The following is a 288,358-nucleotide window of genomic DNA, read 5'->3' as shown; positions in this document are numbered from 1 at the left end:
CTTGGGGGGCAGAGTGTGCAGCAGCTCTGCCCGGAAACGATCCTCGAAGCCGGCAAAGAGCGAGGACCCCCCGCAGAGAAGCACATGCTTGGCCAAGTCAGTGCGCACCTCCAGAGGCACCTTTTGGAGACTCTGCTTGGCCATGGTGGAGAGGCCCAAGGGGGACAGCCCCGGGACCTCTGGGGGGTTGAACAGCAGCTCCGGACACTGGAACAGCTCCTTGCCCAGGGTGACCGTGCGCCCATCGGGCAGCTTCAGGGTCCGCTTGTACTCCTGCTCCCGCTGGGCCTGCTCCTTCTGGAAGTCAGAGGCCACGTAGCAATAGTGGTGCTTAATGTTCTCCACCGTGTCCAGGTCCTGCTGTCCCAGGGGCAGGCCAGCCCCCAGGAGCATCTCTGACAGGAAGGCCGTCAGGTGGTTGCCCGCCAGGTCCAGGCGCTCCGTGGCGTGGGGCAGGTTGTAGCCCTGGAAGACCGGCACCGTGTAGGTGACCCCGTGTCCCGTGTCCACAACCAGCCCGCTGACACGCCCGTGGGCGTAGACGGATAGCACAGACTGCGATGCCACGTACACGGCTGGAGAGCGCAATGACTCGAAGGCTACCTCCACTAGCTTCTCGCGGTTGGTGGCTGGGCTGAAGGGTGGGTCCGAGAACAGCAGCGGGTGGTCACAGGTGGCCACTCGGAGGTCGTGCTCCAGCAGGTGGCACCAGATGAGCTCGGCGGCGTCCCAGTCCACGAGGATGCCGTTGCGCATGGGTTGCACCAGCGTCAGCTCCGGGCGCACGCGGGCGGCCTCACCGATGAACGTCTGCAGCCCAGACTGCCCCGAGGTGGTGGGTTTCTTGGGATGGCATCCCAGGATGGTGGCCACGGTGTAGGTGGGCCTGCCCTGCCCAGCAAAACCTACCTTACAGGTGCCCGTGCCCATGTCAATAACCACAGCGCCCGTCTTTGGTGGCAGCCTGTCAGCTACCAGGCCGGGGGAGTCTCTCTGCGGGGGCTTGTTCACCGTGTTGGAACTGGGGTTCGGGCTAGGCCTGGGGGCCTCCAGGGAGGACTGGGATTCCGAGGGCTTGGGGTGATTTGCATCCATGGTTGTAGGAGGCCAGGTGAGGGGGCTTTTCCTCTGCGGTTGGGGGTGTGGGGAGGAGAGGTTGAGACCCGGCCAGTGGTGACTGCAGGCAGAGAGGGGGAGGATGTGGGCCCCCGCAGTCTATGACATCACGCTGCCCCCTCAGCCTTCTTAAGACATCACAATGCAGCCAAGAGGATGGGGCCTCCTCCAGCCCTGCCTGCCCCAAGCCTGTCATCTCTTCTGGGTTCCCTCCGAAGAGCCAAATTTGGAGGAGGAGACGAGTGTTTCAGAGCAAGGCCCTCTGACACATTTCTGAAGCCAGTAATGTTACCAAACAAAAGGGCTTGCTGCCGGACGCGCTAGAAGCTAATACGATGGCACCTGGTTTTTGAGAAAAGAAAAGCTTTTGCGAGTCGACCCACTGGGAGATAGGAATTCAGCTCAAATCTGTTTCTCCGCTGGCTTTAAGGCAGTAATTTTATTAGAAAAGGTTTGGGAGGTGGGGGGGATTCTGGGATTAGCAGGTGATTGGTGGAAGGAAAGGGGAGGTCTGGGAAGTCCTGGGGCCTGCACAGGTATCTTCCTAGGCTGCATGTGCAAATTTATAGGGAGTGAAACAGGCAGTGGAAATTCGAGGTGTGATGTCAGCAAGCTCTTTCTGCACCGACTCCAGCTGGCTATGTTGGTTCCAGCTGATTTCAGCCAGTTAAAGCCTCATAAGTGGGGCTGGGCACAGTGGCTCACACCTGTAATCCCAGCACTTTGGGAGGTTGAGATCACCTGAGGTCAGGAGTTCGAGGCCAGCCTGGTCAACATGGTGAAACCCATCTCTACTAAAAATACAAAAATTAGCTGGACATGGTGGCACATGTCTGTGGTCCCAGCTACTGGGAAGACTAAGGCAGGAGAATCACTTGAACTCAGGAGGCATAGGTTGAAGTGAGCTGAGATCGTGCCACAGCACTCCAGCCTGGGCAATGGAGTGATATTCTGTTTCAAAAAAGAAAAAGAAAAAAAAAATTAGCGGGATGTAGTGGCACTCACCTGTAGTCCCAGCTACTAAGGAGGCTGAAGCATGAAAATCTCGAACCCGGGAGGTGGAGGTTGCAGTGAGCCAAGATCATGCCACTGCACTCCAGCCTATGTGACAGAGTGAGACTCTTTCTCAAAACAAAGAAAGAAACAAACAGGCCAGGAGCAGTGGCTCATGCCTGCAATCCCAGCACTTTGGGAGGCTGAGGTGGATGGATCACCTGAGGTCAAGAGTTCAAGACCAGCCTGACCAACAGAGAGAAACCCCGTCTCTACTAAAAATTTAAAATTAGCCAAGTGTGGTGGCACATGCCTGTAATCCCAGCTACTCAGGAGGCTGAGGCGGAGAATTGCTTGATCCCGGGAGGTAGAGGTTGCAGTGAGCCGAAATGGCACCACCACACTCCAGTCTGGGTGACAGAGCAAGAGTCTATCTCAAAAAAAAAAAAAAAAAGAAAAAGAAAAAGAAAATCACCAGGAATAGTGCTATTGAATGTCTTATAGGATATCTAAGTGAAAGAGGTTTAATTTTCTAGTTGTGTATAGATTACTCTGCCAGAGTGGGGTTTATTGAGCATTTTAATCATTAACTTAGTTAATTATCGGTATGTGTGGTCTAATCCATGCTTTTGGAAATATTTGCTCAGCTATTTATGGAGGGCCCAGATACTTTTCTGGACTGTTCACACCAACCAGAGACACTAAGTGATAACGATTTATTATTTTTAATTTTTTTGTGCGTGACTAGGGCTTGCTCTGTTGTCCAGGCTGGAGTGCAGTGGTGCAATCACTGCTCACTGTAGCCTTCTCAACCTCGTGGGCTCAAGCAATCGTCCTACATCAGCCTTTGAAGTAGCTGGGACTAAAGGCATGTGCTACCATGCCCGGATATGTTTTTAATGTTTTCTAGAAATGGGGTCTTGCTGTGTTGCCTAGGCTGATCTCAAACTCCTGGCTCAAGCAGTCCTCCTGCCTTGGCCTCCCGAAGTGCTGGGATTACAGGTGTGAGCCACCACACCTGACCTTTCTTCATTTTTCAATTTTAAAACGTGGCAACTTTTTATAGCAACTTTATGACTTAGAAGTGGGTACTATCTATTTTTTTGATGGAATAGAAGCTCAGAGAGGCCAAGTAATTGTCCAAAGTCACAACTGGGATGAGGCAGAGGCAAGAGTCGAGCCTACATTTTAGACTTACTGCAGTGGCTGACTGTGAATCTGGGAAATTGTGAAATCTACGATCCACCCAAAACAGCCAGGCATGGTGACTCACATCTGTAGAGCCAGCTACTAGGGAGGCTGAGGTGGGAGGATCACTTGAGCCCAGGAGTTGGAGGCTGCAGTGAGCTATGATCACACCACTGCACCCAGCCTGGGTGACAGAGCAAGACCCTCTCTCAAAGAACAAACAAACAAACAAAAAACCCGCTAAAAGGCAGAGGCAAAGATTGGGACTCTATGAGCATCCATTTCCTCTCCTCTTGGGTAAAATGAGGATACCGTGTCTGGCACTGAATAGATGCTAGCTTCTGAGATACTGAAGCGACAATACAGAAAACAGCATGATTATAGACAACGAAGCCATGATGTGCTTAAGGCCAAAGATCTGGGGCCAGCCTTCTGGGGTTTAAGCCCTGGCTCCTCTGCTTAATAGCTGAGGCAAACTATTAACCGTGCCTCAGTTTCCCCATTTGCAACATGGGAGCAATAATCATAGTGCCGACCTCAAAGTGCAGCTACGAGGATGGGCGAATTATTATTTTCGAGTGTTTAGGTCAGTGGTTCACACATAGTAAGTGCCATGTGAGGATTTGTTACGTAAATGACAAGTACTGTGGTCTTTGTGTGTGTGAACGTATGACAACTGGAACATCTGAGCAATTTGAAATGGAATTGGGAATTTAAATGGGCATTTATCTAGAAAGGGCACTTCTTGCACACACATCGAGCGGACTTCAGATCTGTGCAGTGGACTTACTTGAAGGCTGCCTGGGTGAGCTAATTTTTTTTTTTTTTTTTTTGAGATGGAGTTTCGCTCTCATTACCCAGACTGGAGTGCAATGGCGCGATCTCGGCTCACCGCAACCTCCGCCTCCTGGGTTCAGGCAATTCTCCTGCCTCAGCCTCCTGAGTAACTGGGACTACAGGCATGCACCACTGTGCCCAACTAATTTTTTGTATTTTTAGTAGAGATGGGGTTTCACCATGTTGACCAGGATGGTCTCCATCTCTTGACCTCATGATTCACCCACCTCGGCCTCCCAAAGTGCTGGGATTACAGGTGTGAGCCACTGCGCCCGGCCCTGGGTGAGCTAATTTTTCCACCCAGGCTCAGATCTTAGAGAGATAAGATGTATAGTCTCTTGCCTACCAGCAGGGAGTACCCAAGACCCCATCTCTGCAAAAAAGAGTAATACCAAAAAAAAAAAAAAAAAAAATTAGCTGGGCGTGGTGGTGCACATCTGTAGTCCCAGCTACTTAAGAGGCTGAAGCTGGAGGATCAATGACCCAGGAGGTCAAGGCTGCAGTGAGCTATGATTACACCACTGCACTCCAGCCTGGGCAACAGAGTGAGGAACTGTCTTAAAAAAAAAATCTTCCTAGGTCAGCCTGCTTTGCATTTAGTGCTGAGAACCACTGATTTCTTGAGCAGTCTTGCCACAAACTCTGGAGAACAAAAGGGAATGATGTATGAATCATGTCTTTTTATTCTGTTCTTCTGAGGCTGTGGCATTTTGGAGTCTTGCTGAGCCTGGAGAGACAGCTCCTCCTGACTACCCAATGCTTAGAGGTAGTAAATAATTTGTTTGCAACTTCCACTTTCCTGTGCAAACCACCAAATCCAGAGCCCATACTCCCCTCCCACCTCCTCTGTCAGGCTCTTGAATTCCATCCAGCCCACTATCCTCTTGCCTCAATCACCCCAGATAACTAGGGACAGTGCCCACGCCCCAGAGCCTACTGAAATGATTCATTTTAGCCAATTCTAAGCCACTCACTTGCCTGTAATCCCAGAACTTTTGGAGGGCAAAGGCAGGCAGATCACCTAAGGTCAGGAGTTCAAGACCAGCCTGGCTAGCATAGTAAAACCCGTCTCTACAAAAATACAAAAATCAGCCAGGTATGATGGTGAATGCCTGTAATGCCAGCTACTCGGGAGGCTGAGGCCAGAGAATTGCTCGAACCCAGGAGGCAGAGTTTGCAGTGAGCCAAGATCGTGCCACTGCACTCCAGCCTGGTGACACAGCGAGACTCTGTCTCAAAAATAAAAATAAAAAAAATAAAATAAAATAAAATAAAAGGCCAGGCTCATCGGTAAGTCAGTTGCTCTCTGCACTCTCTGATCTCTGCCCATTCCCCTGGCTCTGGTCATGGACACACAAGAAGCTCATGGGCACTGGAACCAGCTGTCTCTATTAATTTTTATTTTTTATTTACAGACAGGGTCTCACTCTGTCACCTGGGCTGGATAGCTCACTGCCGCCTCAAATTCCTGGACTAAAGCAATTCTTTAACCTCAACCTCCGAAATATCTGGGAAGATGGGATTATAGGGGTGTGCCACCATGCCCAGCTAATTTTTTAAAAAATGTTTTTGTAGAGGCCGGGTCTCACTATCATCTGTCTGTCTCTTGACTATTGTTTTTCCTGAGTCTTGGAAGCCCTTCAAGGATGGAGCTGAGTGGAAGAAATGTCCTGAACCAGAGAATCTGCCTCTTGGCTGTGCCACCACCATTGCTACTTCATTATTTAATGCAGGAAAAAAACCTCCTGGACATCAGATTTCTTTTGGAGCATGGGTATCCCTCTGTAGTAATGGATTCCCTCATCTCTTTCCTCTTCTTAGATGCAAACAAAAGGACTTGGATATCTGCCATATCCAATTATCTGCATTAGTGCCACCCATTTCTCCCATGGTTAATTGAGAGATGAGTAAATGTTTTTCCACAGTCCTCCAAGGACAATCCAAGTATCATGGGCTCTAGGCTCCCATTGAAACTAATTTATTTTTCCCCTAGCAGAACAGGAGACTCAGAGGGGTTCTGATGCAAAAGTTGTCCCTGCAGCCTGGATCCCCAGACAATGATGTCTATCTTTGCAGAGACTGAGGTGGCACTGGTTAAACCCAAGATGCTGGAATCCAGGAAGGTTTTCTCAGGAGCTGTCTTGGAATGAAGGGAGTTGACATGCTCATGGGGCATTGAGAGGGATCCGTCACTCTGTCTGCACACAGACCTTGGTGAGTGGGGGTGAGAGTATGGAACCCAGCCTTGTGGAGATCTTGGAGGTCTGGGCGTAATTTAGAGACTAGTATTAGTGGCAAGGTGGGCCCCCAAAATTCTGATGTTGTGTTTCACAAACACATTGGGTTGAGCTTGTACAGGTATTTGGATGAATTTTTGTCCACCTCTTGGACATTTGCTAAGCTGCAGGCTGAATGCATCTTCCCTTGTCTGTGATCACTGCTGTGATCCCAAGCAGGCCGGACCTCTAGATAGCAGGTCACCCATGTTGACATTCATTCCCGACCTTCCATAAAATGTGCTGGAAGCATCAAGGGTTGAGCACCTCACCTTGGCCATGGGGCCAGAACGAGAACAACCCATCTGGCATGGGCTGGAAGCACCTTCAGCTCACTTTCTGGAGGCTGTGACCATCCTACAACCGTAATGACCTGGAGGAATTCTCAGCTCAGAATTCCAGAGAAGAATGAGTTGAGTGTTAAGAAAGAGGCAGTGTCCAGAGTAAAGACAGCTCCGGATTTAAAATCAAACTGAGTTCAAATCCCAGTCTACCCTCTTCTTAGCTGTGTGACTTTAGGTAAGTGTTAGAAACAAGATGCTTGTTTCTTGGTGCCACAAGGAAAAATTAGCATTCAGACAGAAAGTTTTCTCAGCAAGGCAATTTTACTTTCTGCAGAAAGGTTGCTGCCCATCAGCAATCTTGCCATGAGAGCACAATGAACAAACAAAGGCAGGAATATTTATCCTTTATGCACTGGGTCCTTACTGCTGTGTCCTATCTCTGTTGGTTGGAGCTGGACCTTACAGTCTAAGCTAAACCTGATTGGCTAACAACTTAAAACTTTCCTAAATAGGTAAAGGCAATGGAGAACAAAAGGAAAAGGGGAAGTTGCTTGTGAAAGGAATTAGAAAAGTAATAACATTTCCAAATAAGGAAGGGGCATAGGCTGTGAGCTGGGACATGCTTGCACATGTCCAGAACAAATATCTTGGTTAAAGTACGAGGACATAGAATGCACTTATTTCCTTATATCTAACAGCTACATAGGATAGGACTTAACAAAGAGTTATTAACAAAAAAATAAAATAAAATGAATAAAATAAAAATTAAAAACAACAAAACAAAAGCAACAAAACAACAACAAAAACCCAAAACCCCAAAACCAAAACAAAAAGGCTTTGAAGGAAGTTAGTCTTTAAAACAAACTATTATTTCTAACATTTATTATTTATTCTTTAACAAGAAGGGAAACTTTGAAGAGGAACTTTTTACTTTCCAGTAAGTCACTTACCCTCTCTGAGCCCATTTGTCTATAACATTAGTTTCAACAAACCTATTATTTCCCTTGCAAAATGTATTCATTTAACAATTATTTATTGAGCAGGCTCTGCTGTGGATCCTTGAGATGTGAGAATGTGAGAATTAAATAAATAAGTGAATTAAATTATTTTATTAAGTAAATTATATACTATACATTAAATTAAATGAAATAAATAATATACATGAATATAATATGAGAATGTGAGAATGAAATAAATAAGTGACAGTTTGTCCTGCAAAGAAAAAGGGACAGGTAAAACCACAAGCCTAAAACTTGTCAAAGGGGCTCTCCTCCAACCCAAAGGAGGACTGATTTAGGAGCCACTGTGAGATGCTCCAGCCCAGATTAGAGTGAGTCGTGGCTACTTCTTCCAGCTCTGCCTGTCTGACTAGAGCAGGCGGTAAAGGAGGTTGGATGGGTGGAAATTCCTTTTCTGAAAGAGATTTCAGGGGGAAACAGTGTGCCAAAAGCTCAGGACATAATCCCAGCAATTTGGGAGGCCAGGATGGGGGGACTGCTTAAAGCCAGGATTATGGGACCAGTCTGGGAAACATAGCAAGACCGCATCTCTATGAAAAAATTAAAAAATCGGCAGCCACTTTGGGAGGCTAAAAAAATTCCAACACTTTGGGAGGCCAAGGCAGGCAGATTGCCTGAGGTCAGGAGTTCCAAACCAGTCTGGCCAGCATGATGAAACCCTGTCTCTACTAAAAATACAAAAAAAAATTAGCTGGGTATGGTGGTGTGTGTATTGTAATCCCAACTATCAAGAGGCTGAGGCAGGGGAATTGCTTGAACCAGGGAGGTGGAGGTTGCAGTGAACCGAGATTCCACCACTGCACTCCAGCCTGGACAACAGAGTGAGACTTCATCTAAAAATAAAAAATAAATAAAAACTAAAAACTAGCCATGGTGGTGCCCACCTGGAGTCCCAGCTACTTGGGAGGCTGAGGCAAGAAGATTGCTTGAGCCCAGGAGTTGGAGGCTGCAGTGAGCTATGATTGTGCTACGGCACTCCAGCCTTGGTGACAAAATGAGGCTGTGTTCCCCCCACCAAAAAAACCTCAGGACGCAAAGGCATTACAACTAAATTAGAGGAAGTGCTAGAGATCCCCAAATCAAGGGATTTTTTTACTTTTATTTTTTCAGATGCATCAGACACAGTGGGACCAATTGGGTACCCTGAAAAGAAAGGTGAGTTTGGGGGCACACAGGCATATTTCCTGGGTTTCTGTCTGCAATCCTGTTTTATGTCTTACTCCTGGGTGCATTCTGTTATCCACCAGTCCATACAGCCCAGATGCTCTATTACTTCTACCTGGAAACCTTCTCTCCTCTACCTAACCTTTAAAACTCCAATGCCCCCTTATCTGTGAAGCCCTCCCTGATCCCATCCCAGGCAGAGTTTCATCTCCTGAGTACCCAAATCATCATGCATGCGTTTTTATTGCATTGCTCATCAGACTGTGCTGAAGTGAGTTGAACAATGCTCATGCTCCCTCTCAAACTCTAAATTCTATAACTGCAGGGCTAAATTATCTGACTCTTGTACGTCTTTGACTCTGGAAAATGCCACCAATGAGGCACTCCATTTTGGTTAGATTTTACACATACAGAGTGTGTGTGTGTGTGTGTGTGTGTGGCACCAGATAAGTGTCTGTGAAAGCAGAAGACGAATTAGAGGAACCAGTGGTGGGGCGATGACACTGTTCTAGACCCAAATGTCAACCTGCGTGACTTCTTCCCAGGACTGCTCTGCAGTTTCAAGGCAGGTCCTGTTGGTTGGTGTTGGTTCAGAAGGCTTCCCCACCATCCCAAAGGGCCACAATGCCGGAAACCAGGGGAAACGCCAGTCCTAGAACGGTTCTAGGGTGGACCACTGGCCCTGAGGGTTGGTGAAGCAAATCCCAAATATCTATTACAGTGTTTGGAGATGTGTGAGATGTTGATGCAGAAACAAGGACCTCGGAATTAGATCTCATTTTGTTAGAATCTTGACTCAGTTACCTTCTTGCTGGTTGATCCTGGACAAGGCACTGCACATCTCAAATCCCTGTCTTCTCACCTCCAAAATTCATAGAGGTATTAATACCTATGGTCAATTTTTTTTTATTGAGACAGGGTCTGGCTCTGTGCTCTGTTGCCCAGGCTGGAGTGCAGTGGTGTGATCACAGGACTCAAGTGATCCTGGACCTCCTGGACTCAAGTGATCCTCCCACCTTAGCCTCCCAAGTAGCTGGGACTGTAGGCACATGCCATCATGCCTGGCTAATTTTTCTATTTCCTGTAGAGTCAGAGTTTGCCATGTTGCCCAGGCTGGTCTCAAACTCCTGGGCTGGCCCCAGCCTTCCAAAGTGCTAGGATTACCGATGTGAGCCACCGCACCCAGCCTAATAGTGTGGTTAATTGTTACTGTCATCAAGAGCTTGCCAAACACTTCTATAACAGTTTCCCCAGCCACCTCCATTCCCGGCACCCATGCTTCTCTTCCCAAAAACTTATATTTGAGTTTCATTCTTTCATTTTTCCATTTCTGGGGCTCAGGGGTTGAAGAAAGATAAATGCTTCAACCACCTTCAATTATCTGCTGATAACTGAAGGCTCCCCTTCATTCCTGAGAATAGGGTATAGAAAGCGTGTCCTTGGGTATGAGACAGGGTATGAGGTAATAGGCTTGGAGGAGCTGCCCAGCTCTCAGGAAGCTCTCCTTGCTTCCAAGATGCAGCTGGAGGACTGGGTGTTGTGGGAAATAGAAAAGTTCCTCTTCAAAGTTTGCTTTTGCTTAAGAAAAATTTATAAGTGTTAGAAATAAGTTTGTTTTAAACACTTTCTTCAAAAGCCCTATTCTATGTAGCTGTTAGACATGCTTACAGGCACATAGTACATTCTATGTCCTTGTACTTTAACCAAGATATCTGTGCTGGACGTGCTCACAGGCGTGTCCCAGCTCACAGCCTATGCCCCTTCATTATGTGGACTTCCTTTTTTATTTTTTTTTCCTCTCCATTGCTTTTATTTGTTTAGAAAAGTTTCAAGTTATTAGCCAATCAGGTTTTAGTTTAAATTGTGAGGCCTGGCTCCAGCTCCAGCCAACAGAGATCAGACCCAGCAGTAAGGGCAACCCCAAATGTGTAAGAAATAAATATGTCTGCTTTCCTTTTTTCATGGTACTCTCATGGCAAGATTGCTAATGGGAGTACCTTTTCTGCAGAAAGTAAAAAGAATTGCTTTGCCGAGAGATCCTTTGTCCCAGTACTAATTTTCCTTTGCTGCACCAAAAAGAAACATGTTATACATAATAGTGTGAAAACTGTTGCCTGGGCTTCTGCCTGCAAGCACCTTACTCCTGGGTGCATTTTCTTATCCACCAGTTCATAGAGCCCAGATACTCTATTATTTCTGTCTGGAACAACCTTCCCTCCTCTAGCTGTCTGGAAAATTGCTACCTGACCTTCAAAACTCATCTGTGAAGCTTCCCAGATCCCATCCCAGGCAGTTTCATCCCTTGGGTACCAAAATCATCATGAATGCATTTTTATTAAATTGCTCATCAGACTATGCTGAAATGTGTTGAACAATGCTCATGTTTCCTGTTAAACTCTAAATTCTGTAACTGCAGGGCTAAATTACCTAACTCCCATACATTTTCTTTTTTTGAGTCAGAGTCTCGCTTTGTCACCCAGGTGTGCAGTGGCGTGATCTCGGCTCACTGCAATTGCAACTTCTGCCTCCTGGGTTCAAGCTAATTTTTGTATTTTTTGTAGAAACAGGGTTTCACCGGGTTGGCTGGGCTGGTCTTGAACTCCCAACCTCAAATAATCTGCCTGCCTTGGCCTCCCAAAGCATTGGGATTACAGGTGTGAGCCACTGCGCCCAGCCAAACTCCCATACATCTTTGATTGACTCTGGAAAATACTACCAACGAGACACTCAATTCCATTTTTGGTTCGATTTCACCATTAGAAAGTTCTTTGTTAGGTTGAACCACATAGTTGCCTTCCTTAACACCCACCTTCCAGTAGTATGAAGCAGGTGATTCTACGCTTCCCCTTTCATGAAGGTCTTCAGACAGCAAGGTCAGTGTATTAGTCTATTCTTGCATTGCTTTAAATAAATATCCAAGACTGGGTAATTTATAAAGAAAAGAGTTTTCATTGGTGAATGGTTCTACAGGCTGTACAGGAAGGGTAGTAGCTTCTGCTTCTGGGGAGGCCTCAGGGAACTTACAATCATGGTGGAAAGTGAGGGAGAAGCAGATGTCTTACATGGCAGGAATAGAGGCAGGGGGAGGTGCTACACAACTTTTTTTTCTTTGAGATGGAGTTTTGCTCTAGTTGCTCAGGCTGGAGTGCAGTGGCACAATCTTGGCTCACTGCAACCTCCATTTCCTGGGTTCAAGCAATTCTCTTGTCTCAGCCTCCTGAGTAGCTGGGATTACAGGCACCTGTCACTACACCTGGCTAATTTTGTATTTTTAGTAGAGACTGGGCTTTACCATGTTGGCCAGGCTGGTCTCGAACTCCTGACCTCAGGTGATCTGCCTGCCTCAGTTTCCCAAAGTGCTGGGATTACAGGCGTGAGCCACCGTGCCCAGCCGCTACACTTAATGACCAGTCTCACAAGAACTCACTATCACGACCAAGGGGGATGGTGCTAAACCATTCATGAGAAACCACCACCACGATCCAATCACCTCCCAGCAGGCCCCACCTCCACCACTGGGGGTTACAATTCACCCTGAGATTTCGGTGGGACACAGGTCCAAACCATACCAGGCAGCTCTCGCCTGTCTCAAGAGGCTTCCCTGACTATGCCTTGTAGTGTCCCTAGCTATTACCTGCGGGGCATCCTGACCACTTCACCCTGCACTTCTCCCTATCCCAAAGGTCTTGTGCATTTATCTTCTTGTTTGTCATTGGTCTCCTGATGGAGATGGTAGAGTCCAGGGAAGCAGGGATCTTGCCTGGATGATTCACCTCTGAATGTTTTATGCTCAGTCTAGGGAATGACACATTTTGTTGAATGCATGGATGAATGGTAGTCAAGAGCTTGGATGGGATAAGAAAATCAGGATGGTGTATAACTAAAGACAGCCTTGAAGGCCATCTGAGTGAGGAATAACTCAACAGGAATAACTTTTTCATGACAAAGTGCTCTAGGGACCGGGCAAGATGGCTCATGCATGCAATTCCAGCAAGTTGGGAGGCTGAGGCAGACAGATTACAAGGTCAGGAGTTCAAGACCAGCCCGACCAATGTGGTGAAACCCTGTCTCTACTAAAAATACAAAAATTAGCTGGGTGTGGTGGCACATGCCTTTAGTCTCAGCTACTTGGGAGGCTGAGGCAGAAGAATCTCTTGAACCTGGGAGGCGGAGGTTGCAGTGAGCCAAGATTGTGCCACTGCACTCCTGCCTGAGTGACAGAACAAGACTCCATCTCAACCACAACAAAACAAAACCAAACAAACAAAAAATGTAAAGTCAGACTTGTAGCAATGGGGTCTTGTCATGTCATCCAGGCTGGTCTTGAACTCCTGGGCTGAAGTGATCCTCCCACCTTTGCTTGTCAAGGTTCTGGCATTACAGGCATGAGCCACTGTGCCCAGCTGATTTTGTTCTTTTTTGTGGCTGCCTAGTATTCCATGGTGTCTATATACTACATTTAAAAAAATCCAGTCCACCATTGATGGGCACCTCGGTTGATTCCATGTCTTTGTGATTGTGAACAGTGCATGATAAACGTGCCCATTTGGTAGAAAGACTTATTTTCCTTGGCTCATCACGTATTTCTCTTTGCTTCAGATTCTCATCCAGGCATTTAGACCCAAGCCCTTCTCTCTGTTTTTTCACTTAGCTTGTTGCTTCAGCTTCATCATTCCCTGTTTCACCTCCCAGCCTTTTTGGTATCTGACATCTGCTTTGGTTACAGGACCCCTGGGATGAGGGGTATTGAAGCATTTCACCATCTGTGTGACTGTCTTTAACTTGAACCTCAAATTTGTGACTACAGGGACCAGCGAGTAGCTCTTTGCTGGGGTGTGACCAAGTGTCTCATTCAGAGATGCCAGTTGCATCTCTCCCATTGCATGCCTTGGAGAGACACTAATTGATCAAGTTTTCTCCCTCCTGCATACTGATTCTAGCTGCAGCCTCATCACTCTCCTCAAGACGCCGTCCCAAAAGGCCACTACCAATCAATGGCAATTGGCATGTGAGATGGAAATTATTCACCACCCCATGCAGGCTTCTTGCCATAGGTCAGCTATTCTTCCTGCAGCTAAAGTGCATTGTGTGAAACATGGGGGATGTGAATCAGTCGGTGGCTCCAGACTTCATTCTGGTGGGCCTCTTCAGTCACTCAGGATCACGCCAGTTCCTCTTCTCCCTGGTGGCTGCCATGTTTGTCACAGGCCTTCTGGGCAACACTGCTCTTTTCTTCTTGATCCATGTGGACTCCCGGCTCCACACACCCATGTACTGCCTGCTCAGCCAGCTCTCCCTGTTTGACGTTGGCATCCTCATGGTCACCATCCCCAAGATGGCATCAGACTTTATGCGGGGGGAAGATGGCATCTCTTATGGAGGTTGTGCAGCTCAAATATTCTTCCTGACATTGATGGGTGTGGCCGAGGGCGTCCTATTGGCCCTCATGTCTTATGATCGTTATGTCGCTGTGTGCCAGCCCCTGCAGTATGCAGTACTTATGAGACGCCAGGTGTGTCTGCTGATGGTGGGTGCCTCCTGGGTGGCAGGTGTGCTCAACGCCTCCATCCAGACCTCCATCACCATGCACTTCCCCTACTGTGCCTCCCGTACTGTGGAGCACTTCTTCTGTGAGGTGCCAGCCTTACTGAAGCTCTCCTGTGCGGATACCTCTGCCTACGAGTTGGCGCTGTCCACCTCGGGGGTGCTGATTCTAATGCTCCCTCTTTCCCTCATCGCAACCTCCTACGGCCACGTGTTGCAGGCTGTTCTAAGCCTGCGCTCAGAGGAGGCCAGACACAAGGCTGTCACCACCTGCTCCTCACACATCATGGCAGTGGGACTCTTTTACGGTGCAGCCACGTTCACGTACATGGTGCCTGGTGCCTACCACAGTCCACAGCAGGATAACATAGTTTCCCTCTTCTATAGCCTCATCACCCCTACACTCAATCCCCTTATCTACAGTCTGAGGAACCGGGAGGTTAGGATGGCTTTGGTCAAAGTGCTTAGCAGGGCTGGACTCGGGCAAATGTGTTGACTACATAAAAACTGCTGGTGAAGATTCCAGCAGTCCTCGATCCCACACACCTTCCCAAAGTAGGTGGGTAGGATTGAGGACTGTCAATTGTCAATCTGTGCAATTGGCCAAATATCCAGCCATTGCACAAGGTGCAACTTTTTGAGACAATTCTGCCTTTTAAATTGTGGTAGAATACACATAACATAAAATGAGCCACTTTTAAGTGTACAATTCAGCCACTAAGTGCTTACGTCTAAGGCTAAGTATCTGTCCAGTTCCTGCTCATGACTAGCTAGGTTCATGTTTTCCCTCATGGACGTGTGGAAAGCAATGGGGATCATCCCAATCACATTCAGCATATATATTTTTTTTCTCTCTTTTCTTTTTGTAACAGAGTCTCACTTCGCTGTCCAGGCTGGAGTACGATGACATGGTCATAACTCACTGCAGGGTCAAGGGGTCCTCCTGCCCCAGCCTCCTGAGTATCTGGGACTATAGGCATGTGCCACCACACCCAGCTATTTTGTTCATTTTTTGCAGAGATGGGGGTCTCACTATGTTGCCCAGGCTGGTCTCGAGTTCCTGGGGTCAAGGAATCCTCCCATTTCAGCCTCCCAAAGTGCTGGGATTACAGACGGTATATTATTTCTCTAACAATGTACCCTCCCCGCCTTTTTAAAAGCTGGATCTCGTCTGTCACCTAGACTGGACTGCAGTGGTACAATCTCAGCTCACTGTAACCTCCACCTCCCACGTTCAAGCAATCTTCCCGCCTTAACCTCTCAAGTAGCTGGGATTACAAGCGTGTAGCACCATGCCTGACTAATTTTTGTATTTTTAGTAGGGATGGGGTTTCACCATGTTGGTCATGCTGGTCTTAAACTCCTGACTTCAAGTGATCTGCCCGCCTTGGCCTCCCAAAGTTCTGGGATTACAGGTGTGAGCCACTGTACCCGCCCAGAAATATTAATATATTATAAAGCTAATATTTAGACATTATAAAGCTAATAAAACTCTGAAGAAGTGAGAAGAAAAGAAAAAATAAATCACAGGCAACTTAGATATTTTATCGAAAAAGGCATATTTACAGTGTCTATCAGGTGGTAAGTAAAATATACAAATTAATTCAAAATATATAAGGAGCTTCAACAACTCAGTAGAAAAAAAAATCTTTTTTTTTTTTTTTTAGATGGAGTCCTACTCTGTTGCCCAGGCTAGAGTGCAGTGGCTCAATCTCGGCTCATCGAAACCTCCACCTCCCAGGTTCAAGCAATTCTCCAACCTCAGCCTCTTGAGTAGCTGGAATTACAGGTGCCTGCCACCACGTCTGGATAATTTGTGTATTTTTAGTAGAGATGGGGTTTCACCATGTTGGCCAGGCTGGTCTTGAACTCCTGACCTCATATGATTTGCCCACCTGGGCCTCCCAAAATGCTGGGATTACAGGCATAAGCCACCATGAATCTCCACCCTGAATCCCCACAAACTCACTCCACCTCCTCACCTTTTATTCAGGGTCACAGACTCATCATCCACTTCCTGTGAGACCTGATCCCAATCTATCCTAACTCCCAGCTGTTCTTGTTCTCATCCCCATCTGCCTGAGTTTCCCTGGGTTAGGAAAAGGCAGGGAAGGAGGGTCGGTGCCCACAGGGAGCATTTTACTTTTTCAGGAGCACATGGTGGTGAGAATTAGAAACCTCTCCTTGTGTTTGAGGACTTGGAGAAATACAGTGAGATGCCAGATATCTGACACCTCTGTCTATACAGGTAATGTAGGAATGGGGTCTTAGGATGCAAATAAAAGCGACAAAAAAGGAAGGAATTCGTTGGGCATGGTGGCTCATGCCTATAATCCCAGCACTTTGGGAGGCCAAGGGAGGAGGATTGCTTGAGTGTAGGAGTTTGAGAGCAGCCTGGGAAACATAGTGAAACCTAGTCTCTATTGTAAACAGAAAATTTAGTGGGGCATGATGGTGCACACCTGTGGTCCCAGCTACTCAGGAGGCCCTGGCGGGAGGATCACCTGAGACTTGGAGGTGGAGCCTGCAGTCAGCCAAAATCACGCCACTGAACTCGTCTTGACAATCAGAGTGAGATGCTGTCTCAATAAAATCAATAAGTAAATAATAAAAATAAAAAAGGAAGAAAAAAATTTTTTTCTTAGTAGATCACTAACTCCTCACATCATGTCCTACAATCTCCCTTCTTGCAGACCACAGAGCCCTCCCTGTGGAGCTGGGTGGATGGATTGGAAGCGGGGCAGCCCTGAGACACCTGTGTAGTTGGGTTGTAGACGCCTTCCCAGCACCTTGTGATGACTTACAGGTGCCTCACTTCCCTCTTGCCCCAAATTTAAAACACCCAATCTCATTGCAGGATCATGAATCTCTTCCTCCTTCCTGCTCTCCAACACACACCCACACACCCCACAGGCAGGTCACCCTGCAGGCGTCCCCAGCACACAGCACAGCTCACCTGCTCGCTCCTGTGTGGCCGCTCCTGGATTCCGTGCAGTAATCACTGGGGCTTCTTGGGCGCCGGGAACCTTTCATGGTTTAAATGTCCAGGGTTCTCCAAGTCAGCCTATGCCAGTGTTTCTCTGTGTCCTGGAAAGATTTCTTTTTGGCTCCTGGATTCTTTACTTCCTTTGAGAGAGGAGTGTCAGCTCCAAAACTGGTCCCAAAGACTTGGGCTGTGGAGCAACTGAGCTGTGGCCAGCAGCAGGAAGCTCAAGCTCTGACAGCTGAGCTCTTGGAGGAATCCTTCATGCTGTCAGCAGGGGGTGGAGCCAGGGGATTTGTCAGCAGAAACTGACGTGATTGGCAGTTCCTGGTATGACAATGGGAGGGGCCTGCAAGGAGGGTTTGGGCATAACTCAATTAATAGATAATCAGTCTACAGAATCTGCCTAATCCCATCAGCAGCCAACCTGTTTCCTGTCCCCCTCCCATCCTCTAGGTCTTGCCTAATAATGATAGACCTTTTCTGTAATGCCCAATTCATGTATCACTGAAATAGATTTGGTGTGTGCCTTTTATATTTTCATGGAATAAAAATATGTTAATTTTCACAGTGGATATCCTGGGGAATGTTATGTTTATGAAATGACATTTCAAGGGAACCGAAGCAGAAGGAAATTCACAAGCATCTCCTGAGGTCTCTGGCTGAATTCCTACCATGTTTTCTAAATAATCTGGCTTCTTTCTTGCTATCCAATTAGGAAGGTGCTTTAGAAGTTCAACCTTAGAGCGTTGGACTAATACTGCTTAGAATTTCAGGATGACCTGAAGGGAATTTTGACTGGATTTGTGAATGTGTCTATGAAAGTGTGCGTGAGGTGGGGAGCATAGCCAGAGTGAAGTGGCAGTTCCTTCAGTGTGGACTCTTCTTTGTCTTGAGAAAGTTCACTGCTGTTAACTCATTGTGGGTTTTGTGGACATTTTCTTTCTTTCTTTATTTTTCTGAGACAGAGTTTTGCCCTGTCACCCAGACTGGAGTGCAGTGGTGCAATCTCAGTTCACTGCAACCTCAGCCTCCCAGGTTCAAGTGATTCTCTTGCCTCAGCCTCCCAAGTAGCTGAGACTACAGGCACCTGCCACCATGCCTGGCTAATTTTTTTGTATTTTTAGTAGAGACGGTTTCACCATGATGGCCACTCTGGTGTTGAACTGTTGACCTCAAGTGATCCACCTGCCTCGGCCTCCATAAGTGCTGGGATTATAGGTGTGAGGCACTACACTCAGCCCGTGGACATTTTCTGATAGTTACACTAAGACATCCAGTATATGTAACCATGTTTAAAGAATGTCTCTTATTACAGTTCGTATTTTTTTTCTACTTACCTTCTCCATCTTCTCTGCTCCTATTTCTGCTCAATAAATCTCTTCAAAATGCAAACCTAATCAGTGCACCTTTCCCCTCAAAATATTTCATTTCTGTGTCTAACCAATATTTATTGAAAAGGATACGGTCTATGCCATTCACTCTTTTAAAAAATCTTTTTAATTAATTAATTAATTAATTTAAGACTGAGTCTTACTCTGTCACCCAGGCTGGAGTGCAGTGGCATGATCTCGGCTCACTACAACCTTCATCTCCTGGGTTCAAGCGATTCTCCTGCCTCAGCCTCCCAAGTAGCTGTGACTACAGGTGCACCCCACAAAGTCTGGCTCATCTTTGTGTTTTAGTAGAGATAGGGTTTCTCCATGTTGACCAGGCAGTGAGCTGAGATCACACCACTGCATTCCAGTCTCGGTGATAGACTGAGACCCTGTCTCTAAAAAAAAGAAAAGAAAGAAAGAAAGAAAGAAACACATCTGCCACCATGTAGCTAAACCTTGCAAACATTACACAAAATGAAAGAAGGCTGACACAGTAGGTAGCATGTAGTGCAAATTCATTTATATAAAATATCTAGAATAGTTCAATCAATAGAAAGCAGATTGAAGACGGCTGGGTGCCTTGGTTCATGCCTCCCAGCACTTTGGGAGACAGAGGTGGGTGGATCACCTGAGGTCAGGGGTTCGAGACCAGCCTGGCGTACATGGTGAAGCCTTGTCTCTCTTAAAAATAGCAAATACAAAAATTAGCCGGGCATGGTGGCACATGCCTGTACTCCTAGCTACTCAGGAATCTTAAGAGAATCACTTCAACTGGGATTCGGAAGTGGCAGTGAGCCATGATGGCGCCATTGTACTCCAGCCTGGGCAACAAAGCCAGACTCTGTCTCAAAAAAAAAAGAAAAGAAAAGAAAAGAAAAGAAAGAAAGAGAAAAAGCAGATTGATGATCTTGGAGGTGGAGATGGGAATTGGGGTTGATTACCTAATGGGTAAGAAGTCTGATTTTGGGATGGCAGAAATGGAACTAGAGAGAGGTGACAGCTGCATCACTTCATGAATGTACCAAATGCCGCTGACAGGTTCACTGTAAAATAGTTAACTTTTTGTAATGTCAATTCCACCTCGACACAAAAAATTATTCTCGTTTGATATTAGAAAAAGAAAACTTAGAGCAAAATCAATAACACAAAGCAGCAAATTGATGGAAGAATACTTGTTTTTAGAACCAGTTCTGTCCTGAAAACCTAGTGTGTGATAAAGATAGAATTTGAGGGCTGGGCGCAGGGGTTCACAATAATCCCAGCACTTTGGGAGGCTGAGGCAGGCAGATCACCTGAGGTCAGGACTTCGAGACCAGCCTGGCTAACATGGTGAAACCCTGTTTCTACTAAAAATACAAAAAATTAGCCGGCCATGGTGGTGCACACCTGTAAGTCCAGCTACTTGGGAGGCTGAGGCAGGAGAATTGCTTGAACACAGGAGGCAGAGGTTGTAGTGAGCTGAGATCGCGCCATTGTACTCCAGCTTAGGCAACAAGAGCAAAACTCCATCTCAAAAAAGAAAAAAAAAAAAAAAAAGAGAAAGAAAGAATTCCAAAAGAATTCAACAATGATGAGTTAATAAGAGGCTTGTGGACAATAGATGATACAGGTGTAAAAGAATTTTGCTTGAGTAACTTTTGAATTTAGGAAAACTCCTAAATATATTAGAAATACTAATATATTATCAAGCTAATATTTAAACATTATAAAGCTAACAAATCTCCGAGGAAGTGAGACGAAAACAGAAACTAAATCATGTGCAACTTAGATATTTTATCAAAATATGCACATTTACAGTGTCTATCAGGTGATAAGTAAAATATAGAAATTAATTCAAAATACAGAAGGAGCTCAAACAACTCAATAGGAAAAAAATCTTGTTTTTTTTTTTCTGAGACAGAGTCTGTTGCCCAGGCTGGAGTGCAGTGGCACAATTTCAGCTCATCCCAACTTCCACCGCCCAGGTGCAAGCAATTCTCCTGCCTCAGCCTCCCGAGTAGCTGGGACTACAGGTGCCTCCCACCTCACCCAGCTAATTTTCATATTTTTAGTAGAGACAGGGTTTTTGCTGGTTTACCAGGCTGGTCTCAACCTCCTGACTTCAGGTGACCTACCCACCTCGGCCTCCCAAAGTGCTGGGATCACAGGCGTGAGATGCCACGCTTGGCCCAGTAGGACAAAAATCTAATAATCTGATTTTTAAAATGGGCAAAAGGTCTGAATAGAGTTTTGTTTTTTCTTTTTCTTTTTTTTTCTTTTTTTTTGACAGAGTCTCACTCTGTTGCTCAGGCTGGAGTGCAATGCCATGATCTCGGCTCACTGTAACCTCTACCTCCCAAGTTCAATAGATTCTCCTGCCTCAGACTCCCAAATAGCTGGGATTACAGGTGCCGACCACCGCACCCAGCTAATTTTCATACTTTTAGTAGAGATGGGGTTTCACCATGTTGGTCAGGCTGGTCTCAAACTCCTGAACTCAGGTGATCCTCCCACCTTGGCCTCCCAAAGTGCTGGGATTACAGATGTGAGCCACCATGCCCAGCCTCTGAATAGATATTTTTCAGAAGAAGACACACAAATGGCAAACAGGTGTATGAAAAGTTCTCAACATCATTGATCATCAGAGAAATGCAAATCAAAACTATGATGAGATATCATCTTACCCCAGTTAAAATAGCTTACTTCCAAAAGACAGGCAACAGAACATGCCAGTGAGGATGTGGAGAAAAGGAAGCGCTTGTTCATTGTGGTGGGAATGTCAGTCCAACCACTATGGAGACCAGTAAGGGCCACAGAGTGAGACTCTGTTCTAAAAAGAAACTTTAAAAACAGGCCTGGTGCAGTGGCTCACACCTGTAATTCCAGCACCTTGGGAGGCCCTGGAGGGCTGCTCGCCTGAGCTCAGGAGTTCAAGACCAGCCTGGGCAACTTGGTGAAACTCTGTCTCTATTAAAAATACAAAACTTTGGGCATGGTGGAACACATCTGTAATCCCAGCTACCTGGGTGGCTGAGGCATGAGAATCACTTGAGCCTAGGCTGTGGAAGTTGCAGAGAGTCAAGATCATACCACTGCACTCCAGACTGGGTGCCAGAGTGAGACTGTGTCTCAAAAAAAATATTGGTGAATAGAGGAATAATTCAATAACTGCCTCAGACATTTATACAGTTCTCATCTCATTCTGGGCACACAGAAGACTGTGTTGGCCTCATCTCCTTGATTTTTAAAATGAACATTCTAAAATCAAGACTAGATGTATCACTTCTAGGCAAAACCATGAAAAGAAATGCGTAAGGGCTTCGTGTGTTCTTCATCTCTGTGATCGGAATTGTAGAAGGCATGAGTTTTAGACGGTGCATCACCAAGATGGTGGTGATTCCATTATCTTTACCCTTGTAACTTGTGAGCATCCTTACCACCAGTAATCATTATTAGATATTACATGTGAGATGGGAGTTAATACTTACCACATTGATATTTTGGGCTTGGAGTGGTGGCTCATGCCTGTAATCCCAGTGCTTTGGGAGGCTGAGGTGAGAGGATGGCTTGAGCCCGGGAGTTCAAGACCAGCCAGGGCAACATAGTGAGACTCCCATCTCTACAAAAAATTTAAAAATCAGCTAAGCATGGTGGAAAGTGCCTGTTGTCTCAGCTATTTGGGAGGCTGAAGTAGGAGGATTGCTTGAGCCCGGGATGTCAAGGCTGCAGTGAGCTGAGGTTGTGCCACTGAACTTCAGCCTGGGCAACAGAGCAAGACTCTGTCTCAAAAGTCAAATGTTTTTCCCCTTTAGGCTTAAATTCTAACACTTGCACCTCCATTGTGAAGGTGTTAGGAGGTGGTGCCTTTGGGAGATGATGAGGTTATGAAGGTGGAGCCCTCCTATATGGGATTAGTGCCCTTCTGAGAGTGACAGAAGAGAGCTCACCAGCCCCTTCCATGTGAGGATACAGGGAGGATGTGACAGTCTCCAACCTGGAAGAGGGTCCTCACCAGTCCCTCATCATGCTGGCATTCTTACCTTGGACTTCCAGCCTCTAGAACTGTGATAAACAAATGTCTATTCTAAAAAAAAAAGAAGCGTGGAAAGCAATGTTAATATTTTCAATCATTTTTAGTACATTCTTTTCCTTACTGTGTCTTAACGCATAGTTGTGTTGGATGGACTAGTTTGTCATGTTAGAATATGCATGTTAGTGAATTAATAAATGCAGCAGCAAACAATACTGTTCGTAGAACACTGGATCTGCTACTTTTGGTGCTTCCTGGTGGGGGAGGAGAGCCCTGCCCCCAGCCCCCATTTCCAGTAGATATGGCATAAGAGTGATTCTCACTTCCTGCTATAGCCTCTTTATCCATTGGTTGAAATGATTATTTTTTATGTGCTTATAAATGTTTCCACGGAAAAAAAAAAAAAGACTTTTATACTGACTGTTTTGGGGATTTTTATTCATAATTTGTTTGCATTCCTCAAAATAGAAGTAGGCCGGCATAGTGGCTCATGCCTGTAATCCCAGCACTTGGGGAGGACAAGGTGGGCAGATCACTGAGGTCAGGAGTTCAAGACCAGGCTGACCAATGTGATGAAACCCCAACTCTACTAAAGATACAAAAATTAACTGGACATGGTGGTGTGTACCTGTAGTCCCAGCTACTTGGGAGGCTGAGATAGGAGAATTGCTTGAACCTGGGAGGCAGGGGTTGCACTGAACTGAGATGTTGCCAGCTGCACTCCAGCCTGGACAACAGAGCAAGACTCTGTCTTGAAAAAAACAAAAAATGGAAGTAAAGGGAAATATACAGGATGTTGTGAGAGAGTTTCTAATTACGATTCCTACAGAATTGCCCAACAAGCCTCCTCTGGGGGTCTATTCACAAGAGTCTTTAGAAGTACAAACTCACGCATTTGGGAAACCCTGAGGGAAATTTGAAGATGACCTGTGGTGGGAGTATAAATTGATTCGTAAATGTGTTTTGTGATTGTGTGTGTGTGTGTGTGCTGTTGTCTGTGGTGTGGGGGATACACTTTTGCCTTGAGAAATTTTATCTCTGTCCACTTACTGTGGGCTCTACCATCCATGCCTTGTACCCAATAGAAATAAAACAATGTGCTACAGTAACCAAGATTTTATTATTATTATTATTATTATTATTATTATTATTATTATTATTAGACAGGGCTTCACTCTGTCAGCTCTGGCTGGAGTACAATGGCACAATCTCAGATCACTGCAACCTCTGCCTCCTGGACTCAAGTCATCCTCCCACCTCAGCCTCTCCAGTGGGGAGATCCCACGCCTGCCTAATTTTTGCATTTTTTATACAGATGGGATTTCAGCATGCTTCCCAGGCTGGTTTCCAACTCCTGGGCTCAGGTGATCCACCTGCCTTGATCTCCCAAAGTGCTGTGATTACAGGTGTGAGCTACTGTTCCTGGTCAGAAATGGAAATTTTTGAGCAAACACATTAGAGAAAATAAATGCAAATAGATAAAACTCACTTTTAACATTTTTATTTAACCTAAGTAATACAGATATAAACAACAGCAATACAATCTACATCACAATGATGAATAAGATACAGTGCTTCAATGCTACAGTGTTTTTGTAGCCCAGTGCTACCATACTGCATTCTCAGCTACACAATCTAGTATGTGTTTTCCAGGTACAACAAACCTCAACTGGAAACTGAATTTCGATCACACATGCTTGACGTGCGTGTCAATTTCGTGAGAGTTACAATCTCGGGATAAGTTTCACACAGCCTAAGAGTCCAAACGTGCCTTCAAGTGTTCCAACAACTTATTCGCTACTCAAAACGAAATTCACAAACAAAAATCCAACCCCATTTATTGCTGAATTGCATCCCATTGAAAGAATGGGTCACTGTTCCTGTTTCTATTCAGTGTTGAATGACTTTAAAGTCCCTTCCATCTTTCGGTGATGGTGAAGACAGATGCTAGAAACCTCTGCCCTCCGCTTTGGCAACGTGAGTTCTAATTTCTTTAGAACAACTATCTCAAGGTGGGAAAGATGGTTCCAATGCTAAGTGCCTATTGCATTGATTATGAATCAGTAAAAACTGTTTCAGCCCTGACGGTGGTCCCGTTTGGATTCCAGCCGGCACCATCAGAGTGTTCCAGCTTCTCCACATGTTCTGCGGCCCTTGGGATGGGCAGTCATTGTCACGGTGGCTTCTCTAAGAGCTTCTTGGTTGTATTTCAAGGCATACCTGATGCACATTTCCCCAGGGGAGGGATGTTGAACACTTTTTGAAGCGGTTCTTTTACATCCCCTTGGAGGAAATGTCTGTTCAAGTCTTTTGCTGGCTTTTGAACAGAAACATTTGTTCTATTGGAGTTTTGACAATTCTCTTTGAACTCTGAGTATGAGTACTCCTTGCATGTATACGAGATTAGCAAATAGTTTATTCCCCAATCTCAAGGTTGTTTTTTATACAAATCAAGAGCATCTGAGCAGAACAAAGTTTCAGGATAAAAGACAACGCATTTCTGTGCAGCGTTTCTCTCCTCCAAGGTGCAGAGACACCATGAAAAAGCAGGGGTGCTTGATTCTGAATAGAACCTCTCGACGATTCCCGTCGGGGGCCTGAGGGTTCATGGCCCATCAGCCTTAGAAGAGACGTCTTCGGGCCATGCACTTTGGCCTCCATAGAACCCCGTGGTAAATTCTGGGCCCTTGACTGGGTGAGGGCTCCAGGACATGGAGAGCCAACTGGAGTTCTTCAAGCAGAGCCTGTCTCGAGGGACCAGGCTTGGGCATCTGGGATGAGCCCTGGGGGACAGGCGCTCTGTAGTAAGGTTTGAGGTAGAGGATGTGCCCGGAAGAAGGGCTGATTCCATGCACGAGGTTTGATGGGGGTCCCATCATGGGCAGGAAGCCTTGAGGAGCCTCTCCCTCTTCTACTGAAGGCGCGGCACACACATACTCTGCTCTCTGGACTCTCACAGATGCATTTTCAGTGTCAATCTCCCAGACAGTCTCTGCACTCCCGAGCAGGAGCCACTGGGCCTGGGTGAGGTACGAGAGAGCCTTCAAGGACATCAAGGCTTGCTCAGGGACCACCAGGAGGAGCACATTGAGGAGGTTGAATCGCAGGGCTCCCTCTGGGTCCAGCATCAGGACCTCCTCTCCCAGGCGCAGGCGCAGGACCATTCCTGGTTCCAAGACCACGATGACCACCTTCCTCTGGGGAAGCTGTGGGCCCTGGGAAAGAAAAGCCATGCGTCATTCATTGTCCTCTCAGGGAGGCTCAGACAGGGGCAGACCAAGGCAGGGAGCTGCCTGCAACTTCCCCAGCCACCAGTTAAACTCTCCAGGGACACCCAGAATTTGCACTTGTATTGACACCCCTTGGGACAGTCATTTCCTGGAAGTCCCCTAGGGCCTGGAGCTCAGGCAGAGCTGTCTCACCCACACCCACCTACGCAGTGTGACCTTACCTGGAGCGGTTCCAGGGGCAGCTGTGCAGGGTGATGGGGACCTGGCTGCGCTGGAGCTGGTTCTGCACCTGTGGAGAGAGCAGAGTGTGCAGGTGAGAGCCCTGGTCATGCAGGATGCCCTTGGGGGTTAAAGGTGCCACCGAGAGAAAGACCAAATGCAGAAGAAACCAGGTACAGGACACCTGCCCATTGGGCTGGAGGAGGAGGCTCGAGACACCCTGGAGAGCACACCTGCTCCTCTCATGATGGGATGGGACACCGGGACTCAGGATGAAGAAGAGAGGATGCCTCACCTGGCTGAGGACCCAGCTCCTCCACTTTCTGGCGTTTGGGGGCATTTGATTGCATGCTGGAGGAGCTGCAGGACAGAGAGACACAGTTAGATCTCGGGCACAGGGACCTAACGTCCAATTCCCCGAATCCCCACAAACTCACTCCACCTCCCTGCCTTTCATTCAAGGTCACAGACTCATCATCCACTTCCTGTGACACCTGCTCCCAATCTGTCCTGACTCCCAGCTGTTCTTGTTCTCATCCCCATCTACCTCCTGAGCTTCCCTGGGTTAGGAAAAGGCAGGGACGGAGGGTCTGTGCCCACAGGGAGCAGTTTACTCTTTCAGGAGCACATGAAGGTGAGAATTGGAAACCTCTCCTTGGGTGTGAGGACCTGGAGAAAGATGGTGAGATGCCGGAAATGTGACACCTCTGTCTATACAGGTAATGTAGGAATGGGTCTTAGGATGCAAATAAAAGCAAAAAAAAAAAAAAAATGTCTGGGCATGATGACTCACGCCTGTAATCCCAGCACTTTAGGAGGCCTAGGCAGGTGGATCCCCAGGTCAGGATTGAGGCCAACATGGTGAAACCTCGTCTCTACTAAAAATACAAATTAAAAACACCTGTAATCCCAGCTACGTGGGAGGCTGAGGCAGGAGAATTGCTGGAACCCTGGAGGCGGCGATTGCAGTGAGCCAACCTGGTGACACTGCACTTCAACCTGGCAACAGAGTGAGACTCCATCTCAAAAACAAAACAAAAAAAAAAAAACGGGAAGATATTTGTCAGGCATGGTGGCTAATACCAATATTTCCAACAATTTGGGAGGCCAAGGTAGGAGGATTGCTTGAGGCCAAAAGTTTGAGAGCAGCCTGGGCAACATGGTGAAGCCTAGTCTCTACCAAAAATAGAAAACATTAGTGGAACATGGTGGTGCACGCCTCTGGTCCCAGCTACTCAGGAGGCCCTGGCAGGAGGACCACCTGAGACTCGGAGGTGGAGCCTGTAGTCAGCCAAAATCATGCCACTGCACTCCAATCTAGACAATCAGAGTGAGACGCTATCTCAATAAAATCAATAAGTAAATAATAAAAAATTAAAAAGGAAGAGAAAGATTTTTTTCTTAGTAGATCATTAACTCCTCACATCATGTCCTACAATCTCCCTTCTTGCAGACCACAGAGGCCCTTCCCTGTGGAGCTGGGTGGGTGGATTAGAAGCGGGGCAGCCCTGAGACACGTGTGTAGTTGGGTTGTAGACGCCTTCCCAGCACCTTGTGATGACTTACAGGTGCCTCACTTCCCTCTTGCCCCAAATTTAAAACATCCAATATCATTGCATGTTCATGCATCTCCTCCTCCTACCCCACTCTCCAACACACACCCACACACCCCACAGGCGGGTCACCCTGCAGGCGTCCCCAGCACACAGCACAGCTCACCTGCTCCCTCCTGCATGGTCGCTCCTGGATCCTGTGCAGGAATCACTGGGGCTTCTTGGGCGCCGGGAACCTTTCATGGTTTAAATGTCCAGGGTTCTCCAAGTCAGCCAATGCCAGTGTTTCTCCGTGTCCTGCAGAGATTTCTTTTTGGCCCCTGGATTCTTTACTTCCTTGGAGAGCGGAGTGTCAGCTCCAAAGCTGGTTCAACAGACTCGGGTTGTGGAGCGACAGAGCCGGTGGATCAGGCTCTGACAACTGAGCTCTTGGGGGAATCCTTTATACTGTCAACAGGGGGTGGAGCCAGGGGATTTGTCAGCAGAAACTGATGTGATTGGCTCTTCCCGGTATGACAATGGGCGGGGCCTGCAAGGAGGGTTTGGACATAACTCAATCAATAGAGTATCAGTCTACAGGCATAACTCAATTAACAGATTATCGGCCTACAGAATGTGCCTAATCCCATCAACAGCCAACCTGCTTCCTGCCCCCCCACCCCCATCCTCTAGGTCTTGCCTAATAATGATGGACACTTTCTGTAATGCCCAATTCATCCATCACGGAAATGGTTTTGATGTGCGCCTTTTATATTTTCATGCAATGACAATACGTTAATCTTCACAGTGGATATCCTGGGGAATGTTATGTTTATGAAATGAAGTTTCAAGGGAACAGAAGCAGAAGGAAATTCACAAGCATCTCTGAGCATCTCTGGTTGAATTCCTGCCATGTTTTCAGCTTCTTTCTTGCTATCCAAGTAGGAAGGTGCTTTAGAAGTTCGACCTTAGAGCGTCAGACTAATACTGCTTAGAATTTCAGGATGACCTGAAGGGAATTTTGACTGGATTTGTGAACGTGCCTTTGAAAGTGTGTTGGGGGCGGCGGGCACCTGGCCAATGTGGTGAAACCCAGTTTCTACTAAAAATGCAAAAAGTAGCTGCGTGTGGTGGCAGGCACTTGTAATCCCAGCTACTCGGGAAGGTACTCCGGATCACTTGACATCAGGAGTTTGAGACCAGTAGGAGAACTGTTTGAACCTAGGAGATGGAGATTGTATTGAGCCAAGATCACGCCCCTGCTCTCCCATCTGGGTGACAGAGCAAGACACTGTCTCAAATTTTAAAAAACAACAGTACATCAAACCAGAATGTATACAACTTTTGTCAAATTATTAAAGATACAGCAGACAAAAATGGGTAGAAAACTTGAATAGGGCATGCCACAAATGGAATAAAAAGCAAAAGTCTGAAAAAACTATATTTAATTCAATTTAATTTTTCTAGCTTCAGGACGATGCTAATACAAATCACCATGAGATAGTCTTATACACACATTAGTTTGGCCAACATGGAGAAGACAGCAACACTGCATCCTGCCAATAAACCAAATGCCCATCAAGTGGGATGAACACTGTGGCATCTGCAACCACTGGAACTCTGCACAGTCATAAGAATTCATCAATAACAATCGACCCAAAAGTAAAGATGTAGCTCACAAGTCCAATGTTGAGCTGCAAACTACAGTGGGTTTTTGGTTTATTCGACTGATTGATTGATTGATTTTTTTGCTCAGTCTGGGTGACAAAGCAAGACTCTGCCAAAAAAAAAAAAAAAAGAAAAAAGAAAATGCCCACAAAACCCACAGTGAGTTAACAGCAATGAACTTTCTCCAGTCAAAGAAGGGTCCACACCCAAAGAACAGCCACTCCATCCTGGCTACCTCCTCCCCTACTACACACACACTTTCATAGGCACGTTCACAAATCCAGTCAAAATTCCCTTCAGGTCATCCTGAAATTCTAAGCAGTATTAGTCTGACGCTCTAAGGTCGAACTTCTAAAGCACCTTCCTACTTGGATAGCAAGAAAGAAGCTGAAAACATGGCAGGAATTCAACCAGAGATGCTCAGAGATGCTTGTGAATTTCCTTCTGCTTCTGTTCCCTTGAAACTTCATTTCATAAACATAACATTCCCCAGGATATCCACTGTGAAGATTAACGTATTGTCATTGCATGAAAATATAAAAGGCGCACATCAAAACCATTTCCGTGATGGATGAATTGGGCATTACAGAAAGTGTCCATCATTATTAGGCAAGACCTAGAGGATGGGGGTGGGGGGGCAGGAAGCAGGTTGGCTGTTGATGGGATTAGGCACATTCTGTAGGCCGATAATCTATTAATTGAGTTATGCCTGTAGACTGATACTCTATTGATTGAGTTATGTCCAAACCCTCCTTGCAGGCCCCGCCCATTGTCATACCGGGAAGAGCCAATCACATCAGTTTCTGCTGACAAATCCCCTGGCTCCACCCCCTGTTGACAGTATAAAGGATTCCCCCAAGAGCTCAGTTGTCAGAGCCTGATCCACCGGCTCTGTCGCTCCACAACCCGAGTCTGTTGAACCAGCTTTGGAGCTGACACTCCGCTCTCCAAGGAAGTAAAGAATCCAGGGGCCAAAAAGAAATCTCTGCAGGACACGGAGAAACACTGGCATTGGCTGACTTGGAGAACCCTGGACATTTAAACCATGAAAGGTTCCCGGCGCCCAAGAAGCCCCAGTGATTCCTGCACAGGATCCAGGAGCGACCATGCAGGAGGGAGCAGGTGAGCTGTGCTGTGTGCTGGGGACGCCTGCAGGGTGACCCGCCTGTGGGGTGTGTGGGTGTGTGTTGGAGAGTGGGGTAGGAGGAGGAGATGCATGAACATGCAATGATATTGGATGTTTTAAATTTGGGGCAAGAGGGAAGTGAGGCACCTGTAAGTCATCACAAGGTGCTGGGAAGGCGTCTACAACCCAACTACACACGTGTCTCAGGGCTGCCCCGCTTCCAATCCACCCACCCAGCTCCACAGGGAAGGGCCTCTGTGGTCTGCAAGAAGGGAGATTGTAGGACATGATGTGAGGAGTTAATGATCTACTAAGAAAAAAATCTTTCTCTTCCTTTTTAATTTTTTATTATTTACTTATTGATTTTATTGAGATAGCGTCTCACTCTGATTGTCTAGATTGGAGTGCAGTGGCATGATTTTGGCTGACTACAGGCTCCACCTCCGAGTCTCAGGTGGTCCTCCTGCCAGGGCCTCCTGAGTAGCTGGGACCAGAGGCGTGCACCACCATGTTCCACTAATGTTTTCTATTTTTGGTAGAGACTAGGCTTCACCATGTTGCCCAGGCTGCTCTCAAACTTTTGGCCTCAAGCAATCCTCCTACCTTGGCCTCCCAAATTGTTGGAAATATTGGTATTAGCCACCATGCCTGACAAATATCTTCCCGTTTTTTTTTTTTGTTTTGTTTTTGAGATGGAGTCTCACTCTGTTGCCAGGCTGAAGTGCAGTGTCACCAGGTTGGCTCACTGCAATCGCCGCCTCCAGGGTTCCAGCAATTCTCCTGCCTCAGCCTCCCACGTAGCTGGGATTACAGGTGTTTTTAATTTGTATTTTTAGTAGAGACGAGGTTTCACCATGTTGGCCTCAATCCTGACCTGGGGATCCACCTGCCTAGGCCTCCTAAAGTGCTGGGATTACAGGCGTGAGTCATCATGCCCAGACATTTTTTTTTTTTTTTTGCTTTTATTTGCATCCTAAGACCCATTCCTACATTACCTGTATAGACAGAGGTGTCACATTTCCGGCATCTCACCATCTTTCTCCAGGTCCTCACACCCAAGGAGAGGTTTCCAATTCTCACCTTCATGTGCTCCTGAAAGAGTAAACTGCTCCCTGTGGGCACAGACCCTCCGTCCCTGCCTTTTCCTAACCCAGGGAAGCTCAGGAGGTAGATGGGGATGAGAACAAGAACAGCTGGGAGTCAGGACAGATTGGGAGCAGGTGTCACAGGAAGTGGATGATGAGTCTGTGACCTTGAATGAAAGGCAGGGAGGTGGAGTGAGTTTGTGGGGATTCGGGGAATTGGACGTTAGGTCCCTGTGCCCGAGATCTAACTGTGTCTCTCTGTCCTGCAGCTCCTCCAGCATGCAATCAAATGCCCCCAAACGCCAGAAAGTGGAGGAGCTGGGTCCTCAGCCAGATGAGGCATCCTCTCTTCTTCATCCTGAGTCCCGGTGTCCCATCCCATCATGAGAGGAGCAGGTGTGCTCTCCAGGGTGTCTCGAGCCTCCTCCTCCAGCCCAATGGGCAGGTGTCCTGTACCTGGTTTCTTCTGCATTTGGTCTTTCTCTCGGTGGCACCTTTAACCCCCAAGGGCATCCTGCATGACCAGGGCTCTCACCTGCACACTCTGCTCTCTCCACAGGTGCAGAACCAGCTCCAGCGCAGCCAGGTCCCCATCACCCTGCACAGCTGCCCCTGGAACCGCTCCAGGTAAGGTCACACTGCGTAGGTGGGTGTGGGTGAGACAGCTCTGCCTGAGCTCCAGGCCCTAGGGGACTTCCAGGAAATGACTGTCCCAAGGGGTGTCAATACAAGTGCAAATTCTGGGTGTCCCTGGAGAGTTTAACTGGTGGCTGGGGAAGTTGCAGGCAGCTCCCTGCCTTGGTCTGCCCCTGTCTGAGCCTCCCTGAGAGGACAATGAATGACGCATGGCTTTTCTTTCCCAGGGCCCACAGCTTCCCCAGAGGAAGGTGGTCATCGTGGTCTTGGAACCAGGAATGGTCCTGCGCCTGCGCCTGGGAGAGGAGGTCCTGATGCTGGACCCAGAGGGAGCCCTGCGATTCAACCTCCTCAATGTGCTCCTCCTGGTGGTCCCTGAGCAAGCCTTGATGTCCTTGAAGCCTCTCTCGTACCTCACCCAGGCCCGCTGGCTCCTGCTCGGGAGTGCAGAGACTGTCTGGGAGATTGACACTGAAAATGCATCTGTGAGAGTCCAGAGAGCAGAGTATGTGTGTGCCGCGCCTTCAGTAGAAGAGGGCGAGGCTCCTCAAGGCTTCCTGCCCATGATGGGACCCCCATCAAACCTCGTGCATGGAATCAGCCCTTCTTCCCGGCACATCCTCTACCTCAAACCTTACTACAGAGCGCCTGTCCCCCAGGGCTCATCCCAGATGCCCAAGCCTGGTCCCTCGAGACAGGCTCTGCTTGAAGAACTCCAGTTGGCTCTCCATGTCCTGGAGCCCTCACCCAGTCAAGGGCCCAGAATTTACCACGGGGTTCTATGGAGGCCAAAGTGCATGGCCCGAAGACGTCTCTTCTAAGGCTGATGGGCCATGAACCCTCAGGCCCCCGACGGGAATCGGAGAGGTTCTATTCAGAATCAAGCACACCTGCTTTTTCATGGTGTCTCTGCACCTTGGAGGAGAGAGACGCTGCACAGAAATGCGTTGTCTTTTATCCTGAAACTTTGTTCTGCTCAGATGCTCTTGATTTGTATAAAAAACAACCTTGAGATTGGGGAATAAACTATTTGCTAATCTCGTATACATGCAAGGAGTACTCATACTCAGAGTTCAAAGAGAATTGTCAAAACTCCAATAGAACAAATGTTTCTGTTCAAAAGCCAGCAAAAGACTTGAACAGACATTTCCTCCAAGGGGATGTAAAAGAACCGCTTCAAAAAGTGTTCAACATCCCTCCCCTGGGGAAATGTGCATCAGGTATGCCTTGAAATACAACCAAGAAGCTCTTAGAGAAGCCACCGTGACAATGACTGCCCATCCCAAGGGCTGCAGAACATGTGGAGAAGCTGGAACACTCTGATGGTCCCGGCTGGAATCCAAACGGGACCACCGTCAGGGCTGAAACAGTTTTACTGATTCATAATCAATGCAATAGGCACTTAGCATTGGAACCATCTTTCCCACCTTGAGATAGTTGTTCTAAAGAAATCAGAACTCACGTTGCCAAAGCGGAGGGCAGAGGTTTCTAGCATCTGTCTTCACCATCACCGAAAGATGGAAGGGACTTTAAAGTCATTCAACACTGAATAGAAACAGGAACAGTGACCCATTCTTTCAATGGGATGCAATTCAGCAATAAATGGGGTTGGATTTTTGTTTGTGAATTTCGTTTTGAGTAGCGAATAAGTTGTTGGAACACTTGAAGGCATGTTTGGACTCTTAGGCTGTGTGAAACTTATCCCGATATTGTAACTCTTACTAAACTGACATGCACGTCAAGCATGTGTGATCGAAATTCAGTTTCCAATTGAGGTTTGTTGTACCTGGAAAGCACATACTAGATTGTGTAGCTGAGAATGCAGTATGGTAGCACTGGGCTACAAAAACACTGTAGCATTGAAGCACTGTATCTTATTCATCATTGTGATGTAGATTGTATTGCTGTTGTTTATATCTGTATTACTTAGGTTAAATAAAAATGTTAAAAGTGAGTTTTATCTATTGGCATTTATTTTCTCTAATGTGTTTGCTCAAAAATTTCCATTTCTGACCAGGAACAGTAGCTCACACCTGTAATCACAGCACTTTGGGAGATCAAGGCAGGTGGATCACCTGAGCCCAGGAGTTGGAAACCAGCCTGGGAAGCATGCTGAAATCCCATCTCTAGAAAAAATGCAAAAATTAGGCAGGCATGGGATCTCCCCACTGGAGAGGCTGAGGTGGCAGGATGACTTGAGTCCAGGAGGCAGAGGTTGCAGTGATCTGAGATTGTGCCATTGTACTCCAGCCAGAGCTGACAGAGTGAAGCCCTGTCTAATAATAATAATAATAATAAAATCTTGGTTACTGTAGCACATTGTTTTATTTCTATTGGGTACAAGGCATGGACGGTAGAGCCCACAGTAAGTGGACAGAGATAAAATTTCTCAAGGCAAAAGTGTATTTCCCACACCACGGACAACAGCACACACACACACACACAATCACAAAACACATTTATGAATCAATTTATACTCCCACCACAGGTCATCTTCAAATTTCCCTCAGGGTTTCCCAAATGCGTGAGTTTGTACTTCTAAAGACTCTTGTGAATAGACCCCCAGAGGAGGCTTGTTGGGCAATTCTGTAGGAATCGTAATTAGAAACTCTCTCACAACATCCTGTATATTTCCCTTTACTTCCATTTTTTGTTTTTTTCAAGACAGAGTCTTGCTCTGTTGTCCAGGCTGGAGTGCAGCTGGCAACATCTCAGTTCAGTGCAACCCCTGCCTCCCAGGTTCAAGCAATTCTCCTATCTCAGCCTCCCAAGTAGCTGGGACTACAGGTACACACCACCATGTCCAGTTAATTTTTGTATCTTTAGTAGAGTTGGGGTTTCATCACATTGGTCAGCCTGGTCTTGAACTCCTGACCTCAGTGATCTGCCCACCTTGTCCTCCCCAAGTGCTGGGATTACAGGCATGAGCCACTATGCCGGCCTACTTCTATTTTGAGGAATGCAAACAAATTATGAATAAAAATCCCCAAAACAGTCAGTATAAAAGTCTTTTTTTTTTTTTCCGTGGAAACATTTATAAGCACATAAAAAATAATCATTTCAACCAATGGATAAAGAGGCTATAGCAGGAAGTGAGAATCACTCTTATGCCATATCTACTGGAAATGGGGGCTGGGGGCAGGGCTCTCCTCCCCCACCAGGAAGCACCAAAAGTAGCAGATCCAGTGTTCTACGAACAGTATTGTTTGCTGCTGTATTTATTAATTCACTAACATGCATATTCTAACATGACAAACTAGTCCATCCAACACAACTATGCGTTAAGACACAGTAAGGAAAAGAATGTACTAAAAATGATTGAAAATATTAACATTGCTTTCCACGCTTTTTTTTTTTTTAGAATAGACATTTGTTTATCACAGTTCTAGAGGCTGGAAGTCCAAGGTAAGAATGCCAGCATGATGAGGGACTGGTGAGGACCCTCTTCCAGGTTGGAGACTGTCACATCCTCCCTGTATCCTCACATGGAAGGGGCTGGCGAGCTCTCTTCTGTCACTCTCAGAAGGGCACTAATCCCATATAGGAGGGCTCCACCTTCATAACCTCATCATCTCCCAAAGGCACCACCTCCTAACACCTTCACAATGGAGGTGCAAGTGTTAGAATTTAAGCCTAAAGGGGAAAAACATTTGACTTTTGAGACAGAGTCTTGCTCTGTTGCCCAGGCTGAAGTTCAGTGGCACAATCTCAGCTCACTGCAGCCTTGACATCCCGGGCTCAAGCAATCCTCCTACTTCAGCCTCCCAAATAGCTGAGACAACAGGCACTTTCCACCATGCTTAGCTGATTTTTAAATTTTTTGTAGAGATGGGAGTCTCACTATGTTGCCCTGGCTGGTCTTGAACTCCCGGGCTCAAGCCATCCTCTCACCTCAGCCTCCCAAAGCACTGGGATTACAGGCATGAGCCACCACTCCAAGCCCAAAATATCAATGTGGTAAGTATTAACTCCCATCTCACATGTAATATCTAATAATGATTACTGGTGGTAAGGATGCTCACAAGTTACAAGGGTAAAGATAATGGAATCACCACCATCTTGGTGATGCACCGTCTAAAACTCATGCCTTCTACAATTCCGATCACAGAGATGAAGAACACACGAAGCCCTTACGCATTTCTTTTCATGGTTTTGCCTAGAAGTGATACATCTAGTCTTGATTTTAGAATGTTCATTTTAAAAATCAAGGAGATGAGGCCAACACAGTCTTCTGTGTGCCCAGAATGAGATGAGAACTGTATAAATGTCTGAGGCAGTTATTGAATTATTCTTCTATTCACCAATATTTTCTTTGAGACACAATCTCACTCTGGCACCCAGTCTGGAGTGCAGTGGTATGATCTTGACTCTCTGCAACTTCCACAGCCTAGGCTCAAGTGATTCTCATGCCTCAGCCACCCAGGTAGCTGGGATTACAGATGTGTTCCACCATGCCCAAAGTTTTGTATTTTTAATAGAGACGGAGTTTCACCAAGTTGCCCAGGCTGGTCTTGAACTCCTGAGCTCAGGCGAGCAGCCCTCCAGGGCCTCCCAAGGTGCTGGAATTACAGGTGTGAGCCACTGCACCAGGCCTGTTTTTAAAGTTTCTTTTTAGAACAGAGTCTCACTCTGTGGCCCTTACTGGTCTCCATAGTGGTTGGACTGACATTCCCACCACAATGAACAAGCGCTTCCTTTTCTCCACATCCTCACTGGCATGTTCTGTTGCCTGTCTTTTGGAAGTAAGCTATTTTAACTGGGGTAAGATGATATCTCATCATAGTTTTGATTTGCATTTCTCTGATGATCAATGATGTTGAGAACTTTTCATACATCTGTTTGCCATTTGTGTGTCTTCTTCTGAAAAATATCTATTCAGAGGCTGGGCATGGTGGCTCACATCTGTAATCCCAGCACTTTGGGAGGCCAAGGTGGGAGGATCACCTGAGTTCAGGAGTTTGAGACCAGCCTGACCAACATGGTGAAACTCCATCTCTACTAAAAGTATGAAAATTAGCTGGGTGCGGTGGTCGGCACCTGTAATCCCAGCTATTTGGGAGTCTGAGGCAGGAGAATCTATTGAACTTGGGAGGTAGAGGTTACAGTGAGCCGAGATCATGGCATTGCACTCCAGCCTGAGCAACAGAGTGAGACTCTGTCAAAAAAAAGAAAAAGAAAAAACAAAACTCTATTCAGACCTTTTGCCCATTTTAAAAATCAGATTATTAGATTTTTGTCCTACTGGGCCAAGCGTGGCATCTCACGCCTGTGATCCCAGCACTTTGGGAGGCCGAGGTGGGTAGGTCACCTGAAGTCAGGAGGTTGAGACCAGCCTGGTAAACCAGCAAAAACCCTGTCTCTACTAAAAATATGAAAATTAGCTGGGTGAGGTGGGAGGCACCTGTAGTCCCAGCTACTCGGGAGGCTGAGGCAGGAAAATTGCTTGCACCTGGGCGGTGGAAGTTGGGATGAGCTGAAATTGTGCCACTGCACTCCAGCCTGGGCAACAGACTCTGTCTCAGAAAAAAAAAAACAAGATTTTTTTCCTATTGAGTTGTTTGAGCTCCTTCTGTATTTTGAATTAATTTCTATATTTTACTTATTACCTGATAGACACTGTAAATGTGCATATTTTGATAAAATATCTAAGTTGCACATGATTTAGTTTCTGTTTTCGTCTCACTTCCTCAGAGATTTGTTAGCTTTATAATGTTTAAATATTAGCTTGATAATATATTAGTATTTCTAATATATTTAGGAGTTTTCCTAAATTCAAAAGTTAGTCAAGCAAAATTCTTTTACACCTGTATCATCTATTGTCCACAAGCCTCTTATTAACTCATCATTGTTGAATTCTTTTGGAATTCTTTCTTTCTCTTTTTTTTTTTTTTTTTTCTTTTTTGAGATGGAGTTTTGCTCTTGTTGCCTAAGCTGGAGTACAATGGCGCGATCTCAGCTCACTACAACCTCTGCCTCCTGTGTTCAAGCAATTCTCCTGCTTCAGCCTCCCAAGTAGCTGGACTTACAGGTGTGCACCACCATGGCCGTCTAATTTTTTGTATTTTTAGTAGAAACAGGGTTTCACCATGTTAGCCAGGCTGGTCTCGAAGTCCTGACCTCAGGTGATCTGCCTGCCTCAGCCTCCCAAAGTGCTGGGATTATTGTGAACCCCTGCGCCCAGCCCTCAAATTCTATCTTTATCACACACTAGGTTTTCAGGACAGAACTGGTTCTAAAAACAAGTATTCTTCCATCAATTTGCTGCTTTGCGTTATTGATTTTGCTCTAAGTTTTCTTTTTCTAATATCAAACGAGAATAATTTTTTGTGTCGAGGTGGAATTGACATTACAAAAAATTAACTATTTTACAGTGAACCTGTCAGCGGCATTTGGTACATTCATGAAGTGATGCAGCTGTCACCTCTCTCTAGTTCCATTTCTGCCATCCCAAAATCAGACTTCTTACCCATTAGGTAATCAAACCCAATTCCCATCTTCACCTCCAAGATCATCAGTCTGCTTTTTCTCTTTCTTTCTTTTCTTTTCTTTTCTTTTTTTTTTTTTTTTTTGAGACAGAGTCTGGCTTTGTTGCCCAGGCTGGAGTACAATGGCGCCATCATGGCTCACTGCCACTTCCGAATCCCAGTTGAAGTGATTCTCTTAAGATTCCTGAGTAGCTAGGAGTACAGGCATGTGCCACCATGCCCGGCTAATTTTTGTATTTGCTATTTTTAAGAGAGACAAGGCTTCACCATGTACGCCAGGCTGTTCTCGAACCCCTGACCTCAGGTGATCCACCCACCTCTGTCTCCCAAAGTGCTGGGAGGCGTGAACCAAGGCACCCAGCTGTCTTCAATCTGCTTTCTATTGATTTAACTATTCTAGATATTTTATATAAATGAATTTGCACTACATGCTACCTACTGTGTCAGCCTTCTTTCATTTTGTGTAATGTTTGCAAGGTTTAGCTACATGGTGGCAGATGTGTTTCTTTCTTTCTTTCTTTCTTTTCTTTTTTTTAGAGACAGGGTCTCAGTCTATCACCGAGACTGGAATGCAGTGGTGTGATCTCAGCTCACTGCCTGGTCAACATGGAGAAACCCTATCTCTACTAAAACACAAAGATGAGCCAGACTTTGTGGGGTGCACCTGTAGTCACAGCTACTTGGGAGGCTGAGGCAGGAGAATCGCTTGAACCCAGGAGATGAAGGTTGTAGTGAGCCGAGATCATGCCACTGCACTCCAGCCTGGGTGACAGAGTAAGACTCAGTCTTTAATTAATTAATTAATTAATTAAAAAGATTTTTTAAAAGAGTGAATGGCATAGACCGTATCCTTTTCAATAAATATTGGTTAGACACAGAAATGAAATATTTTGAGGGGAAAGGTGCACTGATTAGGTTTGCATTTTGAAGAGATTTATTGAGCAGAAATAGGAGCAGAGAAGATGGAGAAGGTAAGTAGAAAAAAATACGAACTGTAATAAGAGACATTCTTTAAACATGGTTACATATACTGGATGTCTTAGTGTAACTATCAGAAAATGTCCACGGGCTGAGTGTAGTGCCTCACACCTATAATCCCAGCACTTATGGAGGCCGAGGCAGGTGGATCACTTGAGGTCAACAGTTCAACACCAGAGTGGCCATCATGGTGAAACCGTCTCTACTAAAAATACAAAAAAATTAGCCAGGCATGGTGGCAGGTGCCTGTAGTCTCAGCTACTTGGGAGGCTGAGGCAAGAGAATCACTTGAACCTGGGAGGCTGAGGTTGCAGTGAACTGAGATTGCACCACTGCACTCCAGTCTGGGTGACAGGGCAAAACTCTGTCTCAGAAAAATAAAGAAAGAAAGAAAATGTCCACAAAACCCACAATGAGTTAACAGCAGTGAACTTTCTCAAGACAAAGAAGAGTCCACACCGAAGACTCTGTCTAAAAAAAAAAAGAAAAAAGAAAATGCCCACAAAACCCACAGTGAGTTAACAACAATGAACTTTCTCCAGTCAAAGAAGGGTCCACACCCAAAGAACAGCCACTCCATCCTGGCTACCTCCTCCCCTACTACACACACACTTTCATAGGCACGTTCACAAATCCAGTCAAAATTCCCTTCAGGTCATCCTGAAATTCTAAGCAGTATTAGTCTGACGCTCTAAGGTCGAACTTCTAAAGCACCTTCCTACTTGGATAGCAAGAAAGAAGCTGAAAACATGGCAGGAATTCAACCAGAGATGCTCAGAGATGCTTGTGAATTTCCTTCTGCTTCTGTTCCCTTGAAACTTCATTTCATAAACATAACATTCCCCAGGATATCCACTGTGAAGATTAACGTATTGTCATTGCATGAAAATATAAAAGGCGCACATCAAAACCATTTCCGTGATGGATGAATTGGGCATTACAGAAAGTGTCCATCATTATTAGGCAAGACCTAGAGGATGGGGGTGGGGGGGCAGGAAGCAGGTTGGCTGTTGATGGGATTAGGCACATTCTGTAGGCCGATAATCTGTTAATTGAGTTATGCCTGTAGACTGATACTCTATTGATTGAGTTATGTCCAAACCCTCCTTGCAGGCCCCGCCCATTGTCATACCGGGAAGAGCCAATCACATCAGTTTCTGCTGACAAATCCCCTGGCTCCACCCCCTGTTGACAGTATAAAGGATTCCCCCAAGAGCTCAGTTGTCAGAGCCTGATCCACCGGCTCTGTCGCTCCACAACCCGAGTCTGTTGAACCAGCTTTGGAGCTGACACTCCGCTCTCCAAGGAAGTAAAGAATCCAGGGGCCAAAAAGAAATCTCTGCAGGACACGGAGAAACACTGGCATTGGCTGACTTGGAGAACCCTGGACATTTAAACCATGAAAGGTTCCCGGCGCCCAAGAAGCCCCAGTGATTCCTGCACAGGATCCAGGAGCGACCATGCAGGAGGGAGCAGGTGAGCTGTGCTGTGTGCTGGGGACGCCTGCAGGGTGACCCGCCTGTGGGGTGTGTGTGTGTGTGTTGGAGAGTGGGGTAGGAGGAGGAGATGCATGAACATGCAATGATATTGGATGTTTTAAATTTGGGGCAAGAGGGAAGTGAGGCACCTGTAAGTCATCACAAGGTGCTGGGAAGGCGTCTACAACCCAACTACACACGTGTCTCAGGGCTGCCCCGCTTCCAATCCACCCACCCAGCTCCACAGGGAAGGGCCTCTGTGGTCTGCAAGAAGGGAGATTGTAGGACATGATGTGAGGAGTTAATGATCTACTAAGAAAAAAATCTTTCTCTTCCTTTTTAATTTTTTATTATTTACTTATTGATTTTATTGAGATAGCGTCTCACTCTGATTGTCTAGATTGGAGTGCAGTGGCATGATTTTGGCTGACTACAGGCTCCACCTCCGAGTCTCGGGTGGTCCTCCTGCCAGGGCCTCGTGAGTAGCTGGGACCAGAGGCGTGCACCACCATGCTCCACTAATGTTTTCTATTTTTGGTAGAGACTAGGCTTCACCATGTTGCCCAGGCTGCTCTCAAACTTTTGGCCTCAAGCAATCCTCCTACCTTGGCCTCCCAAATTGTTGGAAATATTGGTATTAGCCACCATGCCTGACAAATATCTTCCCGTTTTTTTTTTTTGTTTTGTTTTTGAGATGGAGTCTCACTCTGTTGCCAGGCTGAAGTGCAGTGTCACCAGGTTGGCTCACTGCAATCGCCGCCTCCCGGGTTCCAGCAATTCTCCTGCCTCAGCCTCCCACGTAGCTGGGATTACAGGTGTTTTTAATTTGTATTTTTAGTAGAGACGAGGTTTCACCACATTGGCCTCAATCCTGACCTGGGGATCCACCTGCCTAGGCCTCCTAAAGTGCTGGGATTACAGGCGTGAGTCATCATGCCCAGACATTTTTTTTTTTTTTTTTTTTTTTTTTTTTTGCTTTTATTTGCATCCTAAGACCCATTCCTACATTAACTGTATAGACAGAGGTGTCACATTTCTGGCATCTCGCCATCTTTCTCCAGGTCCTCACACCCAAGGAGAGGTTTCCAATTCTCACCTTCATGTGCTCCTGAAAGAGTAAACTGCTCCCTGTGGGCACAGACCCTCCGTCCCTACCTTTTCCTAACCCAGGGAAGCTCAGGAGGCAGATGGGGATGAGAACAAGAACAGCTGGGAGTCAGGACAGATTGGGAGCAGGTGTCACAGGAAGTGGATGATGAGTCTGTGACCTTGAATGGAAGGCGGGGAGGTGGAGTGAGTTTGTGGGGATTCGGGGAATCGGACGTTAGGTCCCTGTGCCCGAGATCTAACTGTGTCTCTCTGTCCTGCAGCTCCTCCAGCATGCAATCAAATGCCCCCAAACGCCAGAAAGTGGAGGAGCTGGGTCCTCAGCCAGGTGAGGCATCCTCTCTTCTTCATCCTGAGTCCCGGTGTCCCATCCCATCATGAGAGGAGCAGGTGTGCTCTCCAGGGTGTCTCGAGCCTCCTCCTCCAGCCCAATGGGCAGGTGTCCTGTACCTGGTTTCTTCTGCATTTGGTCTTTCTCTCGGTGGCACCTTTAACCCCCAAGGGCATCCTGCATGACCAGGGCTCTCACCTGCACACTCTGCTCTCTCCACAGGTGCAGAACCAGCTCCAGCGCAGCCAGGTCCCCATCACCCTGCACAGCTGCCCCTGGAACCGCTCCAGGTAAGGTCACACTGCGTAGGTGGGTGTGGGTGAGACAGCTCTGCCTGAGCTCCAGGCCCTAGGGGACTTCCAGGAAATGACTGTCCCAAGGGGTGTCAATACAAGTGCAAATTCTGGGTGTCCCTGGAGAGTTTAACTGGTGGCTGGGGAAGTTGCAGGCAGCTCCCTGCCTTGGTCTGCCCCTGTCTGAGCCTCCCTGAGAGGACAATGAATGACGCATGGCTTTTCTTTCCCAGGGCCCACAGCTTCCCCAGAGGAAGGTGGTCATCGTGGTCTTGGAACCAGGAATGGTCCTGCGCCTGCGCCTGGGAGAGGAGGTCCTGATGCTGGACCCAGAGGGAGCCCTGCGATTCAACCTCCTCAATGTGCTCCTCCTGGTGGTCCCTGAGCAAGCCTTGATGTCCTTGAAGGCTCTCTCGTACCTCACCCAGGCCCGCTGGCTCCTGCTCGGGAGTGCAGAGACTGTCTGGGAGATTGACACTGAAAATGCATCTGTGAGAGTCCAGAGAGCAGAGTATGTGTGTGCCGCGCCTTCAGTAGAAGAGGGCGAGGCTCCTCAAGGCTTCCTGCCCATGATGGGACCCCCATCAAACCTCGTGCATGGAATCAGCCCTTCTTCCCGGCACATCCTCTACCTCAAACCTTACTACAGAGCGCCTGTCCCCCAGGGCTCATCCCAGATGCCCAAGCCTGGTCCCTCGAGACAGGCTCTGCTTGAAGAACTCCAGTTGGCTCTCCATGTCCTGGAGCCCTCACCCAGTCAAGGGCCCAGAATTTACCACGGGGTTCTATGGAGGCCAAAGTGCATGGCCCGAAGACGTCTCTTCTAAGGCTGATGGGCCATGAACCCTCAGGCCCCCGACGGGAATCGTCGAGAGGTTCTATTCAGAATCAAGCACACCTGCTTTTTCATGGTGTCTCTGCACCTTGGAGGAGAGAGACGCTGCACAGAAATGCGTTGTCTTTTATCCTGAAACTTTGTTCTGCTCAGATGCTCTTGATTTGTATAAAAAACAACCTTGAGATTGGGGAATAAACTATTTGCTAATCTCGTATACATGCAAGGAGTACTCATACTCAGAGTTCAAAGAGAATTGTCAAAACTCCAATAGAACAAATGTTTCTGTTCAAAAGCCAGCAAAAGACTTGAACAGACATTTCCTCCAAGGGGATGTAAAAGAACCGCTTCAAAAAGTGTTCAACATCCCTCCCCTGGGGAAATGTGCATCAGGTATGCCTTGAAATACAACCAAGAAGCTCTTAGAGAAGCCACCGTGACAATGACTGCCCATCCCAAGGGCTGCAGAACATGTGGAGAAGCTGGAACACTCTGATGGTGCCGGCTGGAATCCAAACGGGACCACTGTCAGGGCTGAAACAGTTTTACTGATTCATAATCAATGCAATAGGCACTTAGCATTGGAACCATCTTTCCCACCTTGAGATAGTTGTTCTAAAGAAATTAGAACTCACGTTGCCAAAGCGGAGGGCAGAGGTTTCTAGCATGTCTTCACCATCACCGAAAGATGGAAGGGACTTTAAAGTCATTCAACACTGAATAGAAACAGGAACAGTGACCCATTCTTTCAATGGGATGCAATTCAGCAATAAATGGGGTTGGATTTTTGTTTGTGAATTTCGTTTTGAGTAGCGAATAAGTTGTTGGAACACTTGAAGGCATGTTTGGACTCTTAGGCTGTGTGAAACTTATCCCGAGATTGTAACTCTCACGAAATTGACACGCACGTCAAGCATGTGTGATCGAAATTCAGTTTCCAGTTGAGGTTTGTTGTACCTGGAAAACACATACTAGATTGTGTAGCTGAGAATGCAGTATGGTAGCACTGGGCTACAAAAACACTGTAGCATTGAAGCATTGTAGCATTGAAGCACTGTATCTTATTCATCATTGTGATGTAGATTGTATTGCTGTTGTTTATATCTGTATTACTTAGGTTAAATAAAAATGTTAAAAATGAGTTTTATCTATTGGCATTTATTTTCTCTAATGTGTTTGCTCAAAAATTTCCATTTCTGACCAGGAACAGTAGCTCACACCTGTAATCACAGCACTTTGGGAGATCAAGGCAGGTGGATCACCTGAGCCCAGGAGTTGGAAACCAGCCTGGGAAGCATGCTGAAATCCCATCTGTATAAAAAATGCAAAAATTAGGCAGGTGTGGGATCTCCCCACTGGAGAGGCTGAGGTGGGAGGATGACTTGAGTCCAGGAGGCAGAGGTTGCAGTGATCTGAGATTGTGCCATTGCACTCCAGCCAGAGGTGACAGAGTGAAGCCCTGTCTAAAAATAATAATAATAATAATAATAATAATAATAAAATAAAACTCTGTTTCTATAGCACATTGTTTTATTTCTACTGGGTACAAGGCATAGATGGTAGAGCCCACAGTAAGTGGACAGAGACAAAATTTCTCAAGACAAAAGTGTATCCCCCACACTACAGACAACAGCACACACACACACACAATCACAAAACACATTTACAAATCAATTTATACCCGCACCGCAGATCATCTTCAAATTTCCCTCAGGGTTTCCCAAATGCGTGAGTTTGTACTTCTAAAGGGTCTTGTGAATAGATCCCCCAGAGGAGTCTTGTTGGGTAATTCTGTAGGAATCGTAATAGAAACTCTCTCACAACATTCTGTATATTTTCCTTTACTTCAAATTTTTTTTTTTTTTTTTTTTTTTGAGATAAAGTCTTATTCTGTCATCCAGGGTGAAGTGCACTGGCACCATCTCAGTTCAGTGCAACCCCTGCCTCCCGGGTTCAAGCAATTCTCCTATCTCAGCCTCCCAAGTAGCTGGGACTACAGGTACACACCACCACGCCCGGTTAATTTTTGTATCTTTAATACAGTTGGGGTTTCACCACATTAGTCAGCCTGGTCTTGACTCCTGACCTCAGTGATCTGCCCACCTTGTCCTCCCAAAGTGCTGGGATTACAGGCATGAGCCACCATGCTGGCCTACTTCTATTTTTTAGGAATGCAAACAAATTATGAATAAAAATCCCCAAAACAGTCAGTATAAAAGTCATTTTTTTTTCACTGTGGAAACATTTATAAGCACATAAAAAATAATAATTTCGTCCAATGGATAAAAGAGCCTATAGCAGAAAGTGAGAATCACTCTTACGTCCCGTCTCCTGGAATGGTGGTGGTGCTGGTGGGGGGAGGGCAGGGCTCTCCTCCCCCACCAGGAAACACCAAGATAAGCAGACCCAGTGGTCAACAAACAGCATTCTTTACTGCTATATTTATTCATTCACTAACATGCAGTTTCTAACATTACAGCTCATCCAACACAACTATTCATTAAGACATAGTTCAGGAAGGAATGCACTAAAAGTGATCAGAAATATTAACATTGCTTTCCACCCCCTTTTTTTTTTTTTTAGAACAGACATTTATCAAAGTTCTGGAGGCTGAAAGTCCAAGATGAGGGTGCCAGCATGATCGGGGCCTGGTGAGGACCCTCTTCCAGGTTGGAGACTGTCACATCCTCCCTGTATCCTCACATGGAAGGGGTTGGCGAGCTCTCTTTTGTCACACTCACTCTCAGAAGGGCACTAATCCCAACTATGAGGGCTCCGCCTTCATAACCTCATCATCTCCCAAAGGCCCCACCTCCTAATAGCTTCACATTGGAGGTCTGAGGGTTAGAATTTAAGCCTAAAGGAAAAAACATTTGCTTTCTGAGACAGAGTCTTGCTCTGTTGCCAGGCTGAAGTTCAGTGACATGATCTTAGCTCACTGCAGCCTTGACATGCCAGGCTCGAGTGATCCTCCCACCGCAGCCTCCCAAATAGCTGAGACTACACGCACTTTCCACTATACTTAGCTGATTTTTAATTTTTTTGTAGAGATGGGGTCTTGCTATGTTGCCCTGGCTGGTCTCAAACTCCTGGGCTCAAGCAATTCTTCCACATCAGCCTCTCAAAGCACTGGAATTACAGGCATGAGGCATCACTCCCAGCCCATGATATTATTTCCTGTCTCGAATTTCCTTTCTAATAATGATTACTGGTGGTAAGGATGCTCACAAGTTACAAGAGTAAGTATAACGGAATCACCACTATCTTGGTGATGCACCATCTAAAACCCATGCCTTCTTCAATTCCAATCACAGAGAAGAGCACAGGAAGCTTTTGCACATTTTCTTTCATGATTTGGCCTACAGTCTTCTGTGTGCCCAGAATGAGATGAGAACTGTATAAATATCTGAGGCAATTATTCAATTTTTCTTTTATTCAATTTTTTTTTTTTTTTTTTGAGACAGAGTCTCACTCTGGCGCCCAGGCTGGAGTGCAGTAGTGTGATCCTGACTCTCTACAATCTTTGCATCCTAGGCTCAAGTGATTCTTGTGCCTCAGTCAGTTGTACCCCATCACACCAGCTAATTTTTGTATTTTTAGTAGAGACAGGGTTTCGCCAAGTTGCCCAGGCTGGTTTTGAACTCCTGAGCTCAGGCGATCTGTCCGCCTGGGTCTCCCAAAGTGCTGGAATTACAGGTGTGAGCTAGTGAGCCCGGCCTGCTTTTTAATTTTAATTTTTAGAGACGAGGTCTCACTCTGTGGCCCTTACTGCTCTCCATAGTGGTTGGATTGACATTCCCTCCAACAGTGAACAAGCGCTCCTTCTCCTCCACATCCTTGCCAGCATGCGTTATTGCCTGCCTTTTGGATGTAAGCTATTTTAACTGGGGTAAGTTAAAATAATCATAGTTTTGATTTGCATTTCTCTGATGCTCAATGATGTTGAGAACTTTTCATACACCTGTTTGCCATTTGTATGTCTTCTGAAAAAATGTCTTTTCAGAAGCTGGGCGTGGTGGCTCATGTCTATAATCCCAGCACTTTGGGAGTCTGAGGTGGGTAGATCACCTGAGGTCAGGAGTTTGAGATCAACCTGGCCAAAATGGAGAAACCCCATCTCTATTAAAACTACACAGATTAGCTGGTTGAGTTGGCAGGCACCTATAATCCCAGCTGCTTGGGAGGCTGAGGCAGGAGAATCGCTTGAACCTGGGAGGTGGACGTTGCAGTGAGTTGAGATCGTTCCGTTGCACTCCAACCTGGGTGACAGAGTGAGACTGTCTCAATAAAAAAAAAAGTCTATTCGGACCTTTGCCCATTTTTAAAATCAGATTATTAGACTTTGTCTTATTGGGCCAAGTGAAGTGTCTTACACCTGTGATCCCAGCACTCTGGGGGACTGAGGCGGGCAGTTTACCTGAGGTCAGGAGTTCAAGACAAGCCTGGCCAACATTTTGAAACTGTCTCTACTAAAAATACACAAATTAGCTGGGCGTGGTGGTCGGCGCCTGTAGTACCAGCTACTTGGGAGGCTAAGGCAGGAGAATTGCCTGAACCTGGGAGGTGGAAGTTGCGGTAAGCATAGATTGTGCCACTGCACTCCAGTCTGGGCAACAGACTCTGTCTCAGAAAAAAAATTAAAGATTTTGTCCTGTTGAGTTGTTTCAGCTCCTTCTGTATTTTGAATTAATTTCTGTATTTTATTGATCACCTGATAGACACTGTAAATGTACATATTTTGATTAAATATCTAAGTTGCACAGGGTTTAGTTTCTGTTTTCTTTTCACTTCCTTAGAGTTTTGTTAGCTTTATAATGTTTACATATTAGCTTGATAATGTTAGTATTTTTAATATATTTAGTTTTCCTAAATTCAAAAGTTAGTTGAGCAAAATTCTTTTACACATGTATAATCTATTGTCCACAAGCCTCTTATTAAATCATGATTGTTGAACTGTTTTGAAATTCTATCTTAATCACACACTAGGTTTTCAGGACAGAACTCGTTCTAAAAGCAAATGTTCTTCCATCAATTTATTGCTTTGTGTTATTGCTTTTACTCTAAGTTTTCTAATATCATACTTGAGAATAATTTTTTGTATTGAGGTAGAATTGACATAACAAAAAATTAGCTTTTTTTTTTTTTTTGAGTGGAGTCTTGCTCTTATCTCCCAGGCTGGAGTGCAGTGGCGCCATCTCGGCTCACTGCAACCTCCGCCTCCCTAGTTCAAGTGATTCTTCTGCCTCAGCCTCCTGAGTAGCTGGGATTACGGGTGTGCGGCCATCACACTGGCTAATTTTTTGTACTTTTATTATAGACGGGGTTTTGCCATGTTGGCCAGACTGGTCTCAAACTCCTGACCTCAGGTGATCCATCCGCCTCAGCCTCCCAAAGTGCTGGGATTACAGGTGTGAGCCACTGCACCCGGCCAAAATTAACTATTTTAAAGTGAACAAATCAGCGGCATTTGGTACATTCATGAAGTGATAAACCTGTCACTTCTCTCTAGTTCAGTCATTTTTGCCATCCCAAAATCAGACTCCTTACTCATTAAGTAATCAACCCCAATTCCCATCTCCACCCACCTCCAAGATCATGCAGCCATCAATCTGCTTGCTTTTTCTTTCTCTTTTCTTTTTCTTTCTTTTCTCTCCTTCTTTTTCTCTCTTTCCCTCCCTCCCATCCTCCCTCCCTTCCTTCTCTTCCTTTCTTCCTTCTTTCTTGACAGTCTTGCTCTGTCACCTAGGCTGGAGTGCAATGGCTCGATGTTGGCTCACTGTAGCCTCTGCCTCTCAGTTCAAGTGATTCTTTTGAGATTCCTGAGTAGCTAGGAGTACAGGCATGCACTACCATGCCCAACTAATTTTTGTATTTTTTATTCTTAGGATAGACAAGGTTTCACCATGTTGCCCAGGCTGGTCTCGAACCCCTGACCTCAGATGATCCACCCATCTCTGTCTCCCAAAGTGCTGGGAGGTGTGAACCAAGACACCTGGCCATCAATAATCTGATTTCTCTTTCTATGTATTTAACTATTCTAGATATTTTGTATAAATGAGTTGATACCACATGCTACCTACTGTGTCAGCCTTCTTTCATTTAGTATGTTTTCAAGGTTCATCTACATGGTAGCAGATATCTTTTTTTTTTTTTTTTTTTGGAGACAGGGTCTCACTCTATCACCCAGGCTGGAATGCAGTGTTTTAATCTCAGCTCACTGCAACCTCTGCCTCCCAGGTTCAAGCAATTCTCCTGCCTCAGCATCTCAAGCAGATGGGTCGACGTCACCACACCAGGCATTTTGTTGTTGTTGTTGTAGAGATTAAGTCTCACTATGTTGACCAGGCTGGTTTCAAACTCCTGGCCTCAGAGTCCTCTTGCCTTGGCCTTATTTAATATGTAGGGATTACAGGTGCAAGCCACCACACCTGGCATTTTTTTTTTTTTTTTTTTTTTTTTTTTTTGTAGAGATGAAGTCTCACTATGTTGACCAGTCTGGTTTCAAACTCCTGGCCTCAAATAATCCTCTTGGCTTGGCTTCCCAAAGTGCTGGGATTACAGGCTCAAGCCACCATACCCAGTCCTTCATTCCTTTTTATTACCCAATAATATTCCATTATGTTGATATATTGCATTCTGTTTATGCATAAGTCCATTAGTGGACACTTGGGGTTTTTCCACCTTTGGCTGTAGAGGTAGGCTTCTGTGAACGTGATGAGCAATGATTTGTTTGAGCACACTTCTTTTGGGTATACACCAAGGAGTGGAATGTCTGGGTCGTCTGGTGATTCCATAACTTTTTTTTGAGACAGAGTCTCACTCTGTTGCCCAGGCTGGAGTGCCATGGCGCAATCTTGGCTCACTGCAACCTCTACCTCCCCGGCTATCTGCTATCACTTGAGGACAGACATTTGCACTGTAAGAGCAGGCTGAAGAGTTGCCTGCTGGAGCTCAGCTTCTTTCTTGTTTAGAATAAAGGGGGCTGTTTGAAGGGCTGTCATCTCATGTTAGGGAAGACTTGAGGGACTCACACTGTCGGCTCTCCTCATTTATGTTGAGGGTGTTGCTTCCTGATGCTTCTATCAACTCTTATTTTGGGATAATTGAATGAGAGGTAGAACCTGTTGGGGTGTCTTTTTTTTTTTTTTTTTTTTTTTTTTTTTTTTTTTTTTTTTTTTAATGAGACGGAGTCACTCTGTTGTCAGGCTGGAGTGCAGTGGCATGATCTCAGCTCACTGCAACCTCCGCCTCCTGTGTTCAAGCCGGTTCTCCTGTCTCAGCCTCCTGAGTAGCTGGGGTTACAGGTGCCTGCCACCATACCCAGCTAATTTTTGTATTTTTGTATTTTTTTTTTTTTTTTGAGACGGAGTTTCGCTCTTGTTACCCAGGCTGGAGTGCAATGGCGTGATCTCGGCTCACTGCAACCTCCACCTCCTGGGTTCAGGCAATTCTCCTGCCTCAGCCTCCTGAGTAGCTGGGATTACAGGCACGTGCCACCACGCCCAGCCAATTTTTTGTATTTTTAGTAGGGACGGGGTTTCACCATGTTGACCAGGATGGTCTCGATCTGTTGACCTAATTTTTATATTTTTAGTAGAGATGGGGTTTCACCATGTTGGCCAGGATTGTCTCGATCTCTTGACCTCGTGACGTGCCCGCCTCAGCCTCCCAAAGTGCTGGGATTACAGATGTGAGCCACAGCACCCATCTGGTTGTCTGTTGAGATTCTGGTGATTCTTCTGGGGAAGACTGTGGTGTCATTGCTGGGGATATTCGTGTCTGCTCTTGGGGAGACAAGTGAGGCAAGCTAGGGTTTGTGTTGAGAGTGTTGTGGAAGCCAGAGCTTTCTTCAGTATGTAGGGGATTGAAAGTTGCCTTTTTGGGTTTCCTTAATGTTAGAGGAATATGGGGGATCACTTGGGGAAGCTCTCGTCTGATGGAATCCTCACTATGTTGCGGGGTGTAACTAAGAGGCCTGAGGTTCAAGCTCCTGTTTTTCAGAAACCTGCAGGATCACTACTTTTGACTCCTATTTTTTAAGTATTTGGGAGACAGGGAAGTGTAACTGGATGGAGGTCCCATTGTCTTAGTTTGGGGAGAAGATTGGGCATTATTTGGTGTGGCTCCACTTATCCCTGCTCAGTGGGTCTGGAAGGGTCTCTTTCAACCTATTTTCTCTAGTGTTGAGGGGATTAATAGAGTCACTTTCTGTGCCTTCCTTATTATTGGTATAGATGGGGAGGGTCACTGGGTTCAGGCTCCTCATTCTTTAGTACTGAGGGGCAGCTGAGGAAGTCACTTATGGGACTGCTGTCATTTCAAGTATTGGAGATAACTGGAAGTGCTTACTGAAATTCCTGTCAGTTCTAGTTTTGGGAGGATGGATGTCTTGCTTTCTCAAACAATGTATTTTGTGTTTGGGGACAACACTTGCTAACTGAGGTCCTGTTGCCTCTAGTTTTGGAGGGGCCTGATGACCCCTTACTAAGACTTCTGTCAGCTCTATTGCTGGATACAGACACTTGTTGGGCCTTCCATAAACACTGGTTTTGTGTGTTTGTGTGTGTTGGGGGAATCTCTTGCAAGGCTTCCTACCACCTTTAGTTTGGGGAGATCAGTTCAATGTGTCTTTAGAAGCATTTTATTTGGAAAGTTTAGATGTACATAAAAGTTGTTAAACTGGATGGGTCGTTGTCTCATGCCTGTAATCCCAGCACTTTGGGAGGCTGAGGCGGGTGGATTACCTAAGGTCAAGAGTTTGAGACCAGCCTGGCCAACATGGTGAAACCCCATCTCTACTAAAAATACAAAATTTAGCCAGGCGTGGTGCTGCGTACCTGTAATCCCAGCTACTCAGGAGGCTGAGGCAGGAGAATTGCTTGAACCCAGGAGATGGAGGTTGCAGTGAGCCCAGATCGTGCTACTGCACTCCAACCTGGGAAACAAAAAAAAAAAAAGAAAAAAAAAAGTTGTAAAACTATGCAGGATTGCTTTGTACAGTCAATATTCACTTATATTTACTTACATCTTATGTTTCCTATTGATCTTAATTCCTGGAATTATGTCTGTAGCTTGAAGAAATCTTAGTGTTTCTTGAAATGCAGTTATGCTGTTAAATTCTCTTAGCTTAAAAAAATCCCTCCCATTGGAAAATGTTGTCTTGAGTTTTGAAGATATTTTCTTAGGTTATAGAACTTTTGATTGACAGTCCCCCCCCCCCCCAACCCATTCAACCCTTTATAGGTCAGATGGCATTCATTGTCTTCTTGCTTCCAGTTTCTTGTGAAAAGTTATCATTAGTCTTATTGATGCTACTTTGAAAGCAATGTGGCCTTTTTCTTTGGTTGTTTGGTAGATTTGCAGTTTGCCTCCCATTTTCTATGGTGTGTCCATGTTTCCTACATTTCCCTTAACATATTATTCACAGTTATTTTAATGTCTTTGTCTGTTAACTCCAATACCCAAATTGTCTCTGGTTCTGCTTCTATTGATTTATATATTCATAAATGAGGACATTTTCCTGCTTCTTTGCATGTCTAGTCATCTTTTACTGTCTGTTGCATGTTGTCAATACTTTGTAGAGGCTCTCAATTATGTTATCTTCCTCTAAAGAACAAGTGTTGTTATGGCAAGCAGTTATAGTGGCTATAGTGTATGTATGTATGCATGTGTATGTGTATACATACACACACACACACACACACACATACACATAAATAGGGTAGTGGTAAAGTGCATGGCCTGTCTGGGTTCAGATCTTGGCTCTACCATTTACTAGTCAGTGAATGCAGACTAGTGACTTAAGCGTAACATACCAGTTTTCTCATTTGTAAACTGGGGATAACATTACATACTTGTTTATAATGCATACTCAGTTAACATTTATATGGCATTTAGAAGGGGGCCTTATTTATGGGAAGTGCTATATAAATGTTTGACCATCAGGAGTTTGAGACCAGCCTGGCCAACATGGTGAAACCCTGTCTCTACTACAAATACAAAAAAATTAGCCAGGTGTGGTGGCTGTAATCCTAGCTACTGGGGAGGCTGAGGCAGAAGAATAGCTTGAACCTGGGAGGCAAAGGTTGCAGTGAGCCGAGATCACACCATTGTACTCCAGCCTGGGTGACAAGAGCAAAACTCTGTCTTTAAATAATAAATAAATGTTTGGCCATGTGTCATTAATGCATTACAATACTTTGCTATGTAAAAATACCATCCTCACATATAAAGAAACAATACAGAAGAAAATACCTAATCCTGTATGCATCTAGTTACATAACATCAAAATATATAAATTAAAAATGACAAAATTACAGTATGTTAATACATAAACATAATGGGAGAGTTTACTACACCTCTATCACTAAATAAGGTTAGGAAAATAAATCTGAATGTATGTACTGTACTTGGAAATACAACTACATTGCATTCATGTGCATATACCCTATATCCAAATACTAGAGAATATACATTGTTTTCAAAGAAACAACATGGATAACACTTGACCACTTTATAGGTTTACCAGTTAGATTCTGCATTCTGCTGGAATTCAGCAGAACACCACCTCAAAAACAAACAACAGATCATGTTGGCTTCAATCAGTTAGGGGTTTCTTTTAGTTACATAAGAAGGGTAGAGTCCAGAGCAGATGCAGCCATTTGGAGGCTCTTGGAGAGCCCAGAGCATTATAATTATTGGCTGCACATTGGTTTCTGTCATGATGGTCAAAAAAGAAGCTCTTTAAACGCTAGACCTTGAGGCCACTTTCCAAGAGACAGAATGGGTGAGATGAATGGAAACTAAGCGAGGAGAACAAGCCAGACAATGTTCCCCACAGTGACTTCTACTTACTTCTCATTGCCAGGGGAGTGAGAAAAAAAAACCTGCCTAGGCTTCAGGAAAAAAACTGTAAGATTGAGAACTTTCGATACTGTTCACAGACAACTTGAACAACATGTTTCTTTCTTAAGGCAAATAAACAGAAGAGAATGGACACTGAGAAAGAAGCCAACAGTATTTGCCATACCAGGATAGAGAGTAAATAATCAGTATTATAAAGCTCATGTACTCTGACAAAAATGCCATTAGAAAAATGTGTATTACAAATACTAATTTCCATTATGATAAACCAAATCACTTAGAAGGTATTTGGAAATAACTTTTTGAATATGCAATGTGTTGATGTCCTTAATAAGCAAATGATAATAAATATATTGCATTATAATTATGAAATATAAGTTAATGTTTATTTTAGGGAACAGCTATACATAAATGTTTATATTAAAAAAAAAATTCCAATTAATTTTCCCTGGGTGGGGGGGAAGACTAAAAAATTAATGAGCTGGAGGTCCAATCTATAGATGAGACACTGATAAACTTCAAAATGTTACTTTCTTTAAGCAAATACACAGAACAGAATTGACACCAAGAGAGAAGCCAACAGTATTTGCTGTACTAGGATAGAGAGAAAATAACTTAAAACAGTTATTACAGTTTTTGTCCCCAGTAAAAACTGTAGTCACTCAGTGGAGAGTTCAGGCTGAGGCATCCTAACACTGATTACATTCCTAGGGGTTTCTCCATATAAGTTCTCTCATATACAAGAAAGAGAAGAATCACTGAAAAATTTTCCAATATTAATATACTCATAGGTTTTGCATCCAGGGAGAAGTTCCATATTTTCCCTAACACAGAGGCATCACTGAAGGCTTTCTCTTATTCTTCATATTTGCAAGTTTCTCTACAGTGTGAACACTCACAAGTTTCCTAACAAATGTGGAAAAACGGAAAGCTCTCCAATGTTGATGTTCAATAGGGCATTCTCTCCAGAATTAATTTTCAAGTCCCTTAAAAACTGAGAGAACATTCAAGGATTTCCCATGGTCACTGAAGAAGACCACACTGTATTTTGCTCAGTAATGTGAACACTTTTGCTGTAGGGTATTCCACATTTGAGTGTTGTTCCATGTGTGATTTCCAATGTGTCTTACGGGATGACTGTCCCTGAAGGCTTCTGCATTCTGATGACACATTTGCAGACTTTCTCCCTTAGTGTGAGCTGTCACATGAATCCCTGGTGATATCATGGAAGGCTTTCCTACAGCTATTCCATTCTTCAGGATTCTCTCAGTACATCATCTTCTGGGCCCATCAGGGTAAGAGTTCGAGCTGAGAGCTTTACCATGCAGACTGTACTCAAAAGGTTTCTCTCTTCAGAGTGAATTAATGGGAGTCACTGAATGCTATTTCATATTGATTAGATTAAAAGGGTGATGTGCTAAGGGCTTTTCTTCATTAATTCCATGGCAAGTTTCCCAGATGTTTCTGAGTGATCTGTTTCCTGGTATTCATACCTTCTGTAGTCTCCCATATCATAGCAAGATTGGTGTGTTGTGAGACTGATACAATAGGAAATAAGTGAGAGCTTAACAGTCCTCCCGAGGATAGGTCATAAAAGCCATTTTGGCCACTGTACTGGTCCTCTCTTGGATCACTAACCCTGGGGAGAACTTATTGCCAAATCACAAAGGAATTCAGTCTTGTAAAGAGGCCAACGTGGAGAGGCCTACATGTTAATGACTGAAGGTCCCCTGACAACAACCAACACCAACTTTCTAGGCATGTGAATGAGTCACCTTGGAAGTGGACTGTTCATCAGTAAAGATGTTAGATGACCACAGCTTTGGCTGACATCTTGACTGCAACTAAGCGCATGAAAGATCCTGCAGTGCAACTACAGATAAGCTGTTCTTGAATTCCTGACCTGTACAAATTGTGAGATAATAAATGTTTGGTGTTTGAAGCCACAAAGTTTTGGGGGATCATTTGTTACACTGTAACAAATAACATACATCCAGTATGTTATTTAAGGATATCGTAAGGATGAAAGATCAATGAGTGCTTTCCCCCAGAAGTTCCTGCAGTAATTCATATCCACCTATTATGTATTCTCTTGTGCACAGAAAGGTAGGAGTTACTAGTGAAGGATTTCCCACAATGATTACATTCATAGGGTTTTTCTCCAGTGTGAGTTCTTAAGTGCTTCTTCACAGCTGAGAGATTATTAAAGGCTTTTCCACAGTCATTGCACTCATAGGGTTTCTCTCCAGTATGTATCCTCTTGTGCACAGTAAGAGAAAAGCTACTGCTGAAAGATTTCCCACACTCATTACATTCATAGGGCTTTTCTCCGGTATGAGTTCTTAAGTGCTGTGTCAGATAGGAGCTCTTCCTGAAGGTTTTTCCACAGTCATGACATTCATAAGGTTTCTCTCCTGTATGAATGCTATTGTGCCCAGTGAGGGAGGACCTTGTGCTGAAAGCTTTTCCACACTGATTACATTCATGGTGGTTCTCCCCTGTGTGAATTCTCTTGTGGCTTTTGAGGTTACAACTAGTGCGGAAGACGTGAAAACACTGGTTACATTCATAGGGTTTTTCTCCAGTGTGAATTCTCACATGCAGTCTAAGGGATGAGGGATCACTAAATGCTTTCCCACAGTGATTGCATTCATATGGCTTCTCCCCATTATGGATTCTCTTATGAATAGTTAGGTAAGATCTACTGCTGAAGGACTTTCCACATTGATTACAGTCATAGGGTTTTTCTCCAGTATGTATTCTCTTGTGCTGAGTTAGGTTAGATTTTGTGCTGAAGACTTTAAAACACTGATTGCATTCATTGAGCTTCACTCCACGATGACTTCTTTCCTGAGAATTAAGAGACGAATGATAACTATAATTTATAATATAGGAAATACTTAATGTTCTCATAGGAATTTTATCTCCCAGGAATTCTATTACATTATTATAATTGGTATTTTGGCACTTTAAGTGGTTGTATATGGTTTCTGCCCAGTTTCAGCTCTAAGAAAGTTAAAAAAGATAGATGCTTTGCCACAAGCCCTTATCAGATTCACAAAACATTTTCTGATAACTTCTGGATGAAGTTTCATTTCCAGCAGTCAATATCTGAGCCACAGATAGGAAATATTTACTTGTGGGAACTCTCAGTAAAGAAGTAAGTTTGGAGCTAACTCATTTCTCTAAAAAGTCACAATTTTCACGGTGTCTCTCCAGGGACATGGCATTCTCAATTATAAATGACACTTTCCTTTAATGCCTCTCCTGGTTATTTTGCACCCTTTCTAAACTTAGGGCATTCTCCTACTGTAGAAAACCAGAAATCACCCATATTAGTCTTACTGTTTTTACACGTTTAGACTGTTCTTTTTTGAAAACATGCTTCTTAGGGGTTAACCATTTGGCTTTAAGTAGAGTCTCCAAATCTGAAACAAATGGAAAAGAAATTTAGGTTGATGGAGGAAAGAAATGGAAATTATAGGTTCCTGAGAATATGAGGAAGACTTTCCAAAGTCTTCTTTGTTGCAAACGTCCTCAAACACCCTGATCCCTTAGAGTCTGCCCTTACACATGAGAAAGGGCAGACTCTAAGGGATCAGAGTGTTTGAGGACGTTTGCAACAAAGAGGATTTGGTTATGAAAAGTTGAAGTATTCATTTTAAACAAAGATTCTAGACAAATTGAGACTGGTCACAGATTGACAAAAAGAGAAGCGATCAGGATTGCAAAGTGGGAAGGAACTTGACTGAAATTTTAAAAAGAGTTGCATGTTTGTTTCTTCCCTGAGCCTGAAGTGAAGTATGAGATGACAAAGAGAGAGTCAGAAAAGAAAGTACACGAGGGCGCTCATACCAAATGTTCTCGTGCATCTTTGTCAGGAAAAGGGCATTTTACGGAGTTCCCTGATTGACATTAACTAATGTAATACTGTCAACCACCAAGCCACTGGCCAGAGCTATTCCTCACAAGGGCTCACATCCACCTGGTGCTCACCTGGACAGGTGCTTGGTAGAATTCCTCTTTCCTCTGTCATTACCTTCTTGTCTTGTTCCAACTGGGATATCAGTCTGGGTTTATTAACATGACAACCTATTTATGGAAAAAATACACATGATACAGGGAACTGTGCTGGGGACAACCAACTCCATGAAACAAAAGCCAACATTTCTGAAGATGAGAAACTGTGACTTTAGGAGCAGTGAAATAAATGATGCCTTAATTCTAATGCACACGGTAACTCTCACAGGGAACAAAAATGCAAACATATTCAACTCAATATTCAAGGTAATAGGGCATAAATAGCCCTAGAAGGCTACATCTAAGTTCAAATGCACACTTGAGTGACCCCAAAACTTTTAACCATGAAGAATATAAAGTCAGGGCAAGAAAGAGATCTTCAGTTCATAAGGCAGGAATGAGAGACAGCCCATGCGGGTGGGACCACATCTGTCTCATTCATCACTGCACTCTCAAGCCCCAGCACAGACCTAAGAACACGGAGGTGCTTAAGAAAGACTTGGGATAAGGGATGACAGTGACAGTGGTGGAGTATGGAATTCCAAAAGTTCATCTGTCACAAAAACAGTGAATAAACTGGCAAAAGCTGTCAGAGTCCACTTTATTGGAACTCTGGAAATTTATCGAAAGTCCATAGCAATCAGGAGAATGCTTTATCAGAAAACCCAGCTGAATCTGGGTAAGAGCACTTTATGATACTTTAAATGGACTCTAGTCCCATCCTCTTTCCCCTGCTTTGTCTAAAACCTTGAAGATGACAGCCTGCATTCCTAGTACTTGGAGGCAGCAGAACAGAACTTACTCTGTGGTTGCTTTTTCTGACCTGTCTGGTGGTTCCCTGAAGGACTGGCTCAAAGGCTTGCCTTGATTTATCTAATACTTCGAGTACGTAGCTGGTTACCCTGACCACATGTGGCTGACATATGTAAAGGCAAATGTATTAGTCAGTACTGCCTGAGGCAAGAGAAAACAGTAGAAGCAAACCGAAGACTAAACAAAAAGCCTGGAAGGAAAAATGGGGAAAAAGATGTTTGGGGAGTAGGACTTTGAAAAGTCTTCCTCAAATTCTCAGGAACCTATAATTCCAAGCACATACCCAGGGTTGGGAGCATATTCAGAAAATACCTCAGAAGGCATGAAACCCTTACCTTTTGCTGACCTTCAGACTCCGCACATGGCAGAAATGAAGGTCAAGGCAGAGTTAACTGCCTACCTAAGTATTAATGGCATGTCCCTATGTACATGTAGAGCTCATGTAAAGAGACTGGAAGTTTTTTTCCTTTTTGTTCCAGGCCTTAAAATCACTATATGACCATTAAGCTATCAGAAGAGACTTCAGTGGCCACATGTGACAAATACAGACATTACAAAGTTAGTTCTGAAATAGAACTATTGTATATTCTAACAGTAGTTTATAATATACAATATTCTTGAACTTTAGAATATACAATAGCTCTATTTCAGAACTAACTTTAGAACTGTTGTATGTGGCTGGGCACAGTGGCTCACACTTGTACTCCCAGCACTTTGGGAGGCCGAGGCAGGTGGTTCATGAGGTCAAGAGATTGAGACTATCCTGGCCAACATAGTGAAACTCTGTCTCTACTAAAAATACAAAAATTAGCCAGGTGTGGTGGTGTGCATCTGTAATCCCAGCTACTCCAGAGGCTGAGGCAGGAGAATTGCTTGAACCTGGGAGGCAGAGGTTGCAGTGAGCCAAGATTGCACCACTGCACTCCAGCCTGGGTGACAGAGCAAGACTCCATTTAAAAAAAAAAAAAAAAAAAGAACTGTTGTATGTTCTACAGATACAATACTAACTACAAGAAGCAAAACAAACTCTGGAGATGGGGAAAAGTCTGATTTCCAAATTGTTATTTTATAGTATTCCAAATGCCTAGTTTCAACAAAATAATTATGAGGGAGGCAAAGAAACAAATGTTGGGCCCATTACAAGAAGAATGAAGCTGGTAGAAACTGTCCCTTCAGAAGTTCAAACACTGGACTTAACTATACAAATAAAACAAATCAACTATTTTAAATCTGCTAAAAGATGTACAAGAAATATGTATAAAGAACTAAAGGAGGCCAGGCATGGTGGCTCATGCCTGTAATCCCAGCACTCTGAGAGGCTGAGGCAGGTGGATCACCTGAGGTCAGGAGTTCAAGACTAGCCTGACCAATATGGAGAAACCCCATCTCTACTAAATACACAAAATTAGCTGGGGGGGGTGGTGCATGCCTGTAATCCCAGCTACTCGGGAGGCTGAGGCAGGAAAATCACTTGAACCTGGGAGGTGGAGGTTATGATGGGCTGGGATCACAGCACTGCACTCCAGCCTGGGTGAAAAGAATGAAACTACGCCAAAAAAAAAAAAAAAGAACTAAAGGAAACCATGAGTACAAATTCTCATCAAATGAGAAACAGCAAAACAGGTATGACTATGGCATATCAAAAAAAATACGAAAATGGAAAATGTAAAGAGATAGAAACTTCAGGAAGGCAAATAAAAACCTGAGTTGAAAAGTACAGTATCTGAAATGAAACATTCAGCACAGATTTGAGCAGGCAGAAGACAAAATTGGTGTCCATGAAGATAGGACAATTGATATTATCCAGTCTGAGGAGCAGAAAAAAGAGAGAGATCTGGTGTGGTGGCTCATGCCTATAATACCAGCACTTTGTGGGGATGAGGCGGGAGAATTGCTTGTGTCTGGGAGTTCAAGACCAGCCTGGGCAGCATAGTGAGACCCCGACTCTACAGAAAAAATTAAAGTTAGCTGGGCATGGCGATGCATGTTTGTAGCCTTGCCTCCCTATTTGGGAGGGTGATGTGGATCACTTGAGCCCAAGAGGTCAAGGCAGTAGTAAGCCATGATCAGTCCGCTGCACTCAAACCTAGGTGACAGAGTAAGTGAGAACCTTTATCAACGAGAGAAAGAGAGAGAGAAAACTTTAAAAAAGATGAACAGAGTCTGAGACCTGTGGGATGTTATCACACATATCAACATATATATGATGCAGAGAAGAGAGAGATGTAGAGAAAGGGGTGAGAAGGTGGAAGAAATAATGGCTAAAAACCTCTCAAAATTTGAAGAAAGGCACAAATGTACAAATCCAAGAAGCTCAACAAACTCAAGTAGAATAAACTTGAAAAAATAGATTCATACTGAAACACACAGACACACACACACACCCACACACACACACTCTCTCTCTCTTTGAGACAGGGTCTTCTTACTGTGTCACCTAGGCTGGAGTACAGTGGCATGATCATGGCTCACTGCAGCCTTGATCTCCTGGGTTCAAGCAATCCGTCCACCTCAGCCTCCCAAGAAGCTGGGACCACAGGTGTGCACCACCACATCTGGCTAATTTTTAAATTTTTTTGTAGAGACAGGGTCTGTCTAAGTTGCCTAGGCTGGTCTCACACTCCTGGCCTCAAGGGGTCCTCTTGCCTCAGCCTCCCAAAGTGTTGGGCTTATAGGTAGGAGTCATTGCAACTGGCATCAAACACATATTAATCAGACTGTTGAAAGACAAAGGCAGCATCCTAAAAACAGCAAGAGGGAGGTGACTTATCATGTACACAGGATCCTTGGTAAGATTAACAGACAATTTCTCATCAGAAACAATGGAGACCACTAAGCACTGGGGTGGTATATTCAAAGTGCTGAGAAAAAATGGCAACCAAGAATTCTGCATCTGGCAAGACTCCCCTTCAAAAATAAAGAAATGAAGACCTTCCCATGAACAAAGACTGAGTGTTTGTCACTATTACATCTACCCTACAAAAAATGATAAAGGGTGACCTCATGACAAAATGAAAAGATAATGGACAGTAACTTGAATCCAGAGAAAGAAGTGAAGAACAGTGGTAAAGGTAAATACAGAGGTAAATATCAAAGTCACTGACACTGTGTTTTTGGTTTGTAACTTCTCTTTTATTACTACATAGTTTAAAGACAAAACCATACACGATTATACATGTACATTAATGGGCACACAATGCATACAGATGTACTTTGTGACAAAATTACTAAATTAAACACCTATAATGAAACAAAGTTTTTATATACTATTGAAACTAAGTTGCTATTAAACTAGATTGTTATAAATTAAAATGCTTATTAGAATTCCCAGGCCAACCACTAAGAAAACAACTAAAAAGAATACAAAGAAATGAGAAGCGAATCAAAATGGTACACTAGAAAATATCTAACACTAAAGGAAACAACAGTGAAACAACTGAGGAACAAAAATGATATGGCACATAGAAAAAAGCAAATAGGTATTTAGCAAACAGTAAATAGGCAGAAGTATCTCCTTCCTTGTCAGTAATTACACATTAAAAGGTGGATTTTGGCAGAACGGATTTAAAAAATAACCCAATTACAGATGGTCCCCAGTTTACAATGGTATGGGTTTTTAACTTTTCGATGGTGCAAAGGTCATATGCTTTCAGTAGAAACTACACTTCAAGTACCCTATAACCATTCTGTTTTTCACTTTCAGCACAATATCCAATATATAATTTATAACCGTTGAGATATTCAACACTTTATTATAAAATACACTGTTAGATGACTTTTTCCAACTGTCGGCAAGTGGTTCTGAGCATGTTTAGGCTAGGCTAAGCTATTATGTTCAGTAGGTTAGGTGAATTAAATGCATTTTTGACTTTTTTTTTTCTTTTTTCATTGTTTTGCATTTTTTCTTATGGCATTTTAAACTTACAATGGCTTTACTGGAACATAACCCCATCAAAGTTGCAGAGAATCTGTACATACTATCTATATGAGACTTGCTTTTCATTCAAAGACACAAATATGGTTGATAATGAATAAATGGAAAAAGATATTTCATACAAGAAAAATTGTTATAAAACACAGAGAAAGACATTATAGATTTATAAAGCATCAATTCATGGAGAAAATATAACAGTTATAAACATATAGGTGCCTAAAAAGAACTCCAAAACAAATCAAGTAAAAACTGGCATAATTGAAGAAAGATATAGAGAGTTTTATAGTAAGAGTTTGAGACTTCAATACTCCACTTTCAATAATGGATAGAACAACATATTAGAAGACTAAAAAGGAAACAGAGGGCTTAAACAATACTATAAACTAACCAGACCTAGCAGATACAGAAAGAACACATCACCCAACAAGAGAACGCATATTCATCTCAAATGCACATGGAACATTCTCCGGGACAGATCATATGTTAGGCTATAAGGAAAGTCTCACTAAATTTAAAAACAATGAATTCATATAAAGTATCTTCCCTAACCACAACAGAATGAGATAAATATGAGTAACAGAAGCTTATGTATCTGAAGCCTTAATATTGTTAAGGTGACAATACTACCCAAAATGATCTACAGAGGTCAAAGAATCATTATCAAAATTCTGATAGCTTTCTTTTCTTTCAGAAACACACAAACTGATCTGAAAATTTGTGACACTACAAGGGATCTTGAACAGACAAGTACTGAAAAAGAAGAACAAAGTAGGAAGATTTACACTTACTATTATTAAAACGTACTACAACGTAACAGTCATCAAGACAGGGTGGTACATACCCAAGGATAGATATACAGACCAATGGAGCCAGGAGTGGTGGCTCACGCCTGTGATCCCAGCACTTTGGGAGGCCAAGGCAGCTGGATCACTTGAGGTCAGGAGTTCAAGATATATAGACCAACGGAATTGAGAGTACGTAAATAAACTCCAGTGTGTATGGCCACACACTTTCCAATAAGGGTGCAAAGCTCATTTGACAGGGAAAGAACCGTATCTTCGACAAAGGTGGTGAGATAACTGGATATACAAATGCAAAAGAATAAAGTTGACCCTTTCTCCACATCATATGCAAAATTCACTCAAGATAGATGAAAGAGCTAACTGTAAGAGTTAAAACTAGAAAATTCTTGGAAGAAAACATAGGGGTAAATCTTCATGACCTTGACTTTGGCAATAGTTTCTTAGGTATCACACCAAAAACACAAGCAAGAAAGAAAAACTACATACAACAGACTTCTTCACAATTAAACCTTTTTTGTTTTTTTGAGATGGAGTCTCGCTCTGTTTCTCAGGCTGTAATACAGTGCATCTCAGTTCATTGCAACCTCCGCCTCCCAAGTTCAAGTGATTCTCCTGCCTCAACCTTGCAAGTATCGGAGATTACAGGCACCTACCACTGTGCCTGGCTAACTTTTGCATTTTTAGTAGAGATGGGGCTTCACTAAGTTGGTCAAGTTGGTCTTGAACTCCTGACCTCAGGTAATATGCTCATCTTGGCCTCCCAAAGTGTTGGGATTACAGCCGAGCCACTGTGCCTGGTTAAAATTATAACTTTTGTGAATCCAAGCCCCCCATCAAGAAAATGACAAGATACCCACAGAATAGAGAAATTATTTATGTGTTGTATTTTGAATAAGGATTTGGTATCCAGAACATAAAATAAACTTTCACAATCCAACAACAAAAAGAAACAACCCAAATAAAATATGGGCAGAAGGCTGGGAGTTGTGGCTCACATCTGTAATCCCAGCACTTTGGGAGGCTGAGGCAGGCAGATCACTTGAGGCCAGGAGTTTGAGACCAGCCTGGCCAACACAGCAAAACCCTGTCTCTATAAAAAAAATATATATATATATAAAAAGTTAGCCAGGCATGGTAGTGCATGCCTGTAATTCCAGCTACTTGGGAGGTTGAGGCATGGGAACTGCTTGAATCTGGGAGGCAGAAGTTGCAGTGAGCCAAGGTCACGCCACTGCACTCCAGCCTAGGCGACAGAAAGAGACTCCGTCAAAACAAGAAACAAATAACAACAACAACAAACAGGCAAAGGACCTGAATAGATATTTTCCCAAAGAAAATTAGCCAACAAGTACATGAAAAGATGCTCCATGTCATTTGTCATTAGAAAAACACAAATCAAAACAACAACAAGACAGCACTTCATACCTACTGGTATGACTATGAGGACTGGGGGAGGAGCCAACACGGCCAAACAGGAACAGCTCCAGAGTGCAGTTCCCAGCAAGAACAGCGCAGAGGGTGAGTGCTCACCGCATTTCCAAACAAGTTTTCACTAGCCACAGACCAGGAGATTCCCAGGCTGAAGTGCAGCGGTTTCAGCCGGTGCCGGGTCGGCGCACAGAAACTCACACAAGTCTGGGCGGCCGTTTCGACTGGCACCTGGAACACCTTGGAGACAGAGCCACCCATTCAACTGAAAGGGAGGGGGCTGAGACAGGGAGCCAGGTGATCTGACTAGGCGGGTACCATCCCCACAAAACAAGCAATCTGAAATGCTCTGGATTGAGAGTTTTGCAGCAAGCACAGCTGGACCCAGGATGGTCCAGTTCAGTGGTGGGAAGGGCGTCCCCCACTACTGATGCAGTCCGTCACTACCAAGACAGTTCACACAGCAGCTGGGCAGAGCCTGTGGCAGCTCAGCAAAACCTCTGCTGGTAGACTGTGACTAGATTATTCTGTGCAGGGCAGGGCATCTCTGAAAAAAGGCAGCAGCACCACAGGAACTTATAAATAAAGCCGACCTTTCTAGGACAGAGCACCTGGGAAAAGAGGCACTTATGAGTTCAGCTGCAGCAGACTTACAAAGGTACCTGCCCAGCAGCTCTGCACAGAACAACAGAGCTCCCAGCACAGCACTTGAGCTCCTATAAGAGACAGACTGTCTCCTCAAGCAACTCTCCAACCCCCGTATACCCAAAGAGACACCTCATAAAGGAGAGCTCAGGCCGACATCTGGCAGGTACCCTTCTGGGACGAGGATAGCAGAGGAAGAACTGGCGGCAACCCTTGCTGTTCTGCAGCCCCCACAGGTGATCCCCAGGTGAGTGGGGTCTGGGGTGGACCTCCAGAGGTCCTGCAACAGAGGGGCCTGACTGTTAGAAGGAAAACTATGAAGAAAGAAATAGCTTCAACATCAACACAAAGGACGTCCACTCAGAGACCCCATCCGAAAGTCACCAACTACTAAGACCACAGGCAGATAAAGCCACTAAGATGGGAGGAAACCAGTGCAAAAAGGAAGAAAACACCAAAAACCAGAACACCTCTCCTCCTCCAAGGGATCACAACTCCTCACCAGCTAGGGATCAAAGATGGATGGAGAATGAATCTGATGAATTGACAGAAACAGGTTTCAGAAGGTGGGTAATAACAAACTTCTCAGAGCTAAAAGAACATGTGCTAACCCAATGCAAAGAAACTAAGAACCTAGAAAAAAGGTTAGATGAGATTCTAACTAGAATAAACAACTTAGAGAAGAATATGAACGATTTGATGGAGCTGAAAAACACAGTACGAGAACTTCACGAAGCATACACAAGTTTCAATAGCTGAATCGACCAAGCAGAAGAAAGAATATCAGAGATTGAAGATCAACTCAACGAAATAAAATGAGAAGGTAAGAATAAAGAAAAAAGAGTGAAAAGAAATTAACAAAGCCTCCAAGAAATATGGGATTATGTGAAAAGACCTAATCTACGTTTGATAGGTGTACCTGAATGTGACGGAGAGAATGTATCCAAGCTGAAAAACACTCTTCAGGCTATTATCCAGGAGAACTTCCTCAAACTAGCAAGGCAGGCCAACATTGAAGTCCAGGAAATACAGAGAACACCACAAAGATATTCCTCAAGAAGAGCAACCCCGAGGCACATAATCGTCAGATTCACTAGGGTTGAAATGAAGGAAAAAAATGCTAAGGGCAGCAAGAAAGAAAGGTCAAGTTATCCACAAAGGGAAGCCCATCAGACTCACAGCGGATCACTCCGCAGAAACCCTACAAGCCAGAATAGAGTGGGGGTCAATATTCAACATCCTTAAAGAAAAGAACTTTCAACCCAGAATTTAATATCTGGCCAAAAACTAAGCTTCATAAGTGAAAGAGAAAGAAAACCCTTTATGGACAAGCAGTTGCTGAGAGATTTCATCACCACCAGGCCTTCTAAGCGCTCCTGAAAGAAGCACTAAACAAGGAAAGGAACAACCAGTACCAGCCACTCCAAAAATGTACCAAATGTTAAAGACCATTGACACAATGAAGAAAATGTGTCAACTAACAGGCAAAATATCCAGCTAGCATCAAAATGGCAGGATCAAATTCACACATAACAATATTAATCTTAAATGTAAATGGACTAAATGCCCCAATCAAAAGACACAGACTGGCCAATTGGATAAAAAGTCAAAACCCACTGATGTGCTGTATTCAGGAAACCCGTCTCATGTGCAAGGACACACATAAGCTAAAAATAAAGCGATGGAGGAAGATTTATCAAGCAAGTGGAGAGCAAAAAAAATCAGGAGTTGCAATCTTAATCTCTGATAAAATGGACTTTAAACCAACAAAGATCAAAAGAGACAAAGAAGGGCATTACATAATGGTAAAAGGATCAATGTATTAAGAAGAACTAACGATCCTAAATATATATGCACCCAATACAGGAGCACCCAGGTACATAAAGCAAGTTTCTAACGACCTACAAAGAGACTTAGACTCCCACACAACAATAGTGGGAGACTTTAACACTCTACTGTCAATATTAGACAGATCAGAGGAGAGAGATCCAAGATGGCTGATGATTAGCAGCTCGGGCACGTACCTCCCAGTGAAAGCGCAAGGAACGAGAGGACGCCACACTTTCAGACGAATATTAGTTGCTCACGGACCACGAGATTCCTAGTGGAGGAGCTCCACGGGTCGCCAGGGCGACTCTTGTGGCCGGCGTGGCGGTTTTGCTGGTGCCTTAGCACGCCAGTTCTTGGTGCAGAGTCCGGAGATTCCCGGGCAGAAAAGCACCATCAATCTTAACACCGCTCTTTTGGCCGGCTCAGTGGATTGCTCAGATTTCGGCGCAGGGAATCAACAAGTTGGACGTCAGAGACCCAGTTAGAAAGTCGGTAATTATAAAGACGACAGACGGACAAATATATAATGAAGGGAAGAAACCAGCGTAAAAAGGTAGAGAATACTCAAAATCAGAATGCCTCTCCCTCTACAGGGGATTGCAATTCCTCATCAGTAACGGAACAAGGCTTAATAGATTACACCGGTATTCCAATAACAGAAGCAGGTTTCCAAACGTGGGTGATAAGAAACTTCTGTGAATTAAAAGAACTTATTCTAACCCAATGCAAAGAAACTAAGAACCTTGAAAAAAGGTTTAACGAAATGTTAATGAGAATGGACAATTTAGAGAAGAATATAAGTAAATTGATGGAGCTGAAAAACACAACACGAGAACTTCGCGAAGCATGCACAAGTTTAAACAGTCGAATTGATCAAGCGGAAGGAAGGATATCAGAAGTCGAGGACCAGCTCAGTGAAATGAAACGAGAAGACAAAAATGCAGAAAAAAGGATGAAAAGGAATGAGCAAAGTCTCCAGGAAATATGGGACTATGTGAAAAGACCTAATTTATGTTTGATAGGTGTACCTGAATGTGATGAAGAGAATGAATCCAAGTTGGAAAATACTCTTCAGGATATCATTCAGGAAAATTTTCCCAACCTGGCAAGGCAGGGTAATATTCAACTCCAGGTAATACAGAGAACACCACAAAGATATTCTTCAAGAAGACCAACCCCAAGGCACATAATTGCCAGATTTATTAGGGTTGAAATGAAGGAGAAAATACTAAGGGCAGCTAGAGAGAAAGTTCAGGTTACCCATAAAGGGAAACCTATCAGACTTACAGCAGATCTCTCAGCAGAAACCCTACAAGCCAGAAAAGAGTGGGGACCAATATTTAACATCCTTAAAGAAAAGAACTTTCAACCCAGAATTTCCTATCCAGCCAAACTAAGCTTTATGTGCGAAGGAAAAATTAAATCTTTTGCGAACAAACAAGTACTTAGAGAGTTCACCACCACCAGGCCTGCTTTACAAGAGCTTCTGAAAGAAGCACTATACATATAAAGGAACAACCAATATCAGCCTTTCCAAAAATATATCAAAAAGCAAAGAACTTTAACACAATAAAAAATTCACATCAACTAATGGGCAAAACAGCCAGCTAGCATCAAATGCTGGTATTAAACTTATATATATTTTAATTGGATAAAAAGCCAAAACCCATCGGTATGCTGCATCCAGGCCCATCTTACATGCAACAATACACAAAGACTCAGAGAGAAGGAGGAAGATTTACCAATTGAACAGAGAGTAAAAATAAACTAATAAACAAAAAGCAGCAGATGCAATTCTCACCTCTGATAAAGTAGACTTTAAAGCAACAAAGATCAAAAGAGGCGAGGAATGACATTACATAATGGCAAAAGGATCAATGCAACAAGAAGAGCTAACGATTCTATAGATCAACGAGATAGAAAATTAACAAGGATATTCAGAACTTGAACTCAGACCTGGAACAAGTAAACTTAATAAATATTTATAGTACTCTCCACTTCAAATACACAAAACATACATTACCACCTCACACCTATTCCAAAGGTGACTATATAATTGGAAGTAAATCACTCCTCAGTAATCGCATAGCATTTCATAGGTTTAAATTAAATATTGGTTGGCTGTTTGTTTGTTATCTTCTTCCCTTACTCCTTCCTGATTACATCATTAAGTATAATTATCAGTATAAAAGAGGTTTTCAATACCCATTACTAAATTGCATTCTAGCCTGGGCAAGAAAGCAATACTCCCATTCTCTCTCCCTCTTTCTTTTCCTTCTCCCTCCTCCCCATTCTCTCTCTCTCTTTCTCTTCCTTTTTTCTTCTTCCTATTCTCTCTCTCTCTTTAAAAAAAAAAAAAAAAAAAAAATTTAATTAACTCCAAATGCTAAAGAATCTTGCCATTTATAATTATATCCATAGAATGCACCATTTGAAAATCAAGCTTGGAGAAATCTGATTGCTTCAGTCATACTTCAGCTCCTTTCTTTTATCTGCTTTATCATCGCCACTCAAAACCAATATTTATAAAGTTCAAGTCAATATTTCCTTGACATTTTTATCTCCTTTCATCTGTTGCAAAAAAAAAAAAAAAAAAAAAAAAAAAAAATATTAGACAGATCAACAAAACAGAAAATTAACAGGGATATCCAGGACTTGAACTCAGATCTGGACCAAGTGGACCTAATAGACATCTACAGAAATCTCCACCCTAAACCCACAAAATAAATATTTTTCTCAGCACTGCATGGCACCTACTCTAAAACTGATCACATAATTGGAAGTAAATCACTTCTCAGCAAATGCAAAAGAACGGAAATCCTAACAGTCTCTCAGACCACAGTGCAATCAAATTAGAACTCAGAATTAAAAAACTAACTCAGAACCGCACCACTTCATGGAAACTGAACAACTGGCTCCTGGAATTCGAATGTCGACTGGATAAACAATGAAATGAAGGCAGAAATAAAGATGTTCTTAGAAACCAACGAGAATGAAGACACAACATACCAGAATCTCTAGGACACATTTAAAGCAGTGTCTAGAAGGAAATTTATAGCAATAAATGCCCACCAGAGAAGCGAAGGAAGATCTAAAATTGACACCCTATTGTCAAAATTGAAAGAGCTAGAGGAGCAAGACCGAAAAAACTCAAAACCTAGCAGAAGACAAGAAATAACTAAGATCAGAGCAGAACTGAAGGAGACAGAGACACAAAAAAATCCTTCAAAAAAATCAATAAATCCAGGAGTTTTTTTTTTTTTTTAAAGATCAACAAAATAGACCATTAGCCAGATTAATAAAAAAGAAAAGGGAGAAGAATCAAATAGATGAAATAAAAAACAATAAAGGGGATATCACCGCTGACGCCACAGAAATACAAACTACAATCAGAGATTACTACAAACAACTCTATACACATAAACTAGTAAACCTGGAAGAAATGAATAAATTCCTGGACACTTGCACCCTCCCAAGCCTAAACCAGGAAGAAGCTGAAACCTTGAACAGACCAATAACAAGGGCTGAAGTTGAGGCAGCAATTAATAGCCTACCAACCAAAAAAAGTCCAGGTCTAGACAGGTTCACAGCTGAATTCTACCAGACATACAAAGAGGAGCTGGTACCATTCCTTCTGAAACTATTCCAAACAATCCAAAAAGAGGGAATCCTTCCCAAATCATTTTATGAGACCAACATCATCCTGATACTAAAACCTAGCAGAGACTCAACAAAAAAAGAAAACTTCAGGCCAATATCCATGATGAACACAGATGCAAAAATCTTCAATAAAATACTGGCAAACAGATTGCAACAGCACATCAAAAAGCTTATCCATCACGATCAAGTAGGCTTCATTCCGGGGATGCAAGGCTGGTTCAACATACTCAAGTCTATAAAAGTAATCCACTACATGAACAGAACCAAAGACAAAAACCACGATTATCTCAATAAATGCAGAGAAGGCCTTTGACAAAATTCAACAGTCCTTTATGCTAAAAACTCTCAATAAACTAGGTATGGAAAGAATATATCTCAAAATAATAAAAATTATTTACGACAAACCTACAGCCAATATCATACTGAATGGGCAAAAACTGGAAGCATTCCCTTTGAAATCTGGCACTAGATAAGGATGCCCTCTGTCACCACTCCTATTCAATATAGTACTGGAAGTTCTAGCCAGAGAAATAAGGCAAGAAAAAAAAATAAAGGGTATTCAATTAGGAAAAGAGGAAGTCAAACTGTCTCTATTTGCAGACAATATGATTGTATATTTAAAAGACCCTATCATCTCAGCCCAAAATCTCCTTAAACTGATAAGCAACTTCAGCAAAGTCTCAGGATACAAAATCAATGTGCAGAAATCACAAGCATTTCTATACACCAATAACAGACAAACAGAGCAAATCATGAGCATAGTCTCATTCACAATTGCTACAAAGAGAATAAAATACCTAGGAATACAACTAACAAAGGATGTAAAGGACCTCTTTAAGGAGAACTACAAACCACTGCTCAAAGGAAATTAAGAGAGGACACAAACAAATGGAGAAACATTCCATGCTCATGGTTAGGAAGAATCACTATCATGAAAATGGCCATACTGCCCAAAGTAATTTACAGATTCAATGCTATCCCCATCAAGCCACCAATGACCTTCTTCACAGAACTGGAAAAAACCACCTTAAACTTCATATGGAACCAAAAGAGAGCCCACAGAGCCAAGACAATCCTAAGCAAAAAGAACAAAGCCAGAGGCATCACACTACCTGATTTCAAACTATACTAGAAAGCTACAGTAATCAAAATAGCATCGTACTGGTACCAAAACAGAGATATAGACCAATGGAACAGAACAGAGGCCTCGGAGACAATACCACTTATCTACAACCATCTGATCTTTGACAAACCTGACAAAAACAAGCAATAGGAAAGGATTCCCTGTTTAATAAATGGTGTTGGGAAAACTGGCTGGCAGTGTGCAGAAAGCAGAAACTGGACCCCTTCCTGATACCTTACACTAAAATTAACTCCAGATGGATTAAAGACTTAAACATAAGACCTAACACCATATACACCCGAGAAGAAAACCTAGGCAAAACCATTCAGGACACAGGCATAGGCAAGGACTTCATGACTAAAACGCCAAAAGCATTGGCAACAAAATCCAAAACAGACAAATGGGACCTAACTAAATTCCACAGCTTCTACACAGCAAAAGAAATAATCATTAGAGTGAACCAGCAACCAACAGTATGGGAAAAAATTTTTGCAATCTACCCATCTGACAAAGGGCTAATATCCAGAATCTACAAAGAAGTAAAACAGATTTACAAGAAAACAAACAAACCCATCCAAAAGTGGGGAAGGATATGAACAGACACTTTTCAAAAAAAGACATATATGAGGCCAAGAAACATGAAAAAATGCTCATCATCACTGATTATTAGAGAAATACAAATCAAAGCCACATTGAGACACCACCTCACACCAGTTAGAATGGCGATCATTAAAAAATCTGGAGACAACAGATGCTGGAGAGGATGTGAAGAAATAGGAACACTTTTACACTGTTGGTGGGAGTGTAAATTAGTTTAACCATTGTGGAAGACAGTGTGGCGCTTCCTCAAGGACCTAGAAATAGAAATTCCATTTGACCCAGCAATCCCATTAATGGGTATATACCCAAAGGATTATAAATCATTCTATTATAAAGACACATGCACACGTATATTCATTGCGGCACTGTTTACAATAGCAAAGACCTGGAACCAACCCAAACGCCCATCAATGATAGACTGGACAAGGAAAATGTGGCACATATACACCATGGAATACTATGCAGCCATAAAAAATGATGAGTTCGTGTCCTTTGTAGGGACATGGATGAATCTGGAAACCATCATTCTCAGCAAACTGACACAAGAAGAGAAAATCAAACACCACGTGTTCTCACTCATAGGCGGATGTTGAACAATGGGAACACATGGACACAGGGAGGGGAGCATCACACACTGGAGTTTGTTGTGGGGGGCAAGGGAGGGACAGCAGGTGGGGAGGAGGGAGGTCAGGGAGGGATAACATGGGGAGAAATGCCAGATGTAGGTGACGGGGGGATGGAGGCAGCAAACCACATTGCCATGTGTGTACCTATGCAACAATCCTGCATGATCTGCACATGTACCCCAGAACCTAAAGTGCAAATAAAAAAAAAAGGGCTGGGAAAGATGTGGAGAAGCTGGAATTCTCATGCATTGGTGTGAATGTGAAGTGGTGCAGCTGCTGTGGAAAAGTCTGGCAGTTCCTCAAAAACCTAAATACAGAAATGTCATGTGACCTAGCCTTCCACTCCGTATATACCCAAGAAAATGGAAAGTGGGCATTTAAACAAAAACTTGTACATTATTCATGATAGTCAAAAAGTGGAAACAATTCAAATGTTTATCAACAGAAAAACGAATTGGCAAAATGTGGTACGTTCATACAATGGAATATTATTCAGTCATAAGGAACGAAATGCTGGAACAACATAGCTAAGCTTTTCAAACACTGTGCTACATGAAAGAAGTCAGACGCAAACAGTAACGAATTTTATAATTCAATTTATATGATATGTTCTGGATAGGTAAATCGCTCAAGACAAAAACCAGATAACTGGTTACCAGCAGCCGCGAATAGGGAAGTAATGAGGATTGACTGCTTAATGGGGATGGGGTTTCTTCCAGGCGTGATGAAAATAGTGTGATATTAGATAGTGTTGATGGTTGCACAATACCATGAATATATTAAAAACCACTGGACTGGACATCTAAGAATGGTTAAAATGGTGAATTTTATGGTGTATGAATTTTACCACAATAAAAAAATAAGGCAAGTCTGGCCACAAGAGTCATTAAATAAATGCAGAAATATGTCAGGCTTACCCAGGGAGGCCAGGTTCCTGCAGTTCTCCAGCATCACATCCTTGTACAGTGTCCTTTGGGCAGGGTCCAGCAACGCCCACTCCTCCTGGGTGAACTCCACGGCCACATCCTCGAAGGTCACCAACCCCTAAAGCATCGCAAACATCACAGTTTAGCTGAGGACCACCCTCACCAACTGCACAGGAAGAGGGCCCAGGAGAACAGAGCCAGGGCTGGGGAAACCTGAGCATGAGATGTGGGGCAGGGTTCTGAGCTCCTCTCCCTGACTTCCAGGCTCAGCCCTCAATGCTTGACTCCTTAGGCCACTCCTCAGGTTTAATGCACAGTACCCCAGAACAACTGTCTTTTCTCTCTCAGACTGGGGGCTCCTGTGATCTTATTCTCTCAGTCTCCAGGGGAGCACGGGCCCGGGACATGACAGAAATCAGAGGAATACTTGGTAAGTGAACGATTTCCGTATGGCTTTTATAAATTGCTTGGGCTTAGAACACTGTCACACCTTTACTTGTCTTTCCCTTAAAACTCTCAGGAGCATGTGATGTACTTAGGGACCCTGGAGAAAGCTCTGAACCTGCAGTAACCGTCCACACACACTGACATTTTCTGGGCAGCCCTCACCCTCCATCAGATGCCTGGAAATCCTGGGATGCCTCAGGAGCCAGTTTGGCTGTGAGGCTCCAGGCTGCTGGAAGGTATGAAGTCCAACCTTCTGGCTAAAGGAATAACGATTTGGGAAAAGGAGCATTCAACTCACCTGTAGCCAGCTTGTCAGGAGCTCATTAACCAGCCCTCCGCCTTCTGTGTGTCCTTTTTGCTGAGAGGCTGGGAACGGGGAAGACGCAGCTGGAGAAGGAGAAATGAGTCCCAGGGATTTAGGCTTGTCTAACACCCACATATCTGCCTGTGATTGACCATATCCCCCTCCTATACCCACACAGCGCCTACCTACACCCCATGCAAACACCTACCCACAGCTCTCCTAAGACACCCAAATAGCCCTGTCTCACCAACAAAAGGTAACAGGGCTCAAGGTCTGACTGCACTTGGGGAAGAGATTATTCCCACTTCACAGATGAGGAAACAGGTTCCAAGGACATCACTGTGTTTTTATCAGGTTCACAGAAAGAAATAAAGGGAGAATTCAAAAGCTCCAGCACATTCACTACACAGGTAAAATCCACAGACACCCAAACACCTAAGTTCCAAATCCCAAGAGCCGCCTGATCAGACATGGAGGCTCTCTGGGCCCCTGGAGCTCCACTCCTGCCTCACCTGCTCTGCCCAGCCCCCTCCCGTCCCAGGCTGAGAGTCAGAGCCTTTCAATCCTGGACTATGAGAAATGCTAAGACCCCACGACTCACCACCAGTGGCGGGTAGGACAAGGGCCGCCATCCTGTGACTCCGACAGCAAAAGGGCAGCCGGGAGGCAGGACGTGCCTCCCTTCTTCCCGAAGCACCCTCAGGACAGTGCTCTGGAAGAAATGGGACATTCCAAGTCCCCACAGCCTCCTCCCTCTCGGGCTGCTGGGGACAGGCCCTCCTCAGCCCATCCTTCCCATCCTTCTTCAAATGCAAGTTCTGGCTTCCACACCGGGCCTTTATTTTGCAGAGCAGGCAATGAATTCAAGGCCAGCTGATGGAAAACGTGCCTTCCTCTGTCCCCAGCTCAACCACTCTGCTCCACCCCCTTTAAGAACCTTGGCTTCGTGCAGTCTCATGGCACATTCTTCCCATCCAAGTGTGGCCAGAAATGCATTCCCAGCTACTCCCTCCTTCCCTGGGAACTCAGACGCCTGCCTCCATCACTCCTCCCACCTCCAGTCCCAGCTTCTGGATGACATCAAAGACCCTCAGGGTCTCAGGAGTTTCTCAGCTCCAGGGCCCTTTGTCCCTTCTCTCCCCATCAGCCACACGTTTCCACAGGTCCCCTCAGGCTTGGTCATCACCAGGCACTGTCCTACCACCCAGAATGACATTCCAAAACTCCCCTCTCTCTGAACCCAACCTCCCTCCTCAACTTCCACCATGTTCACTCATTTTTTCTCTCACCGCATGTCCTCTGACCACATGCAGGCCTCAGTCACCCCTCCTGCCTCGGTCACCCCCTCCTGCCTGTGCTCTGCCTCAGTCACCTCCTCTCCTGCCTGTTCTCTGCCTCAGTTACCCCCTCCTGCCTCAGTCACCCCTTCCTGCCCATGCTCTGCCTCAGTCACCTCCTCTCCTGCCTGTTCTCTGCCTCAGTTACCCACTCCTGCCTCAGTCACCCCTTCCTGCCCATGCTCTGCCTCAGTCACCTCCTCTCCTGCCTGTTCTCTGCCTCAGTTACCCCCTCCTGGCTCAGTCACCTCCTCTCCTGCCTGTGCTCTGCCTCAGTCACCTCCTCTCCTGCCTGTTCTCTGCCTCAGTTACCCCCTCCTGCCTCAGTCACCCCTTCCTGCCTGTGCTCTGCCTCAGTCACCTCCTCTCCTGCCTGTGCTCTGCCTCAGTTACCCCCTCGTGCCTCAGTCACCCCTTCCTGCCCATGCTCTGCCTCAGTCACCTCCTCTCCTGCCTGTGCTCTGCCTCAGTTACCCCCTCCTGCCTCAGTCACCCCTTCCTGCCCATGCTCTGCCTCAGTCACCTCCTCTCCTGCCTGTGCTCTGCCTCAGTTACCCCCTCCTGCCTGTGCTCTGCCCCAGTCACCTCCTCTCCTGCCTGTGCTCTGCCTCAGTTACCCTCCCCTGCCTTAGTCACCCCCTCCTGCCTGTGCTCTGCCCCAGTCACCTCCTCTCCTGCCTGTGCTCTGCCTCAGTTACCCTCCCCTGCCTTAGTCACCCCCTCTTGCCTGTGCTCTGCCCCAGTCACCTCCTCTCCTGCCTGTGCTCTGCCTCAGTTACCCTCCCCTGCCTTAGTCACTCCCTCCTGCCTGTGCTCTGCCCCAGTCACCTCCTCTCCTGCCTGTGCTCTGCCTCAGTTACCCTCCTCTGCCTTAGTCACCCCCTCTTGCCTGTGCTCTGCCCCAGTCACCTCCTCTCCTGCCTGTGCTCTGCCTCAGTCACCCTCCCCTGCCTTAGTCACTCCCTCCTGCCTGTGCTCTGCCCCAGTCACCTCCTCTCCTGCCTGTGCTCTGCCTCAGTTACCCTCCCCTGCCTTAGTCACCCCTTCCTGCCTGTGCTCTGCCCCAGTCACCTCCTCTCCTGCCTGTGCTCTGCCTCAGTTACCCTCTCCTGCCTTGGTCACCCGCTCCTGCTTGTGCTCTGCCTTGGTCACCCCCCTCCTGCCTGTGCTGTGCCTCGGTCACCCCCTTCCTGCCTGAACTCTGCCTCAGTCAGTCCTTCTCCTGCCTCAGTCACCCCACTCCTGCTTGTGCACTGCCTCGGTCACCCCTTTTCTTCCTGGACTCTGCCTTGGCCACCCACCATGCTGCCTTAGCCACCCGCTCTCTTGATTGCATCCTCACCCAGCTGCCCCTCATTTCAGCTGATTTCCCTCCCAGCACCATCAGGCCAGCTCAGCAGAACTCTAGCCAGGTGTGACTTCCATCATCCACCCGCTCCAGGGGACATTCAGGCAGATGACTCTGTGCAAGGGCTGTGATGCTGCCACTCTGGAAGAACACAGTCACCAACATGAAAAGAACCCTCAGCCCTGCTGGATGATCCTACCTCACACCTCCTCCCCTGTCCCCTCTGTGGTAACTGCTTCCTAATGAGTGATCCCAGCCTTCTGGTGCTCACACCCTGTGTAGGCCCAACACACACATGGAATTAGTGCTGACCTGTGTGACCAGCAGAATACGGCATAGGAGACACCGGGGTTGGTGCAGGGGTGACTTCCAGGGCCAGGTCCTAGAAAGCACTGCAGCTTCTGCCTTGGTCTCCTGGATGCTGCTCTAGGGGATGCCAGCTGTCATGCTGGGAAGATGCTCAAGCAGCCCCGTGGAGAGGCCTAGGTGGAGAGGAACGGAGGCCTCCCACCAACAGCCAGTTCTGACTTGCAGGCCATGGAGGGGCCCCCAGTACCAGTGGGGCCTTCGGATGATGCGGACCCAGCTGAAAGCCTTCTGCAAGTTTCCAGCCAGAGCCTTCCAGCCAAGCCACTCCTGAATTCCTGAAACACAAAAACAGAGAGACAATAAACGGTCATTGTTTTAAGTGACTATGTTTTGAGATCATTTGTTAGGCATCAAGAGATGACAAATCATCTCATTTTCAGCAGACAATCAGGATCCCACTTCTCAGGGTAACGATCACAAGGAGGATCTACTTTCCTGTGTTGCTGCCAGCACCACAACCTGCGCCCTGCTCTCCCCGCTCCTCCCATCGCAGACAAGGAGCCGCCTGCCTTCTCCATGGGGCCTGCTGGGCAGTTCTGGCTGGGGTCCACCCTCCTGCTTTTGAGGAGCTGTCCATGCTCGAAGCTCTCTCCTCTGCTGCTACACTCCTCACGCCCCTCAAGCCTGATCTGGCATCCTCCACACTGCCATGAGCCTATGCTTGGAGCACAGCTTTCTTTCTGGTTACTGCCCAGTCTGTGTCCCCCATCCCAGCCAGAGCTCTTCACTCTGTCTCCTTTCCTCAGTCCTCATGTGGTGCAATCTGGCTTCCCCACTGTCATCCCAAGGACAATACCCTTGGTGGAATTGCCAGTGACCTCACTCACAGGGAGACGCAGATTACAGCAACTCTGGTACTATTTCCTAACTGTCAGGTCAACAGAGACACAGTGGCCCACACCCTTCATTCTCACACACTGCTGGGGGCAACCCCTACGGAAGGAAATTTGCTGATGTCAAGCAAGGCTACAAAAAACATCTGCTCTTTCCTAGAATCCCACTTCTAGAAATCTGTCTCAAAGGTATACAAATACGAAAAGACGTGTAAGATAATTCACTGTGGGACTTCGTATAATCGCAAAGGGCTGAAAACCCCACAAATGACCATCAGTAGGGGACTGGTTGAATAAACTGTGATAGCTTTCAGGCTGGTGCAAAAGTGATTGCGGTTTTTGCCACTGAAAGCTTTTTGAGTAACTGCCAAACTTTTCCACAGCAGTTGCACCTTTTCACATTCCCTCTTGGTCTTGGTCACACCTCTTGCCCTCTTCTTTTTTTTTTGAGGAGTCTCACTCTGTCACCCAGGTTGGAGTAGTGGCGCAACCTGCAACCTCTGCCTCCCAGGTTCAAGCAACTCTGCCTCAGCCTCCCTCGTAGCTGGGATTATAAGCACCTACCACCAAGCCTAGCTAATTTGTGTATTTTCAGTAGAGACAGGGTTTCACCATGTTGGCCAGGCTGGTCTCGAACTCCTGACCTCAGGTGATCCACCCGCCTCGGCCTCCCAAAGTGCTGGGATTACAGGCATGAGCCACTATGCCTGGCCCGAAAACAAATTTTTAATTGTTTCATTTTCATTGGTTTAATTGAAATAGCTCCATGTGGCTAGTGGCTACCATGCTGGACAGGGCTTAGACATGTGGAGGCCTGACTTCCTTGAGGATGCAGAGGTGAGGCCCTGTGAGTGGCAAAGTAAAAAAGGGCACATAGCCCTGGACTAAGGGGGCTGCCTGCAGGTTTGCACAGACAGGAGCTGGGGCACAGTGGGCACTGTGAGCCCTCTGACCAAGGCATGGATGAAAGCGAGCAGCAACACATTCTCTCAGTTCTAACTCCCAGGTCTCTTCTTTCTACATCCTTCCTACTCCAAGACCATCATCCAGGCTTAGGGAAGAAACATCTGATTCCTAAGCTACCTCAGAACACCTTCTCTCTTGCCTCTTAAACATCTTCCTTCTGAATCCTGAGGTCCTTGTTAATCCACATGCTTACACTACATGCAAATCGCATCACCCTCCGGCCCACAGCTCTTCAGTTTTTTCCCACTGGCCTCAGAACAGTCTGAGGTGAGGCCTGGTCTGGTTCTGCCTCCCTCTTGGTCTTAGTCACACCTCTTTCCCTGTTCTTCTCTTTTTTTTTAATGAGAAGGAGTCTCGCTCTGTCGCCCAAGCTGGAGTGCAGTGGTGCAATCTCAGCTCACGGCAACCTCTGCCTCCCAGGTTCAAGAAATTCTCCTGCTTCGGCCTCCTGAGTAGCTGGGACTACAGGTGCATACCACCACACTCAGCTAATTTTTATACTTTTAGTAGAGACGGGGTTTCACTAGGTTGCGCAGACTGCTCTCGAACTTCTGACCTCAAGTGATCCGCCTGCCTCAGCCTCCCAAAGTGCTGGGATTACAGGCGTGAGCCACTGTGCCCGGCTTCTTTCCCTGTTCTTGTCTTGGCTTCAGCCATCCCCGTGTTCCCAGCGTAAGGAGCACGGCAGCCTCTCTCCTGCTGCAGGGGACTTTCCTTACGCAGCTTCCTCAACAGGCAGTGCTGATATATCCCTGTCCCCTCACTCCAGTCGAGCCCTGTGACTAGCTACATCTGACCCCAACTTGGAGATGAAACAGCAATTCTCTTTTTTAGGGGCCTGTGAACCCCCAGCATGAAAATAAAGGAAAATCCTGAAGATCCTTAAAGAGAAATTCCAGGCATCCAGCTAGCCCCAGAAGTAAATAAGAAACTTGTTAAACAAGAAGGTAATAGTAACCTAAAACAACAGCCAAAGAAGTTAAGGCTCCAGAGATGTTTGCTTTCCATATGAAACTGAAGATAACAACCTGTGTCCCTGAGTTGCCTTTCATAGGCTGGGACTCCCACTGAGGACCCCCACTGAATGGATCTGCTGGCTCAGAGACCCCAGATAAGGGGGAAGTGAAGGCTGAACGTCTTTTGTGCTAAGTTTCTTCCTGAGGGGCCTGGAGAAAAGTCACTTCCCCAAGCTAGTTAACATTTTCCTACAGACCCTAAATTTTTAAACAAAGCTTCTTTTCCTTAACCAATTACAAATAAGAAAATCTTTGAATCTCCCTATGACCTATAAGCTCCTGCTTCAAGATATCCTTGTCTTTTTAGGTCTAAACCAGCACGTAACCTCCATGCATTGCTTTATGATATTGCCTGTAGCGTCTGCTTTTCTGTAATTTACCATTGCCTTTAAAAATCCTTGCCTAGCCGGGTGTGGTGGCTCATGCCTGTACTCCCAGCACTCTGGGAGGCTGAAGTGGGTGGATCACCTGAGGTCAGGAGTTCGAGGCCAGCCTGGCAAACACGGTGAAACCCTGTCTCTACTAAAAATATAAAAAATGTGCTGGGTGTGGTGGTATGTGCCTGTAATCCCAGCTACTCAGACAGCTGAGGCAAGAGAATCACTTGAACCCAGGAGGCAGGGGATGCAGCGAGCTGAGATCGCGCCATTGCACTCCAGCCTGGGCAACTGAGTGAGGTTCTGTCTCATTTAAAAAAAAAAAAAAAAAAAAAAAATCCTTGCCTAGAAGCCACTGGGGGGGCCAGGATTTGAGCATTTAATGGTCTGGTCCTCCTTATTTACTGTTCTGCATAAAAGAAGACTTTCTATCTATTGCAGCAACCCTCAATGTAAACATCTGGGTTTACTGCACCACCAGATGAGCAGACCCCAGTGCAGTTCTACAACAGCTTAAGCTCTCAAGCTAAATATCCTTCCCCAGAAAGCTTCTCTGTTCCCTCTGGCCAAGTTCCCATATCACTCCTGTCATTCACTGTTTAAAATTCATCTTCCCTGTTAGAAGGTAAATTTTATGGAGGTAAGACAGGGCCTGTTTCGGGTCCTCCAGGGTCGCTGTGCATCTGACCCAGGGCCTGACTCATGGAGGTGACCTAGTTTGCCAAGGATTGTCCTGGTTTGAACACTGGATGTCCTGTGCCCTAGCAAATCCCTTGGTCCTGAATGAATGAAGATGGTTAGTCACCATAAACTGTGCACTCAAATAATATCTATTGCATGATTGCATGATAAGCAAACACTCCCTCAAGAATGTTGTAGAAATGCTAGAATGGAAGAGGTGCAAACACACACAATTATAAAAACCCCACAACTGAATAGAAGATTACTTAACATCATTCTCTGCAATATGAATCACCATACTGCTATTTCAGAGGAGTTTTAAGAAATGAAGTTAACTCCTGTTAAGAAATGGTATGCTTTGGCTCTGCATCCCCCCACCCAAATCTCATCTTGAATTATAATAATCTCCACATGTCAGAGGAGGGGCCTGGTAGGAGGTAACTGAATCATGGGGACAGACTTCCCCTTGCTGTTCTCCTGATAGTGAGTAAGTTCTCATGAGATCTGATGGTTTAAAAGTCTGGCGTTTACCTCTTCTCTCTCTCTCTCCTGCCGCCACGTAAGACGTGCCTTGCTTTCCCTTTGCTTTAGGCCATGACTATAAGTTTCCTGAGGCCTCCCCCGCCATGCATAACTGTGAGTCGACTAAAATTCTTTCCTTTGTAAGTCACCCAGTCTCAGGAAGTTATTTATAGCAGTGTGAAAATGCTCAGGTAGTTCTTTATAGCAGTGTGAAAGCAGACTAATACAGGAGGCAAGGTGCAGAGGACAATCTTTTTGGAAACCACTGCCCTACCCTTCAATCTATAAGTTGTTGCTTAATATTCTTCCAAATGATTTCAAATCTCATTGCTCAAAACACACCTGGTCGCTCGTCAATTCAACGTTAAATTTGTTACTAATCACATTAATAACAAGGAAGCTCAGATCATCCTTTTTTACAAATGCCCTTATATTTTGAAGCTTGGTGGAGGGCTGATATGCCTTTAGAAGTCAAATTGATGGCCGGGTGTGGTGGCTCATGCCTGTATTCTTAGCAACTTTGACCTGAGGTCAGGAGTTGAGACCAGCCTGGCCAACATGGCAAAAACCTATCTCTACTAAAAATACAAACAAAATTAGCTGGGCATGGTGGCACATGTCTGTGGTCCCAGCTACTCAGGAAACGGAGGCAGGAGAATTGCATGAATCTGGGAGGCAGAGGTTGAAGTGAGCCAAGATCACGCCACTGCACTCCAGTCTGGGCAACGGAGCAAGACTTGGTCTCAAGAAAAAAAAAAAGTCAAATCAAACAGGTCTTAAGAATGTTGCTGAGCTGTCCTGCTAGTTATCAGTGGGAAGACTTGTAATACTACATATATACATAAATATTTTCTATATTTATACTCATATAAAATCCAGAAACTTCTAGTATTATAGCATACCAGAAAATCTGTATTTATCTACAGTTACACATATTTATTTGCAAGTAACTATATTTCCTTATGTACACACATATAACCATAAATACTTCTGTTTCTTTACCTTAAACTTTTCTTTTTATTTTTTTCTTTATTTTTGAGATGGAGTTTTGCTCTTGTTGCCCAGGCTAGAGTGCAGTGGTATGATCTCAGCTCACTGCAACCTCCGCCTCCCAGGTTCAAGCAATTCTCTATCTCAGCCTCCCAAGTAGCTGGGATTACAGTTGTCTGCCACCATGCCCAATTTTTTGCATTTTTAGTAGAGATGGGGTTTCACCATCTTGGCCAGGCTGGTGTTGAACTCCCAACCTCATGATTCACCTGTCTTGGCCTCCCAAAGTGCTGGTATTACAGGTGTGAGCCACCACACCCTGCCTACCTTGAACTTTTAAGAAACCTTCACAGAGAGATCCAAGATGGCTGATGATTAGCAGCTCGGGCACGTACCTCCCAGTGAAAGCGCAAAGAACGAGAGGACGCCACACTTTCAGACGAATATTAGTTGCTCACGGACCACGAGATTCCCAGTGGAGGAGCTCCACGGGTCGCCAGGGCGACTCTTGTGGCCGGCGTGGCGGTTTTGCTGGTGCCTTAGCACGCCAGTTCTTGGTGCAGAGTCCGGAGATTCCCGGGCAGAAAAGCACCATCAATCTTAACACCGCTGTTTTGGCCGGCTCAGTGGATTGCTCAGATTTTGGCACAGGGAATCAACAAGTTGGACGTCAGAGACCCAGTTAGAAAGTCGGTAATTATAAAGACAACAGACGGACAAATATATAATGAAGGGAAGAAACCAGCGTAAAAAGGTAGAGAATACTCAAAATCAGAATGCCTCTCCCTCTACAGGGGATTGCAATTCCTCATCAGTAACGGAACAAGGCTTAATAGATTACACGTGTGTTCCAATAACAGAAGCAGGTTTCAAAACGTGGGTGATAAGAAACTTCTGTGAATTAAAAGAACTTGTTCTAACCCAATGCAAAGAAACTAAGAACCTTGAAAAAAGGTTTGACGAAATGTTAACAAGAATGGACAATTTAGAGAAGAATATAAGTGAATTGATGGAGCTGAAAAACACAACACGAGAACTTCGCGAAGCATGCACAAGTTTAAACAGTCGAATTGATCAAGCAGAAGGAAAGAAGTCGAGGACCAGCTCAGTGAAATGAAACGAGAAGACAAGAATGCAGAAAAAAGGATGAAAAGGAATGAGCAAAGTCTCCAGGAAATATGGGACTATGTGAAAAGACCTAATTTACGTTTGATAGGTGTACCTGAATGTGATGAAGAGAATGAATCCAAGTTGGAAAATGCTCTTCAGGATATCATTCAGGAAAATTTTCCCAACCTGGCAAGGCAGGGTAATATTCAACTCCAGGTAATACAGAGAACACCACAAAGATACTCTTCAAGAAGACCAACCCCAAGGCATATAATCGCCAGATTTATTAGGGTTGAAATGAAGGAGAAAATACTAAGGGCAGCCAGAGAGAAAGGTCAGGTTACCCATAAAGGGAAACCTATCAGACTTACAGCAGATCTCTCAGCAGAAACCCTACAAGCCAGAAAAGAGTGGGGACCAATATTTAACATCCTTAAAGAAAAGAACTTTCAACCCAGAATTTCCTATCCAGCCAAACTAAGCTTTATGAGCGAAGGAAAAATTAAATCTTTTGCGAACAAACAAGTACTTAGAGACTTCACCACCACCAGGCCTGCTTTACAAGAGCTTCTGAAAGAAGCACTATACATATAAAGGAACAACCAATATCAGCCTTTCCAAAAATATATCAAAAAGCAAAGAACTTTAACACAATAAAAAATTTACATCAACTAATGGGCAAAACAGCCAGCTAGCATCAAACGCCGGTATTAAACTTATATATATTTTAATTGGATAAAAAGCCAAAACCCATCGGTATGCTGCATCCAGGCCCATCTTACATGCAACAATACACAAAGACTCAGAGAGAAGGAGGAAGATTTACCAATCAAACAGAGAGTAAAAATAAACTAATAAACAAAAAGCAGGAGATGCAATTCTCGCCTCTGATAAAGTAGACTTTAAAGCAACAAAGATCAAAAGAGGCGAGGAATGACATTACATAATGGCAAAAGAATCAATGCAACAAGAAGAGCTAACGATTCTATAGATCAACGAGATAGAAAATTAACAAGGATATTCAGAACTTGAACTCAGACCTGGAACAAGTAAACTTAATAAACATTTATAGAACTCTCCACTTCAAATACACAAAACATACATTACCACCTCACACCTATTCCAAAGGTGACTATATAATTGGAAGTAAATCACTCCTCAGTAATCCCATAGCATTTCATAGGTTTAAATTAAATATTGGTTGGCTGTTTGTTTGTTATCTTCTACCCTTATTCCTTCCTGACTACATCATTAAGTATAATTATCAGTATAAAAGAGGTTTTCAATACCCATTACTAAATTGCATTCTAGCCTGGGCAAGAAAGCAATACTCCCATTCTCTCTCCCTCTTTCTTTTCCTTCCCCCTCCTCCCCATTCTTTCTCTCTCTTTCTCTTCCTTTTTCCTCCTTCCTATTCTCTCTCTCTCTTTCTCAAAAAAAAAAAAAAAAAAAAAGAAACCTTCACTCTTAGTGACTTTCACGTGGTTACAACTCGAGCACAGGAAAAGCCCATTAGCAGTTCTTCCACACAGCAGAGACTGCTGGAACTTTGCTGTAGGTTCCACATTGTACTCACCTGGTCACACAGAAACCCACGTGTCAGTGACGACAGGTGGACCTTGTGGCTGGTTTCAGCAGGAATCTGAGCTTGAATGATGCTTTTCTCACCTGGAAATAAAAAGGCACAAAGACTTCTTTCGAGGCTTTTTACAGGTTGTACAGTTGTTGGATACACCTGTTGGAAACACCATCCTATTCACTTTTTTTGGGTACTCAATGATTAAATGTGTAATAAGGGCCCAGCCTGGATTTACCTGATTCCTATCCGGCCATGTGTTCCTTAAGAGGGGAGAAAGCAGCTTGATGCTGTGTGCATTTGACTTGCTCAACTTACTAGTCTGGAGAGAGATTGTAAGGTGACTCCAGAGGCTTTAAAAATACCTTGTCACTTAGAGGCCCTATTAAGTGACTAAGCTGAATTTTTAACAATTTATATAGTTTATTCAGAATTGGAGAGATTTTTTTTTTTTTTAAAGGCCCTAGAGCAGCGTTTCCCAACTTGGCACGACTGATAATTCTTTGTTGTGGGGGACTGTCCTGTACAACGTAGGATCTTTAAGAGCAAACAGCGTCCCTCTTCCCCGGCCTCCACCCTCTAGGTGACAGTAGCAGCCTCCCCTGCCCAAAATTTGTGACAATCACAACAGTCTCCAGCCACAGCCAAAAGTCCCCTGGGGCGCAGAATGGCCCCGGATGAGGGCGACCGGGACTCTGAGTAGGCGACCGCGGCCAGGGGCCCCGACCCAGGAGAAAACAGCAGCTTCGGGCTGACCTGAGCACACAGCCGAGGCCTCAGGGACGGAAACGCGGCTCCCGGGAGGGACACAGGGCCCGGGGCTGGCGGTGCCCACGGCCCACGTCGCCCCTGGACTCCGACCCGAGTCCCCGCCCGCCGCTCACCAAGTCCGGCCCCTCCCGCGGGGACAAAAGCGCCGACTCGCGGAGACGGATGGACTCGCTCCCCGCTGCCCCACGCGCGGCTCCTCCCACGGCACCGCCCCGCGCTTCCGCTTCCGGTCTGAGGCGAGCCACGCTGCACGTCCACTTCCGGTTTGCGCGGCGAGTCGGCCGTGTTTAGGGGTTCGGCGCTTAGGTTGCATGCGTGGCGGGAGGGATCGGCGGCCGCGCACCCCCAGCCTCGCCCAGAGGTGTTGTAGTTTGTTTAGTGAGCACAACGTTGGCCCCTGGGCTGGGGCAGTAGCGGGGGCAAGGTCGGCCATGGGGGGTGCGGAGCCAGGCTGTTGGGGCACGCGCGCGCCTTGTGGCGGCGGGGCTGACTTAGGCGGAGACCGGTTCCGGGGCGGGGCTGAAGGCGGGGTCTTGGCTATGGCCGTACCAGGTCTGGAGGGTGACTGGGCAGAGACCAGTTCCAGTGGCGGGGACCAGATCTGGGGGCGGGAACCAGTTCTCAGAATGGATGGTACAGGACTTGGAGAGCGGGGCTGAGTGGGCAGAGGTCTGGTCCAGGGGCGAGGACAAGATCTGGGGCGGGGCTGTGGGCGGCACCAGGCGTGTAGTGGGATTGACGGCGGAGACCTCCAGTTCCGGGGCGGGGATGAGAGCGGGTAACCTAGAGGATGGGCCTGGCTGTGGGCGGAGACCAGTTCCGAGCATCACTGAGGTCGAGGACCAGGCTGTTGGTGCGCCGGCCCTGAAGGGCAGTGCTGATTGGCGGAGACCAATTCTAGGGGCGGGGCTATGGGTGGCACCAAGCTTGAGGGCGGGGCTGATGGTGGGCGTAGACCAGTTCTGAGGGCGGGACTGTGGGTGGAGACCAGTTGTAGGGGCAGGGATCTGGGTATGAATAAAAGGGTGTAAGGTGTGGGTGGGTTGGGATAGGCCCAGGAGCGGGGACTGTGGAAGATTAGATTCAGGGATGGGGCTTTCCTTGGATCTCTAGATGGTTGGTATAGTTACTTCCTTGTGTTCATACAGCCCAATAGAATCAGATTATATATGCACGTTTGTCTACAACTTGCTTTCCCAAGGCAGAACATAGGGATTTACCACTAAGAGTTTTGGGGAGCAGGGAGGACTGGGGCATACATACATATACAGGAAAACTTCAGAGTGGTACAGTTAGTTAAATATTCTCCCACCACTGTCTTTCAGTTCTTTTGCTTAAGAGGTAAACATAATTTTCTACTCTATCTTTTCAGATACAGTGTGGACATGTATGTGTGTGTATGTGTGTATGCTGTAGTCATATTCATGGAATAAATGCTATTACTCCCCCCCCACCCCACAAGTCACTGTTTTATACACCATGGATATGGACTGAACAAAATAAGTAGAGACCAGACTGCCCAACATGTTGAAACCCCGTCTTTACTAAAAATACAAAAATTAGTCAGGGTGATGGTAAGCTCCTGTGGTCCCAGCTACGTGGGAGGCTGAGGCAAGAGAATTGCTTGAATCTAGGAGGTAGAGGTTGCAATGAGCCAAAATGGCGCCAGTGCACTCCAGTCTTGGTGACAGAGCAAGACTTAGTCTCAAACAACAACAACAAACTCTTTGTTCACTTTTAATTGGATATCTTTTTGTTGCTGAGTTGCAAGTCTTCATATATTTTGAATACAAGTCACGTTTCAGATAAGTCATTTGTAAATGTTTCACTCAGTCCATGGTTGTCTTTTTAACCTTCTTGATGGTGTCCTTTGAAGCATCAATGTTTTTAAATGTTGATTAAGTCCATTTTATCTATTTTTTCTTTTGCCACCTGTTTTTGATATCATATATAAGAAACCAGTGCCTGACCCAATATCACAAAGTTTTACTCCTATGTTTTCTTCCAGGAAGTTTATAGTTTTAGCTCTTACCTTTAGGTCTATCATCTATTTTGAGCTCACTTTTGTACATGGTGTGAAGGAGAGGTCCAATTTCATTCTTGTGCATATTGACATCTAGTTGTCCCAGCACAATTTGTTGAACAGACCATTCTTTCCACAGTGAACTTTCCTAGTATATTGAATTTTGAATTTGTTCATTTCATTTTTGCCTAGACTACCTTCAGCCACCTGAGAACTACAATTAAAAATATAGCCAATAATAAATTTGGCAAAGACAAGGAAAAATTGGAATTCTCATCCATTGCTGTCAGGATTGTAAAATGGTGCAGCCACTTTGCAAAATAGTTTGACAGTTCCTCAAAAAGTCATAGAATTGCCACATGACCCAGCAGTTTTACTTCAAGTATATGTCCAAGATAAATGAAAACATTTCCTCCTATGATAGCTTGTACATGAATGTTTATAGCAGCATTATACATAATACCTCAAAATTTCATATGTTCCAAATGTCAATCAACTGATGAATGGATAAAATGTTGTATATGCATACAATGGATTATTATTCCTCAATAAAACAGGATACATATTCCATGGATGAACCTTGAAAACATGCTAAGTAAAAGAAGCCACAAATAAAAAGCCCCACATATTATGTAATTCAATTTAAATAAAATTTCCAGAATAAGAAAATCCATAGAGACAATAGATTAGTGGCAAAGGTTGGGGAAAAGGGAAATGGGTGGAAATGGATAATGGTATGGATTTCGTTTTAGAGTGATGAAAATATTCTAAAATTAGATAGTGGTGATGATTGCACAACCACGTGAATATACTAAAAACCGTTAAACTGTACACTTTAAAAGGTTGAATATTATGGTAACTGAATAAAGTTCGTATTAAAAAATGTAGAAATATACACAAATTTTTCAGTTAGGCAAAATAATAGAATAAAAGTGGAAAAATACTACATAATGTGAGTGCTGCTGCTGCTTCAAAATAATCGAATAAAAGTGGAAAAAGTAAAATACTACAAAAATGTGAGCCGCTCCTCCTTTTCTCTTTCTTTCTCTCCTCCTCCTTCTTCGTCCTTCCTCCTCCTCCTCCCACTTCCACTTCCCCCCTCCTCCTCCTGCTTCTCCTCCTCTTCCTCCTCCTCCTTCTTCTTACTTCTTTCCTCCTCCTCCTTTTTTCTTTTTTTTGGAGACAGAGTCTTGCTTTGTCACCCAGGCTGGAGTGCAGTGGTGCAAACATGGCTTACTGCAGCCTCAACCTCCTGGGCTCAGGACATTCTCCCTCCTCAGCTTCCCAAGAAGCTGGGACTGCAGGCGTGCACCACCACGCCCAGCTAATATTTGTGTTTTTTGTAGAGACAGGGTCTGGCCACACTGCACAGTCTGGTCTCAAACTCCTGAGCTCAAGCAATCCCTCTGCCTTGGCTGCCCAAAGTCCTGGGATTTTAGGCATGAGCCACCGTACCCAGCCTAAGTGCATCTTAATTTTCTATACCATCACACAATTAAATGGCAAAACAAACGGGGGATAAATAATTATAAAAATCTATGACACATGGCCTCATATCATTATTATATAAAGAACATTTTGGATAAATAAGCAAAAGATGAACAAGCCATTAAAAACATCATTAAATACAAAAGCCATGAACACACACACCTTTACAAATACATACAATTACCCAATACTTGAATTAGCAAAGAGATAGAAATTAAAATAACAGCATTATGTTTGTGCCTCTCAAGTAATGCAAAACATTTTAAGTGTCCAGTTCATCAAGAGATTAGAAAATGAATGACCTTGCCCTCTGCTAGTGGTATTGATAAGTGCTACTTTCTCAGAAGGTACTTGGTAACACATACCAAAAGCTGCACGAATGTGCACATTTATCAACCCAGCAATTTTACAATGATCTAAATCAGAGAAATGTTTGAACCTTGTTAAAAAGGATTGATCATCTACCTCCTATTTAATAGCAGAAGATTAGTAACAATGGCAAAATAAGTATTGGCGTAGTGGTATGAAATGACATTCATGGGCGTTAAAACAATCACGACAATGTACATTTAGTTACATTAAATTACATTCAGGCTGTACTGTTAGATGTGAGAAGTTGGCTGCAGAATGAAGTTGACAGTGTGTATCAACATCGTAACCCACAAAATCTAGAGCTTGACCATCATATAATGCCTGGACCCTTTCTGCCGAGAATGGAGGTTGCTAGAAACTTCTCTGGCTGGAGGGCAGAAGGCAAAGTGCAAAGTTTGGCCTCAAGCCGTGTGACAGGGATAAAGACCCTTACCCTTCACACTGGCCTCATGGACAAGACAGGTTCTCACTTTCCCCACAGAGTGCCTGAAATCTGAGGATACTTTACACCCTGATAGTTACTTCCGGCTACCCTAACTCTGCTAAAGTGAAAACAACTAGTAGCGTCCACCTAACCAGCTGATGCATAAAATAATTGCTACAAAAGGGTCAGGCACTGTGGCTCACGCTTGTAATCCCAGCACTTTGGGAGGCTGAGGTGGGCGTATCACCTGCATTCAAGAGCTTGAGACCAGCCTGACCAACATGGAGAAACTCAATCTCTACTAAAAATACAAAATTAGCCGGGCTTAGTGGTGCATGCCAGCTACTCGGGAGGCTGAGGCAGGAGAATCACTTGAACCCGGGAGGTGGAGGTTGCAGTGAGCTGAGATCGAGCCATTGCACTCCAGTCTGGGCGACAAGAGATAACTCCGTCTCAAAAAAAAACAAAAAAGCTACAAAATATTCCATTCCATGTTTTGGTTAATGATGAAGAGAACGAGGTAAAGAAACTTGAAGTGTAACAGCTGGAAGGCCCCAAGATGGACCAGGCAGATCTCCTCATACACAGGAGAGACTGCAAGGATGAAATTCTACCCTGACGATCAGCAGCCCCACTAGCACCTTCCTCCAGGGCAAGGTCACCTGCAGAAATGACAGGTGTCATATAATTCCCAAAGAAATTGCTAAGGATGGAGACATCCCATGGAAACAAACTGCATATTGCCTAACCCTCTCCCAAGGACATGGATCTAATGAGATATTGACTGTTCTGAAGGCTATGCAGCTGTGTAACCAACCAAGCATGCATGGAACACAGGCTGTCTGGTGGTAACTCCTAGATAAGCACCAATATAGCACCTCAGCCACAGATAGCGTGCCACACAATGAATTCTGAAAGTCTATTTTAACCCATGATAGCCAACATATTATCATTTGTGCATGCAATCATAGCCAACATATTATCATTCCTGCCTGCAATCAATGTAAAAATTAATGAGACATTGCAGGTGCAACTGGCTGGGGCTGGTGTTGTGGGTGGTAAAATAACTTCCCAAGACAGTCGTAGGTAAAGAAAGACAGATTTATTAGAGAAGGTATGAAGATTGGTTGCAAGGGTGCAACAGGCAGCACAGCAAAGGGGCTGTTTGCAAAGAGGCAGAGGTTGGAGGGAATTTTATAGGGTCGTGCTGGAGGCGGCTATGTGCAGATAAGGTGTGCAGATAAGGTTGTGTTGCTAGGGCTATGTGCAGACCCCGAGGTCTTTTGGAAGAAGATGTCATGCCAGTGGGTTGTTTGCAGTTAGCCACCTCTCAGAACAATTGTTCTCCCCCGTCCAGGGGCCCCTTCCTTGTTGCTTACTTATTTATCTTATTAGGACTCCACATGAGATCTTTTTTTTTTTTTTTTTTGAGATGGAATCTTGCTGTGTCACCCAGACTGGAGTGCAATGGCGAGATACTGGCTCAATGCAACTTCCGCCTGGGTTTGAGAGATTCTCCTGCCTCAGCCTCCTGAGTATTTGGGACTACAGGTGTGTGCCACCACTCCTGACTAAAAGTTTTTTTTTTTTTTTTTTTTGGCATTTTTAGTAGAGACAGAGTTTCACCGTGTTAGTCAGGTTGGTCTCTATCTCCTGACCTTGTGATCCCCCTGCCTCAGCCTCCCAAAGTGCTGGGATTATAGGAGTGAGCCACTGCGCCCGGCCCACGTGAGATCTTTTAAATGATTTTTGTTTGTTTTGTACTGAGTTCCAGAAATCCAGTTTGTACTTTCCACGGATAGCACATCTCAATTTGCGAGTTGAATTTTATGAGATGTACCTGCCCTGTATTTAGATTTTCTAAGGTTCACAGCAGTAAAGTATTAGATTCACATGTCCAGGTTGTTCCAAACACACTTCAAAGCTTTCCACTCCAAGAGTCATGTCAGATGAGTAAAGAGAATTCCTTTGGGATCTAACAACAAAGGGCTCATTGTGGCCTTAGCAACAGAAGCAGCCCTAGAATGGTGAAGGCAGACAGAAGTGTGGGGTGTCCTGAGGAGTTAGCTGGAGGTGAGGAGATAGGAGACATAATACGTAGATGATCTTTTCTCAGTGGTTCATAGCTAAGGGAAGAAATAGAGAGTAGTGGTGAAGGAGAGGGGTGTCTGTGTAGCTAGGAGAAACTTGAACATATTTAAATGCCAAAGAAGGGATTCAGCAGAAAAACAGAAGTTAAAGATACAGGGGCACCTGTAATCCCAGCACTTTGGGAGGTTGAGGCAGGTGGATCATGCGATCAGGAGTTTGAGATCAGTCTGGCCAACATGGCGAAACCCCATCTCAACTAAAAATACCAAAAAATTAGCCAGAGGTGGTGGCGGGTGCCTGTAATCCCAGCTACTCGGGAGGCTGAGGCAGGAGAGTTGCAGGAGAGTTGCTTGAAACCGGGCAGCAGAGGTTGCAGTGAGCCGAGATCGTGTCACTGTACTTCAGCCTGGGCCACAGAGCGGGACTCAAGGAATGAGGCTCAGATCACTCTTGGAGGAGAAAGGGAATATATTTATTTATGAGACAGGGTCTTGCTCCGTTGCCCAGGCTGGAGTGCAGTAGCCTGATCACCGCTCACTGCAACCTCGACCTCCTGGGTTCAAGCTATCCTCCTTATTCAGCCTCCTGAGTAGCTGGGGCCACAGATGTGTGTCATCACCCCCAGCTAACTTTTTAATTTTTAGCAGAGACGGAGGTCTCCCTATGTTGCCCTGACTGGTCTCGAACTCCTGTGTTCAAGTGTCCCTCCTGGCTCAGCCTACCAGATTACATGCATGAGTCACCATGCCTGGCAGAAAATCTCTTTAAATTCAATTAAAGAAAATTTGGAAACATTCGATGTTTATCAGGGAGGTTTGCAGATTTGGCAACTAGATTCATAAAATTTCAATCTTGCGGTTGGCAACTTCTCTGTAAACTATCAGGTAAGTTAAGGAAAATTGAAAATCTATGAGAAAAAAAAAGCTGGGGAAGGTTTTGGGGAAAATCTGGGAGTAAACATGACAATGCATAAACAGAAAATAAAGTTTCTAGGCATGATGGATTCTTCCCAGTTGATGCAGAATATTTTGTATATATAGTGGTACTAAGATGGTCATGTCATGTGATTCTTTTTTCAGCAGTGATCACATGACGGCAGTAGCCATGGCATCACAGGTAATAGGGACCGTCCAAGTTTGAAGTTTTATAAGGCAGATACGATAAGTGGTAAGAAATTTTGGATTAATCTAAGTGAATTTTTTTTTTGAGATAGGGTCTCATTCTGTTGCCCAGGCTGGAGTGCAGTGGCCTGATCTCCGCTCACTGCAACCTCTACCTCCCGGTTCAAGCAATTCTCCCACCTCAGCCTCCTGAGTAGCTGGGACTACAGGTATGTGCCACCCTGCCTGGCTAATTTTTTTTTTTTTTTTTTTTTTTTTGGTAGAGGCAGGGTTTCACCATGTTGGCCAGGGTGGTCTTGAACTCCTGGCCTCAAGTGATCCACTCACCTCGGCCTCCCAAGCTGCTGAGATTACAGGCGTGAGCCACCCTGCCTGGTCTCTAGGAATTACTGAGGTCACAGACCGCAGAATCCAAGAGTGCTAGGAATCAGAGGAGAGAGAGGAAGATGAAGATACGGAGGTCTGGTGTAATTCAAATAGCCAAATCATAGATACTTGTTCCTCAAGGTATGTTCCTTAAGAACAGATATCTATGGTATGGATATTTGAAATAAGAAATCTGGAAATCAGAAATTTATAGTGGGTGGATAAGTTTTCTGATTGATTGATTGATTTATTTATTTAGACAGTCTTGCTCTGTTGCCCAGACTGGAATGCAGTGAGTGGCACGATCTCAGCTTATTGCAACCTCTGCCTCCTGGGTTCAAGTGATTCTCCAGCCTCAGCCTCCTGAGTAGCTGGGATTGCAGGTGCATGCCACCACACCCAGCTATTTTTTGTATTTTTAGTAGAGATGGGGTTGCGCCATGTTGGCCAGGCTGGTCTTGAACTCCTGACCTCACGTGATCCACCTGCCTCGGCCTCCCAAAGTACTGTCATTACAGGTATCAGCCACTGTGCTGGGCCTGAATTATTTATTTTTGAGCATGACCATTTGGGTTGATGAAGATGTCTGGAGTGTGGTATTAAGGCACGAAGAACAGAGCAGTTGATAATTTCATTATTAACTTACAAGCTGCAGGAACTCTGCAAACCAAGAGATCAATGTGTAAACCAGAGGAATAGTCAAGTAATGCATAAGAATGGCAGGATTTAGGCCAAGTGCGGTGGCCCATGCTTGTAGGCCCAGCACTTTGGGAGGTCAAGGTGGGTGGATAACTTGAGTTCAGGAGCTCCAGACCAGTCTGGACAACATGGTAAAATCTTGTCTCTACAAAAACCACAATTAGCCAGGCATGGTGACACACGCCTGTAGTCCCAGCTACTCGGGAGGCTGAGGTTGGATGATCGCTTGAGCCTGGGAGTCAAGGTTGCAGTGAGCTGTGATCGCACCACTGCACTCTAGCCCGAGTGACAGAGTGGGACCAAAAAAAAAAAAAAAAAAAGGCAGGATTTGGGATTTAGAAAAAGACTGATATAGTGTCTTGAGAGGGAATATCAGGACTTGAATATTTGAGAGTGACAAGGACAGAAAGATAATAAAATGGTACTCAAACAAGGAGGGGTTTTGCAGGATGACGGAGGAGAGTTTTGACCTTGAATTTTCTGTGCTTGACTCAGATCTGCCTGATGATGTCCCAGGAAGCAGGTCAGACCTACCGCAGAGGGAGAGAGGAATGGTGAAAATCCAAAACAGCTGAGATCCTTGTCCTGAGAAGGTAGGCTTCACTGATTAATTTGACCCCATTTTATGATTTATTTTTCCAGCATAAGAGGAAAAGAAATGTGATGGCTAAGAGTTCACAGAGGAAGCAACGTGGCCGTGTAAACCGATGCAAAGCAAAGCCTGGCTTGAGCACCTCAATCCCTCTGAGAATGTCCAGTTACACATTCAAGAGGCCAGTTACGAGAATTACATCCCATCCTGGCAATGAGGTTAGATACCATCAATGGGAGGAGAGCTTGGAGAAGCCCCAACAGGTCTTCTGGCAGAAGAGACTGCAAGGACTCCAGGCCTACAGCAGTGCAGGAGAACTTTTAAGTACTTTGGATCTTGCCAACACCTTGCAAAAACTCGCACCTAGTTGCACAGGTGCCTCTCTGATGGGGGAGCTTGCTGGTGGTCTGGAGCACTCCTGCCCCATGCCCCCACTTGCCTGCTCTTCAGATGCGGTGGAGACAATTCCCAGAGAGGGAGTGGGTGTCTCACAGCTCCTCTGCAAACACTTTGTGGTCTCTGAGGAAGATATCAGGAAACAGGAGGGGAAAGTGAAGACAGTCAGAGAGATACTCGTAATAGCGTTGAGTGCCGACGGACTTGCTAATAAGGCAGAGAAAGTGAGAGACCAAGAAGGCTGTCCTGAAAAACACGCCGAGAAAAAGGGCAGACAGTGCAGATGAAATAAAGGGTAATCCTTTATTAACACCTCTTTGCAGTATCCACAATGAGGTTTTTTGCTTTGAGCTCTTGAAACTTTAAAATATGCCAACACTTAAAAAAAATTAGGCTGGGTGAGCACCTAAGGGCACCTACGTTAGTAAACTCAGAGCAGGGAGTGGTGGCTCACGCCTGTAATTCCAGCACTTTGTGAGGCTGAGGCGGGTGAATGACTTATAACCAGGAGTTCAAGACCAGCCTGGCCAACATAGTGAAACCCTGTCTCTAATAAAAATACAAAAATTAGCTGGGTTTAGTGGCAGGCACCTGTAATGTCAGCCACTTGGGAGGCTAAGGCAGGAGAATCACCTGAACCTGGAAGGTGGAGTTTGCAGTGAGCTGAGATTGCACCACTGCACTCCAGCTTGGGTGACAGAGCAAGACTGTCTCAAAAACAAAACAAAACAAAAAAACCCTTCTTTGTATGATACAAGGGAATAAAAGCAGTAATTCTTTTTGAGGTGAGAGATTGGGTTTCAGGTGGGCAGGGAAAGGATAGTTTTCTTTTTCATGTTATACTCTTATTTTTATTTACTATGTATGTATGTATGTAGCCCAGGCTGGAGTGCAGTGGTGCTATCATAACTCACTGCAGGCCAGGTGTGGTGGCTCACACCTGTAATCCTGGCACTTTGGAAGACTGAGGTGGACAGATTGCTTGAGGTCAGGAGTTCAAGACCAGCCTGGCCAACATGGGGAAACCCATCTCTACAAAAAATACAAAACTTAGCCAGGTGTGGTGGTGCACACCTGTAGTCCCAGCTACTCGGGAGGCTGAAGCAAGAGAATCACTTGAATCCAGGAGGCAGAGGTTGCAGTGAGCTGAGATCGCACCACTGCACTCCAGCCTGGGTGACAGAGCAAGACTCTGTCTCAAAAAAAAAAAAAAAAAAATCCAAACCCAAACAACAACAAAAACTTCTCTATAGTCTCGAACTCTTGGGCTCAGGTGATCCTTCTGCCTCAGCCTCCTGAGTAGCTGGGACTACAGGCACATGCCATTACTCCTGGCTAATTTTTTCTATTTTTTGCAGAGACAGGGTCTCACTCTGTTGCCCAGGCTGGTCTCAAACTCCTAGACTCAAGCAATTCTCCCTCAGCCTCCCAAAGTGCTGGAATTACAGGTGTGGGCCACCATGCCTGGCCAGCACTCTATCATTTTTAACACACCAATCTGAGAAATTGGTAAATCCATCAAACAAAATAAAATAATGATAAAGAGGGTTGGAATAATTCAATAAGCTTGATCAGCCAAGTAGATAAATAGACTTTAACTCTCAATCCCAACAAGCAGAATGATGGTGTATTGTTAGATTCATAATACTGAAAAGTCTCTCTCTCTCTTTTCTTTTTTGAGACAGGTTCTTACTCTGTCATTCAGGGTGGAGTTGAGTGGTGAGATCTTGGCTCACTGCAACCTTCGCCTCCCAGGTTCAAGTGATTCTCATGCCTCAGCCTCCCAAGTAGCTGGGATTACAGGTGCCCACCACCACGCCCAGCTAATTTTTATATTTTTAGTAGAGATGGAGTTTCATCATGTTGGTCAGGTTGGTCTCGACTTCAAGTGATTCACCCACCTCAGCCACCCAAAGTGCTGCGATTACAGGCAGGAGCCACCACATCTGGCTTAAAAAGTTTCTCTTGATATTATTATCCCACAAATTGTGTCAACTTTCCTGAATCAATTTTCAAACACATGTAGATCTAGAGAATCAGAGACAGTCTGGTATTTCATTAAATGCAACTCTGAATTATCAGGCAATCAAGAACAGAAAAATAACAAGTTAGATAGCTTATTTGAAAGTGTAGATATACAAAACTCATGAAATATTATTCTGGAATTCACTAGGAAATTTCACAAAAATAATAATTGATTCTGATTAGGTAGCGTTTATCCTGTGACTATGAGGGCAAAGCGCTGAATAATTTCAGACCTTGATCACTGCCTACTGACTTTAAGTAAATTAAGTCAGACACAGAAACAAAAATACTGCATTAACCCACTTCTATGTGGGACCTAAAATAAGTCAAATAGACTTGATGTAGTCTATTAATATTTGTTTTCAAGCAAATACAAATAAAACATTAAAACACATTCTAAGCCTGGACGCAGTGGCTCACACCTGTAATCCCAGCACTTTGGGAGGCCGAGGTGGTTGGATCACCTGAGGTCAGGAGTTCCAGACCAGCCCTAGCCAACGTGGTGAAACCCTGTCTCTACTAAAAATACAAAAACTAGCTGGGTGTGATGGCGGACACCTGTAATCCCAGTTACTCAGGGGGCTGAGGCAGGAGAACTGTTTGAACCTGGGAGGCAGAGGTTTCGGTGAGCTGAGATCACACCATTGCACTCCAGCCTGGGCAACAAGAGCGAAACTTCATCTCAGAAAAGCAAAACAAAACAAAGGCAGAAAGAATCACATTCTAGGATTCAGATGATTACCACGTAGAAGCACAGAGCAGAAAAGATGAAATTTTAAAATAATCAATTTTTAGGGAAGCTATAAATAATATAGATATTGTGCTCTATTTTTCTTTTTTAGAGATGGGGTCTCACTCTGTTGCCCAGGCTGGAGTGCAGCGGTGTGACCACACTGCAGTCTCAACCTCCTGGGCTCAAGGGATCCTCCTGCTTCAGCCTCCCTAATATCTGGGACTACAGGCGTGTGCCACCACATTCAGCTGTTTTTTTCTTTTAGTAGAGATGAGGGTCTCGTTATGTTGCCAAAGCTGGTCCCTAACTCCTGGCCTCAAGCAATCCTTCTGCCGCCTCAGTCTCTCAACGTGCTGGGTGAGCCACGGTGCCTGGCCTGGAGAACCATTTCTGACCCATTCATTTCTTCTTGGTCTGCTTCCCACCTTAGAGGACCCATGAGATGGGGAAGAAGCTGCCCAGGGAACATTAATATGGAAATTCTGGTACTTTAGTCTCAGAGAATAAAATAGCGTAAGAGAAACTTGGAACTGCCAGGGTTTCTGCTGGGGTGAGGTATGGGAATATGAAGGATCAGCATGGGTGTGACAGCTGGTATAGAGTCAAGGGTGGTCGTGTACTGGATGACAAAGGACGGAGAACTCAAACTGAAGTGGAATGTTGATTTTCCACCATGGAAATTTTCCTTTCTTTTTTTTTCTTGAGATGGAGTCTTATTCTGTTGCCAGGCTGGAGCGCAGTGGCGCGATCTCAGCTCACTGCGACCTTTGACTCTCTGGTTCAAGCGATTCTCCTGCCTCAGCCTCCCAAGTGGCTGGGATTATAGGCATGGGCAACCATGCCCAGTTAATTTTATTTTGTAGTTTTAGTAGAGAAAGGGTTTCATCAAGTTGGCCAGCCTGGTCTTGAATTCCTGACCTCAAGTGATCCGCCTGCCTTGGCCTCCCAAAGTGCTGGGATTATAGGCGTGAGCCACCAAGCCCGGCCCGGTATTCCTTTATCCCAGTGCAAGAAGAGCCAAATACAACCAGTTTCACCAATTCTGTGTTCCTAAGGGATGCCATGGTGTGAAGCCACAAAACACGACTGGCAGTTGCCTTCAGGACTTCATGAAGGGGGAAGACTGTTCCTTTAGCCCAACACAAACCAGTCAAGGGTCACGTCAAGAAAGGCTCAGAGACTTGTGCCGACCAATATGGTTTATTTCTGCCCCAGCTCAGCTTCTTTGCACCCTGGCTGGGGAAAAGGGACCCCAGACGCCGGGAAGCTCCAGTCATTGCAGATTCTCCAGGTCTAGGTATGACTTGCTGTAGCCTAGGTGCCGTTGCCTGATGTTGTATTCTCCTTCCTTCTTTCGCCGGCAGGTGGTCACCTGTGCGGGTGAGGAGGAGGCATGAGAATGGACTGGTCAGCCAGCCAGGGAGGGGACAGCCAGCCAGGGAGGGGAGAGACTATGGCCAAAGCCAGAGACCTGATGCTTCCTTGGTCTCCCTTCTTTGTTCCATTTACTTTCACCCTCTGTTCTTTTCCTCTTTTCACTACTTTCTTTTCTTCTCTCTCCTTGTTTTACTCTCAGTTTAAAAAAAGTTTCCCCCTCTGATATCCCCTTCATTTCTCTCTCCCCTTGCCCCTGAATTTCTTTATCAATATATCACAGATCTACCAATGATCTATTTTTTTATTTTTTTTGAGACAGAGTCTCTGTCCCCCAGGCTGGACTGCAGTGGTGTGATCTCAGTTCACTGCAACTGAGTTCAAGCGGGTTCAAGTGATTCTCCTGCCTCAACCTCCCGAGTAGCTGGGATTACAGGCACCCGCCACCACTCCAGCTAATTTTTGTATTTTTGAGATGCAGTTTCACAGTGTTGGCCAGGATGGTCTTGATCTCTTCACCTTGTGATCCGTCTTCCTTGGCCTCCCAAAGTGCTGGGATTATAGGCATGAGTCACCGCGCCCGGCCTATGGAGATCTATTTATCTAGCATCTAGCTATCAGTATTTATCGATCTGTCAATCAATTATCTACCTATCAATAACTATCAATTATCTCTCATCTCTCAATCATCTGCTATTTATAATCTATCAATCATCTATCAATCACCTATCATCAATCAATCATCAATTTATCTATCATCTATTTAACAGTATCTATCAACTACCTATTAGTTGTCAATTTATCATCTATCAATTACCTATAAGAATCATCTATTTATCATCTACCTATCAGCTATCCACCAATCATCTATCAACTGTCAATCATCTATCTTCTATATTCTGTCTAAATATCATTTCTCTCTCATCTCATCCTCAGTCTCTTTCTCTCTGGCTTTTGGTACTGGTCTCAGCCTCTCCCTCTCTCTCCCCCTCCCTCCCTTCTCTATACCTGTCCAGCTTAACTGAGGCATAACTGACATAAAATAAATGGCACACATTTAAAATGAACGTTTTGGTAACTTCTGATCGTAACTTATTGAACCATCACCACAATCAAGATAAGGAACATCCATCCATCATCCCCAAAACTTTACTCCTGGCCAGGTGTGGTGGTCCATGCCTGTAATCCCAGCACCTTGGGAGGCCAAGGCAGGTGGATCACCTGAGGTCAGGAGTTTGAGATCAACCTGGCCAACATGGTAAAACCCCATCTACTAAAAATACAAAAATTAGCTGGCTGTGGTGGTGCGCCCCTGTAATTCCAGCTACTTGGGAGGCTGAGGTAGGAGAATCACTTGAACCTGGGAGGCAGAGGTTGCAGTAAGCTGAGATCGCACCATTGTGCTCCAGCCTGGGCAACAAAGCAAGACTCTGTCTCAAAAAACAAAAACAAAAACAAAAAAAACCCCAAATTTTCCTTCTGCTCTTTTACAATTCCCTTTTCCCTGCCACTGCAAACACATCCTCATTCTCAGGCAACCACTAATCTGATTTCTGTCTTTACAAATTAGTTTGTATTTACTAAAATTTGTCTATAAAGGGAATCATATAGCATGTACTCTTTTCTTTGTCTGGATTCTTTCACTAGGCATAACTATTTTGCAATTTATACATGTTGCTATATAATTTATTAATAATTAATTCCTTTTTGTTGCTGAATAATATTCCATTTTCAGGATATATTTGTTAACGGACATTAGGGTTGTTTTCAGAGTTCGGCTATTACAAATAAAGCTGTTATGAACATTTTTGTACAAGTCTTCATATGGACATGTTTTTAGTTCTTTTAGATAAGTTACTAGAAGTGGCATGGTGGGTGTTATGGAAGGTGTGTGTAATTTTCAAATAAGTGGCCAAGCTATTTTCCACTAGTGCTTTAAGAGAATTCCAGTTACATCACATTTTCACCAACACTTGTTATAGTCAATCTTTTCAATTTTATCCATTCTTGTGCAAAGTGGCCTCTCATTGTGACTTCCATGTGCATTTCCCTCATGACTAATGTTGTTACATTTTTTCCCTCTTATATCCTTTTATTTACACTCTTTGCAATAACTTTTTCACTCAGTATCTTGTAATCAGCATATAGGTTGCAAAGTTTTTGAGATCTGCACAATGTAGTAACTATAGTTAATAATAATGTAGATTTCAAAATTGCTGAGAGTGTAGGTTGCCAATGTTCACACCATAAAGAAATAATAAGTATGAGAGGTGAGGGACATATTAATTAGCTTGATTGAGTCATTCCATAATTGTACATATGCTAAAGCATCATATTGTATCCCATAATTATATGCATGCATTATTTATCAATTAATTAAAAATATGATTATAAAAAGAAAATAGGAAAGCCACTCCATGAACTGGGAGAAAATATTTGCAAAACATGTATCCAGCAAAGGACTTGTGTATAGTATAGTATAGTATAGTATAGTATAGTATAGTATAGTATAGTATAGTATAGTATAGTGTAGGTGTAGAATATGTTAAAAAGTCTTAGCCAGACATGGTGGCTCATACCTGTAACCCCAGCACTATGGGAGGCTGAGGCAGGTGGATCATGAGGTCAGGAGTTTGAGACCAGCCTGGTCAACATAATGAAACACTGTCTCTACTAAAAATATAAAAATTAGCCGGGCATTGTGGTGCATGCCTGTAGTCCCAGTTACTTGGGAGGCTGAAGCAAGAGAATCATTTGAAACCGGGAGGCACAGGTTGTAATGAGCTGAGATTATGCCACTGTACTCCAGCTTGGGTGACAGAGAGACATCTCAAAAAAAAAAAACTGTTTTTAGTAGAGATGCGGTTTCATCATTTTGGCCAGGATGGTCTTCATCTCTTCACCTCGTGATCCACCTGCCTTGGCCTCCCGAAGTGCTGGGATTATAGGCATGAGCCACTGTGCCCAGCCTGCGATGATCTATTTATCTATATAACTCTGTGTGTGTGTGTGTGTGTGTGTGTGTGTGTGTATATATAGTGTATATATGTATGTGTGTGTATGTGTGTATGTATATATAGTGTATATATGTGTGTGTATGTGTGTGTGTATGTATATATAGTGTATATATGTATGTGTGTGTGTATGTATAGTGTATATGTGTGTGTGTATGTATAGTGTATATATGTGTGTGTATGTGTGTGTGTATGTATATATAGTGTATATATGTATGTGTGTGTGTATGTATATATAGTATATATATGTATGTGTGTATGTATAGTGTGTATGTGTGTGTGTATGTATAGTGTATATATGTATGTGTGTGTATGTGTGTGTATTATATATAGTGTATGTGTGTGTGTATGTATATATAGTGTATATATGTATGTGTGTGTATGTATAGTGTATATATGTGTGTGTGTATGTATAGTGTATATATGTGTGTGTGTATGTATAGTGTATATATGTATGTGTGTGTATGTGTGTGTGTATTATATATAGTGTATGTGTGTGTGTATGTATATATAGTGTATATATGTATGTGTGTGTATGTATAGTGTATATATGTGTGTGTGTATGTATAGTGTATATATGTATGTGTGTGTATGTGTGTGTGTATTATATATAGTGTATGTGTGTGTGTATGGATATATAGTGTATATATGTATGTGTGTGTGTATGTATAGTGTATATATGTGTGTGTATGTATAGTGTATATATGTATGTGTGTGTATGTGTGTGTGTATTATATATAGTGTATGTGTGTGTGTATGGATATATAGTGTATATATGTATGTGTGTGTGTATGTATAGTGTATATATGTGTGTGTGTATGTATAGTGTATATATGTATGTGTGTGTATTATATATATAGTGTGTGTGTGTATTTATAGTGTATATATGTATGTGTGTGTGTATTATATATATAGTGTGTGTGTATATGTATATATATCAAAAACTCTTACAACCCAGTAGTAAGAAGACAAGCAACCCTTCCTTGCTTACCAGGAAACCACAGATCAGGCATGTGATGAGTCCCAGAAGTCCCGCCAAGCAGATGAGGATGATGGCCCAGAAGGGAAGGTCTAGGGAGACAAGGGTTAGGGTAAGCCACCTCCTGCCACATCCCAGGGCTCCTTCTTGGACCCTATGTGGCCTGAGGATGGGCACAGCCCTGGGGAGAAGAGCTTAGTGACTCAACACCTCATGCCTCTGATGCTCCCCAAAAGTGAGGCCCCAGTAGGCCAGGATCCCTGCTATCCTTTCACTATGCCTCAATAGTCTTTGCCTTGGTTGGTCATCCAGGACTGTGTGTGCACGATGCTCTTGGACAAGGTGAAGCACCATCTAGTGACCCCCTCCTTACCCTGGGCTGGGGCTTTTTTGAGACTTACCAGATTTCCCAGTTAAGGCCTCATTGCTGTTGTGAGAAAACCCTAAAAATGAAAGAAGATGGTGCATGTGAGTGTGTCTTATTCTTTTAAAACAACTTTACAAGCATACAAAAAAGCAGAGAGAAGAGTATAATAACCTAGATTTAGTGATTTATATTTTCTCCAACTAAAACCTATACATTCAATTTATTACTTATTGACATTTCGGTGAACTTAAATGTTTTTGCTGTAGTTTTAGAGGCCAGTAGACATCATGACATCTCACCCCAAATATTCCAATTCGTATCTCTAAAAAAAATGAGCACTTGTGGCTACATAAGCCCAAAGCCATTATCCCACCACAAGAATGTCATAAGTTAAATTCATGCCTCTGGGCTTGGTGGGCTGGGCCCAGTGAGGGTGGTGGAGAGAATGGATCATTGCAGTTGGAAACCCATGGGATCACTCTAAGTTTTCAAATTCTCATCCAAAAGCTTTTTCTTCTGCCTAAGAATACATTTAAGCTCGCCTTCACTCAGTTGTTTCATCCTCATCTTTTTTTGTTTGTTTACTTTTTTTTTTTTTTTTTTTTTTTTGAGACGGGTTTTGCTCATTGCCCAGGCTGGAGTGAAATGGCGTAATCTCAGCTCACTGCAACCTCTGCCTCTCAGGTTCAAGCAATCTACCTGCCTCAGTCTCTGAAGTAGCTGGGATTACAGGCACCCAACATTATGCCTGGCTAATTTTTTTTGTATTTTTAGTAGAGACGGAGTTTCATTATGTTGGTTAGGCTGGTCTCAAACTCCTGACCTCAGGTGATCCACCTGCCTTGGCCTCCCAAACTGCAGGGATTATAGGCATGAGCCACTGTACCCAGCCTATCCTCATCTTTTAGAATTCATTCTTTAACGTCATTTCCTCCAGGAAGCCTTCCCTGATGACCACACCCAAGTATGGACAGGTTCACATCAAATAATTTATAATCGACAACTGCCTATTCTTGTTATTCCTCACTACCTCAAAAACTTCATGAAGATAGGGATGTAAAGCAACCATCAGGCATGGGGCAAAGGGTTATTGGTTCCTCTACTGCAACCCTGTTATAATCAACTTGATAAAGATGTGGAAGACTACTGATGGCTAACAAGCATATGAAAAAATGCTCAGCATCACTAATCATCAGAGAAATGCAGGTTAAAACCATGATAAGATACCACCTTACACCAGTCAGAAGGGCTATTACTAAAAAGACAAAAAATAACAGATGTTGGAGAGGATGCAAGAAAAGGGAACTCTTATATACTGTTGGTGGGAATGTAATTTAGTACAACCTCTATGGAAAACAGTATCAAGATTTCTCAAAGAACTAAAAATAGAACTACCATTTGATCCAGCAATCCCACTATGGGGTATCTACACAAAGGAAAATAAATAAGTGTATCAGAAAGACACCTGCACCTGTGTGTTTATCACGGAACTATTCACAATAGCAAATGTATGGAACCAACCTAAGTGTTTGTCGATGGAGGACTGTATAAAGAAAATGTGACACACACACACACACACACACACACACACACAATACAGTACCACTCAGGCACACACAAAAAAAAGAAATCATGTCTTATGCAGCAAAATGGATGGAAATGAAGGTCATTATCTTAAGTCAAACAATTCAGATACAGAAACTCAAATACCACATGTATTTTTTTTTTTTTTTTTTTTTTTTTTTTTTTTTGAGACGCAGTCTTGTTCTGTTACCCAGGCTGGAGTGCAGTGGCGTGATCTTGGCTCACTCCAACCTCCACCTCCCGGGTTCAAGTGATTCTCCTGCCTCAGCCTTTGGAAAAGCTGGGATCACAGGTGCCCACCACCACGCCAGGCTAATTTTTGTATCTTTAGTAGAGAGGGGGTTTCACCATGTTGGTCAGGCTTGTCTCATACTCCTGACCTCGTGATCTACCCACCTCAACCTCCCAAAGTGCTGGGATTACAGATGTGAGCCACCACGCCCAGCTATCACATGTATTTGACTAAATCATGCATAGACATGTCAATGCTAAAGAATGCATAGGCATAGACATAGAGAGTGGAATAACAGACAGCAGAGAGTTGCAAGGGTTGGGGAGTGGAGGAGAGTGGATGATGATAAATTACTCAATGGATACAATGTATATCATTCAAGTAATGAATACCCTAAATGCCTAGACTTCCCCACTGGGCAATATATACATGTAACAAAATTGCACTTGTACCACTTAACTAGACACAAATGTACCCCTTAAATAGATACAAATAATCATTAAAAAGTGGTTTGCAATATACAGCAGCCACAAGTGGCTTTTTAAGTTAAAATGAAAACTTTAGTATCTCAGTTACATTAACCACACTTCAAGCACTTGGTAATCACACGACTCCTGTGCTGAATGGCACAGATAGAAACATTTTCTACCACTGCAGAAAGTCCTACTGGGTGGTGTTGATTCAAGGCAAGGTTTGGCAAACTACAGCCATGTTGGGTCCATGGCCTGTTTTTAGAAAGCCTGTGAGCTGACAACAATTTTTACTTAAAAAAAAAACAAAAAACAAGAAAACAAGAAAAACCTGTGACGGGCATGTGAAAGGCTTGTTGACTTTGACTTCTTTTTTTTTTAGACAGAGTTTCGCTCTTGTTGCCCAGGCTTGAGTGCAATGGTGCAACTTCTGCCTCCTGGGTTAAAGAGATTCTCCTGCCTCAGCCTCTCAAGTAGCTGGGACTACAGGCATGTACCACCAAACCCAGCTAATTTTGTATTTTTAGTAGAGACGAGATTTCTCCATGTTGGTCAGGTTGGTCTCAAACTCCCAACTCAGGTGATCCACCTGCCTCAGCCTCCCAAAATGTGGGGATTACAGGCACAAGCCACCGGGCCTGGCCTAAGGCTTGTTGATTCTAAATAATCAACAGTACCCTCTTGCACAACAATAATTCAGAACCAAGGACAGTGCACACAGGCATTGGAAGGTCTCATCTAATATGTTAATCACATTTGACCTGAAAAGAACCTTGTATGAAATCTAGTTATTCCTTCTGTAAATATGAGTATTTATTATGTGCCAGGAAGAATACGGGGTTCTTGGAATACAGTGGTGAAAAAGCAGACAGTTATTCTCTGTTACATTTCTGATACATGGTACAATGTATGTAACTATTCTTTGACTGGGTAAATTTGGATATGCAAAGTTGAGCCACCTCGAAGCCATCTCTGGAGTTGGAAAACAGGTCCATCCTATCACGTGAGTTGAGGATGAATCACATGCAACTTGAAACTGAAAGCCCTCATTGACCTGTGGAGGCAGGAGGATCACTTGTGGCCAGGAGTTAGAGACCAGCCTGGGCAATATAGTGAGAACTTGTCTCTACAAAAAAATTTAGAAATGAGGAAGGCATGGTGACATGTGCCCATAGTCCCAGCTACTTGGGAGGCTGAGGTGGGAGGATCACTTGAGCCCGGGAGTTCAAGGCTGCAGTGAGATACATCTGTACCACTGCACTCCATTCTGGGTAACAGAGTGAGACCTCACCTCTGAAAGAAAAAAACAAAAAACAAAAACTAGAGCCAGGTGCAGCGGTGCATGCCTGCCTGTAATCCCAGCACTTTGGGAGGCTGAAGCAGGTGGAATGCTTGAGCTCAGGAGTTCCAGACCAGCCTGGGCAACATGGCAAAACCCCATCTCTAGAAAAAATACAAAAATTATCCAGGTGTGGTGGCACATGCCTGTAATCCTAGCTACTCAGGAGACTGAAGTGGGTGAGCCCAGGGATTGAGGCTGCAGTGAGCCAAGATCATGCCACTGCACTCCAGCCTAGGTGACAGAGTGAGACCCTGTCTCAAAAACAAACAAACAAACAAACAAACAAACACCACCACCACAACAAAAACCAATCAGGGTGATTGTTTAATACTGCAGCTGCCTGGGGTGGGAAGCAATCCGTCTAGGGCAGGCAAGAGGGTAGCCAAAAACCAAGTGGCTTGCTAAATACAGAGATAAGAAGTCCAGAGAGGAGATGTGACTAGCCTGAGGTCACAGACCTGGCCACAAGAGGGCAAATGCCTGCCGTGTCCTTTGGGTGTCCTTTTCTTTCCTTCAGTGATGCGTAAAGCCTAGGAGAACTAAGCCACCTTCTCCTAGTCTGAGAAAGTTCAATGTTGAATCACCTCTAAGCCTTCAGATTCCCAGGGAAGAACCCAGGTGAGGAAGCGAGAGCTCCCACCCCAGCCCCAATGACCAGGGAGCTTTACCATCCACAAGGACACTGTTCCTGTCCAGGGTGAAGTTCTGCAGCTGGGTGCCATTCTGCGTCATCCGCAGGAATTCCTCGTAGATGGCAATTCTGTCTATCCTCCGAGCCAGTGGTGAGAAGTTACACAGTGAGTCCACCCCGGTGTGGCTGCTATTGGGGACGGACCTGGAAGGGGATGAGGGATAAGCCAAGATCCCTGCAATTCTATCAGGATTCTAGGCTTCCTCTTCCTTGGTTCTTTCTGCAGGAACTTTCTGCAATGATGTAAACATTCTATGTCTGCACTACCCAATGCAGCCATCAGTAGCTTCATGTTGTTGTTAAACACTTAAAATGTAGCTAGGATGGGAGAAGAACCGCATTTCTAATTTTATTCTACTTAATTTATTTAAAAATAACCATAGGGAGGTCAGGTGCGGTAGCTCATGCCTGTCATTCCAGCACGTTGGGAGGCCAAGGTGGCTGAATCACTTGAGATCAGGAGTTCAAGGTCAGCCTGGCCAACACGGTAAAACTCCATCTCTACTAAAAATACAAAAATCAGCTGGGTATGGTGGTGGGCACCTGTAATCCCAGCTACTTGGGAGGCTGAGGCGGGAGAATCACTGGAACCCAGGAGATCGAGTTTGCAGTGTGCTGAGATTATGCCACTGCACTCCAGCCTGGGCGACAGAGTGAGACTCTGTCTCAAAATAAATAAATAAATGATAAAAATAAACAACAGTCACAGGGAGAACATTCCTGGAATGTTGGAGTAATGACTTCTGAATACCCATAAAATCAATGAGAACGTTGGCCAAAATAGTCAAAATCAACTTTTTCAGAAGTCTAGAAATGAACCAAAGGCTTGCAAAAATTCGAGGGGTGTTTGGTTAAGGAAAGTGTTAAATCTCAGTAAAAAAAAAAAAAAAGCAAGACTTGTGGCATTTTAACTTGCATTATTTTTATAGTGCTCTTTCAAGATCCTCAGTATTTTATTTTTTATTTTTTTTTTAGACAGGCTCTGGCTCTGTTGCCCAGGCTGGAGTGCATGGCGCCATCTCAGCTCACTGCAACCTCTGCTTCCTGGGCTCAAGCCATCCTCCTATCTCAGACTTCTAAGTAGCCAGGACTACAGTGCACACCACTATGCCTAGCTGATTTTTGTAATTTTTGTAGAGATGGGGTTTCACCATGTTGCCCGGGCTGGTTTCAAACTCCTGAGCTCAAGCGATCTGCCCGTGTTGGCCTCCCAAAGTGCTGGGATTACAGGTGTGAGCTACTGCATCTGGCTAGATCCTCAGTTATTTTGAAAACCAGCAGCCTCAGAATCATACCTGTGAAAACCAGCTGCCTAGCAGTCGAAGTAGCTTTGGAGTTCTCCAGCCATCAGTCCTGTCACTACTTGATCTGTTTGGCAGCTCCTTGAAAGAACCTTATTCTCATGGTTTGTCTTTATTTGTTCTGACTCAGAACTTGCTTAGTGAGGAAAGCCTGTTCTCAGGACACTTGTCAAAAAAAAATGTCAATATTCCCCCATTGGAAATAATACCCCTAATTGGAAAGGACAGTTAGGCTGCTGGATACCAAGTCATCTGGTTTTAGTCCCCTCCTTCCCCCATCTTCCATGATCCTGATTTCAGTAGCTGATGTCTTTTTTTTTTTCCCCCCCAAGACGGAGTCTCACAATGTCACCAGCGCTGGAGCAATCTCAGCTCACTGCAGCCTCCACCTCCCAGGTTCAAGCGATTCTCCTGCCTCAGCCTCCCAAGTAGCTGGGATTACAGGCTCCCACCACCACTCCCAGCTAATTTTTTGTATTTTTAGTAGAGATGGGGTTTCACTATGTTGGCCAGGCTGGTATTGAACTCCTGACCTCATGATCTGCCCACCTCAGCCTCCCAAAGTGCTGGGATTACAGGCGTGAGCCATTGTGCCCAGCCAGCTGATGTCTTAATGTAGTAAATTCTACACTCTGGATTCTACAGCCTCAGCACCATTTAAAAAAAAAAAAAAAAAAGTACGTAAAAATCCACTAACTCAGGTATAACCTTAAGATAAAAAAAAATCCACTATCAAGGGGTGGGCGTTCAAGAAAGAGATTACTGCAGCTAGCCTACTTATTCCTGGCAGTGTGAGCTGAGCTAGGTTTTTGAAGGTGGGATAAAGGGTTTTAGGCAACAGCTCTATATTGGAAGGAGGGTGTTCCTCCATCCCTCTGTCCAACTTGTATCCATCCACCCATCTATGTGTCCAACTCTCTTTCTACCAAGCATTGTAAGAATTCCCTACAACGTGGGTGAAAAGAGACTGGGTTTCTCTGGGGGTGTAGTCAGCAAGCTGAGATTTACACCGGCTCTCTTGTGTGTTGAAGCCAGTTGGGCTCCAGCTTTAAGAAAAAGCTGGTTTTTAGGTAACAGCTCTATATTCCTAGGGCTCTCTTCCAACAACACTATGGCTTGGGGACAGTTCTATTTAAAGGATGGCAGAAGTTCCCAGAGTCATCAGGTCCTGAGTTAGAACTCACCTGAATGTTAAAACTTGACAGTCAGAAAAATAACTTTTGATGCTGCTGTTTCGGAAGACTTGGTTGAGCTGAAAGACAGGGTGATGTTCCTTAGGTCAGATTCCCGGCCTCAGTAGCATCAGAGAATTTTCAAGCCACTGAGCACACTTCTCCATCTATTTTTTTTTCTTGTCATGACAAACACTTGCCCAGGTGTGTATATCAAAGGACATGCTCTTCTAGGGTATGACTTAAGCTGTGTGACCTTGGATCAGCTACTGAACCTCTCTGTGCCATCTTAAATGGGAATAAGAACCTGTTTTTGTGGATTGTTTTAAAAAGTCACCCTGTGGCTACCCAGTATGCATAAGTGGGTTTCTGCACAGTAACAGAGTGGACACACCACCCCCTTCTCACCGCATCCTCAATATTCCTTTTGTTCCTCTGGTAATTGGTAGTGCCTGGGTGGGCTACGTCCTGGGAATACGGTAGGTTGGTGATGGTGAAATTCAGGGGGAAGTGCTGGGTGCTGGAACTGCTCGTGGGTTGATACACTGATGGCTCCATTTCTAGAATTAAAAAAAAAAAAGTATGTAAAAATCCACTATCAAGGGGTGGGCGTTCAAGAAAGAGATTATTGCAGCTAGCTTTCCATCTACCATCCATCCATCCATCTCTCCACTCATCCTCCTCTTCGTTCACCTGTTTTCTTCTTTGTTTCTTTCCATCCATCCACCTATCCACCCAGCCATGTGTCCTTCCATTTGTTCACCCAATTGTCATTCCTTCCATCTGTCCTTTTATCCATCCATCCACCCATCTATCCATCCATTATCTATCTGTCCATCATCCATCTATCCTTCTCCCCATTCACCTGTTGATCCTTCTTTCTGAACTTCCAATCATCCATCCATCTCTCCATTCATCTTCCTGCCTATTTATCTGCTTGTCCCTCCTTCCTTCTTTCCTTCCATCCATTCATCCATCTGCCCATCTACCCACTCATCCTCTTGCCAATTCACCTGCTCATCCTTCCTTCCACCTATCCTTTCATCCATCTATCCATCACCATCCATCCATCCTTCTCCCCATTCACCTGTTTCCTTCCTTCTGGCAGTGACAGCTGAGCTAGGTTTTTGAAGGTGGGATAAAGGGTTTTAGGTAACAGCTCTATATTGGAAGGAGGGTCTTCCTCCATCCATCTGTCCAACTTGTATCCATCCACCCATCTATGTGTCCAACTCTCTTTCTACCAAGCCTCGCAAGAATTCCCTACAGCATGAGTGAAAAGAGACTGGGTTTTTCTGTGGGTGTAGCCAGCAGGCACCTACTACACATATTTGCTGAGTCTTCTGATGATCTTTGTTCTTAAAGGGTCTTCCTGCCTTTGCTCTTCTCTCCCCATTCACCCTCCATTCTGCACACAGCACCCAGAGGATAAGCAGAATTCTTATTTTTTTGAGATGGCGTCTCACTGTGTCACCCAGGCTGGAGTGCAGTGGCACAATCTTGGCTCGCTGCAACCTCCACTTCCTGAGGTCAAGCGATTCTCCTCCCTCAGCCTCCCAAGTAACTGGGACTACAGGTGTGCACCACCACACCTGGCTAATTTCTGTATTTTTAGTAGAGATGGGGTTTCACCATATTGGCTAGGCTGGTCTCAAACTCCTGACCTTGTGATCCGCCTGCCTTGGCCTCCCAAAGTTCTGAGATTACAGGCGTAAGCCACCAGACCCAGCCTCATTTCACTTTCTAAAGCAGAACTCATGAGTGTGTCATGTTCCTCCCTAATCCATTCCAGTACCCAACAAAGTCTCTGCCCATATCTTTGGCTTCAACAGTCACCTCTCCAATAACAAAGTGGATGCTCCAGCTCACCAATCTTTTTACAACCTCCCCCAGAATGCCATATTCTTTCTATCTTCTAGGTTATAGACACATGGAGCACAATTCTCCGTCTGCTCCCCCTGGCTAGGTCCCGTTCTCTGTCAGATCTCAGCTTCATCATCCCTTCCTAGAGACAACTTTCCCAGACAAGGTTGTGTGTCCTTCCCTGGGGCTCCTACAGGCTCCTGAAATTCCCTTAGCATAGCAGTTATCACACTGTATCATCAGTGCTTGTTTATTTTCATTGTTTATTGAATGAATGAATGAATGCATTGATTTATTGATTCATTCATTCAATACAATTTTTTTTTTACATGTAAAAATAGCTGTTCTCTTAGGTGCAATAGCTGAGTGTTCTGTTCTTACCTTGCTAAATAATCTACTGCCAGAGGTCATCTACATGGGTCTCCAGGAAGCCTCCCTTTCCCTCTATAGAGCCTCCACCAATTCCACTGGTACTGAGAAGCCCCATCTTTCCTCATAACCCCACCCCTTCCAGTTATGAAACCAGTCACGCCCCCTTGTACCTGTCACATGCACGTCCATCAACTGGTAGGTGGTTCCCAGCCAATGGGATGAGGCATTCAGGGTTTTATCTAGAAATACTTGCGCCACCACACTGGGATCCAGATTGGAGGAGAACAATGCCTTAACTGTGACCAACATGGAACCCATCCTAGGCACAGAGATCACAGGAATTCAGGTAGTACTCAGCACCAGCAGCAGATCACGCTTGCTGTTTCTAAAGAGCCAAAGGCCTAGAGGAAACTGGTGGCGGGGGTGGGGGGGTGCCCAGCCGCCTAGAGAAGGGTTCTGATAAAAATGGGACCCCTTCGGCTGGGCGAGGTGGCTCATGCCTGTAATCCCAGCACTTTTTCCCTCTTGATTTCTACTTTTTATTTTATCGTATTTTATTTTTGAGATAGAGTCTCACTCTGTCACCCAGGCTAGAGTGCAGTGGCTTAATCTCAGCTCATTGCAACCTCCGCCTCCTAGGCACAAGCGATCCTCCCACCTCAGCCTCCCAAGTGGCTGAGACTACAGGTGTGTGCCACCATGCCTGGCTAATTTTTGTATTTTTTTGTAGAGACTAGGTCTCCCTATGTCGCCCAGGCTAGTCTTGAACTTCTGGGCTCAAGAGACCTGCCCTCCCTGGTCTCCCAAGTGCTGGGATTACGGGCGTGAGCCACTGCACCAAGCCTAATTTTGATTGCATTTGTTTTTAATTTTTGTGGGTACATAGTAGGTGTATATATTTATGGGGTACATGAGATGTTTTGATACAAGCATACAATGCATAATAATCACATCAGGGTAAATGGGATATCCATCTCCTCAAGCATATATCCTTTGTGTTACAAATAATCCAAGCACACACTTTTAGTTATATTTTAAAATGTACAATCAAATTATTTTTGACTACAGTCACCCTGTTGTGCGAGCAAATACTAGGTCTTATTCATCCTTTCTATTTTTTGTTCCCATTAACCATCTCCATATCCTCATTTGAAATACAAAAATCCTTGAAGTTTAGAAATACACAAAGTCAGTCCTGTGTCGGGTGACCCTCCCCTTCCCAAGTGTAGATATCTTCATTCATTTACCCAGTTATCAGAGACCTGAGTTCAAATCTCAACTTTGAGGGATTTGGAAAGTTCACTTTTCTGACCCTCAATTTTCCCATCTGCACAAAAGGGATGATCTTTGCCCTCAACTCACAGAGACTATTGTGAGAATTAAATGAGAGGAGGCTGGCTGATGTTAGTAATTATTATTGGGCTATGATTTTGAGTTCTACATCAAAAAGTTATCTTTTCCCAAGTGTCCAGAAAAAAAAGAAGGTGGATGCTGGGAGTTGGTGGCCGCATGAGGTTAATCCTCACTCCCTAACTTGAGGATTTATGGGAGGAGATGGTAGGATTAGCTAACAGGGATGTAGGGGAGAATGGATACCCCGGTGGGGACGTGTAGCCCAAGGGTGCTCAGAGACACAGCCGCGAGCTTGCCTGCTGCTTGAAACCTTCAGAACTTACGTCAAGTTGGTGACCAGGCAGAAGCGGAACGCGTCATGCAGTCGACTGCCTTTGTAGAGTGTGGTGACCTAAAAAGAGGGGTAGTGGGTGAGATGGAGGTCTCTTGGGTGTGGACGGGCCGCTGATGCCAGTGGAAAAAAAACACAGGACTCGGAGCAAAGGGGATCAGAGTTCAAATCCTAACTCTGCTCCTAAGGCACCATGTGACCCTAGGCACACCACGCCCCTTTCTGAACCTGTTTGCCCATCTGGAAAATGGGGATGGTAGTCAAGAGAGCACCTTTGGAAACTGAGAGAGAACATAGAACATGTAGGTGAAGCGAAGCATTTGAAATCATCACTTAATAGACAAGTCAGGTGGAAGAGGGAGAAAAGCACACAGGGCAGGGGACATGGGAGGGAGAGAGGTGCCTCACCTTGTCCTGGATGTCCCTCCGCAGGGCGATGTACTCTGAGGACGCCGGGTCTGGATTACTGAGGTTCCAGTTGACGATGCGGAAATTTATCTGGTACTTGCCCTGGATTGCTGAATTCTGGGGTGCGTAGCCTGGAGCCACAGAGAAGACAAGACCACAGCTGGGTGGGGAGATGTTGATCACAAAATGCAGAGCCAGCGTGGCCCAGGGGTCCCCTCCCTACTGTCAGAATCAGTCACTTTCAGGTCCACGTGCTGGGTATTGCAGGAGCTCTTAGATGGAAAGTTGCCCCAAAGAGGGAAATCTGGAATTTTACGTGGATTCTCCTGAGCGGAGCTTTCCTGCATGTGCTGTGCAGTTTCCACTTCTAGGAATGCATCCTTTTTGTTTCCAGCAAAACTTCTGTTCATGCTTCAAGAGCCCAGTGAGAGGGAGCTCCAGGACAGCAGGGGCCCATGTTTGTATTATTCACTATTGTGTCCTGGTGCTTAGCACAGGGCTGGGCATGTAACACCCTCCTCCAGGAAGCCCTCTTTGATTCACTCCACCTCTCAGCTCCCATAGTACCCTGTTAATAACAGCAGTAGGGTCTTTACTGTGCTTCTGATTTTTGGTTCACTCAAGTATGAGTTTTTCAGAGACAGAAAAATGTGTCTTCTATCTCCAGACCCAGCACAAGGCTTGAGGCAGAACAGCCACATATATGTTTGCTGAATGAATCAGTGTGTGTTCTAGCAGAGATACTAATCTTTCATTTGCTCACACATTCAATGATTCATTCAATACGATGATGTGCTGATGTGCTGAGAATTGAGGGTACAGTGGCACTCACATCCTAATTTTGTTGAGCTCACAGGGTAAAGGGGAATCAGAAAATTTTTTTTTATTTTATTTTATTTTATTTATTTTTGAGGCAGAGTCTTGCTCTGTTGCCCTGGCTGGAGTGCAGTGGCATGATCTCAGCTCACTTGAGTTAAAGTGATTCTCCTGCCTCAGACTTCCAAGTAGCTGGAATTACAGGTGGCTGCTACCATGCCCAGCTTATTTGGGTATTTCTAGTAGAGACAGGGTTTCACTATGTTGGCCAGGCTGGTCTCAAACTCCTGACCTCAAAAAATTTAACAAGTAATTACAGTAAAGTGTGATAAATGTCAGTCTCGTACCCACCTAGGAACTTTGGGACCATGTACAACAGGATTTCTCACCCTTGAAATTATTGGCATTTGGGGCTGGATCATTCCCTGGGGTGGGCATCTTCCGTGCACTGGAAAATAGGCTACCAACCCACTAGATGCCAGTTGCATCCTCCTTCCTTCCCTGAGTTGTGACGACAAAAATGTTTCCAGATATTTCCTAGAGTCTCTCGGGGTGGCGTGGAGCAGAAGTGTCCCCCAGTAAGAACCGCTGACACAGAGGATCCTCATATAGAAGGAACTGCTATACTGTCCCAAAGGATGCCACGGCTTAGCCATTTGGGCTTTGAATTGAAATTCATTATGGACGAACCAGGGGGGCATTATGCTAAGTGAAATAAACCAGACAGAGAAAGACAAATACCACATGATCTCACTTAATATGTGGAATCTGAAAGAGTCAAATGTGTAGAAGCAGAGAATAGCATGCTGGTTATCAAATGTGTAGAAGCAGAGAATAGCATGGGGTGTAGGGGTGGTGATAGAGAAAATGGGGAGATCTTGGTCACAAAATACAAACTTTTAGTTACAAGATGAGTAAGTTCTGGAGATCGAGTATAAAGCATGGTGATTTTTTTTTTTTTTTTTTTTGAGATGGACTCTCCCTCTGTCACCCAGGCTGGAGTGCAGCGGTGTGATCTCAGCTCACTGCAACTTCTGCCTGATTCAGCCTCCTGAGTAGCTGGGACTATAGGTGTTCACCACCATGCCTGGCTAATTTTTTGTATTTTTAGTAGGGATGGAGTTTCACCATTTGACCAGGCTGGTCTCGAACTCCTGACCTCATGATTCGCCTGCCTCAGCCTCCCAAAGTGTTGGGATTACAGGCAGAGCCACCGTGCCCAGCCAAAGCGTGGTGGATTATAATTAATAATACTGTATTGAAAACCTGAAATTGTCTATGAAAGTAGACCTTAAACGTTCTCTCACTCACTCACACAGATGCACACACACAAACGGTAACTGTGACATGACAGCAGTGTTAACTAATTTGATCATTCATAAAGTATACATATATTAAATCATCACATTACACATCTGAAATACCTACACTCGTATTTGATAGTTTGGTTGCAGCCAAGTTTGAAACAAAAGTGAAGGAGAAAGAGGCAATTTATGACATTAATTTGGTAAGAGAATTCCACGCTACTTACTCAAAATAATGGGAAAGACCCTCTCCTTGGTGGTCTGGGGAAGGGTGCCCCCTAGCCAGGCCTTGGGTTGTTTTTTTTTAGAGAGAAAAAAGAATACCATAGGGACAAATAATAGTCATGGCAGGCTGGGCATGGCACTCACGCCTGTAATCCCAGCACTTTGGGATCACCTGAGGTCAGGGGTTTGAGACCAGCCTGGACAACATGATGAAACCCCGTCTCTACTAAAAATACATTAAAAATAGCTGGGTGTGGTGGCATGCACCTGTAATCCCAGCTGTTTGGGAGGCTGAGACAGGAGACTTGCTTGAACCCGGGAGGCAGAGGTTGCAGAGCCAAGATTGCACCATTGCACTCCAGCCTGGGTGACAGAGTGAGATTCCATCTCAAAAACAAACAAATCCCCAGAAAGTCACTGTCAATCCAAGTTCAGCCTGACACTTACCGTTGATGAAGAGGCTGTCCCTGTCCAGGACATAGAAGCCCAGTTGGGTGACACCATGGCTTAGCTCACTCAGCTCCCAGTAAAGCTGCTGTATGTCCAGCCCGGGGCCCGCAGGGTCAGTGTGGTAGGAGCAGGTGGTATTCACACCAGTGGCTTCCCCATCCTTCTCAGGCCTGGGGAGAGAGGGATTTGAGGATTTGAGGATTTGAGAAAGGTCCTAACACCTCTGCAGGTAAAGACCAGAGGAGGGAGGAGCAAGGGAAGGCTGAGAAAGGGGTGGTCACAAAAGGGGTGGTCATTACTTGCAAGTGGCCAGGAAGTGGTCTCACCTGAGGGAGATCAGTTGGCAACCCAAGTAGAAGGGGCCCATGCTGCTCTTCTGGAACAAGGGTCTGAGCTTGAGAGGAAGGAGGAAGAGGGTAAGCAGAGGAACAGAGGTTGGGGTAGGATTTATCCCACCAGGAGCCTGCTGGGACAGGTCTCACCAGGTGCTGCAGGACCCTCTCTGTGGAGTTGAATGCAGCTGAGCCGTTGCCCATGCCTGGTGAATACTGGAGGTTGGAGATGGTGAAGTTGAGTATGAGCGTCTTCAGGTGGTTCCCTGTGGCTGCAGGAGGAGAGGAGGAAAGACATCTGCACCTGAAGGCTGGTCTGAGACTAGATCAGAGTCTTGCACTCACTATTAACGGGTGTGGCCATCCCAGTCAGAAGCTATGTATCTCCTCCCCTCCAAGTAACACCAACTCCCTTTGCTGAATATTCATCACATATATCCTCTCTCTCCTCCCCATCCCAGTTCAGGCCTTATTTTCTCTCACCCTGATTAGCACCCTGGCAGACCCACTGGATGCCCTGTCTGAAGGGCATTCTTCTCTACTGAACACGACAGGAATCTTTGTGAAATGATACTCTCACTAGGGCTGCCCCTGCTCTAATACTATCCACAGCTCTCTATGGCCTTCAGTGTTAAGTTCAAATTTCTTGACTTGGCATTCAAGGCCCCTTCCAATCTGGCTCCTACTGACCTTTCAGTCTCACTTATCCATCCACTCTGGGTTAAGCTTTACGCTTCATCAAACCAAATTCCTCTCACTTTTCCCTATATTCTATGCTGTTTCTGGTCACTGAGGCTTTACTTATGGAATCCTCTCTTTCAGTAATACTATTCATGCCCTATTTGCCTGAATCACTCTTACTCATCCTTAAAGACTCAGTTCAGGTGAAACTTTCTCCAGAAAGCCCTCCTTCTTCCCAACTATGCCAGGTGTCTCACTCCAAAACATCTGACATTATATCATAATGATCTATTTATGTCATAAGACTGGAGTCTCCACGAGGGCAGGTGTCTGACTGAACTGCTAGTCTAATAGTTGAGGAGGAAAAGTGGCCCCAGATACCTGTTGTGGCTTCTGACAGAGGAGGCAGGAATGTGGTGGCTGGCTTGGGAGCTGTGGAAGGAATAGTCCATCAGAGAGGAAAAAGCCCACCATCCCGTGGGAGAAGCTCCCCTGGCCTTCATCAGTGGTCCAAGCCAGGATGGCCATTCACAGGTGGCCCATAAATGAGACTGAGGGAAGGAGTGACGGTGTGAGTGGAGGGGAGAGCAAGCCTGTGAGTAAAATTAACCCAAGAGAGTGAGGAGGGGTGGTGAACAAGAGAAAGGTTGAACAAAGAGGATAGATGGATGGATGGGCAGGAAAACAAACGGGATCAAAGAATGGAAAGAAGGTGGAATGTACAACTGGTGAGTCAAAAGAGAAGGCAAGAGGGATAAAAATGAGGAAGAGAAGTTGGAGGGATGAAAGAAGGAAGGAAAGAAAGAACAAGGAGGTGAATTGGGCAGGAGGATGGGTAGACGTACCAATGGATAAGTGGATGGATGGATGGATAGAGAAGTGAATGGGGAGAAGGATGAATTAACTGAAGAACAGAAGGAAGGAAGGACAATTGGGTGAGTGAGGAGAAGGCTGGGTGGAGAGATAGATGGGTGGATAGATGGATAGAAGGGCAGAAGGAAGGAGACAGGTGAATGGGGAGAAGGATGGATGGATGGTGATGGATAGATGGATGAAAGGATAGGTGGAAGGAAGGATGAGCAGGTGAATGGGCAAGAGGATGAGTGGGTAGATGGGCAGATGGATGAATGGATGGAAGGAAAGAAGGAAGGAGGGACAAGCAGATAAATAGGCAGGAAGATGAATGGAGAGATGGATGGATGATTGGAAGTTCAGAAAGAAGGATCAACAGGTGAATGGGGAGAAGGATAGATGGATGATGGACAGATAGATAATGGATGGATAGATGGGTGGATGGATGGATAAAAGGACAGATGGAAGGAATGAAAATTGGGTGAACAAATGGAAGGACACATGGCTGGGTGGATAGGTGGATGGATGGAAAGAAACAAAGAAGAAAACAGGTGAATGAAGAGGAGGATGAGTGGAGAGATGGATGGATGGATGGTAGATGGAAAGATGGATAAAAAGACAGATGGAAGAAGGACAAGCAGGTGAATGAGCAGGAAGATGGGAGGATGGATGGAAGGACAGAAGGAAGGAGGGGCTAGCAAGTGAATGGGCAGAAGGATGGGTAGGTGGTGGATGAGTGGATGGACGGATGGTTGGATAGATGTATACGAGGATAGAAAGAAGGAGGGACAAACAGGTGAATGGGCAGGAGGATGGGTGATGGGTGAAGAGATGGATAAAAGGACAGATGGAAGGAAGGACAAGAAAGTAAATGGTCAGAATAATGGGGTGGATGGATGGATGGATGGATGGATGGATAGATGGATGGATGGATGGATAGATGGATGGATGATGTCTGAGAGATTACCAGAAGGACAGAAGAATGGATGGCTGGAAAGATAGATGAGTGGGTCACTGGATGAGACAGTGGGCAAATTAAGCCAAAATCACTTGAGTAGCCATCAGAGTTTGTAGCTTGACAATGAGGTCCCTGCTGGGGGCACTTGTAGGAGATTTTGTTATCAGCAGGTATGGACTAACAAGGTCATCACCTGACCTCAACCTCTATCCCTGTGGGGAATGCTTGTTCAGACTTCTTCCTCCAACCCAGAGGGGCATGGAAAATTCAGAAAGCCAAGACTATGGCTGCAGGTCTAAAAACAGGCCAAGGACCCAGCATTCCTTCTCCCACTGAGACGCTGCCCCTCACCACCTCAGGGGACCAGCCCGAATTTGGGGCAAGCTTCCTTTATGAATGAGGAGAAAAGCTTGGACCAAGACCCATAGAGATTGAAATGGGCACTGGATTCACAAACACTTACTTGTAGGAGGCTCTTCTGGACCAGGTTCATTATAACCTAGAAACAAAGAAGTCACATGTAAGAGGAGGTGGTGGAACGGTCCCCGATACACCATGCTTTTGTCCACGTGGAGCCTCTGCCTGGGTGTCCTTCCCTTTGTGTATCTAGAGATTGTGGATACATTAACGTATCATCTAATATTTGACTTAAATGTCTTCACCACTAAAAATAATTTCCTGATATTTCAATTAGCACTGACCCTTCCCTACACATGACTCCAGCATGCTTCCAATGAGAGACTCTCATTACCTTTGTGTTCACAAGTCTTATCTCCTACATATTCATCCATCCATGCCCCCACCTCCCCTTCCAGGCCTCCTCCAATCTATTCCTCCACCCAACGAATGTTTATTAAGGGTTTTCTATGAGCAGGGCTCCCTTTACATTTGGGGAACATAGGGTAGAATAAAACAGTCTCCGCCCCTCTGGAGATTACATTAAAACAGGATGCACATGTAACCTATCTCTGTCCCTGGTGCCAGGCACAAGGCCTGGTTAATAGTAGCTGCTTGGTAAATCTAAATGAAGGAACAAAATGAAACATATAAGCCACACAGTTTACAAGGGGGGACATCTGAACAGGTCCCTGCAAAGGCCAAGTTGAAGGGACCTGATGTCAGCTCAGATCATCAAGACCCAACCTGCACCTGGGTGTTTATCACAGCTCTACCCACAATAGCAAAGATGTGGAATCAACTTATGTGTCCATCAACAGATGAATCGATAAAGAAAATGTGGTATACATACACAATGGAACACTGTTCAGCCATAAAGAGAAATACAACCATGCTGGCAAGGTGGTAGAGTAAAAGGAATGCTTATACACTCTTGGCTGGAGTGGAAATTAGTTCATCCACTGTGGAAAGCAGTGGGGTGATTCCTCAAAGAGCTAAACATAGAACTACCATCTGACCCAGCAATCCCATCACTGGGTATGTGCCCAAAGGAATATAAAGTTTTCTATTATAAAGACACGTGTTCATTGCAGCACTATGCACAGTAGTAAAGACATGGAACCTACTTAAATGCCCAGCAATGATAGACTAGATAAAGAAAATGTGGTACATATACACCATGGAATACTATGTAGCTATAAAAAAGAATGAGATCAAGTCCTTTGCAGGAACATGGATGGAGCTGGAGCTTATTATCCTCAGAAAACTAAGCAGGAACAGAAAACTAAACACCACCTGTTCTCACTTACAAGTGGGAGCTAAATGATGAGAACACATGGACACATAGAGGGGAACAGCACACACTGGGACCTACTTGAGGGTGGAGGGTGAAGGGTTGGAGGAGGCAGAGGATCAGGAAAAATAATTAATGGGTACTAGGCTTAATACTTGGGTGATGAAATAATCTGTACAACAAATCCCTGTGACACGAGTTTAACTATATAAAAAACCTGCAAGTGTGCCAGGCACAGTGGCTCATGCTTGTAACCCCAGCACTTTGGGAGGCCAAGGTGGGCGATCACCTGAAGGTGGGAGTTCGAGACTAGCCTGACCAACATGGAGAAACCCCGTCTCTACTAAAAATACGAAATTAGCTGGGCATGGTGGTGCGTGCCTGTAATCCCAGCTACTCGGGAGGCTGAGGCGGAGAATCGCTTGAACCCAGGAGATGGAGATTGTGGTGAGTCAAGATCGTGCCATTGCACTCCAGCCTGGGCAACAAGAGCGAAACTCCATCTCAAAACAAAACAAAACAAAACCTTCAAGTGTATGACTGAACTTACAAGTTAGTAAAAAAGAATGAATCCATGTCTTTTGCAGCAACATGGATGAAACTGAAGTCACCTTAAGTGAAACAAGTCAGACACAGACAGACAAATATCACACATTCTCACTCAAAAGTGGGAACTGAACAATGTGTGGACAAGAACTCAGGGAGGGGAATGATAGACAATGGAGGCTTGGAAGGGGGAGGGAGTTTAATCCCGGTGGGTGATGCGAAATTACTTACTGGATACAATGTATGTTATTTGAGTGGTGGATACTCTAAAAGCCCTGACTTCGCTACTTTATAATCTATGCATGTAACAAAATTGCACTTTTACCCTATAAATATACACAGACAATGGTGATGATAATAGTAATAATAATAATAAAGAACATCAAGACCCAGACTAGCCAAAAACTTACTGTGGGCATGGACAATCCCTTCCCCTCTCCGTGCCTCAGTTTCCCTCTTTGCTAAAATAAGAGTAATGAAAGCCCAGAATGTCTCTCTATATCCCTGTACGGAGTGCCCACTCATGGGGTCATAAGCACTGTTCTTGGGTTGGCAGTGGAGGGGATAAAAGGGGAACTATTTTATCAATTCTCCATGGCCATGCTTTGCCTCTCAGAGCCCCATATGGGGGATGCCTTTTTAAATGTTGTCTTTTCCTGGTTTCTAGACTGATGTTGACACCCAGTGTGCCTGAAGCTTAGACCCCCTAAGCCTTCCTGGTACTGGGGCCTCACGTAGGAGAGAAGCCCATTCCTCTTCAATGGTGAGAAGAAAGCAGGGTGGGGAAATGTGTTTTTTGTCCCCCAAATGCCCCCACCAGGACTCTTCCGTGAGTGAAACCCAAAGAGTGGAGCATAGCACTGAGTGCTGACAAGTAGAGTTCATATCCTGGTTCCACCACTGTCAAGCTATACCCACTTGGGTAAATTGCTTAACCTGTCTAAGCCTCAGTTTCTTCATCTGTAAAATGGGCCCAATCTTGCATGGTGGTAATGGGAGGGTCAGTGGTAATGCCAAGACTTGAACCCCAAGTCTTTCCTTAGAGACCTGGCAAACAGACAACCCCCTGACTGCAGCAGGGGATGGGGGTGGGGGGCAGGGAGATGGGACTGAGAGCTACTCACCATTAAGGTACAGGCTGTTTTTGTCCAGAGAGTAAGGGCCCAGCCGGGTGATGCCATGGGTCTGCTGGCTCAGCTCATGGAACACCTGCTTGGTAGGCAGACCTGGGCCACTGGGGGACTGCAGGTAGGTACAGAGGATGTCCACCTGTGTCTCAATGCTGTTCTTAGCAGACCTGAGGAGGGAGAGGTGCACCTTTGGGGGATGAAGGCCGCCTGGCACCTCTCCACTTGTGGTCACTGAACAACTCACAGTCCATGTTTTGGTCTCATTGACAATTTGCAATTTTTCTACCTGGCCTTATCTATCATCTCAGGATCTTTGCACTTGCTGTTACTTCTGTCTGGAAGCCTCTCCCCATTTCTCCTTACCTGGAAAACTTCCCGGTCATCCTCCAGGTCTCAGCTTAGAGGACTCCCTCCTCCCCCTCCTCCCCCTCCTCCTCCTCCTCTATACCCTCCCCCATCCCCATCCTCCTCCTCCTCCCCCTCCTGCCCTCCTCCTCCCCCCTGCTCCTCTCCTCCTCCTCCCCCCTGCTCCTCCCCTTTCCTCCTCCTCCTCCTCCTCCTCCTTCTATCTTCCTAGGCAAGGTCAGGAGCCTCCTCTGGGTCCCACAATCCTCTACTCTTCCCCTGTCACTGCCCTGGTCACCCTCTATGTAATCATAAATTATTTGTTCCTGTTCCTTCCAGAACATGGTCTCCACGAAGGAGGAAATAAACCAGTTTAGCTTACTCTTATTATATTGAAGCCCCAGCACCTAGCACCCCTTGACAACTCCCTGCAAACATCAAAGTACTAATGAATGGAGAAACTAAATATAGCGTGGACATCAAAGAGACACCTGCACATGTATGTTTATTGCAGCACTCTTCACAATAGCAAAGATATGGAACCAACCTAAGTGTCCATCAATAGAAGACTGGGTAAAGAAAATGTGGGATGTGTGTGTGTGTGTGTGTGTGTGTGTATACACATATATATGTACATTCAGCCATAAAAAGAATGAAATCATGTCTATTGCAGCAACATGGATGGAATAGGAGGCCATTATCTTAAGTGAAACCACTCAGAAATAGAAAGTACAATACTGTATGTTCTCACTTATAAGTGGGAGCTAACAGACTCCACGTCTACTAGCTCATGGTCAAATAGCATCTGTTCTCACTTGTAAGTGTGGGCATGGACTCCAGGTCCGTGTACACACGGACATAGAGTGTGGAATAATAGACACTGGATACTCAGAAAGGTGGGAGAGTGGGAGAAGGATAAGAAACCTCACTTACCGGATACGATGGGCAGGATTTGGGTGATGGGTACACTAAAGCTACTGTCTGGAAATCTACCGTCCGCAGACTTCACTATGCAATATATGCATGTAACAAAAACTGCGCTCGCACCCCTTAAATCCACTTTAAAAAAGATATAGCCCACCCCAACCCAAGGGGGCCCTCACAGTCAGAACTCTAAGTTCTTGGTGGTGGGCTGCGGGTTGGGCAGTTTCTCACCTTAGCGCGATGACCCTGCAGCCTGTGTACCGTGCACCCAGGCTGCTCTTCTGGAACAAAGGACTGAGCTGCAGAGGGAGAAGGGAGCCCGGGTTGGCAGAGGCAGGCATGCAACACCCCTAGGATGGACATGGCAGGGCTGCAGGGGGAGGCAGGCCTCTCACCAGGTGTTGCATGAGGCTGTCTGTGATGTTGAACTTGAGGGAGCCGGGTTGGCCCATGTCCGCCATATAGCGCAGGTTGTTGATGGTGAAGTTCAGTGTGAACGGCTCTTCGCTGAGCTCCCCGGCTAGGGCTGGGGGAACAGAGAGATGAAGCTCTTTTGGAAAGGATGGTGGGTGGGTGGGGGGTGGTGTGGGATAGGGTGGGGGCAGTGTGTTCCAAGGACCCCATGTCCACCTCTCAATAAACCCAAGGGTGACTTTTAATGTTGACAACTCCAGCAGCCAGCAAGAGTGTGCTTAATGATTTGGGAGGTCCAGTGGGCTCCTTCCACCCAAATGCGGGAAGGGAGGATTCTGTAAACAGTACTGATGGCTCTGATCTTTCCCGGGGAAAGGCTCCATATTGCCACACTGATGCAGAAGGGATGACTCTAGACATTTTCTAAAAATTAATAAATATTATCTCTCTCTTTCCCTCTCGCCCCCTTGATTCTTCTCTGCCTTTCTCCCATTTCTCTCTCTCTCCCCGGCACTCTCAGCCAGGTATGCTAATCTGCTATGCATTGGTTAACATGGCCAACAATCCTTGCAGCCATAACCAACCTCTCTGCACCTCGGTTTACTCATCTGTAAAATGGGACAATGACAATGGTTCACAATAATGAATCCTGCCTCAACGGTTGCCATGAAGCTTAAAGAAGTTAATCTTTGTAAAGCATATAAGCACTGCTGGGCACACAGTTCAATATGGTGTATATGTTTATTATGTAAAATATATCAGCGAATGCTTTCTAATCACTCTGTGTGGAACTTTAGTGTAAGTATGAGCTAAGGTTTAAGACAAACCTCTGCAAGAAAAGTTTACCTCTCCTTCTCTCCCTGCCTTTCTTCTTTTCATCCCTCGTGAACTTCCTTCTGTTCATTCTTCCTTCTCTCCTTCTTTCCTTCCATCTTTCATTCTATTAATGCATCCTTTCTTGCTTGCTTCCTTCCTTCCTTTCATTGTACCTTCTATCATCTGTCTGTTCTTCCTCCTCCTTCTCTCACTTGTTTCCTTCCTATCACCCATCCATCCATTTATCCATTCATCTATCCATCCATCCACCTACCCAACCATCTGTCCACCCATACATCCACTTACCCATCCATCCATCCATCCATCCATCCATCCATCCATCCCTTCACCCACCCACCCATCTGTTCATCCATCCATCCATCCATCCATCCATCCATCCATCCATCCATCCCTTCACCCACCCACCCATCTGTTCATCCATCCATCCATCCATCCATCCATCCATCCATCCATCCATCCCTTCACCCACCCACCCATCTGTTCATCCATCCATCCATTCATCCATTTATCCATCCATCCATACATACATACATCCATACATTCACCCACCCAGCAATCCATCCACGCATCATCCATATTTCCTTCATTACATCTTCTTTTCTTCCTTCCATCTACTTATCCATCTTTCTTCCTCCTTTTTTCTCTCATCCATTTTTCTTCCTTCAATTCACTCATTCATCCTCTTTCCCTTCCTCCTTCCATTCATCACTTCTCCCTCCCAGCTGTCACTTCTTCCTTCCATCCAACCACCTTGACTTCATTCCATCTACATGGAATGCTACAGTCCTCCAGGAACATTTAAAGATCTGGATAATGATAAATAAAACACATTCAATGGAGATGACTTTTTTTTTTTTTTTTTTTGAGACGGAGTTTCACTCTTGTTGCCCAGTCTGGAGTGCAATGGTGTGATGATCTCGGCTCACTGCAACCTCCGCCTCCCAGGTTAAAGTTATTCTCCTGCCTCAGCCTCCCGAGTAGCTGGGATTACAGGCGAGTGCCACCACCCTCGACTAACTTTTTGTATTTTTAGTTGAGATGGGGGTTTCACCATGTTGGCCAGGCTGGTCTCGAACTCCTGACCTCAGGTGACCCACCCGCCTCAGCCCCCCAAAGTGCTGGGATTATAGGTGTGAGCCACTGCGCCCGACCGGAGGTGACATTAACTTATGTTTCCTTCTACCGTTTGAGAAAAGATGATCCCTGGAACTGATGGAAATGAGTGAGTTCTTTGGGAGAAAGTGAGTGGGAAATGTGAGAAGTAACTGGGTATGAATTACTTTGTAGGAGTGATTTTGGTATCAATAAGAGCCTGTCTCTGGTCCTGGTTGGGAGGGATGGAGCCAGTGAGAGTGTTGGAATGGATGGGTGGTCACAGCTGCCAAGGAAATAAACACCAGGAATAAAATCCAAAGTGCGTTACATCTTTCAGGGAACAGTGGCAGCGGTGGTGGCTCTTCTTATAAAAATTTGTGCTTCTCTGTATTCCATTCAGCCAGGAGTCAGAGCACCACCCCTGGGTGTGTGTGGTGGGGGGATGGGGAGATGGGGAGGGTAGGAGATTGCTGCAACCTCCAATTTAACCCACATTTCTTTTTTTTTTTTTTTTTTTTGAGACAGAGTTTCGCTCTTGTTACCCAGGCTGGAGTGCAATGGCGTGATCTCGGTTCACCGCAACCTCCGCCTCCTGGGTTCAGGCAATTCTTCTGCCTCAGCCTCCTGAGTAGCTGGGATTACAGGCACGCGCCACCATGCCCAGCTAATTTTTTGTATTTTTAGTAGAGACGAGGTTTCACCATGTTGACCAGGATGGTCTCGATCTCTTGACCTCGTGATCCACCCGCCTCGGCCTCCCAAAGTGCTGGGATTACAGGCGTGAGTCACCGCGCCCGGCCCCCACATGTCTATACACCTCCTCTGCACTCCTTTCCATCTAAAGTGTGGGTAGCAGAAGGAGGGGTTGGCTGTCTGAGCACTTTCTATTTTTTTAGGGGAAACGAGGTGGTCACAGACACACAGAGATCTGGAATACTCACGGCTGGCAGTGGTGCTTGAGCCCAGATGGGTGTAACCTGCAGAGACAGAGTGCGATGGTGAGGAAGGGGGAAGGCGAGAGACCTTCTATAAAGAGGCAACTTGGCTATTGAAGAGTTGGCCATTCTAGAGATGGTGTGTTAGTGGCTGGACCATCATAGCCGTGATTTGTTAAAAGGAAGACAGAGCCTCTACCCGACACGGATTAGAGTCTACTCCCTAATCCATTAATGCATCCCAGAGAGACAGACTTTTTTCAGCACACTCTGATGTGAGCTCAGATGGAAGCTGCGCTAGGTGCAGGTGCAGGGACCAGCCACAGCAGATCGTGCTCAGTGAGGAAGAGGTGGAGACTCACACCCCAGCATGGTACTCTACTGTAGACACGGTCACAGCAGAAGCCGGGGAGAAAATACCCCAAGCACTTGAGTTGGGAACTCCATTATCCAGGAGGTGCCAGGCAGGAGGTGCATACATCTGGGGCTTTTAGGGGGTATAGTCCTTGTTTGTTCGAGGCTGGAGGTGGGGAGAAGAGAAGGCAGTGGACTCTGGCCTCTTCGTGCCTAAGGGCTGGGACTCAGGTGGAGGCAGCTTACAGGGTTGTAAAGACTTGTAAAGCCTCAGCATACTCACAGATCTGTTGGGTATAAACCGCACAGGTGCAGGGAGAAAGGCTGGATAGGAGGTGGGATGAGGAAGAGAGAAGAAGAAAGAGGGAGGATGTGGGACCAGCGGAGCTGCAAAATGGATGGTAGCCACTCACCATTGACAAGGAGACCGTCCCTGTCCAGGGTGTAGGGGCCCAGCTCAGTGATGCCATGGGTGAGCTGGCTCAGCTCCCAGTACAGACGCTCTTTGTCCAGTCTGAAGCCTATGGGGTTGGGGTGGTAGGTGCAGAGAGTATCCACATGAGTGGCTGTCGTCTTCATCTTGGGCCTGGGGAGGGTAGATGAAGGGAATGAAAACAAATGGATTGCTTAGGGGAGGTCCTGAGATTCCCTGGGGTCATAACACAAAGAGGCCAGAGAAAATCAAAAGCCTGGTAGAGAGGTGAGAAGCCAGACTTAGATTCTCTGAGTGCACCAACTCCCAGACAGCTTGGGACTGTGAACAGAGTCATGGATACAAATTTTCATTAAATTGCAAAGCCCAAACCTGCATCCTCTGACATGGGGACAGGAGAGCTTATATTGGAGAAAGGGGAAGAGTTGGAACTGGGGATTAGAGCAAGTGGAGAAGGTATATTTGTCTTGAGAGAAATCCTGGGGACAGATTCATGCACATGGATACGATGCCCTCATTGGTAAAAGGAGCAGCAGGAGGGGATTCAGAAGAATATGATAAGGGTAGGGGTCCAATCCTGGTGATCAGCCCTGCAGAATCTCTCAGTTGAGGTGGGCAGGTGATAGGACCAGGAGACACGTTGGTCCTGGATCCAGCACCTCCTGACTTCCACCTCTGCTGAGAACATGCACAGGGAGGATAGGAAGGAAGAAGCCCAAATGCTTAGGGCCTGGAAACACTTGGGAAGGCCATACTGGCTATTCTGAGGTCTCACCTGAGCAAGACCAGTCTGCAACCAGAGTACAGAGGACCGATACTGGTGTTCTTGAACAAGGGGTCAAGCTGCGAAAGAGAGAGAGGGAGGAGAGGGTAGTCAGAGCGGTAGGGCAATATGGTTATCCGTGGATGGGAGGGACAGCAGTGGGTGTGGCAGAAATGAGATGAGTGTGGTAAGAGTAAAGTGGGTGTGGCAGGAGTGAGGTGGGCAGGGCAGGAATGAGGTGGTGGGTGTGGTAAGAATAAAGTGGGCATAGCAGGAGTGAGGTGGGCAGGGCAGGAATGAGGTGATGGGTGTGGTAAGAGTAAAGTGGGCATGGCAGGAGTGAGGTGGGCAGGGTAGGAATGAGGTGGTAGGTGTGGTAAGAGTAAAGTGGGCATGGCAGGAGTGAGGTGGGCAGGGTAGGAATGAGGTGGTGGGTGTGGTAAGAGTAAAGTGGGCGTGGCAGGAGTGAGGTGGGTGGGGCAGGAGTGTGGTGGGTGTGGTAAGAGTAAAGTGGGCGTGGCAGGAGTGAGGTGGGCGGGGCAGAAATGAGATGAGTGTGGTAAGAGTAAAGTGGGTGTGGCAGGAGTGAGGTGGGCAGGGCAGGAATGAGGTGGTGGGTGTGGTAAGAGTAAAGTGGGCATAGCAGGAGTGAGGTGGGCAGGGCAGGAATGAGGTGGTGGGTGTGGTAAGAGTAAAGTGGGCATGGCAGGAGTGAGGTGGGCATGGCAGGAGTGAGGTGGGTAGGACAGGAGTGAGGTGGCAGGAACAGGAGTAAAGTGGGCATGGCTCTCACCAGGCTCTGAAGCACCTTCTCTGTGTTGTTGAAGGTCAAGGAGTATGAAGGCAGCATGTCTGGCCTGTACTCCAGGTTGGTGATGGTGAAGCTGAGGGTGAACAGCACCAGGGGTGGTCCTATGGCTGCAGCAGGGAAGGGAGAGGAGAGGCCAGACTGAGTCATGTCTGGGAAAAATATAGGGCATCTCGCATGTGTCTTGAAGTGTTGGGGAGGGTTTCCCTCCAGGGTGGGCAGTTTCCTCAGGGAGGAGACCCCAGACATCAGCCTTAAATGAGAAGTACTAGAAATAAGTAAAAAATTGCACTTTGTCGATAAATACGTTGCCAAGCAGAAAGCAATAATCTCTGACCCTTCAGTTGGCTAAAATTCCAAACAGACATCCTTGTTTTTTAATTCTTTTAACCCAAATTGTTTGAGATCCATGCATCCGTTGATTGTTTAAAAAAAACTGAAGAGACACTTATATTGCATTTTTTATGTGTCAGGCCCTGTTTTAAGTGCTTTGCTTACATTTTAACTCATCTAAACTTGGAGGCAAAATCTTTAGAGGGAGACAGTACTATTTACTCCCCATTTTACAGATGTAAAGACTGAGCCAAAGAGAAGCTAAATAATGTACCTGTGGTCAAGCAGCGTCTAAATGGCAATGCCAAATTCAAATCCTGGCGTTCTGGTCCCAGAGTCTGTGCTCCTAACACATCCACCTAGGACCATGGGCAGGTCTAGTCTCTAGCACCTGCTTGTTCTAGCCTGAGTGGTCTGAGTTCAGAATGCCTTCAGGGGGCCCTAGCTGATAAGTAACTAGACTCCAGACCCTCGGCAGAGCCAATGAGTGGTACGGAAATTGACCTTGGGCCAGTGGAAGGCCAAGAATGGGAAGCTGCCCTTCAGCCCAGCCGCAGCCTGTCCAATTTTCTGAGCCCAACCTGAGCATGACCTGACAGAGGGCATAATTCCAGGGACTCTTGAAGCTCATACTGTTCCCTCCCTTCCTGGAAATGAAAATTAAATACTTGAGAGACAGAAACCCCTTCACACACCTGTGACACTCACCCCAGCACCATCCTGATTGTAATTCAATGCTTATCTGTACAGACACATCTTTCTTCTCTGCCTTCCTTGCTGGGAGCCCATCAAACTGGGGCCCTTCTATTTTGCTTATTGCTGCATTACCAGGGCCTCACAGAGGCTTAATAAATACTTGTAGAAATGAGTGAGGAGTTGTGGCTTTCCCAGGCAATACCTCCCACTAGCCAAGGGTACTAGATTTGTTGGAAGGAAACACCGAGAGGAAGCTCTTACCTGTGGAGGCTGAAACTGGGGTCCCAGAAGCAGACGCCATCACAGCTGAGAAGAAAATGCAATGAGGCTGATGTGAAGAGAGGGAGAGATTCCCTAGCCGAGGTGGCCCACCAGAAGACCTCAAGACCCTTTTATTGCTTGGCTCAAGCCTGTACTGGCATGTCCTTTCTGGGCTGGGGAACTAAGATAGCAAAAGACCAGAGAAGGGATGGCCCCAGGGCAAAATAACAAAAGAATACGTGCTACTTACTGCTGGGGGTGGAGGTCAGGACCTGGTATGTGTAACCTGAAGAAAGAGAAGGCAAAGATTTCTAAGAAGGGAGGAATGGGAAGAGGTGGCAGGAATCTGGAGCCCAGTGAGTTCTGATTGTTGCATTTATTTAAGTTATGTTTACAGAATACCCTCAAAGTGAAATCCTGTAGACAAACCCCAGAAACGATGGCTGGAGCACATGGAAGAATTTCTATGTCGGGTTAGCTGCAGTTCATCCTTCCATAGTCTGTCCACCCCCATCACCTTCTGTAGGAATCTGATCTTTTGTTGTTATCTCCAGAAAAGCTTTGAAGATACAGCTTTCTTACTCAATATGAGCCGAGACTCATTACGAAACTGCAAAGCATGCAATCTGCAACAAGACCCACGGGCAAGCAGAACCTCCTATCTCACCATTGACATAAAGGCTGTCCCTGCCCAGAGTGTAGAAGCCCAGCCGGGTGACTCCGTGGGTCTCATGACTCAGCTCCCAGTACAACTTCTCTCTGTCTAGCCCAGTGCTTGTGGGCTCAGAGCTGTGGGTGCAGACGGCATCCACTCTGGTAGCAGATCCATTCTTCATGGGCCTGGGAGGAGACACAGGGATGGGGACATATGCAGGGCTGATGATGAGGGTGAGCAAGAATAATAATAATCTGGAAAAGCCACAAAGCTGAAATCAACTTTGGTAAATGATCAATAGATGAAGAAGAGGAAATGGGACTAGAGTTGTCGCAATGCTTGTTCAGCATCCACATACCAGCCTTCTACCACCCTACTCCCAGTTTAAGCCAAGGGGAAAGAAAAACAGGTGGGAGACAGCCTCCAAGACCTTGCAAATCCCTTGGGTGCATCACCTGTGAGGACTTTAGATGTAGGCTAAGAAATGTGCCTGCAGGCCAGGCACGGTAGTTCACGTCTGTAATCCCAGCAGTTTGGGAGGCCAAGGTGGGTGGATCACCTGAGATCAGGAGTTCGAGACCAGCCTGGCCAACATAGTGAAACCCCATCTCTACTAAAAATACAAAAAATTAGCTGGGAGTGGTGGTGGGAGCCTGTAATCCCAGCTAATTGGGAGGCTGAGGCAGGAGAATCGAACCTGGGAGGTGGAGGTTGCAGTGAGCTGAGATGGCACTATTGCACTCCAGCCTGGGTGACAGAGCAAGATTCTGACTAACTCAGGAACAAATAGGAAATTAACCCTGTCCAATATGGTAGCCACAAGCCTATGTGAGTATTTAAGTTAAAATTGTAATGACGTAAAATTACATAAAATTTACAACTGTACAGTTAAAAATGGTTAAGGTAGTAAGTTTAGTGTTACACATATTTTGCCATATTAAAAATAAAAAGGAGCCAGGTGTGGTGGCTCACGCCTGTAATCCCAGCACTTTGAGAGGCCAAAGTGGGTGGATCACTTAAGGTCAGGAGTTCAAGACCAGCCTGGTCAACATGGTGAAACCCTGTCTCTACTAAAAATACAAAAAATTAGCTGGGCGTGGTGGCAGGTGCCTGTAATCTCATCTTATGGGTGATGAGAGCAAGACTCCATCTCAAAAAAAAAAAGAAAAGAAAAGAAAATTGCATGCTATATGGACTTTTCAGTTTTGCTTTTAATTTTTTCCTTAGCGCAAAATCATTTTGGAAACTGCAAGGCATTCACTTCTGGGAAATGTTAGTTTTGTTTGTTTTTTGTTTTTGAGATGGAGTCTTACTCTGTTTCCCAGGCTGGAGCACAATGGTGTGATCTCGGCTCACTGCAACCTCCACCTCCCGGGTTCAAGTGCTTCTCTCACCTCACCTGCCAAGTAGCTGGGATTACAGGCTCCTGCCACCACACCCGGCTAATTTTTGAAATTTTTTAGTAGAGAAGGGGTTTCATCATGTTGGCCAGGCTGATCTGCAACTCCTGATCTCCACCTGCCTCAGCCTCCCAAAGTGCTAGGATTATAGGCGTGAGCCACCGTGCCCGACTAGGGATGTTCTACACCTGGATTAGGACCCGATGGAAGACAGAACAGCGGAATGAGAAGACAGAAACTGGGGAGTGGGCTCAGGAGCTTCAGCATCACAGGTGCCCACAGCCTCCTACACCTGGGCAGGTGGGAAGCAAGGTGGATCCAGGAAGTGAATGTGAGAGGAGTGGGAGTGTGAGCATCCACACCTGGATATAGCTGGGAGCTCAGAAGACAATACCCCAAAATGAAGGCCTCAGAGGCAGCCTCAGAAGTAAAAGATTTTCTTTACCTTCTGCCCTCCTATCTCTGTTTCATTCTCCCCTGAGGCCAGCCTTAGAACCTAGAATCCTTTTTCCCCATGGTGGGTCTTAGAAACTAGAACCTCTGGCCAGGTGTGGTGGCTCACGCCTGTAATCCCAGCACTTTGGGAGGCTGAGGTGGGTGGATCACCAGAGGTTAGAAGTTTGAGACCAGCCTGGTCTAGTCTAAAAAATATAATAAAATAATAAAATATTATTTTATTATTCTAAATAATAATAAATTCAAAAATAATTATTAACAAATAATGTTAATATTAAGAATAAAATAAAATTTATAAAACTATAATAAAATAAAATTGTTATTAATAAATAATAATTATTGAATTATTAATAAATAATAATAATAAATTAACTGGGCGTGGTGGCACACACCTGTAGTCGCAGCTACTTGGGAGGCTGAGGTAGAAGAATCCTGGAACCCGGGAGGCAGAGGTTGCAGTGAGCTGAAATTGTGCCACTGCACTCCAGCCTGGGCGACAGAACAAGACTCCATCTCAAAAAACAACCAACCCACCCCCCCAAAATAAAAACAAAAACAAAAACAAAACAGAAACAGCTTAGTCCACTGCAACCTCCACCTCCCAGGTTCAAGCAATTCTCCTGCCTCAGCCTCTGCAGTAGCTGGGATTACAGATATCTGCCACCACGCCTGGCTAATTTTTGTATTTTTAGTAGAGACGGGGTTTCACCATGTTGGCCAAGCTGATCCCTAACTCTTGACCTCAGGTAATCCACCCACCTCAGCCTCCCAAAGTGCTGGGATTACAGGTGTCAGCCACTGTACCCAGCCTGCATGCACATTTCTTAAACTACAGAGTGCAGATCGTGCCACTGCACTCCAGCCTGGGAGACAGAGCGAGACTCTGTCTCAAACAAACAAACAAAGAAAAACAAGCAAACAAACAAAGCAGAAACTAGAATCTCTTTTCCTTAAAGTTAACAATAAAACTTAAAAATATGACTCTAACTTTCCCTCTGCCTTTCTGTGTAAAAACTGGCCATAAGGAAATTATGGGACATGTCTTGTTTGACTGTAAAATATAAGACCCCCCTTGCAAAGTGGGTCCTGCCCCATACCCAGAAGGAAGGAATGCAATCTCGGCAGGCCACGAAGAATCTAGACAGACAGGCTTTGCTAGGTTTCCCCACTTAGTCTATCAGCACTAGATCATACCCTTTTTATCTAATCATATTTCTACACATTCCTCCATGCTGGAGATACGTAGGTTCAACACAGCATGGACAGGACGGCCATGTACAAATAGATGTATCTTTAGGTCTTCATTCAGAAGGCTCCTGTGTATACACGTGAAATCAATTCATATGACTTTTCACCAGATAATCTTCCTTTTGTGAGTTGATTTTTCAATGAAACTTCAGAAGGCCAAGCTTTTGCACCCTACAGCATCTCACCTGAGCGAGATCAGTCTGCAGCCAGAGTACAGTGGGCCAATACTGGTGTTCTTGAACAAAGGGCCAAGCTGGGGAGGAAGGAGAGGGAGGTGAATTGGAGGGCTGAGGGGCTCTGAAGAGGTGAGGAGGGGTGAGCTTTGAGCATCCAGGACTCTCACCATGCGCTGCAAGACCTCCTCAGTTGTGTGAAACACTGCAGAACCTGTATGCTTCATGTCCGGCATGAACTGCAGGTTTGTGATGGTGAAGTTGAGGATAAAGGTCACCATGGTAGGGCTTGTGGCTGTAACAGGGAAGGCAGATCAGAGGATCTGTTTTGAGCCCGCTAGAGCTCTCTGTCCAGCCCCCACCCAGGTGGGCTCTAGTTCTCTACACCAGAGGCCTCCACCTCGCTTGGTACTTGGAGCAGAGCAGTCAGGGACCACCATTTAAGTCCTACCCAAGGACTCCTGATATCTGGAATTGGCTCTTCTCCCAGGAACCCTGATTTGGGGTACCTATAGTGACCCCCAGACTTCTCCCACATTGGCAAAGTTATGTGACCCAGACTCATGCTCAGGCCCCTGGTTGTGATTTTAGTTCCTTCCTCTGTTAGTCAACAAATATTTATTGAGAACCAGCTACATGTGAAGCACTGTCAGGGATTTGCACATGTATTTTGAATTAGGAAAATAGGATTCATGTTAGCATTTCAATAGGGGGAATTTAATACCAAGAAAACACACACAAAACCTGGAAAGGTAAGAAAGTAGCAATTAGCAAAATCAGGAATCCACTCGTACCATAGGGCTAAAATGAGAAAGGACTAGGGAGTGATACACAGAGTTTGGTGAGACCATAGAGGAGACACAGCCCCTTTCAAAGATGCTACATGAAGTCTGGGTGCCGGGGGTGGGAGGAGCAGAGGGACGGGGTAAAGAAATAGTCTGGCCCTTCCACAGTCCCGCCCACCATTGTCCCACCAACGCCTCCTATTGGCTGAACCTAACAAGAAGTTAGTTAGCATGGGAGCCTGGGAAATGTACTTTTCGTAGGTCAGACGTCTAGCCCACAGAGCACAGGAATGTTGGAGAATGGATCCGAGGACAAAAACAAAACAAACACCCACATGCGGTGTAATAGAGAAAGCCCATAAGAAATTACATTCCTATAAAAGAGAAGCAGACAACAGAATATAAACAAATAAGTACAAAAAGGTGGGAGAAGTATTGTGAAGGATTAACAAAAAACCCAGGCCTCATTTGGATGTAGGAGTGAGACAAATTCCTATAAGCAATTGAGTTTAGCTGGCCGCGGTGGCTCACGCCCATAATCCCAGCACTTTCCAAGGCCAAGGCGGACAGATCACCTGAGGTTGGGAGTTCGAGATCAGCCTGACCAACATGGGGAAACCCCATCTCTACTAAAAATACAAAATTAGCTGGGCATGGTGGCTCATGCCTATAATCCCAGCTACTCAGGAGGCTGAGGCAGGAGGATCACTTGAACGCATGAGGCCCAGGTTGCGGTGGCCGGAGAATGCGCCACTGCACTCCAGCCTTGGCAACAAGAGCAAAACTTCGTCTCAAAAAAAAAAAAAATTGACTTTTCCTTCACAGTCAGCAGAGTAAACAACCCACAGAGTGGGAGAAAATCTTCACAATCTATACATCCAACAAAGAATCTACAATTAACTCAAACAAATTAGCAAGAAAAAAACAAACAACCACATCCGAAAGTGAGCTAAGGACATAAATAGACAATTCACAACAGAAGACATACAAATGGCCAACGAACATATGAAAACATGCTCAACATCACCAACGATCAGGGAAATGCAAATCAAAACCGCAATGTGATACCACCTTACTTCTGCAAGAATTGCCATAATCAAAAAAAATAATAATAATAGATGTGACTCGAGGGGCCAACATGGCTGACTAGAAGCAGCAGCGCTCAGAGGCTCCCATTGAAAAAGGCCTTAAGTGTGTGAATCCATCCCTGGCAACCAACGTATCCAGGTTCTATCATCAGAATTGACTAGAAGGCTGCTGGTAGTGACCCATGGAGAGAAGGAAGAGCAATGTGGTGCAGTGGCCCACCAGAGAGACACACATGGAAGGAGAACGCCCTCCCCTAGCCAAGGGAGGTGGTGAGTGAGCATGCTACCCAGCTGGGGAAACTGTGCTTTATCCACAGAACTGTGCAACCCACAGATTGGAAGATCCCACTCGCAAACCCATGCCACTACCTAGCTGGGGAAACTATGCTTTTTCTAGAGAACAGTGCAACTTATGGATTGGAGGATCCCACTTGTGAACCCTTGGCACTGGGGCCTAGTGTCCCAACCCCAGAACATACAGATTCTTACGGGTGGAATCTGCCTAAGCTTATCGAATTCCCCGGGGCAAGCAGCACTGGCTGTGGCAGCCTAGTGTCTAAGTCCTTTGAGCTCCTCGTGGGAGGAGCAACAGCCAGCACTGGGACTCATAACTGCCTAAGGCTAAGCTCCCTGGGTGGGGAAGGGCGGTACCGTTTCTATAGCTCCAGGCTGCACATTTCTCCTGCTGGAGCCAGGAGGGCTGAGGGCTTTGTCCCAAGACTTGTCCTCACAGCCCAACACACCAGCTGTGGCAGTCTGCTGCCAGAGGGCCTCTTCAGGCCTAATCCTGACTCATCCTTCCTCAGTGGGCAGGGCTTCCCTGCAGGATCTTCAATAACACCAGCCAGAGGCTCAGGGACAGAATTCTGACTCTCTGGGCTTGAGCCTCTAGGGTGAGGGGTAGCTGTAGTCTCTGCGGACCAGCAGACCTAGTCTCTCCTCTTGGTGGTTCTGAGGAATCCAGGCAGCCCAGACGAGTGGGTTTCCCTCCAGTGAAACACACCCTCTCCACTAAGGGAAAAAGTGCTTCATTAAATGAGTCCTGCTCCCTGCGCCACCCAACTGGGTGAGACTCTCCAACAGGAATTGTCAGGCACCCTATGCAGAAGCGATCCTACTGGCATCAGGTTGGTGACCCTCGAGGTCAGAGGTCCCAGAAAAACATCCATCTTTGCTGCTCTCCAGCCTCCCTGAGTGAAGTCTCCAGGCATGGGAGTGAATCAGATGAATAGGGCCTGAAATGAACTCCCAGCAAACTGCAGCAGCCTACAGAAGAGGGAACTGAATACTGAAAGAAAAACAAGCAGAAGTGACAATAACAGCATCGACAACAACAAAAAGGCCCCCACACAAACCTTGTCCAAGGATCAGCAGCTTCAAAGACTGAAACTAAAACTCACAAAGATGAGAAAGAATCAACAAAAAAATGCTGAAAACCCAAAAGGCCAGAGTGCGTCTTCTCCTCAAAAGGATTGCAACGTCTCTCTATCAAAGGTGCAGAACTGGATGGAGGATCAGATGGATGACAGAAGCAGGCTTCAGAAGATGGGTAATAAAAAACTATGATGAGCTAAAGGAGCATGTTCTAACCCAATGCAAAGAAGCTAAGAACCTGAATAAAAGGTTAAAGGAATTACTAACAAGAATAACCAGTTTAGAGAGGAACACAAACGACCTGATGGAGGTGAAAAACACAGCACAAAAACTTCATGAAGCATACACAAGTATCAACAGCCAAATCAACCAAGTGGAAGAAAGGATATCAGCCACGACCAAGCTGAACCTGAGTTGAGCCTTCCAGGAAAACCAAAGACCCAACTACACATCATCAAGGAACCTAACTCTTGAATTCTGTCCGATAATCCCGAGTCAGCTCCAAGTAAATTGGTAGTGACTGATGGGCTTTATTTTTTGGTAACCATTCTGAAGCTGTTTTGAGCTGAGAGAGAATGAATGCTATTATCAATTAGTGATGTCTGCCATGAATGCTGCAATCAATTAATGATGTCTGCCATGAATGAGGGAGAGAGGAGCAGATACCATATAGTTATCCAGGGTAGAGTCTGGCAGGCACTAAAGTTGAACCAGGGCAGGAGAGGAATGTTTCCATACATTATAAGAAAGCATACTTCATTCCTTCCTTCCCTGGGAAAATCCGTGTATTTCCTGTAGATATAAATCTGTAGATCTACCATGTACAAGGTCCTGAAGTAGATACTATGGAAGCACAAGAGAGTGAGACACAATTGCTCTGACCAGCTGGTTTACTGACTATTGGAGTGACCGGAAATAAACACAATGTTCAAAGCACAGAAAATGTGTTTGCAATTGATTTAAAATATATATATATAGGCCGGGCGTGGTGGCTCAAGCCTGTAATCCCAGCACTTTGGGAGGCCGAGGCAGGTGAATCACGAGGTCAAGAGATCGAGACCATCCTGGTCAACATGGTGAAACCCCGTCTCTACTAAAAATACAAAAAATTAGCTGGGCACGGTGATGCGTGCCTGTAATCCCAGCTACTCAGGAGGCTGAGGCAGGAGAATTGCCTGAACCCCAGAGGCGGAGGTTGCGGTGAGCCGAGATCGTGCCATTGCACTCCAGCCTGGGTAACAAGAGCAAAACTCCCTCTCAAGAAAAAAAAAAAAAAAAAAAAAAAAATATATATATATATATATATATATATGCAACAGGATTGAAAGTGAATGATAAAATAAAAGGTTCCCATGATTCTTTTGCCTATAATAATTCAAGGTTTTTTAGAAATCATGTTAAACAGTACTAAACACTGAGCATAGAACTTTGGTGAATATTCAGTACCCAATAAGGTCATATATTATCTTACCTTTGTTATCACCCCCACCATCATAATCATCACCCTCCCTGTCACCATCACCATCATTATTGTCATCATCACCACCGTCATTACCAGCATCACCATTATCATCATTACCATCGTCACCACCACCACCACTGCCATCATGATCATCATAATCACCATCATCATCACTATCATCAGCATCATCACCATTCATATCATCATAAAAATATAAGCTATCTGAGAGGAGACATTTTTAATTGTTTCATGATGCCTGCAATATCCCCAGGATTTGGTACAGAGCCCCGAGGCTTGGGACAGTGCTCAATGAAGTTTACTGGTTGGCTCATCATCACTAGATTTACAAAGAATTTCCATCTTTATTTGGGTGAATAACGGAAGAGATGTTTACATTCATCAGCCATGCTCTAACAGAGGTGCCATTGGCTGGTACTTATTCAAGGGACCAGTAGAAGGGAGGGAGCCCCAGAGTTTTCCAGGTCCACTGTGGTCCCAAGAGCTATGGAGAAGGCCTCTTCAGTGGAAGCAACCAAACCTCTCATGGCAGAAAAGTCAGCAAATAAAACTATTTACAGGCCTTGCTGCATATGGGGCTTGAGCTGAGTCTCTCTCTGGAGCTGGCCAGAGAGGAAAAGGAAATAACCTGTGCCCTCTCAGCTCCTTCTCCCATGAAGAGGACATAGGGGCATAGGAGGAGAGGTCAGCTCCTGCCCTGCTTGGCATAGAATTGGGGCCACTGGAGCATCAGTTGAATACTCACTGCTGGTGGTGGGCACAGAGCTCCGATGGGTGAAACCTGCATAGAGACGGAGGGAGAAGAGTGGGTAAGGGTTAAGGGGAGGAGGGGGATCAAATAGGGGTCACAAATACCCTAGTGAAATGGAAGGAGTTTCAAGGAACAGGGACCTTTGAAGACTCTCTATCAGCATCCTTAGATCAGGGAAGAAGGTACCGAGGATGAACTCAGTCCAAGATGAAAAAGAAATTGAAGTTCAGACATCAGTCATCACACACAGACAACATAGCCAAGACTTCAATGGCCAGTCAGGGAATGTGATCTCAAGTCAGAGGGTGAGAGCTGCCCAGCAAAGAAGAACCTCCAACCACATCACAGTTGCTCACCATTGACATAGAGACTGTCCCTGTTCAGGGCGTAGGGGCCCAGCTCAGTGAAGCCATGGGTCAGCTGGCTCAGCTCCAAATACAGCTGCTCTCTGTCCAGCCCAGGGCCTGTGGGGTCAGGGCGATGGGTGCAGATGGCGTCCACTCTGGTGGCTTCCCCATCCTTCTCAGAACTGTTTGCGGGGGAAGGGAATGACATTAAATAGATTTCCTACAGGAAGGCATTCTGAGATTCCTGGGGGCAGGACAGGAAGGGGACAGAGGAAACGAGAATCTTGGTAGACAGGTGAGAAGCCACGCTAAGATTCTCTGAATGCACCAACTTCGAGGCAATCTGGGAATATGAGTAGAGTCAGGAATACAAGAATTTTATAAAATTGCATTCTCATGGCATGGGGACAGGTGAGCCCAGACTTGAGAAACATTAGAGCTGGAATTGGGGATGAAAGCAAGTGGACGGGGCATGCTTGTCTTGAGAGAAATTTTGGAAGAGAATTTAACACCTGAAGGACAGGGAGGTGGGGAGAAGTAAGAAATTCAGAGGGATGACCGAGGGAGAAGCCCCATCTGGCTGATGGGCCCTGCAAGTCCTCTCAGTTGACGGGGGAGGTGGTAGGATCAGGAGACATGTTGGTCCTGGAGCCACCACCGCCTGAATTCCACTTGTGCTGAGGACTTCCCTAGGGAGGGCAGGAAGAAAGCTGACCAAACTCCCTGGGCCTGGGAATACTTGGGGCAGCCAGACTGGTTATTATCAGTTCTCACCTGAGCAAGGTCAGTCTGCAGCCAGAGTACAGAGGGCCAACACTGGTGTACTTGAACAAGGGCCTGAGCTGTGGGGGAGGGAGAGGGAGATGAGTAGGATGGCTGAGGATGTAGGGGCGAGGAAGATGTAAGGTGGGAGGGGCTGCAATCAGGAGGCGGGGCTTGTAGGTCTCGGGTGAGGGGAGGTGGATGAGATCTTCCATGCCTGGGCATGGGTGACGTAGGTGGAACTAGACAAGGTGGGCAGGGGAGAGTGAGGTGGGCAGGGCTCTCACCAGACCCTGAAGGACCCTCTCTGTAGCATTGAACTTCCTGGAGCCAGGCCACATGTTCTCCTCATACCGCAGGTTAGTGATGGTGAAGTTGAGGGTGAACGGTATTGGGAGATGGCTGGCAGCTGTAGTGGAGGTGGGAAATACACACTATGTTCAAAAGTAGAGAACATTTAAGAGTTTGTAATGGACTTATTCCTAAACATATGCAAGTGGATTTAAAGAGAGTGATAGAAGGTTTTCATGCCTCCCTTGACCATAATGATCAAAGTTTTTCATAGAATATGCTAAATAATAATAGTTAGATGTCGAGTATAACCTTTGGTGCATCTTCAGTGTTGTTCCATAATCTTAGATACTATCTATTACCTTTGTTATCACCACCATCATTATCATCACCAACACTGTGGCCATCACTTTCATTATTGCCATCACCATCACTATCCAGACCAAAATCATCATCATCATAATCCCTATCATCCCCACCACCATCACCATCATCATCCACATCATCACCTGCACAGTCACCACCAGCACCATCATCATCATCATCACCAATCACCACCACCACCATCATCATCATCACCATCACCACCACCACCACATCATCATCACCACCACCACCACATCATCATCACCACCACCACCACCATCACCACCAACACCACCACCACCACCATCACCACCACTACCACATCACCATCACCACCACCACCACATCATCATCACCACCACCACCACCATCACCACCACCACCACCACCACCACCATCACCACCACTACCACATCATCATCACCACCACCACCACCACCATCACCACCACCACCACCACCACCACCATCACCACATCATCACCACCACCACCACTACCATCATCACCATCACCACCACCACCACCACCATCATCACCACCACCATCATCATCACCACCACCACCATCATCATCACCACCAACACCACCATCATCACCACCACCAGCACCACCATCATCATCACCACCACCACCACCACCATCATCACCACCACCAACACCACCATCATCACCACCACCAGCACCACCATCATCATCACCACCACCACCACCACCACAACCATCATGATCCACATCACCACCACTAGTACCATGATCACTAACACCATGATCATATCATCCTTAACCTTCATAACCATAGCCACCACCGCTATCGTTATCATCCTCATTGCCAACATCACCATCACATTGTCCATCACCACCACAACCATCACCACCACCACCACCACCACTGTCATCCTTCCCATAATCACCACCAGTATCATCATCATCATCATTACATTGTCATTACTGTCAAAACCACGACCATCATCAATATCATCTTCCTAATCAGCATCATCATCACATTATGGTCATCAGCATCACCATCATTATTGCAATCATCTCCAGCAACATCATCACCACCACTATCCCACATCATCCTCAAAATAAAATAAGCTCTTTGAGGGCAGAGATTTTTACCTCTTTTGTGTTCCCTGCCTTATTCCTAGGGCCTGGCAGAGTGTGGGTGCTCAAAAAAGTTTGTAGGGTGACTCATCATCAGTAGATTTGATATGATTTTTAATCTTTATTTGAGTGAAAAGGACAGCAATGTTGACACTCATCATGCATACTCTACTAGAGGTACCATTGACTGGTACTTACCTGAAGGGCCAAGTATCGAGGCTGGAGTCCTAGACATTCCCAGATCCACTGTGGGGGTCCCAGGAGCTGAGGAGAAGCCTCATTAGTTAAAGCAGCAAATTCTCACACGGCAGAAAGGCCAGCAAATAGAAGTATTTTTACATGTGGAGCTTGAGATGAGCATCTCTCTGGAGCTGGGCCAGAAGGAAAGGGAATAACTTGTGCCCTCTCAGACCCTTCCCTCATGAAGAAGATATAGGGGCATAGGGGAAGGGGGTCAGCTCCTGTCCTGCTGGTAGTAGTATTGGAGCCACTGGAAGTTCAGTAGAATACTCACTGCTGGTGGTAGGCACAGAGCTTCGATGGGTGAAACCTGCATAGAGAGGGAAGGAGGAGAATGGGTAAGGGTTAGAGGAGAGGTGGGGGGCCAAAAGGGGTCAGGGTTATCCTGGTGCAACTGAAGGAGTTTCAGGGAACATGGGCTTTGGAGATTCTCTATCAGCACCCTCAGATCACGGAAAAAGGTCCTGAGGATGCAGGTCTTCAGTGAAAAATGAAGAAGAAACCATGAAGTTCAGATAATTGTCAAATGCAGACAACATGGCCAAGCCTTCAATGACCAGGCAGGGAGTGTGACCTCAAGACAGAGAGGAGAGGCTGCTCAGTGAGGAGGAAGAGACTCCAACCACATCACAGCTGCTCACCATTGACAAAGAGGCTGTCCCTGTCCAGGGTGTAGGGGCCCAGCTCAGTGATGCCGTGGGTCAGCTGGCTCAGCTCCCAGTACAGTTGCTCTCTGTCCAGCCCAGGGCTTTTGGGATCAGGCTGGTGGGTGCAGATGGCATCCACTCCAGTGGCTTCCCCATCCTTTTCAGGCCTGGAGAAGGCAGGTAAGGGGAATAACAATAAATGTTTGTCTAGGGAGGACTCCCAAGATTGCTGGGTGAAGGACAGGAAGGGGCCAGAGGAAATGAGAAGCCTGGTACACAGATGAGAAGCCACACGTAGATTCTCTGAGTGCACTGACTACTGTCCAGCTTGGGATGGTGAGCACAGTTGTGGATACAAGAATTTTTCTAACAATGCAGTGTGGCTCTTGTATTCTCATGGCATGGGGACAGGAGAGCTTAGACTCGAGACAGGTGAACAGCTGAAATTGGAAATTAAACAAGTGAATGAGGCATGTTTGTCTTGAGAGAAATCCTAGTTAGAGAATTTAACACCTAAAGGCTTGGGAGAGTCAGGGAGAAAAGAGGGAATTCAGAGGGATGGCCAGGGTGGAAGTCTAATCTTGCTGACAGACCCTGTGGAAACTCTCAGTCGATTTGGGTGGGGCTGCAGGGGGCAGTGGTAATATCAGGAGACAGGTTAGTCTTGAAGCCACTGTTTCCTGAATTCCATCTTTGGTGAGAATAAACACAGAGAGGGCAGGAAAAAAGAAGTCCAAACTCATGGAGACTGGGAACAATTGGGGCGGCCAGGCTGGCTATTCTAAGCTCTCACCTGAGTAAGATCAGTCTGCAGCCAGAGTACAGAGGGCCAACACTGGTGCTCTTGAACAGGGGCCTGAGCTGTGGGGGAAGGAGAGGGAGGTAAGTAGGATGGCCGAGGGGGTAAGGGCAGGGGACTAATCATTGAGGCTGGCACCAGCGGGTGGGCGTGTCATCAGTGGAGGCAGCCTTGGGTCTCTGGGACTGAGGGGAGGTGGGTGAGATCTTGTTTTATGCCCTGTTATGACTGAGATAGGTGGGACGAGATAAGGTGAACTGGACAGAGTGAGACAGGCGAGGCTCTTACCAGGCCCTGAAGGACCCTCTCTGTGGTGTTGAACATCCTGGAGCCAGGGGGCTGCATGTTCTCCTCATACCGGAGGTTGGTGATGGTGAAGTTGAGAGTGAATGGCACCAGGAGAGGGCTGGCAGCTGTAGTGGGGGGTGGAAAATAATCTGTTCAAAAATAGGGAACCTTATAAGTTTCCAAAAGACTTAGTTCCAAACATATGCAACAGGATTTAAAGAGAGAATAAAATAAAATGTTTCCATGCTTCCCTCAACTGTAATGATAGACGTTTCTAACAGGTCCTACTAAATAATAGCAGTTGGATGCTGAGCATAGGTGTTGGTGCATATTCAGTGTTCTGTAATACTAAGTGTTATCTATTGCCTTTGTCCTCATCAGTATCACCAACACTGTCACCCTCACTATTATTGTCATCACCACCAGCATCAGCACCAAAACCATAACCATCTTAATCCCTATCATCCCCACCATCATCATCACCGTCACCAAAACAAGCATCATCTACATCATCGCCACCAGCACTATAATCACCAACATCATTATCATGTCATCATTAACATTATAACACCACCACCATCATTGCCAGCATCACCATCACTACTGTCAATCACTACCAGAACGACCATCACCACACCAGTATCATTCTTCCCATAATCACCATCAACACCATCATCATCACCACCATCTTCATAATTATCATCTTCATCACCATCATTATTATCATTATCTCCAGCAACCTCACCACCAACAATCCCATCACACTCACAATAAAATAAGCTCTCTGGAGACAGAGATTTTTATCTCTTTTGTGTTCCCTGCCTTATTCCCAGAACCCTGCAGAAACTAGGTGCTATATAAAATTTATTGGGTGACTCATCCTCACTAGATTCACTAGGACATTTCGTCTTTATTTGAGTGAAAATGGCAGAGATGTTGACATTCATCAGGTATGCTGTAAACGAGATGTGATTGACTGGTATTTACCTGAGGGAACAGATAGAGAAGCTGGAGTCCTGGACGTTCCCAGGTCCACTGTGGACATCCCAGGAGCTGAGAAGAGGACCTCATTAGTGAAAACAGCAAACCTTCTCATGGGAGAAATGCCAGCCGGTAGGAGAATTTATGCACCTTGCTGGATGTGGGGCTTGAGCTGGGTTTCTCTCTGAAGAGACTTGGGCCAGAGGGGAAAGGGAATAACTTGTGCTCTCCTAGCTCCTTTGCTCATGAAGAGGACACAGGGGAATAGGATAAGGGGTCAGCTCCTGCCAGGATTGGCGTAGGGTTGGGGCCACTGGAACATCAGTGGAATACTCACTGCTGGTGGTGGGCACAGAGCTCCGATGGGTGAAACCTGCATAGAGAGGGAGGGAGGAGAGTGGGTGAGGATTAAAGGAGAGGTAGGGGACCAATAAGGGGTCAGGGCTACCCTGGTGCAACTGAAGGAGTTTCAGGGAACATGGGCTTTGGAGATTCTCTATCAGCACCCTCAGATCACGGAAAAAGGTCCTGAGGATGCAGGTCTTCAGTGCAAGATGAAGAAGAAACCACGAAGTTCAGATAAATCGTCAAATGCAGACAACATAGCCAAGCCTTCAATGGCCAGGCAGGGAGTGTGACCTCAAGACAGAGAGGAGAGGCTGCTCAGTGAGGAGGAAGAGCCTCCAACCACATCACAGCTGCTCACCATTGACAAAGAGGCTGTCCCTGTCCAGGGTGTAGGGGCCCAGCTCAGTGATGCCGTGGGTCAGCTGGCTCAGCTCCCAGTACAGCTGCTCTCTGTCCAGCCCAGGGCTTTTGGGATCAGGCTGGTGGGTGCAGATGGCATCCACTCCAGTGGCTTCCCCATCCTTCTCAGGCCTGGAGAAGGCAGGTGAGGGGAATAACAATAAATGTTTGTCTAGGGAGGACTCCCAAGATTGCTGGGTGAAGGACAGGAAGGGGCCAGAGGAAATGAGAAGCCTGGTACACAGATGAGAAGCCACACTTAGATTCTCTGAGTGCACTGACTACTGTCCAGCTTGGGATGGTGAGCATAGTTGTGGATACAAGAATTTTTCTAACAATGCAGTGTGGCTCTTGTATTCTCATGGCATGGGGACAGGAGAGCTTAGACTTGAGACAGGTGAACAGCTGGAATTGGAAATTAAACAAGTGAATGAGGCATGTTTGTCTTGAGAGAAATCCTAGTTAGAGAATTTAGCACCTAAAGGCAAGGGAGGTGGGGAGAAAAGAGGGAATTCGGAGGGATGGCCAGGGTGGAAGTCCAATCCTGCTGATTGACCCTGAGGAATCTCTCAATTGATTTGGGTGGGTGGCAGGGGGCAGCGGTAATACCGGGAGAAAGGTTAGTCTTGGAACCACTGTTTCTTGAGTTCCATCTTTGATAAGAATAACCACAAAGAAGGCAGGGAAAAAAAGTCCAAACTCATGGAGACTGGGAACAATTGGGGCCACCAGGCTGACTAGTCTAAAGTCTCACCTGAGCAAGGTCAGTCTGCAGCTGGAGTACAGAGGGCCGACACTGGTGCTCTTGAACAGGGGCCTGAGCTGTGGGAGAAGGAGAGGAAGGGGAGTAGGATGGCTGGGGGGTAAGGGCAGGGTAGTAGGGCTGGCACCAGTAGGTGGGCCTGGCATCAGTGGATGAAGGCTCATGTCTCTGGGTTTGAGGGGAGGTGGGCGAGATCTCGTTTTATGCCCTGTTATGAGTTAGACAGGTGGGACCAGACAAGGTGATCGGGGGAGAGTGAGACAGGCGGGCCTCTTACCAGGCCCCGAAGGACCCTCTCCGTGGTGTTGAACTTCCTGGAGCCAGGGGGCTGCATGTTCTCCTCATACCGCAGGTTGGTGATGGTGAAGTTCAGAGTGAATGGCACCAGGAGAGGGCTGGCAGCTGTAGTGGAGGTGGTAAAGAAACAATGTGTTCAAAAGAAGAGAACATTATATGTTTCCAAAAGGAATATTTCTAAACATATGTAACAGGATTTAAAGAGAGAGTAAAATAAAAAGTTCCCATGTGTCCCTTGACTATAACGATAGAAGTTTCTAACAGAGCCTAGTAAATGATAGTAGTATTTGGCATACCTTTTGGTGCATATACAGAGTTCCGTGATACTAAACATTACCTTTGTTATCGCCATTGTCATCATCAATATCATGAACACTGTGACCCTCACTATTATTATTGTCATCACCACCAGCGTCAGCACCACCCACATCAACACCAAAATTATGACCAAAAAAACCATGGTCATAATGACCCCTCCATCATCATCATCCCCTCCAACATCATCATCACCGTCACCATCTTCATAATTATCATCCTTATCACCATCATCACCACTAGCGTATGGTCATCTCCAGTAACCTCATCACCAACAACCCCCATCACCCTCGCAATAAAATAAGCTTTCTTGCAGTGAGATTTTTATCTCTTTTGTGTTCCCTGCCTTATCCCTAGGGCCCTGCAGAAACTAGGCACTCAATTAAGTTTGTTAGATGACTCCTCATCAGTAGAGTCACTAGGATTCTTAAATCTTTATTTAAGCAAAAATGGCTGAGATGTTGACACTCATCAGGCATGCTCTAACAGAGATGCGACTGATTTGTACTTACCCAAGGAACCAGGTTGAGAAGCTAGAGTCTCCGATGTTCCCAGGTCCACTGAGGAGGTCCCAGGAGCTGAGGAGAGGGCCTCATTAGTGAAAGCATCAAATCCTCTCATGGCAGAAATGCCAGCAGATCAGAGTATGTATGGACCTTGCTGCATGTGGGGCTTGAGCTGGGTCTCTCTCTGAAGAGACTTGGGCCAGAAGGGAAAGAGAGTAACTTGTGCTGGCCCAGCTCCTTTGCTCATAGAGGACATGGGGCAGGTGAGAAGGGGTCAGCTCTTGCCCTGCATGGTGTAGGAACAGGAGCACTGGAACATCAGTGGAATACTCACTGCTGGTGCTGGGCACGGAGCTCCGCTGTGTGAAACCTGTGTAGAGAGGGAGGGAGGAGGGTGGGTAAGGATTAAGGGAGTGGTGGGGAACTATACAGGGGTCAGAGTACTCTGGTGCAATGGAAGGAATTTCCTAGAACACGAGTCATTGAAGATTCTCCATCAGCGCCCTCAGATCTAGAAAGTGGATCCTGAGGATGAACTCAGTCCGAGATGAAAAAGAAACCATGAAGTTCCAACCTCAGCCATCACATACAGATAACATGGCCGAGTATTCAATAGCCAGGCAGGGAGTGTGACCTTAAGGCAGAGAGTAGACGCTGCTCAGCAAGGAGGAAGCAACTCACCATTGACATAGAGACTGTTCCTGCCCAGGGTGTAGGGGCCCAGCTCAGTGATGCTCTGGGTCAGCTGGCTCAGCTCCCAGTATAACTTCTCTCTGTCCAGCCCAGGGCTTTTAGGGTCAGAGCGGTAGGTGCAGATGGCATCCACTCCGGTGGCTGCACCATTATTCTCGGGCCTGGGGAGGGCAAGATTGGGGAAAGACAATACGTGGATTGCCAAGGGAGGGGTCCTGAGATCCCAGGAGGCAAGACAGGAAGGGTCCAGAAGAAATGAGAAGCCTGATACAGAAGGGAGAAGCCACACCTCCATTCTCTGAATGCACTGACTCTCAGCCAGCCTGCAACTATGAGCAGAATCATGGATGCAAAGATTTTTATAAAATTGCAAAGTGGAAACTGCATTCTTGTAGCATGGGATCAGGAGAATTCATACCTGAGACAGGTGAAGAGCTGGGATTGGGGATGAAAACAAGTGGACGAGACGTGTTTTTCTTGGGAGAAATTTTGGGAAGAGAATTTAACAACTGGTGGAAAGGCAGGTAGGGGAAAGGAGGGAATTCAGAGGGATGACCAAGGTAGAAGCCCAGTCCTGCTGATGGGCTCTGTAGAATCTCTCAGAGGAGGGGAGAGGTGGTAGGATCAGGAAGCATGCTGGTCTTGGAGCCACTGCCCCCTAGATTCCACCTGTGCTGTGGACATCTCCAGGGAGTGCAGAAAGGAAGCAGGTCAAACTTCTAAGAGCAGTCAGACTGACTGTTCTCAGTTCTCACCTGAGCAAGGTCAGTCTGCAGCCAGAGTACAGAGGACCAACACTGGTGTTCTTGAACAAGGGCCTGAGCTGTGGAGGAGAGAAAGGAGGAGAGTGGGAGGACTGAAGTCATGGGGGTATGGGAGAAGGGAGGTGGGCATGACTGGCAACAGTTGGTGGGGCTGGCATCAGTGGTTGGGGCATGCATATCTGGGGGCAAGATGAGGTAGGTGAGATCTTCCATGCCTTCCCACCTTCCACAGGTGAGGTGGACAGTAATAAACAAGGTGAGTGGGGTAGAATGAGGTAGGTGGGGCTCATACCAGACCCTGAAGGACTCTGTCCGTGGTGTTAAACTTTCTAGAGCCGGGGTGATGCATGTTCTCCTCATACTGCAGGTTAGTGATGGTGAAGTTAATTGTGAATAGCACCAGGAGAGGGCTGGCGGCTATAGTGAAGGTGGAAAATAAATGCTGTGTTCAAAAGTGGACTAACATTGAAGAATTATTTCTAAACATATGTAACAGGATTTAAAGTGATAAAAGGTTTTCATACCTCCCTTGACCATAATGGTAGATAGTTTCCATAGAGCATGCTAAATAATAGGCTAGATGCTGAGCACAGCTCCTGGTGCATATTCAGTATTCCACACCACTAGACATTATCTACTACCTTTGTCAACACCATGATCATCAGCGACACTGTGACGATCACCATTATTATTGTCATCACCACCAGCATCAGCACCAAAACCACGACCACCATAATCCCTATCATCCCCACCCCATCATCATCATCACACCACCACCACAACCATCATCATCCATATAATCACCACTAGCACATGGTCACTAACACCATCATCATATCATTCTTACCATCAAAACCACCATTAACACCACCACCACCACCATCATCATCACCATCATCATTATCCTCATTGTCAACATCACGATCACATTGTCAATTACCACCAGAACCATCACATCACCAGCACCACTATCATCCTTCCCATAATCACCACTATCATCATCACCATCAAAATCACTACCGCCACCATCATCATCACCAACATCAACAGCAACACCATTATTGTCATGTGCACCACCATCATCACCACCACCCCATCATCATCATCATCACGATAATATAACCCTCCTGAGGTCAGAGATTTTTACTTCTTTTGTGTTCCCTGCCTTATCCCTAGGGCCCTGAAGAAGCCAGGTCCTCATCACTAGATTCACTAGGACTTTTTGTCTTTATTTGAGTGAAAATGGCAGAGACATTGACACTCCTCAGGCATGCTGTAATAGAGACGCCATTGAATGGTGCTCACCCGTGGGTCCAGACAGGGAGGCTGGAGATCTAGAGGTTCTCAGGTGCACTGTGGAGGTCTCAGGAGCTGAGGAGAAGGTTTGCTGTATTAGTGAAAATAGCAAACACTCTCATGGCAGAAACACCAGCAGGTAGGAATATTTACGGGCCTTGCTGCATGTGGGGCTTGAGTGGGATCTCCATCTGGAGCTGGGCCAGAGGGAAAAGGGAATAACTTGTGCTCTCTCCATTCCTTCCCTCATGAAGAGGATATAGGGGCACAGAAGGAGAGGTAAGCACCTGCCCTGTATGGCATAGGATCAGGAATACTGAACATCCGTTAATACTCACTTCTGGTGGACATCACGGAACTCCGATGGGTGAAACCTGCATTGAGATGAAGGGAGAAGAGTGGGTAAGTGTTAAGGGAATGGTGGAGCACCCTCATGCAATGGAAGGAGTTTCCCAGAACACAGGCCATTGAAGAGTCTCTATCAGCACCCTCAGATTTAGAAAGCAGGTCCTGAGGGTAAACTCGGTTTGAGATGAAGAAGAAACCATGAAGTTGTGACCTTATCCACCACATACAGACAACATGGCTGAGCCTTCAGGAGCCAGGCAGGGAGTGTGACCTCAGGCCAGAGAGTGGAGGCTGCCCAGCAAGGAGGAGGAGACTCCAGCCACATCCAAGTTGCTCACCATTGACGTAGAGACTGCTCTCGTCCAGGGTGTAGGGGCCCAGCTCAGTGATGCTCTGGGTCAGCTGGCTCAGCTCCCAGTACAGCCGCTCTCTGTCCAGCTCAGGGTTTTTGGGGTCAGGACGATGGGTGCAGACAGCATCCACTCTGGTAGCTGCCCCATCCTTCTCAGGCCTGGGGAGGGCAGATGAAGCGAATAACAATTTAAAAATTGCCTCAGGAGGAGTTCTGAGATTTCCTGGGGCCAGACAGGATGGGGCCAGAGGGAATGAGAAGCATGGGAGAGAGGTAAGAAGTCACATTTAGATTCTCTGAATGTCCTGGCTGCCAACCAGCCCAGGACTGTGAGCCGTGTAATAGATGCAAGAACCTTCATAAAATTGCAAGGTGAAGCCCGCATTCTCATGGCATGGAGACAAGAAAAAAGCTCACTTTTGCCAGCTACCAGTGTCCCATCCCTGACTACATAACATACCGTCTTTTACCTATCCTAAATAAACCCCAGCTCAAATCAAAATGATGCCTATGACTACATATGGTACTCAGACATAAGACGGATGAAGAGCTGGAATTGGGGACGAAAGCAAATGGATGAGGCATGTTTGTCTTAAGAGCAATCCTGAGCACAGAATTTAACAACTGGAGGAAAGGGAGGTGACTGGAAAGGAGGGAATTCAGAGGGAGGCCCAAGGTTGAAGCCCAATTCTGCGGATGGTCTCTGTAGAATCTTTCACTTGATTGGGAGTGGTGCTGATGGTATCAGGAGACAGATTCGTTTTGAGGCCACTGCCTCCTGAATTCCATCTGTTGTGAGGACATTCACAAGGATGGCAAGAAAAAAAAACAGTCCAAACTCTTTGAGACTGGGAACAACTGGGGCAGTCAGGCTGCCTCTTATAAGATCTCACCTGAGTAAGGCCAGTCTGCAACCAGAGTACAGAGGGCCGACACTGGTATTCTTGAACAAGGGCCTGAGCTGTGGAAGAGGGAGAGGGAGGTGACTAGGAGGGCTGGGGGCATAGTGGTGGGGCACAAGTGTGGCCAGTGCAGCTGCACCAGTGGGCAGGGCTTGTGTCTCTGGGGGAGGTGGATGAGATTCTCTTCCATGGTCCTGGCATGGGTGACATTGTTGGGACCAGGTAAGGTGGGCAGGGCAGAGTAAGGTGGGCAGGGCTCTCACCAGACCCTGAAGGACCCTCTCCGTGGTGTTGAACTTCCTGGAGCCAGGGCGATGCATGTCTTCCTCATACTGCAGGTTAGTGATGGTAAAATTGAGGGTAAATGGTAGCAGTAGGGGGCCGGTGGCTGTAGCAAAGGTGGGAAACAAACCCTATTGTATTTGTTCGTATTTTTAATCCATTGCATATGATTAAAAATAAGTCTACTGCAAACTCTTCAAGGTTCTCTACTTTTGCAATAGACTTGAAAAGTTTGCAATAGATTTATTTTTAATCATATGCAACAGAATTTAAAATGAATGACAAAATAAAAGTTTTCTGTGCCCTTCTTGTTAGAAATTATTTTTTAAGGCATATTAAATAATACTGGTTAGATTCTGAGCCCAGCTTTTGGTGCATTTTCAGTGCTGAAAAATATCAGATAATATCTGTTACCTCTGTAATCACCATTATCTTCATCACCATCATCATCACCATTATTGTCACCATCAGCACCGCCACCATCACCACCATGATAATCCCCATCAACCCTACCACAAACATCATCATCACCATTGTCATGTCGTCATTACCAACATAATCACCATCACTGTCATCTGAATAATCATCATGATCATTGCCATCATTATTGTCATCCTCAGTAACACCACCATCACCAGTGTCATAATCTGCATGAACAGCACCACAAACATCATCACTACAATCACATCATCATTACCATCATAACCAGCAGCACTACTGTCATCATCCAAACAACCATCATCATCTTCACCATCATCATCACCATTGCTATCATCATCACCACAACCAACACAACCGTCATCATCATAATTGTTATTATCATTATTGCCAACATACCCATAATTATTGCCAATTGTAATCCCCACCCCACCACCATCATCCCACCATCACCACGACCATCATTTTTCCCATGATTACCACCACCATAACCATCATCATCACAACCATCACGTTATCCTTACCATCATCACCACCACCACCACCCCCCCATCATCATCACCATCCCCCCATCATCATCATCACAATAATATAAGCTCACTGAGGGCCGTGCTTTCTCTTTTTTTGTTGTTCCCTGATGTATATCCAGGTCCTGTTACAGAGGCAGTGCTCAGTGAAGTTGGTTGGTCGACTTATCATTACTAGATTTACTGTGAATTTCCATCTTTGAGTGAATAATGGCAGAGGTGTTTGCACTTACCAGCCATGCTCTAACAGAAGTGCCATTGAGGTACTTACCTGTGGGACCAGGGAGGGATGATGGAGTCCCAGAGGTTTCCAGCTGTACTGTGAAGGTCCCAGGAGCTGAGGAGGAGCCCTCATTAGTGAAAGGAGCAAGCGCTCTCATGGAAGTAATGGCAGCAGGAGGGACTATTCATGGGGACTTTTGCAGGTAGGGATTCAGCTGGCACTCTGGTTAGCTGAGGCGGTGGGGAAGGGAATAATAATCCCCTTTGTGTCCTCTATGTTCTTTCCTTTATGAAAAGGACATAAGGGCTTATGAATAGGGGATAGCTCCTGCTAAACTTGGTGTAGGATTGGGACCGCTGAAACATCAGTAGAATACTCACTACTGGTGGTGGGCACAGAGCTCCGATGGGTGAATCCTGCATAGAGAGGAAGGGAGGAGAGTCAACAAGAGTCACGGGAGAGGTGCGGGATCAAACAAAAGTCAAGGTTACCCAGGTGGAATGAAAGGAGTTTCATGAAACAGGGGCCTTTGGAGATTCTCTGTCAGGATCCGTGTATAAGGGAAGAAGGTACTAAGGATGAAATCAGTTCAAGATAAAGAAGAAATCATGACTTTCTGACATCAATCACCACATACAGACATGTCCTAGCCTTCAATGTCCAGGCAGGGCATGTGACCTCAAGCCAGAGAGTAGAGGCTACCCAGCCAGGAGAAAAAGACTCTAATCACATCACAGCTGCTCACCATTGACATAGAGACTGTTCCTGTCCAGGGTGTAGGGGCCCAGCTCAGTGACGTCATGGATCAGCTGGCTCAGCTCCCAGTACAGCTGCTCTCTGTCCAGCCCAGGGCTTTTGGGGTCAGGGCGATAATGGCAGACGGTGTCTACTCTGGTGGCTGCTCTGTCCTTCTCAGGCCTGGGGAGAGGCAGTGAGGAGAATGGCAATAAATGAATTGCTTAAGGAGAAGTTCTGAGATGGCAGCGTGAAGGACAAGAAGGACAGAGGAAATAAAAAGCCTAATACAGAGGTGAGAAGCAACAGTTAAGTTCTCTGAGTGCACTGGCTGGCCTGGGACGGCAAGCATAATTGTGGATATAATTGTTTTCTTAAAATGTCAGGGTGGATCCTGCATTCTCACAGCATGGAAACAGGAGAGCTGAGACTTGAGATAGGTGAAGAGCTGTAACTGGTTATGAAAACAAGTGGTTGAGGCATGTTTGTCTTGAGAGAAATCCTGGTTACAGAATTTAACACCTAAAGTCAAGGGAGGTGGGGGGAAAGCCAGGAATTTGAAGGGATGGCCACAGTACAAGTCCAGTCCTGCTGATGGACTCTGGAATCTCTCAGTCAGTTTGGAAGTGGGGGCAGGGGCATGGCTAGTACCAGGATACAGGTTGGTCCTGGAGCCACTGTTTCCTGAATTCCATCTTTGGTAAGAATAACCACAAAGGGGACAGGAAAAAAGAAGTCCAAACTCACCAAGACTAGGAACAATTGGGGCACCCAGGCTGGAAATTCTAAGATCTCACCTGAGCAAGGTCAGTCTGCAGCCAGAGTACAGAGGGCCGACACTGGTGTTCTTGAACAAGGGCTTGAGCTGTTGGGGAGGCAGAGGGAGGTGAGTGGTAGGGCTGAGGAAGTAGGGGCAGGGCAGAAATGAGGTAGGTGGGGCTGGCTCCAGTTGGTAGAGCTGACATCAGTAGGCTGGGTGGGGCTTTTATCTCTGGGGGTGAGGGGAGGTGGGTGAGATCTTCCATGGCCACATAGGTGACATATAGGTAACGTGGGTAGGGCACAGTGAGATAGGTGGGGCTCTCACCAGACCCTGCAGAACCCTCTCCGTGGTGTTGAACTTCCTGGAGCCAGGGTGACCCATGTTCTCCTCATACTGTAGGTTAGTGATGGTGAAGTTGAGTGTGAATGGCACTAAGAGAGGGCTGGCGGCTATAGTGAAGGTGGGAAATAACAGTTTGTTTAAAAGTAGAGAACGTTTAAGAGCTTTCAATAGATTTATTTCTAAACATATACAACAGGATTTAAAGTGAGTGACAAAATATAAGGTTTTCATGCCTCATTTGGCTATTATGATAGATGTTTTTGATAGAGCACATTAAATAATAGTAGTTAGATGCTAAGCATAGATCGTGGTGTTCCATAGTGCCAGATCCCATCTACTGCCATTGTTAACACCACCTTCATTTTCAACATCACTGTGATTGTCTCCATGAGTATTACCACAGTCATCCTCACTACCATCAGCACCAACCCCACCCCCACCACCATCATCATCATTATCATCGTTACCACCATAATGATTATCCTCCCAATCATCACGTCCATCACCATTATCATCATCACCATCATCACTGTCAATATCACCATGATTGTCACCATCAGTAGTATTACTGCCATCATCACCACCATTATCCTCATCATCCCCATCACCACCAGCACCATCATCATCACCATCTTCATTATCATGAGTGTCAACATCACCATCATTTTTGTCAATCACCACCACCATAATTATTACTATCCTCACATAACTATTACCGTCATAACCACCCCCCCCAGCATTGTCATCATCCTTATCACTGTCATCATAATTATCATCACCACCACCATCAACTTTATCATGATCATTTTCATTATCACCACCACCATCATCACAGGAATATAAGCTATCTTAAGCAGAGACTGCTATCTATTTCTATGTTCCCCGCTGTATCTCCAGGGTCTGGCACACAGTAGGAGCTCAATAAAGCTTGCAGGTGGACTCCTTATCACTAGATTTACTATGACTTTTATCTTTATTTAAGTACATAATGGCAGAAATGTTTACACTCATCAGGGATGCTCTAATGGAGGTGCTGTTGGCTGATAGTTACCTGTAGGTTCAGGGAGGGAAGATGGGATCCCAGAGGTTCCCAGGTGCACTGTGGAGGTCCCAGGAGCTAAGGAGAAGCCCTCATCAGTGAAAGCAGCAAGCATTCTCATGGCAGAAATGCCAGTAGGTAGGACTATTATGAGGCTTACTGCAAGAGGGTCTTGAACTGTTTCTTTTTGGGCATAGGGGAGAGGGAATCACTGTGCTCTCCCAGCACTTTCTCTCATGAAGAGGACAAAATTGTTTATAGGGAGGGCTCAGCTCCTGCCCTGCTTGGAGTAGAATTGGGGGTACTGGAGCATCAGTTGAATACTCACTGATGGTGGTTGGTATGGAGATCCAATGAGTGAAACCTGCAGAGAGAGGGAAGGAGGATAGTGGTAAGGGTTAAGGAGAGGTGGGGGACCAAACAGGAATTAGGGCTACCTTGATGGAATAGGAGTTTCATGGAACAGGAGCCATTAGAGGTTCTCTATCAGCACATTCACTTCAGAGACCAGGGTCTGGAGAATGAACTCAGACCAAGATACAGAAAAAAATAATGAAGTTCTGACATCAATCATCACATGGCAGAAGCTTCAACGTCCAGTCAGGAAGTATGACCTCAAGCCAGAGAGGAAGGGCTGCCCAGCAAGGAGGAAGAGACTCAACCACATCAAAGCTGCTCACCATTGACATAGAGACTGTCCCTGTCCAGGGTGTAGGGGCCCAGCTCAGTGATGTCATGGGTCAAGCGGCTCAGCTCCCAGTACAGCTGTTCTCTATCCAGTCCAGGGCTTTGGGGGTCAAGGTGGTAGGTACATGCAGCATCCACTCCAGTGGCTGCCTTGTCCTTCTCTGGCCTGGGGAGGTTAGGTGCAGGGGTGGGAGATGACAATGAAAGAACTGCCCAGGAAGGGGTCCTGAGATTCCTGAGGGAGGGACAGGGAGGGTACAGAGGAAATGAGAAGCCTGGGAGATAGGTGAGAAACCATAATTAATTTCCCTAAATGCACTGACTCCCAGCCAGCCTTGGACTGGGAGCAGAGTCATGGACACAAGAATATTTATGAAATTGCAAGGTGAAACCTGCAGTTTGACACCATGAAGACAGGAGAGCTCAGACTTTAGACAAGTGAAGAGCTAGAGTCAGAGACAAAAGCAAGTGGAAAAGCCACCTTTCTCTTGAGGGAAATCTTGGGAACAGAATTTTAAAACTTAAGGAAAGGGATATGGGTAAAGGACGTTACTGAGAAGGATGAGTGGAGTAGGAAACCAATCTTGATGATGGATTCTGCAGAATCTGTCACTTGAGTGGGGGAGTGCTAGGATCAAGAGACACGTTCTTCCTGAAACCGCTTTCCGAGGACATTCACAGATAGGGCAAGAAGGATGCTGAAAAAACTCCTGGGGCCTGGGAACACTTGGGGAAGCCCTGATGGGTTATTCTAAGATCTCACCTGAGCAAGGTCAGTCTGCAGTTGGAGTACAGAGGGCCAATACTGGTATTCTTGAACAAGGGCCTGAGCTGTGGAGGGAGAGGGAGAGGGAGGTGATTGCGAGGGCTGATGAGGAGGGGCAGGGCAGAAATGAGGCTGGTAGGGATGACACCAGTGGGTAGGGCTGGTGTCTCTGGGTTGAAGGTGATTCATGTGGGATCTTTGTCTATATCCCTGGCATGGACGATGCATGTAGAATCTGATAAGGTGGGCCAGGCAGAGTTAGATGGGTTGGACTCTCACCAGACCCTGTAGGACCCTCTCCGTGGTGTTGAACTTCCTGGAGCCAGGACGTCGCATGTCCTCCTCATACTGCAAGTTGGTGATGGTGAAGTTAAGGTTGAATGGCACCAGGAGAGGTCCAGGCACTGGAGTGGGGGTGAGAAACAAACACTATGTTCAGAAGTTATGGGTTTGCAATAGAATTATTTTTAAATATACACAGCATTAAACAGATGGACAAAATGAAGATTTTCAATGCCTCCTTTGCCTATAATGATAGAACTTAAAAATAATATACTATATTACATCAGTTGGATGCTGAGCCTAGCTTTCATTGTATGTTCATTGCTCAATAATGTCATATGTTACCTCTTACCTTTGTTACCACCATCATAATCACCATCATTGTCACCTACAGCATCATTATTGTCATCATCATTGCCACCACCACCACGATAATACCCATCATCACCACCAGCACAACCACCACCGCCATGATCATCACCATCACCATCATCACTGCCACCACCACCACCATGATAATTCCCACCACCACCATCATCATCATCACCATCATTACTGCCATCATCACTGCCACCATCATCACCATGATAATCCCCATCACCACCACCATCATCACCATCATTACTGTCATCATCACTGCCACCACCACCACCTTGATAATCTCCATCATCACCACCAGCACCATCATCATCATCATCATCATCGTCACCCACACCATCACTGTTGTCACCACCACTGCCATGACCACCATGATAATCTCCCACATGACCACCAGCACTATCATTTATCACACTCAACACATCATCATTATCATCATAACCCCCACCATTGTCATCATCCTCTCCACCTTCATCATCATCATCATCGCTACCATAAGCATCACCATCATCATCAAAACCACCACCACTCTCATCATCACCACCTGCCAGTCATCATCACAAGAATACAAGCTCTCTGACAGCAGAGATTTTTATCTGTTTTGTATACCTGCTGTATCCCCAGGGCCTGCCACCGAGGAGGTGCTCAATAACATTTGTGGATGGACTCATCAACACTAGATTTAGTATGATTTTTACCTTTATTTGAGTAAATAATGGCAGAAATGTTTCTGCTAATCAGTCATGCTCTAACAGAGGTGCCTTTGACTGGTACTTACCTGTGGGACTAGGTAGGGAGGATGGAGTTCCAGAAGTTCCCAAATGCACTGTGGAGGTCCCAGGAGCTGAGGAAAAGACCTCATCAGTGAAAGCAGCAAGTGCTCTCATGGCAGAAATGCTAGCACGTAAGACTATTTATGGGCTTTTCTGCATGTGGAGTTGAGCTGGGTCTCTCCTTGGGGCACAAGGTAAAGGGAATGACTTGTGCCCACCCAGCTTTTTTGCTCATGAAGAGAATATAAGGGCATATAAAGTGGGTTCAGTTCTTGTCCTGCTTAATGTAGGAATGGGGACACTGGAATATCAGTTGAATACTCACTGCTGGTGATGGGTACAGAGTTCCACTGGGTGAAACCTGCAGAAAGAGAGAGAGGAAGAATAGTGAATAAGAGTCAAAGGAGAAGTGGGTGACCAAATAAGGGTCAGGGTACCCTGGTGCAATGGAAGGAGTTTCATGGAACAAAGGCAATTGGAGATTCTCTATCACCACCCTCACATCAGGGAAGAAGGCCCTGAAGATATAGTCGATGCAAAATGAAGAAGAAACTGAAGTTTAAATGTCAGCAATCACAAAAAGACAACATGGCCATGCCTAAAATAGGCAGGCAGGAAGTTTGACCTCAAGCCAGAGAGTAGAGGCTGCTCATCAAGAAGGAAAAGCCTCCAACCACATCACAGGCACTCACCGTTGACATAGAGACTGTCCCTGTCCAGGAGGTAGGGGCCCAGCTCAGTGATGCCATGGGTCAGTTTGCTCAGCTCCCAGTACAGCTGCTCTCTGTCCAGTCCACGGTTTTTGGGGTCAAGGTGGTGAGTGCAGATGGCATCCACGCTGGTGGCTGCCCCATGTTTCTCAGGCCTGAGGAGGATAGGTGAGTGGAGTGACAATAAATGGATTGCCTAGGAAGGGGTCCTGAGATTCCTGAGGGAAGGATGGGCAGGAGCCAGAGGAAATGGTACAGAGGTGAGAGGCTACACATAGACTCTGTGAGTGCACCAACTCCCAGCCAGCCTGGATCTGTGAGCAGACTCATGGGCACAAAAATATCTGTAACATTATAAAGCGGATCCTCCATTCTTGGGGCATGGGGACAGGAGAGCTCAGACTTGAGACAGGTGAAGAGCTGGAATTGGGGATCAAAGCAAGTGGATGAAGCATGTTTGTATTTGAGAGAAATGCTGGTTGAAGAGCTTATTACCTGCAGGAAAGGAAGGTGGTGGGAAAGGAGGGAATGCAGAGAGATGACCAGGGTAGGGGCCCTATCCTGCTCATGAGCTGCGCAGCATCACAGTTGAGTGGAGAGATGTTACTATCAGGAGACACCTTGGTCCTGGAGCCACTGCCTCCTGGATTCCCCTGTGCTGAGGGGACCCCCAGGGAGGGCAGGAAGGAAGTTGTCCAAACTTCTTGGGACTGGGAACAACTGGGGATGGTAGGTTGGCTCCTCTAAGGTCTCACCTTAGCGAGGTCAGTCTGCAGCCAGAGTACAGAGGGCCGATGCTGGTGCTCTTGAACAAGGGCTTGAGCTGCAGAGGAGGGAGGGCGGTGAGTGGGAGAATTGAAGTATAGGGGCAGGGCAGACATAAGGTAGGAGGGGCTCGCATCAGTAGGCCGGGCTTGTACATCTGGGACCCAAGGGTGGTGGGTGAGAACTCCCATGGCCCTGGCAGAGGTAATATAGGTGGGACTGGCAAAATGGTAGGGCTCTCACCAGACCCTGCAGGACTCTCTCCATGGTGCTGAACTTCCTGGAACCAGGGTGACGCATGTCCTCCTCATACTGCAGGTTGGTGATGGTGAAGTTGAAGGTGAATGGCACCAGGAGAGGGCCAGGGGCTGCAGCGGGATTGAGAAGTAAACACCATGTTAAAAGTAGAAAAAAATATGATATTGCAATAGACTTATTTTTAAACATATGTAGCATTTAAAGTGAATGACAAAATAAGTGTTCTCTATATCTCTCTTGCCTATATTGATAGAATTTTGTAAAAAGCACACAATAGTAGGTAAATACTAAGCATAGCTGTTGGTGCATATTCAGCGCTCAATATTGCCAAAAATATTATCTATTCCCTTTGTTCCTACTATCATCATCATCACCATCATCCTCATCACCACCATTATTCTTGTCCTTCTCATTACCACCGCTATCATCAGCACCACTATTATCATCATCATCATCATCACCATCACCACTGTCATCATCATTATTATCACTAACACCCACTTAATCATCACCATCACAGAAATATAAGTTCTCTGAAGTCAGAGATTTCGTGTCTTTTCTGTTCCCTGCTATATCCTTGGGCATTAAAGTTTGTGAGTTGACTCGCCATCACTAGATTGACCATGCCTTTCTGTCTTTATTTGAGTCAATAATGGCAGAGATGTTGGCATGCTCAGGCATGGTCTAACAGAGGTGCCATTGATGGGTGCTCACCTGTGTGGCCAGGGAGGGAGGCTGGAGTCCCAGAGGTTCCCAGGTACACTGCAGAGGTCCCAGGAACTGAGAAGAAACCCTCATTACTGAAAGCAGCAAACCCTCTCGTGGTGGAAATGCCAGCAAGTAAAACTATGATGGGCCCTGCTGCATTTGGGGTTTGAGCTGAGCCTCTCCATGGAGCTGGGGCATAGGGGAAAGGGAATAACCTGTGCCCTTCAAGCATTTTCCCTCATGAAGAGGACATAAGGGCTTAAGAGGTAAGGTCAGCTCCTGCCCTGCTTGGTGTAGGATTGGGAGCACTGGAACATCAGTAAAAATACTCACTGCTGGTGGTTAGCACAGAGCTCCGATGAGTAAAACCTGCAGAGAGAGGGAGGGAGGAGAGTAGGTGAGGGTTGAAGAGAGGTTGGATCAAATAGTTGTCAGGGTTACCCTAGTGTAATGAGGAAAGTTTCATGAAGCCTGGTCATTGAGATTCTTCACCAGCAGAAGGGGGTGAAGAGGGCCTTGAGTGTGAAATCCATGTGAGATGAAGATGAAATCATGAAGTTGAAACCTCAATCATCATATATAGAGCACATCATTAAACCTTCAATGGCCAGACAGGTCATGTGACCTCAGGACAGAGAGTAGAGTCTGCCCAGCTAGGAGGAAGAGCCTCTAATCACATCATGGCTGCTCACCATTGACATAGAGACTGTCCCTGTCCAAGGTGTAGGGGCCCAGCTCTGTGATGCTCTTGGTTAGCTGGCTCAGCTCCCAGTATAGCCGCTCTTTGTCCAGTCCAGGGCTGGTGGGATCAAGGCGGTGGGTGCAGATGGCATCCACTCCAGTGGCTGCCCCATCCATTTCAGGTCTAGGGAGGGCAACAGTAGGAAATGCAATAAATGGATTGCCTAGGGAGGGGTCCTGAGCTTACTAGATGAAGGACAGGAAGGGACCAGAGGAATTGAGAAGCCTGGAACAGAAGTAAGAGAAGCCACACTTTGATTCTCTGAGTGCTTCGACTCCCTGCCAGCCTGCGACTGTGAGCAGAGTCATGGATGCAAGGATGTTTAGGAAATTGCACGGTAGAACCTGCATTCTCACAGCATGTGGAAAGAAGAGCTCAGTCCCGAGACGGGAAGAACAGGAATTAGGGGCGAAAGCAAGTGGATGAGGCATGTTTGTTTGGAGAGGAATTCTGGGGACAGAGTTTAACTGGAGGAAAGGGAGGTGTAGGGAATTTAGAGGGGTGATGAGGGTAAGGGCTCAATCCTGCTGATGGACTCTGCAGAATTTATCAGTTGACGGGGGAGGTGGTAGAATCAGGAGACAAATTGGTTCTGGAGCCAGTGCCTCCTGAATTCCATCTGTGCTGAGGCCATCCCTTGGTAGGGCAGGAAGGAAGTTGACCAAACTCCTTGGGCCTGGGAACAATTGGGGAACCCAGACTGGCTCTTCTAAGGTCTCACCTGAGCAAGGTCAGTCTGCAACCAGAGTACAGAGGGCCGACACTGGTGTTCTTAAACAAGGGCTTGAGCTGTGGAAGAAGGGGAGGGAGGTGAGTGGGTGGGTGAGGTGTAGGGACGGGGTAGATGCAGACATGAGGTAGGAGGGGCTGGCATCATTAGGCAGGGCTTGCCTCTCTGGGGCCAAGGAGTGGTGGGTGAGATCTGTGAGATCTTCCATGGCCCTGGCATGGGTGATACAAGTGGGACTAGTAAGGTGGTGGAGCTCTTACCAGACCCTGCAGCACCCTGTCCGTGGTGTTGAACTTCCTGGAGCCAGGGTGGTGCATGTTTTCCTCATAATGCAGGTTGGTGATGGTAAAGTTGAGAGTGAATGGTATCAGGAGAGGGCCAGGGGCTGTAAAGGGGTTGGGAAATAAACACTGTGTTCCAAAGTAGAGAAATAGGTAACAGTTTGCAATAGACTGATTATTAAATATACGAAACTGCATTCAATGTGAATGAAAAATAAAAGATTTTCATGCCTCTTTTGACAACAATGATAGAAATTTTTCATAAAGAAGCATATTATATCATTGTAATTATATGGTGAACATACCTCTTGGTGCAGATTCAGTGCTCAATAATGTCAGATGTTATTTTTTACCTCTGTTATTGCCACCTTCATTGTCAACATAACCATAGTTGTCGCCATGGCTATCATCACTTTCATCACTATCAACATCAGCACCACCACTACCATCATCCTCATCACCATCACTACCATGGTGACCATAATCAGCATCATCACTGCCACCACAACCATATTATCATTACCAGGATAACCACCACCACAATCATCATCATCATCATCATCATCATTATCCTCATTGTCAACATCACAATCATCATTGGCAGTCACCATCACCATCATCACCACCACCACAATCATCTCAAACATCGCCACTATCACCACAATCATCTCAACATCACCACCATCACATCATCATTACCGTTATAACCAGCACCGCCATTATCACCATCATCTTCATCACCATCTCCATCATCATCATCACTATCACCATCATCAGCAGCATCACCATCTTTATAATCATCTCCATGATCATCATCACTATCACCAACATCATCAGCAGCATCACCATCTTTATAGTCATCTCCATCATCATCACTATCACCAGCATCATCAGCAGCATCACCATCTTTATAGTCATCTCCATCATCATCATCACTATCACCAACATCATCAGCAGCATCACCATCTTTATAGTCATCTCCATCATCATCATCACTATCACCAGCATCATCAGCAGCATCACCATCTTTATAGTCATCTCCATCGTCATCACTATCACCAACATCATCAGCAGCATCACCATCTTTATAGTCATCTCCATCATCATCACTATCACCAGCATCATCAGCAGCATCACCATCTTTATAGTCATCTGCATCATCATCATCTCTGTCCACCATCATCATCACCGCCACCCTTATCATTCTCATCATCACAAGAATATAAGCTCTCTGAAGAAAGATTTTTTATCTCTTTTGTATTCCCTGCCATATTCTATAGACCTGGCACAGAGTACGTAGGTACTCGATAAAGTGTGTTGATTGCATCAGCAACACTATGATTTTTCATCTTAATTCACATGAAAATGACAGAGCTGTAGACACTCACCACTGACTGGTGCTCACCTGCGTGGCTGAGGAGGGAGGATGGAGTCCCAGAGGTTGCCAGGTGCACTGTGGAGGTTCCAGGAGCTGAGAAGAAGCTCTCATTAGTGAAAGCAGCAAGTACCCTCATGGCAGAAATGCCAGGAGGTAAGACTATTATGGAACTTGATGCATACGGGGCTTGACCTAGATCAGTCTGTAGCTGGGACAGAAGGGAGGATGAATAACTTCAGCCTTCCCAGCTCCTTCTCTTAAGAAGAGGTGTTATGGATTTATAAGGAGGGTCAGCTCCTACTCTGCTTTGTGTAGGATCAGGGGCACGAGACTACCAGTTGAATACTCACTACTGGTGGTGCGCACAGAGCTCCGATGGGTGAAACCTGCAGAGACAGGGGGAGCAACCTGGGTAAGGTTAAGGTAGAGGCAGATAACCAATTAGGCATCCGTCTACCTTGGTGAAATGGAACAGGGGCTGTTGGAGGTTTTCTATCAGGACCCTCACATCAGGGAAGAAAAACCTGAGGGTAAATCCAGTCTCCAACATAAAGAAGAAACTATGAAGTTCTGATGTCAACTATCAAATATAGACAACATGGTCAAGCCTTCAATGGCCAGGCAGTGAGTGTGACCTCAAGCCAGAGAGTAGAGGTTGTCCGCCAGAGAGGAAGAGCCTCCAACCACATCACAGCTGCTCACCGTTGACATAGAGACTGTCCCTGTCCAGGGCGTAGGGGCCCAGCTCAGTGATGCCGTGGGTCAGCTGGCTCAGCTCCCAGTACAGGTGCTCTCTGTCCAGCCCAGGGCTTTTGAGGTCAGCGTGGTAGAAGCAGGTAGCACCCACTCCAGTGGCTGCCCCATCCTTCTCAGGCCTGGGGAAAGGAGGTGTGGGGAATGACAATGAAAAGATTCCCTAGAACAGGTCACGAGATTGCTGATGGAAGGACAGCAAAGGACAAGAGAAAATGAGAAACCCGGGAAAGAGGTGAGAAGCCACACACTTAGATTCTCTGAGTGCACAGACTACTGGTTTGCTTGGTACTGAGCAGTCATGGATGCAACGATTCTCAGGCTGGGCATGGTGGCTCATGCCTATAATCTCAGCACTCTGGGAGGCTGAGGTGGGTGGATCACCTGAGGTCAGGAATTCGGGACCAGCATGGCCAACCTGGTGAAACTCCGTCTCTACTGAAAATACAAAAATTAGCCGGTCATGGTGGCATGTGCCTGTAATCCCAGCTACTTGGGAGACTGAGGCAGGAGAATCACTGGAACCTGGGAGGTAGAGGCTGCAGTGAGCTGAGATTGGCCACTGCACTCCAGCCTGGGTGACAGAGCAAGACTCCATCTCCCCAACAAAAAAAATTAATAAATAAAAAAAACCTCATAAAAGTACAAGGGTGAAACTTGTATTCTCATGGCATGGGAAACAGAGCCCAGACTTGAAACCAGTGAAGACCTTGAAATGGGGATGAAAGCATGTGGATGAGGCATGAGGGTCTTGAGAGAAATCCTGGGGTCAGAATTTAACACCTAAAGGAAAGAGAAAGGCAGGGAAAGGAGGGAATTCAGAGGGATGATCAGGGTAGGAGCTCAATCCTGATGATGGATCATGTAGATTCTTTCTGTTGAGGTGGGATGTGGGGGTGTTACTATCAGGAGATACACTGGTCCTGAAGCCAGTGACTCCTGAATCCCTCCGTCGGTGAGGATATGCCTAGGAAGTGTATAAAGGAAGTGGTGCAAAGTCTTTTGGAGTGAGAACAATTGGGGCAGCCAAGCTGGCTATTCTAGTCTCACCTAAGAGAGTTCAGTCTGCAGCCAGAGTACAGAGGGCCGACACTGGTGTTCTTGAACATGGGACCAAGCTGTGGAGGAGGGAGAGAGAGGTGAGAAAGAGGGTTAAGGTCCCTGTGTGCAGGGGCAGAATTGAGGTAGGTGAGGCAGGCACCAGGCACCAGTGGGCATGGCTGGTCTCAGTGGGTGAGGCTTGCATCTCTGGGATGAGGGCAAGGTGGGTGCGATCTTCTTCCATTGCCCTGGCATGGATGTTGTACAGGGGCTGGGCATCTGGGGCAGGGCAGAGTGAAGAGGGCAGGGCACTAACCAGACCCTGCAGGACCCTCTCGGTGGTGTTGAACTTCCTGGAGCCAGGGCGATGCATGTCCTCCTCATACCACAGGTTGGTGATGGTGAAGTTGAGGGTAAATGGCACCAGGAGAGGAACACCTGCTGTAGTGGGAATGGGAAATAAATACTATGTTCAAAGCAGAGAAAATAGGAGTTTGCAATAGACTTACCTTTAAACATAGGCAACATTTAAGTTGAATGACTAAATAAATATTTACCATGTGCCCCTTGCCTATAATGACAGAATTTATTTTATAAAGGATATTTTATAATAGTAGTTAGATGCTGAGCATAGCTCTTGGTTCATATTCAGTGCTTAATATTGTCTGATGTTATCTGTTATCTTTTTTATTGCCATCATCATTGTTGCTGTCATTGTCACCATCACCATTATTATTATCATCACCACCATAATCCCAAGCATGACCACCACAAATATCATCAGCAGCACATTCAACACATCACCATTATCATCATAACCCCACGACCATCACTGGCATCATCCTCATCACCATCAATGTCATTGTCACCAACATCACCAGTCTCATCATCAGCATCATAAACAGCACCCCCCAAAAAATAAAAATAAAAAAATAAACAGCACCACCACCACCATCATCATCACACTCAACACATCATCACTAACATCATAACCATCACTGCCATCATCCTCATTGTAAGGCCGATTGCCTCGCCGGGAGCTCGGACACACACCCCCCTGCCTTTTTTCCGAAAGCTCGGACGTGCTCGGGTTGTTCCTTTTTCTCCTTCTCGCACAGTCTGGCTTTCCCTTAAAGAACCCAGTATGCAAGCAGGGTCTTGTGATTTTAGCCAATAGCAGCCGAGTCTTTCTAGCCAATAGCAGCCGAGTCTTTCTCGCCAATAGCAGCCAAGTCTTTCTAGCCAATAGCAGCTGAGTCTTTCTAGCCAATAGCAGCTGAGTAATTCTAACCAATAGCAGCCAAGTCCTGTATGCAAACAAAGGCTTGTAACCTTACCCAATAGTAGTCCTGCTCTCCCACAACCAATCAAGCTCTCCCACTCCCTATAAAACCCCACGTCTGAGAGGAGTCCGTGCGACTTCTCCGGCCCCTCCTGTCGGACCGCAGAACCTCGCCCGGGAGCCTGAATAAATTCCTTCATATTGGATCTTCTTGTGTTGGCCTCAGTTTCTTTCCTTTTTAAACCCGGCAAGAACAAACCTCACACTCATGTCCATCATCATCATGGTCAACAAGACCACCATCATCATCATCAACACCATCACCACCACCATCATCACCACGTGAACACAAGCTCACTGAGGGCACAGATGTTTTTATTGGTTTTGTTTTCCTTGCTGCATCCTTTGGGTCTGGCACAAAGTAGGTGGCCGATAATTTTTTTTAGTCTACCCACTATCACTAGATTTACTACTATTTTCTACTTTTATCTGAATGAAAAGGGCAGAGTTGTTTACATTCATCATGCATGCTGTAATAGCAATGCCATTGACTGCTACTTACCTGTGGGGCTGGAAAGGGAGGATGGAGTCCCTAGCGTTCCAAGGTCCACTGTGGAAGTCCAAGGAGCTGAGGAAAAGTCCTCATTAGTGAAAGCAGAAAGCACTCTCATGACAGAAATGGCAAGAAGGGAGACAATTTATGGGGTCTGCTGCTGTGTGGCTAGAGACGGATCAGTTTTTGGAGCTGGGGCAGCGTGGAGCTTGAGTAATTTCTGCCTTCCTGTCTCTTTTGCTAAAGAAGAGGACCTATGGGTTTATGAGGGAAGCCAGATTCTGCTACGCTTGGTGTAGGATCAGGGGCATGTGGACATGAAGTGAATACTCACTGCTGGTGTTGGGCATGGAGCTCCGATGGGTGAAACCTGAATAGAGAAGGAGGGAGGAGAGTGTGTAAGAGTTAACGAGACACTGACGATTAAATAGGGGTCAAGTTGACCCTGGTGCAATGCAATGAATTTAATGGTACAGAAGCCATTGAATATTTCCTATCAGCATCCTCACATCAGGAAAGAATGCGCTGAAGAACACAGTCCATGATGATAAGGAAACCATGAAATCCAGACCTCAGACATCTCATGTAGAGCACATGACAGAATTTCCAATTGCCAAGCAGGGAGTGTGACCTCTAGTTACAGATTAGAGGCTGCTCAGCAAGGAGGAAGAGCTTTCAACCATGTCACAGCAGCTCACCATTGATATAGAGACTGTTCCTGTCCAGGGTGTAGGGGCCCAGCTCTTTGATGCCATTGGTCAGCTGGCTCAGCTCCCAGTACAGCTGCTCTCTGTTGAGTCCAGGGCTTTTAGGGTCAAGATGGTGAGTGCAGATGGCATCCACTCCAGTGGCTGCCCCATGCTTCTCAGACCTGGAGAAGGTAAGTGGGGTGGATGACAATGAAAAGACTACCTAGGACAGTCTTGAGACTGCTGAGGGAAGAACAGCAAGGGACTAGAGGAAATGAGAAATCTGGGAAAGAGGTGAGAAGCCACACTTAGATTCTCTGAGTGCATGGACTACTGGCTTGCTTGGGACTGTGAGCAGAGTCATGGATACATCAGTTTTTATAAAAGTGCAAGGTGAAACCTGCATTCTCATGGCATGGATACAGGATAGGCCAGATTTAAGACCAGTGAAGAGCTGGAAATGGGGAAGAAAGCACATGGATGAGGCATGATTATCTTGAGAGAAATCCTGGAGACAGAACTTAAGACCTAAAGGAAAGGGAGGGGCAGGGAAAGGAGGGAATTCAGAGGGATGAGCAGAGTAGGGGCTCAATCCTGCTGACGGATCATGCAGATTCCCTCTGTTGAGGTGGGGTGTGGGGAGGTTACCATCAGGAGACAGACTGTTCCCAAATCCATTGACTCCCGAATCCTGCCTTTGGTGAGGCTATGCCTAGAAGTGTAGCAAGGAAGCAGTGCAAAGTCTTTTGGAGTGAGAACAGGTGGGGCAGCCAGACTGGCTATTCTGGTCTCACCTAAGACAGGTCAGTCTGCAGCCAGAGTACAGAGGGCCAACGCTGGAGTTCTTGAACAAGGGACCAAGCTGTGGAGGAAGGAGAGGTGAGTAGGAGGGCTTGGGTCTCTGTATGATGGCAGAAATAAGGTGGGCGCGGCGGGGCCAAGTGGGTGAGGCTGGCCTCAGTGGGTGAGGCTTGCATTTCTTGGGGAGAGGGGGAGGTGAGTACATTCTTCTTCCATTGCCCTGGCATGGGTGTTGTAGGAGGGACTGAGTATCTGGGTTGGGGCAGAGTGAGGAGGGCAGGGCACTAACCAGACGCTGCAGGACCCTCTCTGTGGTGTTGAACTTCCTGGAGCCAGGGCGATGCATGTCCTCCTCATACTGCAGGTTGGTGATGGTGAAGTTGAGGGTGAACGGCACCAGCAGAGGAACAGCTGCTGTAGTGGGAGTGGGAAATAAATACTATGTTCAAAGTGTAGAATATAGGAGCTGGCAATAGACTTAGGTTTAAACATACACAACATTTAAATTGGATAACTAAATAAATATTTAACATGCCTCCGTTGCCTTCAATGACAGAATTTATTTTTCAAAGGGTAATACATAATAGCAGTTAGATGCTGAGCATTGCTCTTGGTTCATATTCAGTGCTCAGTATTTTCTGATGTTATCCATTATCTTTTTTATTGCCGTCATCATCATTGCTATCATTGTCACCATCACCCTTATTATCATCACCACCACAGTCCCAGGCATGACCACCACAAATATCAGCAGCACACTCAACATGTCACCATTATCATCATAACCCCACAACCATCTCTGACATCATCCTCATCACCATTATTGTCACTGCCATCAATATCACCAGTTTCGTTATCAACATCATAATGAGCACCACCACCACCACCGTCATCATCACACTCAACACATCACCACTAACATCATAACCATCACTGCCATCATCCTCATGTCCATCATCATGGTCGGCAACATCACCACATTATCATCAACAGCATGACTATCATGACCATCATCAACAGCAACTAGCACCACCACCACCGTCATCATCATCACATGAATATAAGCTCACTGAGGGCAGAGACATTTTTTAATTGGTTTTGTTTTCCTTGCTGTATCCCTAGGGTCTGGTACACAGTAGGTGGCCAATAAATGTTTTTGGTTCACTCACTATTACCAGATTTACTATAATTTTCCATCTTTATTTGAGTAAAAATGGCAGAGACATTCACACTCCTCAGGCATGCTCTAATAGAGATGTCTGGTACTTACTTGTGGGGCTGGGGAGGGAGGATGGAGTCCCTGAGGTTCCAGGTCCCACTGTTGAAGTCCCAGGAGCTGAGGAAAAGTCCTCATCAGTGAAAACAGAAAGCACTCTCATGGCAGAAATGGCAAGAGAGTAAACTATTATGAGGTCTGATGCATGTGAGCTTGAGCTGGGTCTGTCTTTGGAGCTGAAGCAGAGGGGAGTTTGAATGACTTGTGCCTTCCCAGCTCCTTTGGTCATGAGGAGGACTTATGGGTTTATGAGGAGGGGCCAGCTCCTGCTTCACTTGATATAGGATTGGGGCATGTGGACATGAGTGAATACTCACTGCTGGTGGTGGGCACGGAGCTCCTATGGGTGAAACCTGCATAGAGAAGGAGGGAGGAGATGGAGTAAGGGTTAAGGAGATGTGGGGGATGTAGTAGGGGTCATGGCTATCCCGGTTTCATGGGACAAGGGCCATTAAAGATTTCCTATCAGCATCCTCACAACAGGGAAGAGTGCCCTGAGGGAACGCAGTTCACGATGACAAACTGTGAAGTCCAGAACTTAGTCATCCCATGTAGAGCACACGACAGAATATTCAATGGCCAGGCAGAGAGTGTGACCTCAAGCCGGAGATTAGAGTCTGCCCAGACTCTAGGAGGAAGAACCTCCAACCACATCACAGCTGCTCACCATTGACATAGAGACTGTTCCCATCTAGGGTGTAGGGACCCAGCTCTTTGATGCCATTGGTCAGCTGGCTCAGCTCCCAGTACAGCTGCTCTCTGTTGAGTCCAGGGCTTTTGGGGTCAAGATGGTGGGTGCAGATGGCGTCCACTCCAGTGGCTGCCCCATGCTTCTCAGACCTGGGGAAGGTAGGTAGGGAGAATGACTATGAAAAGATTACCTGGGTTGTGTCTTTAGACTGCTGAGGGGAAGACAATAAGGAACCAGAGGAAATGAGAAACCTGGGAAAGAGGTGAGAAGCCACACTTAAATTATCTGAGTGCACAGACCACTGTTTTTTTTAGGACTGTGAGCAGAGTCACGGGTATAATGATTTTTATAAAAGTGCAAGGTGAAACCTGCATTCTCATGGCATGGGGAAAGAGCAACTCAGACTTGAGACCAGTGAAGATCTTGAAAGGGGGATGAAAGCATGTGGATGAGGCATGATTGTCTTAAGAGAAGTCCTGGGACAAAATTTAACACCTAAATGAAAGGGAGGGGCAGGGAAAGGAGGGAATTTAGAGGGATGATCAGGGCAGAGGCTCAATCCTGATGGTGGACCATGAAGATTCTGCCTGTTGAGGTGGGTGTGGGGGTGCTACAATCAGGAAACAGCTGGTTCTGAAACCAGTGACTCCTGAATTCCCTTTTTGGTGAGGATATCCTTAGGAAGAGCATCAAGGAGGCAGTGCAAAGTCTTTTAGACTGGAAGCAATTGGGGCAGCCAGTCTGGCTCTTCTAAATTCTCACCTGAGAGAGGTCAGCCTGCAGCCAGAGTATAGAGGGCCGACACTGGTGTTCTTGAATATGGGACCAAGCTGTGGAGGAGAGAGGGGAGGAAAGTGAGTAGCAGGGCTAAAGTGTGTGTGTGTAGGGGCAGATGTGAGGTGGGCAGAGCAGGCACCAATGAGCAGGGCTGGCCTCTGTGTGTGGGGCTTGCATCTCTTGGGGGTTGGGGGAGGTTGGTGCCATCTCCTTTCATCACCCTGTCATGGATGATGTAGAAGGGACTGGATGTCTGGGGTGGGGCAAAGTGAGGGCAGGGCTCTCACCAGACCCTGCAGCACCCTTTCTGTGGTGTTAAACTTCCTGGAGCCAGGTTGATGCATGTCCTCCTCATACTGCAGGTTGGTGATGGTGAAGTTGAGGGTGAACGGCACCAGGAGAGGGCCAGCAGCTGTAATAGGAATTGGAAATAAACACTATGTTCAAAGTAGAGAAAACAGAGGTTTGGAATAGACTTATCTTTAAACATATGCAAAATTTAAGTTGAGAGACAAAATATTTACCGTGTCTCCCTTGCCTATAATAATACAATTTATTTTTATAAAAGTATATTATATAATAGTAGTTAGATGGTGAGCATAGCTAGTCATGAATATTCAGTGCTCAATATCGTCTAATGTTATCTGTTATCTTTGTTATGGCCATCATCACCATCACCATCATTATTATCACCGTTACCACCGTGATAATCCCCATCATGACCACCACAAACATCATCATCACCACACTCAACATAACATCATAGCCACACAACCATCACTGGCATCATCCTCATCACCATCATTGTTACTGTCATCAAACTCACCACTACCATCATCAACATCATCACCAGTACCATGGTCACCATCATAAACAGCACCACCACCACCATCATCATCATTATTACACTCGACACATCATCATTATCACCATAACCTTCACAACCATCACTGACAACATCCTCATGTCCATCATCATCATCGTCAGTAGCATCACCACCATCATCATCAACAGCATCACAATCATCAGCAATCCTCATCACATTCAACATGTCATTATTACTATCATAACCACCACGGCCACCACCAACATCACATGAACACAAGCTCACTGAGGGCAGAAATATGTTTATTGGTTTTGTTTTCCTTGCTGTATCCCTAGGGTCTGGTACACTGTAGGTGGCCAATACATTTTTTTGCTTCACTCACTATCACCAGATTCACTATGATTTTCCATCTTCGTTTGAGTGAAAATGGCACAGATGTTTACATTCATCAGGCATGATCTAATAGAGATGCCATTGACTGGTACTTACTTGTGGGGCTGGGAAGGGAGGATGGAGTCCCTGAGGTTCCAAGGTCCACTGTGGAGGTCCCAAGAGCTGAGAAAAAGTCCTCATCAGTGAAAGCAGAAAGCACTCTCATGGCAGAAATGGCAAGAGGGTAGACTATTGTGAGGTCTGCTGCATGGGGGCTTGGGCTGGATCTGTCTTTGGAGCTGGGGCAGAAAGGAGCTTCAATAACTTCTGCCTTCTCAGCTCTTTTGCTTAAGAAGAGGACTTATGGGCTCATGAAGAGGGGCTCCACTTGATGTATGATCAGGGACATGTGGATATGGGTTGAATACTCACTGCTGGTGGTGGGCACAGAGCTCCCAGGGGTGAAACCTGCAGAGAGGAGGGAGGAGACTGAGTAAGGGTTAAGGAGATGTAGGGAACATAATAGGGTTCAGGGATACCCTAGTGCAATTAAATGAGTTACATGGGACAGGGGCCATTAAAGATTTCCTATCAGCATCCTCACAACAGGGAGAGTGCCCTGAGGGAACGCAGTTCACTATGACGAAGAAACTGTGAAGTCCAGAACTTAGTCATCCCACGTAGAGCCCATGACAGAATATTCAATGGCCAGGCAGGCAGTGAGACTTCAGCCAGAGATTAGAGTCTGCCCAAACTCTAGGAGTAAGAACCTCCAACCACATCACAGCTGCTCACCATTGACATAGAGACTGTTCCTGTCCAGGGTATAGGGGCCCAGCTCTTTGATGCCATTGGTCAGCTGGCTCAGCTCCCAGTACAGCTGCTCTCTGTTGAGTCCAGGGCTTTTAGGGTCAAGATGGTGAGTGCAGATGGCATCCACTCCAGTAGCTGCCCCCTGCTTCTCAGACCTGGGGAAGGTAGGTAGGGAGAATAACTATGAAAAGATTACCTGGGTTGTGTCTTTAGACTGCTGAGGGAAAGACAGTAAGGAATCAAAGGAAATGAGAAACCTGGGAAAGAGACGAGAAGCCACACTTAGATTTTCTGAGTGCACAGACTATTGGCTTGCTTGGGACTGTGAGAAGAGTCATGGATACAAACATGCTTGTAAAAGTGCAAGGTGAAACCTGCATTCTCATGGCATGGGGACAGGAGAGCCCTGACTTGAGACCAGTGAAGAGCTGGGGATGAAAGCACGTGGATGAGGCATGATTGTCTTGAGAGAAATCCTGGGGACAGAAATTAAGACCTAAAGGAAAGGGAGGGGCAGGGAAAGGGGAGAATTCAGAGGGATGATCAGGGTAGAGCTCAATCCTCATGATGGACCATGCAGATTCTCCCTGTTGAGGTGAGGTACTGGGGTGTTACTATCAGGAAACACACTGGTTCTGAAGCCAGTGACTCCTGAATTCCCCTTTTGGTGAGGCTACGCCTAGGAAGTGCAGCAAGGAAGCTGTGCAAAGTCTGTTGAAGTGGAAAAAATTGGGACAGCGAGTCTGGCTCTTCTATGGTCTCACCTGAGAGACGTCAGTCTGCAGCCAGAGTACAGAGGGCCGACACTGGTGTTCCTGAATATAGGACCAAGCTGTGGAGGAGAGAGAAAAATGTGAGTAGGAGGGCTAAGGTGCGTGTGCTGGGGGCAGAAGTCAGGGGGGTGGAGCAGGCACCAGTGGGCAGGGCTAGCCTAAGTGAGCAGGGCTTGCACCTTTTGTGGGAAATGATGAGATGGGTGCTATCTTCTTCCATAGCTCTGGCATGGATGATGTAGGAGGGACTGGGTATCTGGGGTGGGGCAGGAGTAAAGTGGGCAGGGCTCTCACCAGACCCTGCAGGACCCTTTCTGTGGTGTTGAACTTTCTGGAGCCAGGGCGATGCATGTCCTCCTCATACTGCAGGTTGGTGATGGTGAAGTTCAGGGTGAACGGCACCAGGAGAGGGCCAGCAGCTGTAATAGGAATTGGAAATAAACGCTATGTTCAAAGTAGAGAAAATAGCGGTTTGGAATAGACTTATCTTTAAACATGTGCAAAATTTAAATTGAGAGACAAAATATTTACCATGCCTCCCTTGCCTATAATAATAAAATTTATTTTTTACTATATTATGTAATAGTACATGCTGAGCATAGGTCTTGGTGAATATTTATTGCTTAATATTGTCTGGCATTTTCTCTTAACTTTATTAACACCGTCATCACCACCATTGTCACCATCATGATAATCCCCATGATGACCACCACAAACATCATCAGTCTCAACACTTCATCATTACCATCGTAACCCACCACCATCACCAGCATCATCCTTATCACCATTATCGTCATTGTCATCAACATCACCACTATCATCATCATCATTATAAACAGCAACACTACCACCATTATCATCATCACACTCAATACATAATCACTACCATCATGACAGCACCACCGTCACAGCATCATCCTCATCATCATCACCATTGTCATCAACATCATCACCACCACCATCATCATCACCACTATCATTGTCACCATCATAAGCTGCAACACCACCATCATTACACTCAATACATCATAATTAGCATCATAACTTCCACTGCCATCACCAGCATCATCCTCCTCATCATCATCACTACTGCCATCACTAACAGTATGACCATCATCATCATTATCATATCAGCGCCACCACCACCATCATCATCCCACTCAACACATCACTATCACCATCACAACTACCACCACCACCACCATCATCATCATCATCATCACAAGAATACAAGCTCACTGAGGGGAGAGTTTTTTTCTCAATTGATTTTCTTTTTCTTACTGTATCCCTGGGGTCTGGTACACCGTAGGTAGCCAAAACATTTTGCTTGTCTACTCACTGTCACAAGATTTACTATTTTCCATTTTTATCTGAGTGAAAATGACAGAGATGTTTACACTCATCGAGCATGCTCTAATAGGGATGTCATTGACTGATACTTACTTGTGGAGCTGGAGAGGGAGGGTGGAGTCCCTGAGGTTCCAAGATCCACTGTGGAGGCCCCAGGAGCTGAGGAAAAGTTCTCATCAGTGAAAGCAGAAAGCATTCTCTTGGCAGAAATGGCAGAAGGGGAGACTATTCATGGGGTTTGCTGCATGTGTGGCTTGAACCGGTTCAGTCTTTTGAGCTGGGCAGAGGGGCACTTGAATAACTTCTGCCCTCCTAACTCCTTTGCTCATGAAGAGGACTTAAGGATTTATGAGGCGGGGCCAGCTCCTGCTCCTCTTGGTATAGGAACCAGGGCATGTGAACATGAGTTGAATACTCACTGCTGGTGGTGGGCACAGAGCTCCGATGGGTGAAACCTGCATGGAGAAGGAGGGAGGAGAGTGGGTAAGTGACAAGGAGAGATGGGGGGCCAAATAGACGTCAATGCTACCCTGGTACAACAAAATGAGTTTCATGGTACAGGGACCATTGAAGATTTCCTATCAGCATCCTCACATCAGGAAACAAAGCCCTGAGAGAACACAGTCCACGATGATAAGGAAATCATGAAGTCCAGACCTGAGTCATCCATCCCATGTAGAGCACATGACAGAATTTTCAATTGCCAGGCAGAGAGTGTGACCTCTAGTTACAGGTTAGAGGCTGCCCAGCAAGGAAGAAAAAACTTCAACCATGTCACAGGCACTCACCATTGACATAGAGACTGTTCCTGTCCAGGATGTAGGGGCCCAGCTCTTTGATGCCATTGGTCAGCTTGCTTAGCTCCCAGTACAGGTGCTCCCTGTTGAGTCCAGGGCTTTTGGGGTCAAGGCGGTGGGTGCAGATGGCGTCCACTCCAGTGGCTGCCCCATCCTTCTCGGGCCTGGGGAGGGTCGGTGGGAAACATGACAATGAAAAGACTACCTAGGTTGTGTCTTGAGACTGCTGAGGGAAAGACAGTAAGGAACCAGAGGAAATGAGAAACCTGGGAAAGAGGTAAGAAGCCACATAGATTCTTAGTGCATGGACTATTGGCTTGCTTGGGACTGTGAGCAGAGCCACGGACACAAGAAGTTTTATAAAAGTGCAAGATGAAACCTGCATCTTCATGGATTGGATGGACAGGGGAGCCAGACTTGAGCCCAGTGAAGAGCTGGAAATGAGGAAGAAAGCATGTGGATGAGGAATAATTGTCTTGAGAGAAGTCCTGGGGACAGAATATAACATGCAAAGGAAAGGGAGGGGCAGGGAAAGGAGGGAATTCAGAGGGATGACCGGGGTAGGGGCTCTGTCCTGATGATGGGCCATGCAGATCTCTCTGTTGAGGTGGGGTGTGGGGCTGTTACTAGCAGGAAACACACTGGTCCTGAAGCCAGTGACTCCTGAATTCCACCTTTGGTGAGAATATTCCTAGGAAGTACAGCAAAGAAGCAGTGCAAAGTCTTTTGGAGTGAGAACAATTGGGGTAGCCAGGCTGGTTCTTCTAAGGTCTCACCTGAGCAAGATCAGTCTGCAGCCAGAGTACAGAGGGCCAACACTGGTGTTCTTGAACAGGGGCCTGAGCTGTGGAGGAGGGAGAGGGAGGTGAGCAGGAGGGCTAAGTTGGAAGAGCCAGGCAGAAGTGAGGTGAGCAGGGCTGGCCTCAGTGGGCAAGGCTTGCAGTTTTTTGTTTTTGTTTTGAGACGGAGTTCCACTTTTTTGCCTAGGCTGGAGTCAAGTGGCACGATCTTGGCTCACTGCAACCTCCGCCTCCTGGGTTCAAATGATTCTCCTGCCTCAACCTCCCAAGTAGCTGGAATTACAGGCATGTGTGACCAAGACTGGCTAATTTTTGTATTTTTAGTAGAGATGAGGTTTCACCATGTTGGTCAGACTGGTCACGAACACCTGACCACAGGTGATCCACCTGCCTCAGCCTCCCAAAGTGCTGGGATTACAGGCATGAGCCAGTGCGCCCAGCTGAGGCTTTCATCTCTTGGGGCAAGAGTGAGTTAGGTGTGATCTTCTTCCATCGCCCTGGCACGGGTGATGTAGGAAGGACTGGGTATCGTGAGCAGGGCAGAGTGAGAAGGGCAGGGCACTAACCAGACGCTGCAGGACCCTCTCTGTGGTGTTAAACTTCCTGGAGCCAGGGCGACGCATGTCCTCCTCATACTGCAGGTTGGTGATGGTGAAGTTGAGGGTGAATGGCACCAGGAGAGGAACAGCTGCTGTAGTGGGAGTGGGAAATAAATATTATGGTCAAAGTAGGGAAAATAGCACTTTGTAATAACCATATGCAGCATTTAAATTGAGTCACATAATAAATATTTTCCACGCCTTTCTTATCTATAATGATACAATTTATTTTTTTAAGTAGATTATATAATAGTAGTTAGATGCTGAGCATAGCTCTTGGCACATATTTAGTGCGCAACATTATGAGATGTTAACTATTATCTTTATTATCACCATCATCATCATCACTATCATTGTCACCGTCATCATTGTCATCACAAGTACCACCAGCACAACCATGACAATCTCCATCATGACCACCACAAACATCATCACCATCATCACATTCAACATATCATCACCATCATAACCCCACTGACATCATCCTCATCACTATCATCCTCATGGTCATCGACATCACCATCATCAACGTCGCTAGCATAAAATCATCATCATCACCACCACCACCACCACCATCATCACACTTAACATATCATTATCACCATCATAACCCCTGCCACCATCATGAGCATCATCCTCATCACTGTCATCCTCATGGTCATCGACATCACCATCATCAACGTCGCTAGCATAAAATAATCATCATCATCACCACCACCAGCATCATCACACTTAACATATCATTATCACCATAATAACCCCTGCCACCGTCATGAGCATCATTTTCTTCATCATCATCTTTGTCATCAACGTTACTATCACCATCATCAACAGCATCATCAGTAGCAGCAGCACCACCACCACTAACATCATCATCATCACAAGAATATAAGCTCACTGAGAGCAGAGATTTTTTGTTGGTTTTATTTTCCTTGCTGTGTCCCTAGGATCTGGTACACATTAAGTGGCCAACAAATTTCACTGGTCTACTCACTATCAGTAGATTTACTATGACTTTCCATCTTCATTTGAGTAAAAATGACAGGGATAGCATGCTCTAATAGAAATGCCATTGACTAGTACTTACTCGTGGGGCTGGAGATGGAGGATGGAGTCCCTGAGGTTCCCACATCCACTATGGAGGTCCCAGGAGCTGAGGAGAAGGCCTCATTAGTGAAAGCAGAAAGCATTACCATGGCAGAAATGCCACGAGGTGAGACTTTTATAGGGTTTGCTGCATGTGGGCTTGAGCTGAGTCTGTCTTTGGAACTGAGGCAGAAGGGAGCTTGAATAACTTCTGCCTTCCCACCTGCTTTGCTCAAGAGGAGAACTTATGGGTTTATGAGGAGGGGGAGCTCTTGCTTTGTTTGGTATAGGATCATGGGCAGGTGGATATGAGTTGAATACTCACTGCTGGTGGTGGACACAGAGCTCCGATGGGTGAAATCTGCAAAGAGAATGAGGGAGGAGTGTGAGAAGGTGAAAAGGAGAAGTGGGAGACCAAACAGGGTCAAGGCTACCCCGGTGCAATGTAAGGCCAGCCTGAGCCATCCTACTTGAAATTCCTTATGGAGCAGTCACTTTCTGAGACCTTCCTATGTGGGGTGACCAACGATTCCAGTTTGTTCAGGGCTGTATGGGCTGAGATGGCCGGGTGTGGTGGCTTACATCTGTAATCCCAGCACTTTGGGAGGCCGAGGTGGGCAGATCGTGAGGTCAAGAGATGGAGACCATCCTGGCCAACATTGTGAAACCCCGTCTCTTCTAAAAATACGAAGATTAGCTGGGTATGGTGGCATGCACCTGTAATCCCAGCTGCTCGGGAGGCTGAGTCAGGAGAATCGCTTGAACCTGGGAGGTGGAGGTTGCAGTGAGCAGAGATCACGTCACTGCACTCAAACCTGACGACAGAGTGAGACTCCATCTCATAAAAAGAAAGTGAGACAGGGCCAGATGCAGTGACTCATGCCTGTGAACCCAGCACTTTGGCTGGCTGAGGTGGGTGGATCACCTGAGGTCAGGAGTTTGAGTATAGCCTGTCCAACACAGTGAAACCTCGTCTCTACTGAAAACACAAAAAATTAGCCGGGCATGGTGGCATGCACCTGTAGTCTCAGCTACCCAGGAGGCAGAAGCAGAAGAACTGTTGGAACCCCAGAGGCAGAGGTCCAGAGGTTGCAGTGAGCCGAGATTGCACCACTGCCCTCCAGCCTGGGTGAGAGGGTGAGACTTCCTCAAAAACAAACAAACAAACAAAAAAAAAACCCCGAAAGTCACCAGGGACTAGGAAGAATGGGAAATTATTGCTTTATGGGTACAGAGTTCCTGTTTGGGGTGATAAAGTTTTGAAAACCGATAGTGGTGAGGATTGCACAACAACGTGAATGTATTAATGCTCCTGAATCGTACACTTAAAATGGTTTAAATGGCAGATTTTATATTATTTATCTTTTACCACAATAAAAAAGTTATTCTTACCTGTTCTTGACGTCACACTCTCAGAGGCCAAGGTGGACATCTCAGGTGTGGTCAGAGGGGCAAAGGAGCTTCCAGTCAGCGCATTGAAGGCGGTCGTGGTCTTGGCCACAGTGGAACTGGAACCTGTGGCAGCTAAATTAGTGGTCTCAACTGTTGTAGTTCTCAAGATAGTGGTTGGACTCACTCCTTCTCCATGACTGGTTTTAGGTGGTGTTGGTGTCTCTGATGGTATCAAGGTCATAATGCTGCCTGTGACCGTCCTGGAAAATTCTGGGGGTCCAAGTGAAGTTACAGATGGTGAGGTTCCTGTATGCCAGGAGGTCACAGTTCGGGGCTTACCAGTTGTTATAGAGGCACTGGGAAGCCCAGAGACAGCAGGGGAAATGCTCAGAGTGAGAGTACCTGTGCTGGTCTCTGCTGAAGAGTTGGTGCTCAACAAGTCTGCAGTCTCTAATAAACCAAGGGAAAAAGTCGAAGTCGGAATTGTGCTGCTGGTTTCTGTCCCAGGATGGGTGGAAACTGAGGCTGTTCTTGCAGAAACACCAGGTGAAGCAGATGGATTCAGATCAGCTCTGCTGGTTCCAGTTACAAGTAGGGTGAAGAGAGAGGATGCTGTCTGAGTTGGAAGGGCTGAACTAGGCTGAGTTGGAAGCGCTGTACTAGGCTCGGCGCCAGGTCTAATGGATAGTGAGGCTGTGGTCTCTGATACTTGAGGAAACAGAGTTGAAGCAGGAAATGTGTTTGTCTCTGTGCCGGGATGGGTTATCAATAAGGCGGTGGTCTCTGGCATACCAGGAGAATGAGTCAAAGTTGAAATAGTTGTACTGGTTGCAGCCCCAGAACTAGTGATCGGTGAAGTCACCATCTCTGGTACACCAGGTGAGACCATCGTTGTCAGCACAGCTGAACTGGCTTCTGTCCCAGGACTGGTGGCCATTAAAAGTGTGGCATCTGGTCTACTGTGGGAAAAACTAGGGGTTGTTCTGGAAACAGGTGTGCTGGTCTGTGCAGGATGAGTGACCCAGGAAGCTGTTGTATCTGGCTCACTAGAGGGAACACTCAGAGTTGGAACAGTGGAGCCAGTCTGTGCCCCAGGATGGGTAATCAGTGAGGCTGTGGTCTCTGGTTCACCAAGAGAAGGAGTCAACATTGGAATAACTGCACTAGTGTCTGTTGCAGAACTTGTGACCTGTGAGGTCACTACCTCGGGTGAGATGGTTGTAGTTGGAACAACTGACCTGGCTTCTGCTCTGGGACTGGTGGCCGTTGAGGGCTTAGTGTCTGATCCACTATGGGAAAAGTTGGCAGTTGTCCTAGGAACCGCTGTGCTGGTCTCTGCAGGATGAGTGAACCATGTGGCTGTAGCCTCTGGTGCATATGGGGTCTCAGTCAATGTTGAGAAAATTGTACTGGTGTCTGTCCCAGAACTAGGGACCAGTGAGGTCACCAGATCTGACATACCAGGTGAGATAGTTGTGGTTGAACTGGCTTCTGGCCCAGGACTGGTGGTGGCAACTGGGAGTGTGGTGTCTGACTCCCTATGGGAAAACTTGGGAGTTGTCCTGGGAACCATTGTGTTGGTCTCTGCAGGAGGAATGAGCTGTGTGGCTGTTGTCTCTGATTCATATGGGGTCTCAGTCAGCACTGGGAACGTTGTAGTGCTGTCTGTCCCAGAAGTAGTGACCAGTGAGGTCAGCGTATCTGATACACCAGGTGAGAGAGTTGTTGTTGGAATGGCTGAACTGACTTCTGCACCAGAACTGGTGACCATGAAAGGTGTCGTGTCTGATTCACTAGGGGGAAAACTGGGGGTTATTCTGGAAACAGGTGTGCTGGTCTCTGCAGAATGAGTGACCCGCCAGGCTGCTGTATCTGGCTTACCGGGAGAAACAGTCATAGTTGGGGAAGCTGAACTGACTTCTGTCCAAGAATGAATGAGCCATGAGGCTGTTGTCTCTGATTCATGTGGGTAATCAGTTCGAGTTGGAAAAATTGTACTGGCCTCTGTGTCAGAACTAGTGATCAGTGAGGTCAGCATCTTTGATGCACTAGGGGAGACAGTCAGAGTTGGGATGGCTGAACTCATGTGTGTCTCAGAATAGGTGATAAATGAGGTTGTGGTCTCTGGTTCACCAGGAGAAAGTGTCACAGTTGGAATAGTTATACTGGTGTCTGTCCCAGAACTAGCGACCTGTGAGGTCACCATATCTGGTATATTAGGTGAGACAGTTATTGTTGGAAAAGCTGAACTGGCTTCTGCCCCAGGACTGGTGGCTATTGAGGGTGTGGTGCCTGGTTCACTGTGAGAAAAATTAGAGGTTGTCCTGGGAACTTTTGTGCTGGTGACTGCAGGATGAGTAACCCATGAGGCCATTGCCTCTGATTCATATGGGAACTCAGACACTGTTGGAAAAGTTGCACTGGTGTCTGTCCCAGAGCTAGTGACCAGTGAAGTCAGCATACCTGGTATACCAGGTGAGATAGTTGTTGAAATGGCTGAGCTGGATTCTGCCTCAGGACTGGTGACTGTTGAAGGGATAGTGTTTGATTCATTATGGAAAAAGCTTGGGGTTGTCCTGGGAACAGTTGAGGTATTCTCTGCAGGATAGGTGACCAATGAGATCGTTGTAAATGGCTCACCAGTGGAGACAGTCAAACTCGGAAGAACAGAGCTTGCTTCTGTCCCAGGATGAGTGACCCATGAGGCTGTGGTCTCTGGTGGACCTGAGGCAACAGTTAGATTTGGAAACACACTGGCCTCTGACCTGGAACTAGTGACCAGTGAAGTCACCGGCCCTTGTACAGTAGGAGAGACAGCTAAAGTTGGAATGGCTGAAATTGTCTTTGCCTCAGAATGGGTGACCAATGAAGGTGTAGTCTCTGGTTCACGAGGAGAAAGAGTTAGAATTGGAATAGTTGTGCTGGTCATTGCCCTAGAACTAGTGACCAGGGGGGTCACCACTTCTGCTACCTCAGGTGAAACAGTTGGATTTGGAACAGCCGAGCTGGCTTCTGCCCCATGACTGGTGGCCATTGAAGGTGTGGTCTCTCGTTCACCAGGAGAAAGAGTTAGAATTGGAATAGTTGTGCTGGTCATTGCCCTAGAACTAGTGACCAGGGGGGTCACCACTTCTGCTACCTCAGGTGAAACAGTTGGATTTGGAACAGCCGAGCTGGCTTCTGCCCCATGACTGGTGGCCATTGAAGGTGTGGTCTCTGGTTTACCAGAAGAAAGAGTCAGAATTGGAATAATTGTGCTGGTCATTGCCCTAGAACTAGTGACCAGGGGAGTCACCACTCCTGGCACCCCAGGTGAAACAGTTGGAGTTGGAACAGCCGAGCTGGCTTCTGCCCCATGACTGGTGGCCATTGAAGGTGTGGTCTCTCGTTCACCAGGAGAAAGAGTCAGAACTGGAATAGTTGTACTGCTCACTGCTGTGGAACTAGTGACCAGAGGGGTCACCACTCCTGGTACCCCAGGTGAAACAGTTGGAGTTGGAACAGCTGAACTGGCTTCTGTCCCATGACTGGTGGTCATTGAAGGTATGGTGTCTAATTTACTATGGAAAAAAATGGAAGCTGTCCAGGGAAGTGTTGGGCTGGTCTGTGCAGGATGAGTGACCAATGAAACTGTTGTAGCTGGTTCACCAGGGGAGATTGTCAGAGCTGGATTAGTTGTACTTGTCTCTGCCCCCAAACTGCTGACCACTGAGGTCACCATCCCTGATACTCCAGGCAAGATAGTTAAAGTTGGAATGCCCGAACTTGTCTGTCCTTCAGGATGGGTGACTAATGAGGCTGTGGTCTTTGGTTCACCAGGAGAAAGAGTCAAAGTTGGAATAGCCAAATTTCTGTCTGTCCCAGAACTAGTGACCTGTGAGGTCACTAGATCTGCTGCACCACGTGAGATGGTCATAGTTGGAATGGCTGAACTGGTTTCTGCCCCAGGACTGGTGGCCACTGAAGGTGTGGCATCTGATTGACGATGGGAAAAACTGGGGATTGTTCTGGGAACTGTTGAGCTGGTCTCTGCATGATGAGTGAGCCATGTGGTTCTTGTCTCTGTTTCATGTGGGGACTTAGTTAGGGTTGGGAAAGTTGTACTAGTACCTGTCCCAGAAATAGTGACCAGAGGTGTCAGTGCACCTGGTTCACTAGGTGAGATATTTGTTGGAACGGCTGAAATGACTTCAGCCCCATGACTGGTGGCTGTGGAAGATACAGTGTCTGATTCACTGTGGAAAAAATCGGGAGTTGTCTTGGAAATAGTTGGGATGGTCTCTGCAGGATGGATAGCCCATGAGGTTGTTGTGTCTGGCTCACTAGAAGAAACATCTAGAGTTTGAATAGCTGGACTTGTCTCTGCCCCATAACTAGGGAGCAGTGAGGCTGTGGTCTCTGATTCTCTATTGAAAACAGATGGAGTTGTCCTGGGAACAGCTCTGCTGGTCTCTGCTCCCCGGCTGGTAGCCAATGAGGACGTCATTTCTGGAACATCTGGGTAAACATGTGGGGTTGTGATAATCATGTCTGTAGTGCTTGTGGTGGCCATTTGCATCGATGTATTGAGAGGAGTCCGCGTTCTCAAAGTGGGAGTATAGACTCTGGTGGTCAAGGTGGCTCTGGAAGTGGTCGTCAAAGCTGTGGTGGTGGTCTTCAGAGATGTGGTGGTGGTCTCTGTTCTTTTTGTCCCTCTTGTGTGTAGTCCTGTGAATCGGGGAATGAGCACACAATTTGGACAAAATGATTACACTTACTGGACTAGCAATAGCTTATTTATTCTCCATATGAAGAAAGGGAGAGAAGTTACCAGGATGTGCCTGGGATGCTTCTGGAATGGGAAAAAGAGATCGTGATTGGTATTCCCCTATCTTACCCTGGTCTGTAACTTGGTTGCATCTTTATCTATAACTCCTCCATGAATTCTTGACTACAGTAATCTATTCCCTCTTCCCATGTGTTTTCTGCACTGTCAGCCTCTGAGCCTTGCTCGAGCTCTTCTTTCTGCCTGAAGTACCCACTTCTTACCAGATTCCTTAAGTTCTGCCATTCCTGAAATCCAAATGTGTGTGTGTATATATACACACACACACACACACACACACACATACATATGTGTATATATATATTGAGATGCAGTCTTGCTCTGTCACCCAGGCTGGAGTGCAGTGGCATGATCTCAGCTCACTGCAACCTCTGCCTCCTGGGTTCAAGCAATTCTCTTGCCTCAGCCTCCCAAGTAGCTAGGATTACAGGTGCATGCCACCATGCCTGGATAATTTTTATATTTTCAGTAGAGATGGGTTGTCACCATGTTGGTCAGACTGGTCTCAAACTTTTGACCTCAGGTGATCCACCCACCTTGGCCTCCCACAGTGCTGGGATTACAAGTGTGAGCCACTGGACCAAGTTCACAGTAAGTTTTTAATGAGCATTTTAAAAATTTAGCTAATGTGGACAAATTTGTGAATATTTGAAGTTGAACAAAGTTCACTCACTCAGCATGCTATAAGGAGAAAGAGAAGTGGTAACATCCACCTGGTAACCATTAGACAAAGACCCAGTTCAGACAGGGAAACCTATGAGAGCCACACACAATTCTCTCTCTAAAGAATACAAGCATTTTGTCTCTCTGGAGTAGGAAATATGGTCACAAGTGGCATTACTGGGAGGTAAGCAAAGCTAAACCTACCTTTAGGACTGGCAGGTGGTGTAGATGTCTGAGGGCTTTTGACTGGTCTCATGGTACTTCTGTGTGCTGCTTCATTGGGTATTTTTGTGATGCGCTCCACAATGCCATCGGTTCCTGCAGGTGAAGGTGGGGAGGAAAACTGGGGTAACTCATCTCATTCAGAAGAGCACTGTCTAAATTGATCCACTTCATTGGCCACAAACACTCCTCAAGTCCATCAGTACGGACTGGAGCCAGGACTATATGCCGTAAGTGGCCACACCCATCCATAGATCCATCTACCCATAAACTTGTCCATCCTTCCTTTCATATATCCCTAGATCTTATTATCTATTCTTCCATTTTTCTTCCTTTTATTCTTTCTTCCTACCACCCATTCTTCCTTTTGTCTTTCCTCCCTTCTTTCCTTTCTCTTGCTTTTTAAAATTTTGATTAAAAAGTCTGTATTTCAATAGCTTTGAAAGTACAAGTGGTTTTTGCTTACATGGATGAATCATACAGTGGTGAAGTGTGAGATTTTAGTGCATCCTCCTTTCTTCTTTCCATCCATCTTTTCTTCAATCTTTACTTCATTTCATCCTTCCACCCTTCCTTCCTTCAATCTATATCTCCTTCAATCCTGTCTTCCATCATCTTTCTTTTCATCCTTCCTTCTGTGCATCTACCCTTCCTCCACTTTATCCTTCCTTCCTTCCATTCATCCATTTCCACCCTCTTACCGTGCCATTCACCACTTGCTTACCGAACACCCTGACTCAACTACTGAGTCACATAGTAACATCTGGGTCAATAGCCACCGATGTGTCTAAGTTTACTGTGAATTATAAAACTAATGTGAAGGAGGAAAGGGAGCAAATCATCCTCCTGGAGATACTGTCTAGTGAGGCAGAAACTAGAGTCGTTGGAGGGCCTCTTTGAATTTGAACAAAAGTTGGTGCCAAGTTCAACCCTTTCAGAGAAATGGAATCCCCGAGAGTTTTCTTCCTTTCTCTACTGAGCTCTTGGAAGTAGTTTCCTCCTTCTAGGCTCTGGGTCCCTCCTACTTTCTTAGGTACTTTGTTCCCTCAATTTTCATTAACTCACCTTTTTATTTCACTTATTCCTTTTGTTTCTTGCTCAACTCAAAGGGAGAAACACTCTCTTATATCTCTGTAGTATTTTAGCTGTTCTTCTAGTACCCTATACCTCACTGACGCTCCCTTCATTCGAATCCCTGAGAAACCCCATGTTGCCAAAGCACTTCTCACCTCATTTTAACTTGGTGAGTCTGTAGTATTTAACAGAACTTACCCTTTCTCATTCCTAAAACTCTCCCCTCATATGGCTTCTGTGATGCTAGAACTTATTGGTTTTCCTGCTACTTCTCTGACCACCCCTGTTTAGACCAACAGTAAGGAGCATGAATTCCTAGTAACACACAATCTGAGTTCTTACCCTAGTTCTGTCACTTTCCAGCTTTATGACCTTAAGAAAATTACTTTGCCTCTCTGTGCCTCAATGTCTTCATCTCCAAAATAGGCTTACAATAGTCTCAACTTGGGGCCAGGCATGGTGGCTCACACCTGTAATCCCAGCACTTTGAAAGGCCAAGGTGAGCAAATCACGACATCATGAGTTCAAGACCAGCCTGACCAATGTGGTGAAATCCCATCTCTAAAAAAAAATACAAAAATTAGCTGGGCACAGTGGTGCATGACTCTAGTTCCAGCTACTCAGGAGGTTGAGGCAGGAGAATCGCTTGAACTCAGGAAGCGGAGGTTGCAGTGAGCTGTGCTCACACCACAGCACTCCAGTCTGGGTGAGAGTGAGACTCCATCTCAAAAAAAAAAAAACAAAAGGAAAAGAAAAAATATAGTCTCCACTTCAAATAGTGTTACAATTGAGGATCAAATAACTTAATAAAATTGCACTTGAAACGGAGTAAGTGCTGTATAAATCTGTTGTCATTACCCTTACTGTCATCATTACTAACAATAGTAGAACAGCTATGATGATGCTGTAATGATCCAATTATTTGTTTTTGTTTCTTGAATTCCTAACCCAGTGCCTAGAAGTAAAATTAGACAAACACATGTTTGCTAAAAGAATTTTTGGTACAGGAACTAACTAGTTAACTCTTTTTTACTTCTTAGGAAGGGGTCATTTCCTATGAGTCCCCAGTAATGGGATTGTAGGGGCTGTGGGTCCTTACTTGTCAACCGTGTTGAGAGTGAAGGAACTTGATAAGCACTCGTCACTGTTCCCAGCTCAACACCCTCTGTCATTCTGGTATCCAAAATGGGTGATGAAGATGTCCTAGCTGGTTGGCTCCAAGTGTCCAAAGTACTGACTGTAACCAAGTGTCCTTCAATAGTGCTGCCCTCTGTCCCAGAACTGGTGTCCATTCTGTGTGGGGTAGCTGGAGAGGAAGTTATCCCATGGAGGGCTGGGATGGTTGAAGAATCAGTGATAATGAAGTTTGAAGAGGAGAATGGCACCGGAGTGGATGAAGACAGTCTCTCTGCAATGGTGGACAGATTAGCATCTCCAGGGCTTGACTCTGTCCTAGAGAGTGGACTACTTGAGCCTGAGATGGCTCTTGGAACTCCAGTGGTGGCAAATGAAGCCGTGGTCTCTGATAGAGAAGGCATCGCTGTGCCAGTGGAAACAGTCTCAGCTGAATGCAGCAAATCTGTACTCAGATAATGAGTACTTTCTGATACAGACATAGTAAACTTGGATTCTGGGAAGGAGGTTATCCCAGTGGACTCCATAACAGATAGAGAAGCATTAAAGGGGGTGATTATTTCCTCTGGAATTTCAGTATACTGTGAGGCTGGAGGTTGGTCTGGGAATGATGTCACAGAAGAGGTGACATCAGTCTTGGAACTCTGTAAAAGGCGTGCAGACACAGGAGATGAAGGTGTATTTGTTGGCGTGACTGAGCTTTTGTCCAGGGACATGCTAGTCTCCCTAAATCCAGAAGTCAAATGAGAAAGTGGCTCTGCCTCAAACCTCGTGATCTCAAAATTGGCAGGCATTGACGTGAAAATAGTGGTTTCTGCCATGGAAGAGGACATACCCATTGGATATGCAGCCTTGGATGGCTCAGAGTGGACTGGAACAGAGGAATGCAGTTCATGTCCAGAACCGGTGGTTCCCACATTGGTCACTGCTGTGCTTGAAGAAGGATGAATTTTCTCTGCATCTGTGGTGACTTCAGAGGCAACCAGTATTTCAACTGAGGTGCTGCTCAGAGTTGGAGATAAACCGGGTCCAGGTTCTGTGCTGGAGGCTGTAGTGTTCACCATGCCTGGGGTGAGGAGTGAAGTCACAGGAGAAGAGGAGGAAGGGAAACCCTGTGGGAATGTGGACGAAACAGAAGGTGAGGTCATGGCAGGTAAGGACAACACAGAAGAGGAAGAGCCACCTCTCTCCACAAAGGGAGAGCTCGTCCATGATGGATTTTTAGGACTCCCACTCATAAGAGTTGTCATCTCTGAGTGTAAAAATCTTTGAGGAACAGTTGAGTGGGTCCCTGCCAAGAGTGCTGTTGTGGTTGCAGCCCCAGGAGAACTTGTTTGGGGGGTGATGGTCATTTCTGTTGATTCTGACATCACGGAGGAGGAAGGGAACCTGGTGATCACTTCGGTGCTTATGTCTGGAGACACTGTGGACTGATCAGAGTCAGGGATGCATGTTCTGTCAGAGGACATGATTTCTGTCATGGAGACCTCAGTAATAGCACTAGTGGGCACTCCAAAAAGGACTGCACTTGTTTCTGTGATCGAGCTGGTCTCTTCAGAGGTGCTAGTCTCCCTGAATCCAGGAGTCAGTGAGAACGTTGGCCCTGTTGGAATCCTCCTAGTCTCGGAGGAGGCAGGAGTTGATGTGGAAACGCTGGCATCCTCCATAGGGGAGGTGATACCCACTGATGATGTGGCTGTAGTTGTTTCTGAGTCGGCTAAGACAGAGGGATGAGATTCATGAACAGAACTGGAGGTCCCCACTTTGGTCACCGCTGTGTTTGAGGAAGGATGAATTTTCTCCATATCTGTGATGACTTCAGAGGTGGCCGGCATTTCAACTGAGGTACTGCTCAGATTTGGAGATGAACCGGTTTTAGGCTCTGAGCTCGTGCCCGACACTTCTGTAGCCTTCACCAGTCCTGGGAGGATAAGCGAAGTCACAGGCAGAGGAGAGGAGGGGCTACTCTCTATTAATGTGGAGGACACAGGAGAAAGTGAGGTCATAAGAGGTAATGATGCCAGGGAAGAGGAAGATCTAGCTGTTTCCACAAAGTGAGGGCTCGTCCATGACAGATTTTCAGGACCCCTACTCATAAGATTTGTCATCTCTGACTTCAGTGAAAGTCCTTGAGACACAGTTGAGTGAGTCCCTAACAAGAAGGGAAGCGTAACCTGAGATGTAGTTAGAGAAGAACCTGTTTGGGTGGTGGTGATTTCTGCAGGTTCTGTCACAATGGGGGAGGCAGAGAGCCTGGTGACCGCTTCATCGGAGATGTCTGGTGACATTGTGAACTGAGCAGGGCCAGGAATGGATGTTCTGCTAGAGGGCATAACTTCTGTCCTGGAAACTTCAGGAATGGTACCAGAGGGCATCTCGTAAAGGACAGTGCTTGTCTCTGTGGATGAGATGATGTCCTGGGAGGTTCTGGTCTCCCTCAGTCCAGGGATCAGAGAAGATACCGACTCTATCTCAATTCTTGTGATCCCAGAGGTGCCAGGCATTGTTGTGGAAACAATGTTGTCTCTTACAGATGAAGAGGTAATCATTGGGGATGTCACTTTCGCTAGCTCTGAGAAGGCTGGGGAGGAAGAATAGAACTGTCCAGTCCTGGTGGTCTCCACATGGATGACTGCTGTGTTTTCAGAAATGTAAACTGTCTGTGTCTCCGTGGTGGCTTTAGGAGTGGCCAGACTCTCATCTGAGGTGATATTCATACTGGGAGGTGACATGGTCACAGGTTCCCAGCTTGTGTCCAACATGTCTGTGGTCTTCATCGTGCCAGAGGTGAAAGAAGTCTCCAGGACAGGAGAGGAGTGGCTCCTCCCAGATGGTGTGGAATAAAGTGGAGAAGGTGAGGTTACCGGAGATAAAGACACCAGGGAAGATGAAGGGCTGCTTTTTTCCACAGAAGGGGGGCGTGGCCATGACAGATCCTCAGAACCTCTGCTCATAGGAGTCGTCATCGATGACTGTGGAGATCTGTGAGTTGCAGCTGAGTGAGTTTCTGGCCAGGAAGCTGTGCTTGATGTGTCAAAGGTAAATGTTTCCTGTGAGGTGGCCCCAGAAGGACCTGTTTTGGGGGCGATGGTCATTTCTGCTGACTCTTTCCTGGTGAGGGGGGTAGAAATTCTAGTGATGGTTTCCATGGAGATGTCTGGTGACATTGTGGATTCAGCAGGGCTTTGGGTGGATGTTTTGCTAGAGGAGATGGCCCCTGTCCTGGAGACCTCAGGAGTAGCACCAGTGGGTATGCTAGAATGGACAGTGCTTGTTTCTGTGACTGAACTAGTCCTTTCAGAGGTGCTGGTCTCACTCAACCCAGGAGTCAGTGAGAGTGTTGGCTCTGTCTGAATCCTACTAGTGTCAGAGAAGGCAGGACTTGAGGTGAGAACACTTGTATCTCCCATAGGGGAGGTGATACCCATTGGAGATGTGACTTTTGTTGTCACTGAGTCAGCTAGGACAGAGGAGAAAGATTCATGTTTATGACCTGAAGTTCCCACATTGGTCACCTCCAGTTTCTCTGTATCTGGGGTGACCACAGAGGTGGCCAGTATTTCAGCCAAGGTACTGCTCAGATTTGGAGGTGAACTGGTTTCAGGTTCTGGGCTCATGCCCAGCAGCTTTGTGGTCTTCACCGGGCTCGAAGTGAGAAGTGTCATCGCAGGAAGAGAAAAGGAGGGGATACTGTCTGGGAATGTGGAAGAAACAGGAGAAGGTGAAGTCAGCAAAGAAGAGACAGAGCTGGTTTCTTCCACAGAGGGCTGGCTCGTCCACGGCACATCTCCAGGAGTTCTACTCATAAGAGCGGTCATCTCTGAGTGTGAAAATCCTTGAGATGCAGTTGAGTGGGTCCCTGACAAAAAGGTTGCTGTTGAGGTGTCTGAGGTGAGGGTACCCTGTGATGTGGCCCCAGGAGAACCCTTTTGGGTGGTAATGGTCATTTCTGTAGATTCTGTCTTGATGGGGGAGGTAGACAGCCTGGTGATCACTTCAGTGGAGATGTCTGGTGACATTGTGGACTGATCAGGGCTAGGTCCTCTGCTAGAGGACGTGACTTGTGTCCTGGAGTCCTCCATCATGGCACCAGTCAGCACTTTGTAAGGAACAGTGCTTGTCTCTGTGGCTGAGTGAATCTCCTGGGAGGTGCTGTTCTCCCTTGGTGTGGGGGTCAGTGCAGATGTTGACTCCATCTCAATTCTTGTTATCTCAGAGGAAGCAGGTATGGTTGTAGAAACAATGTCTTTTATGGTAGAAGAGGTGATCGTTGGAGATGTCGCTTTGGGTAGCTCTGAGAAGCCTGGGGAAGAGGAATATACTTCCCGTGCAGCTCTGGTGGTTCCCACATGGGTCACTGCTGTGTTTTCAGAAACTGCAATTGTCTCTATCTCCGTGGTGGCTTTAGGAGTGGCCAGACTCTCAGCTGAGGTGATATTCATACTGGGAGGTGACGTGGTCACAGGTTCCAAGCTTGTGTCCAACATGTCTGTGGTCTTCATCGTGCCAGAGGTGAAAGGAGAAGTTGCCAGGAGAGGAGAGGAGTGGCTCCTCCCAGGTGGTGTGGAAGAAAGTGGAGAAGGTGAGGTTACCGCAGGTGAAGGCACCAGGGAAGATGGGGGGCTAGTTTTTTCCACTGATGAGGGGCTTGACCATGACGGATCCTCAGAACCTCTGCTCACAGGAGTGGTCACGGCTGATTGTGGAGATCTCTGAGTGGAAGCCGAGTGAGTTCCTGACCAGGAGGCTGTGCTTGATGCATCCAAGGTAAAGGTACCTTGTGAGGATGCCCCAGATGGACCTGTTTTGGGGGTGATGGTCATTTCTGCTGATTCTTTCCTGGTGGGGGGTATAGAAATTCTAGTGATGGTTTCCATGGAGATGTCTGGTGACATTCTGGATTCAGCAGGGCCTTGGGTGGATGTTCTGCTAGAGGAGATGGCCCCTGTCCTGGAGACCTCAGGAGTAGCACCAGTGGGCATGCTAGAATGGACAGTGCTTGTTTCCATGGCTGAGCTAGTCCTTTCAGAGGTGCTGCCCTCACTCAACCCAGGAGTCAGTGAGAGTGTTGGCTCTGTCTGAATGCTACTAGTGTCAGAGAAGGCAGGACTTGATGTGAGAACACTTGTATCTCCCATAGGGGAGGTGATACCCATTGGAGATGTGACTTTTGTTGTCACTGAGTCAGCTAGGACAGAGGAGAAAGATTCATGTTTATGACCTGAAGTTCCCACATTGGTCACCTCCAGTTTCTCTGTATCTGGGGTGACCTCCAAGGTGGTCAGTATTTCAGCCAAGGTACTGCTCAGATTTGGAGGTGAACTGGTTTCAGGTTCTGGGCTCATGCCCAGCAGCTTTGTGGTCTTCACCGGGCCCAAGGTGAGAAGTGATGTCATAGGAAGAGAAGAGGAGGGGATGCTGTCTGGGAATGTGGAGGAAACAGGAGTAGGTGAGGTCATAGCAGGTGAAAACAGCAAAGAAGAGACAGAGCTGGTTTCTTCCACAGAGGGCTGGCTCGTCCACGGCACATCTCCAGGAGTTCTACTCATAAGAGTGGTCATCTCTGAGTGTGAAAATCCTTGAGATGCAGTTGAGTGGGTCCCTGACAAAAAGGTTGCTGTTGAGGTGTCTGAGGTGAGGGTACCCTGTGATGTGGCCCCAGGAGAACCCTTTTGGGTGGTAATGGTCATTTCTGTAGATTCTGTCTTGATGGGGGAGGTAGACAGCCTGGTGATCACTTCAGTGGAGATGTCTGGTGACATTGTGGACTGATCAGGGCTAGGTCCTCTGCTAGAGGACGTGACTTGTGTCCTGGAGTCCTCCATCATGGCACCAGTGAGCACTTTGTAAGGAACAGTGCTTGTCTCTGTGGCTGAGTGAATCTCCTGGGAGGTGCTGTTCTCCCTTGGTGTGGGGGTCAGTGCAGATGTTGACTCCATCTCAATTCTTGTTATCTCAGAGGAAGCAGGTATGGTTGTAGAAACAATGTCTTTTATGGTAGAAGAGGTGATCGTTGGAGATGTCGCTTTGGGTAGCTCTGAGAAGCCTGGGGAAGAGGAATATACTTCCCGTGCAGCTCTGGTGGTTCCCACATGGGTCACTGCTGTGTTTTCAGAAACTGCAATTGTCTCTATCTCCGTGGTGGCTTTAGGAGTGGCCAGACTCTCAGCTGAGGTGATATTCATACTGGGAGGTGACGTGGTCACAGGTTCCAAGCTTGTGTCCAACATGTCTGTGGTCTTCATCGTGCCAGAGGTGAAAGGAGAAGTTGCCAGGAGAGGAGAGGAGTGGCTCCTCCCAGGTGGTGTGGAAGAAAGTGGAGAAGGTGAGGTTACCGCAGGTGAAGGCACCAGGGAAGATGGGGGGCTAGTTTTTTCCACTGATGAGGGGCTTGACCATGACGGATCCTCAGAACCTCTGCTCACAGGAGTGGTCACGGCTGATTGTGGAGATCTCTGAGTGGAAGCCGAGTGAGTTCCTGACCAGGAGACTGTGCTTGATGCATCCAAGGTAAAGGTACCTTGTGAGGATGCCCCAGATGGACCTGTTTTGGGGGTGATGGTCATTTCTGCTGATTCTTTCCTGGTGAGGGGGATAGAAATTCTAGTGATGGTTTCTGTGGAGAAGTGTGGTGACATTGTGGATTCAGCAGGACCTGGGGAGGATGTTCTGCTAGAGGAGGTGGCCCCTGTCCTCGGCACCTCAGTAGTAGCACCAGTGGGCATTCCAGAAAGAAAGGTACTTCTCTCTGTGGCTGAGCTGGTCTCTTCAGAAGTGCTGATCTCCCTTAATCCAGAAGTCAGGGAGGAAATTGGCTCTGTCTGAATCGTCATTGTTTCTGGGAAGGCAGGAGTTGATGTGAAAATACTTGTATTCTTCATAGCAGAGGTGGTACCCATTGGAGATGTGGCTTTTGTTGTCACTGAGTCAGCCAAAACAGAGGAAGGGGATTGATGTTTATAAACCAAGGTTCCTACATTGGTCATTGCTGTGTTCGAGGAGGGATACATTTTCTCTGTATCTTTGGTGACTTCAGAGGTGGCTAATATTTCAGCTGAGGTGCTGCTCAAATTTGGAGGTGAACTGGTTTCAGGTTCTGAGCTTGTACCCAACATGTCTGTGGTCTTCATCGGGCCAGGACTGAGAAGTGCAGTCACAGGATGAGGAGAGGAGAGGATGCTCTCTGATAATGTGGAGGAAAAAGGAGAAGGCAAGGTCACGGCAGGTGAAGACAGCAGCGAAGAGATAGAGCTGGTTTCTTCCACAGAGGGCTGGCTCGTCCATGGCACATCTCCAGGAGTTCTACTCATAAGAGTGGTCATCTCTGAGTGTGAAAATCCTTGAGATGCAGTTGAGTGGGTCCCTGACAAAAAGGTTGCTGTTGAGGTGTCTGAGGTGAGGGTACCCTGTGATGTGGCCCCAGGAGAACCCTTTTGGATGGTAATGGTCATTTCTGTAGATTCTGTCTTGATGGGGGAGGTAGACAGCCTGGTGATCACTTCAGTGGTGATGTCTGGTGACACTGTGGACTGATCAGGCTCTGACATGGATGTCCCACTAGAGGAGATGACTTCTGTCCTGGAGACCTCAGTGGGAGCACCACTGGGCACTTCAGAAAGGACAGTGCTTCTCTCTGGGGCTGAGCTGATCCCCTCAGAGTTGCTGGTCTCCCTCAATCCAGGCGTTATGGAGGATGTTGGTTCTATCTGAATTCTGCTGGTCTCAAAGAAGTCAGAAGTGGATACGGAAACACTCATATCGCCCATGGTGTAGGTGGCAACCATCAGAGATGTGGCTTTGGGTGTCTCTGAGTCAGCTAGGACAGAAGACTGTGATTCATGTCCAGAACTGGAGGTCCCCACATTGGTCACTGCTGTGTGTGTGGAAGGGTGCGTGGCTTCTGTATCTACAGTGTGTTCCAAAGTGGTCAGTCTTTCATGGGAGGTGCTGCTCAAATTTGAAGTGGAACTGGTTCCAGGTTCTCTGCTTATGCCTGTCATGTCTGTGTTTATCACCAGGCCAGGGGTGACAAGATAAGCCACAGGAAGAGAAGAGGAAGGGAAACCCCTCACTAATGTAGAGGAGACAGGAGAAGGTGTGGTTGTGGCAGGTAAAGACAGCAGGGAAGTGGCAGAGCTGGTTTCTTCCACAGAGGGTTGACTGGGCCGTAACACATTGCCAGGGCCTGCGCTCACAAGGGTGGTCATCTCTGAGTGTGGAAATCCCTGAATCATAGTTGAGTGGGTTTCTACCAAGTAGGGTGTTGTTGATGTGTCCACAGTAAGAGGACTCTCTGGTGCAGACTCAGGAGGATCTGTTTGTGTCTTGATAGTCATTTCTGCTGATTCTGTCATCATGGGGGAGGTAAGGAGTCTGGTGATGGTTTTTGTGGAGGTGTCTGGTGACACTGTGAGCTGAGCAGGGCCTGAGATGGATGTTCTGCTAGAGGAGGTGATTTTTGTCCTGGAGACTTCAGCAGTGGCACCAGTGGACACTCCAGAAAGGACAGTGCTTATCTCTGTGGCTGAGCTGGTCCCCTCAGAGCTGCTGGTCTCCCTCAGTCCAAGGGTCAGGGAGGATGTTGGTTCTGTCTGAACTCTGCTAGTTCTGAAAAAGCCAGGAATTGATGTGGAGACCCTTACATTGTCCATGGTGGAAGTGATAACCACTGGATATGTGGCTTTCGATGTCTGTGAGTCAGCTAGGACAGGGGAAGGGGATTCACGTCCAGAACTGGAAGTTCCCACATCAGTCACTGCTCCCTTTGAAGAAGAATGAATTTTCTCTGTATCTGTGGTGACTTCAGAAGTGGCCAGTATTTCAGCTGAGGTGCTGCTCAAATTTGCAGGTGAGTTGGTTACAGGTTCTGAGATTTTGTGCAACATATCTGTAGTTTTTGTCAGGCCAGATGTGAAGAGTGAAGTCATAGGAAGAGGAGAGGATGGGATGCTCTCTGGTATTGTGGAGGAAACAGGAGAAGGTGAAGTTGTGGCCGGTGAAGACACTGGAGAAGGGGAAGAGCTAGTTTTTTCCAGAAGGGGAGAGCTCATCCATGATACATCCTCAGGACCCCTCCTCATAAGAGTGCTCATCTGTGAGTGTGAAAATCCTTGAGATACAGTTGAGTGTGTCGTTGTCAAAGAGGTTGTGTTTGATGTGTCCAAAGTATTGGTGCCTTGCGTTATAGCCCCTAAAGGACTTGTGTGGGTGGTCATGGTTATTTCTGCTGATTCTGTCATGGCAGGGGAGAACCCGGTAGAGAACCAGCTGATGGTGGTTCCTGTGGAGATGTCAGGTGATACTGTGGATTGAGCGGGACCTGGGATGGAGGTAACGTCTTCCTTGGAGATCTCAGTAGTAGTACCAGTGGGCACTTTAGAAAGGACAGTACTGATCTTTGTGCCTGAGCTGGTCCCGTCAGAGCTGCTGGTCTCTCTCAATCCAGGGGTCAGGAAGGATGTTGGCTCTGTCTGAATCCTCCTAGTGTCGAGGAGGGCAGGAGTTGATGTGGGAATACTTGCATCCCCTATGGTGGAGGTGGTATCCATTGGAGATGAGGCTCTGGATGTCTCTGAGTCAGCTAGGGCAGAGGATTGTGATTTATATCCAGAGCTGGTGGTCACCACATTGGTCCCTCCTGTGTTTGTAGAAGGACGCGTGGCTTCTGTATGTGCACTGTCTTTGTAAGTGGTCAGCCTCTCATGGGAGGTGCTGCTCAAATTTGAAGATGAACTGGTTCCAAGTTCTGTGCTTATGCCCAAGACATCTGTGGTTGTCACCGGGCCAGATGTGAGAAGTGAAGTCACAGGAAGGGGAGAGGCGGGGATATGTGCTGGTAACGTGGTGGAAACAGGATGAGGTGAGGCCATGGCAGGCAAAGACAGCGGGGAAGATGGAGGGCTGGTTTCTTTCACAAAGGGAGGGCTAAGCCATGACACACCTCCAGGACCTCTGCTCATGAAAGTGGTCATCTCTGGGTATGGAAATCCCTGAGTCACTGTAGAGTGGGTTCCTACCCAAGAGGATGTGGTTGCTGTATCCGAATTAAGAGTACTTTCTGGTGTAGACCCTGGAGGACCTGTTTGGGTTGTGATGGTCATTTTTGCAGATTCTGTCATGACAGAGGAGGTAGAAATCCTGGTGATGGTTTCTGTGGAGATGTCTTGTGACACTGTGAACTGCTCAGGGCCTGAGATGGATGTTCTGCTAGGGGAGATGGCTTCTGTCCTGGAGACCTCAGTAGTAGCACCAGTGGACACTCCAGAAAGAACAGTGCTTGTTTCTGTGGCTGAGCTGGTCTCTTCGGAGGTGCTGGTCTCCCTCAATCTGGTGGGCAGTGAGGAAGCTGGCTCTGTATGAATTTTCCTAGTGTCAGATAAGGCAGGAGTTAATGTAGAAACACTTGTATCCGCCATGATGGAGACAGTACTCATTGGAGATGTGGCTTTGGTTGTCTCTGAGTCAGCTAGGACAGAGGATTGTGACTCATTTTCAGAACTGGTGGTTTCCACCTTAGTCACTGCCGTGCTTGTGAAAGGATGTGTGGCTTCCATATCTGTGGTGTCTTCATCTGTCATCAGTATCTCATGTGAGGTACTGCTCAGAGTTGGAGGTGAACTGGTTCTAGGTTCTGGGCTTGTGCCCAACGTGGCCGTGGTCATCACTAGGCTGGAGGTGAGCAGTGAAGTCATAGGAGAAGGAGTAGGGTAAATGGTCTTTGGTAATGTTGAGGAAACAGGAGAAGGTGAAGTCATGGCAGGTAAAGACATCAGGGAAGAGGAGAAGCTTGTTTTTTCTATAGAAGGAGGGACTGTCTGTGATAGAATCTCAGGATCCTTGTTCATGAGAGTGTTCATCTCTGAGTGTGGAAATTCCTGAGTGACAACTGAGTGTGTTTCTGCCCTGGAGGGTATAGTTGGTGTGTCCAAGATAAATATGCCCTGTGATGTAGCTCCAAGAGGAGGGCCTGTTTGAGTGATGATGGTCATTTTTGCAGATTCTGTAATTGCAGGAGAGATAGGCAGTCTGGAGGTCATTTCAGTGGAGATGTCTGGTGACATGGAATGATCAGGGCTTGGAATGGATGTTCTTCTAGAAGAGGCAACTTCTGTCCTAGAATTCTCAGGCGTAGCACCAATGGTCACTTTGTAAGGGACAGCACTTTTCTCTGTGGATAAGATGGGCTCCTGGGAGGAGCTGGTATCCTTCAGCCTCTGGGCCAGGGAGGATGTTGACTCCATTTCAATCCTTGTAATCTCAGAGGATCCAGGCAGGGATGTGGAAACAATGGTGTCCCTTATGGTGAAAGAGGTAACCATTGGAGAGGTGACTTTAGGTGTTTCTGAGTAGGCTGGGACAAACGAATAAGATTCCTTTTCAGATGTAGTGGTCTCCACCTTGGTTACTGCTGTGTTTGTGGAAGGATACATTTTCTCTGTATTTTTAATGTCTTCAGAAGTAGTCGGTATCTTATCAGAGGTGCTGCCCAAATTTGGAGGTAAACTGGCCACAGATGCCAGCATATCTGTGGTCTTCACCAGGCCAGAGGTGGGGACTGAAGTCAGATGAACAGGAGAAGAGGGCCTACCCTCTTGCAATGTAGTTGGAATAGGGGAAGGTGAGGTTATTGCTGGTGAAGACAGAAGGGAAGAGGGAGAGCTGTTTTTTTCCACAGAGGGTGGGCTTGTCCCTGACACATCTTCAGGAATTATGCTCGTAGGAGTGAACACATCTAATTGTGAAAACCCATGAGTCATAGCTGAATGGGTCCCTGCCTGTGAGGCTGTGACTGATGTGTCCCAGGTAAGGGTACCCTGTGATGTAGCCCCAGGAAGACCTGTTTGGGTGGCGATGGTCATTTCTTTGGATTTTGTCATGCCAGCAAAGGTAGAGAGCACGGTGACAGATCCTGTGGAGGTGTCTGGTGACATTGTGGACTTTTCTGCGCCTCGGATGGATGTCCTGCTGGAGGAGGTGACTTCTGTTCTGGAGACCTCAGTAGGAGCAGCAGTGAGTGCTTCATCAAACACAGTGCTTGTGTCTGAGGATGAGCTGATTTTCTGGGAGGTGCTGGTCTCCCTCCTTCTAAAGGTCAGGGAGGAAGTTGTCTCAGACTCAATCTTTGTCATCTCAGAGGATCTAGACATTGACGTGGAAACTATTGAGTCCCCCATGGTGGAAGTGATAACTACTGGAGATGTGGCTTTATATGGCTCTGAGTCCGGTGAGGCAGTAAGATGGAATTCATGTGGTGAACTGGTTGTCCCCACATTGGTCACTGCTCTGTTTATAGAAGGATGCATCGTGTGTGTATCTGTGGTGGCTTCTGAAGTGGCTGAGGTGTTGCTTAAACTTTGAGGTGAACGGGTCACAGGTTCTAAGCTTGTGTCCTTGTCTGTGATCTTCACCAGTGGAGAGGTGAGTACTGAGGTCACAGAAACAGGAGAAGAGGTACTGTGCACTTGCAATGTGGAAGTTACATGAGAAGGTGAGGTTGTCACAAGGATAGGTGCCTGAGAAGAGAGAGAGTTGGCTTCTTCTGCAGAGAAAGGGCTTGTCTTCGACATATCATTGAGATCATTGTTCAAGACAGTGGTTGTTTCTGAATCTACAAAATCCTGAGTTCCAGCTGATGGAGTCCCTGCTGGAGTGGCCATGGTTGATGTTTGCAAGGTCAGTTGGCGAAGAGATGTCACCCCAGAAGGACCTGCTTGTGTGGTGATGGTCTTGTGTGTAGATATTGTCAAGGGAGAAGAGTTAGAATGTCTACTGCTGGCTTCAGGTGAAGTATCTGAGGACTTTGTTGACTGAGCAGAAGCTGGCGTGAATGTAAGATCATAATAGGGGACTTCTGTCCTGGAGACCTCAGTAGCAGCACCCATGGACACACTGGAGAAGACAATGTTTGACTCAGTAGTCGAGTTCATCACCAGGGAGGTGGTGTTCTCTATCAATTCAGGAGTCAGGGAGGATGTTGACTCTCTGTCAATATTTGTAGCCTCAGAAAAACCAAGTGTTGATGTGGAAACAGTAGTGTCCTCCATCATAGATCCAGTAACCTTTGGAGATGTGGGTCTGGATGGCTGGGAGTGGACTGAGACGTAGGAAAGTAGTTCATGCATAAAACTGGTGGTCCCCACGTTGTTTTCTGCTGTGTTCTCTGAAAAGTGAATTGTCTCTGTATTTGTCGAGGCGTCAGAAGTGGGTATCTCACCTGAGAAGCTACTTGCACTTGGTAAGGAGCTGGTCACAGGTTCTGAGCTTGCGTCCAACATGTCTGTGGTCTTCATCCTGCCAGAGAGGAGAAGGGAAGTCACAGGGAGAGAAGAAGCGGGGCTACTTCCTGATAGTGTGGAATGAAGAGGTGAAAGTGAGGTTACTGCGGGTAAAGACACCAGCGAAGACGGGGAACTGGTTTCTTCCACAGAGGGAGGGCTTTGCCATGACACAGTCACAGTACCTCTGCTCCTAGCAGGGGTCTCCTCTGAGTGTGAAAATCTCTGAGTCACAGGTGGGTGAGTCCCTTCCCAGGAAGCTGTGCTCGATGTGTCCAGGGTAAGGGTAGCCTGTGAGGTAGTCCCTATAGGACCTGTTTGGCTGATGATCGTCATTTCTGTGGATCCCGTTACAACAGGAGAAGTGGAGAGGCTGGTGATGGTTTCTGTGGAGATATATGGTGACATTTTGGAATGATCAGGCCCTGACACAGATGTTCTGCTAGAGGTGATAACTTCTGTCCTGGAGACCTCAGTAGTAGCAGTAGTGGGCACTTCTGAAAGGAAAGTGCTTGTCTCTGTCACACTGTTGGTCTCCTCAGACATGCTGGTGTCCTTCAATCCAGGAGTCCAAGAGGATGTTGATTCTGTCTGAATTCTAGCCTCAAATAAAGCAGGGTTTGATGTAGAAGCTCTTGTATCCCACATGGTGGAGGTGGTACCCATTGGAGATGTGGCTTTGGATGTGTCTGAGTCAGCTGGGACAGAGGATTGTGATTCATGTCCAGACCTGGAGGTCCCTACATTGGCCACTGCTGTGTTTGTGGAAGGATGCATGGCTTCCGTGTGTGCAGCGTCTTTGTAAGTGGTTGGTCTCTCATTTGTGGTGCTGCTCAAATTCAGAGGTGAACTGGTTACAGGCTCTGGGCTTGTTGTGCCCAGCACATCTGCGGTTGTCACCAGAAGAGAAGTAGGAAGTACAGTCACAGGAAGAGGAGAGGAGAGGATGCTCTCTGGTAATGTGGAGGAAACAGGAGAAGGGGAGGTCATGGCAGGTGAAGACATCAAGGAAGACGCAGAGCTGGTTTCTTCCACAGGGGGAGTTGTCATCCACGACACATCTCCAGGAGTTCTGCTCCTAAGAGTGGTTATCTCTGAGTGTGGGAATCCCTGAGATGCAGTTGAATGAGTCTCTCCCTGGAAGAGTGTGGTTGATGTGTCCAAGGAAAGGGTACCCTGTGATGTAGCCCCAGTAGTAGTTGTTTGAGTGGTGATGGTCAAATTCAGAGGTGAACTGGTTACAGGCTCTGGGCTTGTTGTGCCCAGCACATCTGTGGTTGTCACCAGAACAGAAGTAGGAAGTACAGTCACAGGAAGAGGAGAGGAGAGGATGCTCTCTGGTAATGTGGAGGAAACAGAACGAGATGTCATGGCAGGTGAAGACATCAGGGGAAACACAGAACTGGTTTCTTCCACAGGGGGAGTTGTCATCCACGACACATCTCCAGGAGTTCTGCTCCTAAAAGTGGTTATCTCTGGGTGTGGGAATCCCTGAGACGCAGTTGAATGAGTCCCTCCCTGGAAGAGTGTGGTTGATGTGTCCGAGGGAAGGGTACCCTGTGATGTAGCCCCAGTAGTAGTAGTTTGAGTGGTGATGGTCATTTCTGCAGATTTTGTCATGATGGGGGAGGTAAAGAGCCTGGTGATCATTCCTGTGGAGATGTCGGGTGCTCTTGTGGACTGATCAAGCTCTGAGATGGATGTTCTGCTAGAGGAGATTTCTGTCCTGGAGGCCTGAGTAGTAACACCAGTGGGCACATCAGAAATGGCAGTATTTGTCTCTGTTGGTGAGCTGGTCTCAGATGTGATGCTCTCCCTCAATGTAGGGGTCAGGGATGCCGTTAACTCTGTTTGAATTTGGCTAGTCTGAGAGCTATCAGGAGTTGATATGGAAACACTTGTGTCCCCCAGGGTGGAGCTGGTACTCGTCAGAAGTGTGACTCTCGATGTCTCTGAGTCAGCTAGGACAGAGGATTGTGATTCACGTCCAGACCTGGAGGTCCCTACATTGGCCACTGCTGTGTTTGTGGAAGGATGCATGGCTTCCGTGTGTGCAGTGTCTTTGTAGGTGATGAGTCTCTCGTATGTGGTGCTGCCCAAATTCAGAGGTGAACTGGTTACAGACTCTGGGCTTGTTGTGCCCAGCACATCTGTGGTTGTCACCAGAACAGAAGTAGGAAGTACAGTCACAGGAAGAGGAGAGGAGAGGATGCTCTCTGGTAATGTGGAGGAAACAGAACGAGATGTCATGGCAGGTGAAGACATCAGGGGAAACACAGAACTGGTTTCTTCCACAGGGGGAGTTATCATCCACGACACATCTCCAGGAGTTCTGCTCCTAAAAGTGGTTATCTCTGGGTGTGGGAATCCCTGAGACGCAGTTGAATGAGTCCCTCCCTGGAAGAGTGTGGTTGATGTGTCCGAGGGAAGGGTACCCTGTGATGTAGCCCCAGTAGTAGTTGTTTGAGTGGTGATGGTCATTTCTGCAGATTTTGTCATGATGGGGGAGGTAAAGAGCCTGGTGATCATTCCTGTGGAGATGTCGGGTGCTCTTGTGGACTGATCAAGCTCTGAGATGGATGTTCTGCTAGAGGAGATTTCTGTCCTGGAGGCCTGAGTAGTAACACCAGTGGGCACATCAGAAATGGCAGTATTTGTCTCTGTTGGTGAGCTGGTCTCAGATGTGATGCTCTCCCTCAATGTAGGTACGGTCAGGGATGCCGTTAACTCTGTTTGAATTTGGCTAGTCTGAGAGCTATCAGGAGTTGATATGGAAACACTTGTGTCCCCCAGGGTGGAGCTGGTACTCGTCAGAAGTGTGACTCTCGATGTCTCTGAGTCAGCTAGGACAGAGGATTGTGATTCACGTCCAGACCTGGAGGTCCCTACATTGGCCACTGCTGTGTTCGTGGAAGGATGCATGGCTTCCGTGTGTGCAGTGTCTTTGTAGGTGATGAGTCTCTCGTATGTGGTGCTGCCCAAATTCAGAGGTGAACTGGTTACAGACTCTGGGCTTGTTGTGCCCAGCACATCTGTGGTTGTCACCAGAACAGAAGTAGGAAGTACAGTCACAGGAAGAGGAGAGGAGAGGATGCTCTCTGGTAATGTGGAGGAAACAGAACGAGATGTCATGGCAGGTGAAGACATCAGGGGAAACACAGAACTGGTTTCTTCCACAGGGGGAGTTATCATCCACGACACATCTCCAGGAGTTCTGCTCCTAAAAGTGGTTATCTCTGGGTGTGGGAATCCCTGAGACGCAGTTGAATGAGTCCCTCCCTGGAAGAGTGTGGTTGATGTGTCCGAGGGAAGGGTACCCTGTGATGTAGCCCCAGTAGTAGTTGTTTGAGTGGTGATGGTCATTTCTGCAGATTTTGTCATGATGGGGGAGGTAAAGAGCCTGGTGATCATTCCTGTGGAGATGTCGGGTGCTCTTGTGGACTGATCAAGGTCTGAGATGGACGTTCTGCTAGAAGAGCTTTCTGTCCTGGCAGCCTGAGTAGTAGCACCCGTGGGCACGTAAGAAAAGGCAGCATTTGTTTCTGTTGCTGAGCTGGTCTTCTCAGACATACTGCTGTCCCTCAATCCAGGGGTCAGGGATGTCACTGACTCTGTTTGAATTTGGCTAGTCTGAGAGCTATCAGGAGTTGTTATGGAAACACTTGTGTCCCCCATGGTGGAGGTGGTATCCATTGGCGATATGGCTGTGGATGTCTCTGAGTCAGCTAGTACAGAGGATTGTGATTCATGTCCAGAACTGGAGGTGCCTACATTGGCCACTGCTGTGTTTGTGAAAGGATGCAAGGTTTCTGTATGTGCACTGTCTTTGTAGGTGATGAGTCTCTCAAATGTGGTGCTGCCCAAATTTGGAGGTGAACTGGTTACAGGCTCTGGGCTTGTTGTGCCAGACACATCTGTGGTTGTCACCAGAACAGAAATAGGAAGTGCAGTCACAGGAAGAGGAGAGGAGGAGATGCTCTCTGGTAATGTGGAGGAAACAGGAGAAGGGGAGGTCATGGCAGGTGAAGACATCAAGGAAGACGCAGAGCTGGTTTCTTCCACAGGGGGAGTTGTCATCCATGGCACATTCTCAGGACCCATGCTCATAAAAGTGGTCACCTCTGAGTGTGGGAATCCCTGAGTCACGGTTGAATGAGTCCCTCCCTGGGAACGTGTGGTTGATGTGTTCAAGGGAAGAGTACCATGTGATGCAGACCCAGGAGGACTTGCTTGGGTGGTGATTGTCATTTCTGCAGCTTTTGTCATAATAGAGGAGGTAAAGACCCTGGCGTTCTCTCCTGTGAAGGTGTCAGATTGCCTTGTAGACCTATCATGGTCTGGGGTCGATATTTTGCTAGAAGAGATGACCTCTGTGCCGGAGACCTCAGTGATAGTACCAGTGGGGACTTTGGACAGTAGAAAACTCATGTCTGTGGAAAAGCTGGACTCCCTAGAGGTGCTAGTCTCTGTTAGTCTAGGAGTCAAGAAATATGTTGGCTCTCTCTTAATGTTTGTAGTCTCAGAGGAACCATGCATTAGCATTGATGTGGAAGGAGCTGGATCTCCCACAGTGGCGGCGATAACCATTTGAGTTGTGGCTTTGGGTGTCTCTGAATCAGCCAGTGTAGAGGAATGGGATTCATGTCCAGAGCTGTTGGCTTTCACGTTGGTCTCTGCAGTGTTTATGGAAGGATCAATTTTCACTGTGCCTTGGCCATCTTTAGAAGTAGCCAGTATCTTATCTGAGGTGATGCTGAAATGTGGAAGTGAACTGGTCACAGGTTCCAAGCGTGTATGTAATATATCTGTGATCTTCACCAGGCCAGAGGCGAGAGGTGAAGTCATAGGAGAAGAGAGCCTGTCCTCTGGTGAGGTAGAGGAAACCAGGGAAGGTGTGGCCATTGCAGGTAAAGGCAGAAAGGAAGAGCGGGAGCTGGTTTTATCCACAGAGGGAGGACTTGTCCATGATGCATCCATTGGAATTCCGCTCATAAGAGTGGTCACATCCGATTGTGAAAATCCATGAGTCATAACTGAGTGGATCCCTGCCTGGGGGGTTGTATTTAATGTGTCTGTGGTAAAGGCATCCTGTGATGTAGCCCTGTGAGGACCTGTTTGGGTGGTGACGATTATTTCTGCAGATTCTGCCATTATAGGGGAGGTAAAGAGCCTGGTGATGGTTTCTGTGGAGATGTCTAGTGATACTGTGGACTGATCAGGACCAGGGATGGATGTACTGCTAGAGGAAGTGACATCTGTCCTGGATACTTTGGCGGTGACACCACTGAGCTCTTTGTAAGGAACAGTGCTTGTCTCTGTGGATGAGGTGATCTCCTGGGAGATGCTGGTCTCCCTCAGTTTAGGAGTCAAGGAGGAAGTTGTCTGAGTCTCAATTCTTGGAGTCTTAGAGGATTTAGGCATTGATCTGGAAATCGTGGCGTCTTCCATGGTGGAGGTGGTAACATATGGAGATGTGACTTTAGACGGCTCTGAATCTGCTGAGACAGTGGAATGCAATTCAAATGCTGAACTGGTGGTCCCCACATTGGTCACGGCTATGTTTATGGAAGGATGTGTTGTCTCTATATCTGTGGTGGCTGCTGAAGTGGCCACTATGTCATCCAAAGTGTGGCTCATACTTTGAGGTGAACTGGTTACTTTTTCTAAGCTTGTATCCACCTTGCCTGTGATCTTTATCAGTGAAGAAGGAAGAACTGAGGACACAGGAACAGGAGAGGAGGTACCGTGCCATGGCAACGTGGAAGCAACAGGAGAAGCTAAGGTTGAGACAAGAACAGGCGCCTGAGAAGAGGGAGAGCTGGCTTCTTCCACAAAGGGAGGGTTTGTCCGTGACATGTCCTTGGCATCATTGTTCATGGCAGTGGTTATTTTTGAGTGGGCAAACCCCTCAGTCACCACTGATGGAGTCTCTGCTGAGGTTTCCAATGCCGATGTGTTTAAGGCAAGTGGAATCTTTGATGTAGCTCCAGAAGACCCTGTCTGGGTCACAGTCATGTGGGTAGATATTGCCATGGGAGGAGAGTTTGAAAGTCTACTGCTGGTCACTGAAAAAATATCTGGGGACTTTGTTGACTGAGCATGAGTTGGTATAAATGTTGCATCAAAAGAGGAGACTTCCGTTTTGAAGACTTCAGTAGCAGCTCCCACAGACACACTGGAGAGAATGATGTTTGACTCCTGGGTGGTGCTGCTCTCTCCTCGTCCAGGAGTCACAAAGGATGTTGGCTCTCCCTCAATGTCTGTGGTCTCAAAATCAGATGTTGATGTAGAAACAAGAGTGTCCTCCATGGTAGAGGCAGGAACCACTGGAGATGTGGTTGTAGATGGTTCTGAGCTAGCTGGGAGAGTGGAATGCAATTCATGTGCTGAACTGGTGGTCTCTGCATTGGTCAGTGCTTTGTTTATGGAAGGATGAATTTTCTCTATATCTGTGCTGGCTTCCGAAGTGGCCAGTATCTCACTTGATGTGTTGTTCAGGGTTTGAGGTGAAGTGGTCACGGGTTCCACGTTCATGTTCAATTTATCTGTGGTCTTTATCAGTTCAGAGGTGAGAACTGAAGTCATAGAAACAGGAGAGGATGTTCTTTGCCCTTGTAGTGTGGAAGTGGCAGGAGGTAAGGTTGTGACCAAGATAGGTGTCAGGGAAGAGGGAGAGCTGGTTTCTGCCAGAGAAGGAGGGCTTGTCCATGACACATCCCTGGGACCTTTGCTCATGGGAGTGGTCTTCTCTGATTGCATAAAATCTGGAGGCACAGCCAATGGAGTCTCTGTCAAGTAAGGCATGGTTGATGTGTCCAAGAGATATGGACCCTGTGTTGTGGCTCCAGTAGGGTCTGTTTGGGTAGTGATGGTCACTCCCGAAGATTCTGTCATTATCAGAGAGGTGGATGGGTTGGTGCTCACATTTGTAAATGTGTTGGTAGAAGTTTTGAAGTGATAACAGCTTGGGATGGATGTTCTACTAGAGAAAGTGACTTGTGTCTTGGTGACTTCAGTAGGAGCATCACCAGTAGACACATGGGGAATGACAGTGCTTGTCTCTGTAGCAGAGCTGGTCACTTGGGATGTGCTTCTCTCCTGAAGTCCTGGGTTCAAAGAGGATGCTGTCTCAATCTCTGTGGTCTCGGAGGAGCCAAACACTAACATGGAAGCAGTGATGTCTCTCATGGTGTGGGAGGTAACCATTGGAGATGTGGCTTTGGATGGCTGTGTATGGACTGGGACAAGAGAATGTTCAGAACTGGTTGCCTCCACATTTATCACTGCTGTGTTTTCAGAAGGATGAATCACCTTTGTATCTCTGGTGGCTTCATAAGTGGATAATGCCTCACCTGCTGTACTGCCTAAACTGGGAGGTAAACTGGTCCCAGGTTCCAAGCTTATCCTTGACAAGTCAGTGGTCTTCCCCAGGCCAGAGGTCTCAGGCCAGAGAACTGAGGTCACAGGTGGAGTAGAGGAGGGACTGTGTCCTTGTGATGTCAACAAAGTATTGGAAGGTGAGGCTGTGGCATGGATAGGTGCCAGGGAAGAGAAAGAGCTGGTTTCTTCCACAGAGGCAGGGCTGGCTGATGTATCCTCAGAACCTTTGCTGAAGAGAGTGGTCTCCTCTGAGTGTGTAAATCTTTGAGTCATAGCCAATGGGGTCCCTGCCCAGGAGGCTGTGGCTGATGTGTCCAAGGTAGGTGCACTTAGTGATGGAGTGCCAGGTGGACCCGTTTGCATAGTGAGAGTCATTCCTCCAGATTCTGTCGTGGCAGGGAAGTTAGACAGCCTGGTGATGGTTTCTGAGGGCCTGTCTGATGACCTCATAGACTGGGCAAGGAATGAGCTGGATATTCTGTCAGAGGAGGAGGTAATTTCTGTTCTAGGTCCCTTGGTGATAGCAGTGGAACCTGGCGAAGAGATAATACTTGTTTGCGTGGTTGAGCTGGTGTCCATGTAAGGGTTGAAGTCCCTCAGTTCAGTAGTCAAGGAGGAAGTAGGCTCTGTTCCAGCCCTTGTAGACTCTGGCCATATGGTCATTGATACAGAAAAAATGGCTTGTCCCCTGGTGGAGGCAGTAACCACTGGAGATGTGAGCTTGGATGACTCTGAGTGGGCTGGGACAGTGGAATGAGAAGCATGTTTGGAACTTGTGACCCATGGTGTTGTCTTTGCTATGTTTGTAGAAGGGCGAATTGACTCTTTATCTGTGGTGGACTCAGAAGGGGCATATTGGCTCTCATATGGGCTGCTTTTCCAATTTGAAGATGAAGTAATTGCAGATTCCAAGCTTATGTCCGGTGTATCCGAGGTCCTTAATAAACTGGAGGAGCTGGTAACCTTGATGGTCTCTTCTGGATGTGTAGAAGTTGTGGTGGGAAGCTGAGTAGAACTCTGCTCTGCCTTTTTGCTTGTGAGGTCTGGTCTTGAAAAAATAACTCCAGAGCTCCTTACCATTGCAGCTGGTGTGACTCCACTTGTAACGTCTCCTGTAGAGAAGGGTGGCTGTGAGGTAGTTCGGCTGATCATCATCTCCAAAGTGAGTTCTTGAGGAGTCGTGGCCCCATGAGGAGCTGAGGTAGTGGCTGTAGCTGATGACACAGATTTCCCAGTGTCCCAATCAAGAGTGGACAGAGAATCAAACGGAAAAGTGGACAGGGGCATATTTGGGCCAGTCTTTGTACTGGCATAATTAGTAGAAGCCATTGAAACAGGCACATCTCCTGTTTCTGTTCTACTGGGAGTCCAACTTGTACTTGAAATGTCAGCAACTGAGGTGCTTTGGATACGAGAAAAATTTGAGGTGGGAGTAGACACAGTTGTAACTGAAGGACTCAATGTTATTTCACGTGTACTGCTCTCTGTCTTTATGACTGAAGCATCAGAGGATGGAGTGACCAGGCTGGTTCCAATGATAGTAATAAGGCCATTGGGAGTAGACAAGGAGTCCAATTCAGTGCTAGAGGCTAAGAATGAAGTTGTACGCATTGTAGAAATTGTTCCAGGAGAACTTGCCACTTTCAAGTTTGAAGCCGTGTCTGTGACAGTCCAGGAATCTGATGCAGCTGTGGAGGACCAGGTGGGAGTGTGCTCTGTAGATGTGCTCATCTCTGTGGCCAGGGTGCTGTCCATGGTACTCACACCCCCTTCTGGGCTGGGTGTAGTAGTCAAGATTGAGTTGGTTCCTATGGTAGTGATGGTGGTGGTGATACCTGGAGTAGGAGCTGTGGCTACACCAGTGATGCTCACTTCCACAGGAGAGGAGGTCTGGGATAGTTGCCCAGCAGTAGGGGCAGTGTCACTAGTCACTACACTTATCATGGCCATCAGAGTCTCAGGCCCCGTTGAAGGGGATATGACAGATGATGCAGAGCTTGTTTTTCCTCCTGAGTCATTGGTGAGGCTGGTAATGCCTTGGTTTCCAGAGAGCAAAGATACTAGTGAGGTGGTTTGTGCTGTGGAGTTGATGTGTAATGTGTTTGTGACATCAGGAGATGCACCAAGGGTGCTGTCACTCCCAGATGTCTGATGTGACAATGAGCTAGTTGATGAATAAGCCTCATCCACAGATGGACTTGTCTGTTGTTCAGCGGCCATTGTCTTGTTACTCAGGACAGTGGAGGGAACAACTGTGGTGCTGTCCCATGTCTTGGTTTTAAATTTGGAGTCCACTGTCGGGCTGGTTAGAGGGTCTTCAAGGATATTAGAAGATGCGCTCAGAGAGATATGTGTGTCCACTGTGGTCCCTCCAGTAGAGCCATGCCACACAGAGAAATCCATTCCAGTGGTCTTTGCAATCAGTTCTGGACTGCTTTGCTGACCAGTTCCTGTGATGCTTCTAGCAGTTGGTGACTCTAGGGAGACAGAGGACGTTGTGGCCAGTGACTGCCTGGTCCCTCCTGGAGTTCCAGAATAAAGGTTAGTCCAAGCCTCAGGTGGGGATGGGGAGAGTGAGACCCTGTCTGTAGCCACCATATTTTCTATTGGTGACTTGGTTGGTGACGTGGCTTCTGTGGGCAGATAAGAGAGGTTAGTACTACCATTTCCAAGGTCTGTGGACTGAAGGGTGACTGGTTCCACTGTGGTCTCCATGGGAACAGCTGTTTCTGGAGTCTTCCAAGGGTAATTGCTCGCAGTGGACTTGATCTCTGGGCTGATGCTGGGTTCCTGGGAGCTCATGGTTTTGAGGGCTGTAGACAATTCTGGGCTTCCTGGGGATGTGCCTGTGATTAGAATGTGAGTCGGTGGGGTATCTGCAAGTGGTACAGAAGATGAAACTTTTTGTTTGTTTGTTTGACACTATCATTATTACCTCCTGGAATTTCAATTAAAACTATTTCCTCCTTCTATGGGAAAGAAAATGTTAAGCTTTTAATTCTCACACTTTAAGCCTCTGGACACCAGGGAAATACAGTAAACATTCAAAGGGAGATGGTAAAGTTAGAGCTTTGACCGTCTGGCTTGCTCAGGAGAAACTGTCACCTGGAGCTGTTTTTCCCCTTGCCCCGTGTCAAAGGGTTCTCTGTATAAGGGAGGATGTGATGAGCCAGGTCTTCACCCATGCAAGAGGCTACCCCTAAACTATTTCCACTTTTCTCTTTGGAGCTTGCTAAACCAGTTTCAGCTTAAAACTTTCAGCCTCCTCTAGGAATCCCAAAATCTTAGTTCACTGCAAAGTTACTTAAGGATTTAAGAAGAAAAGGGATGGGGGAGATGAGCTCGTTCTTTCTCTTCACCTTCATTTTCTTTCAAATTCATTCTTCTCTCTTAATCCTTTCCCAGTGCTTCAAGAAAATAACAGGAGTGAGAAAAACCTGACATCCCAAGAGCACTCCTGGGGACCTTTTTTTCACATTTTTCTAATTTGGCATAGCCAAGGACTTCAATCCATAATCCTTTCCTCTGTAGTAACAAAGGCAACATTTGCCATCTAAAGTTTACCTGTGTCCTCCCTGTGAACACAGCGATGGTCTCTGATTTAGAAAGATCCTTCACTCTGGAGCAGAAGCAAGTACAGAGAGAATTGACTCTGTAGCATTCTCTCCTGCTGAGTTACTTCACTATTTATCATGTAAATTAGTAAGTTGAAGCAACAGAAGTGTTCAATTAATAACATCTATGGGGAAAAAATGATCAATATCCTCAGAGAAGAGTGGCAAGAAATCAAAGGAACCTATTTTAAACCTAGTTCTTGCTGGATGTGGTGGTGCAAGCCTGTAATCCCAGCCTTAGGGAGGCCCAGGTGGGTGAATCACTTGAGCCCAGGAGTTTGAGACCAGCCCAAGCAATATAGCAAGACCCATCTCTACAAAAAAATTTAAGAAACACACACACAATTAGCCAGTCTAATTGGTGTTGGGCACATGTTCTAGCTGCTGAGGGAGGCTGAGGTTGGAGGATCACTTGAGCCTGGGGAGGTTGAGGCTGCAGTGAGCCATGATCATGCCTGGGCAACAGAGGGAGACCCTAGTTCCAAGAAAAAATGCTGTTTAGGCTGGGCACAGTGGCACAGTGGCTCACACCTATAATTCCAGCACTTTGGGAGGCTGAGGTGGGAGGATCTCTTGGAGCCAGGAGTTTAAGACCAGCTTGGGCCACATAGTGAGACCCCATCTCTACAAAAAAAAAAATTAAATAAAACACAATAAGCTGGGCATAGTGCAGGCCTGTAGTCCCAGCTACTCAGGAGGCTGAGGTGAGAGGATAGCTTAAGCCCAGGAATTTGAGGCTGCAGTGAGTACAGTGAGTACTGCAGTGAGTACACACCACTGTACCCCAGCCTGGGTGACAGAATGAGACCCTGTCTCAAAAATAAAAGAAAGAAAGAAGGAGAGAAAGGGAAGGGAAGGGGAGGGAAGGGGAGAGGAGGGGAGGGGGAAGGGGAGGAGGAGAAGGAGAGGAGAGAGAGCGGGGAGAAGGAGAGGAGAAGAGAGGAAGGAAAATAAAAGTTGCTATCAATTTACTTATAAAATAATGAAACTGAAGCCTTGTATATTTTTTCTTCCCAGAATCAATAAGCAGCACTTCTAGTTAGCAGCAAGCTATCCTCCCACCTTACTCTTATGAATAGCTGAGACTACAGGACTGTACTATGCCCAGCTTATAGGTTTTTTTAAAATTATTTTTATAGAGATGTGATCTTACTATGTGGCCCAAAACTGGCTTTAAAACTTGGGTGAAAAACATAAAATTTAAAAATATAAAAAAATTTAGGGGGGAGGAATTTCCAAAGAATGAGAAGCAAAAAAAAAGAAGAAAAAGAAAGGAAAGAAGGAGGAAGGAAGGAAGGAAGGAAGGAAAAAGGAAAGGAAAGGAAAGAATAAAGCCTTGGGTGACATTAGCAGAGCAGAAATGGAAACAAGATCTATATTTACCTGCTGGACTGGTCCCTGTCCCCTCTGACAGGGAAGGCCACGTGGAATTTCCTTGTGCTGGCTGGCTTGACATCTTTGTGGTGGGCACTAACGTTCCATCAGTTGCTGAAAGAAAAGGGCAATAGGAAAGTTCGGCTCTCCATTATCTCAGAATGCCAGTTTATGCACTTTCTTTTTCTTTTTTTCTTTTCTTTTTTTTTTTGAGATGGAGTTTCACTCTTTTTGCCCAGGCTGGAGTGCAGATGGTATGATCTCAGCTTACTGCAAGCTCTACCTCCCAGGTTCAAGCAATTCTTCTGTCTCAGCCTTCCAAGTAGCTGAGATTATAGGTATGCACCACCATGCCTGGCTAAACTTTTGTATTTTTAGTAGAGATGAGGTTTCACCATGTTGGCCAGGCTGGTTTCAAACTGCTGACCTCAGGTGATCCACCTTCCTTGGCCTCCCAAAGTGTTGGGATTACAGGCGTGAGCTAGTGCAATCCGCCTTATGCACTTTCTTTACATTGGCTGATCTTTCTATTTTGCTTCAACTCAGAGGCTCTAGAGCCCAGTGAGTGAGCTGGACAGCTGCCCAGGTGACTTTCCATCAAACCTTCCAACAGGACATGGTAGAAAACAGACACCAGGCACTGTCACGAGAAAGACTGACAGATCTCAGATGGGAAGGGGTTCATTTTATAAGTAATCACAAATTAAAATGTGACAAGTGGCCAGGCACAGAGGCTCACCTCTGTAATCTCAACACTTTGGGAGGCCAAAGTAGGAGGATCGCTTGAGCCCAGGAGTTTGAGACCAGCCTGAGCGGGATAGCTAGATCCCCATCTCTACAAAATAATTTTTTTAGTTAGCTGGGCATGGTGGTGTGCACCTATAATCTCAGCTCCTCAGGAAGATGAGGCAGGAGAATTGCTTGTGCCCAAGAGTTCAGGGTTGCAGTGAACTATGATTGCTCCACTGCACTCCAGCCTGGATGACAGAGTGAGCCTGTCTCTTTAAAAATAAATGAAATAAAATGGAGTAACATTCTGTTTAGAGCATGGATTCTTAACCTCTTTTTACCATAGGCCCCTTTGACAGGCTTGTGAACCATATGAATTCCCTTATAAAGTAAAATAAAAATATAGAATAAAACATAAAATAACAGTATAAAATATTAGATTACAAAGGAAATCATTGTGGATAAAGAAAATCTGGTACACATACACCTTGAAGTACTATGCAGCCATAACAAAGAATGAAATTGGGGCCGGGTGTGGAGGCTCACACCTGTAATCCCAGCACTTTGGAAGGCCAAGGTGGGCAATCAAGACTATCAAGGTTAAGAGATCAAGACTATCCTGGCCAACATGGTGAAACCCCATCTCTACTAAAAACACAAAAATTAGCTGGGCATAGTGGTGCACACCAGTAGTCTCAGATACTTGGGAGGCTGAGGCAGGAGAATTGTTTGAACCCAGGAGGTGGAGGTTGCAGTGAGCCAAGATCGCACCACTGTACTCCAGCCTGGGCAACAGAGTAAGACTCCATCTCAAAAAAAGAAGAAGAAAGAAAAGAAAAAAGAATGAAATCATGTTCCTTAAAGCAATATGGATGGAGCTGAAGGTCATCATCCTAAGCAAAATAACTCAAAAGCAGAAAATCAAATACTGCATGTTCTCATTTATAAGTGGAAACTAAAGCATAGGTACACGTGGACATAAAGATAGAAAAATAGACACTGTCACTCCAAGAGAGGGAGGGAGAGGCGTGAGTAAAGAGAGATAGTCCTAAAGAGTCCAGATAGTCCTAAAGAGTACTAAAGATCACCATAATATGCTTCAGATAATTTGGGCCCAAAATATGTAATACACATATATGCTATATGGAGAAGTATCTAAAAGTCAATGTCATCTCAGGGTTTCAGTCAGCTATTTGGTTATCGAATATTTCTAGGAAAATAATGGGTCATTTGAAGACCTAATGATTTGAGTTTTGTTTGGCAGAGTTAATGTTCATATGTTGTTGATGTGATCATTTAGTTTATACTTCAATTACCGGGGGGCTCTATGAACTGTTTTGTAAATTTGGAGATAGTTACTTTGATGCAGCTGTAGAATAAAACAAGAACACCTAACTAAATAGACTTTCATCTTTCCTTCAAAGCAAGAAATAAAAGTAACCATTGCAAAGGAAAAAAAAGGGAGGGGGGCTGCAGTGAGTACAGTGAGTAACGAGTGAGTACACACCACTGTACTCCAGCCTGGTTAGTGAAGCGACGGTTGAAAAACTACTTATTGGATGCAATGTTCACTATTTGGACGATGGGTTCACTGGAAGCCAAAGCTCACCATTATGCAATATATCCATGTAACAAACCTGCACATATACCCCTGAATCTAAAACTTAAAAAACAAAGAAAGTTATTATATTGAAATGCTGTTATCAAGATCTTAATAAACAAATGTAATATAATAATAGAGGCACTTCTTTTACTAACTCATTAAATAAGACCTATTGAAAAGCCTAATAACAACCATAATTATGAATAAAGTCATACATGATATTTAAAAGTGTCTGCAAGGCCAGGAGCAGTGGCTCATGCCTGTAATCCCAGCACTTTGGGAGGCTGAGGCGGGTGGATCACCTGAGGTCAGGAGTTCAAGACCAGCCTGATCAATATGATGAAACCCCATCTCTACTAAAAACACAAAAGTTAGCTGGGCATGGTAGCATGCACCTGTAGTCCCAGCTACTCAGGAGGCTGAGACAAGGAGAATTGCTTGAACCTGGGAGGTGGAGGTTGCAGTGAGCTGAGATCACACCACTGTACTCCAGCTTGGGCAACAGAGTGAGACTCCATCTCAAAAAAAAAAAAAAGTGTTTGCAACTAGGATGTAAAAGTGTCTGGAATTTTTATCATTAGCAAAGGCACATGCACTGCTAGGATTAATGTGGTTTGTTTTGCCACCTCTACTCATCAATAAAACAAATGCTAGAGGATCCAAGATGGCCGCTTAGGAAGAAGTCAGGATTGCAGCTCCGAGAGAAGGTGCAGAGGGTGAGTGGACACTGCATTTCCAGATGGATTTTTACTGCCCACAGACCAGGAGATTCACAGGAGGAGAAGCCCCACGGGTCGCCAGCACCGCTGGTTTGAGCGGCGTGGCCGCTCAGCCTACGCCCTGGGGCGGAGGGCAGTGGCTTCTTATGCAGAGCGAGAGAGACAGAGTTCCCTCTGAGCCAGCAAGGGGAGCTGAAGCAGGGAGCCAAGCCAGGAGACCCCCAGGCAAGGACGCACCACGAATCTCAGAGATGCTGCTTCAGCTGACGCAGTGGCACACAGGGCAGCGGATTTTAACTGCCCACAGACCAGGAGATTCACAGGCGGAGAAGCTCCACGGGTTCCCAGCACCGCTGGTTGGACCAGAGCAGCCGCTCGGCCTGCACCGGGGGCGGGGAGCAGCAGCTCCTTGAGCAAAGTGAACGAGACTGTGTCCCCTCTGGGCCAGCAAGGGGAGCTGAGGCAAGGAGGCAAGCCAAGAGATTACCAGGCAAAGAGGGCCCCCACTGGAAACACGGCTGAACCCGGGACGGTCCAGCTCTGTGGGGGAGGGGCGTCCTCCATCAGGAAACACCCTGCAGTTCCCAGGGCAATTTGCCATAGCCAAGACAACCCGCCACTACAGAGACTCCGTCACTACAGGGGCGGGCCAGCATAGCGGAAGCAGTTCTAACTACACCCATATAAACAGGACTGCAGGGAAGCTCACACAGAAGCTGGGCGGAGCCCACAGCAGCTCAGCGAAGCCTCTGCAGGCTGAGTGTGACTAGACTGCCACCTTGTGGGCAGGGAAAACGGTAGCAACACAGCTGAAAAGCATAAAGCCCTAACCCCCTGGGCCAGAACACCTGGGGGGAAGAAAAGGGGGTTTATGAGTTCAGCTGCTGCAGACTTAAAATTACCAAAATCAGAAAGACAGCAACTACAAAGTCAATAGGCGGATAAATCCACAACGATGGGAAGAAACCAGCACAAAAAGGATGAAAACACCCAAAACCAGAACACCTCTCCTCCTACAAGGCAGCATAACTCCTTACCAGCACGGGAACAAGACTGGACGGAGAATGAGTGTGATGAAATGACAGAATCAGCTTTCAGAAAATGGATAATAAGAAACTTCTGTGAGCTAAAAGAACATGTTCTAACCCAATGCAAAGAAACTAAGAACCTTGAAAAAAGACTTGATGAAATGCTAACGAGAATGGACAACTTAGAGAGGAATATGAGTGAATTGATGGAGCCGAAAAACACAACACGAGAACTTCGCGAAGCATGCACAAGTTTCAACAGCAGAATTGACCAAGCAGAAGAAAGGATATCAGAAGTCGAAGATCAACTCAATGAAATAAAACGAGAAGGGAAGATTAGAGAAAACAAGGTAAAAAGGAATGAACAGAGTCAACAAGAAATATGGGACTACGTGAAAAGACCTAATCTACGTTTGATAGGTGTACCTGAATGTGACGAAGAGAATGCATCCAAGCTGGAAAATACTCTTCAGGATATTATCCAGGAAAACTTCCCCAACCTAGCAAGGCAGGCCAATATTCAAGTCCAGGAAATACAGAGAACACCACAAAGATATTCCTCTAGAAGAGCAACCCCAAGGCACATAATCATCAGATTCACCAGGGTTGAAATGAAGGAGAAAATACTAAGGGCAGCCAGAGAGAAAGGTCGGGTTACCCACAAAGGGAAACCCATCAGACTCACAGCAGATCTCTCAGCAGAAACCCTACAGGCCAGAAGAGAGTGGGGGCTGATATTCAACATCCTTAAAGAAAAGAACTTTCAACCCAGAATTTCATATCCAACCAAACTAAGCTTCATAAGTGAAGGAAAAATAAAATCCTTTGTGAACAAGCAAGTACTCACAGATTTCATCACCACCAGACCAGCTTTACAAGAGCTCCTGAAGGAGACACTACACATAGAAAAAAACAACCAGCACCAGCCACTCCAAAAATGCACGAAATGGTAAAGAGCAGCGACACAATGAAGAATCTGCATCAATCAATGGGCAAAACAGCCAGCTAGCATCAAAATGACAGGATCAAACTCACACATAACAATATTAACCCTAAATGTAAATGGACTAAATGCCCCAATCAAAAGACACAGACTGGCAAATTGGATAAAAAGCCAAAACCCATCGGTGTGCTGTATCCAGGAAACCCACCTCACATGCAAGGATACACAAAGGCTCAAAATAAAGGGATGGAGGAAGATTTACCAAGCAAATGGAGAGCAAAAAAAAGCAGGAGTTGCAATTCTCATCTCTGATAAAATAGACTTTAAAGCAACAAAGATCAAAAGAGACAAAGAAGGACATTACATAATGGTAAAAGGATCAATGCAACAAGAAGAGCTAACGATCCTAAATATATATGCACCTAATACAGGAGCACCCAGATACATAAGGCAAGTTCTTAAAGACTTGAAAAGAGACTTAGACTCCCACACATTAATAGTGGGAGACTTCAACACACCATTGTCAATATTAGACAGATCAACAAGACAGAAAATTAATAAGGATATCCAGGACTTGAACTCAGACCTGGAACAAGCAAACCTAATAGACATTTACAGAACTCTCCAGCCCAAATCCACAGAATATACATTCTTCTCAGCACCACATCACACCTACTCTAAAATTGACCACATAATTGGAAGTAAATCACTCCTCAGCAAATGCAAAAGAATGGAAACCATAACAAACAGTCTCTCAGACCACAGTGCAATCAAGTTAGAACTCAGAATTCAGAAGCCAACCCAGAACCGCACAGCCTCATGGAAATTGAACAACTTTCTCCTGAATGTTGACCGGATAAACACTGAAATGAAGGCAGAAATAAAGATGTTCTTTGAAACCAATGAGAACGAAGACACCACATACCAGAATCTCTGGGACACATTTAAAGCAGTCTCTAGAGGAAAATATATAGCAATAAGTGCCCACATGAGAAGAAAGGAGAGAACTAAAATTGACACCCATCATCAAAATTGAAAGAGCTAGAGGAGCAAGATCAAAAAAACTCAAAACCTAGCAGAAGATAAGAAATAACTAAGATCAAAGCAGAATTGAAGGAGATAGAGACACGAAAAACCCTACAAAAAATCAATAAATCCAGGAGCTGGTTTTTTGAAAAGATCAACAAAATAGACAGACCACTAGCCAGACTAATAAAAAAGAAAAGAGAGAATAACCAAATAGATGCAATAAAAAATGATAAAGGGGATATCACCACAGATGCCACAGAAATTCAAACCATCATCAGAGATTATTACAAACAACTCTATGCACATAAATTAGAAAACCTGGAAGAAATGGATAAATTCCTGGACAGTAGCCTCCTCCCATGCCTAAACAAGGAAGAAGTCGAAACCCTGAATAGACCAATAACAAGGTCTGAAGTCGAGGCAGCAATTAAGAGCCTACCACCCAAAAAAAGCCCAGGCCCAGATGGTTTCACAGCTGAATTCTACCAGACATACAAAGAGGAACTGGTACCATGCCTACTGAAACTATTCCAAATAATCCAAAAAGAGGGAATCCTTCCCAAATCATTTTATGAGACCAACATCATCCTAATACCAAAACCCTCAGAGACTCAACAAGAAAAGAAAACTACAGGCCAATATCTATGATGAACATAGATGCAAAAATCTTCAATAAAATACTGGCAAGCCGATTACAACAACACATCAAAAAGCTTATCCACCATGATCAAGTAGGATTCATCCCAGGGATGCAAGGCTGGTTCAATATACGCAAGTCTATAAATGTAATTCACCACATAAACAGAACCAAAGACAAAAACCACATGATTATCTCAATTGATGCAGAGAAGGCCTTCAACAAAATTCAACAGCCCTTTATGCTAAAAACTCTCAATAAACTAGGTATCGATGGAACGTATCTCAAAATAATAAAAGCTATTTATGACAAACTGACAGCCAATATCATACTGAATGGGCAAAAACTGGAAGCATTCCCTTGAAATCTGGCACTAGACAAGGATGCCCTCTCTCACCACTCCTATTCAATATAGTACTGGAAGTTCTAGCCAGAGCAATCAGGCTAGAAAAAGAAATAAAGGGTATTTGATTAGGAAAGGAGGAAGTCAAATTGTCTCTATTTGAAGACGACATGATTGTATATCTACAAGACCCTATCACCTCAGCCCAAAATCTCCTGAAACTGATAAGCAATTTCAGCAAAGTCTCAGGATACAAAATCAATGTGCAAAAATCACAAGCATTCCTATACACCAATAACATACTTAAAGAGAACCAAATCAAGAACAAACTGCCATTCACAATTGCTACAAAGAGAATAAAATACCTAGGAATACAACTAACAAGGAACGTAAAGGACCTCTTCAAGGAGAACTACAAATCACTGCTCAACGAAGTAAGAGAGGACACAAACAGATGGAGAAACATTCCATGTTCATGGTTAGGAAGAATTAATATCGTGAAAATGGCCATACTGCCCAAAGTAATTTACAGATTCAACGCTGTCCCCATCAAGCTACCAATGACCTTCCTCACAGAACTGGAAAAAACCACCTTAAACTTCATATGGAACCAAAAGAGAGCCCGCATAGCCAAGTCAATTCTAAGCAAAAAGAACAAAGCAGGAGGCATCACACTACCAGACATCAAACTCTACTACAAGGCTACAGTAATCAAAACAGCATGGTACTGGTACCAAAACAGAGATATAGACCAATGGAACAGAACAGAGGCGTTGGAGGCGACACAACATATCTACAACCACCTGATCTTTGACAAACCTGAAAAAAACAAGCAATAGGGAAAGGATTCCCTGTTCAATAAGTGGTGTTGGGAAAACTGGCTAGCCATATGCAGAAAGCAGAAACTCGACCCCTTCCTGACACCTTACACTAAAATTGACTCCAGATGGATTAAAGACTTAAACATAAGACATAACACCATAAAAACACTAGAAGGAAACCTAGGCAAAACCATTCAGGACATAGGCGTAGGCAAGGACTTTATGACCAAAACACCAAAAGCATTGGCAACAAAAGCCAAAATAGACAAATGGGACCTAATCAAACTCCACAGCTTTTGCACGGCAAAAGAAACAGTGAATAGAGTGAATCAGCAACCAACAGAATGGGAAAAAGTTTTTGCAGCCTACCCGTCTGACAAAGGGCTGATATCCAGAATTTACAATGAGCTAAAAAAGATTTACAAGAAAAAGACAAACAAGCCCATTCAAAAATGGGCGAAGGATATGAACAGATACTTTACAAAAGAAGACATACATGAGGCCAATAAACATATGAAAAAATGCTCATCATCACTGGTCATTAGAGAAATGCAAATCAAAACTACATTGAGATACCATCTCATGCCAGTTAGAATGGTGATCATTAAAAAATCTGGAGAAAACAGATGCTGGAGAGGATGTGGAGAAATAGGAACACTTTTACACTGTTGGTGGGAGTGTAAATTAGTTCAACCACTGTGGAAAACAGTGTGGCGATTCCTCAAGGACCTAGAAATAGAAATTCCATTTGACCCAGCAATCCCATTACTGGGCATATAGCCAAAGGATTATAAATCGTTCTACTATAAGGACACATGCACACGAATGTTCATTGCAGCACAGTTTACAATAGCAAAGACCTGGAACCAGCCCAAATGCCCATCGATGATAGACTAGACAGGAAAAATGTGGCACATATACACCATGGAATATTATGCAGCCATTAAAAATGAGGAGTTCACATCCTTCGTAGGGACATGGATGAACCTGGAAAACATCATTCTCAGCAAACTGACACAAGAACACAAAATCAAACACCACATGTTCTCACTCATAGGCGGATGTTGAACAAGGAGAACACATGGACACAGGGAGGGGAGCACTATACACGGGGGTCTGTTGGGGGGAGGGGGGATAGCGGGGGGGGGGGGAGTTGGGGAGGGATAGCATGGGGAGAAATGCCAGATATAGGTGAAGGGGAGGGAGGCAGCAAATCATACTGCCACGTATGCACCTATGCAACAACCTTGCATGTTTTTCACATGTACCCCAAAACCTAAAATGCAATTAAAAAAAAAAAAAAAAAAACAAATGCTAAATTTCAGTTCAAGGTTAGGAAAAATAAAGATGTAATTTACAAATACCACATGTTCTCACTTATAAGTGGGAATTAAACTTTGAGTACACATGGAGAGTGGAGTACACATTGAGGGTGGAGACTGAGAGGAGGGAGAAGATTTAAAAAAAAAAAAAACCTACTGATCAGGTACTATGCTTATTACCTGGGTGATGACGTAATCTGTATCCTAAGCCCCCATGACATGCAATTTACCTATATAACAAACCTGCACATGTTCCCTGAACCTAAAATATTTATATTTTAAATACAAAAGTTTAAAAAATATTTTAAAAGATATAATCTATTTCCAGATTCATCCCCAGCACACTTGGGGAAGGAGCAGGGCATTCTTACTTTCAGCCAAGGAGGTCTTGGCAGGTGCTGAAATAGAGTGTGCCCATGTTTCTGGAGAACCCTTTCTTCTGGCTGTGGGATCTGTGGGAGAAGAGGCAGGTAGCAAGGATGTTAGGGGCTCAGATGGCATGAAGGTTAATGTCTGTGTTTCAGCTGTTGCTCTCCCCTCTTCTGTAGTGGTTTGCCTTGAGGTTATCTCAGGAGGCTCCTTCTGGGACATATTTAGTGTAGATGTTGGAGAAAGTGTCAGAGTTGAAGTCTGAAGATGTACCAATGTGTTGGGCTGTCTTGCCATGGAGGGCCCAAGAAAGAGTGAAGTCTTTCTGGAGGTGGATGCAGTGGGGGAAAGGAAGTTGGTTTCTTTCTCAGTGGATAGGCTTGTGGGAGAGGAACTAGAATGAGACCTTGCTGCTTGACCTGTGCTGAAGAGACTTGTGAGTTTTGATGCAAGAGAGGTCGATTTCATGTCTGATGATACCTTGCTTGGGTCTGGATAAGGCATGCTCTCTGAGGCATATCTATAGTCCCCTGTTCCTGAGGTGGGGACTCTGAGTTTATGCCATGCCATAGAAGGGGAGGCGGATCCCTCAGGGATTTCAGCAAAACCTGTTGATTGTACTGAGCTTGCACTTATGGCCTTTGTGGAAGTCATCATCCCTGCTCTTGGGCTTTTTTCTGGAGACCTGGACAGTGGGGAAGATCTGAGTCTGGAATGGTATTCAGGGACTGCCCAGGAGTTGGTAAAGAAGCAGACTTAGTATCCAAACTTAGGACCTCAGAAAAGTCAAAGGTCAAGATGGACTGTGGGATCACCAAAGTTGGGGGAGCTGTAGTCTGACTGTGTGACTTATTGGATGGACTAATAAATGAATGAAGAGAACTTCAGGGTTTCTCCACCCTCACCAAAGATCTAATTTGGATGAGATGATCACACAGCATATTCTCCTCATATATGACTTGTGAGACCAAGGAGAGAAACCAAGATGGCAGCTACTTTTCCATCTACCAGTAAACGAGCTCACTTAAGGCAACCAATCATTCTGCTCATGATAAACAAGTGAAAAAAATGTCACCAGGACAGGTTCAATTGGAATTACAGAGAGGAAGTAAGGATGAGACATCCTCATACCTGTGGTAGTGGCAGGTGACCTGGGTTCTAGAGAATCACTTGTTGACCATGGAATGAGACTCTTAGCTGTTGAGCCTGGGGTCCTGCTGGAAGGCTCCACACTCCCAACAGTCCCTGTTGGAAAAGATGAAGAAGGCGATGTGATCAGTCATTTCAGAGAAAAGAGGTAGACACAGAGATCACATACTTCTCTTCTCACCATTCTTACTAAGCAACATCTTCAACCAAGGATATTTAGGGGAGCTCCTGGTTTCATATTCATGGTGGGTTGGTTCCAACTACTAATTAGGGAAAATGGCAAAAGGATGAAAAAAATAGGTCACCCTACAAAGAAGTTGCAAATCCTAAATATAAAAATGGTATTATACCATATGATCTGTTAAATTTCACTTCTCCTTGTATATCCAGAAGAATCAAGAGCAAGGACTTGAATAAAACATTGGTTTTTATACAAATGTTTATAGCACCATTATTCACAATAACCAAAATCTCCATTTATGTATGAATGTATGGACAAAATGTGATCTATCTATACAATGGCATATTTATTATTCAGCTTTATAAAGGAAAGAAATTCTGATACACGCTACAACGTGATGAACCTTGAAGACATTATGCCAAGTAAAATAAGTCAAACACAAAAGGGCAAATATTATTTGATTCCACTTACATGAGACACCTGGAATAGTCAAATTCATAGAGACAAAGTGGCATAGTGGTTGCCAGGTGCTTGCGGGAGGGAAAAATGGGGAGTCATTGTTTAACGAGTGTAGAATTTTAGTTAGGGATGATGAAAAATGTCTTGAGATTGATGGTGGTAATGATTACACAACAGTGTGAATGTAACTAGTGTCACTGAATTGTACCCTTAAAATAGTTAAAGTGGTGGTAAGTTTTATGAGAGATATATTTTACCACAATTTAAAAAGTTTTTTTTTTTTTAATGTGGTATTCCTTAAGGATGGCTACAAACCAGGATGTGGATCTGTGCTCCCATAACTATGGACAAATGTAGGTGACTTCTACAGTAAACTAAGAAAGCACACGCAGGGAATAGCAGTAGCCACCCTGGCCAGTTAGACATCTCCCATCATCTAGAATCCTGAAGCAGTACAAGTAAGAGACTTTGTGAAACAAAGCAAAAGATTCCTCACCATCACCAATGACTACCCAACCAAAGACCAGAAACCCATTTCCAAGAAGTTAGAATCATCAGGTGCTTACTTGTGAATGAAAGTGAGCTGTCAAGATGAGGAGCATAGGTGCTTCCTGACCCAGTAGTCTGACTTTTATTGGTTGTAGCCTCTGCCCGTGGAGAAGTGGGTGTCCAGGGGGAGCCACTGCCAGCCTCAAAGGAGGTGGATGCTCCTGATGAAGTTTTGACTGAGCCAGTCTCCACTCCTGGGCTAGTGTGCTCCAACTCTGGGCTTCCTGAGGAGGAAATGGCCTCAGGAGTGTGGCTTGTCTGTGCCAGAAGGTTGGTAAATGCTGATGAAGAGATCCAGGTTGGGATTGTGGAATCCAGGGAAGATGCCCTGGGACCTTCTCTGGTGGACAGATCAAAAGAAGCAGGACTGTTGTGAATGGTAGAGGACATATGAATGGAGGAACTTATTTCACCTTTAGAAGAGGAGCTGGACCACGAGGTGGTTGAGCTTGTTCCTGCATCCTCTTCAGTGCCCATGGAAGATGTGATCCCAAGGAGAGCCATGGGAGATGTTGTGCCTAGTAGTCTAGGGGCCAAAGAGGAAGCTGACACTTTCTCAGTTGACATTTCCTTAACTTTAGGGAAGAATAAAGTAGAACCTGCAGTTTCACCCACTGTCGGGGGAACAACCAATGAAGTGGTCCTATCAGGGGAAACAGAGGAGGCTGAAGGAAATCCTGACCCAACCCTTCTCATGGTCACTGATGACTCTGACCAGGGGTCACTTTGCCTTCTGGAAGTGGTTGCCTCAGAGGAAACTGAGGCCCCAGCAGTGCTTGAGGTCAAAGGCATAGATGAATTCCATTCAGCAAAACTTGTTCCCAAATCTACTCTGGGTTTTCCATAGCCAGATGTCTGTGTGACTCCTCTGTCAGTTTCCGTAGAGCTGAAAATGGCAGCAAGACTTTGCACCTCTGTTGACCGCCCTGGAGAAGAGCTTGTAACATCTTGAGATACAGAGTTGACTGGTGTTATTGCCTCTGATACGAGTCTCCTCCTGGTTGAATGGGGACTTTGTAGCCAAGTGATCAGTACTGCTGTGGATGTGGGTTCTGTAGATGGGAGAGTAGAGGTTGGAAGAGGTGATGAACTCTTCTTGGCTTCTGTGCTGGGGAAGCCTGGAATCCTAGATTCAGGTACATCAGTGCTGTATCTAGCCCCTGAGGATGTGACACCTGTGGTTGCAGTGTCTGTGGATGAATACATTAATGAGATGGATGGACTTGGTTCTGGGCCCATGCTGGGTTCCTGGGAGACTGTGACTGAGAGAGGAGTTAAGTCCCCAGTTGTGCCCAAACTCCTGAATCCTAGATGCTGATCCAACATGGTTAAACCTGTATTTTCAATGGCACTGGTATCTGACTTTGGAAGTTCATGAGAAGATGTGGACACAGGTGGAAAAATAGCAGATGTTCTCATGGGTGAACCTGGACTTGAAATGTCAAGGTCTATTGAAGCCATTTCTTCTGTCAAACTGGTACTCCGCCTTGTTGCCATGGGGAGAGTGATTGTGGTCTGCTCACTGGTGGTGAGGACCATGGGTTTCTTTGGGACATCAGAAGTCAGTTCCAATGTTCTGCTTCCAATAGTAGTGGATGTAGAGATTACTACAGAGACAGGTCCTGGGGTTGACTGTGTCTCAAATCCAGGTGATTTTTCTGCCAAATTTGTGTGATGTAATTGAGTGGAGTATTCAATTGTGTCAATGTTGGTCCATGCTTTTGTGGCTGGGTTGGTGAGATTGGGTGGACTTGAGATTTTAGGACTTCCAGAGTAAGCAGTTGGGCTGGTGGACTCTGTCTTTGGATGATTGTCTGTGGTTCTGAGCATCCTCACTGAGTGGGGTGTAGAGACCTGAGCTGAACTTATATCCCTAGGATCCATAGTGGTGATGTAGTTGGTGGGGGCCCAGGTGCTACTAGTGTTAGTCTCTCCAGGAGCTGTCATCTCAGATGAGGACCCAGAAGAGTAAGCAATTTCATTTGCCTCCATTCCGGCTGTTGAGACATGAATGTTGGTCTCTATTGAGGGGAAGGTGAGAGGTGTATAAGGGCCAGTTTTTACTACTGAGGCCGTGGAGAGGTTGATGGTGCTAGGACTTTCTGAACTAGTGTGTACTCCGAGGTGGATGCTGGGTGTGTTTGTTGATTCAGGGTAGGTGCCGAGGGTCAGGAGTCCCCCTTCTGATGCCTCTGTTGATGCGGCTGGAGAAGGAGAGTCCAAGGGAACCAGGGTGCTTTTCCCCATGGCAGCACTTGTTGGAATATTACTTGGTGTCAAGGAAGTCACGGGAAGTAAGTCAGGTGTATTCCATTGACTCATTTCAACTGTGTCCTTTGTCATGGTTGTGGTGACTCTCTGGGTTGAAAAGGTGGAGCTCATTGTGACTTTGGGAGTAGGAGCAGGAGGAGATGTGACTTTGAGAGTAGGAGCCGAAGGCGATGAGGACAAGATGCCAAGCCAGGCGCTTCTAGCAGAGCCATGCTCAGGAGACGGAGGGTGGGTTGCAGTCATTTGTGGAGTTGAAGCTGAGCTGGTTCCATCTCCAGGTATTGTAATTTCTCCAGATGTTAAATGATAGAAGTCATCAGAAAATGTGCCAACCAATTGGCTTGTCCTTCCTGGAGTGCTTGACCCAGCAGCATCCATAGACTGAGATGGAGATGCTGACATTGAGACACTTTCTTTGGCCATGATAAAATCTGTAGATGTCTCGGAGAAAGCTGTGGTTCCAATGGGCATGTGGGTTGTGGCCAATCTTCTTCTGGTAACGTAGCCCCTTACAATTGGGATGTTGGTAGAAGCCGTAGCATAAACAGTGCCTGGGCCATTCGTGGTCTCTGTTGTGAGCATGGCTGTTGATAATTCCCTGACAGATGCTGCTTCCATGGAACCAGTTGCTGGAGAAGTGAACACACTGGTTGATGCTGGGAGTCTCTCCATTTTCATGCTAGGACTTGTCTCCACCCACTGTATGTGCTGGGGTTCACTAAAGTGCTGAGCTGTGTTTTCACTGGTCCATGAGGATGCTGGTGAGATGCTGGAAGGTGTTGCCCTCAGGGTGTCAGAGCTCCCGTGAGCAGCTGTACTGGAACTCTGCCTCCCAGAGGTGCTGCCTGTGGGGCTGAGCTCTCTTGTTGGGTGGGATAAAGAGACCTGAGATGGACTTCTGATCTTCCTGTCAAGGGTGGTAAAATTTGGAGTGGGGCCCATGGTGGCAGTCATTTCAGTCTCCTCTCCAGGAGCAGAGGTCTCAAGTGCAGTCATAGATGCATTCAAATTTCCTTCTGTTTCCTTTCCACGTGTGGAGTAATGGGTGTCGGTCTCCCCTGAGACTGAAGTGGTAGATGGAGATGTGGTTGTCAGCACTGAATTGCTGGTGCCACTGAGGGCAACTGGACTCCCTGACCATTCTGAAGCTAAAGTCTTGGTTGTGTGGGTGCTGGGTATATCCGTGGTCTCAGTGAAGGCACGGGAGGTAAGGACACTCTCTGCTGTCTGCTCTGTGGATGTAGATGGAGTCCCCAGAGAAGAAATTGTACTTCGGACCCTTTCAGTGCTTGTTTCTGCATTGCTTAGTGTCATGGAAAAAGGGATCACCGAGTTGGGCATTGTGCTGGTTCTGGCCTCCGGTATCCCAGGAGACGTAGGGGAGGTGATACTCTGGCCGAAGAATATGCTGGTCTCTGATATTTTATTATCAAAAACTGAAGCAGATGACAGCAAAGGCGCACTGGTACTTATTCTGCTGTGTCCCGGGGAGCCAGGTTCAGGAGAGGAGAAGGGATATCCAGTGGTTGATGGAGTCAGTTCCAGGCTTGTTCTGGCTCTGGAATTTGGGGTCCCTCTAGATGATAAGTCAAGAAAGGAAGAAGAAACTGTCCCAAATGATGGGTTTGTCCTTCCCAGAGTATGTGGGTCCGTAACTGTGGTCTCCGCTGGAGTCGTAGACACTGGGACACTTTCCTTGGATGCAGTCAAATCTGCAAATGTCTTCATTAGAGATGTGATTTTTACAGGAATATATCTTGTGTTCCAGGGGGTCCCTGTGCTGTCACCTTTGGTTGTTGAGGTCTCAGTGGGGGCTGTGTACCTTTCAGTGACTGGCCCTCTTGTGGTCTCTACAGTGAGTGTGTGTGTCGATGCTTCTTTGGTAAAATTTCCTCCTGTGGAACTGGTCCTGGTGCTTGGGGAACTCAATCCTGAGACCACGCTTGTAGCAAGGGAGTTCCCAGAGGGAGTTCCATTGACCTGGGGGCTCGGTGATGGGCTGGTTCTTTGCTCGGAGTGTGTAATTCCTCTAGAGGTTGACTCAGAGAGAGCAGAGGACATCACGCCCAAAGACTGGGTGGTTCTTCCCACAACCAAAGATGCAGAACTGGCCAAGGTCTTAGCTGGGGAAGTAAAGGGCAGAGTATGTTCCATCACCACAATCACACCTGTAGATGTCTCATGTGACAAGGTGGCTCCTGTCAGCCCTGAACATATTTCTGGTGTGGCTTTAGTGCTGCTGCTCCCTGCCATCCATGAGTGGGTGGGAGAAGGTGACCCAGGAAGGCCTGTGGGTTTCAGCATGGATGGGTCAACATTTGCCTCTAGATGGAGGTCTAAGAACAATCCCTTCAGAGAAGGTGGCCTCTGCAGAGCTCCTGGGCTCCCTGAAACTCCAAAATTTCTCAGGGTGGGAGATATGGCTGGGGTCCCTGCATTTCTCCTGGGAAAACCTGTGTCTAGAAGAGCTGCTGTATGTGTGGGAGGTTGAGGGAATTATGCAACCCTGTTGATTGAGAAGACCAAATCTCAGTGAGAGAAAGGAAAGGATGGTACAACCACAGACAGTTTCCTAAAATAAACAACTGACAATCTCAGTTCTTCCCTTTAAGCTTTTTTTTTTTTTCTTTTGAGACAGAGTCTGCTTCTGTTGCTAGGCTGGAGTACAGTGGCAAGATCTTGGCTCACTGCAACCTGCGCCTCCTGTGTTCAAGCAATTCTCCTGTCTCAGCCTCCTGAGTATCTGGGACTACAGGTGCACATGACCACGCTCGGCTAATTTTTATATTTTTGGCAGAGACAGGGTTTCACCATGTTGGCTAGGATGGTCTTGATCTCCTGACCTCATGATCCACCCATTTTGGCCTCCCAAAGTGCTGGGATTACAGGTGTGAGCCACCACGCCCAGCCAGAGTCATGAGATTTTTAATGAAGAGCAACTTCCACTGATTCCTGAGTGTGCATCTGTGGGCCCCTGCTCTGACCTGAACAGAAAGAAGTGCTGTGTCTTTTCTGACTTCCACTTCTCAATTCAAGAGCCTCCCGGGTTCAAGCGATTCTCCTGCCTCAGCCTCCCGAGTAGCTGAGATTACAGGTGCGCGCCACCATACCCAGCTAATTTTTCATATTTTTTAGTAGAGACAGGGTTTCGTCATGTTGGCCAGGCTGGTCTTGAACTCCCGACCTCAGGTAATCCGCTTGCCTCAGCCTCCCAAAGTGCTGGGATTACAAGCGCAAGCCACCACACCTGGTCTTTTGCCCACTTTTTAATGGTTTTTGTTGTTGCTGTTGTTGTTTTCTTATAAATTCATTTAAGTTTCTTATAGATGCTGGATATTAGACCTTTGTCAGCTGCATAGTTTGCAAAACTTTTCTCCCATTCTATAGGTTGTCTGTTTACTCTGTTGACAGTTTTTGTTGCTGTGCAGAAGCTCTTTAGTTTAATTAGGGGCCTATTGGAGGGTGGCGGGAGGTGGAGGGAAAGGATCAGGAAAAATAACTAATGGATACTACGGTTAATATCTGAGTGATGAAATAATCTGTAAAACAAGGCCTGATGACAAAAGTTTACCTATATAACTGCACATATACCCCTAAACTTAAAAGCTAAATTTAAAAAAGATAATAAAAGCCTTCTGGTCCCAAATAGAACAACTTAGATGCAAAAAAGTGCTATGAGACATATGCATGATTAGTTCACTCTTCTTCTGAATTAAGAATTCCTTCCAAGAGAGTTCTGAGGTGGGCAGATTATTTAAGGTCAGGAGTTCAAAACCAGCCTGGCCAACATGGTGAAACTCCATCTCTACCAAAAAATACAAAAGTTAGCCGGGTGTGGTGATAGGTGCCTGTAACCCCAGCTACTCAGGAGGCTGAGATACAAAAATTGCTTTTTCTTCCCCCCTCTGACTTTCTTTTAACAGCAGAAAATCGCTTGAACCTAGGAGGCAGAGGTTGCAGTGAGCAGAGATTGTGCCACTGCATTCCAGCCTGGGTGACAGAATGAGACCCTGTCTGAAAAAAAAAACAAAAACAAAAACAAAAACAAAAACAAAACAGGGGTTATAGGCTGGGCTTTCTGTTCCCCAACTACTCTGGAATGGAATCTCAAAACAAGATAAAGATTAGAATTGCATACTTGTACATGGTCATAAAGCTAGAGGTTAAATTAAAAGTTAGGGGGCCTGTAGCTGGGCAGCAAACTCCAATACAGGCATCCCTTTCATTTCCCTTTATGGAAAAGATCAAAATGTTAGTCTCCAAAGTGATTAACAAAGCTCCAGGAGACCATAACAATGTGAAGGAGATGAGATTGGAGCTCACCAGCAGGACCGATTGTTGATTTTTCCACCAGGGGGCTGCCTGTTGGCCACACTGAGGTTCCATGTGGAGATGCTGAACTCTCCCTAGGCTTGTGAGTTCCTGTGAGAGAAGAGGATGGAAACAGCACCTAAGCAAGGAAGCTCAGAACAGAGCACAATGGTTCACACCTGTAATCCCAGCACTTTGGGATGCTGAGCAGGAGGATCATTTGAGGCCAGCAATTCAAATCCAGCCTGGGCAATATAGCAAGACCCCATCTTTACCAAAAAAATTTTAAAAATTAGCCAGGTGTGGTGGTGCTCGCCTGTGGTCCCAGCTACTCAGGAGGCTGAGGTTGGAGGATCACTTGAACCAGGGAGGTCGAGGCTGAAATGAGCTATGATTGCACTACTGTTGCCTGGGCCACGGAGTGAGACCAAGAAAGAAAGAAAAGAAAGGGAGAGAAAGAAAGGGGGGGAGGGAAGAAGGAGAGAGAAAGAGAAGGGAAGGGAGAAGGAAGAAAAAGAAGGAAGGAAGGAAGGAAACAGAAAGAAAGAAAGAAATGAAGGAAGGAAGAAAAGAAGGAAGGAAGGAAGGAAACAGAAAGAAAGAAAGAAAAGGAAGGAAGGAAGGAGAGAGAGAAGGGAAGGGAGAAGGAAGAAAAGGAAGGAAGGAAAGAGAAAGAAAGGAAGGAAGGAAAGAAGGAAGGAAAGAAGGCAGGCAGGCAGGCAGGCAGGCATATGAAGAAAATCTACTATTCATACATTTTGCTGACCATTCTGTTTCCAAGGAAGTTCCAGTGAAATATTCCTTATCCTTGAGCCCAGGAGCTCAAGACTAGCTTGGGCAACATAGTGAGATCCATGTCTACAAAAATAAAAACAAAAAATTAGCTGTGCATGGTGGTGCATCCTTGTGGTCCCAGCTACTTTGGGGGGCTGAAGTGGGAGGATCTGCTTGAGCCTGGGGAGATCAAGGCTGCAGCGAGTTGTGATTGCACCACTGCACTCCAGCTTGGGTAACAGAGGGAGACCCTATGTCAAATAGGAGGAAGAAGAAGAAGAGGAGAAGGAGGAGGAGGAAGAGGAAGAAGAAGAAGGGGGAAGAAAGAAAGAAAGAGAGAGAAAGGGAGGAAGGGAGAGAAGGAAAGAAAGAAAAAATGAACAAAGAAAATATACTCTAGTAAAATACTACTCATAGAGGGAGATCACATCGAACTTCTGTTCCATGGATGATCTATGTTCTAATACTTAATGGAGTGCAGGTCAAAGGAAGCCAGAACTAGGGAACTAGGGATTCTGAGAGAAGGTGTCAGATGCTGAAGAAGTGTTCTCTCTGATGGAGCTCATCATGGGAGCAAGAAGGAGGAGAAGGGAAACCCTTGAGTGAAAGAGTCTGAAAGTTCTCTGGGCATGGTTGATAGGTCTGGACTTTCAAGAAAGCATGATTTGGCCAGGTGCAGTGGCTCGTGACTGTAATACCAGCACTTTGGGAGGCCGAGGTGGGCAAATCACATGAGGTCAGGAGTTCGAGACCAGCCTGGCCAATATGGTGAAACCCTGTCTCTACTAAAAATACAAAAATTACCCTGGCATGGTGGCAGGCACCTGTAATCCCAGCTCCTTGGGAGGCTGAGGCAGGAGAATCACTTAAACCCAGGAGGCAGAGATTGCAGTGAGCTGAGATTGTGCCATTGCACTTCAGCCTGGGAAACAGAGCGAGACTCAATCTCTAAATAAATAAATAATAATGGCCGGATGTGGTGGCTCATGCCTGTAATTCCAGCACTTTGGGAGGCCAAGGCAGGAGAATCGCCTGAGGTTGGGAGTTCGTGACCAGCCTGACCAACAGGTTTTAGTAGAAACCTTGTCTCTACTAAAAAATACCAAAAATTAGCCGGGCACGGTAGTGTGTGTCTGTTGTCCCAGCTACCCAGGAGGCTGAGGCAGGAAAATCTCTAGAACTCAGGAGGTGGAGTTTGTGGTGAGCCCAGATCGTGCCATTGCATTTCAGCCTGGGCAACAAGAGTGAAACACCACCTCAAATAATAATAATAAATTAGCTGGGTGTGGTCATGCCCTGTGATCCCAGCTACTTAGGAGGCTAAGGTGGGAGGATTGCTTGAAGCTGGGAGGCAGAGGCTGCAATGAGCTGAGATGGCACCATTGCACTCCAGCCTGGGTGACACAGCAAGACTCCAACTCAAAAAAATCAAAAATCCATCGTGGGGATGGACCACATTTTTGCATCCATTTATCTGCAGATGGACATTTGGATGGTTTCAACATTTGAGGTGTTGTAAATAATGCTGCTATGAGCTCTGGTGTATAAATATCTGCCTGAGCCTCTGCTTTCAATTCTTTTCTTTCTTTTTTTTTAAGAATCATAGCTTTTATTGACTTTTTCATAAATTTCAGTACACAGACATAAATTGTTTTTCGAAGAAAATCTACATCCCATGTAGACTAATGCTCATATAGAATCTAAACCTTAATATTACCATGGAAGTCAGGAGAGATAGTAGCAGTCCCCTGAGGGAAGAGATGATTTTCCATACTGTAGGTGAGGTATCCTGATGCCCCATTTTTATAAACGTGTATGATAGTAATGAAAAATCCCATTCAATTCTTTTGAATCTATACCCAGAAGTAGGACTGCTGGATCATCTGGTAATTTTATTTCTAATTTTTTTTTTTAGGAAGCACCATGTGCTTTTCCACAGTTGTGGCATCATTTGCATTCCCGCACACAGTGCTCAAGAGATCTAATTTATACGCATGCTCAGCGGCATTTACTATAATATGTATCTGGTTTTCTCTGCTGCTTTGTTTGTTTCTGTAACAGACATCCTAACGGATGTGAATCTTACAGTTCTCATATGGCGAACAACCATAATGGATGTGAAATTTCCAGTTCTCATATGGTGAACAACCCTAATGGATGTGAAACTGACAGTTGTTCTCATATGCTGAACAGCCCTAATGGATGTGAAACTTACAGTTCTCAAATGGGGAACAACCCTAATGGATGTGAAACATACAGTTGTTCTCATATGGTGAACAGCCCTAATGGATGTGAAACTTACAGTTGTTCTCATATGGTGAACAGCCCTAATGGATGTCAAACCTACAATTCTCATATGCTGAACAGCACTAATGTATGTGAAAATTACACTTCTCATATGGTGAACAGCCCTAATGGATATGAAACTTACACTTGTTATCATATGGTGAAAAGCCCTAATGATGTGAAACTTACAGTTCTCATAAGGTGAACAGTCCTAATAGATGTGAAACTTACAGTTCTCATATGGTGAACAGCCCTAATGGATGTGAAACATACAATTGTTCTCATATGGTGATAGCCCTAATGGATGAGAAACTTACAAGTCTCATATGTTGAACACCCCTAATGGATGTGAAACTTACAGTTGTTCTCATATGGCGAACAGCCCTAATAGAAGTGAAACTTTCAGATCACATATGGTGAACAGCCCTAATGGATGTGAAATTTACAGTTCTCATATGGTGAACAGCCCTAATGGATGTGAAACTTATAGTTGCTCTCATATGCTGAACAGCCCTAATGGATGTGAAACTTACAGTTGTTCTCATAAGGTGAACAGCCCTAATGGATGTCAAACCTACAATTCTCATATGCTGAACAGCACTAATGGATGTGAAAATTACAGTTCTCATATGGTGAACAGCCCTAATGGATGTGAAACTTACAGTTGTTCTCATATGGTGAACAGCCCTAATGGATGTGAAACTTACACTTCTCATATGTTGAACAGCCCTAATGGATGTGAAACTTACAGTTGTTCTGATACTGTGAACAGCCCTAATGGATGTGAAACTTACAGTTGTTCTCATATAGTGAACAGCAAAATGGATGTGAAACTTACAGTTGTTCTCATATGGTGAACAACCCTAATGGATGTGAAAATTACAGTTGTTCTCATATGGTGAACAGCCCTAACGGTTGTGAAACTTACAATTCTCATATGGTGAACAGCCCTACTGGATGTGAAACTTACAGTTGTTCTCCTATGGTGAACAGCCCTAATGGATGTGAAACTTACAGTTCTCATATAGTGAACAGCCCTAAAAGATGTGAAACTTACACTTGTTCTCATATGGTGAAAATCCCTAATGGATGACAAACTTACAGTTCTCATATGCTGAACAGCACTAATGGATGTGAAAATTACAGTTCTCCCATGGTGAACAGCACTAATGGATGTGACACTTACATTTGTTAACATATGGTGACACTTACAGTTGTTCTCATATGGTGAACAGCCCTAATGGATGTGAAACTTACAGTTCTCATATGGTGAACAGCCCTAATGGATGTGAAACTTACACTTCTCATATGTTGAACAGCCCTAATGGATGTGAATCTTACAGCTGTTCTGATACTGTGAACAGCCCTAATGGATGTGAAAATTACAGTTGTTCTTATATGGTGAAGACCCCTAATGGATGCGAAACTTACAATTGTTCTCATATGGGGAACAGCCCTAATGGATGTGAAACTTACAGTTCTCATATGGTGAACAGGCCTAATGGACGTGAAATTTACAGTTCTCATATGGTGAACAGCCCTAATGGATGTGAAACTTACAGTTCTCATATGGAGAACGACCCTAATAGATGTGAAACATACAGTTGTTCTGATATGGTGAACAACCGTAATGGATGTGAAACTTACAGATCGCATATGTTGAACAACCCTAATGGATGTGAAAATTACAGTTGTTCTCATATGGTGAACAGCCCTAATGGTTGTGAAACTTACAGTTCTCATATGGTGAACAGCCCTAATGGATGTGAAACTTACAGTTGTTCTCATATGGGGAACAGCCCTAATGGATGTGAAACTTACAGTTCTCATATGGTGAACAGCCCTAATGGATGTGAAACTTACAGTTCTCATATGGTGAACACCCCAATGGATGTGAAACTTATAGTTCTCATGTGGTGAACAGCACCAATGGATGTGAAACTTACAGTTCTCATATGGTGAACAGCCCTAATGGATGTGAAACTTACAGTGGTTCTCATATGGTGAACAGCCCTATTGGATGTAAAACTTACAGTTGTTCTCATATGGTGAATAGCCCTAATAGATGTGAAACTTACAGTTGTTCTCATATGGTGAACAGCCCTAATGGATGTGAAACTTACAGTTCCCATATGGTGAGCAGCCCTAATGGATGTAAAACTTACAGTTGTTCTCATATGGTGAACAATCCTAATGAATGTGAAACTTACAGTTTTTCTCACATGGTGAACAGCCCTAATGGATGTGAAACTTACAGTTCTCATATGGAGAACAACCCTAATAGATGTGAAACATACAGTTGTTCTGATATGGTGAACAACCGTAATGGATGTGAAAATTACAGTTGTTCTCATATGGTGAACAGCCCTAACGGTTGTGAAACTTACAGTTCTCATATGGTGAACAGCCCTAATGGATGTGAAACTTACAGTTGTTCTCATATGTTGAACAGCCCTAATGGATGTCAAACTTACAGTTCTCATATGCTGAACAGCACTAGTGGATGTGAAAATTACACTTCTCATATGCTGAACAGCCCTAATGGATGTAAAACTTACAGTTGTTATTATATGGTGAAAAGCCCTAATGTATGTGAAACTTACAGTTCTCATAAGGTGAACAGCCCTAATGGATGTGAAACTTACCGTTCTCATATGGTGAACAGCCCTAATGGATGTGAAACTTACAGTTGTTCTCATATGATGAAACTTACAGTTGTTCTCATATGGTGAACAGCCCTAATGGATGTGAAACTTACAGTTCTCATATGGTGAACAGTCCTAATGGATGTAAAACTTACAGTTGTTATCATATGGTGAAAAGCCCTAATGTATGTGAAACTTACAGTTTTCATAAGGTGAACAGCCCTAATGGATGTGAAACTTACAGTTCTCATATGGTGAACAACCCTTATGGATGTGAAACATACAATTGTTCTCATATGGTGAACAGCCCTAATGGATGTGAAACATACAATTGTTCTCATATGGTGAACAGCCCTAATGGATGTGAAACTTACAGTTGTTCTCATATGTTGAACAGCCCTAATGGATGTCAAACTTACAGTTCTCATATGCTGAACAGCACTAGTGGATGTGAAAATTACAGTTCTCATATGCTGAACAGCCCTAATGGATGTAAAACTTACAGTTGTTATCATATGGTGAAAAGCCCTAATGTATGTGAAACTTACAGTTCTCATAAGGTGAACAGTCCTAATGGATGTGAAACTTACAGTTCTCATATGGTGAACAGCCCTAATGGATGTGAAACTAACAGTTGCTCTCCTATGGTGAAACTTACAGTTGTTCTCATATGGTGAACAACCTTAATGGATGTGAAACTAACAGTTGTTCTCCTATGGTGAAACTTACAGTTGTTCTCATATGGTGAACAGCCCTAAATGATGTGAAACTTACAGTTGTTCTCATATGGTGAACAGCCCTAATGGATGTGAATATTACAGTTGTTCTCATATGGTGAACAACCCTAATGGATGTGAAACTTACAGTTGTTCTCATATGGTGAACAGCCCTAATGGATGTGAAACTTACAGTTCTCATATGGTGAACAGCCCTAAATGATGTGAAACTTACAGTTGTTCTCATATGGCGAACAGCCCTAATGGATGTGAATATTACAGTTGTTCTCATATGGTGAACAACCCTAATGGATGTGAAACTTACAGTTGTTCTCATATGGTGAACAGCCCTAATGGATGTCAAACTTACAGTTCTCATATGCTGAACAGCACTAATGGATGTGAAAATCACAGTTCTCATATGGTGAACAGCCCTAATGGATGTGAATCTTACAGTTGTTCTCATATGGTGAACAACCCTAATGGATGTGAAACTTACACTTCTCATATGTTGAACAGCCCTAATGGATGTAAAACTTCCAGTTGTTCTCATATGGTGAACAGCCCTAATGGATGTGAAACTTACAGTTCTCATATGGTGAACAGCTCTAATGGTTGTGAAACTTACAGTTCTCATATGGTGAACAATCTGTTCCTTCAGCAGTCACTCTTAACTAGTTAATGCAAGTTGCATTCACATAGGATGCACATCGATTTTTTCGAAATAATTCCAGTTTAGTTTGGGTGCAGTGGCTCACACCTGTAATCCCAGCACTTTCGGAGGCCGAGGTGGGTGGATCACGAGGTCAGGAGTTCTAGACCAGCCTGCCCAAAATGGTGAAACCCTGTCTCTACTAAAAATACAAAAATTAGCTGGGTTTGATGGAGGGGTTCCTGCAACCCCAGCTACTCAGGAGGCTGAGGCAGGAAAATTGTTTGAACCCAGGAGGTGGAGGTTGCAGTGAGCTGAGATGGCACCAATGCATTCTAGCTTGTGTGACAGAGCAAGACTCCGTCTCAAAAAAAAAAAAGAAAGAAAGAATTCTTTGGTTGGTTCTTTACTAGTGAGTGTAGAAAAAAAAAAAGAAAAGAAAGAAAGAATTCTAGCTTTCCCCACGGGTAGGAAGAGGGGCTTTACTATGTGTCACTGGCACCCACCCTCCTACTTCTGACAACCAAAAATTTTTCCAGATATTACCAATGTCTCCTGGAAGACAAAATCACATTCCGTTGATAACCACTGTTTGGAAGCATCATCTACTTTAATTCAGATTTTACAGTTACTCAGTCACATAGGGCATTTATTTCCAAGACACTAGAGGCTCAGAGAGGTGGTTTCTTTTTTTATCCGGAAAGTAGCAGAGGTGGGATTTGAACCCAGGCTGTCCAATACCAGTGTTTCCTCTTTTAACTGCTCTGTTGTGCTGCTTATAAAGTCATCATAGAATCACTTGAACCCGGGAGGCGGAGGTGGCAGTGAGCCGAGATCGTGCCATTGCACCCCAGCCTGGGCAACAAAAGTAAACTCCATCCCCTCAAAAAATAAAATTAAATTAAAAATTACAAAATAAAGTCATCATCCCAATACAAGGCTGGGCGCAGTGGCTCCCGCCTATAATTCTAGCACTTTGGGAGGCCGAGACAGGCGGATCACTTGAAATCAGGAGTTCAAGACCAGCCTGGCCAACATGGTGAAACCCCGTCACTACTAAAAATATAAAAATTAATCTGGTGTGGTGGTGCGCACCGGTAATCCCAGCTACTCGAGAGGCTGAGGCAGGAGAATCACTTGAGCCTGGGAGGTGGAGGTTACAGTGAATCAGCATCGCACCACTGCACTCTAGCTTGGGCAACAGAGCAAGACTCCATCTCAAAAAAAAAAAAAAAAAAAAGTCATCATTCAAATACAAGGAACAGAACTAGACTCCGAGGAAAGGGAGGACCTATCACCCAGAGGCAAGGAGCAGGAGCAGCAGAAAGAACCTTGACAGGGCTCATGCCGTGAACCCCCTCTCCCTGCCTGGGCTGGTTCCCTCCAAGGAGATACCTGGGGAATCGTCTCCCAGCAATGGGCAACCTGCCTGTTTAGGTGACAGGATTGGTGGCCATACCCACAGCAACCCCATCAATGCCATCTGCCTCTACGATACTGCAGATATGGAGAGAGAAGGTGGGCAGGTAGATGAGAAGGTTGGAGAGAGGATAAGGACCTGTCTATCTCTCCTGCCTACTCTTGAGGAAACAGATGTTTGCTTTTTTTTTTTTTTTTTTGAGACAGTCTTGCTCTATTGCCCGACTATAGTGCATCGGTGCAATCATGGCTCACTGCAGCCTCCAATTCTAGGCTGAAGCAATCTGCCCGCCTCAGCCTCCCAAGTAGCTGGAACTATAGGTGTATGCCACCATGCCCAGCTAATTTTTTTAATGGAGATGGGTTTTCACCATGGTACCCAGACTAATCTCAAACTCCTGGGATCAAGTGATCCTCCTTGGCTTCCTAAAGTGTTGGGATTACAGGCGGGAGCCACTGTGCCTGGCTTGTTTTTTGTTTTTGTTTTTGAGACAGGGTCTTGTTCTGTCACCCAGGCTGCAGTGCAATGGTGCAATCATAGTTCACTGCACTCTCCAACCTCTGGGCTGAAGCAATCTTCCTGCCTCAGCCTCTTGAGTAGCTGGGACTACAGTTATGCACTGCCATGCTGGGCTGTGAGTATTTACTAGTAAGGCAGAAGACACAGAGTCTACCTACACAGGCCTCAGATTCAAATAATGTCTCTTTTTTTTTAGATGGAGTCTCGCTCTGTCACCCAAGCTAGAGTGCAATGACGCAATCTCAGCTCACTGCAACCTCCGCCTCTTGGGTTCAAGCAATTCTCCTGCCTCAGCCTCCTGAATAGGTGGGATTACAGGTTTGCACCACTACACCTGGCTAGTTTGGGGTTTCACCATGTTGGCCAGGCTGTTCTCAAACTCCTGACCTCAATGATCCTCCCACCTCATCCTCCCAAACTTCTGTGATTACAGGTGTGATCCACTGTGCCCGGCCCAAATCACCTCTTGAAGCCTCATTTTCTTTTCTTCCTAAAATCAAGCCAATGGCAATCTTCCCAAAGCAGGAAACAAAATGCAGAGTGGGAGGAAAATGGAAGAAGTGGACTCCATTGGATTCAAGTCCCAATTATTCACTGTGTGATCTGGGGCAAGTCACTTAACCTCTCTGAGCCTTGTCTCCTTACACGCCCAATGGGGATAAGAGCACAGGGCTGTTGTGACGATGCAATGAAGTGATGCACCATGCAGGGTTAGGGAATAAGGATTTCATAAACTCCTGCTACTGGTTTTTATTATTACCTACCCATGGAACTGATGAGTGATGCTGGGGAGGAAGGGTCATGTGTCAACTGTCTGGTGGTTCCAAGTGTTCCTTGGTCTTTGGGTTGGGCAAAGACCACTGCATTGAAAGGCAGACCTGTGGAGGAAGAACCAGGGTGGTTATCACAGCAAGAAGTAAAAAGGAAAACACAAAATCTTTTCTTCTGAACTTGCTCTTCTTTCCATAGGAATCTCTGCATGATTCGTTCATTTACCATTTCATTTATTTAATATTTAGTCCAGACCCACAGTCACTCCTTTATCCAACCAGCGAATATGTCTTGAGTGCCTTTCATATGACAGCTTATTTTGAAACCAACCCAATAGTCTTATAGACAGTATATATATAAGTGTATATATATATTTATATATAGGTATAAATTTATATATAAATTTATATATATTTATTTATATATAAGTATTTTATATAATATATACATATATATGCATATATATATATAAGTATTTATATATATTTATATGTATAAATACCTGAAACTGACATTTGTTATTGTTTAACTCTTATTTTAGGTTCAGGGTTACATGTGAAGGCTTATTATATAGGTAAACTCATGTCACAGGGGTTTGTTGTACAAATGATTTCATCTTCCAGGTATAAAGCCTAGTACCCAATAGTTATTTTTTCTGCTCCTCTCCCTCCTCCCAAAGTTTACTGTGAAGTAGACCTCAGTGTTTGTGTTCATGAGTTCTCATCATTTAGCTCCAACTTATATGTGAGAACATGCAATATTTGGTTTTCTGTTCCTGAGTTAGTTTGCTAAGGATAATGGCCTCCAGCTCCATCTATGTTCTTGCAAAGGACAGGTTCTCGTTATTTTTTTGTGGTTGCATAGTATCCCATGGTGTGTATGTGTCACATTTTCTTTATCTAATCTGTCATTGATGGGCATCTAGATTGATTCCATGTCTTTGCTATTGTGAATAGTGCTGCAATGTACAATCACATGCATGTGTCCTTATGGTAGAATGATTTATATTCTTCTGGGTGTATATCCAATAATGAGATTGCTGGGTCAAATGGTAGTTCTACTTCTAGCTTTTTAAGGAATTGCCACACTGCTTTCCACAATGGTTGAACTAATTTACACTCACACCAACAGTGTATAAATGTTCCCTTTTCTTCACAATCTTGATAGGTTTTCTCCACCACCTCTGTTATTTTTTTTTATGTTTTAATAATAGCCATTCTGACTGGTGTCAGATGGTATCTCATTGTGATTTTGATTTGCATTTCTCTAATGATCAGTGATAGTGAGGATTTTTTTTCATATGCTTGTTGGCTACATGTATCTCTTTTAAAAAATGTCCTCTGTCCACTTTTTAATGGTGGTGTTTGTTTTTCTCTTGTAACTTTTCTTGAGTTCCTTATAGATGCTGGATATTAGATCTTTGTCAGATGCATAGTTTACAAATATTTTCTCCCATTCTGTGGGAAACTTACATTTGTTTTATCTGAGTTCCTTCCACATTACAGGACCCTCAGGCCTCTCAAATAGTATCAAAGAACCGAAGCTCAGCAGATCATCCCACCCAGACAATGAGATGCCAGACCCCTCATTCACCGTGATTGCTTCCTTACCCCTCCTGATTTTCTGCTATGCTACACATAATCACATTTCTTCCCTGCTATATAAACCTGTAATTTTAGTTGGTCAGGAGATGGATTTGAGACTGATCTTCCGCCTCCTTGGCTGTAGCCAAGGAGATTAAAGCAATAATTGTTGTCTCAGTGATTGACTTTCTGTGTGGTGAGCAGCAGGACCTAGCCTGGAACCCTGGTGTTTTAGTAACAATTCCAAGTCTGGGGAACAGAGTGAGTAATAAGACAAGTCTTTACTCCCTCAAGAAGTTTGTGTCCTAGTGGAGAAATCAGACAGTGATTCATACAATAGATAAATAAGTAATGTCCTTGCAGAGAGTGAAGGGGATTTTGAAGTAACTCTATTAATGGGAGAGAAGCATAATTTTGCATAGAGTCATCAGGGAAGACTTCTCACAGGAGGTGATATTTAAGGAGGGCCCTGAGAGATGAGAAGGTACTTATCACAGGGGAAGCGTGTTCGTGATGGAGGGAACAATATATGCAAAAGTCCAGAGGCTGGAATAAACCTGACCCACTTGAGGAATTTCAAGAAGGCCAGAGTGGCCAGAGCACATTGAGAAATCATGGTTGGAGTGTAAGGTGAGACCAACCAGGTAAGCAGAGGTCAGACCTAACAAGAAGAAAGAAGAGGAAGGGTTGTAAACCAATGATTGTATGAAGTTGAGATGTTCTTGGAAGTGCAGTGGAAAGTCACTGGAGGATTTGAAGCAAAGGGTAAGGGTTGTGATCAGGTTAGCATTATTAAGAGGTAATTCTCCCAGAAAGCAAGGAAGTGCTCAAAGACTAAGGAGATGATGTTACAAGGGCAATGAAGAGGCTATAAAGTTCTCAAGATCAGCAGAGCATGGTGGCTAACGCCTGTAATCCTAGCACTTTGAGAGGCTGAGGTGGGTGGGTCACCTGAGGTCAGGAGTTCCAGACAAGCCTGGCCAACATGGTGAAACCCCGTCTCCACCAAAAATACAAATTATCTGGGTAATCCCAGTTACTTGGGAGGCTGAGGCAGGAGAATCGCTAGAACTTGGGAGGTGAAGGTTGCCGTGAGCCGAGATTGCGCCACCGCACTCCAGCCTGGGTGACAGAGCCAGACTCTATCTCAATACATACATACATACATACAAAGATACATACATGCATACATACATACACAAACAAAGTCCTCAAAATCAGAGGCTATGATTTCAAACTATACGACAAGGCTACAGTAACCAGAACAGCATGATACTGGTACAAAAATGGACACATAGACCAATGGAATACAATAGAGAGCCCAGAAACAATGCCACACACCTACAACCATCTGATCTTCAACAAAGCTGACAAAAACAAGCAATGGGGAAATGATTCCCTATTCAATAAGTGGTGCTGGGATAACTGGCTAGCCATATGTAGAAGACTGAGACTGGGCCCCTTCATTACACCATATACGAAAATCAAGTCAAGATAGAGTAAAGACTTAGATGTAAAACTAAGACTATAAAAACTCTGGAAGATAACCTAGGAAATGCCATTCTAGACATAGGACCTGGCAAAGATTTCATGACAAAGATACCAAAAGCAATCACAGCAAAAACAAAAATTGACAAATGAGATTTAATTAAACTTCAAAGCTCGGCACAGCAAAAGAAACTATCAACAGAGTAAACAGACAACCCACAGAATGAGAGAAAATAATTGCAAAGTATGCATCTGACAAACGTCTAATATCCAGAATCTATAAGGAACTTAAATTAACAAGCAAAAAAACAAATAACCCTACTAAAATGTGGGCAAAGGACATGAGCAGACACTTTTTGTTCATTAGACAAAGATGGCTCAAGCCCAGGAGGCAGAGGTTGCAGTGAGCTGTGATCGCCACACTGCACTCCAGCCTGGATGACAGAGCAAGACTTTGTCTCAAAAAAAAAAAAAAAAAAAAAGTGCATGGCACCTCCAACCTCTTTCTCTTGCTCCTACTCTGGACGTACGATGTGCTGGCTCCCCGCTTGCCTTCGCCATGATTGTACATTTCCTCAGGCCTCCCCAAAAGCCAAGCAGATGCCACCATGCTTCCTGTACAGCCTGTGGAATCATGAGCCAATTAAATCTCTTATCTTTATAAATTACCCAGTCTCAGGTATTTCTTTGTAGCAAAGAGAGAATGGACTAATTCATCTATAAAACCTCTGATCTTAAAGATAATACTATTTAGGACAAGGCAATCGTAAGTACTTATATAGCTATTGAATATAATAGGTACTTTAAGAAATGAGCTAATTTAAAGAAAAGCTTTAGATTCATAATATGCAGGTGCTACAAGAATATTTTTAAATGACCATGAGGCAGGTCACGGTGGTTCACGCCTGTAATTGCAGCACTTTGAGAGACTGAGGTGGGTGGGATCACCTGAGGTCAGGAGTTCGAGAGCAGCCTGGCCAACATGGTGAAACCCCATCTCTGCTAAAAGTACAAAAAAATTAGCCGGGCATGGTGGTACCTGCCTGCAATCCCAGCTACTTGGGAGGCTGAGGCAAGAGAATTGCTTAAACCTGGGAGGCAGAGGTTGCAGTGAGCTGAAATTGCACCACTGCACTCCAGCTTGGGTGACAGAGTGAGACTTGGTCTCAAAAAAAGAAAAAAGACTATGGAATGTGAATGACTGAAATTGAAATTTTGAATTTGGGGAAAACTTTTCTCAGACGTGTATTTTCATAGCTACAATCCTCACCAAGAAAAACACACACACACACACACACACACACACACACACACACGGTCCTACTAAATGGCAGTAAATTTTTTCATATACTCCTGATAGATTATTTTACTCCCTTGAAACTTCTGAGATGGAAGAAGCCAGCTTCCTAGGACTCCAGGGAGGAGAGGAATTTACGATAAGATAGAGCAATCCCAGTTCCTTAGAGTAACTAGCCAAACCCCTGTCAACCAAAATAGCAAACAGAGAGAAGTTCTCTAAAGGAAAATATGCTCATTTGGAAACAGAACATTGCAGTGGGAATATGCATTCCACTGTAAACTACGTGCATATTCAGGAAGGTAGAGGAAGACAAAGCTTTTTAAAGGAAACAGTGAGGAGAATTGCATAATAGTTTTGAAATATTTGTCCTTGGCTACGAAGATCCATAACAAGGGTGATACGTTTTCTGTAGAGACAGCGTCTTGGGTTGAAGCGATCCTCTTGCCTCAGCCTCCCACACTGCTGGGATTACAGGTGTGAGCCACCGTGCCGAGGTTCCTGGCCAGGTGCACTTGCAGGAGTATTTTTGTGTAAGGTTGAGATGGTCTTTGTACAAGGTTGTGGCTTTTGGAGTCTTTCGTGATAGTCGTTATCAGGCATAAAAGCATGAGAACCCTCCCTTCCTGGCCTTCCCCAGCTCTATTTGCTCCCTTCATTCATGCCACACATATTTACTACACAACTACTGAGGAAGGAGAGCTAAGCACCTAAGGCCACCTCCCCCTTGACTTCCACATTGCATTTCAATAGGAGAAGTAAAGACTGGCAGACTGGGCGCCACCTTTAATTGCCCTCCTAAAGATCACAGGCATGGTATGGAGGAATCTTTCTGGAAGGCATTGTTTTTACTTAAACAGGATCAAACCCCCGCCTAAGCCACATACCCCATGGCTACTCCATGGACCAGACCCTTTCACATGTAGTTTCTAGAGTTGTAAGCCCAAGACCCTTTCATGTGTAATTTCTAGAGTTGTAAACCCAAGACCCTTTCACGTGTAATTTCTAGAGTTGTAAACCCAAGACCCTTTCACGTGTAATTTCTAGAGTTGTAAGCCCAAGACCCTTTCACGTGTAATTTCTAGAGTTGTAAACCCAAGACCCTTTCACGTGTAATTTCTAGAGTTGTAAGCCTTTATAAGGGCATGGATTTTCTTTGTCCAGGGGCTATTTGGGGCATCCAGATCATCACAGCTCCTGGCCGAATAAATCACCACTTCCTTCCCAGTTCGGTGTTTGAGAGGTTTGTTTCGAGACCTTTCCTGCTTTACAACTACCTGCCAGGTACTGGGACAGGCTGCATTTGGCAACGTCGGAAGATATTTTTGGTTGGTGGGATTGCTGCTGCCACCAACCTGGTAGGGAAGCTGGGATACTCCTCAGCATTGGACTAATATACATGACAGCCCACCCTACCTTCCCAGAGAACTGTGAGACCCACATCCATTGACATATGTGCTGGGACTGAGAAACTTCGCTTTGGTGGGACTGGTCCAGGTTGTAGCATACAAGGTTGTTGCCATGGAGACAGGCAGGTAAGGAACTAGTTCAGTGGGTTGAAAGCAGCATCCAAAGTAAATAAAGAAGAGAATAAAATAGAATAAAAAGGCATCAGGGGGCAGGCGCGGCGGCTCACATCTGTAATCTCAGCACTTTGGGAGGTCAAGGCGGGTGGATCACCTGAGGTCAGCAGTTCAAGACCAGCCTGACCAACATGGTGAAACCCCCGTCTCTATTAAAAATGCAAAAAAATTAGACAGGCATGGTGACGGGCACCTGTAATCCCAGCTACTCAGGAAGTTGAGGCAGGAGAATTGCTTGAAGCTGGGAGGTGGAGGTTGCAGTGAGCTGAGATCACGCCCCTGCACTCCAGCCTGGACGACAGAGAGAAGACTCCATCTCAAATAAATCAATAAATAATTATATATAAAATATAAATTAGCTGGACATGGTGGCGCATATCTATAATCCCACCTACTCGGGAGGATGAGACAGGAGAATCGTTTGAGCCCAGGAGGTGGAGGTTGCAGTGAGCTGAGATCGCACCATAGCACTCCAGCCTGGGTGACAGAGTCTCTGTCCCAAAAAACAAAAACAGAAACAAAAATATGGTAGTTGGCTTGATTTAGTCATTATACATTGTATATACTAAAACATCACATTGTAACCCATAAGTATATACAATTATTTTTTGTCAATTAGGAAAAAGTATTTTCCGGCCAGGCACGGTGGCTCATGTCTGAAATCCCAACACTTTGAGAGGCCAAGACAGGTGGATCACCTGAGGTCAGGGTTCGAGACCAGCCTGACCAAAATAGTGAAACCCCGTCTCTACTAAAAATACAAAAATTTGCCCAGTGTGGTGGCACATGCCTGTAATCCCAGCTACTCAGGAGGCTGAGGCAGGAGAATTGTTTGAATCCAGGAGGCGGAGGTTGCAGGGAGCCAAGATCGTGCCATTGCACTTCAGCCTGGGAAACAAGAGTGAAAGCCCATCTCAAAGAAAAAAAGAAAAGAAAAGAAAAGAAAAAAGTATTTTCATCATGCATCTGTAAGCAAAACTGCAATGTATTTCTTACCATGGATCCCAGTCTAAAAAGACTACGTTAGCTCTACCTGCCTTCTCTACCTACCCGGGAGGTGGAGGGTGCAGTGAGCCAAGATCATGCCATTGCACTCCAGCCTGGGCAACAAGAGCGAGACTTCATCTTAAAAAAAAAAAAAAAGATAATAGGATGTACCTCCTATTATCCTCCAAGTTGTTATGAGGATTTAATGAATTCATATCTGCAAAGAGCTTAAAAGAGTGCACACCAGGCATGGTGGCTCACGCCTGTAATCCCAGCAGTTTGGGAAGCCGAGGTGGGTGGATCACAAGGGCAGGAGTTCGAGATCAGCCTGGCTAACATGGCAAAACCCCTGTCTCTACTAAAAATACAAAAAATTATCCAGGCATGGTGGCGCACGCCTGTAGTCCCAGCTATTCAGGAGGCTGAGGCAGGAGAATCGCTTGAGCCCAGTAGGTGGAGGCTGCAGTGAGCCGAGATCACACCACTCCACTCCAGACTGGGCGACAGAGCAAGATTCCATCTCAAAAATAAAAAAGGAGTGCCTGGCACATGTTAGTGTTCCCTGTTAGCTATTATTATTTTCATGACTTGCTCTAGAATAGCACTTATCCCAGAGTGTCATTCTTTTTATTATTAGGGGAAGGGAGCCATATGGGTTCAGAATCATCGAAAGGGGGTGGATCAGAACCAGAATAATGACAGGAAGCAAAATAATGACAGGCTCAGATGCACCGCGTGTTGGGGGCAGGGTTGGCAAGGCTGCAAGCACTAGGACAAATGCTCCAGAACAGGTCCGACAAAGGGTTAAATGAAGCAGATGGGATTGTTCAGGGTGGGATGAAAGGTCCAGGAAGGGTGGGGACAACCAGGCAGGCTGCCTCCCTGCACTGCAGTGTTTGTTTCATTGACAAGCGGGAGGCCCAGCTCCACTCAGGTATGTGGCCAGACCAGCCAGGGCAGCCCCCTGGACCTCTCATCCCAGGCAGAGATGAGAGAGGGACAGGGTGGGGCCCACCAGCCCAGGACGGCCCCTGGCCCACCTCCTCTCCCACCCAGGAGGGGCTAAGCCACCTTGGACAATAGGCTGAGTCCCCTGGCCCCACCCAGCCCCCCTGGCCCAGCCTGTCCCCACAGGGACTGCTGGAGGTCCTTGGAGGATGTTGGTACCAACTGCTCCTTTGTCTCGCTACCTACCCTAGAAAGAGCAAGCTGGCGAGGCACAGTGGCTCACACCTATAATCCCAGCACTTTGGGAGTCTGAGGCAAGTGGATAACGAGGTCAGGCGTTCAAGACCAGCCTGGCCAACATGGCAAAACCCTGTCTCTACTAAAAATACAAAAATTAGCTGGGCATGGTGGCGCATGCCTGTAGTCCCAGCTACTTGGGAGACTGAGGCAGGTGAATCACTTGAGCCCGAGAGTTGGAGGTTGCAGTGAGCCGAGATGGTGTCACTGCACTCTAAGTGACTATTCCTCTACCTCCCTCTCACGTGTAAATTGTGTATTCACTGAAAGGCTGATCAAAGACTCAAAACGATGCAACCATTTGTCTCTTTTCTACCAACAACCTGGAAGCCTCCCCAACACCCCCACAACCACTTCAAATTGCCCTGCCTTTCCAGACCAAACCATTATATGTCTCACACATATTGACTGATGTCTCATGTCTCCCTAAAATGTATAAAGGCAAGCTGAACCCTGGCCACCTTGGGCAAATGTCATCAGGACCTCCTAAGGCTGTTATAAGCGTGTTCTTAACCTTGGCAAAATAAACTTTCTAAATGGATGGAGACCTGTCTCAAATACTTTGGGTTCACCATACAAATAAAATCAAATCAGTATCTCCAAGAGACATCTGCACCCGCTCCACGTTCATTGTAGCGTAATTCACAGTAGTCAAGGTATGGAAACAATTTAAGGGCCGGATGTGATGGCTCACACCTGTAATCTCAGCACTTTGGGAGGCTGAGGCAGGTGGATCACAAGGTCAAAAGTTCAAGACTATCCTGGTCAACATGGTCAAAACCTGTCTCTACTAAAATTACAAAAATTAGCCGGGTGTGGTGGCAGGCGCCTGTAATTCCAGTTACTTGAGAAGCTGAGGCAGGAGAATCACTTGAACTTGAGAGGCAGAGGTTGCAATGAACCAAGATCACGCTACTGCATTCCAGCCTGGGCGACAGACCGAGACCCTGTCTCAAAAAAAAAAAATTTAAGTGTCCACCAATGGATGAACAGACAAAGAAATTGTAGTTGATCTAGAGTCGAATATAAAAGAAAGAAATTCTGCCATATGTGACATCATGGATGAACTGGAGGACATTATGCTAAGTGAAATAAGCCAGCCACAGAAAGGTAGTTACTGCATAATCTCATTTATATGTGGAGTCTAAAAAAGTCAGCCTCAGCTCACACTGGGCAGGGTGGCTCCACCTGTAATCTCGGCATTCTAGGAGGCCAAGGGATGTGGATCACCTGGGGTCAGGAGTTTGAGATCAGCCTCAGTGAAACCTCGTCTCTACTAAAAAGACAAAATGAGTCAGGTGTGGTGGTGCACACCTGTAACCCCAGCTACTTGGGAGGCTGAGGCAGGAGAATTGCTTGAATCTGGGAGGCAGAGGTTGTGGTGAGCTGAGATGGTGCCATTGCACTCCAGCCTGGACACAAGAGCAAAACTCATCTCAATCAATCAATCAATAAAATCAACCTCCTAAAAGCAGAGAGTAGAATGGTGGTTGCAGGTGACTGTAGGGGGTGGGGGAAATGGGCAGATGTTGGTGAAAGGGCATCTTTTTTGTTTTTTGAGACAGTCTTGCTCTGTCACCCAGGCTGGAGTGCAGTGGCATGATCTTAGCTCACTGAAACCTCCGCCTCCTGGGTTCAAGAGATTCTCCTGCCCTCAGCCTCCTGAGTAGCTGGGATTATCCAGCTAATTTTTGTACTTTTGGTGGAGGCAGGGTTTTCACCATGTTGGTGAGGCTGGTCTCAAACTCCTGACCTCATGATCTGCCCGCCTAGGCCTCCCAAAGTGCTGGGAGTACAGGGGTGAGCCACCGCGCCCGGCCGTGTTGTTTTTTCCCAATTCGCAACCACTTTATTGTTTTACAATCGCCTCCCACCCTTCTCGCATGCACCTCACACCTTCCACCAATATCACACCCGTGCCCATTCACATCTCTTACTCATGCACCAATTCTGTCACCTAATTCCTGTTACTAACTCCTGGTGCCCTCAGTGGTCAAGACTCTCAACCTCACTATTGCCCACGCGCCGGCACTAACTGACACTCAAACTCCTCATCGTCCTATTTGTCCGAACAGTAAACTTGATTGTGAGACATGACTGCTCCATCTGCGAGCCTTCAGCCCCAAGCCGCCAACTTCCCAGCAGCTCCCAGCAGCACGTGGGTATAAAGTTTAGTTATGCAGGATAAACAAGTTCTGGAGACCTAATATAAAGCATGGTGAGTCTAGGTAGTAACACTGTATTATATACTTGAAATATGCTAAAAGAAGGCTGGGTGCAGTAGCTCATGCCTGTAATCCTAGCACTTTGGGAGGCTGAGGCGGGTGGATCACCTAAGGTCAGGAGTTCGAGACCAGCCTGGCCAACATGATGAAACCACATATCTACTAATACAAAAAATTAGCTGGGCATGGTGGCACGTGCCTGTAATCCCAGCTACTCAGGAGGCTGAGGCAGGAGAATTGCCTGAACCCAGGAGGCGGAGGTTGCGGTGAGCCGAGATCGCGCCATTGCACTCCAGCCTGGGTAACAAGAGCGAAACTCCACCTCAAAAAAAAAAAAAAAAAAACGATGTGAGATGATGATGGGTATGGTTTTTCTTCTGTTGCTTTTTTTTTTTGTTTTTAAGATAGAGTCTTGCTCTGTTGCTCAGGCTGGAGTGCAGTAGCGCAATCTCAGCTCACTGCAGCCTGTGTCCCGAGTTCCAGCGATTCTCCTGTCTCAGCCTCCTGAATAGCTGGGATTACAGGCGCTCACCACCGCGCCCAACTAATTTCTTGCATGTGTTTTTAGTAGAGACAGGGTTTCGCCATGTTGGCCAGATTGCTCTCAAACTCCTGACCTCAGGTGATCTGCCCACCTCAGCCTCCCAAAGTGCTAGGATTACAGGCGTGAGCCACTGCTCCTGGCCCTTCCTGTTTGAACTTCTGTCCTCTCATCTGTAAAATGGGGACAGTCATCTGGACCACTGAATCTATAGTCAGCATGAGTGCACCCCTGGATAAACCTGTGTCTGGCCTGGCCCTTGGGTCTCCAGGGAGGTAGGAAGAATCTCCTTCACTTGCTCAACCCACCCTGGGAGAACCAAGTGACCAGAAGAACCCATTGAGCATAAAGAATGCCCAGGCTGGCTGGGCGCAGTGACTCAGGCCTGTAATCCCAGTACTCTGGAAGGCTGAGGTGGGCAGATCACTAGAGGCCAGGAGTTTGGGAACAGCCTGGCCAACATGTTGAAACCCCGTCTCTATTAAAAACAAAAATTAGCCAGGTGTGGTGGCGCACACCTGTAATTCCAGATACTTGGGAGGCTGAGGCAGGAGAATCGTTTAAACCCAGGAGGCAGAGGTTGCAGTGAGCCGAGATCACACCATTGCACTCCAGCGTGGGTGACAGAGTGAGACTCCATCTCAAAACACACACACGGCCGGGTGCAGTGGCTCACACCTGTAATTCCAGCACTCTGGGAGACCAAGCCGGGTGGATCATCTGAGATCAGGAGTTCAAGACCAGCCTGGCCAACATGGTGAAATCCCATCTCTACTAAAAATACAAAAATTAGCCAGACGTGATGGTGGGTGCCTGTAATCCCAGCTACTTGGGAGGCTGAGTCAGGAGAATCACTTGAATCTGGGAGGCGGAGGTTGCAGTGAGCTGAGATCGCACTATTCCACTTCAGCCTGGGCAACAGGAGCAAAAAACTCCATCTCAAAAAAAAAAAAAAAGAAAGAAACACACAAAAAGAGAGAGAGAGAACGTCCAGGCCTACCCCTCCTGGACCCATCATCTTCCTTTGTTACCCAGCAACTGGGAAGAGAAGTAACTTTATCTTTCCAGGACTGGAGGAAACAGTAAGCAAACATTTCTGCTTCTTGGTGACCCAAAAGTGATGAAAGATAAACTGCAACTCTGGAAGGGCAGGTTAGACTCAGAACCCACCTCACAGTTTCAATCACCCCCAGTACACACACCCACTCCCACCAATGCCCCCTTCCCTTGATAATCCACCTCCCCGGACTTCACATCCCCCTGGCCAGGCCTGGGCTGGGACAACCACCACTGTTCTGGGACCCAGGAAGGGGCTCAGCAGGGCTCGGTGAGATCACCCTATGTTCCGTGTCTTCCCAGCCCTGCTGCTGGGACGGGCGGTACAGGACTCATTTCCTTAGCGGGCCAGGGGGAGATTCACGTACCCAGAAACTGCCAGGAGAGGAGAAATCCTCAACCTTCAGTCTCTTCCCAGGCAAAGGATAGAAACAAGCATTTAGGAATCATCCAGAAACTGGAGTTGGAATCCTGGCTGGGTGACTTTAAACAAAAGACTCAACCTCTCTGAGCCTGTTTTCGCTTCTGCAAAATGGCGGGTAACTGTGCCCCCGTGTTCACCCATCAGGCACGTTCAATTGAGACAATACAGGTAAAGCACAGGCACATATTATATAGAAGGTGTACCATATAAAATGACGGTGGCAGGGCGCAGTGGCTCACACCTGTGATCCCAGCACTTTGGGAGGCTGAGGCAGGTGGATTACCTGAGATCAGGAGTTTGAGACCAACCTGACCAACATGGTGAAACCCCGTCTCTACTAACAAAAAAAAAAAAAAAAAAATTAGCCAGACGTGGTAGCAGGTGCCTGTAATCCCAGCAACTCAGGAGGCTGAAACAGGAGAATTGCTTGAGCCTGGGAGGCGAAGGTTGCAGTGACCGAGACCATGCCACTACTCTCCAGACTGGGCAACAGAGCAGGACTCCATCTCAAATAAATATATCAATAAAATAAAATAAAATGGTCACAGAGGTCATTTGGGCTCTTGGAGTTTCTCAGCCACAGGGTGGATGGACAGGCAAGTGGTAGGTGGATTTCCCCCAGCTCTGGAATCCTTTTAAAAATTGCTTTCTGGGGAGAAGGAAATTCAGAGAAGTTAGGTGTGTGGCCCAAGGACGCAGAGCTTGCCAGCAGTGGACTCAGATTTACAGCCAGGGATTAAGAGAGTCTTCTCCAGCATTTTATGTCAAAAATCCTACATGATGTCTGGACTGATTCCAGGGGAATCCCTTGGGGAGGGACTGATGTGGCTGGAGCAGGGTGTCCTCCCTGGGACAGGAGCAGGGATCTACCCAATGCAAACAGCCCCCAGCATCAGACCCTGAATGAACCTTGGGGACAAATGCCATTAACAGCCTCTGTTGGTGGTAACCTGCTTTGAGTACAGGTCAGGGGGACACGCCCCACTGGAGGTGGTGGGGTTGTCCTGTACAAACCCGCCCACCATTCAGGCCATTGTGTGGAGGCCTCACAATGGTGTCTCACAAAGCTCTCCCTCCGTCCTGGGCTGCCCTGGGCTGCCCGGCCTCTGGTGACTCAGGGCTGGGGGACTGGGGTGCCTTCCCCACCTGCTCCTCAGGCTAGCTCGGGGGCCTAGGTGGGGAAGGGCATGGGGGCAGGTGAATCACAGGCTGCCTGTATCCCCCACCCCAAACCCTTAAGGCCCCTCGAGGCCTCACCTCTGTTTCCAGGCCAAGCCATGAGAAACAGCCCTTCCTCCTCCTCTGAGTAAATGAACAGACACCTAAGCAGGCAGCTCCCCATAGATCTCCCCATCTGCAAGCCTCAGTTTGTCTTGGACACCAGGGTTGTTTGGTGAAAAAGCCCCAACTTCTTACCTCCGGAGGCAGCCAGAGTAAAATGAGTCCTGGGTGGGTTTGGGCAGCCCTGGGTCCAGGTATGAACAATCTTGAAACTTCTCTGTGGGGAAGAGACTGGCTCCCTCAACCCAGCAACAACACAGAAACACCAAGCTGGATGCCAGCCCTTCCCTGAGCCCGGGGTCTTTTCTCCGGGCAGTAATGTACAGCCTAATCTCCTAAAACGACCAACAGCCCTGAAAGACCCCTTTGGACCCAGGAACACGCCTCCCACAACCCTCCCACGCTGCCTTTCTGCTTCCAGTCCTTCCCTCGGCGTCTCCCCTTCACACAGCCCATATACACACAGCTCACTCAAAACGACCCAGATACACCTGACGGCTCCCTGCCTCCTGGCCCGTGCCCACTCCAACCCCCGTGCCGGAACGCCCTTCTCTTTTGCTCCTAAGTCTGCCTGTAAAATTCCAACCCTGTATAATTCAGATGCCACTCTGCAGTTTAAGAAACCCCTCCCCCCGCCACCCTCACCCCATCAGTGCCTCTTAGCAAAGTTCCTGCTCAGCCCTGTACCCCGAGGGACTGGATGCCCCAGTCTCTCTCTCCCACCAGACGGGAGCTCCTGGAACCCTGCGGTGGTGACCTGCTTATTTCTCTCCCTGAGAGCTGGGCACAGGTACTGGGACTGGGGATGTCGCCAAAACCCCCTCAGGGAGTGAGTGTGTGAGTGAGCCGGTGATGGATGAATCCCGGGGCGTTTCCACACCCATCTCGGCCGATACCAAATCCACAATACAGCGGTTTTGCGAACTCGCCCACATCACTACAGAAAATGCAGATTCATTGGGCCGGGGGTGGGGGGCGAGGGTGGAGGAGGCATTTACAGAAAAGGAAAAGCAAAAGAAGACCTCCCGGCTGTTCCGGCTGGGGCTTAGGAATCGCAGGTCACCTGTCCTACCAGCCTCTCTCCCAGAGGAATCCGTCCAGCTCCTCAATGAGTCCCAGCCCAGTCCCGCTTACCTGGCCTGCAGGTGAAGAGGAGGCTCACGGCCAGTGCTAGCAGGGGCCTGCGTCGGTGCCCTGGGTGTGCAGGGCCCTCCCGGCCCATCCTCCTGCCCGCCCAGGCTGTGCTCCTCAACCCCCGAGAGAGTCCCTGAGACTGAACCCAGCCCAGTCTGGCCCCAGCTGCAGGGAGGGCGGTGAGAACACACCTTGCTGACCTTCTCAAGAGGGGCAGGGCTTGCCCTAGAGGGAAGCAGTGGGTGCCTTCCTGGCAAAGGTCAGCTGGCATGATTCACTGCACTTGGTGACTGACACTCACAGGCTGATGCCCTCTGAGAGCAGTGGCCGGAGGGAACCCCCACCACGGGCAAACAGAGCCTGACTCCAGAGTCTGTTGCCAAACTGGGGGTCCCTCTGGGCTTGAAGGAAAACAAGGACCCAGGCATAAAACTGTCCCGGTCTCCAAAGCCCCCAGCTTCTACCTGACACCCTCCTGCGCAGGGACTGGCACAGCCAGACTAGAGTTGGGTGGACCCTCCGCGGGGGAGGCACGGCTGCCTCTGGAGGGTTCTGGAATGTTCAGGAGTGTAGGGGAGGCTGCATTCCCACGCAGGAACTCCCTGGCTGCCAGGGGAGCTGAGGGCCGGCCTTCTCGTACCTCTCCAAAGCTCCACAGAGCCACACCCGCTCTGAGCCCCCACAAAACCACCTTGGGGGCTGCAGACCCTCACTCCCCAGTCAAGCTCTTTAACTGCCCTTGACAGCAGCAGAGAGGCAAGGAAAGGGCCAGTGGGGGATTCAGGGAGGGGCTTGGAGGTTCTTCCTCCTCCTCACCAGTCCTGTAACCTCCAGCGGCTTCTCACCACCCTGGGCCTGAGTGATTACAACAGTCATCCCAGAAGCAGGCTCTACCCCACAAATCGGCCCAGCACAGATTGCAGGATGATTTTTTTTTTTTTTTTTTTTTGAGACAAAGTCTTGCTCTGTCACTCAGACTGGAGTGCAATGGCTCACTGCAACCTCCACCTCCCGGGTTCAAGAGATTCTCCTGCCTCGGCCTCCCAAGTAGCTAGGATTACAGGCACCCATCACCAGGCCTGGCTAATTTTTGTAATTTTAGGAGAGACGGGGTTTTACCATGTTAGCCAGGCTGGTCTCAAACTCCTGATCTTGTGATCTACCCTCCTTGGCCTCCCAAAATGCTGGAATTACAGGCATGAGCCACCGTGCCTGGCCTCAGGGTGATCTTTCTTAAGTACCATGCTCCTCAAGCCATTTCCCTGCAGTCCCCCTTTGTCCAGGCACTCAGAAGACTCCCACCTCTCCAGCCTGTAACAGCCAGAGGAAGTGGGTTTATCACCACCCATCTTTTTTTTTTTTTTCCATAATGATGAGGTTTGGGCTTCTAGTGAACCCATCACCCAAATAGTGAACATTAATAGGAAATTTTTCTTTTTTGAGGTGGGGGGACAGAGTCTCACTCCGTTGCCCAGGCTGGAGTGCAGTGGCATAATCTGGGCTCACTGCAACCTCTGCCGCCTCCCAGGTTCAAGAGGTTCTCCTGCCTCAGCCTCCTGAGTAGCTGGGATTACAGGCGTGCACCACCATGCCCGGCTCCTTTTTGTATTTTTAGTAGAGATGGGGTTTTGCCATGTTGGCCAGGCTGTCTTGAACTCCTAACCTCAAGTGATCTACCTGCGTCGGCCTCCCAAAGTGCTGGGATTACAGGCATGAACCACTGCACTGGGCCTGTCATCGTCCATCTTCAAAATGAGGAGACACCTTCAGATGCCCAGTGTGAAGGAGGCAGGCGGTGGGATTTGGACCTCAGCATGCCAGACATACCACAGGGCCACCCACTTCTCCTGGGTCTTGTACCTGGAGCCAAACTCCATGGCCCCGTGGCTGGGCTCATGGCCCAGGGAAGTTTGTCAGCAACCCCTGGGGCTTATGCTCTGTGCAATTTCCTATTAACCAGTTCTCTTCTTTCCTTGCTCTTCTTTCCTTCCTCTTAGCAGAGACACACCTTGAGCCCCAGACAACACCCTGGGTATGCAGTCTGGCCAAAATGGAGAAATGAACAAGTACAGGTGATCAAACTGGAATCCAGAGGTAGGTGGGAGATGCCAAACTCAGACTGGGAGGAGGCAGGGAATCTGGGAAGGCTTCCTGGAGGAGGTGGTATGGGCATCGAGATAGGCTGGAGTCCTACAGACCAGGGGAGGTGGAGAGAAGGGAAGGGAAGGAAGTTTCCCAGGGAGGAGACAGTGGCTGGAGGCAACAGAAAGGAAGGCAGGAAGGGGAAAGTTGAGCCTGAGTTTTGTCTAAACTCCCACCCTAGTTAGTCGGGCATAGTGGTGCATGCCTGTAATCCCAGCTACCTGGGAGGCTGAGAAAGGAGAATCATTTGATCCCGGGAGGTGGAGGTTGCAGTGAGCCAAGATTGCGCCATTGCACTCCAGCCTGGGTAACAAGAGCAAAACTCCATTCAAAAAAAATATATATATATATACCAGGACTTGCAAGATCAGCGACAGAGCTGGAAACTGGCCCCAGGACTCCACCATGCTCGGCCAATTTTTGTATTTTTAGTAGAGATGGGGTCTCACCATATTGGTCAGGCTGGTCTTGAACTCCTGAGCTCAGATGATCCACCTGCCTCAGCCTCCCAAAGTGCTGGAATTACAGGAGTGAGCCACCACACCCAGCCTGCATAATATTATTTTCCCTCTGAATAATGACAACACCATGCTCACTCAGTGCTTCCCTTTTTACCCTCTTCCAAACCATTCTCTGCGGTTCACCTATTCAAAACCCTCCAATGACCTCGCATTAGGAGTACGATCCAAATTCCCCACAGAGACCTTCACTGCTCTGGGATCTGGTTCCAGTCACCTCGAAGAATTCTTCTCTCTACAGTCTTGTTTTCCTCTCTGCTCTACCAGACTGGGCTCTTTGTTGGGCCTTTCACACAGAGATGTAGGCTCTGCCCACCCCAGGCCCTTTGCACGTGCAATGTGTATGTTCATGACAGCACTATTCACACTAGCAAAGACATGAAATCAACCTAAATACCCAAAGAAATATAAATTATTCTATCAAAAAGATACACACATGTGTATGTTCATGACAGCACTATTCACACTAGCAAAGACATGAAATCAACCTAAATACCCAAAGAAATATAAATTATTCTATCAAAAAGATACACACATGTGTATGTTCATGACAGCACTATTCATACTAGCAAAGACATGAAATCAACCTAAATACCCAAAGAAATATAAATTATTCTATCAAAAAGATACACACAAGTGTATGTTCATGACAGCACTATTCACACTAGCAAAGACATGAAATCAACCTAAACGCCCATCAACATTGGACTGGATAAAGAAAATATGGTGCATATACACCATGGAATACTATGCAGCCACAAAAAAGAACAAGATTATGTGCTTTGCAGCAACATGGCTAGAGCCCAAGACCGTTATCGTAAGTGAAGGAATGCAGGAACAGAAAGCCTAATACCATGTGTTCTCACTTATAAGTGGGAGCTGAACATTGAGTACACATAGACACAAAGAGGGAAATAATACACAATGGGGCCTACCTGAGGGGGAAGGGTGGGAGGAGGGTGAGGACTCAAAAACTATCTATCAGGTACTATGCTTATCAACAGAGTGATGAAATGACCTGTACACCAAACACCTGAGACATGCAATTTGCCTAGATAACAAACCTGGGCTGAGCGCAGTGGCTCATGCCTGTAATCCCAGCACTTTGGGAAGCTAAGGTGGAAGGACGGCTTGAGCCCATGAGTTTGAGACCAGCCAGAGCAACATAGCAAAACTCCCATCTCTACAAATAATTTTTAAAATGATCACGGTGTGGTGGTGCACATCTGTGGTTTCATCTACTAGGGAGGCTGAGGTGGGAGGATCTCCTGAGACCAGGAGATCTAGGATACAGTGAGCCATGATCACACCACTGCGCTCCAGCTTGGAAGACAGAACAAGACCATGCATCAAATAATAATAATATTTTTTTAAAATTAATAAAAAAAACAACAGGTCAGACTCAGTGGCTCACACCTGTAATCCCAGCACTTTGGGAAGCCAAGGTGGGTGGATCACCTGAGGTCAGTTTGAGCCCAGCCTGGCCAATATGGTGAAACCCAGTATCTACTAAAAATACAAAAATTAGCCTGGCGTGGTGGCGCATGCCTGTAATCCCAGCTTCTCGGGAGGCTGAAGCAGGAGAATCACTTGAACCTGGGAGGTGGAGGTTGCAGTGAGACAAGATAGTGCCATTGCAATCCAGCCTGCGTGGCAGAGTGAGACTCCATCTCAAAAAATAATAATAATAATAATGAACAAATAAATAAAAATAAAAAACAGAGAAACCTGTACTTGTACCCCTGGACCTAAAATAAAAGTTAAAAACAACAGTAATAATGAAATAAAATAAGAAAGTTCTGGGGTTTCTTCAATGGGGTTGAGAAAGCAATTCTATTCCATTTAATTTAGCTCTCTGAGGGTCATCTAGCCTTCCAGGGCACATTTTGCAAAACGCTGTCTTGGACCCCTTTCCTTTCCGGAAACTTCTAAGTAATTTTTTCTTCTAAACGAAGTCTTGCTCTGTCACCCAGGCTGGAGTACAATGGCACAATCACAGTTCACTGCAACCTCCACCTCCCCGCCCCTGGGTTCAAGTGATTATCCTGTCCCAACCATTTTTTTATTTATATATATATTACATATATTTTTAGTAGAGATGGGATTTCACCATGTTGGCCAGGCTGGTCTTGAACTCCTGACCTCATGATCCACCCACCTCGGCCTCCCAAAGTGCTGGGATTACAGGCGTGAGCCACCTCGCCCAACCCCATCGAAGTAATTCTTGACTCTGCCCACCACCTCACCTCCGTTCATGCCTTCATCCCCTCTCTCTGCCTGACGTTCTGAAACAGCTCCTTTATTCATCCTCATCTTCTACCACCAGGTCCACCCTCCTCCCCTCTGCCCAGCCAACAGAGTGACCTTCCAAAAATGCAGCACCGGCCATGCCCCACCCCTGGTCTGAATTCTTCAGTGCCTTCTGACTGCCCTCAGGACCAAGTCCAAACCTTGCAGCCTGGCGTTTTAGGCCCACCTTGAGCCGGGACCCACCCTGCATTGGACTAACATACGACTTCGCTTCTCACCTCTAAGCCTTTGCCTCCGATGTTTCCTGTGCCGGAAGTGCCCTGCCTCCCTTTACCTGACTCTGCGTCCCCTAATTCTCTCCAGGCCTCCCTCTCCTGCCTCCCTCCCCAGAGAGAAGGCAGAACGCCCCTCCCTGTTCCCAAAGCACCTCCTTGTAAAATTGCACTCCAGCCTGGGAAACAGAGAAAGACCCTGTCTCAAAGGGGAAAAAAAAGGAGAGAGAGAGAGAACAAGATTCAGGAGGCTGATGGAGAAGGATCTCTTTGAGGCCAGGAGTTCAAGACCAGACTGGGCAGCATAGTGAGACCCCATCTCTAAACAAATTAAAAACTTAGCCAGATGTGTTGGCACCAGAAGTCCCAGCTATTTGGGAGGCTGAGACAGGAGAATTGTTTGAGCCCAGGACTTTGAGACCAGCCTGGGCAACATAGTGAGATTCTGTCTCTACAAAAAAATAAAAAATTTAGCCAGGCATGGTGTTACCTGTAGTCCCAGCTACTTGAGATGTCGAGAAAGGAGGATCGCTTGTGCCCGGGAGGTGGAAGCTGCAGTGAGCTATGACTGCACCATTGCACTACAGCCTGGGCAACAAGGCGAGACTCCCTCTCTTAAAACAAAACAAGCAAAAAAAGAGAGAGGAGCAAGGCAGATGCGGTATATTTTCTGTTCTCCTTTGTTTTGTTTTTGTTTTTGTTTTGAGACCGAGTCTTGCTCTGTTGCCCAGGCTGGAGTGCAGTGGCACAATCTCGGCTCACTGCAACCTCCACCCCCTGGGTTCATGTGATTCTCCTGTTTCAGTCTCCAAAGTAGCTGGGGACTACAGGCACCCGCCACCATACCCGGCTGGTTTTTGTATTTTTAGTAGAGACAGGGTTTCACCATGTTGACCAGGCTGGTCTCAAACTCCTGACCTCAAGTGATCTGCCCGCCTCGGCCTCCCAAAGTGCTGGGATTACAGGCTGAGCCACCACACCTGGCCTAGCTGTACCCCTTTGATGAATCATCCTCCTTCTGACCTTGGTGTGTAGTTCCTTGTATATGGGGTGCAGGACCCCTTGATAGGACCCAAGCTGAGTCAGTTTCCATCTCCAGACACATATGTGCAGTTCTGGAGGATGGATGGATTGGAGGAGTTGAGGTCTGTTAATATCAAGTTTCTCCATCTTGGCACCATTGACATTTTAGGATAGATAATTCTTTGCTATGGGGGTGCAGGGGCTGTCCCGTGAGTTGCAGGGTGTTAGCAGCCTCTCTGGCCTCTACCCATGAGATGCCGGTAGCCTCGCTCCACCTCCCAGGGTGACAACCAAAATGTCTCTAGATATTGCCAACTGTCTGATGGGGGCAAAGTGACTCCTAATTGAGAACCACTGATTTATGTCAATACCAAAGAGTCTTTTTTTTTTTTTTTTCAGCAGGGTCTCACTCTGTCCCCAAAGCTAGAACGCAGTGGCATGATTTCAGCTCACTGCAAACCTCCGCCTCCCAGTTTCAAGCGATTCTCCTACCTCAGCCTCCCGAGTAGCTGGAATTACAGGCTCGCGCCACCATGCCCAGCTAATTTTTGTATGTTGAGTAAAGACGGGTTTCACCATGTTGGCCAGGTTGGTCTTGAACTCCTGACCTCAGAGGCCCTTCTCGGCCTCTCAAAGTGCTGGATTACAGGCGTGAGCCACCACGCCCAGCCAAAGGAGTCTAAAAAAAAGTCCAGTTATCAAGAAGATAAATGACTTCAAGTATAGTCCAATGATTAAAAGCTATGGCTCTCAGAACAATTCATTGGGCAATTAAAATGTGTGGATTTTAGTGAGTGTAAGTTATACCTCCACATAAAGCAAAAAATAGAGGAGGATAGTATTCTGTATCTTTCCAGGGTGATGCTGATGCTCTATACCTTGGTAGGGATTTGGATTAGATAGATGCATTTGGATGCATTTGCCCAAACTTAGCCAACGTACACTTGAGATCTGTGTGTTTAATTGAGTGTAAACTTGACCTCAAAAGATAAAATTCTATGCATGAATATTGACCTCTAGTTAATGCTCTGCATGAAGAACTTTTTATTTACTTTCATTTTTATTATTTATTTGTTTGTTTTTAGAGACAGCATCTTGCTATGTTGGCCAGGCTGGCCTTGAACTCCTGGGCTCAAGCAATCCTCCTGCCTCTACCTCCCAAAGTGCTGAGACTACAGGCATAAGCCACTGTGCCAGGCCCCCCAATTTTTTTTTTTTTTTTTTTTTTGAGACAGAGTCTTGCTCTGTCACCCAGGCTGGAGTGCAGTGGCACGATCTTGGCTCACTGCAACCTCTGCCTGTGGTTTCAAGCGATTCTTATGCCTCAGCCACCTGAGTAGCTGGAATTACAGGTGTGCACCACAATGCCCAGCTAATTTTTGTTTTTGTTTCTGCTTTTTTTCAGTAGGGTTTTGCCCTATTGAAGACAGGGTTTTGCCATGTCGGCCTGGCTGGTCTCTAACTCCTGGCCTCAAGTGGTTGGCCCACCTTGGCCTCCCAAAGTGCTGGTATTACAGGCGTGAGCGACTGCACCCAGCCTGCATGAAAAACTATTTAGAAAAGGATGGTACTGATGAATGCAGCTTCCTTGAAATTCAACCTAGAAATGGCTGAATAAGGCAGACAGAGGAATAGGTGGATGTGAAGATGTGTGGTAAAGCAAGTCTGACAAAATTTGCAGAATCTAGGGGATGGGTAGATGAGAGTTCACTGCAAAATTATTTTTCTCCTTCTCCTTCCTCTTCTTAGACAGAGTCTCATTCTGTTGCCCAGGCTCTGGAGTGCAGTGGAACAATCATAGTTCACTGCACCCTTGACTTCCTGGGCTCAAGCCATCCTCCCACCTCAGACTTCTAAGTAGCTGGGACTAAAAGATGTAGAGATGAGGTCTGCTCCATTGCCCAGCCTCCCCCTTCTCCTTCTCCTCCTCCTCCTCCTTCTTTTCTTCTTCCTCTTCCTCTTCTTCTTTCTTCTTTTTCTTCTTCTTTCTTTCTTCTTCTTCCTCTTCCTTCTTCCTTCTTTCCTCCTCCTCCTCCTTCCTTTTTTGAGACAGGGTCTCACTCTCTCACCTGGGCTCTGGAGTGCAGTGACACAATCATAGTTCACTGTACCCATGACCTCCTTGGCTCAAGTGATTCTCCTGCCTTGGCCCCCCAAAGTGCTGGGATTACAGGCATGAGCCACTGCACCTGGCCTGCAAAATTATTTCAACTTTGTTTTATGTTTGAATTTTTTCATGATAAGATTTTGGGGGAAGGCTAGGTGCAATGGCTCATGCCTGTAATCCCAGCACTTTGGGAGCCTGAGGTGGGCGGATCACAAGGTCAGGAGTTCCAGACCAGCCTGGCCAATATGGTGAAACCCTGTCTCTACTAAAAATACAAACATTAGCCATGCATGGTGGCAGGTGCCTGTAGTCCCAGCTACTCAAGAGCCTGAGACAGAAGAATTGCTTGAACCCAGGAGGTGGAGGTTGCAGTAAGCCGAGATCGCGCCATTGTACTCCAGCCCTGGTGACAGAGCGAGACTCCATCTCAAAAAAAAGATGGGAACAATAGACACTGAGGACTCCAAAACGCAGAAAGGGGGGCAGAGGTTGAAACACTACCTATTGGGTACTGTGCTTACAGCCTGGGCGATGGATTCACTGGAAGCCCAAACCCCACATCACATGATACATGCTTATAACAAACCCCACATGTACTCCCTGAATCTAAAATTAATTCAATTTTATTTATTTATTTTGAGACAAGCTCTCGCCCTGTTCACCCAGGGTGGAGTGCAGTGGTTCGATCATGGCTCACAGCAGCCTTGACCTCCTGGGCTCACGTGATCCTCCCACCTCAGCCTCCCGAGTAGCTGCAAGTACAAAGTGCACCATCATGCCTGGCTAATTTTATTTATTCTTTTGTAGAGACAAAGTCTTGCTGTGTTGCCCATGCTGGTTTCGAACTCCTAGGCTCAAGTGATCCTCCTCCTAAAGTGCTGGGATAACAGGTGTGAACCACTGCACCCAGTCTCAATCCAAAATTTAAAAAAAGAAAAGAAACTCTGGGAGGCCAAGACGGGAGGACCACAAGGCCAGAAAATGGAGACCATCCTGGCTAACATGATGAAACCCCATTTCTACTAAAAATACAAAAAATTAGCCAGGAGTGGTGGCGCCGGCCTGTAGTCCCAGCTACTCAGGAGGCTGAGGCAGGAGAAGTGTTTGAACCTGGGAGGTGGAGGTTGCAGTGAGCCAAGATTGCACAATTGCACTCCAGCCTGGGTGACAGAGCAAGACTCCATCTCAAAAAAAGAAAAGAAAAGAAAAGAAATAACTCCACCACTTCCCGGGTGTGCAGTCTTGGACAGTGAGTTCATTTCTTTGTGCATCTGAAATGGGTAATGACAGCACCTACGTTGCAGCATCACTGTGAGGCTGACATGAGGACTCCCAGCGCCCTTCCAGCAAAGCTGGAGAAGCGGCATCAAGCATGCTTATCTGCGAGACAGTTGGAGACACCTGCAATCGCACTGAGGGAGACTGAGGGGCTTCAGAAAAGCGGAAGGGGAGCAGGGCCAAGCAAATATTTTCTTGTAGTTTCTTGGAATTACTAAATCTGTTTGTTTTTATCTTTCCCAGGCGATGCAACCTGAAACACAGAGGTTTCCAAGGCACATCTGGGCTGGCACGGTGGCTCATGCCTGTAATCCCAGTACTTTGGAAAGCCGAGGTGGGAGGATCAGTAAACCCAGGAGTTTGAGATCAGCCTGGGCAACATAGCAAGACTTTCGTCTCCACAGAAAGTTAAGAAATTAGCCTGGCAGCCAGGCACGGTGGCTCACACCTGTAATCCCAGCACTTTGGGAGGCCGAGGCAGGCAGATTGCTTGAGGTCAGGAGTTCAAGACCAGCCTGGCGAACATGGAGAAACCCCATCTCTACTGAAAACACAAAAATTAGCCAGGCATCATAATGGGCACCTGCAATCCCAGCTACTCTGGAGGCTGAGGCAGGAGAATCTTTTGAACCCAGGAGATGGAGGTTGCAGTGAGCCAAGATGGTGACACTGCACTCCTGCCTAGGCAACAGAGTGAGACTCTGTCTCAAAGAAGAATTGGACGCGGTGGCTCCTGCCTGTAATCTCTGCACTTTGGGAGGCCGAGGTGGGTGGATCACCTGAGGCCAGGAGTTCGAGACCAGCCTGGCCAACGTGGCGAAACCCCATCTCTACTAAAAATACAAAAATTAGCTGGGCATCATGATGGGTGCCTGTAATCCCAGCTATTCGGGAGGCTGAGGCAGAATTGCTTGAACCCAGGGGGCGGAGGTTGCAGTGGGCCAAGACTGAACCACTGCACTCCAGCCTGGGCAATAGACCGAGACTCTGTCTCAAAAAAAAAAAAAAAAAAAAAAATTATCAGCAAATGACCAGATGCAGACACAGGGAGAGAGACATAGGACAGATTCTGCCCTCCACAGCCCCAGAAGGAACAGACCCTATCCACACCTTGACCCAGGACTTCTGGCTTCCAGAACTGTGAGACACTACATTTCTGTTGTTGAAGCCACTCAGTCTGTGATAATTGTGTCACTGCAGCCCTAGGAAATTAAAACACACTGTAAATAGTAACCAGGAAGCTGGTGGTGGGTGGGAAGAAGGGGCAATGACTCAGTTCACACTGTCAGATTTTTGCTGGGGGCTGACAAGTACCAGGGAGAGTGTCAGGTATGAGGATGTGAGAGTGAGTGACAGTCACAGCCCCTGCTTCCAGGGGCTCAGAGTGACACTGTTGAGGCAGGTGATGAATAAGAAATAGATGCATGCGCCTTAGATGACAACAGTGGGCGGTACCCACAAGCAGGGGGTTTACTCTGATCTGGGGCTCAATGCAACCTGAGGCTGGATGCCTAAAAGGTGAGTCATGTTGGCCAGGTGCAGTATCTCAGGCCTGTAATCCCAGCACTTTGGGAGGCCAAGGAGGGGGCTGTTGCTTGAGCTCAGGAGTTCAAGACCAGCCTGGGCTAAGTGGCGAAACCCTGTCTCTACAAAAAAAACACACACAAAAATGATCTGGGCATAGGGCTACCAGCCTGTAGTCCCAGCTACTTGGGAGGCTGATAGGGGAGGATCACATGAGCCCAGGAATTCGAGGATGCAGTGAGCTATGGTTATATCACTGCACTCCTGCCTTGGTAACAGAGCAAGATCACATCTCAAAACAAACAAACAAAAATGCTGAGGTGGAACTACGAAGCCCCCTAGGGCAGGGTCCCAACTCCCAGGGCTTCCTGAACCAGGTAACCTAAGGGAGGAAAGGAGTTGGGTAGGGGTTCTGGCAACCCTACTGGGGAGAGCTTACTTATGAATGCTCTAATCCCAGCACTTTGGGAGGCCAAGGTGGGTGGATTACCTGAGGTCAGGAGTTCGATACCAGCCTGGCCAACATAGTGAAACCTCATCTCTACTAAAAGTACAAAAATTAGCTGGGCGTGGTGGCACACGCCTGTAATTCCAGCTACTTAGGAGACTGAGGCAGGAAAATCACTTGAACCCAGGAGGTGGAGGTTGCAGGGAGCCAAGATTGTGCCACTGCACTCCAGCCTCAGCGACAGTGCAAGACTCTGTGTCAAAAGAAAAAAAAAAAAAAAGGAGGGCAGATCTTTCTGCTCCTTCCAGAGATGACTCCCTTGTGAGAATGAGGTGCAAAGTGGCTTGATTCCCCAAGTTTTCAATTGTCATAAATTTCCATAATTGCAGTTTTTAATTTCATAAATGCAATTTTCTTCCTTTCCTTTCCTTTCCTTCTTTTTTTGATGGAGTTTCACTTTTTATGCCCAGGCTAGAGTGCAATGGCATGATCTTGGCTCACCACAACTTCCACCTCCCAGGTTCAAGTGATTCTCTTGCCTCAGCCTCCTGAGTATCTGGGATTAAAGGCGTGCATCACCACGCTTGGCTAATTTTGTATTTTCAGTAGAGACGGGGTTTCTCCCTGTTGGTCAGGGTGGTCTCGAACTCCCATCCTCAGTTGATCTGCCTGCCTCAGCCTCCCAAAGTGCTGGGATTACAGGTGTGAGCCACTGTGCCCGGCCTCATAAATGCAATTTTCATAGGAAATCTCCGCATTCTTAAATAGTTGTAATTTACTCCCTTTTCAATATCTTATGGACCCAGTAAAATTGGCATACTTTGGATACTAATTTATACCTTCTGACCTAAGCTATCAGGAAAAAGCCACTTCCTCTCTGAAAAACAAGCTTATCAAATGTGCACTAAATGTAATTTTCTAGAGGAGAAAACTGGTGGAATCACTTTAACTTAAAGATTAAGGTTCACATCGCCAGTGGTCTAATGTGATTAGAAGGGCTCTTCACTTCTGCGATTTTTTTTTCTCCTCAAAACCTTTGACAATTGAGACAAACCCAAACTGAGGGACTTTCTACAAAATACATGACCAGTACTCTTCCGAAGTAGAAAGATTACGAAAAGCAATAAAAGATTGAGGATCTCTCACAGATGGGAGGAGATTAAGGAAAAACATCTAAATGCAATATGGGATCATGAATTGGATCCTGGACCAGAGAAAGACATTTGTGGGATTTCTGGGGAAATTCAAATAAAGTCTGTGGTTTAGTTAGTGGTATCATGCCCATGTTACTTTCTTACTTCTGAAAAGTACTCCATGCTTGTGGAAGATGTTAACATTAGAGGAAGAATAGATGACAAGGTTGGACAAACTACAGTCCACGGGTCAAATATGGCCCCTTGCTTGTTTTTGTCGGTAAAGTTTTATCAGCACACAGCTATGTTCATTCATTTACGTGAGGTCTATGGCTGTCTTGATGCTACAACGGCCCAGTAGAGTACTGTCAAAAGAAACCATACGGTCTCCAATGCCTAAAACATTTATATGGTTTGACTGTGTCTCCACCCAAATCTCATCTTGAATTGTACTCTTGGAATTCCCATGTGTTATGGGAAGAATGTGGTGGGAGATCATTTGAATCATGGGGGCGGTTTCCTCCATACTGTTCTTGTGGTACTGAATAAGTCTCACAAGATCTGATCGGTTTATCAGGGGTTTCCACATTTGCATCTTCCTAATTTTCTCTTGCCACCACCATGTAAGAAGTGCCTTTCACCTCCTGCCATGATTCTGAGGCCTCCCCAGCCACGTGGAACTATAAGTCCAATTAAACCCCTTTTTCTTCCCAGCCTTGGGTATGTCTTTATCAGCAGCATGAAAACAAACTAATACAATTTACTATCTGCCCCCGCTCCTTTTTTTTTTTTGAGACAGAGTCTCACTCTATCACCCAGGCTGGAGTGCAGTGGCACGATCTTGGCAAACAGCAATCTCTGCCTCCTGGGTTCAAGCGATTCTCCTGCCTCAGCCTCCCAAGTAATGGGGACTACAGGCATGTGCTACCATGCCTAACTAATGTTTGTATTTTTAGTAGAGACAGGGTGTCACCATATTGGCCAGGCTGGTCTTGAACTCCTGACCTCAGGTGATCCACCTCCCTCAGCCTCTCAAAGTGCTGGGATTATAGGCATGAGCCACTGCACCCAGGTACTATCTGGCCTTTTACAGGAAAAAAAAAATTGCCACCCCTGGTAATGGGAACTCTCTTCACTAACTTTGCAACTCCTCTGTAAATCTAAAATTATTTCAAAGTTTAAAGGTTTTTGAAGATGAACTAAATAAAGCAGAACAGCGATATGTTTCTTAGCCAAGCTGAGATAATTTGGGGATCAGCTGGGCTCTGAAGCATAAAACACAGCCTCTGGATATTAGGTGTCATGAGTCCAAACAATGATGCTGAGGCTGTGTGATTTTGAACTAATTCCTCCACCTCTCTGAGCCTGTCTTTCTACCCAAAATTCAGGGTTGATGATAGTACTTCTGCTGCAAAGAGAAAATAGTGTCTGGAAGATACTCAGCACAGGACCTGGCACACAGGAAATGCTACATGGATTTTTTTGCAAGTTATTTTGAGTTCTAAGAGAGAGCATGACTTGGTCAGAATCACATGGCTTTTGGAGGCAGGGCAGGGGATTCAGCTCAGATCTGGCTCACCAGGCTATCTCTGTGGAGTGCTTTATACTGTCTAAAGTCCTACCCTCCCTATAAGGCCTTGCTATGTAATTCTCCACGTGGACTCAATTCAGTTTTTACTTGCATATCTCCAGTGATGGGGGGCTTACCACTTTGAGGTAGCCCATTTCATAACTCTTCTGATTAATCATGGTAATTTCCCTCTCTTTGTTGAAATTTTGACCTCTAGGTCTACAAAGTCTTCTCCTGACTTCCAATTTGAGATCCCTTGACTTTTTTTTTTTTTTTTTTGCTTTCAGAGGCACAGGCAAAATAATATATGTAAGCACCCACCCAGTTCACTGCATTCAGATGAAGTCCTGAACACTTTTCTCAGGCCAAGCAGGCTGTGATTGGCACCTTTCAGATACGGCCCCTGGTGAGTCCCGTCTCCTAATAATCTTTGTGGCACCCACTCCCAATGTAGTTTTTGTTGTTTTTGTTGTTTTGAGATAGAGTCTCGCTCTGTCACCCAGGCTGGAGCACAGTGGCACAATCTCGGCTCACTGAAACCTCTGCCTCCCGGGTTCAAGTGATTCTCCTCCCTCAGCCTCCCAAGTAGCTGGGATTATAGGCACCTGCCACCATACCAGGCTAATTTTTGTATTTTCAGTAGAGACGAGGTTTCACCATATTGGCCAAGCTGGTCTCAAACTCCTGACCTCGTGATCCGCCTGCCTCAGCCTCCCAAAGTGCTGGGATTACAGGCATGAGCCACCGTGCCTGGCCTTTTGTTGTTGTTCTTGAGACAGGGTCTTGCTTTGTCACCCAGGCTGGAGTACAATGACACGATCTCGGCTCACTGCAACTTCCACCTCCTGGGTTGAAGCAATCCTCCTGCCTCAGCCTCCTCATAACTGGGACTTCAGGTGTATGCCACCACGCCTGGCTGTTCAGTGTTCTCATGGAGTTTGGATGTGTGTTCCCACCCAAATCTCGTGCTGAAATGGGGAATCCCCAATGTTGGAGGTCGGGCCTAATGGGAGGTGACTGGATCATGGCGGGTGAATTTCTCATGAATGGTTTTGCACCATCCCCTTGGTGCTGTTTTCGAGATACTGAGTGACTTCTCATGAGATCTGGTGATTTAAAAGTATATGGCACCTCCCCCCGACCTACCATGCCTTGCTCCTGCTTTGGCCATGAGAAGTGCCTGCTCCCATGTCTCCCTCTACCACCAGTAAAAGCTCCCTGAGGCCTCCAAGAAGCGGAGCACCATGCTTCCTGCACAGCCTACAGAACCGTGAGCCAATTAAACATCTTTTCTTCTAAATTACCCAGTCTGCACACCAGCCTGGCCAACAGGGTGAAACCTCATCACTACTAAAAATACAAAAATTAGCCGGGCATGGTAGCAGGCACCTGTAATCCCAGCTACTCGGGAGGCTGAAACAGGAAAATCATTTGAACCCAGGACGTGCACGTTGCAGTGAGCCGAGATTGTGCCACTGCACTTCAGCCTGGGTGACAGAGCAAAACTCCACCTCAAAAATAAAAATAAATAAATAAATAAAAATAAATTACCCAGTCTCTGCTGAGTGTGGCAGCTCATGCCTGTAATCCCAGCACTTTGGGATGTCGAGGCCAGAGGATCACTTGAGGCCAGGAGTTCAAGAGCAGCCTGGCCAACATAGTGAAACCCCGTCTCTACTAAAAATACAACAATTGGCTGAGCATGGTGGTGCATGCCTGTAATCCCAGCTACTCAGGAGGCTGAGGCAGAATTGCTTAAATCCCAAAGCTAGAGGTTGCAGTGAGCTAAGATTGCGCCACTGCACTCCAGCCTAGGTGACAGAGTGACACTGTCTCAAAAAAATAATAATACAAAATAATAATAGGAAAAATAAAAGGCTGAGTTTTAAATTTTATTTTAATGAATCTAAATTTCAAAACATACTCAATCCCATTATTAGAAAACTTGTTTTTTTTTTGAGACGCAGTCTCGCTCTGTCACCCAGGCTGGAGTGCAGTGGCACGATCTCTGCTCACCGCAACCTTCACCTCCCAGGTTCAAGCAATTCTCCTGCCTCAGCCTCCTTAGTAACTGGGATTACAGGCATGCGCCACCGTGCCCAGCTAAGTTTTGTATTTTTAGTAGAGATGGGGTTTCACCATGTTGGTCAGGCTGGTCTTAAACTCCTGACCTCATGATCCGCCCACCTCAGCCTCCCAAAATGCTGGGATTACAGGCATGAGCCACCACACCCAGCTGGAAAACTTTTAAATATGTCTGAGACAACCTGAGTATGTGAATCTACTCTTTCTATTGTAAAGTCAAGTATTGCCAATAAAAATGTTGTTAGTCCAAAATGAGATATGTTCTTAGTGTAAAATATGCACCTGTTTTTCTTTTCTTTGGTGGGGAATAAGGTCTTTCTCGGTTGCCCAGGCTGGAGTGCAGTGGTGCAATCACAGCTCTCTGCAGCCTCAACCTCCTGGGCTCAAGTAATCCTCCCACCTCATCCTCGAGAGTAGCTAAGACTACAGGTGTGGGCCACTATGCTAGGCTAATTTCTTTTATTTTTGTTTTTTGTAGAGACAGGGTCTCACTATGTTATCCAGGCTGGTTTTGAACTCCTGGCCACAAACAATCTTCCCCACTCAGTCTACCAAGTAGCTGGGGCTACAGCTGCGTGCCACCATGCCCAGGTTACACCTCATTTTGAAGACTTGATGTGAAAAAAGGAATGTATGTAAACTGTCTCATCAATACTTTTTTATTTTGACTACAAGTTGAAATGATAATGTCTTGTATAAATTTGGCTAAAGAAAATATAATGTTAAAGTTAATTTCACCTATTTCCTTTTACTTTTAAAATATATGTAGCTATTAAGAAAATTCAGGCTGGGTGCGGTGGTTCACGCCTGTAATCCCAGCACTTTGTGAGGCCAAGGCGGGCGGATCATGAGATCAGAAAATCAAGACCATCCTGGCCAACATGGTGAAACCCCGTCTCTACTAAAAAAATACAAAAATTAGCAAGGTGTGGTGGTGGGCACCTGTAATCCCAACTATTGGGGAGGCTGAGGCAGGAGAATCACTTGAACCTGGAAGGCAGAGCTTGCAGTGAGCCAAGATCGCACCACTGCACTCCAGCGTGAACAACAGAGCAAGACTCCGTTTCCAAAAAAAAAAAAAAAAGGAAAAGAAAATTAAGGGCCAGGCACAGTGGTTCAATGCCTGTAATATCAGAACTTTGGGAGGCCAAGGCAGTTGGATCACTTGAGGTCAGGATTTCAAGACCAGCCTGGCCAACACAGTGAAACCCCATCTCTATTAAAAATATAAAAATTAGCTGGACGTGATGGTGGGCAGCTGTAATCCCAGCTACTTGGGAGGCTGAGGCTGCAGTAAGCCAAGATTGCACCACTGTACTCCAACCTGTATGACAGAGCGAGACTCTATCTCAAAAAAAAATTAAAATTACACACATGGCTCACATCATATTTCCACTGGGCACTGCTATCTTGTAAGATTGTACGTTTTACAAAAAATACAATTGAGGCACAGAAAGGCTAAGTAAGTTCCCAGTGTAACACAGCAGATTAGTAGTGCAGCTGGGACTTGAACCCAGACCATGTGTCTTCAAAGTCAGAGGACTTAGCCACTAGGCTACCCAGCTGAGTGCCATGGTCTCCGTATCCTTCATACATCACTGTGGGAAGGGGTAACTGAGGATCAGGTACCCACTCCCCAAGGAAGCCCTTTCCCCTTGATTGTCCACCCTGGACAGGAGTTAAGCAACATGTTCGGACTTGTCTGCCTCTCCCCTACAGATTCTCAACCAGGGCGGATGACAGTCTTCTTCATTCCTGTCACACAAGCAAGAGGAAAGTATTTGTGAGCATCAGGTGGAAGGAAAAGTAAGGTGTGGAACAAAAAACAATTGTATTTCTGGATGGTTGCGTTTCAAATAAACGAAACTCACTCTCTGTGAGTGTGACCCAAGGGACAGAACCGGGGCCACCACCCGGCTTCCAGAAACACCTATTTCCAGCAGAAGGGCCCTCAATGGATCAGAGTCACTGGGACTCAAGACCTGGCTCCTTCCTGGGACTTCAGGGGCTGGCCTCCCAGGGAGAAGATAGCAGAGGAAGTTGAGCTCTTTTCTTTGCCTTTAGAACACTTCTATCTGGAGCCACACGCCCCTGTCACTAACGCCACACTGACCCATGGTCGGAGTTACTCATGCTCAGACTCACCCACCCCAAACCTATCCTACACACCCAGATGTAGCCATTCCCAAGCCCTCACCCACCACTGGTATTCTCCCTCAGGGATGTGCAGGCTCAGAGATATACTTCAACAGTGTCTTCACACAAACCCCTGGACCCTCTGATACCCACTTATTTTAAACATATCACAGTGATTTGGCTCTACAACAGAATCATTTTCTTTTCTTTTAATTTAATAATTGCAGGGGAGTTTTATAGGTCTGTTTCTAGTCATGTATTCCCTTGAAAATCATGCTGTCATCACGCCTCGAATCCCTGTACTTTAGGAGGCCAAGGCGGGCGGATCACCTGAGGTCAGGAGTTTGAGACCAGCCTGGGCAACATGGTGAAACTAAAAGTTTCTACTAAAAGTACAAAAATTAGCCAGGCATGGTGGTGCATGCCTGTAATCCCAGCTACTCAGGAGGCTGAGGCAGGAGAATTGCTTGAACCCAGGAGATGGAGGTTGCAGTGAGCCAAGATTGCACCACTGCCATCTAGACTGGGCAACGAAGCAAGACTCCATCTCAAAATAATAAAATAATAATAATAATAATAATAGCCTGGCACTGTGGCTCAAGCCTGTAATCCCAGCACTTTGGGAGGCTGAGGTGGGTTGATTGCCCGAGCTCAGGAGTTCAAGACCAGCCTGGGCAACATGGTGAAACCCTGTCTCTACTAAAATACAAAAGACATTAGCCAGGTGTGACAGCATGTGCCTGTAATACCAGCTACTTGGAAGGCTGAGGCAGGAGAATTGCTTGAACCCGGTAGGTGGAGGTTGCAATGGGCCGAGATTGAGACACTGCACTCCAGCCCAGGCGACAGTGCGAGACTCTGTCTGTACAATAATAATAATAATAAAGCTTTAAGAAAGAAAAACACCAGATGGGTGAACCTTATGTTCTTATGTTCAAAGAAACCAGTTGTAAAAATACATATTAGAGATAATACGTGTGTTTCAAGGTGGACTGGGTGTTAGGGGATCTTAAGGGGCATTGTTAATATTGCTATGTGTGGCAATGACAAGGTAGCTGCAGTGGACTTGGAACAGCCACAAATCCTTCCTTCCATTGAGACGTGGAATCTACTTCCCCTCACCTTGAATCTGAGCTTGACCATGTGACTTGCTTTAAGCATTTTAGGACATGGCAGAAATGGTCCTGTGGGATTCCTGAAGTTGAGCATGAGGACATCTGGAGCTTCCCCTTTTTGGAGCTTGGAATGCTCCTTTTAGGAATCCATCTGCCATGCTGTGAGAAGCCCAAACTATGTGGAGGAGAGTCAACAGCTGAAGTCCACAGCCCCAGTCAACAGCAGCATCAGCTCTCAGCCATGAGAACAAACCACTCAGAAGTTCCAGCCCAGTGGGATCTTCAAATGACGGCAGCCTCAGGCAACATGACATGGAGCAAAAGAACTTCCCAGCTGAGCCCAGCCAAACTATGGAACCCCTCCCGATACTAGATGGTCATTGTTGTTTTGCTTAAAACAGGAAACATTTATTTTCTCATATAATTCCTGTGAGCCAGTAGTTGAAGGCAGCTTAGATGGGTGGTTCTGGCTAAGCATCTTTCAAGAGGTTGAAGTCAAATGTCCTCTGGGGCTGCAGTCATCTGAAAACTTGATGTGGGCTGGAGGACCCGGCTCCAAGGTGGCTCATTCATTTGCTTGGCAAATTAGTGCTGGTTGTGGGCAGAAAACTTGAGTTCATTGCCATGTAGGCCCCTCTGTAGAGCTGCTTGAGTATCCTGGTGACAATGTGGAAGTAGTCAAGTCTTCTATGATTTAAATTAAGTCCAGGGACTGGGCACAGTGGCTCACTCCCGTAATCCCAGAGCTTTGGGAGACCAAGGTGGGCAGATTGCTTGAGCCCAGGAGTTTGAGACCAGTTTGGGCAACATGGTGAAACCCCATCTCTACAAAAAATGCAAACATTAGCCAGGCATGGTGGCATGAGCCTATAGTCCCAGCTACTCCGGAGGCTGAGGCAGGAGGATTATCTGAGGGAGGTAGAAGTTGCAGTGAGCCAAATTGTGCCACTGCACTCCAGCCTGGGTGACAGAGGGAGACTTTGTCTCAATAAACAAACAAACAAACAAACAGGCCGGGTGTGGTGGCTCACCCCTGTAATCCCAGCACTTTGGGAGGCCGAGGCGGATGGATCACGAGGTCAGGAGTTCCAGACGAGCCTGGCCAAGATGGTAAAACCCTGTCTCTACTAAAAATACAAAAATTAGCCAGGTGTAGTGGCAGGCACCTGTAATCCCAGCTACTCCAGAGGCTGAGGCAGGAGAATCTCTTGAACCCGGGAGGCAGAGGTTGCAGTGAGCCGAGATCATGCCACTGCACCACAGCCTGGGCCACAGAGCAAGACTCCATCTCAAAAAAATAATATATAAATAAGTAAATAAATAAATAGGCCAGGCGCGGTGACTCACAACTCCCAGCACTTTGGGAGGTTGAGACGGGCGGATCACGAGGTCAGGAGTTCAAGATCAGCCTGGCCAACATGGTGAAACTCTGTCTCTACTAAAAATACAAAAATTAGCCAGGTGTGATGGTGGGCGCCTATAATCCCACTACTCAGGAGGCTGAGACAGAAGAATCACTTCAACCTGGGAGGCAGAGGTTGCAGGGAGCCATAATTGAGCTATGGCACTCCAACCTGGGAGTGCCAAATATATATACATACATACAAATATATATACATATGTATGTATGCATATATATACACACATACAAATATATATACACATGTATGTATGCATATATATACAGACATACAAATATATATACATATGTATGTACGCATATATATACACACATACAAATATATATACGTATGTACGCACATATATACGGACATACAAATGTATATACACATGTATGTACGCATATATATACGGACATACAAATGTATATACACATGTATGTACGCATATATATACGGACATACAAATATATATACACATGTATGTATGCATATATATACAGACATACAAATATATATACATATGTATGTACGCATATATATACATACATACAAATGTATATACACACGTATGTACGCATATATATACAGACATACAGATATATATACACATGTATGTACGCATATATATTTGCCGTCACTCACTTCTTTCTTTTTGAAGTTCCAGGCTTCTCTTTGATATTTCATTTCCCTTCAGCCTCAATAACTCTCTGTGCTGTTTCTTTTAGAGCAATTCTGTGGATGATGACTTCTTTTCATTTTCTTTTACCTGATAATTTATTTTACCATCATTCCTCCTAGATATTTTTGATGGCATAGAATTCTTAGTGGATTATCATCTTCTCTCAGCAGTTTAGAAACATTATTCCACTGTGTTCTAAAATCTATGGTTTCTCATGAGAAATCCAGTCATTCAAATCATTGTTTGCTAGAGGGTGGTTGGGGTGTGTGTGTGTGTGTGTGTGTGTGTGTGTGTGTGTGTGTGTGTTTTCTTTCTTTTTTTTTTTTTTTTAGAGATGGGTTCTCACTATGTTGCCCAGGCTGGACTCAAACTCTTGGGCTCAAGCAATCCTCCTATCTCAGCTACCCAAAGCTGAAACTACAGGCATGTGTGGGGTTATTAATTTAAGCCTCTGTATTTTGGGGTTGTTTCTTCTATAACAATAGATAACTGATCAGAAATGATATAAACGAGCACAAATACACAAGCTCTTGCTCTCAAACGTACACACAGACGTGTATCCTCCTGAGACTAAACACACACATTCCCAATAGATCTTCTATAGAGGCGCCCAGAGTTCCCTGAGTAGATACCTACAAATGGCCACCCCAGGAACTGACCCCCCAAATATGGAAAGTTCCAAAGTTCCAAAAGCAAACAGAATCAACACTCACCAACGGATCTGCCCACAGATTTAGCCACGGAAATACAGAGGAGTGTGTGTGTGTATTTTAACCACAGAAACACACAGACGTAACCAGAGAAACACAGGATTGTGCATATTGACGCACACAAGTTCATGGACATACCCACACACGCCCTTAGCTACCCACAGGTACGTCCAGACCTTACTGAGGAAACAAATATGCTTAAGGTCAAGGGTGCAGGCAGACAAGTAAAGAGTGTCCTCTTACCTCCGAAGTCCTTGTCCCTGGTTCAGTTCTCTGCCAGATTATTTTGGGCCTTAGCCTTGTGTCTTCTTTTTTTTTTTAGATGGAGTCTTGCTCTGTTGCCAGGCTGGAGTACAGTGACGCAGTCTCGGCTCACTGCAACCTCCGCCTCCCAGGTTCAAGTGATTCTCCCGCCTCAGTCTCCTGAGTAGCTGGGATTACAGGCACCTGCCACCATGCCCGGCTAATTTTTGTATTTTTAGTAGAAACAGGGTTTCACCACGTTGGCCAGGATGATCTTGAACTCCTGACCTCGTGATCCGCCCACCTCAGCCTCCCATAGTGCTGGGATTACAGGCGTGAGCCACCGAGCCCGACCTTAGTCTTGTGGACAAAAGAGACTGCATGGAGTCTGGCTGAAGCTGCGTCTGGACCTGTTCCCCCTACAAGATCTGCATTTTCTTTTAATTCTCTCTTTGTCTCTTTTTTTTTCCTTTTTTTTTTTTTTTTTTTGAGACATGATCTTGCTCTGTTGCCCAGGCTGGAGTGCAGTGGTGCAATCTCGGCTCACTGCAACTTTCACCTTGCGGATCCGAGCGATTCTCGTGCCTCACCCTCCCGAGCAGCTGGGATTAATTACATGCCTGTAATTAATGTCGCCACCCGCAACAACAGGCCAATTTTTCTGTGTTTTGTAGAGATGAGGTTTTACTGTGTTGGCCAGGCTGGTCTCAAACTCCTGACTTCAAGTGATCTGCCCGCTTCAGCCTCCCAAACCTGAGCTTTTTCTTACAGGCCTCTTGGACCGCCTGACCCAGATACAGGGCATTTCCTACAACTCCAGGACAAAATCCCCTTCTTCCTGCCTCTACGGAAGTGACAAAGAGAAAGTAACACTCGCTAATTTCTCTCTTCCAGATCCTTCTGAAAATTCTAATACCGGAAAACTCATCCTATAAACCAAAAATAAAATTCTAAGCTCCCCCCTACAACACACTAAATGGACCCCTCTCTTGGTCAAGAAGATCCCAGAGGAACCTGAAAAACGAGTTCAGGCCATGATGAGAAGAGGGTTTGGACATCGCTCATTATACCCCCTCCCTTTGGAGTTTAGACACAACTGAGCAGCATTAACATTAAAACAGAGGCCAGCACGGTGGCTCACGCCTGTAATCCCAGCACTTCGGGAGGCCGGGGTGGGCAGATCACCTGAGGTCAGGAGTTTGAAACCAACTCGGCCAACATAGCAAAACCCCGTCTCTACCAAAAATACAAAAATTAGCCGGGCATAGCGGTGGGCGCCTGTAACCCCAGCTACTCAGAAGGCTGAGGCAGGAGAATTGCTTGAATCTGGGAGGCAGAGGTTGCAGTGAGCCGAGATTGCACCGCTGCACTCCACCCTAGGCAACAGAGCAAGACTCTGTCTCAAAAACGAAACAAAATATTTAAAACAGAGCTCCTAAGACTGACAAAACAGACTGTCTGCAGCTATAAGGTACCATCTCCCAGCTGGGCATAAGTAGTGTGCACCTATAGTCCTAGCTACTTGGGAAGCTGAGGTGAGAGGATGGCTTGAGCCCAGGAGATCGAGGCTGCAGAGTTATGACTGTGCCACTGCACTCCAGTCTGTGTGACACACTAAAACCCTGTCTCTAAAAAACAAAGATACCTAACTCCAACCTGACTCTGGTATACCATCATGTGACATCAGGCCCCAAAGGAATAAAAGTATTTTATCCCCAAATATATTGTCTTTTTGTTTTGTTTTGTTTTTTGAGACGGAGTTTCGCTCTGGTTACCCAGGCTGGAGTGCAATGGCGCGATCTCGGCTCACCGCAACCTCTGCCTCCTGGGTTCAGGCAATTCTCCTGCCTCAGCCTCCTGAGTAGCTGGGATTACAGGCACGCGCCACCATGCCCAGCTAATATTTTGTATTTTTAGTAGAGACGGGGTTTCACCATGTTGACCAGGATGGTCTCGATCTCTTGACCTCGTGATCCACTCGCCTCAGCCTCCCAAAGTGCTGGGATTACAGGTGTGAGCCACCGCGCCCGGCCCTGTCTTTTTATTTTTTGAGACAGAATTTTGCTCTTGTTGCCCAGGCTGGAATGTAATACCACCTCAGCTCATTGCAACCTTCACCTCCCAGGTTCAAATGATTCTCCTGCTTCAGCCTCCTAAGTAGCAGGGATTACAGATGTGCACCACCAGGCCTAGCTAACATTGTATTTTTAGTAGAGATGGGGTTTCACCCTGTTGGCCAGGCTGGTCTTGAACTCCTGGCCTCAGGTGATCTACCCGCCTTGTCTTCCCAAAGCGCTGGGATTACAGGCGTGAGCCACCATGCCTTTTTGCCTTTCTAACTGAGCTCCTGGCAAATTCAAAAACTGCTTGGCTCTCTCTGCAAGTCTCCGTGGCAGCCCAGTCACTTAATTATGTTTGCACCCACCTCTTGAATGCTGTGGCTTCCAGAGATCCACTGGAACACCAAAGACTTGACTTCTGAATCACCTGAACTCCTGAATCCCCTGCACCACTCCTCTCCCAGTGTTTCACACATCAGCTAATCCTTCAAGGTCGTTAAAATCTATTCACATCTTCCTCCTGAATTACAGCCTCCTGATAGCCTCTCTGCATTCTTTCCACCTTGTGGCCTAACACTCTGCTCTCCACACAGCAGCCAGAAGGAGGTTGTGAAAAATGAGTCGGCCGGGCGTGGTGGCTCACACCTGTAATCCCAACACTTTGGGAGGCCTAGGCGGGCAGATCATCTGGGGTCAGAAGTTCGAGATCAGCCTGACCAACATGGAGAAACCCTGTCTCTACTAAAAATACAATGTTAGCCAGGTGTGGTGGCACATGCCTGTAATTCCAGCTACTCAGGAGGCTGAGGCAGGAAAACTGCTTGAACCCAGGAGAAGGAGGTTGTGGTAAGCCAAGATTGTGCCACTGCACTCCAGCCTCGGCAACAAGAGTGAAACTCCAGCTCAAAAAAAAAAAAAAAGAGAGAGAGGAGGGAGGGAGGGAGGGAGGGAAAGAAGGAAGGCAGGAAGGAAGGAGGGAAGGAAGGAAGGAAGGAAGGAAGGAAGGAAGGAAGGAAGGAAGGAAGGAAGGGAGCCAAAGTATGGGCCGGGCATGGTGGCTCATGCCTGTAATATCAGCAATTTGGGAGGCCAAGGTGAGAGGATCGCTTGAGCCCAGGAGTTTGAGATCAACTTAGGCAACGTAGTGAGACCCTGTCTCTACAACAACAAAAAAAAATTAAAATAGGTCAGGCACGGTGGCTCATGCCTGTAATCCTAGCATGTTGGGAGGCCGAGG

At 46.1% G+C, this 288,358-nt stretch overlaps 7 protein-coding genes across 8 annotated transcripts in view; 2 read left to right on the top strand and 5 right to left on the bottom strand.

The window, feature by feature from the left end:
* The window catches only part of ACTL9 (actin like 9), a 1,393-nt gene extending 205 nt beyond the window's left edge, over positions 1–1,188 (bottom strand). The window contains exon 1 of the mRNA XM_012435861.2: positions 1–1,188. This exon is cut by the window's left edge and continues 205 nt beyond it. Within this exon, the coding sequence (XP_012291284.2) occupies positions 1–1,095 (1,095 nt within the window). The 5' untranslated portion in view covers positions 1,096–1,188.
* Positions 1,189–13,972: 12,784 nt separating this feature from the next.
* On the top strand, positions 13,973–14,917 carry LOC105705942 (olfactory receptor 2Z1). Its single transcript, XM_012435898.2, has one exon. The coding sequence runs from the start codon at positions 13,973–13,975 to the stop codon at positions 14,915–14,917; it is 945 nt and encodes a 314-aa protein (XP_012291321.1).
* Positions 14,918–50,943: 36,026 nt separating this feature from the next.
* Positions 50,944–87,906, bottom strand: ZNF558 (zinc finger protein 558). 2 transcript variants are annotated; one of them, XM_064381936.1, is made up of 10 exons: positions 87,827–87,906; positions 86,943–87,034; positions 78,815–79,146; positions 76,419–76,529; positions 75,812–75,900; positions 75,058–75,184; positions 58,655–58,750; positions 58,004–58,086; positions 52,731–57,508; positions 50,944–51,226 (listed from the first exon to the last, which is right to left on the bottom strand). In XM_064381936.1, the coding sequence occupies exons 3-9, from the start codon at positions 78,837–78,839 to the stop codon at positions 56,726–56,728; spliced, it is 1,314 nt and encodes a 437-aa protein (XP_064238006.1). In that variant the 5' UTR covers positions 78,840–79,146; positions 86,943–87,034; positions 87,827–87,906; the 3' UTR covers positions 50,944–51,226; positions 52,731–56,725. The 2 variants fall into 2 exon arrangements, with proteins under 2 accessions (XP_064238006.1, XP_064238007.1); XM_064381937.1 differs by lacking the exon at positions 87,827–87,906 and adding an exon at positions 87,699–87,763.
* A 9,054-nt stretch (positions 87,907–96,960) lies between these two features.
* On the top strand, positions 96,961–97,572 carry MBD3L1 (methyl-CpG binding domain protein 3 like 1). The gene has a single exon (XM_012436390.2). It carries the CDS (start codon positions 96,961–96,963, stop codon positions 97,570–97,572), a length of 612 nt encoding a protein of 203 aa, XP_012291813.2.
* Positions 97,573–101,264: 3,692 nt separating this feature from the next.
* Positions 101,265–183,336, bottom strand: MUC16 (mucin 16, cell surface associated). The gene is made up of 76 exons (XM_064380722.1): positions 183,265–183,336; positions 182,675–182,742; positions 181,890–182,062; positions 181,521–181,556; positions 181,195–181,260; positions 180,046–180,170; positions 179,743–179,810; positions 178,961–179,133; positions 178,598–178,633; positions 178,286–178,348; positions 177,255–177,388; positions 176,953–177,020; positions 176,167–176,339; positions 175,817–175,852; positions 175,494–175,559; positions 174,513–174,637; positions 174,217–174,284; positions 173,432–173,604; positions 173,068–173,103; positions 172,743–172,808; positions 171,215–171,339; positions 170,908–170,975; positions 169,807–169,979; positions 169,455–169,490; positions 169,132–169,197; positions 167,706–167,830; positions 167,437–167,504; positions 166,666–166,838; positions 166,307–166,342; positions 163,538–163,603; positions 162,379–162,503; positions 162,097–162,164; positions 161,327–161,499; positions 160,975–161,010; positions 160,659–160,724; positions 159,590–159,714; positions 159,300–159,367; positions 158,513–158,685; positions 158,148–158,183; positions 157,816–157,881; positions 156,561–156,685; positions 156,289–156,356; positions 155,382–155,554; positions 155,034–155,069; positions 154,705–154,770; positions 153,692–153,816; positions 153,391–153,458; positions 150,021–150,193; positions 149,652–149,687; positions 149,321–149,386; positions 148,334–148,458; positions 148,040–148,107; positions 147,241–147,413; positions 146,874–146,909; positions 146,558–146,623; positions 144,885–145,006; positions 144,610–144,677; positions 143,845–144,017; positions 143,483–143,518; positions 127,545–127,669; positions 127,381–127,448; positions 125,875–126,047; positions 122,978–123,013; positions 121,086–121,136; positions 120,174–120,295; positions 120,018–120,085; positions 119,689–119,861; positions 116,897–117,027; positions 116,481–116,548; positions 114,975–115,123; positions 112,978–113,129; positions 112,582–112,649; positions 110,074–110,240; positions 105,812–105,853; positions 105,423–105,502; positions 101,265–101,415 (listed from the first exon to the last, which is right to left on the bottom strand). Exons 1-76 carry the CDS (start codon positions 183,319–183,321, stop codon positions 101,317–101,319), a joined length of 7,257 nt encoding a protein of 2,418 aa, XP_064236792.1. The 5' UTR covers positions 183,322–183,336; the 3' UTR covers positions 101,265–101,316.
* On the bottom strand, positions 130,433–142,918 carry LOC135276684 (mucin-16-like). The gene is made up of 11 exons (XM_064380750.1): positions 142,729–142,918; positions 138,181–138,305; positions 138,023–138,090; positions 134,746–134,918; positions 134,329–134,364; positions 134,079–134,123; positions 132,774–132,898; positions 131,993–132,060; positions 131,198–131,370; positions 131,068–131,071; positions 130,433–130,472 (listed from the first exon to the last, which is right to left on the bottom strand). Exons 1-11 carry the CDS (start codon positions 142,916–142,918, stop codon positions 130,433–130,435), a joined length of 1,047 nt encoding a protein of 348 aa, XP_064236820.1.
* A 45,546-nt stretch (positions 183,337–228,882) lies between the features above and the next one.
* Positions 228,883–262,513, bottom strand: LOC135276825 (mucin-16-like). The gene is made up of 6 exons (XM_064382144.1): positions 262,426–262,513; positions 247,575–247,688; positions 237,811–237,909; positions 232,474–235,610; positions 229,487–229,563; positions 228,883–228,961 (listed from the first exon to the last, which is right to left on the bottom strand). The coding sequence occupies exons 1-6, from the start codon at positions 262,511–262,513 to the stop codon at positions 228,883–228,885; spliced, it is 3,594 nt and encodes a 1,197-aa protein (XP_064238214.1).
* Positions 262,514–288,358: the final 25,845 nt, after the last annotated feature.

This window comes from Aotus nancymaae, unplaced genomic scaffold (assembly GCF_030222135.1).
Source record: "Aotus nancymaae isolate 86718 unplaced genomic scaffold, 86718_ANA_hifiasm-v0.15.2.pri h1tg000028l, whole genome shotgun sequence".
Taxonomy (NCBI): domain Eukaryota; kingdom Metazoa; phylum Chordata; class Mammalia; order Primates; family Aotidae; genus Aotus; species Aotus nancymaae.
The sequence above is the reverse complement of the archived record's forward strand: the minus strand, read 5'-3'. Positions and strand labels throughout refer to the sequence as shown.

Excerpts from the sequence above, each read along its gene's own strand:
- MBD3L1 (XM_012436390.2), top strand. The coding sequence starts at position 96,961 with ATGGCTAAGAGTTCACAGAGGAAGCAACGTGGCCGTGTAAACCGATGC.
- MUC16 (XM_064380722.1), bottom strand. The coding sequence starts at position 183,321 with ATGCGTCGCCCTGGCTCCAGGAAGTTTAACACCACAGAGAGGGTCCTG. Across the intron at positions 148,459-149,320 it reads TTCTCTATCTGTTCCCTCAG|CTGCCAGCCCTCTCCTGGTG; the intron begins GTAAATACCAGT and ends CCCCCACTACAG. Across the intron at positions 147,414-148,039 it reads TGCAGACTGATCTTACTCAG|GCCTGAAAAGGATGGGGAAG; the intron begins GTGAGAGCTTAG and ends TGCCTTCTCCAG.
- LOC135276684 (XM_064380750.1), bottom strand. The coding sequence starts at position 142,918 with ATGAATGGTGATGATGCTGATGATAGTGATGATGATGGTGATTATGAT. Across the intron at positions 138,091-138,180 it reads AGGAGGTCTTGCAGCGCATG|CTTGGCCCTTTGTTCAAGAA; the intron begins GTGAGAGTCCTG and ends CTTCCTCCCCAG. Across the intron at positions 134,365-134,745 it reads GGACAGCCTTTATGTCAATG|GTTACACATACCAGGTCCTG; the intron begins GTGAGATAGGAG and ends CTCTTTCTTCAG.
- LOC105705942 (XM_012435898.2), top strand. The coding sequence starts at position 13,973 with ATGGGGGATGTGAATCAGTCGGTGGCTCCAGACTTCATTCTGGTGGGC.
- ZNF558 (XM_064381936.1), bottom strand. The coding sequence starts at position 78,839 with ATGCCGTATTCTGCTGGTCACACAG. Across the intron at positions 76,530-78,814 it reads GTATTCTGCTGGTCACACAG|AGCACTGTCCTGAGGGTGCT; the intron begins GTCAGCACTAAT and ends CATTTCTTCCAG. Across the intron at positions 58,751-75,057 it reads CAGGAACCTGGCCTCCCTGG|GTTGTCATGTTAATAAACCC; the intron begins GTAAGCCTGACA and ends TTCCATAAATAG.
- LOC135276825 (XM_064382144.1), bottom strand. The coding sequence starts at position 262,513 with ATGGGCCGGGAGGGCCCTGCACACCCAGGGCACCGACGCAGGCCCCTG. Across the intron at positions 237,910-247,574 it reads ATCACTCATCAGTTCCATGG|GAACTCACAAGCCTAGGGAG; the intron begins GTAGGTAATAAT and ends CTTCTCTCACAG. Across the intron at positions 229,564-232,473 it reads TAACTCCTCTCTCAGTCACA|GTCTCCAGAAAAAAGCCCAA; the intron begins GTCTCCCAGGAA and ends CCCACTGTCCAG.